Source organism: Plectrocnemia conspersa, unplaced genomic scaffold (genome assembly GCF_051122295.1).
Source record: "Plectrocnemia conspersa isolate PC_06_02 unplaced genomic scaffold, ASM5112229v1 ptg000012l, whole genome shotgun sequence".
NCBI classification, from domain to species: Eukaryota; Metazoa; Arthropoda; class Insecta; order Trichoptera; family Polycentropodidae; genus Plectrocnemia; species Plectrocnemia conspersa.
The window spans coordinates 15705463-15950106 of NW_028277176.1; the positions used below are offsets into that span (position 1 = coordinate 15705463).

General features: G+C 29.5%; 7 protein-coding genes across 44 annotated transcripts; 1 reads left to right on the forward strand and 6 right to left on the reverse strand.

Moving 5' to 3' along the window:
• Positions 1-2254: 2254 nt before the first annotated feature.
• On the reverse strand, positions 2255-173413 carry LOC148228376 (protein qui-1). 4 transcript variants are annotated; one of them, XM_088200422.1, is made up of 29 exons: positions 173351-173413; positions 136268-136444; positions 116177-116256; positions 97067-97189; positions 95637-95812; positions 95387-95559; positions 80972-81149; positions 75324-75483; positions 63772-64639; positions 58949-59143; positions 50329-50540; positions 46942-47088; positions 46255-46376; positions 13249-13412; positions 10798-10921; positions 10615-10726; positions 10256-10540; positions 8402-8579; positions 7961-8340; positions 6834-7004; positions 5025-5210; positions 4766-4964; positions 4544-4681; positions 4347-4430; positions 4139-4283; positions 3995-4067; positions 3437-3541; positions 3265-3340; positions 2255-3174 (listed from the first exon to the last, which is right to left on the reverse strand). In XM_088200422.1, exons 2-29 carry the CDS (start codon positions 136377-136379, stop codon positions 3158-3160), a joined length of 4983 nt encoding a protein of 1660 aa, XP_088056548.1. In that variant the 5' UTR covers positions 136380-136444; positions 173351-173413; the 3' UTR covers positions 2255-3157. The 4 variants fall into 4 exon arrangements, with proteins under 4 accessions (XP_088056548.1, XP_088056551.1, XP_088056549.1 ...); XM_088200423.1 differs by having other exon boundaries at positions 3036-3174; positions 3256-3340; XM_088200424.1 differs by having other exon boundaries at positions 3075-3199.
• A 10196-nt stretch (positions 173414-183609) lies between these two features.
• app (Palmitoyltransferase app) lies at positions 183610-189141 on the reverse strand. 2 transcript variants are annotated; one of them, XM_088200433.1, is made up of 12 exons: positions 189070-189141; positions 188558-188732; positions 188109-188269; positions 187853-188037; positions 187675-187786; positions 187445-187605; positions 187240-187361; positions 187110-187164; positions 186930-187035; positions 186614-186862; positions 186320-186517; positions 183610-186259 (listed from the first exon to the last, which is right to left on the reverse strand). In XM_088200433.1, the coding sequence occupies exons 2-12, from the start codon at positions 188710-188712 to the stop codon at positions 185865-185867; spliced, it is 1899 nt and encodes a 632-aa protein (XP_088056559.1). In that variant the 5' UTR covers positions 188713-188732; positions 189070-189141; the 3' UTR covers positions 183610-185864. The 2 variants fall into 2 exon arrangements, with proteins under 2 accessions (XP_088056559.1, XP_088056558.1); XM_088200432.1 differs by having other exon boundaries at positions 188977-189141.
• Positions 189142-190127: 986 nt separating this feature from the next.
• On the forward strand, positions 190128-200078 carry polybromo (protein). 29 transcript variants are annotated; one of them, XM_088200434.1, is made up of 28 exons: positions 190128-190213; positions 190411-190561; positions 191412-191561; positions 191631-191808; positions 191880-192028; positions 192099-192480; positions 192632-192673; positions 193276-193410; positions 193483-193684; positions 193763-193899; positions 193980-194257; positions 194321-194853; positions 195350-195607; positions 195680-195895; positions 195955-196137; positions 196213-196361; positions 196427-196659; positions 196731-196897; positions 196964-197030; positions 197090-197195; positions 197271-197404; positions 197474-197581; positions 197658-197985; positions 198566-198735; positions 198803-198905; positions 199014-199206; positions 199273-199352; positions 199417-200078. In XM_088200434.1, exons 2-28 carry the CDS (start codon positions 190415-190417, stop codon positions 199860-199862), a joined length of 5274 nt encoding a protein of 1757 aa, XP_088056560.1. In that variant the 5' UTR covers positions 190128-190213; positions 190411-190414; the 3' UTR covers positions 199863-200078. The 29 variants fall into 29 exon arrangements, with proteins under 29 accessions (XP_088056560.1, XP_088056561.1, XP_088056574.1 ...); XM_088200435.1 differs by having other exon boundaries at positions 198806-198905; XM_088200448.1 differs by having other exon boundaries at positions 194070-194257.
• Positions 200079-201858: 1780 nt separating this feature from the next.
• On the reverse strand, positions 201859-202463 carry LOC148228379 (partner of xrn-2 protein 1-like). The gene is made up of 2 exons (XM_088199774.1): positions 202209-202463; positions 201859-202141 (listed from the first exon to the last, which is right to left on the reverse strand). Exons 1-2 carry the CDS (start codon positions 202379-202381, stop codon positions 202003-202005), a joined length of 312 nt encoding a protein of 103 aa, XP_088055900.1. The 5' UTR covers positions 202382-202463; the 3' UTR covers positions 201859-202002.
• A 285-nt stretch (positions 202464-202748) lies between these two features.
• Positions 202749-206357, reverse strand: LOC148228380 (aminopeptidase N-like). Its single transcript, XM_088200217.1, has 12 exons — positions 206191-206357; positions 205960-206115; positions 205745-205811; positions 205466-205678; positions 205244-205396; positions 204342-204518; positions 204222-204252; positions 203850-204012; positions 203608-203638; positions 203431-203549; positions 203189-203367; positions 202749-202774 (listed from the first exon to the last, which is right to left on the reverse strand). The coding sequence occupies exons 1-12, from the start codon at positions 206355-206357 to the stop codon at positions 202749-202751; spliced, it is 1482 nt and encodes a 493-aa protein (XP_088056343.1).
• Positions 206358-208805: 2448 nt separating this feature from the next.
• On the reverse strand, positions 208806-216290 carry LOC148228381 (aminopeptidase N-like). Of its 6 annotated transcripts, none has more exons than XM_088199974.1 (17): positions 216099-216290; positions 212695-212878; positions 212346-212623; positions 212129-212284; positions 211895-212057; positions 211606-211818; positions 211313-211522; positions 211110-211243; positions 210851-211049; positions 210585-210780; positions 210349-210511; positions 209960-210176; positions 209788-209897; positions 209472-209639; positions 209268-209411; positions 209118-209199; positions 208806-209051 (listed from the first exon to the last, which is right to left on the reverse strand). In XM_088199974.1, exons 2-17 carry the CDS (start codon positions 212860-212862, stop codon positions 208896-208898), a joined length of 2757 nt encoding a protein of 918 aa, XP_088056100.1. In that variant the 5' UTR covers positions 212863-212878; positions 216099-216290; the 3' UTR covers positions 208806-208895. The 6 variants fall into 6 exon arrangements, 5 of the variants coding, with proteins under 5 accessions (XP_088056100.1, XP_088056099.1, XP_088056101.1 ...); XM_088199973.1 differs by lacking the exon at positions 216099-216290 and adding an exon at positions 214513-214609; XM_088199975.1 differs by lacking the exon at positions 216099-216290 and adding an exon at positions 213654-213951.
• A 4354-nt stretch (positions 216291-220644) lies between these two features.
• Positions 220645-229121, reverse strand: LOC148228382 (aminopeptidase N-like). The gene is made up of 17 exons (XM_088199978.1): positions 229030-229121; positions 226022-226205; positions 225673-225950; positions 225443-225598; positions 225209-225371; positions 224921-225133; positions 224390-224599; positions 224190-224323; positions 223931-224129; positions 223668-223866; positions 223431-223593; positions 222923-223139; positions 221968-222077; positions 221573-221740; positions 221360-221503; positions 221215-221296; positions 220645-221143 (listed from the first exon to the last, which is right to left on the reverse strand). The coding sequence occupies exons 2-17, from the start codon at positions 226175-226177 to the stop codon at positions 220994-220996; spliced, it is 2742 nt and encodes a 913-aa protein (XP_088056104.1). The 5' UTR covers positions 226178-226205; positions 229030-229121; the 3' UTR covers positions 220645-220993.
• Between the last annotated feature and the right edge of the window lie 15523 nt (positions 229122-244644).

Genomic DNA, 244644 nt, shown 5'->3' on the forward strand with positions numbered 1-244644 from the left:
GATTAATACCTGAAAGACCCTGGTTTGAATCTAGTATGGACCATAGAGTCAGAGAGATCGGAATTAGTGTTTAATATGTAAGTATAATTCTGATTTATTATCACAAATAAGGTTTTTTTATATTTTCTATATCTTACTGTTTCAGATGAATATCGTGATGAATAATTTAAATAAAATTGAGCTAGGTCGTACATAAGTGATATCTATTGATTGTAAGCGGTAATAAAAAATATGTTACTGTTTACAGTTTGGTGTCCTCACTACTTACTTAGTAGTTGTTGATTGTGTTTACCTTGTTGTAACGCATTAGGCTAACGATTTACAATAAATATAAAAATCTCCTATTCGTCAAAGTTTTCTCAAAGAACGTGACACTCGGTTACATCACTGACATTCACTCGACAAATCACTGACAAGATTCACCAATCAGTTTTTCTGGTGTCTGACTACAAATCCCTAAATTTATTTTAAAAAATACCTGGTTTTGGGTGATTAATTAGCGATTTCTTTTATCACTAGTAGAACTTTCTACCTATTAAGATTATAGAGATCAACGGATGAACCTGGTGTCACTTACCAATTATACATTCGATTTGATGAAACGTATCAATTGACTTGTTCAACTAATGTTTCATCTTTCTTATTATTAGTCATTGTTACTACATATCTACATTTGATAGTGATTAGGTGGGATTTTATATAACAACACAAACAGAAAAATAAAATGAAACCAGTCGCTTAATTTCAACAAAATTTATTCTTATATTGCCTTACAGAACATTTTTCTTTTGTATATTAACGAAATTGCTTTCGATAAATATCTAATCAACACTATTTCATAGTAATTAATACACATTTTACATACACATCTCAGCTATTATTATAATTTCTAAGTTTTAATATTTCTAATTGCAGGATATGTAGAAACACCTAATGGCAGTCAGGAGAGGTTTGAACTATTATTCCACATAATGCATAGCATAACATAATATATAAAATAATGGAATGATAATAATCAAGGGTAAACTTCACAGATATATTATTGTAATACTAATAATATAATAAATATCTCGTCTATCGCTATTTGGTTTAAGGAATTCTACAATACAATGGAAATTAAATTGAGTATTGACTACAATCGTATGATCCAATTTAACATCATATTAAACTAACCCCAATCACATTACAATATAAATTTAATATTACTGGGTAACTTATATTTATTGTACAATAGCAATAATTTCAAACTAAATCTATGGGAGTCACATTGAGAATTTATGCAATTGATTCTAAATTGTCAAATTTAACCATGTAAATTTTCAGCTGTAATATATCAGTCGTCCCAAAAGAATTTTTAAATATAACCGACTGTAAATATAGATTTAACTTAATACATTTTTGTGCGTAGCTTCTCTGAGAGTTGTTTTTAAAATATATAGAAAAATCATGACTAGAACTTTGATAAGACTGATACGTCAATCAAAAATGTATATGTATATATAAATATATATATGTGTGTGTGTGTGTATGTATATACATATATATGTATACATATATTTTATATATATATATATATATATCGATACAATAAAAACATACCTCATAACGTGTAAATCTAATTACAACAATTTTATATTAATCAATACGAGTAAAATGCTTACCGACTAACACAAATTGTGTCAAATACACCATCGTCACAATTTCCAATCAATCATTGATCATTCATAAATATTAAGGACACTATCACAGTATAGTAAAGGTGAGTTTTATAGTCTACCAATTAAATACAGTCAGTAAATGCTTATAGATGACATTTTATTTTGCAAAAGTTAATATTCAGTGCTTTTCAATAAGGTTGTACCTTATATATGTATATATATAAAACAAAGTTATTTTTTTACAAAGCTTCAAAATACATGAAAGCATTTACATTTCAAGCCTGTATAAATTACAGCAGCATATTGAATCAAAACAATCGGAAGGTATAACGCATACTTAGATATATATATATATATATAATATTTAAGAAATAGGACAAGTGATAGTCACGGCGAAAGATCACAGACGGTAGAATCACATTCTTTAAAATGCAAATAGCGTTAGGTTAAACACTACTTATGTTTTTTATTTATTTAATTAATTCATCAGAGATATAAAAATATTTTGAACTGGGAAAGGTACGAGGCAAAATATGCTTCATTTTATTAAGTATGGTATAAATTATTTGCAAATTTCAATTCCAGTGTTTTCAGTATTTTTTTTATTTGTAAATATTTTGTATATCTTATAAACATGTAAAAATTATGAAGGTGAAAAAGGACGAACAAAGTACAAAATTATGCTGTTCTTAGGATATGAAACGATTGTCTTACAAATTTAGAAACATCTCCGATTCACAATAGAAATAAAACTATAGTCATCTATGTTATATTATTTAGTTGCTTAATTTTATAGATATATTTTGTAACATTATCTACTCAACATATATGACTACTATTTCTTATTATATTATACATGTACGGTTAACAATTAATTAATAGAAATATCTTTCATATTACTAGTTATTTTTCATCATAAATCAACATTACCGTGATGCTTTTAGAATTGAACTATTCTTCTGAAATTGTAATATTTTGAAATTTAGAGTACGTAGTGTTTTTTAAAAAATATTACGTGCATTCAATGTATATATATATACATATATAAATTTGATATTAATCTTTTTATATATATCGTTAATTTATATAATAATACTTATAATATAAGATTAATCTATGAGACCATTTAAGGGAAGTAACATAATTATATAAGATAACAAAAGATCTTCTTGCTTTCGTTATTATAAAGTATCACAGAAGGTTTTCTTTATATGTTATAAATATATTAATAACTTTTGACACATCGTAAATGCAGTAAGAATATTAACTAGAACTAGTTAACCTTTGTGATGTACATACATAAAAACAAATTATATATATGTATGTTTATTATGGGTATAACGTTTTATTTTTAAAATATATGAAAGATGAGTGTCAAATACAATAAAAAAATACATAGTTGAGGGTTATAATATCTAAACATTGAAAGACACTTGGCATGTATTGCTCAAGAGTATACAGAGGGGGCACTTACTAACGTCAATATTTTTATGCTGTATTTAATCGACCATGTGCTCTGAAAATATAATAGAAAAATTACACTTTACAAAATATTAGATTAGACTATAATATGGATTGAAAAAAAATATTATGCAACCTTAAATACCTTGTTCTTCTCCCGTGTGCTCTTCGTCGGATGAATCAAATCTAGTTTCGATTAGAGAGCTCTGTTTTGATAGACACTACAAATAAAGTATGAAAAGTAATGAATACACTAATGTAACGTATAGAAGTAGATTGAATGCTATGTCTCATATTATATTTACAATATATTGTACCTTATTAGATCTTCTACGTGGAGGTGATATTTTATTCCAAAGAGCTTCCAGCTGGTCGAAATGCTGAGATTGAGCTAACGCTGCTTGCTCAGGACCTAAGCCACTCTATAAATAATTTAACAGTTAATTGATGTATAATACAAAAGTGAGTAAAAGTGAAAACCATTTAAAACTACATATAGGTATATATAACCTTTCTTTCCTTTGCTATTATAATTATTTGTCGGGGACTATGGATGTGAAAGACAACGTGTAAATCCTGAATCGATTGAGTGTGCCTGATGAGAGTTACAGTCACAATCACGATCACAGAACTTCCTACTCTACTTAAGTGACAGATATGTCACACTGTACTGAAACTTTTGTAAGTTTTATTGATTTACTGCTTCAAAAAACAGTTTTAGTGCATACTTTTTCTACTATGATATCTACGAAAGCTCATTAAAAACAATACAGTAAACTTACAGGGCAATTGTGTTTAGATTTTAAAGTTTCCATTTGACTCATCTTCATATACCGTTATTTATAAATTAATCAGTTTATTTAAATATAGCTTACTTGGGATCCCAACTCTTTACTCTTTTCTTGTTGAATTTTTGATATTTCTTCCATTGACGCAGATACTGAGAATCTATATTTAAAAAAATATATATTATGCTTGTGTCTATGTGATATATACTATCTTATTCATTAATTTAATACCTTCGTTTTAATCTTTCATCAACTTGAGCCATCATAGCCGAAGAAGTCAAATGGCCGTATTTCTTCTGCCATGTGTAAGTGTCAAGAGACACTTCTTTCTTCAAGAGTCGTTTCATCGGACGTTTGGGGGCTAATGGTCTTAGATCTAAAAAGTATATGAATGTATGAATAAAATGTTAGATTAGGTATTCTAAATGTTATGATTTACCGTCAACTGCCTTAGGAGCTTCATAAGTGGGCATTTTAACAAATGTCGCTGGACTGTTGTGTAGACATATAATAGGAAGACATCCTTAAAATATAAAATATGTTTATAAGTATTACATATATCAATATACATTTTAATATAGCATATCTTATGAAATGTGAGATAGCACCACAACAATTTAAATACATTTAATTCACCTCTATCTAAAAGCAAAATTGCAATTCTTGAGCAGTCCATGGCCATCTCAAACTTCAATATTGGAACGTGTAGTTGTAAAGATGTTAGTGCAAGTCCTCGTTTAGTCTCCCAAACTATTAGTGTTTTATCTTCAGCGCCTGTAGTGTATATATATATATATATAATAATAATAACATAAACATGAATCATCTTTATATATGAATTAGCTTATGAATACTAACTTGAAACTGCAATAGTCCCATCTCCGGACACTCTCACGCAAGTGACTTTTCCAAGATGACCTGATAGTAAATGTAAATCTGATCCCGTGTTTATATCCCATACAATAAGATTACAATCCCATGAACCAGATATCACTTGGGTTTTGTTCAAAACTGAGACAGATACGCATGTGACAATATCTGTATGACCTACTAGTACCTGCACAAAATACATAAATTAAATATATGTTTGCATATGCAATATTTAATTATATCGTACCTGTGCTAACTTTCCACCATTAACTTGCCACACTTTTAAAGACATGTCTTTGGATCCTGTTATCAAATATAATGAATCGACTGTTATGGCACAGCATGTGACAGCTTCGGCGTGGCATACATTCCAGCGGTCGTCTTCACGACTCAACGACCAAATCTTCACCGAATTGTCTCCGTTCGTGCAAACCTAATATGATAATGTTTCATATTAATATGTAATATTTCAAAATTTCAGGAATTATCGAGCGTTTTGATTTATAATTTCTATTTTTATACATATGAACTATACGTGCGACTGAAAAAATAATCTATATATTGTCAGTAATCATAAAGATTGATCTAACTGCAGTTACCGAGCTTTTTTTTTAAAAACAATAAATTTAATGGTATCTTCGGATTTCTTTTATTAACCGAACATATTGATGTATTTTATTAATTATTAAAAATAATATCAATTAAATGGCTTTGCAGCAGCCGATCCTTTTGATGTAATTTTCACTGACTTTTTAGTACATTTCGGGCGGTATCTCGTCTATAACTTGGCGGATGTTGGTTTTTAGGTGCTCAAATGTTTCGGGTTTGTCGGGGTAGACACGATAGCGTAACCCCACAAAAAATCAATGCGCACAAAACAGACACTTTTTGGGCATGTAAGACCTCTCGTGAATCACGACATGAGATTTTTCCTCGAATTTTGCTTATTAACATACACGGAAAAGTGGAAGGTCCATGGGCCCACGCCCTCCTTCCACGGTCGCATCAGGCTCAGGAGTTTCGGCCCATGAGCGACCGGATGTACCTAGCCTGGCTTTCGCGCCTGCATACTGCGCATACAGGCGCTAGACCAGGCCTCCTTCCTAGGTCGTCACGTGAACGACCTGGACGGGTAGACCGTCGCGATTTATCTACTGATGGTCTCCGGCATCACTATCTTTTTTGGAGACGGAGGTTGGATAGGGGATGTGGGGGGAGGGAAGGTATGCGGGCAGTCGCGCTCCGCGTACCTGGGGTCTCTACGGGAGAGAAATGATTTTACGCATCCTGGAAAGAAAAATATTTATTTCATCAACTCATCCTTTGTGCTTGTTTTGTTTATTTCCTCTTTTTAATTTTTTTTTTCCTGCTGCCTAGCTCACTCCGATGAGAGAAGAGAGCTCGCGGGTGGCCCTTAAGGGGCTAATAGGTGGTCCTATTGAGGACGGAACATACACGGAAAAGTGGAAATGTGCCTCAAGAAGATTTTCTTTGAAAAATCAGCATCAACTTCCTTCTGTTCTAATTCCCAATCTGCGTAAATTCTTCGCCGTCCATGGTTTCTGGGCTTTAGTTCTTGTGTAATCTAAATTTTATACTGGGTGTATTGAGCAGTGGTAAATCGATCCATTTCGTAAATGAGTTGTTGAAAACTACCATTTGACACTTTGAACGCGCGTGATTATTGACAGCTGTCTGATTTACAGTGTTGCCAACATAGAAAACTCGAATTGAAGCAATCTGTAGATAGTAACGATATTTTAGGGGATCGGTCTCCAGTAAAAGGTGCTTCTAAAACATTTATAGGGATTTTAAAAGGATCTCAAAAGCAATAGTATATTGAGAATAACTAAAATACGTATTTAAAAAACTTTAACAAGACCGTTTCTATTATGATGTTTGCCGGTGTAGCTATAATAATAATAACAATATATATCGAGAGCTTGAAAAATCTGTTGCATATGGTAACCTGCAAAGCGGTTAACTTTGAATATGTCTAAGGAGCTCCGGTAGATCGTATTGGATGAGAATACGATTTAAAATGATATGTACTTACAGCAAATTTCATGTTGTTGGTAACACAGACGTTGTTGCACGGATAATCCCAATTTTGTAATTGAATACCACTATCGGCAAGCCAGAGGTGTAAATTTCCGGCTGTGTCAGCCGATGCCACTCGACGAGAATCTTGCAAGATTGTCAAAGTTTGTATGCCGGCTGAGTGACCCTTTAAAATAATATAATTTATATAACAATGTTTATTAACCTTATAAAGTACGTGTTATAAATAATACGCTTTATCTAATTAAATAAAAATTGAATGCTGATACTTCGTGAGCTATGGTTGTTATAGAAAAACTATTAAAAATAGGATTCAATGCTTTTGTATCAATGTATAATTTCAAAATCAAAGAAAAAGTTTTAATTTGTTGTGGTTATTGAAAACATACATAAAATTTATTCTTAACGTATCACATATTAAGCTAAACTCTGGTTAAAACAGATATTTAAAATATGACATTATACAGTGAAAGCTTATAATCTGCTTTACAAATATATTACTAACTAAAGTTATAAGCGACGCAAAGTAAATGCCGTGATGGGTAAAAAGCGTTGATGAGGGTATAAATTAATTTTTATATAATGTGTAATATGTTAATACATAAGCTTAATTTTGATGTTGTATTTAATTTTTTTTCATATGATTTTTCTGAAACGAAAGGATTAAAGTTAATACATAAAATAAAATAGTTTAGATTAAGCTTTGATTTTAACTGTTTTTGTGTTTCTATTTTTATTTTGAATTACGACTGTATGATATATAAGCAATCTAATATAAAGTATTTATGAGCCAAATTATATTTATAAGATTATATAATTGTGACATCTAGATTAAGTATTAAACAGCACTTACCTTTTACGTTACTTTAAATGTATTACAAAATATTATTTAAACAAATAAGTATTTATTTTGCTTTTATTGGTGATGAATTGAATGAATTTTCTTAACCAAAACTTTGTTGCTTTCTTCAAAATGTCTGATATTGATTCTAGAAGTAATTACTACTTTTATAGAAACTTAACTAAATCAGTCTAATTTAAAACTCAACTATTAAATAGGTGATTGATACAGTTATTTCGAGTAGAATAGGTTCGCATCCGTTCACTAAAAATATGAGCTACCTTGTATGTTAAAGTCAAAGTTGAATCAGCGACGGTCCACACCATCAAAACTTTATCTTCCGATCCACTTATGACCAACAGGTTGTTCGGTGAAAATTTCACACATGTTACTTGCGCACTGTGTCCTTTCAAAGTCGATTGAAGCTGATGGGTGTTTAGCTGCCAAATCCTAACGAGACCCTGAGCGCAACCGCTGGCCGCCAATTGCCCATCCAAGGAAGCATCCAAGCAGCTTATAGGCAGTATTAAACTTTGTTCGTGCAAAAGTTTGTTAACCGTCGACGTGGAAGGCGTGGACTTGAGCTTCTTAGGTTTTGTGGGACGAAAGTTTGTGAGGGAGTCTTCGGTGTGGAACGAGTAAACCGTCACTCTATTGCAACCTAAGACAAAGCAATCGTATTGTAATTATCTCAAACTGTTAAATTATACTAATGGTAATACCTGCTGCGAAGAGAAAATCGTCGTTTTCTGTGACAAGGAGTGCAGTCAATCCGGAGGGTTGAGGAGCCGGTAGAACGCGCAATGCTCGTCCTCCGTGCATTTCATGAACAATGGCACCACCGAGTCTTAATCCTACCACTAGACGAGCGCAATCTTTCGCTACACACATGCATGATACCTGTAATATTAAAATAAAAGGTCATTAATTTATTTTGTCAAGATTTGATCATAACTGTGTCAGGGTAACAAAAGTACATATATCATATACATATATTTATTACAATCTGAGCATCATGATTTAACTGGTTTCCTTAATGCCTTATGATGGCTTGTATACAAAATGGCTTTAAAATGCGTACGAAATGTTAAATTATAGCAATATATTTAAAAAAATAATTGTGGCACACACTCAAAAGAGAGCTGCACCATCCCACATAAATTATTCCATCTACTCGTAGTTATCGCCTAAAGCATCTTTGTGTTTAGAAAACTAGCACGAGCCACTCAGATTTTTAACGGGGAAGCTTGATAGCTCGTGTAAGGAAAGACGTATTGTTCGCCACAGTCAAGAAAAAGGGACGCAATCGCGACTCTCTAGGACAATAAAAATCGCCACCACTCATTATACAATTTAAAAGTGCTTTATTAAGTATGCTCTATGGCGATAATGAAATAAATTATATCCCAGCTAGGCATTCTGATTTATCGATGATTTTCATTTCTCGAGAAATGAGAATTCTCGACTTCACTTCTCGAATTTCTCAAGAATTCTTGAGAAATTTTGATTAATGTAATACAGTAAAGTATTGCAGATACATTATTACATATTATTCTTAAAACAACCATATAAAAACACATGCTATCTAAAGTAAAATCAAACGTCCTCGCTATTTTTTTTTGATAAGAAAATTTTGGCCGTAGAAAAATTTCTCTCGTTTTGTATTGATGTTGGTTTAATCGACAACAAGGCTTCAAATAGTCACTGTAAATTATTTGTTCTCTTGCCCGTCGATTAAAGCATTTTGAATTCTTTCTCCATTAATCTGTAAGATGCTGCTCTTCTTACACTACTCTCTGTAAGACTAAAATAAATCTCTTTCTCTAATTGTTGCGCCAATGATAAATTTTCCATTTCGTCAATAGAATCTAAAAATTTAATGGAATCGCAAGGGTCCTAAGAATTCGTCGAGCCATTAAATAATCTGCGAATAAATTCTTTACTCATTTTAAATATTACTACTTTTAAAAAATAACTAAAGAAATCATTCATTTTTGACTGGTGAAAGATTCTGGACTTTGCAAATATTTAAAAAATGACAACAATGTCTGATTTCTTCGATTATATTGTAATAATTAATAATATATTATTTTTAATAGTAAGAGTATACGAATATTTTTAATTAAAATATAATTTTTCAGACGTCAAGTACACACAAACGAGCAAAGGTGAAATGAAAGAAAAATCTGTCCTGAAATGGTCAAGATGTCAAGAACCTAAATCTAATATTTTTATCTGACAAATGTATCTCTTTAGATTTTAAAATGTTTTAATATTAATCAAATCATAATATTTGATCATAATGGATAAAACTAATCATTCGGTAAAGTAGGATTATTAAATTATTAACTTTCGACATAAACTACACACGGCTACAATATTGTTTAATGTGCAAGTATTAAACCTGAACATTAGGAAGTTTAAACTTTGGTTTAACTGACCTATTTGAAGTTTTAACGACCAAAATCTTGGAAACAAAGCCTTCGGATATTTAGCGAAGTTTCACTTCAGGCAAAATTGTAGTGTACCCACTAATCACAATGTTACTAAATAATTCAAATGAAACTACTACACACCGGTGCTTTTTGTTTCTTGAGTGAATGCAGATCTGTTCCCGTGATGAACGTCCTCAGTCTTATGTCGTTGTCTCCTTCGAGAGTGACCAAAAATACCGAATCCTGCGATAGATCCATCATGTGAATTGGGGATCGGTTGGTGGAATAAATTGTGTTCAATAGCTCGAAAGTGTCAGTAGACCAGACGCAAACTGTTCCGTCTTGAGAGCAAGACACTAGAACTTCACCGCTTTGGATGGCCTTCACACCCGTGACAGGTCCTCGATGGTGATCTATTTTCATAATCTATAAATATATAATATTACATTATACAATTGCATGATATTTGGTATGATTTAAAGAAATTATTCGATATGTACCAAAGCACCATCGGCTAGAGAGGTGACGATTATGGCAGAATCTTCACCGCCGCTTACCACCAAAGAACGTCCAACTATGCAAGTTAAACTCAAAACGGCGGCGATATGCTCACTGAAAATTAATATATCATTAGTTTATAGAACAATAATAGCTTTTTTAATATGGTAAACGGTTCAACTTACGCAATTTTCATTTTGACTGTTAGAGTTTGTAAGTCCCATACGATGATTGTAGTGTCTTCAGAGCCGGTGAGCAGATATTGAGATTCTTTCGTTACCGCCATGCATAAGACGAGTCCAGAATGACCTAGAATATTTTTCGAGAAGAGTGTTAAAAAGTGGATTAAATTAATTTGAGAACAGAGTAAAGAATTTTTAATTTGTCTAAATAATGGGTTATGTTTATATTTAGATATTAAATCCTATGTCAAAGGATATCCTATTTCTATAAAATGAAATAAAACATATTTTCATAATGTTTATAAAACTAACGTCACAAATGTTGCAAAATTAATTTTGGGATATAAAGGCATGAATGGATTTGCCAGCAAAAAACGCGCGATACTTACTTTAGAGATATGGGGCGTGCGTTACATGCGTTCCGCACGCCCATTTCTTTTCACTCACTCTCGTCATTTAACACGCGAGCGAGCGAAAGGGAATGTATCTCACCGTACGCGCCTGGTAAAGATCCCTTAAAATATAATATTATTTTTTAAATAATAATTTCAATATATTATCGCAAAAAGAGAAAGACAACGAAAAGCAAAATGCTTTACCAAATATTGAATTTCCGCAAGCCAATAATAAATGGCTTTATGACACTGCCATAGGAAACTACAATGTCTTGCCAAGAAAATTTTAGTAAAAATTGATTCCCTTAATAGAAATTTATTTAATGGAAAATAATACACCATTAAAGAAAATATACTATTTATTAGTGGTATAGTTGGTGATTACACCCGAATGTCTTTGGTTCGATTATTATATGAACTTTCGTGTTTTTCAATTTCTATCGTGTCTATTATAATTACTTTTTGATCGATCATTACAGATTAGGTTTTTCTAGATTTTTCCAATATCATGGATGAATATCGTGATAAATAATGAAGATAAAATCCAGATTGGTTGCGCATAGTAACATATTGATTGTAAGTTATAATAATAGTTTTTAATATATAAAGTAGATGTCCCACTACTTTCTTGTAAGTGAGCTAGGTCGTACATTTTAGACATAAAAAAATATTTATTGATGAGCTACTTTAGCTCATAGAAAATAACATATACATAGGAGTATAAAATAACAAACGACAATAAAGATCATGATTAATTGATCAGCATAATAAAAATAAATCAGCTCAAGACATTTATCTTAAGGGTCATGATTTTCATCATTAAAAATAATGTTAAAAGCATACAGTTAAATATTTTCTATGTGGAAAACTATTTTTTTTTCAGCAATGTGAAAAACATATTTATTAAAATATCAAAAACATGTGACCCTCAAACTAATAAAAAAAAATATGTGGCATATAATAAGAAAAGACATATTTGTTTTCTACGTAAGATTTTTTTTATATCTAGAGGTTAAAGTTTTATGCCTTTATATAAAAAATATGTATTTTTATTTCTGCATTCTATTTGAATTTTTGCAAGGATAGAATTAATAGATTTTCTTTATGGAAAATGGAACGTTTTTCTCTATAAATATTTAAATGTAGCATGCTTATGGCAAATTATATTACACCTTAAATTAATTTTAAGGTGAGTTTAACGCAGATTATATCATTGAATAGTTTATTTTTCATAGATGTAATTGAAGTGAGTTAAAGAGTATATTGCTCTATTATTTTATTGATAGAATGAAGATTTTTTATAGTAAATTTAATATATTTTTAATAAATTCAAAAGCTCTTAAGAAATAGGAAAATTAAATAATATATGAAACTTTGTTATAATATATTTACAAACAATGTTTTAAAAGAGAAAATAAAAATTAAAAAGTTCACTATTAAATTATAAAAATACTTATTAATGAAATGCACATAAATAAAAATTTAAAATTAATAATATCTTTAAAAAATTATAAAAATAACAATTAGAAATCATATAATACAATTTAATCTATAATAAGTAAATAAAACATTAATTAGTTATTTATAAAATTGTTTCAAAAATATATAAATCTATAAATGTCTACATAGTATATAGATGGGTCTATATTGTATTTTTTTGCCACAAAGATATATATATACAAATATTTACTGATTAAAATCTGTAAATAAACAAATCTAAAAATAAACTTAACTAAAATATCATCACTTTTTAAATAGGCTATAAAATATAGTCGAATTGAAATTGAGGTTTAGATATATTTATTTGAGAATAAGAAGAAGCACTCAAAGGCAGCAAATAATAAAATATAAAAAACCCGATCTTCTGCAATCTAGATTTAATAAAACATTCGAGAGAACAGCTGTGTATTTACAGCCTTTGAGATATTAAACATTTCAAGTATTTATTCAAGCGGGTGTCGGAAGCGATCTTCCGGTGTCTAGTAATATCATTCATTCTTCGTTTCCGTTCGATATTTTACCAATATAACGGTATATCGAGATAAATTGAATTCCTCACCTTTGAAGGTGTGAACGAGCGAATTAGACATGATGTGCCAAAGTTGCGGATCGCCCGCAGTCGGCACAATTAGGAGATGCTGTCCCGTGGGAGCCAGTTCCAATAATCTCACGCCGCCGGACACTTGGAGAACTTTGACCGTGTTGGCGATTGGGGGCTGTAGCCTGGAATTGAATAACGTTGATTACAATCAGCTTTAGTAACACTGTAACCTAATGACTACAATAATAATTAAATAATATGCTTAGGGTGAGCTAGTCGGATTCACCCCTTCACGATCAAGTTATAGCTGGGTCGAATTACTCTAAACCGGATTTAGTTTACTAAACAATCTAATATCGTATTTAATATTACACTTATGATTTTATACAAAATGACTTGACTTTGATTTAGCAATTGAAGGACGTTATATCAAAAAATAAAAAATCGACATAACAGGTTTTTTCAATTTTAACTTAACAGCTTAACGACCGGTATTTATTTGCCGAACTTTGCTTGGTGGCCGGGCGATCTCACGGAAAAATGGCAAACAATTATCTTTTTCAGTAAATTCCCTATAACTTGTAAACCAATTAAGATATTGTATTCAAATTTAATATGTAGCTTCCTTATGATTTTTCGCATAAATACCTGTCAAGTACGTCATTTAACCAGTGTTTCTAAACCTGTGGGTCAAATTTGTTTGAAATAATAGTTTCGAAAACAAATTTATATCATTGGCAAACATCTTACAAGTACAAAGTAAGTGAGACTCTTCAATAGATTAGTATTAATTACCTGCTTTTTTAACACTTTTTAATTTTAAAAATATTTTTTTTTATTTGTTATTTCTGGGCCACAGTGTCTAACCATTTGTATGCCCATACTCACGAAATGAATTTACGGTACACTTCACTAAAAATATTTTGCTTATTGCACTTAAATTAATTAAAAGTAACATGTATGCTTTCAATATATTTTATATTCATCATTTTCATTCTTTCCATAATAATAATTTGGTATTATATAGGTGATATAAACAAAAAACCAAACATAAATTCTCAGAACAGTTTCTTTCTAATTATATTGTATGCTTTGAGCGAAGGCCAACACTCATTTCTAAAAGGTTCATTGTTGACAAGTTACTACCTGCACTTGCGATAGATAGATTGGCTCTAATCTTAGAAAAGATATTTTCTACTTAATTTTGTATTGGTTATTTACATGAAACACAAGTTAAATCAGCCCACAATATTCGCATACACTACAAGGTGTTTAGCAATTCACAAAAATATTATGATAATATTTCATTTAAGAAAAAAATTATTATTAAAAAAAATAGTTTACGATTTTATCTAATGTTATTGTTAATTTATTATTCTTAATCTTATAACACATCTAAGCACTATATTTTTTACCAGCTTAACGCCCGGTGTTTTTTGCCGAACTTTCCTTGGTGGCCGGGAGATTTCGCGGAATAATAGCAAAAAATCACATTTTTTTAGAAAATTCCCTATAACTTGTAAACCAAATAATATATTTTATCGAAATTTAATTTGTAGCTTTCTTATGATTTTTTGCATAAGTATATTGTAATTCCGTCATTTAACCAGTGTTTCTAAATCTGTGGGCAACATAATTAAGTGATATAACGAAAAAAAACTTGTTTACAAATTTAATATTAAATATTTACTATAAATTACAATCAATGTTATTCTAAAAGGGTAAATCGCCACTACCTGTCCCGTCTTATCAGCTTACCTTGTGCATACCTTTTAGGAATTCATCTATTAGGGTATATGACACTTTTTTTATTGTGGAATTCCCAAATTCGGGAATTCCACACAGATAAAAAAATGCATTTTATAATCGAAGTAATGCAGTGTATTTAGTCTCCTCTAAACTATCGGTCGAAACGTATCGCGAAAATAGCTCTTCTCTCTGTGATCTTTTGTGAATGTGATCTTGATTTAAAAATTTTATTTTCAATCACGGCAAAATGGACGACAGAAATTAAACCTTTTTGGAAAATTTTGATGACGCGTGGTCCAACGCCCCCAGTGATTGTGAACATAGTGATGTGTGCGAAAGTAATTCTAATTCAAGTCTACGTGAACATAGACCGCGTGTGACAAATTTGCACTAATCCAGATCATTTTCTTCATAATGACAAATGTTTTTACACGTATCACTCAGTGTAATTATGAAAATAAATGTGTTCAAAACGGTTGTACGCAGAAAATGCACGCCAAAAAATTTAGTGAGTGCAAATTATTATTTATTATAAATGGATATTTTTTATAAATCGTTTATAAAAAAATTTAGAAGCATTTAAACATACATGTTATTAATTTAATTATCACATTTTTAAGCTAATGTGGGGTTCAAAAAAATCGTGCACCAATCAACGTTGTCAAATTTCAAAAATTTCTTTAATGATTATTTAACTATTTTTGTAAATACGCAATTCACTGTTTTTATTATTATTAACTAACTTTTAGTATAAATTATCACTTATTAATAACAACAACAATAAATAAAAATATAATATTCCGCAATGCAAAAAATATGGTCACTGTAAGTGGGAGCGGCTTGGAGAACCGTTACCAAACAACACACTAGCCCAAAAATATTAGAATATAACAAACTAAAATAGGCGACGACTCGTTGCATTGCGACGCAGTGGGATAAAACGACTCTTTTTACGAAAAATTAAAGTAAAATATAATTTATTTTATATTTTATTTTAGGTAGAACTAGTATACTACCATCTCGCATTATAATATAGGGGTAAACTGTATTGTATCATAGTGTATTTTTAATAAAAGAAGACGCATAACGCAGGACGCATGGGCGTTTCCTCGGCCGCTACAGAAGGTACTATCAGGACTCGTGGGTGAGTCCTCGGTCGTTAAGCTGTTAAGATAATTAATTCTGTTTTATTACTCGGTGTGTGCTATGTGTGAAATGTAAAAACTACAGGGAATTACCCTACTTAATACAGTTTACAAAGTATTCTCCTTTTGTAATAAATTATCGTGTTTCCGTAATATTAATAGAAGTTTGAAGAAAGTGGTAAATTATTGTCAACTTTGGTTAACTCTTATCCTACCATTTGAGCAAGTCATATTATTGTATATTTAAACATATATAACCTATTAAATATGTATGTATATAAAATAGGTTAAATGTTGTACTAAAATATAACAATAGAAACGTTGCGGATTCATTCTATAAAATGTCATGTTAAAATATATTACGGATTCACTGGCAATCTAAATTTATAGGATAGAAGATTTATTCTGCACACGATATATCGCAGTAAACGCAGAGATAATAAATTGCTATTACATCACATGCAAAACAAACGTTCGGATAAAACGTTCCGGATAATTAATACTCGATCGATCAAGCTCCACAAGTGTAAATGTCAAGGTTCGAATATTATTCAGCATGTCCTTTGACTGTTTATATATAATAAAATGGACGTTCAATTTATATATTTCTAGGTATTTTCCCGATTTGTATAACTATACCACTCGACCGTTGAACGAGACTGAAATTAAGAAAAAGCTGAAACCACGGTGAGGGCAAATACGTGACTATCGTTTCGAATTATCGGGCATAGATTATATCGGAAGAGTCGGAAGCTTAAAAGCTTTGAATTTGCATGCCAAACAGTATGCGAATGAAGCTAATAAAACTCTAGAGCTCTACAGCGAAGGGGCTATTTTTTATCTTCTAATTGTCATTGGACCGACGCGATGGGAATGGCAAATTCGAAGGATTGATTCAGACAAATACGACTAGCATTTTATATTATTTATATATTAATATATTTTTAAGCAAATCTTCATTTTATTAAATGCTAACTCTGATATTGGCCGACTTATAAACTTTTATAATATTTATCTTGTTTTTTAGACGTTTATGTTTTTGATTATTCTACGCGATATACATACTAATCAAAAGAACTGATTTTTATTTTATTTAGCGCTTATGTTATGTAGATTTTACAGTGAATGTTATTATATATGTTTAGCGGCACTTTAATGAAATATTATCTGAATACATTTTCACTAATGGATATATATTTCTACTAGTGAAAATACAAATTGACTGAAAGGAGCTGATCAAATTAAATGCTCTTCGCAGCTGTCGATAAATGTCAAATTGACAGTTGCGAAAAATGTCTATTTACTGTTCAAACTCAAACCTAACCTTACCGAATTACCAAAGCTCAACTTGCCCTACACTCCATTTGCGTTAACACAGTCAGTTCGAGAGTTATCTATTTCATTTATACTATTAGCTCTGAAGCACACGATACAGATATACGTTCGATATACGTATCATGATTGAAAAATATAAAAAATATAGTATTGATTTTAATTTCTATAAATTTGTTCAAAATATAAACAGGAGTAATGATACAAAAATTGCTATATTTCTACTTTTACTATTATTCCGTATCAATATATGTGTTGATATGTGAAAATTTGAATCACTACTGAGTACACATTACCGGATTATTTCACCGTAATAAGAATGTGAGTAAACTTTTAATATAACAAATTAGATAACAACTTTAAATCATTTAAAAAATGAGTATTTTATTAGTGATAAAATAGCTGAATTAATAGTAATCCAGCTATTAAAAAAAAAAATTAATAGTAATCCAGCTATTGAAAAATATAGATTTTTAAATAGGAAATAAGTTATTTAGGACTAAGTCTAGATAAGTTGGCAATGTGACCCCACAGCTAGAATTCTCAATCGAATATTCGATCATTCGAATTATTCACACAATTTCAATTTCAGTGGTACCTCAGTTTTCGTCGATAATCCGTCCGAAAACAATCGTTGAAATCTGAAACTGACAAAAACCGAGGCAAATTAATTCTCGCAATCAATAAAAAAAACACAAAAACACTAACAGCTAACGCCGACGAAATCTGAGGCAATCGACGAAAACCGAGACAAATTTTTCGCCGACCGACGATAACTGAAGTCAAGGAAAACCGAGGTAGCACTGTATATGGATATTTGAATAATTGATAAAATATTCGTTCATACCATCTCGAATGTAATTTGAAAAAATATTAGAATGAAACATTTTTTATTTTTGAGCAACACATGTAGTCGTTTTTTCTCTCAATATATCCGAGTGACTAGTGAGGATTCAAAAACCTTGGTCCTCTATGCACCTTTATTTTGTTTCTAATAAGACGCTACTTCTAAAAAAAAATGCTTTTATTGCCGTGTCTACTATGACTTAAATTCCCAGAATTTGTTCGTTGAGCGAAACAAAATGTTGAAAAGGCCTTCATTATCGTTTATTGCTTATATTAAAAATAGGTGTACGTTGCAAAATTTTGTGAAATTCATGTTAGGTTTTTGTATTTGTTGTTTAAAAATTTATAAATAATATATAAATATCAATTAGGTGTCAGTATCGGGCGGCGGTGTTAAATGCGCAAGAGCTCATGTGAGTGTAAATGGTGTGGTCACTTTGAAAGATAAACATATATTTGTATCGAAAAATATATACTATTTTAAAGAAATCCTTTATGTAGAAAATAATACTCAGCTACTTGCCTCTTACTCACCTGTGTAAAAGGCATTATTTTACGTCTAAGTCTAAAAAAACACATTAATGTACTGACAAGAATTATTATGAAACCGCTTTCGCGCGATGAACTAGGCATGTAACTGTTTCATATTTATGGAGCGTTTTATGGGCCTGTACTTTTCACTGCGGTCTTAAGTTTTGCAAAGTGCGTCGAGATACGCAAAAGCAGCAACCATTTATTGCCTGACGAACATATAATATTAAGATTTCCTATAATTTAAATTTTATCAGCAACGGGAATAGCATAGGACAATTTTACGTGTCATATACTTTTTTGTGTTAGATAAATATAAACAAAATAAAGTCTATAATAAAAGACGATAACATTAGTAAGACGCAACATTGGTGAGACGAAACTTTGTATATTTTGCCTTATCTCGCGCTCGTGTCTCTATCTTTATGGCTTTGTAAATAATTTCTTACGATTATTATTCGACCCACTCTCTTTCGCTTTCCACCTGTGCTCGCGATTAATAAATAATCGCACGCTGCCTGCGCTCAAAAATATACTACACTCTCACGAGTCCTTACATTTCCTCTAATACGGCGAACATTGAATATTTTATCATTTTCTTATCGATTCTCTACCATCTAGATGCATGTATTATTAATTCGACTGCAAATTGAATATTGCTGTAAAATTAGATATATTAATATAATTATTTAAACTTTACACATTTCTAGATATGTTCCATTTCATACATAAAAAATAGAAAAGCAGCGCGAAATTTCCTCAAATATTACCCTTCTAGAATGAATATCACATTGAGGTGTATTTGATTTACCAACGCAAAAAACTTAATACTTAACCTAACACGATACAAATTTTACTAGAATTATGTGGTTAATATACATATATATGTATGATACACACATAAAAAAATTAAATAACAATTTACGATTTTCATAAACAGTAAATCAGTGAAATTTTATCAATAATTTAAAAATAAACTTTGAAATTCATTATTTAATTCTAAATCACCATGGAGTGATAAAGTATTTTAAAATTAGATATTACCACCAATAAACAGTAATTTAAAACTATAATTTTTAAAGCATGGAAAATCAGAAAAGCATGGAATTAATAAACGATTCAACTAGTTCATGCTCTAATTCGTTGTGGATCAATATATCATTTGCTGATCAATTAAAACCATATCGATCACTTCTATAAGTTTTTGTTTGCGCATTGAGCTGTGCAGTCGATTTTTTCTTAATTATGACTCAATGCTATTTTATCGGTTTAATAAAGATTTCTAGAGCCAGTTCAAATTTTTTCTCCACATTTTTTTTATATTCTGAAATATTTATTAAGTAATAATTTAATTTAATTTCACTGCATTAATCAAATTGATGAAAATAATCATTACTGACAAATCCAAATTTGAGCCCACGTGCTTTTTAATTGAAGGGATGAAAAATAACCCATGACAGTTTTATCTATAATGCGCTACTTTCACTGTTTCGCCGATGAAATGAATACCTTCCGTTCCGGAATATTAGAAGCACACCCAGATCATTTGTACTTTGCACGGTTGCCCGAAAACATTTTTCGCAGCATCTTTCGCTATCGTGACGACGAATAAAATGCACTGATCGTCAAATTGAACACGCACTTGATTCGTATGTACCTATTGCAAAAATTTGTGTGAGTATTTTTTACCGTGTTATTGTGCAATAATTATAACACATCTCAAATATATATTTATCACATAAATCTGTTTATTATTATTAAATTATAAACAGATTTATAATTTTCTATCTACTTCTTTCGGTTCCTTTCAGATAATCGTAATTAACAAAAAATAATAAGTAATATAGGAGTATATTTTATTTTAATAAACTGGCAAGTGGTGGGGAAAAAAATATGAGGTCATCAGAAGCGGTTGATCCTAAGCGATATTTTCCTATACTTATTGTCCCTTTTAAAAAAAAAGATCTTTTAAACTATTTTTTCTGATATTGTAATAAATCAATGAAAGTAAAGAAATGGGACAAAAAGTTTATGTACACAGTCTTATCGCTTTTTATAAGTACTCATAGATAACACAATAAAAAATCAACGTATCTGAATGTAAAAAAAATTGTTTAAGCTTTTTATTTTTTGAAACACGTAATATGGATATGTGTGGGGGGGGGGGGGGCTATTTACATGCATATCTTTATACATTTAGATTTTGTTATGGCACTCGGGTAACACTGGCTTAACGGACACTCTTTTCTCGGAAAACTCTGGCGGGCTCGCATGCCCTTGTTGGCTCGCGCTCCCTTATTTTGTAAACACCATACAGTACAGTACAATTCAAAATAAATACTACTGCAGCGGCTCAATCTGTGTCTAATTGCCACCCGTCACCTCCCGTCGCCAAAGAAACATAGACAGACAGATAATTGGTCATAAATATCGGCAGCTTCAATCAAAATATAACATTATTGGTAATTATATTTTCCCTCAACCAAAAAAAACCCACGAAAATGACAATATATACTGGATATTTATCTTGTTATGTATGAAATAAAATGTTCCGACTCTTGAATCCTTAGATTTTTTTAGCATAATTGGCAAGCATGTATTAACATTCAACAATATATCACAACATAAACTTAGCAATGAAGCAGTTTGTTCGACTTTGAATTAACCATCGACCAGATTTGCCGAATAAGCAACATTTAAATATATTGAACACATTATGCCCAAATAAGTACTATAGTAATATAATAAAAAATTATCTAGAAATCACAAATTTATACAATAAAACATGTTAAAACATGTTATTTTATTTTTTAATACCAAATAATTTTAATATTAATAATTATGTTATTACCGATACAGTGGACGCGAATAATCAATGGACCAGAAAAAATAGATCTACTTCGATTGATTACAGAGGGTCAAGATACAATTGGACTTCCGTATTGATACCTGAATCGTATTTTTTTTGTCAATAACAGCTATTTTACATGTTTTATATTTCAAACATGATAAAGATAAAAAACCTCTTAAAGTTTTAAGTTCACCGACAGGCAAATTTTATGGTGTAACTCTGTGATACCTTTTTGCAATTTACCGATTTCTACATGGAGTGGACTTTTTATGTGATTATTAATGTAGTTCTTAGATTATCAAAGCAAAGATAAAGACAATTAGAGTAGTTGAGAAAATCGTCAGAAATTTTTTCCAATCAAATACTTCTAAATTTTATTAAAATATTTCAAGAAAGCGTGGATATTAATAAACGTCTGGCACGGATCCGACATTTTTATGCAGGCAAATATTTTTTTACAAAAAGGCGCATTCTTGATAAATAAGAATTTTTGATTTTTAAAGAGAAAGAAGCACTAGTTATAATTTACAGACTAAAATTTGTTATGACGATAACCTAATTGGCAAATACACAATAATATAGATTTCTTAACAAAACTAAATTGTGGACTATTTGCCATTATGATGTTTATTAATATTTTCACAGTGAAAGATGTGAGTCAATTGCTTATATAAATCAATATAGACACACTTATTATACAGAACATAACTGGACAATAAAAAATCCCAGGCTAAAACAGTTTTTTTAATCGATTGATTTAGTAAAACCTCATAAAAATATATGTAGTATTTTTATACTACAATACATATATTTTATGAGATACTGACTGGATAACAAACATAATTCTAATATACAAAGCTTTGTTATATAAATAAATAAATATAAAAAATTATTGAATTAATTTTGCACAATCGATTGAATCTACATAACACAAGTACCCTATGTACATACATATAACAATGAAAAGGGCTTTAAATAATAATTTCAAAACTCATTATAAGTAAATTACATGTGTATGGTAATCATATTTGAAAGGACGTCGTTAAAAGGATTAATGTATAATAAATAATGCACTTGCGTGCTTAATACAGTTTTGCGAGAATACTAAAACACATATAATATGCTGTGTAATGATAAATCGATATTATACTATAAATATAATATAATATAGTAATAAAAAAACAAAATGATGAACATGTTTATCTCACTCTTGCAATACGGTATTTATATACAATATGTGTTATTAGTAGATTATTCATTAAATTGAATATTAAATAAGTTTAACGCTGTCTCTGAAAGCTCACCTATTTCGAGGTAGTAACCGCTAGCACTAGAACAATCTTTCCCAAATCTAACTTTGCGAGCTGTACATAGCAGATGAGAAACTTGTTGCGGTGACAATAAGTATTTCGAGATGCGAGACAAACGTATATTATACGTAATACGGTATAAACGTAAGCGCTCGAATTTTCGATTGAATATAACAGATGGCGCTTTTGCTACATTCGCTTCCAGTTCGTTAATTAAGTTTTCGCGATGTTTGCCTTGACCAGATTTACCAAACTGAGACTATTCTATAGCTAGAAATTTATTTGTTTATTAGTGTATTTTTTTTGTTTGCATAAGTGACTTAAATATATAAAATATAAAAACTTTTAAAGGGTGTCTTATCTGTTTATATATGGGAGCGCCGGAAAATTTTATATTATCCAAATGGTTTCGCTCCACCCATACATTATATTAAGTAGAAATCTAAGAGCACAATATTTTATGACTTTTAATTTAATAATAAAATATTTTTTGCATTACTTGTATTGAAGTAGAGCAGTGGGAGCTTTTAATATTACAGTAGCAATAACGAATTAAAATATCTAGCATACATGATCATGTTACACGGTCCAATTTCAAAGTTTTAATGAGAGTTATTGTAAGCATATATGTTTATACACCTATTGTAAGGTACGTGGCAAGTGTATTTATCTGTTAAATCATACCAGTATAATATAATATTATTCTAGCTTAGTGTATTATATATAGACAATATTGTGGTGTGGTGTATGAGGTCACGACTTATGGTAATTGGGTCGGACGTGGCAGACGGCCAAGTCGGGATGTGACAGCGTCCATTGTTGGCTAATTAACCAGATTCATGTGTGCCTATGTCGGTAAAATCTCCCCTTATGTACAGGGGAGTAACTTGACCTTAACCTATGATGCTACAATTTATTATATAGATTTTTTTGCTATGTTAGATCACTTTTCAAACACGTATGTACATATCGTCGTGGTAACTGCAATAGGTTATATGTCAAATATATCAAACTTCACAGAAGCGACAAAAAACATTTCCATTTTGCCCCCATCTTCTCGGCTGCTTTTATAAATTAAATATCATGATTAATTATACTATAATCAATAAAGCAGCCGAGAAGATGGGAGCAAAATGGGAATGTTTTTTGTCCTTCCTGTAAAGATTGATATATTTGACATACAACCACGACGATATGCACAAATATTAATTGCTAAAAAGTATCACTATTTAAACATACTATGTCTGTTTCTTAACTTGGTAACTTGTCGAAATCTAAATTAAACTAAAACTTTTACAACTACTAGTCAAATCGAAAACTCACATGTACGATGTATGTAGAAGAGCAAAGTTTTGAATAAACAGTATTTATGTTCAGAATAGGGCGTAACTTTTGCACATATAAAAGTATATTTAAATTATGTTTATTTAAAAATAATGCTGCTATGCTAAACTAATTTTGTTCTTATCGTTACTATTACACTAGCCTCAATTTTAATAGTAATTTGGCATATTGATTTCACGTACGAAAATAAATGAGTTGACATATTTTTTGTGTGTTGTATTGGCGTGTTATGAAATTTATGGAGAATTTCAGATATATTGTGTACATTCCATACTTCTGCACAATTGTGAAACTGTTATTTTTATAACAACTTTATTTTGTACATTATAAATTAAGACTCTACAGCGAAAATAATAATTATTTTAGAAAATTAAAAACATATGCTTAAAATAGGCATTCTTGCCAGTTTTGTGCACTTTGTATTTTACATTTGTAAATTAGTCATATGGGTTGATCAAATATATAAATAACACGTAATCATATTACAGGACCACCGAAAGCGAACCCGGCCCTGGGAAAACAATGATTCCGGGCCTCATAACAAAAATGGCATTTTATTTATTTTTTAATTAATAAGATATTAAATAAATAATAATAGATACGAGTTAATCTTTTCTATTGTAGAAATGAATATAAAAATTAGGCACCGCTGCGACATATTTTCTGTTATCATATTTTAAATAGGCATTAAAAAATATTAAAAATTGAATGATAATTAGTCGTATTGTCTTTCCTGCTCAGTGTTGCCATATTAGTCTAGGTCAAAAGCAATAAAATCGTGCCATCGCGGTGAAAGTGCTCGATTATCAAGCGTTTACAATATTACAAATGAGAATTCAATGAAGCGCATCTAAACCAAATTTTGACCAATAGGAGAGCGCAAAAAACAATTATCCCTTCTCAGAAGGCAAAAATCCACGTCAAAAGCAATAAAATCGTGCCGTCGCCATCGCAGTGGGAACGCTCGTTACCGAGCGTTCCCACTGCGACGGCGCCGACACGATTTTATTGCTTTTGACGTGAATTTTTGCCTTCTGAGAAGAGATAATGGTTTTTGCGCTCTCCTATTGACCAAAATTTGGTTTGAAAATACTTCGGTCTATAGTAATATCGGTAAGGATAGCTATCATATTTTTAAAATATAGGGCACTATCGAAATGAAGACAAACTGTGATCAATATGTGTTATTCAATGTCTGTCTGTTCTTATTCTTCCTCTTATTTACCAATGAGAGATGAGTTGGCTTAGTTTATATGACTTAAACTTGACCTAATGAAAGTTCCAAAACTATAATTAATTTAAGAACTTTAGGGTTGGTTTTGGGTTTGAATAGCAAATGGACGTTTCGCAACTGTCAAATTAGTTTTATAGATATTTTAAAGCAAAATATTAGCGCCTATCAGTTAAATTATATTTTCCCTAGTAGAAATACATATTTACTGGTGAAAATGTATTTAGACTTAACTAGTGAAAATATAACTTTACTAAAAATATTTTCGGGATAAATTTTTAGATTTTCTTTTAGGAATAAGTACATGAAACTAAACGTATTATTTATTTATTCTTCTGCATTATATACAGTTGGCAAATTACCGATAATACAATCTATAATAATATTAAATTTATATAATTCAGCTGGTGCTGTAGCTGGTTTTTGTTATTTTTTGCTTTTTTTTTGTTCAATTTGCTTTGTATTTGTAAACTTTTGCTATTTCACAGATAATTTGAATAAATCAGATTCTTAATTATAGACCTAACCTAACCTAACATAACATAACCTAACATAATACAGTTTTAACCCATATATGAGCAACCTTTTTTTAAATTAGAATAAATAAAAATATTAAATTTACCATTATTACAGAAAATACTTATTAGTTTTTCTTAATTGAGATGGAGGTTAAAGTCTTATTTTTTTGATTCACAATAATAATTGGACGCGGACTTGGGTTATCTAGTTTTAAGTAATAATTGTAATTCAATTAAAATGGATTTATTTCTGTTACAATACATAAAATTCCGTACAGGAGATCCTAAATATTTGTTTAATAAATTATTAATAAAAATTGTCATATTCAAACATCTAAAAGGTGGACTTAACCCTTTAGACGCGTTAAGCAAAAATAATATTTAATTGTTTTTTTTTAAATGCAAATTTTCATTTATTTAAAATAATATTTTATGTTTATTCACAAAAATTTTTTTCTTGAAAAGCATTTTTTCTACTGATTTTGTGTAAATCAATTAGGCGACTTTAGTCGAATTCCGCTTTCAAATAGTTAAACCACAGACCACAGAGACTTTCGACAATCTTAAACAATAATTACCGTAACTAAAACTTTTATATCCGTTTGTACCACTATATTGTCGAAAGAATACAATTTATCTTGCTTAATAAATAGTTATTTCTATTTGTTATCTTTTATTATTATCCGTCAATAATAAATAACCACAATCGAAGGAGTAACCGAAAGTTAAGCTCATGCTTCATTAGAGAGGCAAGGTTTAAAATAAATTGGGTGGAAAAAAGCCATTTTTATTCCATTTAAGGTTAGAACAGAACACAAAAAACCAACTAGTGAAGATTGACATGTATTCAACTACTATGAAGAAATCTATTAATTATATATTAAAATAAATATATTAATTATGGATTAAAAAGACATTAGCATCAAAATTTAAATGTATATTTATTGTGTATTTTTAATTAAACGTATATAACGCATATATTTATTACTGTTTAACTAAATAAGAATAATTATCTCTGATCCACAACAGGACATCATTGCTAATAAGGAATATCCAATAAATAAATAATATCCATATTGTGCGTATTAGTTGTCAAAGCTGAGCTAAACAAAATAATCATGACAAACATTTTCTCACAAAAGAACAAAAAAAAACATGGAAACATATCGAATAACTTGTCATTAGGGTTGTTTTCATAACTTCACAATAATAACAACGACAATTTCTGCTGACTTTCATTATATCATATTATTTTCGTACGGCTATACGCTGTCGATAATACACACATGTCAGAAGTCACGATACTTATATAATAACTCGATTTCCGATTAAATGTCAACGTCTGAGACGAACGAAAGTGTCTTTTTTTGTAAAATTAAATCCACATCACGCTCGAAATATTGTCCAAAACAGGAAGCTGTATTTTGGAAAATGCGATTTTCTCTCGTCCCGCGCTGTAGTGAAAAAACACATCTCTGAGGCTGAAAAGAAGCTAAAACAGGCAGACTTTATTAGGCCGATAAAAGAGACAAAAGACGCCGTTCAATATTGCGTGACACAACTTAACGACAATATTTTTTTTCTAAGTCTCGCGAAACAAAAGTCCGGAAGCGGGAGAGATACACATAAGCTCTTCTCGGTATTCTCGAATGTCTCAATTTTAACGAAAAGTGTGTTCCTCAAGTTATCTAACATTTCATATTACTTTTATATATATATATTATTTTGTTCATATTGCGAAATGTGAAAGCTGAACGTCTGATTGCATAAAATAAATAGTGTAAGGCGGAGAGCAACGGTGCGGAATATTTTCTGAACTATATGTCTCAGATAAACACATACTTCAGGTGTATAAGTATGTCAATAAAATAGCATATTGCATCCTTAGTAAAGTCAAACGCTTTGTGATGATGTTGAATGCATAAAGAGATTCGAGTGCTACAAGGTGTGGATTTATTAAATAAAACACCGTTGATATTTTATACCAGTGAACTATACATATATTAGAGACTCACATTGCTACACTCAAAAAGTTTTTCTACCACATTGCCATTTCAATTTGCCTCTCCATCAGACTTGACTGTTTGCTGCTACCATTTTGATTAACTTGGACTTTTACGCATTTAAAACTACCGCCCGATAATGACACTTAAATTATTTCAGTAAATATATAAACTAAATATTAAATGGAATTATTAAAAATTATGCATAGCTCAGACAATTTAATTTAATTATTTTGTTTTTTTTATTCCAGGTGTTATTTTACCGATTCAACACTTGTTGTTTGTGCAAAATAACGAATGTTTTGAAAATAAGATATTGTTACGGCGTTTCAAAGAGGTAAACGACTGTAAATATTTACACTTATCACAATATTGCTTACACGCATATGAGCTAATTATTCAAAATTATGAAGCAAGTACGTGTTGATATTAAAAGCAATAAATATAATATGTAAATTTGACCTTGGTCCGTGGGAATTTTTAAACACAGCTTTCGTAAATTATTTTCGCAAGCGAAAAGGTCACATTTTTCGCTAGCGTTCGTAAATAATTTTGTAAAAAAAACATAAAAATTTCAAAGCGAAAAGCAGAACGTTCCTTTTACGTAATCCAAATACAAAAAGGGCTAACTATGGGATATTTTTTGTATGAATTAAAAATTAAATTTATTATATAGCTTGTATTTTATGCTACATAAAGTAAAAGCCCTTTGATTGCATAATTTAATTAGGGCTATAAATAAAATTTACTCGGCAAACATCGTCCGACGTTTGGGGCGTTAAAAATTATTAAACGTTCACTCGACGAGTTCGTTAACTACATAGTTACGCCGTTAAACTGTTTATTTTGTTTGCGAAAGAATCCAAGAGCCGGACCTTTGGGCTAAAATTCAAAAGTCAAACAACGCACTAATAGACGTGACAAAGGACACCCCACACTTTGCCCCGCAAACTAATGGACGCACAGAAGGGTTCCAAGAGAGAAAACAGAAAAGCAAACTGAGGAATAAATACTCATCTCCTAAACAAAGAGAATTTTACCAACAAAGGAAAAATCAATCTATCGTGTTTACATAGATGGAAGTGTTCGTGAAATAATTGATTTATTAGCGAGTTGAGTTGAAGATGAGCGAAAGAATACAAAAAGATGACGAAACCTCTCTTTCGGAAATAAACCGTCTCGCATTTCAAGAGCGTTCCTTAATTATGCGAAAACATTTTCTAGTCGACTTTTAACAATGTGACGACATAACGAAGAAAGAAAAAGGGAGAAAACTTTTAATTTAACCCGGCCGAATTTGTATTATATAAATGCGAGGAATTTTCCGCGTAATAATTTCGGTGCGAATGATGAATTTAGCTTTATTAATTTATTCGTGTACTTGAGTAACATAAATACGAAAATATAAAGCTAAGCGAGCTTTTATTATTAAATTATTTTTTCCATAAAAACTTTTTCACGTAATAATAGGTTGTTTACTTTTATACAGTAAAAACGCATAAATGCTTAAAAATATTTTAACCCGATTATAAATATTATTTCTCCTACACCGCATCACATCTAGCCGGTCTAAAATTTCAAAATAAAATCGCCAGATTTATTTTACTATAGTTCTTATGTACAACTTGTCAACCTTTTTCATTTCTTATGCATTTCCAAAGATCAGAAAAGTATGACGTCTTGAGAATCAGATCAAAAATACGCAGAGGATCAAATCAATGATATGCACACAATAACACAATATAACAAAAATATAAGAAAACTAAAATTGCACGTTAAATTTAAATCTAGTTTTTTAGATAACTAGGATCTTGTTATTTTTACTCAAAATTTGTTGCTTGCACTTTTTCTGACAAAATATAAACACTTTATTTATATCGTTAAATATGTTAATTATATATTTTATAATAATAATCTGCTGTTAAAATTATTTTTGGTCCCATTTTAGACATTCATTGTTGCTGATATAGTTATAAAATGTTGTGAGCTTTATGTAATGTGATATTTTAGTATCAGCTTGCCATAAGAAATGAAGCATTTTAATTCATGCACACGGTGAAGCACCTTCAACGGTAGATGCTTACATTATATGTATATACAAATGCATATGTAGATAGTGCCTTTTACTGACTAAGGTTTTAATGTCAAAATCCTACCCGTACAACGCTGAAATCAACTCCCGTTGAATATTCATATTGAATACTCTCCTTGGGACTGATTCAATTACCCGACAGCGTCTCAAAACTTGGTCCGACTTGTGCATATCTGGCGGTTATGTTTTAATTAGACATGTCGGTTGATTAGGACGCCTTGAGATAGGGTAACCATACTATAAAAAGAAAAGTTATGTTTGGAATAAAATATATAGTACTTTTCTACTGGCTTGGTTTGATGAAATACAAAGTACAATGCCTTTGATTAATTAATTTTTCTGATCAGTTAGCTTATTATGTAGTCATATCAAAAACTACATAAGTTACATAATAGTGCACAACTTAAATTATTTCTGAAAATCTAGTACATCAGATTTTAAGGCTACATGCTTATGCATATGCATATGTTTAAAACTACAATTAACAATGTAACTAAACCATTTTTTTCATAGTTGCCACACTTTTTAAATGAAGTCTGGACAGATGTCATGAGTTTTAAAAAATGTGTGAAATCAAATATACAGCAATTTTCTACTAGTCTGATAAAATAAATTATTTATTGCTGGGTTTCTAAAAAATATTATTAAAAGACAAAATGGAAAAGAGAATAAAATAAAATTTACGTGTAAAGCCATATAGTGTCTTACAACATCTACATACTTTTATTAAACTTGCTCGCAGGTAAGATTTCTTTAGATAAAAATTAATCTAAAAATCAATATCTTATTAAAAATAATTCCAGAATCTTAAAAGGCAAATTGATGTATTTCTGCTGGGTTACATATACAAGAAATATTTCATGACAAGAATTTACACCTGGAATTTATTTTTATTTATATTAGTGGGCTCCTAAGTTTATTAAAAATTATAAATAAAACTTTACATTAAAAACATTAAAAAAACTCGATCTGGCGAAGGTTTTAAGCATTAAAAATAAGAAATGCCTGTCTAAAAGAGGATGTATGTTATTTTTACTAACATTATTCTAAAATTTTGCATTGTACAAAAAAACCTAAGCACAAAAAACTGATGTAGGATATATTTTTTTTAAACTTATCATTTATACATATCGTTTTGCATATTTTAATATATTAACAAAAGAAGCTTTTTAGCGTTTAAGCTTCTTCGATATGAAGCGTTGAGTGATCCATTCGAGTACTAAATTATTGTGTTTATACTTTGTTGCCATTATGTATTTATATATGGGTTTTTAATCGCACATAAATATATAACGATTAGGAAATATCGACACCAAAGGGTTCGTGTGGCACAAGAAGACGATAATTTTAAAATGTATAATATGTTTTTGTACTACACAAATAGCATGTTAATAGTAATAAAACAACACATACAATTTTATATACACATACTATATATTAAAAATATCAAATTATGGTAAAATACATAATAAATATATTTATCTTCAATGTGCCAAAAAATTATTTTAAAGGTTAGATAAATTAAATTTTTCTGGCCAGCCAATTTAATTTTTAACTTCTTAGTAAATTGTGCCAAATTTTAGTAGAGGCAAAAAACATATATAATAGTCCTAGGAACAGCTTAATTAATTTTTTTATCAGTTTCATTTTTAATTGAACTACAGAAAAAAAATCGGTAACTTAATACACAAAATCAATAATAATTACCCTGAAACCTAAAAAGTATCTACATTTTAAGGTCAAATGTAACCCAATATTTTTTGATTGCCACACTTATTTTTAATGAAAACCCGATTGATTCTAAATTAAGTATGCTATAACTATAATCGAACGATGAAAGTGAACTGACAACAAAAATTGAGCTTAATAATAAAAACATGATAATTTGTATATACAATACTTGCTGTACTGCGTTTTAAAAGTAGATTATTTTAGTAAATTAAGAAAGATCATTCTAAACGCAACTAGAAAAACATCGATTCCATAAGATTAAGTTGTCAATATGAAAAAAACAAAGCCGAAGTTTCATAAAATACGATTTCACATACAGTATTTATGGTGACTTATTAATTTATTGCTTTATTTTTGTATTTAAAGAAAAAATTGCCATAAATGTTAATATTGATATTAACTTTTTACTAGTATTTGTTACCAGAAAACCACTTTTTTATTTATAAATCAATAAAGAATTATAAAAATGCCTATAATAATAAAATACAATGCAAAATATTATTAAACTACAATCAAAGTTATTGTCTACTACATTTAAAAAATTGGTAGCTAAATATATAAATAGGATTATATTATCGTTGTATCAGAAACATGATTGCATAGTGAATATATAGTGTAAGGAAATATAATATATAATATATTTATATGGAGAATAAAAGTTTTTTCATCACATCTATACGTAAAGCTTGATCTTAGAAAATAATAAATAAAGGCGTTAAATAAAAATGGATCACTCATAAGATCAAAATCTTACGATAATAATTCATAGAATTTCAGTAAGAAAATTGAAGGACTGTATTTTAAATGGGCAACAAATATACTAAATATTACATAAAATTATTCCAGCTGCTTCGAAGTCATTCAGATCCTAATTTAGTGAATCATTTATAAAACTATACTATATTTGCGTTAGCACAGTCAGTGCCAGAGCTATCTATTTTATCATTATGCATAAAAGTGGCAAGTTTGGGTTTACGCTTCTACTATTAGCTCTTAAGCACACGATTCGGATATACGTTCGATATATTTATCATTACTACAGTTTATTACAAATTTATAGAAATTAAAATCATTATTATATTTTTTATATTTATAAATCAATCAGAGTAATTTGAAAACATGCCATCTCTTTCTCAAGTATGAATAATGTTGAAATAGATAGCATTCGAACTGACTGTATTATCGCAAATATAGTATAGAGAAAAAATATATGCACACATTTTAGTAAAGAGTAATTTTTTAATAATCTTTTCCAGTGAATCTTAAAGCAGTAAACGAAGAATCAAATGAGAGATTAAATCAAAATATGCTCATCATAGAACGCTGTTTTAAAGGGAAATAGAATACTTGTTTAATAGATAATTACTAGGCTGATAGGTACTGGTTTCTAGGTTGAAGATAATCTGATGGAGATAAATATGAAATAATACAATATAATAATTCTATAGAACAAGAACATGTGTGCAAGAATCTCAGTATTTTTTTTTCATTTACATATTGATTTCTTTTCGAAAAATCAAAAAAAAATGCTACCTAAATATAGTCATCATAAAATACAGATTTTGGCGGAAATATAATGCAAACATGACAGCTAATTACTGCAGGTCACTGCAGAGAAAAGCTGATGAAGATTAACGTAAAAGAAAAACACTAATAGTATTTTTCTCTAATTAATTTCATAACTAAAAAGTGCTATAGATATCAATCAATAGTGGCCGTAACAATAAAACTTGTGATACGATTGTCACTAAATCAATAATCAAATTTTTAGTTATAAATTCATTATTATTGATATTGGATCTGGTCACTTATATTCTACATAAAAGCTATGATTATGTTAACAAGGACATATTTAACAAATCCGTGAAAACTGTTAAGATAAAACACATAATGATTTACTCACATAAGAATCAATCAATTTTTATTTTGATTTCTTTTAATAAGCAACATGATTTTTCAATAGAAAGATGCTGCTTGACTCTATCTACATGCTTTTGTAGATGACAAAAAATACCCTACGGATGTATAGATATTTAACAGCTAAAAGTTGTTTCATATATTATCTTGAAACTTTTGTGTAATCACAGAATCAATTTTCATCCATTTGAAACTCAAGTATGATGAGCTAAATACAGCTTACACCACTTGCTTCTTAACGAGCGATACCCTAGTGGTACATATAAACTGTTGATTGATTAATTATATTGTTCTGGATTCTAACATAAGTTTGTGATTTAGTAATAGTTAAGTACAATATTATTTATGTAGTTTTTACACTACACACGAACCTACATTAAAAATAGCAATAGAACCTTGTTAAAGTAAGGTACCTATATCAATTTTTTCCCCACACCCAGTGATTTTCATTAACTTACTGAACCAATATTATCCAGGCTTTTTTTTCAAAACCTCGGTCAATACTAGATAAAGATCAGAGCGTGTTCACGGATTAGGGGTTGACCCTCTTCATTCCCGGGTGTCCGCGTATTAAGCCAAGAACGTGTCGGGTTCGACGAGGCTTTTGCGGTCGAGATAAGTCACTTGTCGAATAACATCACGTCGCCGCGAAGAGGGCCCTTCATGAGGTGAGACGAGCCAACAAAGGGTGCCGAATATAAATCGTGGAATTATTTTTCAAGCAAATCAATCAAGCGTTGTTTTAGGTGAGATTTATGCGAAACTAGGCCCAAACGCAGTATTCGCGTAATGGGTTCTAAATTGAAATTCAACGAGGGCCGCGTGTGCGAATGCGCCCCTGGGCCGCAATCGATGGCATTTACAAATTGGTGAAAGGGTTCGTGTCGCGGTACGTGACCGAGGTGCTTGATGAAAGACGAAACGCGTGTACGAATTCAACAGAGGTATTAGTCGTATAAATTATTATAGTACAATGGTTGGAGAAAATAACAATTACGAGAGATATTCGAGCAAGCAGATATTAAAGCATTTTATTCTCAAATTGACCTTTGATAACTTGGTAAGCATAAAAATGTTTCTCAATTTCATCGTCACAAAGCACAACCTATTTTTGGAAGCCAAAATAATTTTTGTATTTTGGAAACTTCTTTTTTTGACCTTTTTTTAAAGGCAAACACATATTTAAGTGACAATTTATCTTTTAGAAAATTAAAACATGGAGTATTGCGACTGAAACTTAGTAAAAACGACAGTGTATATATTTAATAGCACTAAATATTTACTTTACAAATATCCTTTGTAGATTATTATAATTTAATTATTAATTAACAAAAAAAATATTATGAAATTAATAGCAATGCCTGTATATTGATACAAAAGAGAATAAAAACATTTATATAATATTATTTTTCATTTTTGCTTTAAAATATTACTAAAAATTGCTATGTTGGCAAATACATATAAATTTAATTCTGTACAATAAAAATGTTGTGTATTTAAGAAATCATTAAACACGTTTTGTATGTATAACAGAACAAACAATAGCAATGCATATGCTTAATTTATTATCTTTCCATTTTATCAAAGATGATCTATATCAAAAACTTTAATACTTCTAAATTTACTAAATCCTCGTCGTGCATATCTTATTTTTTATAAGAAAGTTAATTCGAATTAAATGTAATAAGATATCATTTTTCATAGCGAGGATTATTTTTACAGGCTGATTAAGAACATCATTCATTATAGAAGACAAGTTAAATTATAACATGTATTTTTATTAAGTCCAAATAGCAATTTTATAGTTTAAGCAAAAAGTTTATATATTTACATTCCGCTAATATTATCAAATAATAACACGATTCAATAACTTGATTTATATAATTATAATTCAGTTATGGGTTTATCAATATCGTCGTTAAAATTACAATATATTTTCAAGGAGCAGTGAAGTTTTTGCCACAACGATAATTTAACCCTTTTATATACCAGCTGATTAGATATACTAAAATCTAATAAAGATTTAAATTATTTAAAAAAAAAAAATTTATGGCACTCTTATATGTTTATAATATAAGAGACAATTTCAATATTATTTAAAATATAAAAGTGAAATTCTGTTAATAAAATAGTAAGAAGAATTTTATATCATTTCTAGAAAATTTATATTATAAAAAATCATAATTAGAACTCTGGTTTAAATTAATTCAATATAATCAAAGGGAATTCCATATTTTTTTGTAAATCAGTTGTGTTTCATATTTTTCTAGGTAGCGCTGAAGGTTTTTTCGAATTTTCCGACTTTTTTCCGAGTTTACTTTTATTTTGTCAAAGTTATGAGGCTTTTTAAGCATTTATTTCTAACAATGAAGTATTTATATTATTTAACTTATTCATTAAAAAGTTAATTGTTACTTCGTCAGACTAAATTCTAGCATCTCTGTAATTTAAGATTAAAATCATTTTGAATAATAATGAATATACTTAATCCAGTGTTTAATTTAATTTATTTGTTTTATTATTTTGCCTCTTATCTATAAGATTAGGAAAATACAAGAAAACCTAATTATATAATATTCACTAATTCCGATCTTTTAGACACGATAGAATATAAAAAAAATTCACTGGATTTCATATGGAATTCGAGCCAGGGGCGTATATTCAGGGTGTGCTAGGTGTGCGGCGCACACCCGCAAAACCATCTAAAATATAAATTTAGAAATTCAGAAAATTTAGGGCATAAAGCGACATCATTTTGCATACAGTAGTATGCAAAATTATAAAATTTTAATATGCAGTGTATAGTATGCATTGGTATTTGTCATTCGCTCTAAAAGTTTCCGCGCGACCGACACGCTATGTATTACTCATGTGGCGCGCCGACCTTGAGTGCGGCGGCCGACTAAAGTAAATTGTTCCGAGATTTAACGGCTGAAGTCGTTCTGTCGGCTGGCAGCGCTCAGTAGTAAAATTGGTCTCGAATTTGGTGCACGTACTTCAAAAACTCTTGCGTCCGTCGCTGCTTTTTTATTACATTATATCACAATAACAGGTCACTCATTTTTTATATTTTGGGGTAAAATAGTTTATTATCTTATTTACATATGATCAATACTTAATTTTCTATTCTAGATTATATTTTTTTATTTACCCCAATAATGATGAAGAATATTATTGAAGATATTTGGAATAATCCATTTTCAAAAAGAAGTTATGAAATTAAATTGAAGATCATCAAAATTGGCAAACCACGTCCACCTCTTCCCAATTTATTTATGAAGCATAAAGACAATAAATGTGAATATACAAGACATTTTTCATTTTCATCATATGAACGATCTGAGTGGTTAACAGGCTGCGAACTTCGATCTAGATTGTTCTGTTGGCCATGTTTATTGTTTTCCAAAGAAAGAAGCGTGTGGAAAAAAAGTGGATTTGCTGACCTTAGTCATCTGATAACGGCACTGAAAAAACACAAAAGAGCGCAGTCACACGTTCAATCATTTTTTTCTCTCAAAATGTTTGGAAAACAACGAATTGAAGTCATGATTGACGCTCAACGTAAAGCTAATATAAGTCAACATAATGAACAAGTTCATAAAAATAGAGAAATATTAAAGCGAATGATTGACGCAGTAGTATATCTAGGAAAACAAGAACAACCTTTTCGAGGCCACGATGAGTCCTGTAATTCACTAAACAAAGGAAATTACCTTGAATTTTTAAATGCACTTCGAGAATACGATTCTGTTTTGGATACTCATTTAAATACTGCAACGGTGTTTCGTGGTACTTCCCCATCCATACAGAATGACATAATTGAAGCAATTGGTGATGTTATTAAAGATCATATTAAGGAAGAAGTAAATTCAGCAAATTTTGTCGCTATTATTCTTGACGAAACTTCAGATATAATGACGAACTCACAGCTCTCAACAGTTTTGCGTTTTGTTTATGAAGGTAAAGTTTACGAGCGGTTTATTGGCTTTACAGACGTTAGCTCTGATAAAACAGCCGATGGCTTATTTTGCCACGTTGTAAATATAATTGAAGAATTTCAAATTCAAGAAAAATTAGTTGGACAGACTTATGATGGGGCGAGTGTAATGAGTGGGCATATTAATGGTTTGCAAGCCAAAGTACTCGAAGTTTATCCATTGGCCATTTTTACACACTGCTATGCTCATTTAACATTACAACAAGGTCTTTCCAATATAAAAGTGTGCAAATCATTCTTTCAAACTTTAAATGGATTGTCTGCATTCTTTTCGAAATCTTCCAAACGAATAAATGCTTTACAAGAGTTTGTAGCTAGAAGACTTCCTTCTGTTACACCTACAAGATGGAATAACACATCACGGTTAAGTAACACAGTGCAAAAATACAGAAATGAATTTACGGACTTTCTTCGAGACGTCGTGAAAAATTGTGAACTATGGGACCCCGACACTGTAATAAAAGCACGAGGTTTTCTTAGCTTTTTGGAAGATTTTAAAACAAGAAAACTTCTCCACATATTTTCAAACCTTTTTGGAAAAACTGATGTGTTATACAACATTTTACAATTCAAATCTTTTGACATATTATATTGCTGTAAGAAAGTTACCGAAATTTTGCAACAACTCAGACATGAACAGGAAAATAATTATGAAACATTATGGGATTCTTATGTAACGGAAGAAAATTATCCAAGACTGAGTAATGATTTGCTTGTTGAAGAAAAGCACGCGTTTAGCCAACTATTTAATACAATAGTTGATAATATATGTAAGCAAATTGAAAACCGTTTTTCTTCAATGTCCAAATTGGAATATTTTCACCTTCTGGAGAAAGAAAAATATGAGCAATATAAGGGAAAATTTCCAAATGAATTACTTACCAAACTGCAACAATTCTATGGAACATTATTTGATTAAATAAGTTTAAAAAATGAGCTTGCTGTTCTTTATCATTTGCCTGAATTTGCAAAGAAATCTGTTCATGAGCTTGTACAATTTATGAACACAAATAATTTTGAGTCAGGTTTTCAGGAAGTAGATAAATTAGGCAAACTAATATTAACTCTTCCAAGCAGTACTGCTTCAGCAGAACGTTCATTTTCTGCTCTGAAACGAATTATTATTTGTTATCGAAATACCCAAGGCCAAGAAAGGCTATGTGGCTTAGCTTGATTTCAATAGAAAAAGGGATCCTTATGGACATTAAAAAGAAGAGCACTTTTTATGACAGCGTGATAGAAAAATTTATGATTAAAGAAAGAAGATTAGATTTTATGTATAAATAATTATAATTTTATGTTTATTGGAAATTTGATATTTTTATATAATAATATTTTAGATTAGGTTTGATGTTTATTTATTTATTTATATATGGGAAAAAGCTGTAAGGCAGTTTAGGCATGTCAAAACCTCGGCTAATAAAAATGAAAAAATGTACGTTTTTTTTTATTTTTTATAGCACACCCAATATTAACACCCACCGTACGCCACTGATTCGAGCCCAGGTCTTTTAGGTATTTTTTAGACTATACCATTGACTGTAATTTATTAACATGCTTCAAATATATATAATTCTTTTTTTACAAACATATAATATATATATATATTTAAATTTTGGAAGCAACACATTTTTCTTAAGTAAATACAATAAGCACAATAATTGCAGTAAGTACAAAGAAATGATTGAATATTTTTCATGATAAAATACTGTTTTGGAAAAAATATATTATTGTGTCAAATAGAATATACACATGACTCACTAGCTCTATATAATATGAAACAGCAATAAATCTAAACTTCAATCGTTTGTGAGAAGCCTTCAATTCATGTATCGAATTTCTCGTAAACCGATCGTGTACCTTTAAAGGAATGCAATAAAGATAATCTCGTTCAACTGACGTAGGTGGATGCCTAGTAAAATTATTTCGTCGCTTTGCTCTTATCAATAAAGGTGCAGCTTTCAAAAGCCGCAATGTATCATATTACGCTTTCCTTTGTACACAAAATAATGTATTAAATTTGCTAATATTACCAACCAGTCAAGGCAACGATATATATAATATAACATATTTTTCCAGCTTTCCTTAATATTATAAAATAATTTTCTTTTATGCGACATTGTGTAACAACCTTTATATAAATATGATGAATAATGGGTATCCTGCGGACTTATCATGTTTTCCACACAAAATAAACTTCTTTGTAAAGCCCTAATGAAGGAACGTTGAAAAATATTTATATTATCTGAAATAATGTCTATTTTTAGAAATAAAAAAAAATATTATGATTCATAATCAGTATTATATTATATGTAGTATGTATTGCGTCAATAATTCAATAGATACTGTTATACTCTATTTAGTAAAAAAAAAACAATATTTCGAAGTTTCTTTTGAAACTTTTAGGTCAACGCAACCAAAAAATATATAATATATAAATATGCAAGTAATTAGAACAATATGGTTTAGATTTAGAAATACATTTTTCTCTTAACGGTATTTTATTATTTATTTAAAAATATGCAACAAAGACAATAAATCATGTTAAAATGTTAATTTTACGTCATTGAAAAAACACTAATATTAGTTATCCAGTTTAGATAATAAATTCTCAGAATACAAGTGTATTCATTATTAATCGGTCCTTTTCATAATATTATAGGTATAAGAATTTTAAATTACCGAAACTGTGCTTTGAAATGCAGTTAATTGTTAAGGTAGTAAGCACACATGTGATATATTTGAAGACGAAAATGTGTTTATTCCAATAATTCCTTTGAATCACATCGATTTGTCTTTTCGCCTCAAACCGCTTTACTCTCGGTACTGCTGTAACGTGTATATTTATAGAATTATAGTACCGAGAGACCATTCACTTTACTTTGCTCTACGGCTTTCCCTTCTGTATTATGCACATAGACACATGTTTAGCTCTATCATATGAATGTGGTTGAATCTACCCATATATAGTGTAATCAACCGCTCAATTCTGTATAAAATTCAATGTCGCTTCTTATTTGAACCTACTTGCAAATACTTCTTAATAAAATTTATATATATTTTTATAAAATCGAAGTTTTGACGCAATAATAAAATGCTGTTTATTTTTATAAACAAGTTGTGGGGGTCCAACCAGCCGTACCAATAACCCTAAAGTCATTCAAACGACTATTTTACATATAATAAAAACTCGCCAGAAAAAGATCTAACAATATGAGAGAATCCCCAATTGGATTTTTCGCAGACCACCTACCTACTAGCACATTAACTACTCGTAAGCATCATACAAACTACTCTTTTTGCGTAAAGAATAAGCGATAAGCAATGCGTCTACCTGCGTAAAACCGCTATTGTCATCTACTCCCTGCATTAACGATATTTGAAAGTATCACCTTGCACCCCATTTCAAAGATTAAGCAAATCATTAAGCAATGCAATCGCCCCACCAACATCCGCATCTATGATTCAACAGAAATGTCTTAACCGTCGGGCGCAATAGGTTAATTGCAGAGTTCGGGCGCAATGTGCTTATTTGAAAAATATTGAATAACTTCCCGTAGTGAAGGTCAAGGATAAAATAAATGGGGAGATTGTATAGAGAACGTCAACAGAGGCAGCTACTGGAAGAGGCATACAATCGAAAGACATCAATAGATAAACATTGCGACAAGAATTTCAGCTTCTCCGCCAGCACTCAGTTTACTGAATGCAACTCAAACATTAACTTTTCCGGCGGCTATTTTGCCTGCGAAGTAACACCATTTTAGTACCAAAACCCGAAACATCTAACGACATTTTACTCAAATTTAAATATATTTCCCCGTTTAATATTTATTTGTTATTAGAATATCTGTCTGACTATTCGAAAAGTATTCATTTTTAATTTTATTATGTAAAAGTCCTCTGGACGATCCGCTAATGTCTCTCGTGTGACAAAACGTCACATATTTTATATTTTTAATTTATTACAGCTCTGGCGAATCACAGATATGGATGTTAGTGGGCCAATTGCATCGCTTGATTTTTCAACTAACGAAATATGTATACATTTTGAAATGAAACTTTCTAAACCGTTATTACAAAGGATAGACCTATTGTCATTTTAAGACCTTTAAGCATAAGAAGGTAGTTTTTCAGTGATTAATGTGCTAGCAGGTAGGAAGTCTGTGAAACATTATATTATTTCGCAATCGTGGAATCGAGTATTATTTTATTGTTAATAATTATTATTGTCAAAACGAGTTGCTATTTCATTTTTATAATATTTGAAATGGTCGTTTGAATGATCTCAGAGTTAACGGCGCAGCTAATTGGATCCTCACAACAAAAAGTGAAAAAGCCTTTTAAGGAATTTATTTTTTAACTATTGTAAATCTTTAGTTTTAGCATTAAATATAGTTAATGATTAATGCTTAACACTCGCCTGAAATCAGTTTGAAAAGTAATGACATATATTATTACATCTTACAGTCAATGTTATAATTTATAATTACAATTATTAATAACGATATTTTCCGTGATATTAGGAAAAGCTAGAAACGAATGCTCAATTGTAAGTATAATTAAATAATAATCGCTTATTCTGATATCCTAGATATGATAAAGTAATGTTTAACAACTGATCATAAATCGAAATTTTTAGTTGTAAACATTACAGAAAGTCTACAGAGAAAATATCTAAAAATTTTTAGCCATGATATATTTCTATTGAGTTAGACATATATTTTAACACGAAAAATCGTAGATGATTTTAAAAGCAGTGAGTAAATATACATTTATACAAATTTTACTTTATCAAGATATTTCCTAATTTAAGATATAGAGCGTAAATCGTGCCAAACGTTTTCCTGGTCAAAATAAGGCTATAAATCTCTAGAGTCGAAAGAGGTGAAATAGAACCACCAAATAATCTGCAGTAGAATTTAGATTATTATTTAAAATATAAGATTTTATTGAGAAGCATTAGGTATATTTGCTAATGATACGCGTATTTCTATAATTAGGATAAAACACGATGACACAAAAAACGTAGTGTACAAATAAATTTTTAACTGTTTTAATTTAAAGAGTTACTATTAAAACATATATTATTATTAAGCTAACTGTTGTTATATATTTGTGATATTGGTTTTGGGGGAAACAGAAAAAAAGTAATTTGGTTTGCAAAAGCAGATTGAAATCATATTTGAGTAAAAAAATAATTATATATACATTTATATTTAAGTATATAAATAATATTTATATTGCAATATGTAATTTAAAAATTACTTCGGACAATATGCTAGTAATCAAATTTCACGTCTCGTCTTCCTTTTCGCTTTTTTTGTTTCGCAAGGAAATCGAATCAAGTGACGATTTAGGGCCCAATTTCCCGAAGCTGCGTCGGACCGCCTTGCAAATCGGCTTAATGAACAAAATAAAAGGGGGAACATTAAAAAGATCCAATGATCGAACATGATCTGGGATTATGTCCTCGTCTCGCTGCGGCCCTTTGTGCTATGCCTCTTCGAGTCGAGGCTTTGTATCAACGATGCCTCATGAATAATATAATCGGCCGGTGAAAGGGGCGTATCGACTTTCTTATTCCAACTTTTGGTCGCTTTTCATAAATATATAAGCCTATATATTGCGCATTAATGTATTCATGATAAACACATGAACTCTTTATTGGAATAAAAATTAACCCAAATTGTTGCGCATCCATTTTTATCTTTTATTTTCGTTAATTAAGTTAAAGCCTAGTTACTTATTGTTTAAAAAAATAAGCAGATATTTACAAATTCTATAGTACTACCAATATAAGACTATTTGTTGTACGGACGAGAATTGTGGCATCTTTCTGTCTGTATTTTTACATAATATAAATATCAGGCTCAAGAGTATAATTGCAGATTTATATTAAATAGTATATTAATAATATTTTTTTAAATATAAACAAAGTATCAGCATTAAATTATTTTGATATATGTAGACTTTGTATAATGATTCAATATAATAAATATATCATTAAAATCAATTGAGGTGATTTTTGATTTGTAAAATAGATCTCAACATAAACAAACATACCACACTATGAAATGGTGAATACTGATGTGAAACATGCCAAAAAAAATTTATAATATTGGAATAAAATACTAGTAACTATGCTCAGAAAAAGCATTGAAGTTGAAAAATTAAAACAAAGTTAAAAATTTATGGGTGTTCATATAAGCAAATTTCCCAAATTAAATGCTGAAAAAATATTTATTAACTTTCAATCCTTATATTACGTATATCCCTCGCTTTTTTTCAATTACTGTTTATGCTCGACTTTCAACTCAATTATCTTAAAATTGAGCTTTTTGCCTTGTATATCTTGGCATGTAGGGCTCTCAATTAATTTCCCAGAAAAGCTCACATGCCTTAGCATCTGAGAAAAATAATTTATATGTTTTTATATTTATGTATTAATGCTCCTAAAATTATGTATGTGTTATAACAACACGCTTCGTTGATATTATTATATTGTATAAAAACTTTTTTTATTATACGCCCATGATTTCGGTTGTTGTATAACTTTGTACTACCGAGTTTCATTCTATTGTGCACGCTCTTTAATAAGGATGAAACCAAAATTTATATGGTATTTTGTGTCAACCGAATTACAATGAAGTTTGTATCGACGAGGATAATTTTGGAAAAAGCGCGCGCTTTGTGTCGAATTCAATAGGCGACAGTACAAAGGTAGCGCTCCGAATGGAAAGATCCGACACATTGTGAATTTTTAACTGAAAACTTTCACTGTGGAATTCCAATATGTAAAATTCTTAAAACAAAAGGTATATTCGTACACACTAATTTTATTCACAACTATTAACTAAATATTTTAATGCAAAACATCTTTGTGTAAATATAAATCTTAAAAATCCATTTTTCACAATAAAAAGTATCTACTTTGTCACATATTATATAAAATCAGGGCTTACTACTTTTAATATCTATTTTCTTTATTAAAATTTGCGGTATTGAGACGGTTGTAAGCCGCTTTCAGATGACGTCACATGTGAGCTATCTGGCCTCTAGATTAGTAGCGTTAAAGTATAACATTTATTCATCTAAATGGATCAGTTAATTTAATTAAAACGAATGCGGTTAGACATTTAAGGTTCTGTTTTTTTAGGGTAATCCAAAAAAATACAGATTAATAAGAATAAAAGGATCATATCCCGTGACCCGTTAATATTATAGAAAAAAACATAAAGCTTAATTTAACCCATTTAAATTATTGTATGTTTTCAAGACCATTTTATATTGAGCTTAAGCAGCGGCGGATTATGACCCTCCATAAGCTCTTCAGTAGCAAAAAAATCACAAGAAATAAAGAAAATATTAAAAATAATATTACTTGAGACAAATATTTTCCTTAAATAATTTACACAGACTTTAAAAAGTGTCTGCAATACGTAAGTTAAAATAGTATATGTACTATATGATATCATACTTATAATTATTACATGAAAAGAAAAATACTTTCAAGTTCAAGGTTTGAAAAATAAATACTTTTTTGGGAGGTTTTACTAATAAACTGTTATTTAGTTTAATGTGAAGTCGAATTTTTTTTAATATATCATTGATATGTGTTTGTGAAATAAAATTCATAGCGCATACAAATGGATGCGCTACAATTTTTATTTAGGACATATTACTAATTAATAGCATATTTTATAACACATAAATAAATAAAATATACGATTCAATCAACGGTGATTAATATGTAGATTTTATTTATGCAAAAAATATTTAATTTTAATTTTGCAGATGTATTCACATTTATAAATCCATTGTCATTTAGTTCAGCAAATTCATACAACCAAAACTATATGTATAAAAAGCTTTTTTTAAATAAATCAAATGCTAGTTTAAAACGGCAACATAATGAAAGGGAACAAATTCTCGGGGCTCGATATCCTTGAGGGGCCCAACAAGAATATATTTATAAAAAAAGTAAAAAATCTGAACTAAACTACAGTTGTTTGAGATGTATCTATATACTGATTTATTTCAGGTATAAGTTTCTTTAGCTCTTTTTTATGCATTTTATTCATGAAATAAAAGAAGCGGAACATTGCCTTATCGCACGCCCTTATCTCTCACCGTACGCGCCTGATTATTATTTATAAATGTTACAGTGAATGTGTATTTTTTTATTAGTTATATTTTCATTATTTAAGTCCAAATACATTTTCACCAGTAGATATATTTCTACTAGCGAAAATAGAATTTAATAAAATAAGACAATAGAGAATCAAGCCATTTCTTTTATATTCTCACATTCCCGTTTAATTTCAACGCGAGCATCGATCGTTGTGAACAGAATTTCAGAGAGAATTAATAATATACGAAGGTAAAATTTTACACAAAGCACAAGAGACATTATTTAAAACTCACCATCCGTTGAGTGGCACCAAAAGCGGTTTTGTGTAGCCGTCGCACCATGCCATCGCCGCAGTCACGAGGCCGTCTAAAGCGCTATGGGGCTTTACAATGGCCGGTCTCAGCCAGCTAATTACCTTTTGAAAATACAAGTAAATATTATTACCATACTATGTATGCATGTATTATGTAAACGTAGACAGTTGGAAATCTGCTGCATTGCAATGCACTTGGTGGTTTTGAAACGATTTACGCTAATTTAAATAGGCATGCTTTGAACACGGAATTAACAGGACATGCCAGACAGATGTATCTAATTAAGCACTTAGCTCTTTAGGGTTAAATAATTTACACTTAAACAGTATCGATAATAATATATAGAATATGTTGTAGATATTAAGCACTGTATTTCTAACTGTAACACAAACAATAAAATATACATATATTTCTATGAATGTTGGAAAAATTATGTAGCTTTCTTTATATTGATAGATTCAAGAAGTGAATAAAATATTTTAAGTGTTTTTCCAGTAAGAGCTTTTCGCATTTTGCATCCACATTTTTTAATCTTGGCCTCACTGATAACTTACTACGCCTACTCAAAAGATTTCATGTAATAATTTTTTCATTAAAATAATATTTTTATTTATTTAACAGTGATTAAAAATCATTTGACTTACACTAAAATATAAATTTATTTACCTGTGCTCCCAATTGCATATGATCTCTCGTCAATATATCGCTGGATTTTCTGACAGTGCTATACACAAGCTCTATGTCTCTATCCAAGATATAGCACCGCACGTGCTCCAATATGCAGCGTAGATAGGAGATCGTAACGGTTTGGACCTTTTCATGAAAAATAAAATGACAAATGAATAAATATTTCAACATCAACAATTGCGTTGGTTTACTGACGCGCGCTTTCAGCGGTGCTCAATCGATGTGGTACATTATGTATGTGTATAGAACCCTTTGTTCTGCGATTCGGCGCTCGTAAATAATTTGTGTGCGAATCGAAATCGGAGCAACAACGAAAAGGCTGTAAAAACATTTACTCGGCGGTGTAGATTAAACTTGCCGAGGTAAAATCTCTCATGGGAGAGCAAACAGCGGCACAATAGGGGAGACAGATATCAAAAGCTTTTCGACAGAATAAAATTCTAACAAAAAAAAAGAAAGGAGGAATAAAAGTGTGCGCACATAAAGGCAAGGAAATTGTCAAAATTGAGGCAAGAATTTTGAGCACACACAACCCTTGCCGATCGGATGTTGTCGCAGAACTTGTGCGATTGGGGGGGTAAATTCGGGCATGTCGGAATAATCATACGGGCTACTGATTTTTTTCATATGTAGGTCGATTCTATGGGTCGTGCTTAAAGTTCCGCCCTTAACGTGATCATAAATAAGATCAATATGATATATAATACCCTAGCATATTTTCCACCTAAAAATATTTTTATTTTGATAGGAATAAAATTTCTCAAGATCATGTACATACATATGTATCTACATATTATATATCTCGAATATTAATAGCAAACTTATTTATAAGTAAAATATCACAATCTATTGTACATTTACTGGTTATTATTTTTTTTATTATGCTATGTTAAAAATCGTAAAGATGTATTCTAAAATATATTTTTTAATATTAGAATAAATCTACCTCTACTGAACAGTCAATAAAAAAATATTATAAAATTATTACTCACTAAATATTTATCCCTTTTTTCTCAAATATTTGATGAAATGTTCAAAATAGTTTTTGGAGACGCAATTCAAATATTTATGTAAGTTCAACTTACTTTTCATCATTCCATTTCACTAACCGCAAAATCAAATCTAATATTTTGATGCGCTGCTAAGCTGTCACTGTTGCTGTTGTACTGAGGGACGATTATTTACTAATTACTTGTCAGGTATAATGAGACATATGAGTGGTTATTGACTAAATTTTCTATTTAACTCTAATGACGATTAAAATTTAAACCTGAATTTATTAGACGCGGTTTTTTAAATTTGTTTTCTATATAATTAATGTTAATAATAATAATAATTAAATTACATCGTTACAGACTGAGTGAGAACTTTATGTGAACTATATTTTGTGTGAATCTTCTTTCGTTGCTTAAAATATTTATATTAAGTTATATTTGATGGATTTTTACAGACTACGAGAAAATTTGCGTGTTAAAATTTACTCATATATAGACATAGGTCTGTCATTATGACTTTTCGTATATACTAAAGTTCATATTATATGTACATATTTATTATATATTTACTACCTATCAAAAATTGATAAAAAATATACAACTTTTTATTAAATACCCAGAATTATACAGCACTGTCTTTTAGTTTGTAATTTTAGCCCTTCAAAGATTTCAATTAAATTGAGCGTTATTCAAGCATATTTAAGCTTAAAATCAAACAAAAGGTTGCAGAAACATGTCGTATTGATAAAATTATGAATACACAAAGATGTTCATTTTTTCTCTTCCCTATGATAGCAAGCTACCATATCATCGGTTGACATAAAATTATTTAGTACCACATGAATACGACTAATCCCTAGAAGGTGAACTACAGATGATATTTTTAGATACAATATTTTTTAGAGATCTATTCAACTAGAACGTGCAAAGGGTGCTTTGCTTCAGATAGTTAATAGTAGAAAATTTTATTTTTGCAAAAAATACGGAACATTTTTAATTGGGACAGACTCGATAGCACTTCTAAATAATTGTATTTCTTATATAATGTAATAATAAATAAATATATAATTATGATTATGACACACATAAGAGAGATGTATATATCATCCCACATAAATTATTCCAGGTTATCGTCGCTATCGCCAAAAACATTAAAACACATTGTGGATGGCTCGTATAAGGGGACCGTTTTCGAGCGCTGATGTCTTAGCCGCGCCGGCTAAGAACAAGGGAAACGATCGCGACTCTATAGGATTAAATATTACCAACCATCGATGGATTATCGATACCAACCCTCACAAACTTCATTGAATAAACACAAAGCCAAAAATGCAATGAATTGTATCCTAACGCTTCTAGAAAAAAAAACACTAGGATGAAAATACGAAAACGGTAGTCATTCCCATGTAGATTTAACTATTTTTTTTCTGAATCCTCTATGACAACAAGGGGTGCGTTTTGCTGAAATTTTAAACAATGAAGTCATATTCAATTATTTTTATTTTTTCATACGAAATATCGCATCGTGTAAGACGTGAATCAATAAAAAATTGTTAAAGTGACACGCGCTCCGCATAACGAAGTCGAGCATTCTCGCCAGCTTTTCCGATGTGCCTAAAAATATCTATCACTCTTTGAACATTACTCAAGTATTTATGCTTAAAACACTTTCACTAAAAATGTGTGAAAATTCACTTGACAATGCTGAAAGTTAGCACCTTGTCGATCGACCACCTGCTACCTTGTGCAAATACATGTAATACATATTTTGCATTATCATTTACTGCATAAATGTCGTCGATAAAGAAAATAAAGAGTAGAGGACTAAAATACACCAAAAAGAGCGAAATACTCGTCGAAGTAACGATTTATTGAGTAACAAGACCATTCGAGAAATCGAAATTGCTGAACTTCTAAAATAATAAGTTTATGTAATAATAAGTAAGATTACACAGATCTGGATTTAAGAATAGAGGGAATTGGTCTCTGCCTTCTAAAGGCATAAGCGGGTAGTGAACATGGAACGGTGCGGATGAAAACCGTGTTGTTGGTCCACTAGCGCCGTTGAGAGTGATATGGATACATTTTGTAAATACATATAATAATCTATTTAGCTGATGCGGATAGGTTGATAAAATAATTTGTTTGAAATATAATAATTTTTATAACTTATATTTAAAATAGCAACTGCGGTCAATAATATAATAAATTCCAGTTGAATATTAAAATAAAATTAAAAGCATCGGAAGATTTATATTGTAAAAAAATTGTAGTTTTAAGGGTATTTTCCGCAAACACAACCGCGAACGGGCGAGGAAAAGTGAAAACCGATTGAGGGTGGAAAATCGCTACGAAATAAAGATAAGCTCACCGCCGCGTGTAAAAAGTCGAAATTGCATATGGTTAGATCCTTGAGTCTCGTAAAGTCTCCGGCAAGCAAGAGATGAAGCCAAGACTCCTCCACGTGTCTCTGGGTGAAGGGGGCTGTGGCTTTCCTCGTCGACTGGAACGGGGTGCCGATATCTTCGCCACCTTCCGGATCAGCGGGGTCTTTCTCTGTCTTTTCCGTACCGTTTTCGGGAGCTAAAAACGAAGAGAAAAACAGTTCACATAAATACAGAATGACAAGAAAAAGCAAACGACGGCATTTTAAAACCGAGAAAATCGAGTGAAAAATAAAATGTTTTCTTTTAAAGCCATTTTTATTAATGGTTACAACAGTGGCGAGTCGAAATAAAATAAAATAAAATATGAAGATAAAAATACGAAAAAAATATGAAGATAGCTTCCATACAAAAGCCTTAAAATGTTTTTATTTATTTGTTAAAGCCTATTATTTAATATAAATAAATTGTTTTAAAAAAAATCAATCTCAAATCAAAAAATGATCATGATGATCATTTTTTATTTGAGATTACTTAAAAGGTAATTGAATAATAATTTTAGCAAGGTCTTATTTAATTAATAAAAGTTTTTCATGCATTATTTAGGAACGCAAATTGAGCTCCAAACTTTATCTAATAATTTCTTGATATTAAAAAAAAAAACGACAATACTAGTTTTTACGGTCTTAATTGAATATATTTTAGTGAAATAGAAAAAATCAATTAAAGATAAAACAGAAGCTATAATATTTGCACTTCGTAACTTTTACCTTTGCCTTTTAAAAGTCAATAACGAAATTGCCTAAAACGGGGAGAGCATTAAATACTTAGATATACATCTGTACTTTAATTACGGAACTAAGGTCTATTTCCGATATTTACCAGCAGAAAGATGCTCTCAATAAAAAATACTAGTTTAATATATATATATAGCTGTTTATATTGGTAATAACATATGCTTACGTTTTTAGTTATATATTTTTTCTGAACTGTCATTCAAAACAAAGCGATACAAATAATAGAGCAACTTCATTTAAGGTTTTTAATAAAAACAATTAAAGTACAATGTACTCATATAATATTTATACGAAAAAAATCTTGAATTGAATTAAGTTTGGAAAGCTCATCAAACTAATGCTAAATTTCTGAATTAAAAAATCTAGGGTAGACTTCGATTTATTTAATATATACATATTAAAAATATCGAATCTAAGAATGAGAATACTTAAATTACACTTTAGTCACCCTCTCCGTTAATTCTGTTTTCTCTAATATAGCTATAACAAAATTAATTTGTTTTTTGTTAACGTAAAGTTATTTTATTTTATAATGCAATAAAATAGTAATAACGCAAAATGCTTTATTTTATAATAACATTATAAAATAAATCATTTTGCGTTTCGCTTTTTAATTTATAATAATAATCAAAACACACACAAAGTCATTATTATTTAAAAACTGAAGAGACTTAAATATAAGCTCTTGTAAAACACAAAACTGTAAAAAAAAAGCTTAAAGGTTATTGTTAATAAGAAATAATTTATATAAGTTATTTACATAAAAAAATAATTAGCATCTGCACTTCAGAATATTTAAAGATTTTTCCTCTTGGAATTAATCAATCAACTTTTCTATTATGATTTTTGAACGTGTAATGAAAAGCTGTTTTAGCTATAAATATTTTTATATTCAATAAATTTATTATGGGTTAAGAAAGATATGATATGGTTTCTTATTATTTATAATATTACGCGATTCACTAAAACTGTGCACGATATATAGCTTAAGAAACCATATGATAAAAAAGATAATATAGATACCTTCTATTAAAATAAAATAAATATTTATTTTTCAAAAGCTTATTGTATTTTTGCCTAATTTAACTTGTTTTAATTATATCTTAATCTGTGTATTTAATTATGAAGTATGTATATTATTGTATAATTTATTACACAATAACAACAACAAGCATTTATACATGCATGTTCTGCTGTCGCCATTCCTTTGATATTTATAAAAGGGGTGATAAAATCTTTCGAAATAAATACCCAAATATATATGATATATATATATATATATATATATATATATATATATATATATATATATATATATATATATATATATATATATATATATATATATATATATATATATATATATATATATGTATATATATATATATATATATATATATATATATATATATATATATATATATATATATATATATATATATATATATATATATATATATATATCATATATATTTGGGTATTTATTTCGAAAGATTTTATCACCCCTTTTATAAATATCAAAGGAATGGCGATATATATATATATATATATATATATATATGTATATATTTCACGCAGGCTTTTGATAAATTATACTATTCAATCTTAATCAAAAAGTTGATTGATCTCAGGTTTTCTGATAAGTTAACATGGTTCTTTCGAAACTATCTGGAGAATCGTCGAAAATATGTTGCCTATGATTCGATATGCACAAAAGAATACATACTTAAAATGCTCTGAAGTGTGCAAAGATGAAACCTTGATCCACTACTGTATCCTCTGTTCATAAATAACACAATAGTTGTTCACTCGGAATATATAATATAACTGACTATATGTCTCATTTGAAAAAAGTGTTGTAAAACAGTAGCATAATGTAACATTTTTTAGAATGTTAGACCTTAAAAAAATTCTAAACGCAAACTTATACAAAATATATTTTAAATATTAACTGTTAAATACAATTTTTAATATTACATTATATACAATGCTACAACAATGTAGTTTCAATTTAAATATATTGTCATTGGTATTTAGAATGTTTAAATCCTTATCATAATTATCTATACACATGCAATTAATAAGATGTTTGTTTCTGAAAGAATGTGAATAATTTTATATCCAGAGATTTTTTCATTTGACTGAGTTCATGTAAAACTATTTTTGCGATTTAACATTTCTTTAAGGTGCTGAAAGAAATAACAGATTGTCTCACTTATATATTTAATGTAAATCTTACAACATGACAGCGCGATATGACGCGCAATGCGATACAACGGGAAAAACACAATCAACAACTACTAAGTTAGTAGTGGGACACCAGACTGACATCAAAGTCTGTAGATCAGTGAAATATATAAATAAATAAATACAACTTAGCTCAATTTTATTTAAATCATTCATTACGATATTAATCTGTGAGATTAAAAAAGTCTGACAAAAATTATTCTGTGATGAATGGAATTAGTAAATATTATATATCGGATACAAATATATAATATTTACTAATTCCAATATTTTAGAAATTTAAAACACTCGTGGTTATATACAATTTAAAGGTATTAATCACTGACGCAATATATCGGTCAACATATTTAAATATTAACCGAGCTTCAGAAATACGCGCTTGCGTTGCAATTTCGTGAGTAAATAAATATAAATTAATTTATTGTAAAATATGTGAGTATATGCTTTAAAAAATAACAGTTGTGTTATGACCTGTTATTAAGTTTCTAGGGCTATATGTTTTTGGCCACCATTTGTATTTTCTTCGATCCATATGAATATATTCGTTAAACTATGCAAACGCTCGAGAACGTTGGCATTGCTAAAGTTGTAGGTATGTCATTTGTGCTTTACGCTGACATATGTATGATTAATGGAGCAGAAATGGAGATTGATCCCAAAAGGATGACGGGGGAAATATTATATTATGACAGGCGGGACGGAGAAAGGTACAAGATAACCACAAGTGTGTACAATGATAAATTTAGGTATAAAATTTTGTGTTATCCCTTATCTTATCTAAAGTAATGAAGTAAAAATAAGTACCTAGAATGCAAAATAAATTTAATATACGTTACTGAGTATTACTTTCATTTCATATTTATATTTGTAATATAATTTTAAATGTTACAGAATTTAAGGGACTCTAAAATTTTAGATAAATAAGTAAATACAATATTCGCTCGAAATCATCATTTTGCATTGTTTAATTAAAATTCTCAGAGTAAATCTAATTATGAATCACGAAAATAATTTGAATACCAAAACAAAAGGTAATTGGATAGGAGATATAATTGTATATATATATTTTTAATTGCTGCAGGTTAATTGCTTTACCTAAAATTTCAATAAACTTTCAAAATACTCAGTATTTACAAAATAATTTATTTTATAAAACAAGTCGTATAACAAACATTTTGTAACAAAGCTTTCTTGCTTTAAGAAGATTTTTAGAAGTTTCTTTGATAAACTATTGTTTTATAGATATCGTTGAGTTATGAAAAGCCACCGTTTTACGATATTTTGGCTTATGACTGTATTATGATTTATATTTTACAAATTTAAGTAATTTGTAAAAAAATTAAAATAGAAATGTTGCTTAGTATTTATATAAAACAAATATATTTTTTATTTACATTAAAATGTATTTCACAAATGTTTTTATCTATAAATACATGTCTCAAGCTTTTCTTAATAACGATTAAAAAAATTATCATCATTTTTTTACAGTTAGTACATATTAAATTGATTTAAAACTAACTCATATGATCAGAGTGGTAGGAAGGCATTGGCAAAGGAACATCTGCCAAGGGCGCAAAAACCTGAGGGGCGCTTGGAACGTGAAGTAAAACTTTCTTACGACGAAAGATACAATGTAAACAAAACATGTATTAAGGGTTTCGAGTAAAGCTTCGACTTGAAAGGAACTTAAGTGGGTACCAATTCACGCAGGTCATTTTTAGTGGATTTCGTTAACACAAAAAGAGGCCGAAATCCGACGATAGTGATTTCAACGAGTTGAAGGAGAAAACTATCATATGTGATTCAAATTAGTCTCAAAACATATTCTTTTACTAGATACTCAAAAATGCACTAAAATCAGTTTTTGAACCATTTGAAGATATGGTTTCAGTCTTGAAAAATATGAAAGACGGCGATTCTTTTATTGACAATATATCGTATTACTTCCAAATAAAAAAAATATTTAACCATAAAAGTTTTGGAACAAAAAATAAATTTAACAGACATTGCAACTAATTTTAATCAAAAATTTAATTTGCCAGTTAAAGTTTAGAAGCCCCTCTCTCTATCTTTTTATTTATATTTTTTATTGAATATTCGCTATTTAATTTTAAATATATCTGTATTCTGTAAATAAAATTAAAAATTAATAACAACGAGATTTGAAAAAATGTGAAAAACTAACAAACAAATATAACATAACATCGCATTTCACATATTGCTCCACAGTTTGTCTGCATTTCGATATTACACTATGTTTTAAAAATATGATAGCTATCGTTACCGATATTACCATGGACTTCTAATATAAGAGGGCTGATTAAAGTATATTCAAACCGAATTTTGGTCAATAGGAGAGCGCAAAAATAATAATCACTTCTCAGAAGGCAAAAATTCACGTCAAAAGCAGCAAAATCGTGTCGTTTTGTTTTTTATGCTCTCCTATTGGGCAAAATTTAGTTTAGATATGCTTTATTTGATTCTCACTCGTAATATTGTTATAAAAAGTCGTAATACAAACGCTTGATAATTGAGCGTTTTCACCGCGATGGCATGATTTTATTGCTTTTGATCTAGACTGGAAATTCACTATATGGCAACACTGAGCAGCAAAGAAAACACGACTAATTATCATTATATTTTTGATATTTTTTAATGCCTAATTAAAATATTTTGCATAAAATATGTCGCAACAGTGGCTAGTTTTTATATTTATTTGTAGCATAGAAAGAGGTAATTCGTACCTATTATTATTTATTCAATAAATTATATTACGATGTTAAAAAATATCTTAGCAAAGCTATTTTCAGCTGAATAAAAATCTAATTACATAGTAACCAGCATAAATAATCCGTTTTAATTCAATACGTGATGAATAAAATAAATTGTCAAATCATACACGTAAATACAAACAAACAATTTATTCCTCAAAACGCAATACAACAGATTTGATGAATTTGACTACATGTAGATTTATTGTACAGTTGAATTGAATCATGTCACATGTTATTTATTTATTTTTTTCCTTCAATTTAAACACCGGCGCAATATGTATCTGAATTTTATATATTGTAGTAGATCTGTGAAACGCTTACGCCACAAAAGTAGAAATACATATTGGTGGAACAAAAGAGCAAACGAAGGTTATTTTAACATCAAAAGGATCACATGCGCGCCTCTTATGTCATTTAATAAATAAACCAATATTCGTATTACGTTTACCTAAATTCGTTTTGATGTACGAGCATGTATGTTATATATGTTCATACATGCATATATAACATACATGTTTGTATAATATATGTATACATACAAAAAGCTTGTGAAAACCATGAAAATGATCATGATTAAATTGTGTAGGAAAAAGTATTCATCTTACATTTAAAATAATACATTTTATCTTCTAACACGGAAATAATAATAAGGCACAAATCAAAAATAAGATCTGCTAAAATGGATAGTAAAATCATGCAAGACACCAAGTATTGCATAATAATCACAAATTTTCTAAAGCCATTGATAACCACCCATTACTAGTCATAAAAATAAGCCCTTGCAATAAATCAAGGCCCGTTTCGGATACAATACGTTCGACCTCGCATCAATTGTTCTCCAGACCCCCTGGTTAAACGATCGTCATAATAGTCACATCCGCCCATTTCTGATGAACGTCAAAATTTTAAGGGTGTGTTTTTGACGAAAACACGATTGGTTTCTATTAATCCTCGTCAGCGATTCGTTAAAGAACGATCGATATAAAAATGTGACACTTGGTCTCATCAGCAAATATCGAAAACATCGAGATAATTGCGAAAAGAAAATTGAGCACATAAACAGAGCATTCAAGAGATTATCACAAGATCAGTTTTTAATAGTCGCCGTTTTAAAACAACAAAATCTCGAGATTTTTACGAGGCTTATTTTCAGAAAAAGTTAAATGTCGATATAATTAAAACTAATTCGCCTCAAATTCCGTTATTTCCCATTGTATATTAACGTAATTTATGCTAAAGTCGTAATTAGAATCCTCTATGAATAGCACTGAATAAAAATTATTTTTATTTCTCTCTTATATGTTATTGCGGATCTTAAATATATTTTTTATAATAATTTAGATATTTGTGGACCATTGCAATATGACTCAGATTTATTAAAATAAAATCTTAACTTGATTAAAAATATATCTCTGCTAATCGAGTTTATCAATTGAACCACTTTTATTTATAATTGGAGGGATGAACTCATGCATTTAAACATAATAATTAATAACGGAATAGCGTAGTCCGTAACGTTTCGGACTAGTTACTCTGAGGTTGCGGGTTCGAGCCACGACCTCGAATTTTTATTTATAAAAATGCGCTATTTCTAAAAAAAAACAGCCTCAGCTGCACTGACATCTATTGATTATAAATTGTGCACATAATAATGTATAATTAATTATATAAATTCCCAGACTTTCAGTCTGGTGGTCAATACTTCTTTGTAGCTATTCACTATGTTTGATTGATTTACTCAGTTGGTACAGACTTGTATGTTGTAACGCATTGGGCTTACGCTTGTCAGGTTACAATAGAAGATTTATTAAAAATAAATAAAAGTAAATAAATAAATAAAAAAAGTGATAACCGATTAAGGAAAAATAGGTTTCTTTGTTAAAATGGGAGACAACTGTGAGAAAACTTTTAACAGCTTAAGTTACCAGGTATGCGATATATAAAAGGATTAAAATTATTTTACGCCTTGATAAAAGATAATGCGTGCCTCTGAAATGATCGTTTCATACCTGGCTTAGCAGCCAACAATTTAAAAAAACTCACTACCCTTCTGTAATTGCTTGTTCCGCCGAAAAAAGGTCTGAAAACAAAATTTACCATGGAGGGGGGTATGGATATATGTAAATACCAGAATGCAGGCAACCAATAATCATTTAATTTAAGTCTGAGGATTTCCTCTGATACAAATGTCATCCATAATTGAACATTCACTACGGAGTTCAGGACATTGAATCTACAAAAGCTCTCCAACTTGGACTTTAACCAAGAGAACGCCGACTCAAATTCAGACCAGCGAATATCGCAGAAGCCACCGCTTCTCTCTTAGCATCCAGCATGATGTCCGGAATTCTGAGATTAACCCTCACTGAAGACGCCTGACCCATGGACAGCACATCTCAATTGTTGCACAACATATAAAATAGCAAATTCTGTCTCAACAACAAAAATAAACGCTATGGCCCAAAGGTCAGAACAGTACATGAGGTATTACTTTAAGGAGAATGGTTTATTAGCAAAATATTTAAGATTTTTACAATACGTAGCTAATGACGTTTTAATTACAGAAAATAGTAGATTATGAAAAAATATATGTGAAAGCTAGACTTTGTTTGACTATATTTATAGCAAATGAACCTCAAAAGATGTTTTATGTATAGTTGTGATTTTAACATTAATTTATATATGACGTATTATATTTTAGGTGCACTATCAGTTTTTTTAAATATTATAAATGCAAAGTAAAACTATAAAGAGAAAATGATTCGTCTATAAAAAAAATTATGATTTACCTGGATCGCTGGCGTCTGATGGAGTTTCGTCGGTTTCTTCAAATTGACTGAAGAAAAGATTAGCAACCTCGTGATGAGCGGTTCTCAATTGTTCTTGTGCTGCCAAATATCTCCTTCTAGCAGCTTCAGCTATCGCTGCTCCTCGCCAAACGCAAACAAGTTTTCCCGACATCCATTTATCCACTAACACGGCCTCTAAAACAAAAATCGAAGGTGAAGAAATAATTTAGTATACTGCTACTTTGAATACGTTGTTAAATGGTGTCATAATATTTGCTCCGTTTACATTTATTATATTGCGAATTAATATTATATTGCTTTTATGCGGCTTCAATCTGTGCAAGCGTACCTAAGCGTGCGCCTTCTGTTAAATATTGGTTTAGGGTTTAATTTACTGTTACGTTTCCAATATATAGCTTACCGTGTTACCTTTGAGAATCGGTCGTATATACGGTGATTGATATAGGTATGTAATGATTTGGTTTTATATTTTCTTAGAAAAAATAATTATATTTTGTATAATAATTTTGCGTACTTGTTCATTGTCTACCTGATTATTGTGTCCAGAAGTTTCTACGATAACAAAAATACTCATTTTATAAAATATTTCGAAATTCATTAAGCAAAACACTTACATTTAAATAAAATATAAGACCCTTTAGTTAATTAACTTTCTACTTATTAAATATGTGAATAAAAAGTACCTAACTAACACTTGACTGTCAAGATCCAGTAACTTATTTTATTTAGAATTTCATAGCAGGTATCAAGTATTGCAAATTGTGGTATCAAGCTATCTAACAAATTATCGATATATGATAAATTTCACGTGGTTTATCTATATTGTATCGTACGTTTGACCGAATATAAGTGACCTCCAGAATAAACCCGCATCACGTAGTATACCCGCAACGTACTCTCATATATGTATATAAATATAGTAGGGTACGAATCGTTTGAACGGAACCCGCACGGGATGAAAATTCCTTTTTCCTGCCATTATTTGCCAGGCGTCAATCTCCCCCGACACCGTTCCGGGGTGTGGGTATTTGGATATCCATGACGTTTTATAACCTCCGCAGAAAGTCTCTTCCATATGACGAAATCGTAAAGCAGTTAACAGTTTCTCGAGGGAGTTTGCATCGCGAGTCTTAACCGTTTTATACCACCAACGCATTAACTCGCTCAGAACTCGATTAATTCCAAACTTATCGCCACTTTAACTCGTCAACTTCAAATCCCGTTTATTTTTTCCGATAGTAGCTATTCGCAAACTTAGCCGTGGTAAATTAAAGTTTCATTTATTCAGATATAAACGACTTAACGGCTGAATAAGTAAGTTTGCGATTTATTGTTTATTTGAAAACTTTGAAATAAAAAAAGCAATGTCATGAATTTGAATGCATATCAAATCCAATAAAATTAAAAACTTTTAATCATTTTTTATTTTTGATATGCTATATCATTGTATTATATATAAAGTTATTGCGCTTTGAGTTTTAGTAAAGCAATTGTTAAAGGGGTTTTTCATTTTTTTTATAATAGTGATGAATCAAGTCAATAGCTGGCCACACACGGGCGGATCTGCCCGCCGGATTTGTCCGAAATGGATGTCCGACGGACAAATCCGTCAGTGTGTGGTGCTAAAACTCTCGGACAGATCCGTCTGTTGTCTGTCCGTTGTCCGTGCTCAAAACGAACGGATCGGACACGGACAAGCAGATCTGAGCAGAGATCGCGCTCGCGTAAATGACCGTTTACTGTGTTTTTTGTTAAAATTTGTCCCTTAAATAATTTTATGACCCGGGCCTTTATTAATTTGCGACAAAGTTGCCGCCAACGTCTAAATTTTTTAAAAGTTTTATTACTTTATGACCCATTTCTATTATATCACTATACAATAGAAAAAATAATATAAATTTAAGATGCACTTAGAGACTCTAGATACGTAAATATTATATACATTAATACATAATAAAAAATATAATTTTAGTTATATTAAAATTGAAGTTATTATCATTATTGAAAATGTATGAAGAGATCAAGGTATATATATGTATGTATATAATATTAATAATAATAAATGTCATTTAAATTTAGAATTTACTTTAAACACTTTATAAATTTAACTTTTCTTCTACAATATCTACCGAGCTCAGTCAGACAGATCCGAGCTCGAACATTTTGCGTCTGTGGCCAAGCCCGGACAAATCCGTCAGATGTCCGACGGGCAGATCCGTACGTATGTGCTGCGGTGTTTAAGCGCTGGAATTAAATTTGATTACAATTTTTATGCTGCAGAGACTTATTAACCTAATTTATATGTAAAGCTATGCGTATATATTAAAAGTTTTTTGTTATAGTCGATTTTATCATATGTTGTGTGACGTACTACACATTTTTATTGATTAAATTAGTAAAAAAACTTGTAAAGTTTCTACGGCATACGTGTTACTCGATTTATCTGTTTAAAATTATTTATAATATCAATAGAAGGTTTCTAATGATAATATAAATAATTTGCACAGACTTCGCATCTCGCATATTGCTCTATAGTTGGTCAGCACTTCAATATTACACTATGTTTTAAAAATATAATAGCTATTCTTACCAATATTATTATGCACTATTGATATAAGAGTATTACTCGAAATATATTCAAACTAAGTTTTGGCCAACAGGAAGGCGCAAAAATAATTATCACTTATTAGAAGTCAAAAATTCACGTCAAAAACAATAAAATCATGGCGGGGCCGTTGCAGTGGGAACGCTCGGTAACAAGCGTTCCAGTTGACAGTTGCGAAACGTCCATTTTTTGTTCAAACCCAAATCTAACCTAATGAAAATTCTAAAACTAATTATGCTTTTAGAACTGAACCAAAAAGCAAACTAAGCCAACTCATCTCTCAGAGGAAAGAAAGCGGAAAAATAAGTACAGACAGAAATCGCATTTCACATATTGTTCCACAGTTTGTCTGAATTTCAATATTCCACTATGTTTTAAAAAGATGATAGCTATCCTTACCAATATTACTATGGACTTCTAATATAAGAAGGCTGATCAAAGTATTTTCAAACCAAATTTTGGTCAATAGAAGAGCTAAAAAAACAATTATTCCTTCTCAGAAGTCAAAAATCCACGCCAAAAGCAATAAAATCGTGCGATGGTGACGGCACGATTTTATTGCTTTTGACGTGGATTTTTGACTTCTGAGAAGGAATAATTGTTTTTTGAGCTCTTCTATTGACCAAAATTCGGTTCAGATATGCTTCATCCGATTTGTAAGTTGCAATATTTTTTTAACGCTTGACAACAAAGCGTTTCCACTGCGACGGCACAATTTTATTGCTCTTGACGTGGAACTTGCACTTGCACAAAAAAATGCATTTAATAAAAAATAGTATGAATCTTCATGAAATCGAAATATTAACTCTAGATATACAGAATCTGGAAGATTGACGGGTTTCTAATTTGATTTATATCAGACAATAAAAATTTTTTAAAGATAGTGTTTTTTTACGACTTTTTATATTTGAACAATGCAAATATATTAAAACTACTTTTATTTTTGAAAATCTGGTCACTAAATACCTATTTTTAATGATATCCGTCAAATTGACATGCTTATATCCATAAATCTAGTGTTAAAAAACGATCACTTTTGTCCCCCTGGAAAAAGTTGAAACGACGTCCCTGCATTTAACATTTTGAGCATGCGTGATTATTGACAGTTGTCTGATTTAATGCTGCTAACATACGAATTGGATTCCCCTGCTAATTCTACACAATTATATTACTTGTTATTAATTCACTTTTCATAAGCTATTTACAATTCAAAATCCTATTTTTATAATCTAGAGCGAATTTCCAAATTTTTATCTAATTATCATATCATACAAATTTAACAAAGGGATATTTTCAATTTTTTGCAAACTAAAATATAGTCAAGATATATCGCAAAAGGGCAATTTTTCAAAAAAGGTTTTCATCTACATTTGTTCACATCTGATTAGGTGTTAAATTTGTCAGATTTTTATAGTATATGATTAAAAAATATTATTAAATCATTTTTATAATTTTAATTTCAATATAATATTTTATTTTTGTGATATACAAAGTGTGTTTTATTGCACGTACGTAATACGTGCATTAAAACACAACTTTGTATTTAAAAAGAATATATTACAATAAGCAATATTTTATTTGTATTGTGCATTAAATTTTTTAATGAAAACTACTTAATATTAAGAAGTACACGCTGCATACATATTTTTATACAAAACCTGATCTAACCTATAGAATAATAATTATTAAAATAATTAAAGTAAATTTTTCATTACAAATATGTATATAGGGTTACATAAGCATTAATATGGTTTCGAATGCTCATATTATGTTAATTCCATATTGAGCAATTAAATTGGTTTTGTTTGTAGCACGTTTGCTTTTGAAGTATTGTACAAATTAAAATTGTTTTTTGTATGGAACCACGTGAAATTTGTCTGATTTAATAATACTATCATATTTACTAGGAATGTTGATATCGATACTCACAATATTTTAGTTAAAATATGTAAAAAGTGAACGCTAATGGTTTCGCTATCATATTTTGATCACATTTATGAGAACATATTATACGGGCGTTATATTTATGTTTTTTTTCCCGTTTACCATTAATATGTATTGAAGCATATTTTATAGACGCTCTTATATTATTCATGCGTTTTCCGGCTCAGTTCGCGCAATTCATATTTATTGGGCTGTAAATAAAGCACGTCAAGAATCTACATAGATATAATAATATAAATATGAAAATGCTTACCCATCTGACGTTTAGCGGCGCACAGGGTCGAAAAATTAAAATCACCATCCTCCAGATTTATCAGAGCGTCGAGGTTGCTAGTAGGCATTAGTAACTCTAACAGTTCCGTTTCAGTCAAACCGAACTCTGCACACGTCAAGTATCTAGCCAGCCTAGCGAAAGCTTCCTTTCCAAACCTGCTCTCTAAGCTGTCTAAGCTCTTTTCTGAAATTTCCACCATAGATGTTCCACTTAATTGATAGTAGCATCCCGTCGATTTCAATTTCTCCTTTTGTGCCGGTGTAAATTGCAATTGCTCGATCGGAACAGAGCTAGTGCACACAAAGAACACGTTTTTGGGTAGCATCATCGGCACCCACGATAACCCATTCACTATATCGCACTCTAAAGGATTGACTTTGTGTATGTTATCTATGAAAATCATTAAAATCTCATTATCCATATCTTCGCACCGTCTCAGCAGGCTTTGGAACCAATTGTTGATATACAAAGGATCGAAACTAGCGTCTTTGGGCAGGTATCCTTCCGGTATCTTCAATATTATCGATATCTGCTGACAAGCGACCCTCAGTAGTTCCAAATTGTATGCCGATCTAGGTGTAGATGCCGAGAACCTTATGATTCTCAGCACTGGCTTTTTGAACAAAGTTTCGCACTCCTCGTAGAGGTGAGTGAGTAGGGTGGTTTTTCCGGAACCGTTTGCCCCGTATATAAGGGTGGGCGGGTGCTTAGTCTGAGATGTGTAATTCGAAGTCATGAAATCCTTTATCTGCCTCGTCGTTTCCAACAAGGAATCTTTATCCAATTTTTGACGCTTCAGATGGTCTCTGAAGAGGGTCATGTGTGTCAAATGTTCTTGAAATACCTCCTGAAATGAAACAAGAAAAAGGATACAATGATACAACGTCTATTTTTTACAAACATAACTAGATACATATATATATATACGAGGGATACCTGTAAAATAAAAATACAAGGATATTAAAAATATAACCGATTTCTTACTCCATTACTATTTTCAATAGCAATGCATATTTTTTGATATATATTTATTATAAATGAGAAGCAATATGAAAAACATTTTGGTTCAGCATCGTTAACATTTCATTATTTTTATGGCGTTTTTCTATACTCATTCATATTAAAGAACATTTAAAGTCAAAAACAAATCTTTGAAACAACTTAATATATATAAAACAGTTTTATATTTATAAAGACATGTTACATCATTTATTCAGGTTAACTGTTTAAGTAACAATAATAGGTATAATATATTTTGCAAACACACTACATATTTATCTTTGTGCGCGAACTTAAAATACGGTGGGGAACAAAGCTCTTTATGCAAATACGCATTAACCGTGAGAAATCACTTGTCGCATATACACGCTAAAATCACAATTCACCAAAATTCTATTAGTCTTTACGACTCGCCGACAAGTGCATTTATACGCGACTATCAGAAATTCCAAGGATTAGCATCATTTGATGCATATACAATAACCGTTTGGTATCTTTACAAAGCATTGATAGGTGCCGACAACCGGCTGTGAAATGTGTCTCATTATAGTGTTGCCAAATCTCCATATTAAATTCCAACTTTTTTATAAAAAAGACCACGATATATATGTAAGTGCATACATTGCGCACATCATTCTATTTTGATAATAATATTTCTCAAAATTTTTCTCTATTTACTCTCGACTTAAAACACACTATCAATCCAAATTCAAGCATCGGCCGTGAATTAGAAGACCGAGAAAGCAGGAGCTTCCCTCTTCACGTCACCCCTAATACAGCTACGACATGCGAAATTCAAAGTTCAACGCAGTCTTCAGAGACTACTGGATTCTACAGACGCTGATAAGCAAAAGTAATTATAAAAATTATAAACGATTCAAAAATTTTGGCAAAATAATAAAAATATTTATTAAAAATATACGCGTTACCATTAAGTCAGAAAATAAATACCTATTAGCTTTTAAATTGCTACTTTTTAGTAATGTTAGTTAATCCTTTGGGATGTATTCGATCTATAAATACATGTTTAGTATCCTACTATTTATAAAATAAATAATTCATTTATTTTATTTATCGAAAATTATGTGTAAAGTATATATATTAATTTTCAGTAATAGCTGTTTATTGCTCGATTTTCTCTCTTTTTTAACAATGTAAAGAAGTGTTTCAAATTGTTAATTATAATATGGATTAGGCTACCGGAAAGTTCTATGGCGTTAAAATCGATAAACTCGTTTCTACGTCTATGGCTACTGTTGAAAAAGGTGTTATAAGCTATTTTTTAAATATTTTCTGAAGCTCTTAACTGCTTTAAAAACTACTCTCATATACATTATGTATAACATACAAAATAAAAATAAAATATAAAATAACCTATTCGCAATTTTTTCATATATATGCTATGAAAAAGTATTTGAATATTAAGAACTCTTAAATCTTTGGAATTTTCTCTTTCTTTAGAACTCAGGAGCATTTTATGAATATCAAGGTTTTTTTTAATTCATTTTTATTGAAAATATGTAAAGCGAAACCCAATAAGCGCTTTATTATAAAATTCGAATGATATTGCGGTATTAAATGTAATTGATTTTTTAGCATTAAAACCCGAACCTATTTAATACAGTCTCAAGGCTACATACTCTCAAAATTGCCACAAAACCGGCATTTAAATATTAATTACACTTTTAGTGTGCATTAATTTGAAAAGGTGAACGTTGAAAAGGATATTTAACCTTTATAGGAATTATTATGTACATAAATATATACGCTCAGTAAATGGGGCTTCTTTAAATATTTTATTGTTAGGTAACTTGATTAAACATTATATTTTTGATCTGTAACGGAGTATTAGTTAAGCAAATACAGTGATTACTAGACTTCAGAGCTCGCAACTCAAATTACTCGTATGACAAATAAACTTGCACCATTAAAATTAATTGAAATGCTAATAATCCAATTCATTGGGGAAATTAGAAGCGGATTAATGGCAATTGAAATGATAAATATATACTACGTAATTAATAATAAAAAAATTAAGTTACGCAATACGTTTTTTTGCTCGTATGTCAAGTCAATTTAAAAAAAATTGCTCGTATCACGAAATTTTAGTAAGTCACGTTTTTACTGCATTTCATATTATAACATTTTAAAATATTGAACTTTATCGACTTAAATACGTTGTTTAATATGTTTTATATGCAATAAATAAATAATTTCACTGTAATGTATAAAACATGAATTTCGGTTTCGAAAATACATTTAGAAGGTAATTATTATTTTTAGGATTTATTTTATAGCTTGTCAAGAGATAAAGCGTAATTGAAGCATAAAATTGTGATCCTAAATGTATTTGCCACATAATATTGTTGACCTTCTTTCACGGATAAAATTACACGTCATATTTACTAGCTTCAAAGGTAAATGATTTATTAGTTATGATAAGTTTTTTACCGAAGCAAAATATCTTCAAAAAATATTTTTATTATATGATTATATGATTTAAAATATAATTTCACTCTAAAAAACTTTCTCCCACCTCTCGGTTAAGTTTTTAATTACATTAGCAGAAAATATTCTGATAGCACCCTTTTCAAATCGTCTGCATTTTCATTTTTTTAAGCGTTGCATCGATTGAAATAAATTATAGTCAAAAGGAGCAAGGTTTGGAGAATAAGGTGGATGAGATAAAACTGCCTAATCAAGTTTCTTGCTATTATTGAGAGGCAATTTTGCCACATGGGGACGCACGTTATCGTGCTGAAGAACTATTCGACTTCTGTTCACAGTGAAGGCCTTTTTTATTTCTTCGTGCACAACAATGCAGTTTATCACAATAAAAGCTTGCTGTTATTGCTTGGCCAGGTTTAAGAGCTTCGTAATGCACAATTCTTCTGCAATCCCACTACACACACAAAATAACTATTTTTACAGTAAGCCCAGTCTTTGCTCTAGGTTTTGCTACTTGACTTTTGGATAACCATTGTCTTTTACGACAATTATTTGTCGTATACAATACCCGTGTATCACATCCGGTTATCAAATGATTATGAAAAATGGTCAAGCGCTGACTTATTTTTTTCGATCAACTTGTATGGAACACCTTGTCTCCAAGCCTTCCCAATTTTATTGTGTCTATGCACTGTTGAAGCGGACTGGCTTAGTTTCTCGGCCATCCAATGAATAGTTTAAATAGGATTTGCTTATATTTTTGCAGCTAGAACATTATCATATATCTTTGCTGGTCTCCCACATCCAGGACTATACTTGATATCGTAAGTTCTTGTTCAATTTTTTTGAAACCATCTTTGACATTTGCGGATATCCAATGAAGTTTTCAAGAAAATTTTGTATAAATTGTTCACTTGATGAACATTCTGCCATTGTAAACGATGTCACAAAAATATGTCACCAACACAAATATAACAAATATAAAAAAACGAAATTTATTTCGGAATTATTTAATAGCTAAAATTTGATTAGGCCACATTAAATGTATGCTATTTTTTAGTATATAAGCAAGCAAATCTAATAAATACTAACCAATTATACTAAGATTTCATACTTAAGTTTTAAAGATCATATAGAACGATGTATGTATTTTCTCAAACACAAATCTATTAGGACATTTACATTAAAAACATGAAATATAACATAAAATACAATAGACGACTAGAAAAGTGCCACAAATTTTTTGAAATATAATTTACGAAACTGTAAAAGCTTTGTAGTATTATTATTCACGAAATCTCAAGATTCAAGGCCATTTTTGTCTCTTGAGTTTTTCAGGTAATCATAGCAAAAATATACTTATATACACTATATAATATAATAAAGCACACAAACGGTCTTAAAACTTGATATTCCGTGCAGGAATACAGTAAATCGTTAATGGGCGATTCATCTATGTATATGTTATGAATAATGAAATATTTTTGTGTCTAAAACACAGAATTCATAATTAATGATCAAAATGTAATTAAATATTTAAATAAAAAAACGTTAAAAATTAAAATATTATTATATAGTAAAAGATCTTGTACAGTGATAATTCCTAGCACGTTCTTTGTGCGTTTATCACTTTTCGACCGCATTAAAGAGGGATAATATGGAGAATTGGCATACATTACTAACACGCTATAAAATAGCAAAATTAAATGAAATGTTTATTATGGCACGTTGCATGATTTTCTCTGAAGCTCCAATGAAAAGCAAAGACGCAAAAAAGACGAAGAAAGTTAGTGAAAAGAGAACAATGTACACATTGATTACAAAGGACGACACTTAACACTGTATGCACACATATGAGTACATAATATACACATACGTATATTGAAGTGTAAAAAATCGCACGCGAATACTTCGGCTGAAAAGGTAGCATGCACGTTCACGAGTTGCCAGTTCGCTCGAAATGGGGCAATTAAGTTGCCTCGTGGATATATTAAGCTACGAGTTTTGCATGTCGCCCCTGAGAGGATATTGTGAGCATATTTTTCTCACTTACTCTGGAACACCTATATTCAACGTAGTTTTTTTTTTTAATTATTGGAATGGACTGCTTTTGTAGAAATCTCGAGAGAATTTACTACGTTATTTGATATTATTTTGAATATGTTAATATATGTTGTTATCGTATACATTAAGACCTTTTTCCGTATTTACGATCAAAGTATTTAGTTATCTTTGTAAGCAAGCTGGACTAGGGTTTAACGTAAAGAGAGAAGCGGCTGTTTTTTCGATCTTTTCCGTCTGTCGTTAGTAGGCGGTTCCTCACGGTTTCAAATTTATACTCATTGAGTCAAAGTTGGTAATTTTTATTACAGTTCTTGATGATGTTCTGGGGTTGGGCTTGATCAAAATTTATCATTTGGGTCCTTCGTACACATGACAAAACTGGGGAGTTTTTTGCTGAAACCGGCAATTAAGAAGATCTGGAGGTGTGATTAGATTACTTGTAACTTCCTATGTTTTTTAATAAGACGTTTGATATTTTGACAGACATGTTACATAATAAATGTACAATAGCGCTTGCCAATTGGAAAAAATTCGAATGCAATGAATCTCTTCTTTCATAATAAGCATTTTCAAGCTCTATCCGCTGGTATTGAAATTTTTACTACAGATTTATTATAATTTAAAAAAAAATCGTCCCAATTTATTGTTTCCATTTAGATTGTCGTTTAAAATATTGTCAATTGTAAATTTATGTTTATTTATAGTACATACACCAGGCGCGTACTATGAGATACTTTCCTTTTCGTTCGCTCGCCTGTTAAGTGACGAGAGTGAGTGAGAGATAAGTGCATGCGGTCCGCATGATAGTATTTTTCTACGATATGCTCATAAAGAAGTTTAACTGATTCAAAAAACATGAATACAAATAATATATATTCATCTGAAAATATCATTATATGTTATAAATGTGGGCATTAAATAAATTGTTTTAAAATTAGCTGAACAAAGTTTAAGTGTTCATGTTTATATAATTTATGCTATAACACATATGATAAATAGAATCTCAACCCATGCCATAAATTTATACGTGATAAGCGATAAGAATCTTAATATCACACTGAGTAGGATTTAGTCTATGAAAAAATAAATATTAAGTAAGATTTACTTTTTAAACAGATAACAAATATCGATATTAAAAAAAATCGTTGTTGGCTATTCAATTAAAAAGTAATTAGCTAATAGTTACTGCTTTAATATTAAAAATGCAAAAATAAACAAGAAATATAAAAATATATGTTGGGTCACCAAAATAAAGATAAACACCTAAAAGTGATTTTTTTTTCAAAATATGTTTTAGGATAACCTAATAAAAATTCACTTTTACAAAACGGAACGAGTTTACAAAAAGATTAAAATTCTGTGCTTGAATACAGCAAATGTCTAAGTAAATTTAACTCAAATAAAACAATGAGGTCCATTTGGGAAGAAGCAAATTAACGAACAATCATAACAATATCTTCTAATGCCAAGCTACAATGCTATACAAATCGACTAACTATAGAAATGGCGAAGAATTAGTTAAGCTCGAAATTTACAATGCCATTCAATTCTAATAATAATTACACACAATTAAATAACAACGCGACAACAATATTGTAGATCTTTTATGTAAGATACATAACTTAGAGCTAAGAAATTAAATGCAAATAGATTAAAAATATAAAGATAAAATATTTGTATTATTTAAGTAATATTTGCAAAAATAGTTTGAAACATATATTAATTTAAAATTATTAATAATAATTACAATACAAGTAATTATTATATTTTGAATATAGCTTACACTTATTATTTTTTATTGCGTTAGGGGGATTTTTTTATTTCAATGAAAATGTTTATATAAAAAATAGCACGCAAATAATACATTTTGCAATATAATAAAAATATTTAATCTTAATAAAACATTTTTTTATGAATTCCGCAATGAATATTTTACATCGCTCGTTATGGGGAAAATACCCATATTATTCGTCGGTCTTTGATCGTTTTAATTTTCATTGTTAAAAACGTTTATCTTTGTGCCTCTGTGTAAACGAACCCTCGAGGTAGGTTTTTGAAGTAAAAATTCAACGCGAATTTAGACGGAAAAAATAGAAGCCGCTTTTCATTCGGTTATGTACAAATGTGTAATATTGTATGTGTATGCGTTGGAAGGGTTTTTTATGTTCGAAAAGGGCAAAACGTTAATGAGCCTTATCTTGGACAATGAATAAAAACGTTAACCGTTTTACTTTTACGATTCAATTCGTCTCTATTTAATGTTGACCTGTATGTGTATCCATGACCGAATTATTTAAGTCAAAAATATTACGTGTTACGCGGAAAATTGGTTACCAACGTATAAATGATTACAATGAATTTATAATTTACTTTATTAAATACATTTCTTTAATAAAGAAACGAGGAGAAAGATATTTTTTAATCGTCTACGATGCACACGTTTATTTAATATATTAAACATTTCCCTGCCGCGGCTTTTCTTGCAAACAATTTACCTATTTGTATTCCACCCACGAACGTATTTCATACGTGATGCGAATTTCAATCGTGTCCATGGATGGGTTCGATCAATTTTTTGTTGTTGAAAATATTGGGAAACGTAAACAGAAAAAAGTGACCGATCCTAAGTTAATCACCGACGATTCGGGTAGATATTTACATTCGGAAGAATTTCGAAGCGTAAAGTTTTATTAAGAAAGTTTAGCGCGAGTGGAAAAAATAACATTTGCCAAACGACTTTGATCAATTTCAATTACAGAAATTTCAATGACTTTTAGCCAAAGTTCTTTACTTTTATTAATCAATCAACGTTTGTTTGTAGATCGATTTCTCAAGCGGTGTTGAAAGAAAATTTTCTCTTTCTTATTTGCCTTTCATTAATTTTATAATTAATAAATCTATACTTATTATAGCTATATTTTATGTCTTAAAAATACATATTTTTACAATATGATATTTCAGAATAACCAATCTTTGAATTTAAGTATGATATATGTTGGAATACTTTTTGTGAAATTCTTAAGCCGACGAAAATCAATAAATAACCGATAACATATTGATAGTGTCAGAGCCAGCGCGTTCGCCAATATCTAAAATTTATTTTTACTACGTTATGACAGAATTGAATATGTGCTATTTATTTTCCCTAATATTAAAAGCTTACTTTATTACTGCTATTAATATTAAATAAATAACATTACACATAGTTAAAAAAATTATCGATATTTATATAAAATATTATTCACACGTGATTCTAATTATTGTTATTGTTCATTTTTTTTCTAATGTTTAATATTGCGCGAAAATATCATTACTAATTATTTAAGCATAAAAATAATCACATTCTGATATGAACCTAAAGTTTCTTTTCTGCACAATTTAATGTTTTATATAACGGTATTTATTGCTAACTGGCACGGTTTAAATAACGAAAAAATACGTTCTATCAGAATAACTGAAAAAATAATAAAAAATGTCAGCGAAAAGAATTTTTCCGAGGAGGTAGCAAAACCTGCAAATCCTATTTAAACGCAATACACGTGTAGTTATTTAACAGTTTTTCAAGTTAACGAAATATAATAATGAAACGAATAACCCATGTCTAGTCAAGAAACGATTCAGATTAATCAAACCAGGCTCGCCTCTAAATCGTTAAAAGTTAACTTGAGTTCGGAAAGATTTTTCGGCGCAACGTTATGACTCTAACAATCCATCTTATATTTAAATTTAAATATCAATTTATTTCATTAATATTTATGGCAATTGTTGAAATATAAATATAATTTATATTTGTTTGTAATGTAAATGACAGAATGCTTAGGAATAGTAAGTAGATAAACACCACGTGAAAAACATGGGTTCAAATCCAATATTAACTCTGGTGTTTTAATTTCGTGATGATTAATTAAAATGAGCTAGGACGTACATATCAAAAATTAAATTTTTTTAATAATGAGCTTCTTTAACTCATAGATGATATCTATCTTAAAAAATGGACTAGACGCAAATTTTTTTACTGCTAAAAAATAGGTACAGAAGTAAAATGAGTATGTTACGGTGTTTTATTTATTGCTAATCAGGCTTGCCAAGAGGGGGGGAGGAGGTGAGATAAATTCCTGGGGCCCGTTCTCCTTGAGGGGACCGACTCTTGTTTGCGATATACGTATTTCAGATATAAGAATTTTTTGCCTATTTTATAAATACTTAAAAAAATAATAGGAGTGGAACATTGCCTTCAAAAGCACAAACTTTCTAGATAGTACTTTTAAAATAAGCAGTATTAATCAAAGGAACAGAGAGTATTTTTTTGATGCGGCTTCATTTGTGTTAACATTTATTTGCAAATTATTGTTTATTTTATTACTTTTTGAAAATGGGTTGCAGTAAATTCAGGTATTTGAACTGAAAAAAGAAGAAGCCAAGAAACAGCAAAGAATCAAAAGCAACACCAGCTGAGTTATACAAATTTAATGTTTCTATAGATCGGAGCAGAAGGAATAAATAATGCATTCAGTAATTTATATTATTATAAATAATGTATATGAAATCATATAATTTTACTACCTGCCACATAAATTATATTTTCACTGGTTTGATTTGACTGAAATGATATTTAAAAAAAATAATTTTGCCAAAAAAAAATGCATGTCATTCAATGAAATACTAAGAATCTTAATTAAATTAAAATAATAAGTAAAATAAGCACTGAAAGGCCTATTTTTGCCCCCACTTTAAAAAAGCTGAAAGGCTGTCCATGATTCTAAACCAGAAATTTTCGTGTTATCCTCAAAAAAAATCTAAGAAAAACAGTCTTTAAATCTATCACAAAAATATTTTTAAAAATATCATTTCAGTGAAATCGTAGATTTTTAGCGGCGTATTTATTTAACAGTGAAAATATAATTTATCTGGCAAATGCTAGTAAAATTATATGATTTCATATACATTACTTATTTTCATTCGATGTATAAATTTACCAGTAAATGTGTATTTTTCAGTAAAGTTATATTTTCACTAGTGATTCCAAATACACTTTCATAAATAGATATATATTTCTACTAGGGAAAAAATATTTTAACTGGTGAAATTATATGCTGCTCTAAAATATCAATGATACTCAATCTAACAGTTGCGAACCGTTCATTTCAATGAAAGTTCTAAAAATAATTTCATAATGAAAGTCCAAAATAAAAACTAAGTCAATTTATCTCACAGAGGAAAAAAATGGATTCTAAACAGATCAGGATCCCCTTAAATATGGCCAGAAAAATGCATGTCATTTAATAAAATACTATGAAACTTGATAAAATGAAAATATTAAAAAAATGACCACACATCCTTTTAAATAAATCCATTTAACTCACACATGTTAATAGTTATTAAAAAAAAATTATTTCGACGGTAAAAAATAAATAATATGCTTTTTTTATCATGGGGCTTAGAATAATTATTTACCCAGACTTTATTTTTGACATAATCTATTGGGATGGTATGGTATGTATGTTAATGTGCATATAATAGTTTTACTACTACCTAAATTATATGCCAATTCGTGTATTAGTACTATAGCAAGACATTAGTTAATCAACCAAAGAGATTATGTAAAATTAATAAATTAATTAAAGAGATTATGGAAATCAGCGATAAACTAATATGAGGTGATCTGAATTATTAACATCGAAATATATATTTCTTAGTTAACTTTTCGCTAATTTTTATTTTAAAAAATTACGATTGATTTTTTTTAAGTAACCTAGATTTCTAGATAAAATCCGGTGAACTGCGAGAGTATTTTGTGAAAAGTCAATATTTGAGTCGTCGCGTGAGGCCTATCTTAATTGCGATAATCTAAGTGCGTCATCGAGCCGCGCATTCAAGTTATGGAATACGTATACGTATATACCATAACGAGAAATATATTAGATTACCGCAGAGATTTCATTTCATTTTGGCTGTCGGTGGTGAAAGGATTATATTTTTTTCGCGTCGAAAATTTTATCGGCAATTCCCATGAAACTCACCTGAATCGTTTTCTTCCTCCCTTTGCCGCAATCCGGTTCTCCGCTGAGATCTTTTTCAATGAGCCTTTCCAGCGCACCGCGAACTTCGTCCCTTAGTTCCGATAAGTAATTCGCCTGGCCTGATTCTTCTGGGTCGGTCGCTCCTTCCCTCCAAGGACATCTTTAGAAGTAAAAAAATCCAAATAAAAATATTTTCAGCAACATTTGATCAACATACATATATATTTTATACACTGTATACATACAATCTAACACTCCTTAATCGATCTGAATCAAACATTGCATAGTTACTTTTTAGGACCATACTCAAAACATAATTCGGGCATATTTTAAAATATGAATACTTATTCATGATTTTTATAATAAAAAAATGTTTTAACTATAAAATAGTTACGTTTTTCTAAACTTCCATGATTGGAAATGATTCATTATCACCTTGTTTGTTTAATATGTCATGATATGAACTTATGTAGTATGTCTTGAATGGTAGAATCATACCTTAAATAAGGAAATTTGTGTTATTTAATGTGATAAAAATACAATTTCAACATTCTGATGGTGTATAATTTGCAAATGCTTAAGCGTATCATACAAAAGATTAGAGAAAAGAAGAGACATCGAACGGTCACGTGTTTATTTTTCATATAAATAGCGAAGTTATTCGTATTGAATTCCGTGCAATCTGTGTAATTAAATTGTAAAATCTAATTGTCTCTAAAGATTTACAGGTATATTTAGGACTGTATCTATACCTGGGTTGAAGTAAAGTGGAAATCGGCTGTCTTTTAAATCTTTGTCGATGCTTAGTGAGATTCGAATAAAGTTTTGTGTGTTCCAAAAATCAAGAGTATCTAGTGGAAGTTCTCCATGAAAATTCTTGACGGATATACATTATTTACGCGCTTATATAAGATGATCGATATGGAGGAGGTTCCTTGCTCTGCATACTTTTGATGTCTAGACCAGTTGCGATTAAGTTATTTTATACAGTCCTTTTTTGCGTTTTTTCGTTCTTGTAAACTTTTATTTTCTGGTAGTAGATTTCACAACCTGACGGCACTTTTCAATGCAATAACATTATTTTATATTTTATGGTCTATTTGGTGAAGAATTTTCACTATATTAGAAAAATAAATACACTTGTCGTTTATTACGCTTTTAGCACGTATTAGGTTACCGATATATTTTTTAATATTTACATTTTTACTGATTAAGTTTTAAAAGTGCAAATAAAAATTGTTTCATCAAACAGCAACAGGCCATCTTGATTATCACCATTGGCTGATTTCTCAGCTTTTATTACACTGGTTCTGCTAAGCATTTCTCCCAGTTGTCACTTGTGGTATCATCCTCCGCTATACTGTAGCTTTGAGAACCTCTCACGGACATCATCCCTGCGCCAGATTCTCCCCCACCGCTCGGAGAAAATATCTCGCCATTTATCGTCTGTCGCAATTGTAATATAATATAATATAATATAATAAAACTCTAACTAGATTTCACTAAGCACTTCACTAGCTACGAAGTCACACTCCTAGTGTTCTCAAACCCAAAGTTATACTATTTTTTTAAATTTGAAAAATTTATTTTTATTTGAAATACTAAAAAAATATCGTACTTATACTGTATAAATTTTATTTTACTTTTACTGCTAAAAAAATCCTAAAATTAAATACGAATTAGCATTACGCAAACTTAAAAATATACGAGTGCAAAGGGTTAATACATATAGTATACATATTTATGAAAAAAATAAATATTTAAAATATTTTCTATTCAGTGGCGTTGACGATGATTAATGTTATATTTATATTAGTACTCTTTCAGAAGAACCGCTTTTCGATCCATTTATGTAAATATAACAATAGTTGATCAAACTAATCACAGAATACAGTAAGCAGTTAAAACTTTTTTATTAATAATTATTTTAAAATAAGTATAGCATAATATGCGAAAAACTGTTTCGACGCTAGTACAAATTTTATAAACGCGTCATACTGATATTATTTTTCCGTTAGCTTATTATGGTACACGTTGTTTTTGATACATTTTCATAAAAATATGCTATTCAACGTGCACCTGTGTTCCAAATATATGTATGTCTTCTTCAAAAAATTATTTGGGAACACTTTTATTATAAACCAATATCTAATAATCATACCGAGTGAATGATTATATAACAAGAAGTAAATAATAGTTGCTTTGCTGAAAATCACAATTATCTTTGTTGCGGAGATCGCTTAAAAACATGGTTGGTTGATTAAAGGTAAAATATGTGTTCTGTCTAGGATATTTTCTAAGAAAATGCCTGTTTTAATTAAAAGAGAATTTTAATGCGCGAGAAGATGCGCCTTTTTAATGTTAAAACTAGTGCGGTAACAATTGCGCGCAGGACAAAAGCGCGTAAAGAATTTCAAAAGTCTGTAAAAACTTATTGCAAAAGCTGCTGTATCTTAACGCTGGTCGCCTTTTCTCGATCATTTATAATCGGATATGAGAAATGGGTGTAATACTACAACAATCGTCAAAGAAGACAGTAGTTATAAAAAAGTCAAGTAGCAAAACCTAGATCGAAGTTAGGGATCAATAAAACAAAATGTTATTTTTTGTGTATGCTAAGATTGCTAAGGAATTGTGCATTATCAAACTAATAAACCTAGCTAAACAATAACAGATAGATTGTGCACGAGGAAGTAAAAAAGCATGTACTTCCCAACATAATTCGAATAGTTGTTATCGTTACACGACAATGCGAAAAATAAATAAAAGTCTGCACGGTTTTATCTCATATACATTATTTTCCAGAACTTGCTCCTTTCTACAACTATGTATTTTGATCGTTGCAACACTTTATAGATGGGAAAAATAATTAAAATGCAGACAATGTGGAAAGGGGGCTATCGGAATATTTTTCATCAAAGCCTCAAACAGTTTATACAAATGGAATTAAAAATAGACCGAGAGGTGGGAGAAGGTTATATCTTTAGAAAATCTCAAAGGTTAGATGTCCACTGCATACTGGCGATTTTTTTTATGCCATCTATAGAAGCCATAAGCGGGTTAAAGCAGTAATAAATAACTGATATTAAGAGAAAATATTAATTGTTAGATTAACAATTTATTACTTGGCTAATTGTGATTTAATTAAAATTGATTTTCAAAAATGTTATAATTCTACTTTAGCACTATAGTTAGTACTGATATTATCGTCATAGTTTTAACAAAGTTTCATTAATGAAAGTAACGGCATTTATTTTAACAAACACGTCATTGAGGATTGGTTATGATTTGTCTGACCTATTTCCTATTTATATAAATGTGGAATCGAAACATTTTCCAAATTTATATATAGTTGACAAAACTCTATAAATGCATTTAACTGACACTCAAAAAAACAGCAAATTTTACGCTACTGAATATTTTTAAAAACAAAGGCATTTATTCAATTACACCTGGTTGACTATATTTTTAGTATCTATTATAAAATAATTCAGTACACGACTTCAATAAAATATTCTAGCGTAAAATTAGAGATACAAAAGATTTACTCGAAAGACAATATTTGATTTAAAAGAGCAATATAATAACTATGGAGATATATCAAAAACAATATAAAGCAACATCGACAAACCGAAATATCGAGTTAACCTTATATGTTTTTTTAAAACAAACATCAAAACAATTGACATTTATACGATATGTTTGTTATAAAATTTACCCTTTGTTTGGAAAACATTTATCGGTAAATAAATCAAATTAAAAAAATGATTTTATGCATTTAAATATTGATAATGTAGAGTTTTTTTAGTATATAAAATATTTGTTAAATAATATTCTTGCTCAAATGAATATTGCCTAAGAATTTCTCACAGCGTCCCCATCGTCTTATCAACGGATACTATGATAGGTAATGTAATAATGTAATGCGCTTAACGAAGCACTATTATACAGATCTAAGTGATTTGTTTTTGGCCGATTGCACGTACATCGGGCAGGAAACGAGATTCGGTCGTATTTTGGAGGGTCCAATTTCAACCCACCGAATGTGAATTCAAGACGAAGTTTTGTGTTATTAATGAGAATCCGTCGGCCATTTTGTTCCGACGTCAAGCGGAGGGAAAATTCTCTTTATTATTCAACAACGCCGCTTTTGACGGAAAACTGCGCACAGATCGCACTCTGATTGTTTTGGGTATAAATACATTTGTATAAACATATATACAAATACTACCATCAATAAAGTTGTATGGGGTAAGACGTAATTAAATTTTAACCTTAGATATTTTTTCTTTAATATTTTATAACAATATATAGTAGTTTAATGAGTTTTATGTTGATTAGTGAACACAAGATAATGCTCATTAATAGTTTTAAAGAACGACCTTAAACAAATACATAAGACACTTAACATGAGCTAATATTTTATTTCATATAAAGCGCCGCAGATTATATTCGCTGAGTGTTTATTATTTGGGGTTGGATTAAAAGTCTAAAAGAATCCGGAGGTTAATGGTTAAGGTTAAGGTTAATCTTAACGATGAACAGCAAATAAATTTATCGTATCGTAAATAATGCTTATACTAAAAGCAAAAGGCATAACGAAAATCAATGGATAAGACTCTTTAATATGATACTTTGGGAACCACCTATAATTTATCAGCGTTCATCGGCGACAGTTAATTTAACAATACAATTTTTAAAGCTTTTAGTTTTACTGAAAAGTTCGGGCATCAGCGTGAGAATCTGAATAATACGATAGTAGGTAATAAACGTCAGCAGGTCATTAGATATTTTGTCATTCCAGATAATACAGTTTTTAGAACACATGCCATAAAATTAAAGCTATCTTTGTGATAGACATATGCAGTATATTTGAAAAGCAGAACGCTAATAGGTCAGGATGTCTTTGTCATACCGCACTAGCACAATTCGGTCATATATAGCAAAAGTATTTGCATCATAATTATTAAATTTTAACTGCGTCTAAAAACTGCTAAGCGACGCAGGTGACACAAACGCAACAGTCATACCCAGACTAGGAATTTATCGTGAAAGCGCGTGAGCCCTAAATTTCTCTCTGTAGGGGCCATGTATATAAAAGCTCTTCAACTTAGACTCACTGAGTTTGTACAGATTTGAGACAAGAGAACGCCGACAAACTTCAGAGCATGGAAGATAAGAAACCGCTTCTCTCATAGCGTAAAAGCATGGTCTGGCTCTACCTATCTTCGAGTACCGGGAATTCCCGGAAATTTGTGTTTCGAGTTCCGGGAATTACAAAAACCAGAGACTTCAGAATCCCTAATACCTACATAAAATATTTACAATTTTATTTTTAATATCCATTAAGTGAAATTTAATAAATAATTTAAGTTAAACTGTCAACATATATTATTAAACGTAAGTGAAAGTGTTATTAAAAAATAATAAAATAATAGAAGTTCTATGCCCAGAGCCTTTAAATAGTACGGCTGTGAGAATAAGTATGCTTTGGGGCCTATGTAGCTCTTGAAAATGTCTTGCTACCGATATAAAATGACCGTAGGGTAGAGATTTGATAAATTTAAGAGCAAGTTCAATTTTGCCAGGAGCAATAAAATTCAACAATACAGTTATTACGCCAGAAAAAATAAATAATCAATACTCACTTTATATAAATAATATTTTCCTCCAGAAGAGCAGCTTTCAATCGATCGTTTAATTTGGATAGTCTCTTCTTTGCTAATTTTTCGAGTAATCCATCTTCTTGGGCTTCTTTTGGATTTATCCATTCCCTCATCACGACAAGAGCTCCCCTGTCGGTCTCTTTTTCCGATTGAATAAGATCTGTGAAAGTATTATTACGTCGTAAGTAAACAGATAATATTATAGCTAAGTAAACTAACTAAGGTAACCGAAAGCCGGCGACGGTAGTATGTCAGACACGAGATAAACCAGAATTAGAAGGCAATGAAAGGATACCCCAGATTTGGCTATCCACGGTACTAGTGTTTATCCAAATAAGTCCTTAGGGATTAAGTGCTACTCGAGGCAAACCATTAGCCCTCCGGATAACGACGCGACATTATTTTCATGGATAATCCGCGATAAAGAGACGGACGACAACATTTATTTTATAATAAAAAATACAGAGTGTTGTATAGTTTACATAAAAAGTACATGTATATAATTACATATAAATATAAAATAAGTTAGGGGAAACCAGCTACAGAGCCAAATATCTACATATTGCTCGATTGCTATTTATAGTTGAAGAGCTGTGATTTTAACTATAACTTTGTTTGATTTTAATTGAATTATTGTTGTTCTACAAAATATAAACATGAATTCTAGAAAACATTATCGTATATGTACATATCCCGGGAATATTCTCGAACGTTTATTAATTACATAATCTTATTCAATGTAAAATATAATATTAACGAGGAGTTTCAATTAAGATATGATATATTTAAATGCACGATTGTAAAGCAAATATAGTTTACACGGGCACAACACAAGGTGCGGCTTAGGTTATTGAGTTACAAATATAAATTATTCAACCATAAAATTTGCGTCATAACACCCCAAAAACCGTTATAATGGGATACTTCAGATATCAATAATTAGTTATGTAATATGATATAAACTCTATTAATATTATTATTTATAAAATCACGCGGTTGAAAAATTTGATAACATTTATATAAAATTATTATTTAACTATATATCTGAGAACGTCTATGAAGTATTCTTATTTATAAAGATAAAGAACGGAACTCAAATTCTGCATTGCTTTAACTTTTAATTGCGAATTCTTCCCCTCGAATAAAAAAATTCAGATAACCATTCAAATTTTTGATGTAGGGCTATAAAGCAGCACGAAATAAAATTTAATTATAATTTCACATAGACATAAACACTTTTTGCTTATACAGGCTGGGACAATAAAAGCTCTTAGTTGTAAAATATATATAACTTTTTATATCAAACATTTTCATTATAATAAAAATAATCTATATTTATTTTTTTCTATAACTTTTGAGTATTTTCTGTATATACTTATAGTCGAAAATTGGCATTAATTATTTTATTTTATACTAAAAGTGTCAATAAACGTATCTACATACATCAAACATGTGATATGTATATCATTTATCGTTTTTAAAGATTTAGTCTATCCGCCTCTGTGGATTTTCCCTGAATCTAAATGTCAAATAAATTCATCTACCTTTTCAATATAAGCGTATGCAAGTGTGTTTGTGTGTTTCAGTGCAAATACTTGTAGATAGATGTGCGTATGTACTATATATCTCAGTCAGCAGTTTCCAACTTGTGTTCCGCTGAACCTCAAGGTTTAATTTAAGAAGTTTAATATATATGTTTTTTAATGCCGTTCCTAGAGGTGTTTATTATTTAAACAAAAAGCAAAAATCACGTTAAAAATATTGTCTGATAATGAAAGGATAACAATAGATTCTTAGAAAGTAAAATACTGTTTTGCGCATACAATTTACGAAACTCTTACAAAACCATACATTAAAAACGTTGTTAACAATATGTTAAATGATAAAACTTGTCAACAAATAAATGTAGTCTCATTCAGAGTTTCTTATGTAGCAAAATATTTTGAGCTCAAAAGTTGTGTTATTTCCAGGGCCGCCCTGGGAAAATAATGATTCCGGGCCTCATAACAAAAATAATATTAGGTACGAGGTAGTCCTTTCTAAACTAAAAATAAATATAAAAATTAGCCACAATGCGACATATTTTATGCGAAATATTTTAATTAGGCATTGAAAATTATTAAAAATATAAACTCATAATATTTATCTGAAAATTAGCTGTATTTTCTTTGCTGCTCAGTGTTTCTACATAGTGAATTTCTAGTCCAGGGCTTGCCATCGCGGTGAAAACGCTCAAATATCAAGTGTTTATATAATATATAGACTTTTTATAACAATATTACGAATGAGAATCGAATAAAGCACATCTAAACCAAATTTTGCCGCATTATTTTTTGCATTATTATCTCTTCTCGTGTCGGCGCCTTCAGTGCGAAAGCGCCGACACGATTTTATTGCTTTTGACGTGAATTATTGCCTTCTGAGGAGTGATAATAGTTTTCGCGCTCTCTTATTGACCAAAATAATATCGGTAAGAATAGCTATAATATTTTCAAAACATAGTATAAAATCGAAATGCAGACAAACTGTGGAGCAATATGTGAGATGCGATATCTGTCTCCAATTCTTCCGCTTATTTCCACCTGAGAGATGAATTGTCTTAGTTTGTATTTTGGACTTGACCTAATGAAAGTTCTAAAACTATAATTAGTTTTAAAACAGCAAATGAACGTTTCTAAACAGTCAAACTGAGCTTCATAGATATTTTAGAGGAGCAAATTACCGCCTATCAGTTAAATTATATTTTCACTATTAGAAATATAAATCAACTAGGGAAAATGTAGGTGGATTAACAAGCGAAAATATTACTTTAGCAAAAAATACACATTCACTGTAACATTTATACATCGGATGTAAATGAATAATGATAAGTTGGTAAATATATATATGTATATTACTACATATAGAAAAGTTTAAATCATATAATACCTGCCAGATAATATATATCTACTGGTGAAAATGTATACCAATATGATTTTATTAAAATGATAAACTGTTTCTTCTAGATTTTCTTTTGGGAATAACCACATAAAACTGATTGTGTTATTTATTTATTTTGCGGCATTAAATCTAGATGGCAAATTACTGATAAAACAATATATAAAAATAATAAATTTATATAATTTAATAGAATTTTAATAAAACTATAGAGTCGCAGCAAAAACTAGAATCTGTCCCTTTGATTAATAATGTTTATTGTAAAAGTACTACCAAGAAAGTGAGTGGGTACTTTTGAAGGCAATGTTCCACTCCTATTATTGTATGTATAAAATGGGCTGAAGAAACTTATACCTGAAATACACCAGTATATATTATACATCCTAAACAATTGTAGTTTAGTTCAGATTCATTATTTGAGGTCGGTTTTTAATTTTTTAATAAATATATTCTTGCTATGATTCTTTCCAGAGTCGGGCTCCTCAAGGAGAAAGGGCCCCGGGAATTTGTTTTCTCTCCCCTCCCTCATGGCTCATGAGTATCCTTTGAAAAATTATATTAATTAATGTAAAGTTATGATTAAAATAACACAAGTATTAGCTAGTTGCATATTTAAATTAGATGGCCGTACCCCGAATAAGTTTTTGTCAGATTCTTACACGATAAAAGAACCAGTAAATCCTGAAGAAGAATGGTAAATGGTTGAGTAACATTGCTTATTTGAGGCTATATTCATTGGGCGCTGTTTTTATTTTTCTTCATAAAAAAAAATAAACACTGTCTGGAAAAAGAAAATTTAATATTTTAGGAAACTGTGAAACAAAAAAAATTTAATGGATATAATGTATTATATTTTATAAAAAATACAGTGACAACAAATTAATGCTGTCCTGTATAAAATATATCAATCAGAATAACTATTAATCCTTTTAATGATAACGAAAAGCCAGAAGATCCTTCTAATTTAGAATATACAAATCTCGATAAATAAAATACTTTTGTGTGACTTAAAGGAAGAATATATGAATTTATCTAAAAAGACAATTCCTTACGCGAAAGCAAATTTTTGCTTTCAACAAAATAAAATAAATAAGTTGGATGTCATTCGTATTGATAAAAAATATTTTTTCAATCCTCCATAATAATTAATATTTTTTTCTTTCAGTTCTAAATAAATTTCATTTTTTAATTAAAAGAAAATATGTTGAATGCCGCTGATTTAAAGCATACCGGGTCAGTTGCGGAAATACCCGTGCCGATATTTACAAACGCAAAAGACCTTGCGATTTAGTCAAAAGCTCGTGTTTTTCGTGAATAGCTGAGGTAACAATATCGACATCCTGAATACGTTTCTGGTTAAATGAGTTCTCTCCTTCTCTTAAATTTTGTATTAGGCTGACCACAACGGATGTTCGAGTTACTGGCGAAGGGTTTTAAAAATGCGTTATTCAACCAGACATGAATGCTAATTATTTCACTGGAGATGAAGCTTATATTTATGTTGAATTTGGTCATGAATATTGACATAACAAAATAAAGCTTATGAGCATATTGTTTTTAATCTATTTATAAGAATCTAATTTTAGTTTATAATTTAAATTATATAAAACTTAGCCACGATAAAACAGTTAAAGACATTACTTATATATTGATTCGAAATTACATAAGCCCTCATTTTTTCAATATTAAATCGTGCTTGGAATATCTAAGTAATGATTCTAATCGATCATTTCAGATTATGTTTCCCTAGCTATCCTTAATTTCATGGATGAATATTGAGGTGATTAATTAAAATCGTGCTAGGTCATAACTTACATGATATAAACCTTATAGGTATAGGTAACAATTATAGCATCCCACATAAATATATAAATATATAGATATATAAATAAAATATATTTTATTTGCATTTTGTATTATTAATTATTACGTATCTATATTATAAAATGTATTAATTTAAAGTTGACTCTTACAAATAAAATATAGGTAAAATCCAAACATAAACGTTAAAAACTAACCTTAAGCTGCAAACACTTTTATTTTTAAGAAAAAATTAAAGAATAATAAATTGTAATATAATAAATATATACGTTAATGTAAGACACATTAATTGAAAAATGTAATACTATTAAACAACAGAAGAATGTTTAATCATAAACCTTGGCATTTTGTTTTAAAAAAAATTAATTTGTTTGTGGAAATAGTTTTTTAACCTTTAAAATAACTATGGCCAAATATCGGCCTATATGTATTAGTTATGCAAAACTACGACGGATTAAAAAATTGGCTGTGCACTTTTAGAAACAATTTTTTTAATAGACGATTTTTTATTATTATTTTTATAATTTTTGTATGATATGCCTTTTATTATTTTACACATCATAGAGAACACATATTTTTTTCCTAATAAATAGTGAAAGATGTTTTTTTTATAAAATCGCTTGGAAGTTTTTGCATATATCATATAAGAAAAACCAAATCAAAAATCAAACGATGGAAAAAATGTGTTTTTTCGTAATTTTAAGTAATAATGTTTAAAATATCACAAAATACATAGAGCACATTATCTGCATAGTCAACAATCAAATTTAAAGACGGATTATGAATATAATTGAATTTAAATCTCTACAAGCCAAAATTTGTTTGTTGTGTTGAGCTTTTGAAAGATGTTGCTGAGGTTCGAAAGAAATATTATCTGTCGGTAATCTAGTATAGTGATTTAATTACAAAAATTGTAAGAGCAGAAGGTTTTTTAATACATATTTTGTCAATAATATTTCTATCGGTGATTGAAAACTATTTTAAATGGTACTACCCATGATATAATTTTCCAATAGTTTTTTTTAGTAAATTTGTGACTTTGTCATAAATTTTAATAATTGTTATTGCTAGCATTTTTTTTGTTGTACGGCCAAATAATGTATCGGATTTTTTTTGGGTTTTGAGGCCGAGGGGTGTGACCTTGCAGCCAAACCAGCATCATAAAAGAAGCAGAGAAACAGAAGAAACACAATGGAGTCAAAGCAGCAAAGACAAACCATGAGACCGCAGCGACACGAGAGCCATTAGTGGATCGAAGAGAACACATCGCGACAATCATAGCCGACAATAATACAACTCAACTTCCATGATCGCCTATTTTAACTTCGCCACCTGAGAGTGGCATTTAAATTTATTAATATATATGTGGTAATTTATATTTTTTTATTATTAATATAAATAGCAATTATACTTTAAACTTGTACTTATTTTGCAATTAATAACTTCTCGCTATTATATTTTAATAGTTTTATATTTTTAATGTTTCTTAGAATAATGTACCGTAATGTAACCATAATGATTACAATAACTTCATTATAATACATTTAGCACATTAACATTGCGAAATTATTGTGAATTCATAACTTTAATAAAATTGCTGAATTTTATTGAAGTTATTTATTCGCTTTAATAAAATTGTCTTTGACCGAATACATAACTTAAATTATTATTAAATTTTAAGATATGTAAAGATACAGATAAGCACAAAACATATTATAGAAACTATAGTGAGCGTCAATTAAGTTAGTTTTAATATTATAGTCATTCGATTGCTTTTTTAGCACCCAACGCGCGTAGAATTTTCAATAAAATTTGGATGATTAATGATGTAGTTGAAAATCAATTAAAATACCTCGCTTTTATTTTTACTATTCTTTCTAAATATCTCTTTTTGATTTTTAAAACTTACTGATAACGATTATATCTAACGTATTTACATAATTTGTCTTACTAACGAACAACAACTTGGTATATCTAGTAAAGTATAAATTACATCAAATCAGATATACAGTTAAGGCCTTACTATGTACTTTATTGCTACTTGTTTTTTTTGATGCATAAAATGTTAGCAATGGTTATTATTAAAAAGATTTCTGGGGCAAATAAACTCGATAAAAACCCAGCGTTCAAGTCATAATTGCAAAAGAATACATAGATTTCGCATTTTATTACCATCGCGTCGAACCAAATCTGCCGCAAAAATCGCTATTGCGCGTTTCCAAGCTTTTGCCGCATGCTTGAAAAAAATACACAAAGGGCGAATAGGAAAGCCCTACTACTATAACGACTACTACGCCGTGCCATACATTTACATTTTTTTACGCAGCGAAATTGTATCACCACTCTGCGCTATCCGTCACGCTTCGCTCGCTCTGTTTACACATCACGTCTTATTTTCCCCCTAGAACGTTCGACTTTTTCACAGAGCCAAAAACATCCGATCATGCAAATACAGTTTTGTAATATTATGTATCAGAAGCTTGTGGCTGATAGTTATATTGTTAATGAAAATTTCATTAAATTTCAAATTACGCTACACAAAGCCCACGTTAATCGGTACACCACAATCGTGATCAAATAAGAGCAGACAATATATCTATCTACATATATACAGCCTAGATAAGTGCAAAGGCTAACCATAAACTAACATTAAAATATTAAAAGTTACAGTATATTATGAGAAATTTTTAAACGATGTAAAACATACACAGTTTATTTGTTCAATTTTTTAAATATGCTTGTAATAAGGATTTCTATTGTAGATTTCAATTTTATAACTTAAAAATACAATATTTATAAAACTGTCAGTGCGAGCTACAAATGACATTTGCTTTTAATTATATGATACAAAGAACGACTGTTTCTCGTTTGACTAGAATCGTCAAAAAATTATCAATTACTTTAAACTAGAAATTCAATATAAAAATGTGACAGTAATAACTGGCATTTCTTTGTTTTGAGTTGAACATACGATTAAATAAGTGTTGTATTTTTTTGATGCAATGAAAACAATACTAATTTGTATTCGTGATTTAATACCAAATATAGAATTATCATAAGCTTGCAATAAAATATCCGATTTTTTCTTTCTATTTAAAAATCACATCAGCAACTTTCATCCAACATGTTTTTTTGCTTATTACGCGTTGATTGTCCGGCAGTCACCAAGAGACTAAGAGAGTATGCGATCTGCGTTGCGTCGCTTGGCCTCTATTTGGCGGTTATTGAGAATGTCTTTGGATTGCTCTGCTCCTTTTGATTATTGCTGATTATTATGTATCGCCTTGCATTTTTTTGGCAAATACATTTCTTTAAATTTTGCTACTCATTAAGTGCTTATTTTAATTATACCTGCTGCTAAAATAATAAATAAAATATGCAATTTTTAAAATATAATATATATAAATCTCACTTCAGTCACATAAACATCACAATCATCAATCATATATTTTTTAAATATGTCGTAATTTGAACAAACAAGTTTACAATTTTCTACGCACTCCTTTATCATTCTTTCGGAAAATCGTAACTGACAAAAAATAAGTAATATATTTTATTAGAATAAAAACATCAATAAATTATGAGAGCTAAACTCGGATTATTTTTGACCGAAATGACTATTTATTCTCTCCATAATATCAGCTTTTTCATGCAGAAAAATATTGATGGATTCTATTTTGTAATTTCGAATTACTTTAGCTGATTTAAGACATTCTTTGATATGATTGTATATTATTTAACATTTCTTTTGCCCGAAACCATAGATCACAATAATAACACAATTAGGGATGTATTACATAGCAATAATTTATTATAAGCAAGGGATTTTTTATTATTAAAATGAAAAAATAATAACGTACTATTTACATATACATATTCAAGACAGTCAATTAAACTAAATTTTTAATATAGATTTATTATGCTTATATTGATATAAATGCATATAAAAATAAATTTAAATAATGTTTAGATTTCTATTTAGTCTGAAATTCAAAGACTATATTGAGTTTGGTTTTAGTTTCGTCCGAAAATAAAAAAGCGGTTGAAAAGTCGTTCTTTAATATTATAAATATCTATGATTTACATTAACATATGAAGTGAGATAGATAAGTTCGCTTAGTTGAAATGAGGTAAACTTTAAGCGAGTTTCAAAAATGTATGTATTATAGAGAGAGCTTTATAAAGAGAGTAAATTTTATTCAGAGGCACCTTAAATGTAAAAGCCCTCAAACTATCTCGGAAATGATGTCAGCCATCTAACGTTCTCTTTTAAAAACTATGTTTCACTAATGGCATGTACTTATCAGACGGAAGTCTGTTGAAAACGATAATCGACACACTTAATATCGAAAAAGTAGAGAAATTTATACAAACGAAAAAACAACTCGCAACTAGATGTACATTTCGAGTATCCGAATTTACCATACCACGACAAAAGTTTTACAAAAATTGGATATCAATAATTCTGGAGAACTAGCAAATCTCGTTGCCTTTCTTAAACAAATATATTGAAATCAAAATAAAGGAAAAAAGCAGCATTAAAAAAAACATAATCAGATGTATGTTGTTGTGTAATAAAATAAAAATAACTATATTTAATTTACAATTTTTGTAAGCTTTATTACTACCTCAAAAATATACATATATATATATAAATATAATCTGTTAATATAAGCTCATTATTAACGAATTAAGGCGGATGTGAGCTCGAGGTAAGGGGAATAATGGATATGGTAAAATGAGCAATGTCAAAGCTGACGAAGATTTAAAGTAATATAAATTATAATGTCTTTAATTTAATCTTTCGTTTTAATAATATTCGTATATGGTTCAAAATATACTATGGGCTAAAGAGATACTAAAGGTGGACGCATTTAAAATGTAGTGCTGTTATTTTTAGTAGAGAAATAAAACCTATGTCTGGGAAGAGCTTTAAATCTAAGAATAGTTTTTGGCAATATGAATAAAGAAATTACTTTAGTCCTTTGAAAATATATCGCGGAGGAAAACAATAACATACTGGGAGCTTCTAAGGAACAAGAGAAAGGTGACCCTCACCCTTTATCTTGTTCCTACCAGTTTATCTATTACCCCTTTCGGTCTCCAATTGACAGTCTTTTATTTGTAAATATATAACAATAATAACATGATAATATTATATGTACAAATATGATGAATTATTGCAAATTAAAAAATTGAGAAAATTGTATTAATATATTACGAGATAATATGTTAAATATAAAATTTATAAAGTATTGTTCATAGAAGACGTTTTAAAATTAAAATTTGTTAAAAGCTTATGTCTGTGCCTTTACATCAAATCCTTTTAAAGTTGAACAAAAATTTCGTATTATTAATCTATATATTAAGCATGAAAACCAATACAAGTATTAACCTTTTATTTATGTTTCTTAAAGTCATTTTTATCAACTTTAGTGACGAATAAAACTAAAAATGATTTATTTAATATGTTCAGTTTTATTCGTAAAATTCTATTTATAACCAAGATCACACCCTACAATGTCAAAGAGAAACAAATTGGCGGAGAAGATTGTTTAATTATCTGAAGAAGAGACAAAGACCGTGGAAGTTATTAAATTGATACTGTCATGTCGAGCGCTACTACCTTTGTATGCTTATGACAAGTTTTGAGCACTTGTGATTAGTCATTAAAATATTTCAGCAAACGTGCAGAGAACACAAACTTTTACATGACAATAAAATATGTCACGCCTAACTTATCGAGAAAACAAAAATACACGCACTAGGTAAGTTTTAATAATATAAACTAAAAAGTTTTAAAAAAATGACTACAAAGTTTAGCGTAGTGCAAAACCATACATCCTAAATTATTGTTGTTCTTAAAGATTTTTTTCTAGGCTTATAATTATATACAAATAACATTTTTTATTCATATGCAGATTTACAGCGATTGTTTCACAAACAGAAAAAAACGATTCTTCGAGCAGGTAGCGAAACCTATAAATCAACTTTCTATATTTAACGCAAATATATCGACGCAATTACTTGCAGCACTAGAATTTTTTTATTAAAAATAACAGGATTTCAGTGCCGCCTAAATATCCCAGGATTTGTCAAGGAGTCAGAATTAGTCTGCTCATATTTATGCAGTAATATAAGGCGAAATTCCGTTTAAAAACCTTACATCGACTATACATTAAGATGCTTTGTTTTTCACTTTGAACCAGCTAGGACTGAAAATACATTTCCTTATATAACTTTGGTTATGGTATTGTTTATTTATTTAATTTATTAAATAAGACAAAATATGAATGACTTTAATATGCAGTATCCTGTATACAAACAAGTATGTATATATATTTTTTTATTATTATTTTTTAATATAAAAGGCAACAAGTAATATTTTAGACTGACAAAATAATTTTAATAAAGGCGTTTGTTTTTATCCATATGCCCGTGAGGCTTTTCCTAAGAAAAGTTCGAGCAATTCGCCACTGTAAAAAAATAAGTATGCAAAATAAGATATTTAAAGCGTATTAAAAGAAAAGCCGGCAATGCGGTAGAATATATAAATACAAAAGCTCCATATTACATCGTGTATGTGTGTGTGTACGCATTAATTAAGACCTTTCCGAATTAATTTAATTTTTAACGACATTCCTACAGATGAACTTTTTAAAAAGACATTTTCTGCCGTAATTTAATAACGATGTCGGGCGAACGCCTGTACAAGGTTTATATCTCTTTTTTTTTGTAAATAGGAACAAAAAGAAAAAAGGGAAAGAAATAGGCGGACCGACCGACATAAGTCAACTTTCGGAACAAAATGAGCGATATTTTTTTTTTTTTGGGTAATGGACTTAAGCAAATTTATTTTCACTAAAGGAAAACACTCTTATACGTCACGAAAGCTTGAACGAAAACATTTTACACCGTGCATATTTTCACTCGGGGCCATTAATTCGTTTGATGGGACCAAGGAGCAGCAGCACCTTAGGCTAATGCGATTTTAATGAAAAAATCTAAATTTATCTTATTTTAAAAAGTGAATGTTTTTATTTTAAATATATAATTATAGCGGTGTTTGTCTTAAACATAAATAAAATAAACATAAAAGTCTAAGCGATTATGAATGTACATATGTGTTGCGTTCATAGCATTGCTTTCCCCAATTTATTCTATAAAATAAAATACAAATAAATCTTTAATGCATTTAATTATTGCTATATATCTGTCAATACTGTTTTGCTTATATTATATTTTAAAACTGCTCTAATTGTTAGAAACGGGAAATGAGTAACGCACATATTTTTACATAAATACGCACTACGATGAGTTAACGTTACACATTCTTCACAACAGCAGCTCTAAATTAAATAATAGTTTGCTTAATATATATATTACTATCGTTGTAAAGTTATTAGACTCATTAGGCATTATAATTGACATGTGTAGTGGTGATTTTATAACAGATGTTGTTTAACATACATTTAATGAATAAAGATTTTATTCCTAACAAATATCAATGTTTTATTGTGTACCATATATTATGCTAATAATTTTAAAATTAAATCAAGTTGAGTTTTAATAATAATATAATATATTTAGTTGCATTTTCTAAGATTACTTTGTTGGTGTTTTAAAAGTGGCATTTCAAAAATTTTCCAAGCACCCTATAAAGTTCATAGAAGCGTAGGTACTAGTCTGTAAATGGCGTATGAATCTAAGGAAGTGAACATTTCATTTCAGCTGCACATAAAACGTCATAAGATGTCGGAAATGAAGTTAGCACTCCTACCTACATTACGCGAGAGCTTCGTTACTGTGAAAATATATAATTTCATTTCAGTTATATAAAGTGAAATTCCCTTGCTGGTCTATTGATCTCAACTTTAATTTTAAAATAATTTGATTATTCCGGTATTTGTGTGCGCGACGATGATAATAAATTAAGGGTTGATCTCGAGACGGGGGGTGTCGTTAGGAGATTTTGGAATTTTCCGCGTCGGAAGGCTCATATATTACAACTTTTTGTCGCAGGGCGCAAAAGAACAAGAGGAAATTTTCTTGCTTTCGCGAGGAAATTAAACCAATTTATCAAGCGTCAAAGATACGCACTAACGTTTGCTGCTCTTTTTTAGGGTATGCCATTTAGAAATTTCAAAATATGTTTTAACACTGTAAAATGAATTTGATTGAAACAATTAATACACTTTAAAAATATGAATATTTTATGTAATAATATGGAAAATGTAATTTATTACCAAAATAAAAATAAACAAGATGTCTCCTATTTTAGAAAATTAAAAAAAAAAAATTAACTGCTCAAAATACATTAAAAACAAAATCAGCAATCATTTCACGACAATGCAAAATTAAATAAATCAAGAGAATAAATAAAAAGAAAACACACAAAAGTCCACAGGATATTAGCATTTAAAGGTAACAAAGAGAATTAGAAACCCTCAATAATTTTCTTTCCAAATCAGACGCAATAACAGATAATGGGTCAGAGACGATAGAGACATGATTGAAGCTTTCGGCGATCACTTACTTTATGCAATTAAATCATTTCACAAGAAAGACACGTGAAAAAATCAGAATGTTGACAATGAAATCTACGATTTTTTTAAATGGACCTCTTTAGATGTAAAATCATTTTAAAAATTCTTAATAAAAGAAGTAGAATAAGTAATAGAAAATTATATGAAGGCTTAGAAGACACCAAGATATGACCTTATAAGCGGCAGGCTGATAAAATATTTGCCGGTGAAAATCATCAGATTAATGACCATCCTATTCAACTGAGTAATTAGATTAAACTACTCTCCAAAAAATTTATTGAAAAATTGCTCAACTTATAATTATTTTACTGAGCCAGAAAAAGAACCAGTTGACAAAAATATTATAAAAAATGTTATTAAAAATATTCGAACCATAGAGCAAGTGAAAATTAAGATTAATTACAAACAATATAAAAATATTAGCTTTTTATTTTTATCAAAAGCATAGATAATTACGTAAATATAAAATTTAATGTTAAATTTGTATTAAATATTTCATCATAATGTCTCATCAAAAGCTGTAATTAAAACACCGCCATTGAAATCTATCGAGCTTAATGAAAGTGCTTTATCAACTAGCTCTAGTAACTTGACCTGAATTTACTGCAATCCTGTCGACATGCCTCTCATTCAAGCTATACCTGATATGAAGTTTCTTAACATTTTTCATTAGTTATTAATCTAGTATTATATTTTATGAACCATTATTTTTTTATTATTTAATAAAGTGAATCAATTATTAAAATAACCATAACATTTAAGCCATTTTAAGATAAAAATATATAGAGAAAATCGGGTGAATAAAACATACATCCCGCATATTTATCACAAGTTCTTTTATATATATATATATATAATATATAATATATAGAATATATCCAAGAGTACGTATTTTACTTACACATAAAACTCCGAAAAGCTTTCAAAGCTCCCACCGCAAGATGCCTCATATTGAAATTAACCGCCGTTATTTGCTCACCTTGGCGAATATCAATGGAGAACTTTGAATTTAGGTTTCAATTCCAGCATTTTGTGCTTAATATACTAGCTGTATTTACGTGTGTATGTATGCGGATATTTTAAAGGAACTCACCTATGGCTAAATTACAGTGCCTTTCCATCTGACTTTGAAGTAGCTCGCTGTACTTTTCGGTCGAGCTTTCCACCAACTTATCGTCTTTCAAGATGTTTTCAATACATTTGGATAGCGCGTCTTGTGCCTCTTTCCTCTCTTCGTATACTTTCTCTCGGTCTTCCTTCAAATTCCTGAAAAAAGTTGTGTGTTATACGTTTGATTTTAAGCACACGATTGAAATAAAACAAAGCTTGGCTTGTGTACTTACCAACCCTTTCGTTTGTCGATAGAATACGAGTCTCCCTCTTTCGCATACCAATCCTTTAAGATGGATTCTTTTATGCCGAGAGAATGGCATTGTTTTAGGATCGTCTCAAACTCTGTCGTTTCTATGATCGGCGGTAGTACTGGTAAACTTTTGTAGCTTTCGCTACTTGATAGCCACTAAAAGTAAATACAATACATGTATATATATATATATTTAAAAAAAAAAATATAACTCTTTCTAATATATTATTATTATTTGAAAGACAATCAAAAATTTAAGATACAAAATCAGCCACAACAAAGACCCTTTACTCATTTCTTCATATACATAAGAAAAAATGTATCAAAAATATGCTGTTTTTTTATTTTTGTTTCTGGATAAGGGTTGTCCACAAAGGCCAGTTCATAGATCGATGCTGTGAAACGAGCTCTTTGACGACGAACTTATGTTAATGAACTGTGATTTTGTCGCGTATACTAGCAGAAGAAAAATCAAGTTTAAGACAAATATTTAACAAGCAAAGAAAAAGCACCCAAAATTTATACCTATTCATTACAGTCTTTGTATATACTATACAAATAAATAAGTTATGGTTATTACAATATAAAATAACATTATAAGACGATATTACTTATATTACATTAAGGTTTAGTCCTACTTTGTAATTAAGTTCAAATCGATTTCGTGTATAATTAGGTCATCGTTAATTCTCTTCTGAACACGATTACTCCAAATAATTATTACTACCTGCTAAATCTTTAAATTATTGCAAATCTAAATAATTTATTTATTTACCAATCAGGTAATGTATTTATGTCACGTTCTAAAATTTAAAAAAAGTATAAAAGAAACAGATCAGTACATATATTAAAGCAATACAAAAAAATATTCGTATCATTGAAAATGTATCTCTCAATTCAATGATATGAATATTTACGTGTCCCAAAATATAATCAGTTTTTAGATTGATTAGATTTTGGGACACAAATTTACAAACCCAACTTCGATTTCGTTTACAGTTTATGCGTTTTGCAGTCATTTCATGACATGTAAATATTGAGTTTCAGCAAAACCAAATAAAACCTATTCCACCGGTTATTGATACGACCTATTTGTATCGGATATACGAGCTGACCGCATAATGTCGTGCAATCTGACGTAATATCGCAAACATTTAATTTACAACTATACGTTCAATACCAGCTGCAATTAACCGTGTTATTTGATCTCCCATACTTTACATACCTACGCTAACGTTTCTGTGTCTATTATGTGTAATGTTTATCGTGGATATCGGGTGTTTGCGTTTCGCGAACCGTGGTCGTAATTGGCTCGTAAATATTGCTCGAAAATCTAATGGTTCATAATTAACAAAAAAATGCGCTAAACTCGCCTCCAAACTCGAAAGTGTACAGATAAAATTACTATACCAAAAAGAAGCATGCTCTCGACGTTTTGTGGCATATTTTTATCTCTTGCAGATGATCTTGTAACAAATGAGGCTCTTCTGACTCGACCTCGCTACATCCATAATGCATATCAACCAATTCGATCTGAAACAAGAAGAAGTATTTCTTTATATATTGTTATTAATATAATACAAATACAGCGAATAATAAATCATTTATTTTTGAGGCACATTTATTTATTTAAAATTTCTCAGCTTTTTACAATGTGGCATAATGTAATACATGCTTTCGATGATATAATTCTGCGCTAAAATCACCATTTACATAAACAAAATGTGGGATGAGAACATTCAGAATTAGAAATTGCCAGACTCTAAAAAATAATCAAATACGTTTATCAGGCCCTCTAAAATATGACATAATAAACGGTTTGGGATTTACTGTACAATCATTAAATATAAATCCAGTAAAATATTTTTTGCGTATTTTAAAAACAATTTGTCTAACACAACTGCAAATTGTAAGATGTAATGCACTTTCAATTTAAACGAATGAATTATTACTATCTCGCACCAAAATCTCTTAAAAAATCACTAAACCACGTTATATTTATACTCCACATTTTTATTTTTAAGCAGTTTTAATATGGTTCCAAGAAACGGTTCATTTAGCAAACACATTCACAATAAAATATGTAAAACAACACAACACTAAAAAATAATATAGATTGTAAAGAAAATCAGTTTTGTTGAGATTTTAAGAAATAAATCTTACAATCGTATAAAATTTAGTCCTATCGAGATTTAATCAACCTCTATATTCACTCGCGAAATGGAAAAAATATATGTAAAGCGAATCTAAAGAGATCGATCGCAAATAATTATTAACAGAGATTCCTATCTTGAATTCGATTAAATTGTGTTGAGGACTAGAAAATATATAATAAAAATATAAGTGAATAAAATCTTATCCCACTATTTTCATTTATAATACTTAAATTTTAAGAGGAAAACTTGTATTGAAAAACTTGTCACAATAAATACTTCTTAAAAAAACTTTTACGGTGGTCTATACCGTTTATAAGATACACGCAGATGCTCTTTATTTTTATTGTTGTTCGTATATAGAAAATGTGTAGTGTAACCATTAATACAATTTAAAAATAGTACAAAAAATTATGTATCTAAAATTAAAAATATAAATACTTACATAAATAGTAATGAATGTTCCATATGTTCAAATGTACTTGTTCAGAAGTAGCGTTTTGAATAAATCAGATGTTGAGAGTGCTGAAGGAACCATTATAATGTACGAGGCGTGCGATAAGCAGCTTTTTATTTTTTTAAACATTCCCAACATTCATAGCTATTCGCGGATGAACGAATAAATGGAAATTTATGCAATATAAAAATTGAGTCGGAACGAAGGTTTTCTTGCAACAAGAAAGTAAGGCTGTATCGTGTACATAAAATATTATTTATGTAGATTCTTGTGCGAGATATTTTTTTTTAAATTCCATTTGATGTCATTTAAAATATAATATTAAGCACTTAAAGAACGTATTTTTACATATATTTAGTATCTAATGTCATAAATATTATTACATGTAAACCATATAATTTAAAAACATAACTGTGTGTAAGAGCACTGATGAAACGATAGAAAAATAAGGTTTAATTAAAACATTATGGTGATGGTGTATGTTAACTCATATACATATATGTATTATGTTTGTGTGTTTTTTTTTATAACGCACGTTAATGTCAAAGCGGCAACTTGACGTCCCTGTAAAAATATGAGTGTATTTATAAATATGTATGTATGTAGAATCAAATATGAATTTTTACTTATTCATTGAAAAAATATTTGACTTTATTATCAATACATTAATGAATGATATAAGCAATGTCTATGTTTAGAATACTTATTAAATTATATAATAATATTTTTATATAGAAAATCAATATAAAAGTGTAATATAATATTAATAAATAGACTATGAATCTAGGATTGCTCTCAAAATCTTGCTGTCTTTACTTGAATTTTACTCTACTGATTTTCCTTCTTTTAATATAAGGTTGTACTTAGCTTTCATATGAAATTTTATTTCGACTTTTGTTGTTAGTTTTTTTAATCCGGATATTTTTCTGCACGTAAATTATTTTGTATTATATATCACATATTTATTATTTATCCGTTTTATCATCTGTGTCGACAACTTGTGGTTAATTATAGTGTAAAATAATCAACATTTTTTTGCAATACAATGATCCAGGCACTGTCCTCAGATCACGTTCCTGAATTTTTTACACCGGATGGTGAAGCTGAGGTTATCCATAAAATTATCTTTGATTATAACAATTTTGATTGGAAGGGTTTCGAGAGTATTGTCGAGTCTTGTATAGTAGTTGGGCGACAAAACTATACCCCAACAGTTAATTAAACTATCGATGATGATACTAATTATTTAAAAACTGATAGTATCAATATCGAATCGTAAAATGTTTCACAATTATATTAAACTTACTTCATCTATTATTAAATTATTTGAAATTAAAATATAAAATAAAAAAGCAGTGGCAAAAAAATTTATTTCGGCAATTAAAAACTTTCGCGATAAAATTCAGAGCATTAAAAACGAAACGTGGTCGTGTAAACTTGAAAAGTTAAAGTCAGCAGTATGGAAAGTAACTAAATCGCTTAAAAATAAACACACAGGAATTTCACGGTTAAAATCTGGAAATATCATAGTTGACACGGATCATGATAAGGTAAGGATGTTAGCTGACGCATTTTCTGTAGCGTACGAAGTTACTAAAAAGCTTAAACACTAACTGAATCCGCGTAAAATTCCAGCAAGGGTTTCTCAAGGAAGTTTGCTCGGGCTATTCCTCTTTATCTTGTGTACGACCGATATTCCAAAAATAAAATATACGCGTTTATCTATGTACGCTGACAATTCAGCTATTTTAACTAGTGCATACGGTCTTAAACCAATCGTCAATAAATTACATAAAAATGTGAAAAATTAAAAAAAAACAATTATTATAGAAGCAATTATTTTTACAAAATATAAAAATAATTGCTTCTGACTTTTCCTAAATGAAGAGGGTAATAATGTCTCTATTTATCCTGAACTAATTTCATAGTAAAGAATAAATATGTAGCTCAATAACAATGCGGGATAAATCAATGACATTTACTTATCTGGCTTTATCTCTGAAAATTATTTATTTTAGTAAATATTTTTAAATATCCAAAAATATATTAACACTAAACAATTTTGCCATATCATCTTTAGTTATAAAAATATATATATAAATGTTTTATTATTTTTTAGAACGGTAATACATTTTGATTAAGAAATATTATAAAAATAACCAGCGAATACACAGAATGGTCCTAAAATATTTTTTCCACAACGTAGCGTAGATTAATATATAGATAAAAAATATATAACAAAGAGATATTATGTTGTGAGAAATCATAACAAATTTACCGCTGCTATATAAAAATGTTTAATATCTAGTATTTATGATATTTTTCTAAAGCATAACGTAAATATAATTTATCACAAGATATTGTAAATTAAGGAAGCGAGTTTGGAACTTATTCCAGGTATGTTTATGCTATGTGTTAAACAACTAGCAAATGGGATTTTTCTACTACATCTTAGAAGTTCGCAAACTAAAATATGATATCAGATAAAATATTAAGCTTCATTCCATTAAGAGCAAAAAGATAAATACGTACGTTTATTATGTTACGTTTCAGATCTATAAAAAATAAACTATAATGATAAATGCGCAAAACCATGTTTTTTAACTTAATAAAATAAAAATAGATGCTTACTTAAATATTTTTATATTTAATTACGACCATTATTTTAATGACGAGTCTTATATTTTGACTAAACCTAGATTTATTTTTGAACACAAAACACGCCGGAACAATGATGGAAAATTAAGGTCACTCTCTCTGCCTTCGCAAACATCGCGACGAAATTTAAATTAAATTAAACACGAATCCTTATTGTGTGTATCTTTCCTTATTTCCCTTTTTATATATTTTCAAAAATCCCTCGCTTAATTACAAAGTTCCATTGAAATCAGGCTCAGGTTCAGCTTTGCTGCGATATCAGTGCCTCACTACGACGACGGATTAATTAAATCCGGAACCGCTCGTGCATGACGTTATCAATTACAAACCATCGATCATTTCCGATAACCCTTGGCCCAATCCGAATATAATGTCTATATATAAATTTATATGTATAAGCACATTGAACAACAATTGAGTTGTAGTTGTAAAACATATATTTTACTATTTATTTCTCCTACATATCTATCTATATCTATCTACATACTATCTACTTATGTATTATTTTAATTTAAGATAACTGAAGGCTTACATAGAAAAATAATTAATTATAGTTTATAATTATTAAAATATATAGCACCGATTTTAAATATGGATTGAAATCCAGTGTCTCACTATTTACTTAGTAGTTGTTAATTGTGTTCATTTATATGAAATGCAAATTAAACATGCTTGTAAAAATATGTATTATATTGAACAACGTAACAAAGGCTTTTATTATGTTATATATTTAATTACATAATATATAATTATTATTTATGGATTCCATAATAAATACTATTTTACGATGTTTTGTTCTGTGACATACTTATTAATCTTGTAACTTTTCCTATTATCGACAAAGGTCCTTAGTAAAATCGGATTAACTAATCAGGCGAAACTTGAGGTGTACAATGGCGAAACATTATTTAAAATGATTGACAAGGTTTTAAAATATTATAAGATTTATGAATTTTGATGGATGAAGGCTTGACACCCAAAGCCATATTGTTTATTTTTGACTTGCTGTTTCGCTTAACTTATTTTTCAATTAATTGTATTTAAAATACAGTAAATGGATAATGCAATCTTAATATTCAGCAATGATATATGTACAATATATTCTTTAACATGCTACTTTGACAAGTTACAGCTATTGAAAAGCATATATACTTGTATTTAACTCAAGTTCTTTATTTTATGACATAGCTTTCGAATGCTCTACAAAAAATATATTTTTTTAGATGCTAAGCCGAACGTCGTATATGTATGTATTATATAGTTTAAAGCGATTTAAAAGCAATCGCTGAGAGAGAAAAAACGCCCTAATTGAAATTGAGCCGCCTTTAAAAAAGGTGCCCTTATAATTTGAAAGTGATTATTCATCCTGATGTCGCTCCGTGTCGTGTTTCCTTCGCCAAAGCGCCTTTGTACCGAGCTATTGTCGAAAGTTCCCGGCCTTGCTGGCGAAAAAGCTCGACGGAATCTGTTCGTACCCATCGCCTTTGTGCACGCGTAACAAAATGGCCGGCCTTTACATACTTGTAATTACCGAAAACGTTTCGTCAACACGAACGGGAGCCATTGTCAAAGACGCCTTGTCCGTCGCGAACGAAGGATAATTTGTTTGCGAGGGCGTGTTGCTATTTCAAGAAAACCATATTGCCGTAATTGTACTCCGGTTCATCATTGTTAGGGAATTTGTTATTGTTGTCAAGGTTTAGACTAACTAGTTGCCGAGCTAGTTTATACTAGGGTCTATGGAAAGGAAATTTTCTCGTAGTATAATTATCCTTTTCAAAATCCAGGGTGTTTAAGCATATAATGTAAATAAAGCTTCCAGTACTGGCTGCAATAATGAATAAAATAAACAAGTTGTTAATGAAAATATAAGCAGTTGATCCTGCATATATGTACATAGATTTATTATATAAGAGAAAATTTAATAAAATTTAATGAAACCGCAATAGTTATGCGTAGTCTGCTGGTCAAATTATCGTAAATTTGCCGATGGTCTCAGATTTTGAGTTTAAATCTTCGCTGTTTCTGTGCTGATATTTAACTGCCAAAATACAAATTCAAATATTATATTTGAAGTAGAGTATTGGTTTTTATTTTGACGCTATTCTGCTTATTTATACATTTTTCTAATCAATCGGAGCTGATGGGGCGTGAATAGAACTTGCAATGAAATGCCATTTATAATGTACTTGAATATCGGCTAAATAAATTTTTAATAAATTATATTTTTTTAAATTTTACTTATATATTAAATATAAAACTTTCGTTTAATTTGTACATATTTTATGTACTCTCTAACGATGCTGTTTTACTTCGCACGAATAGCACAAGACAAAATAGTCCTGACTTGTAAAACAAAAATAAAAAGTATCCACAGATGAAAACTTATCGTAATTATGCAGCTATCATTCAGCCAATCGCTGCAGTCGCTTCTTAGAATGACGAAATACGCCTTTAGAAAGCGACGTTCGCTTGATGGGCATTGTCCAAGGTCGTATTGCATTGCAACTGGAATCTTATAGATCCGTTGATTTATTATATCCGTGACTGTTTCGCAATAAATAAATGACGGGAAATTTTTGCTGTAAGAACCAAACTCGGTGTTATTTATGTGATTTTTTGCTAATCGTAACGAGAACTATATGGTCTGAAATTCTTTACGCTATTGTCTTGTTTTCTTGTTATTGGATGACTATTTTGATCACAGTAAATTAACGCAAGTTTTGAGACAATCACCCTTTTACATAATTAAAAGCCTTTTTAAAATAAGTACAGATGCCATCTACTTGATTGCCTATATCGAGATTTTTTTGTCACAAAATTATAAATACAGAGCATAATATATTTAAAATAATTTATTTCATTTACTACTTTCTATTCCGCAAATTTATCTACAGCACCTTATATATTTTATTAATATATGTATATATCAATAGATTCATAAAATGATGACAACTAAATGTTTTAAATTTAATAAGTAATTTTATTATACATGTGTCTCGATAATAGATACATTTTTATTTTACTCTCAAGTCTAGAATTTATGTAAGGATTTTTCAGACTTTGTTACAAGGATTTTAAAACTGACACAGCCTCGCTATAAGCTAGTCAAACTCCATATATATACCTAGCAAGCTTATCGATTGATTCCATCTAAGTGCACTTAGTAAGTAACTACGGCAAAGTCATACAATAAGTCCAAACTATACCGAAAACCACTAGCGTTTTCTGTAAATCCACTTAACATTGAACAAGTTTTGCTACTAACAGGTTTATAGGTAAATTTAAAATCTGCTTTCATTACAGTACATTTTTTGTTTAAACCAGTTTTGTTTAAATAATAAAATATTTTAACTATCTTTATAATACATGGTACAAATTTCATTGATGTAGTACTGATTATTATTTCTATTTATCTCTCGTTGCAACCTGACAGGCATAATCTCACTGCGTCACAACTTGGTAATACCTTGAAAACCACTAGACTTTGCAAACTAATAATTAGTGACATCTATATAATTAATTATAAATAATTATGTGTAATATAATTTACAATTAATATATGTCACTTTGCAGCTGGAATGTTTGCAGACATAATTACAATTTTGTGTTTGCAGTTCTTTAAATTTTACCGACTACGCTATTCCGACCTAAAATAATTAAACTTAAAGTGTGAATGTAGCCGTGAGTATTTAAAAAAACTGCATAGTAAGGGGTCAATCAGATTTTTGACTCATAGACAGAAAAAAATAAGTATGTGTTTATTGGCCTACTTTTGTTCACTATAAACTGGTATGGTATAGATTTTTTAAATCTAAGATAAATCAATAGGTAAATTTAGATTCAGGCATATGAACTTTTGAAACGAAAACTAAAATACATTGTCCCATTGAAACCTTGAACTGTTGTTGCAGTATTAATAAATACAAATCGTCCCATAACCTAGGTTATGTTAGGTTAGGTTTGATCCTGAAAACGTATCATCTAAATAACCACTAAGTGCACAAACAGTGACTATATTTTCAGTTATTTCTTGGGTGATAAAAACAGTTTATAATTAAAATATCTAAAAATAAATCATAGCCAAATACCACCCCAGGTAAATGGTAGTTTATAAAGTCTACTAAAAAAGGAGGCTTTGAAACATTTTACGTATAAACAACGATAGATTTTTTTAATAAGCAGCAAACTATGGTTAACGTGTATTATATAAATTATTACTTTATAAAGTTGCATAAGACTTTTAACAATAATTAGCCTTAATTACGTTTGAATTTATATAAATTTATTTTTATCTTCGTAATTTAGCTAATAAGCGAGAAACAAGTCCTAAGGGAGCGATGATGAATCCCAGTTAAAATTACCCAAGAAATCGTCAGATGCAAACCTAATCTTATTATATTATGAGTGCGATGCCTCGTTTTCATCACGCCGAGCCGACGCTAACAAGTTTACCTGAGAAATGAGCGCTCATTAATTTTCAGCAGTCAGCTGAAAATTTGCATCACAAAAAGAACTGATTCATCAAAGACGCTCCGTTTGCACCTCGTCAAAGGAATTAACCAACGGACGAGTTCGAGTGTGACGTGTGAGATTTCACGTTCTCTTTGTAACTCGATTCCCGAACGATTAAATAATATTAATCAATTACACAAATTCGAGCGAACGCATCACGTCTTTCTCGTGAAGGGTGGCAATTATTTTAAAATGTCAAAAGGTTGACAAAGAATTTGCGGCGCAAATGTAAATTTTGCGAGGAGTTCATATTTAACAGTCACATTTCCGAAAGGACCATTGAGGTTTCAAAACATGTTTGATGATTTATTTATTGAAGATTTCTTCGTATTTGCATTGTTATTGTAAGAAGCAGAAAACGAACGAAGTACAAAAATTAATGATTCTGAGAAAAATATTATTTTATTCATGAAAATTAATGTAGTATAATACATATACTAAGGAGTATATTACATATATTTTAAAAATCGTGTATTTAAAATTAATTACACTTTCATAATTAATTTACCTACAAAGTATTCTATATTAGACAAAATAATTTTGTCCCTGTATTTATTTTCAGTTCTCAAAGCAGTTCTGATCATATCTATTTCTACGTCTGAAAAACGTTTTCAATAAAAGATATATAAGTCTAGCTTTGATCATAAAATCTAACACATATTTAATATATATGCTTGTCAATTTTTTGTTTATATTTTTGTAAAATAGAGTAAATAAATTAAAGTGCATTCTACATTTTTTAATATTATTAATTATATTATAAATATATATTATAAACAACACTGGTCTTAATTCTGACTTCTGTGATATACAGTATCTATATTACATAACATTTTTATTAATATAACATATCTTTATTATTAATAAACATATAATGTAATTTAGATACATTATTTTTTAACCATCCTTCTATAATATTATACTTAATTCATTATTTTAGTTATATACAACTTCTTTAAAATCACCTATGCAATTAATTAAAGTATCGTTTGCAAACAAGCGTATTCTATATTTTTTTATATTATTAATATATATTATAAACAACACTGACCTAATTCGAAACTCTGTGGTATACTGTTTGATAATATTTTATTTTTGGAATAAGCATAATTTATTTTAGCTTTTTGCTGTCTCTTTTTTAAATAATCTTAAGACTATTTCACTCTATTTTTCAATTTATCATTACTTGTACTAATATTTATAATATGTGCGTCAAAATTATATAATTAAGAGAACATCTAGCTAAATTCTAAATATCCGATAAAATAATATATTTTTTATTAAATATAAAAATGCATAATTATAAGCTTAAACGCAGCTTAAGTGAAATTAACATCAGCGCGCAGTTTAATCAATATTTTAATAGGCATTTAATTACTTAGGGAAAATAACTAATTATTGAAAAAAAAAATTATTTACTAAAATATAACTAAAAAAGACTACAAAGTATTCTGTTTTAAAGCATTAACCGACTAGTTACAATTAAATTATTTAACATCACAGAAAAAAATTAAAAATTACCACTGCATTTATATTCTTATAAAATATATTTTAGTAAAAAAAATTAATAGTTTTTAAAGGTTTATAACGGCTGAATTTTTAATAACAATTGATGTTTTAAATATGCTGTATTCAGAGCAGGTAGTGAAAAAAGCAACAAAAACACTTCGAAAAGATTATTTAACAATCACGCCGACTATTAAAATTACGATAAAAAATATTTCGCTTGGTAATATATAGAAATAATAAAAGTATATACTATATAAATATTACATTTTTTTTAATATATCAAAATTATTTTGAGTACTCGAGAATTTCTCAAAAAATTAAAAACACCGAGAAATAAGAAAGACTAAAAATAATTTAATAATTTATGTATTCTTTAAAATAATTTAATAATTAAAATTTTCATACAAATAGGTGTATTTTATCATATTTAAAAAAAACTAGTATTAAAAAATTTAAATTATTGTAGAATATTTATTTGAATAAAGAATATGTCGATCATCTTGGTTTTAATGGGTTAGCTTCATAATTTTATACTTTTTTATAAAAAAAAGAATAATCATTTCAATGTAGTAGTATTTTAATTGTTTTAATAAAAAAAACTATTTCATACGTATATAGATAATTCAAAGTATAAATTATCAAACTCCATAATGGTTTACAAGAAGAACAAACTACAATATTTGACTTACTGACTACTATCATTCATTAGAATAAGTTACAGTAAAAAAATTTAATTTGTCTAGTGCTTTACTATGTGTATATTTTATTCTTTTCACATACAAAAATTGTATCAGTTTATTCACACACACTGAATCTATTATTAGATGCGGATTTTCTCGAATTTAGTGAAGTTTATTTTTTTTGTAATATGAGCTTTATTATGAATGATCTATAAAAATAGTTTTAATAAATTATTAATAACTTTAATACACTAAACAAGATTTTATTTCTACCCTTCGACAATCACATCAGCAAATCATTATTTTAAAATTAACACTTATCGAGATGATAAAGCCATTTTATATTGGCAAAATATATGTTATTCAATAAAATGTGTAGCACTAGAAGTGTTTTAAACGGCCCCTCGCGGACGAAGCCTAAGTACTTGATTTTACGGCAGAAGCGTTAATTTTCGTCGCTGCTGTATCACGTCGAAAATCCCAACAATATAGGCTTATATAGTTCTGGGTTGCCATAATTCTCGCGAAGAAGGTGGATGGACGGGTAACGCGGTGGCTTAATGGCGTAAAATATCACGATCGAGGTAATTTATGTGCTCGCTCGCTTTTCGTTGGCCCGCCGATGGTGATTTGAGATCGTTAACCGTGATTTAAAGGGGTAATTGGTTTAATTAACCTTCAATTATTTTATTGAACGTTTTTATTATAGAATTTATAAATACAATCTGGGGCGGACGTGTACGTCAAAGCTTCTTTATTTCTTTGAGCTCGTTGCCCACCCTATTGCCTATTTGTGCGCGCAACTTACACATGTTATAATAATAATAAAAAAACATGGAACCTTTAAGATCGAAGCGATTGTCCCGTGTCAGCTGGAAATGTACTACCCTGCGGTAAATTGTGCAATTATCTTCACATATCGCTGACCACTTTTGTGACTTGTCGCAAAGAAAAGGGAGTATGGATTTGTCGTTCCTTTTAAAGGAGCTCTGTATCATTTTTACCTCGTGCTACACACAGGTTGACATAGCATAAAAAGGGTATTGTGTTTCTTCGAAGAATGCTTATTCTGGTTAGTTTTACGTCGTTATCAGGTTCTTAAGGTGACCGTTCTATTTTACGAATGTGCGAAAGAAAAGCTACGATCATTGTTCGTGTTTCTTTTATGTGGGTTATTTATCGCAATATAGAAACAGTTGTCATAGAAAGATTGGCACGATCAATAGTAACGTAAGATTATGAGGAACAATGGAAAAGTCATAATGGCAATATTCAATACAACCATATATTGAAATGTACAAGATAGTCTGATTTATTTTGTTTTAGTTCAACAGTAAGATGTGAAACGCAAATTAGTAATTATATAGTATTTTTTTAAATATTTTAAAGAATAACAATTTTAAACTAAAGCTAATATAAGCACTATACTGATATTTTAAATTTAGTATAAAAAAATCTTAATTCCAAAAAGTCACGGATATATCCTGATTAAGTCAAATAAGATTTAAAAACGTGTAATACAGTACTTATATTAGTAGAGTATTTCATAATTTAACTTATTTATCATACGGAGTATGTTTTGTAGACATGGTTTATACAAAAATGGTAACAGCTGGTCAATGTTAAAAATTCTTGGAAAAAAGTTATAATAATAAATATAAAATGGATAATGTATATTAAGTTTTATTGCGCGAGTTTTATAAATAAAAATGTTTACGTTAATCTTAAACTTTAATTTAACATTTTGTAACATATACAATTGTTAACTTTCAACTGATGACGACTTTTTTCATTTATAAATTCCGATCGATAATTAATTTAGTTTATTCTAGAATGATTTAATCTCATGGATAAATCAAGGTTGACTAAATGCTGTAGTACACGTTTAGTTTAATACAATAATATATTACGAAAGCTAAATGCAATTTATTAAAAAATCTTGACTTTGTAAACTATAGATATATAAACATGGATTATTTAATACCATTTTTTAATAATAGAGTATGATTTCTCTCTATATGAAAATCTGAAAATACTTTACAATCAGTAATCACTAAATGGACGGAAGCCATTGAAATGTAAAGCAAAATAATTATCGAAGCTTTGTTTTATTTATTTTAAAAAGGCTTTAGTTAAAATATTAAAATGAATGCACCAATAAAATGTTTATCTTGTAAATAAAAATACTTGCTATGTATAATATAAAATCCGAAAATTTAAAACATTTCTTTTAGTAAAAATATATATTAACTATTAAAGTTGTAGCCTAGGTGTGTATAATTATAACGGTAAAAATAAACTATATAAATGCTTGATTATTAAAACTTATTGCTCAAACGAAAACTTATGTGAAAAATAACGAAGATAAAATATAAATACTAAAGTAATTTGAAAATAAAATGTATGATTATTGTTTGGATATAGTTTCTAGTTGTTATTGTAGATATGAGAATGTGTTTAAAATAACAATAACATAATATGCAATACAATTAGAGATAAATTCCCTCACCTGCTCCCCCTTTCAAATGACGTCCCTGTTAATAATCAATGTCTTACTTAAAGTAAGTGTGAATCGAATGAAACATACTAAACCGAATTTCGAACAATAGGAGAGCGCAAAAAAACAAATAAAAAACAACAATCCTTATTCAAAATAAACAAAAAGCTCCTTACTTATCGATCAATTCGCTTAATTTTGACGCGCCCATGCTATATCGCGATGTCAGATTATTTCAAAAGAGAGAGATGGGATGAAAGTATATCATCTTTTCCTTCGCACGGATTCATTTATACGTGTGCGAGGGAGATGCAAAAGTGCACGTGACAGCGCGAGAGAGTTAGGTGCCTCATACTCTGACTCACTCTAAAACACGCAATAGACGGCGTTTCAATCGTGCATCAGTATTTGTTTGCCTGTCATCGAGAGAGTTACGTCAAATCGCATAATATTCCTGCGTTACATAATTGTTTTTCGACTTAACAAGTATATTTAATATTTTTACTTCGCTAAATAATTTTAATATAAACTAGCTTTGGTTTAAATAATAATTATAGCGATGCCCGAAAGATTTAATGATTACAATGAATCATATCTCAAATTTAAAGGTGTAGAATTTTTCTCGAATAACGAAGGTGTGATTGAAATGTTCAAATTGGAATCATACGAAGATTGTTGCATTTATGAAGTAACTACTTTTCACATTTACATTTGAAATTATTATTTATTATAAAAGCAGTAATAACAAATTTTCATTATTTATAGTTCATATCAAATATGTCAGATACATCGGAGTGTAATGAAAATACGGAATATCCGTATAATGTAAGTATGATATCAACATTTAGTTATGATAAAAAAATATGACAAATATATATTATATTGCAGGAAGCATTTAATATATCAAAGTCGGGGCATGTTTGGAACTCACGTCTTCTATATTTTTGGGAAAATTTGGGAAACTATCGATGCTGGAACATCTTACATTCTAAATTGACAAGTATATACGGGCATGATCAATAATAAAAGATACCTCAATCAAAGAATGAGAATCGTCAAGGACATGACAGCAAAATATAATGGTACCAAGAGAAATATTATCACAGATAATTTTTTTACGTCTATTCTTTAGCTCAATGTCTATTACCAAACGATTTATTTCTTATCGGTACATTGAGGGCGAATAAGCCCGAAATACAGCATGAGTTCTTAAGGATAAGTTGAAAGCAAAGCGTGTTTCAAAAAAATTCACACGATTCTGTTGCTCAGTACAAAAATTTTAACACAGAAAGTGAAGACAGCAAAAACAAACTACCAGCGGTGATTCAATTTTATAACAGAACAAAGGGCGAAATTTATCTAGGAGACAAAATGACTCGTGAATATTCTTGCGTACGGGTGACAAGGCGGTGGCCATTCAGAATATTTATGGAGCTCATTAATATCATGGCTTTCAATGGCTATAAGATATGAATCCATAAATATTCTGAGTGGCGAATCAATGATCGATACCGTGGAAAGTATTTCATACGCCTCCTATCAGTAGATTTAGTCAAATAAATCTGTAATTGAACGACAGGAGAACGTTTATTTGCATAAACCATAAAAGTAAACGATAGAATTATTCGTGGCTTTTACCCCCGAAAATCTTTCTATAATACATAGTCTTCGCCCAGTAGTTTCTCGTAATATTGGACGAAGACGTACGTGTAACTTTTGTTCTGGTAATAAAATTACGCATGTATCGTGTTATGTTTGTCACGGAGTTGTGTTTAATGCATAAAGTAATAAAATGCCTGGATTGCTAGGCATTTAGAATTTTTTAAATTTAATATTTTTGTGTCATATGTTTTATTTTAAGTAATTTATGTTTAGTTTTTATAGATGGTCTCGTTCTATGCTCGATTAAAAATATTTCAGTCTCTCGACAGTTAACTAGTGTTCGAAACGAAACTCGGTCGTTAAGTAAGGAGTACCTGTATATAATATTTGAAATTTATCCTTAATTCTCTCATATATTTGGCACAATTTTTTTAACTGAAAAGCAACGAGTCACTAATAAAATTATAAAACCCTAAATAATTGAATAGCATATATAACTGAAATTTATTCACTTATTTTAAAATTCCATTTCCTGGGAGCCTATCTCATGTCAGTGGCCACTGTGGAATTGGCTATTCGGAAATGCCATCTGCGGTCGACTGACAATAGATTTCCAGCGGCGGAAAGGTCACCGATCATTACCGTCAAAGAGGTCATGTTTACCTGAGCGTATAATCCCCATGTGTATGATTAAAAACACATACGCATCCACCACACTACACCATATTACACCATGTCTGTATATTAAATACACTCACGCACGCGCGCCAGCGATTAATGTGGTGTTTGCTTTTCATTTCACTGTGTACTATCGATTTGGACACTGGTCCCAGAAATAAATTATGAGATACCAGTATCGTACGCGTTGAATCATCAACGGTGCATAAAAATTACAAGTGTGTTAAATTCATTTTAACATTAATTTTCTATGCTGTTTTTATCTAATTCAACTACAGTAATATTTACTCTTATGTTAATTACTGCGTATTTATTAAAACTATAATGATGAAAGTACAACCACTTTTCAACATATAATCGACCATAATAAAATAAATATATGTGTTAGCCAAATAATATTAGAGCAATAGACAATAAATAACATTTTTATGCGACTCCTAATGACGTATATTTTAATCGATTTTAAAATTCATATGTAACTAAATATTGTTTTTTTAATGGTGATTTATGGACCGAAAATTACTAGGTAAAATTTTTTAAATGCTGTTTGTACTCTTACATATGATTAAAAATCACTGTTTATTCTGACCTCACTTACCAGTTTAATTTTATACAAAATCTTGTTATCGAATAAGGAAACAATTAAGTTTTCAATGTTAGCTTATAAATATAAGCGTGTGACCTGGTTGTTAATCATGAGTTAAAAATATTTAGAGTAAAGCAGCTTTAAGTATTAAAAACATAATTTCAGAAGCTATATTTTGAGCCATACCTAAATTTATATTTTCGAGACTGACTTTTCTACCATTAATAAAATAAATACATTATATCCATTTAGTATTCATCACGCGATGTAGTATCGCAATATAGTGTATATTTTAAATGAATTAAACGTACGAGCGTAAATCAAAAGAATTTAGTCAGTTGCACTATTTTCCCGGAAACCGTTTGTTACTAATTATTAAAAACTTATAAACCTTTTACTAAAATACAATTGTTTGCCCACATTTTAAAATTGATATATAGTAATGCGATGCAATACCCACATCATGCTAAAATAATTTTTCTCCATAATCAAAATAAAAATAAAAATTAATACCAAGGTGTGTATAAAATCTCGTGTGCAGATTGCGAAAAAAACAAACTGGACAATCTAATAGATGCATCGCACACCGAGAGAATGAACACAAAAATGCTGTCAAAAAACTGTCAAGAAACCACTAAATTGATTTTAGCTAAATAGATATTAGAAATATAAATTCATAAAAATATCGCAATGGACAAACGAGATGACAGTAGCGAATATTTCCAAGCACAGACCACGCTACCATCTGATTGCTTCATAAGATTCCCGTGTCGTCTGGACGAAGTACTATTATACGAAAAAGCATGCCTTAACTCTTTCTTTGTTGCATGCGACACCCTTCCCATTTCTCTCTCTCGGGAATCGGTGTAAATCCTGGATTGCCCTGATCAATCTTGATCAGTCCTGAATATTTTTTTAATAACCTACAATACCACTAACTTTATTCCATAATTTAAAATTCAAAATATAAGGCAATCGGCTGCAAAAGTGTTTGCATGTCACAGAAGAAAGACTCTGTGTTGTATGTTTATGACTTTGTACAAACAACCTATAGAATTGGACTGCCTATTGTTACTTTGATTCTTTTGTGTTAAACGGGTGCAGATAGGAACAATTATTTTTCAGTTTTGATTTTATTGTGAAATTTCCGGTACATTTTAAAAATTTTGAGATTTATAAAATGTATAGGAACGCGCTCCTGTCTCTAAAAAAGTGCCGGAGCGCTTATGGATCAGAATGTAACAGTATATCGTCGAGCTCGATAGGGAATCTTATGATGTCATCCGATTTCAGCAAGAAAATGCTCCATGGCATACTTTGCTGCGAGAAAAATTGCAGCTGGATTGGAAAAATTGTCTCCGTACACCCGCAAGTCATCAGTTGACAGTATGCCAAAAATGATAGGGTGGACCTACTAAAAATTAAAAATAAGCATGAAATTAACACCTTAAACAACCTTAGTCGTTTTTTTTGTTTATATTTTCACATTTTTTTAAGATGTAATACATTTATTGGGGTGGGTGCGTAAATATTATGGCCAAGCCAAATATATCATCACTGGTAATACACATTTACTGTAACATACACAAGTTTGTATTTTATTCGTATTCAAATAAAATACAACGTTCACAAATTAGTTTCAACTTCGGTTGAAAATGATAAGGTGTCTAAAGGGCTTTATATTTTTTAAAAAAGTTTATGGTGATGCATAAATATATTTATAAACTTATATCCTCGCTATCCCAATACTCTCACTATAGAATTGTCGGGTCGAGGCGGGTCACAATAGATCTCCAGGAAGAGCTCGGGGCTAGTGTCGAAGTGCGCCCACTTTATTTTATATTTTATGTGGAGCTTGCGCTGCGGAAAAAGAGAAGAGAAACGCAATATATTTTGGCATGCGCGAAGGGAGACCACCGTGTCGTAAAGGTACCAGTCATAAAGCGGTTCACGTGCACAACGAGGTTTTTATTTATATGCGCGAGAATATGCGAGCGCTACCGCATGAAAAGGCCGAATGAGAGTGAGAGATGAAAATGCGAAGAATGTGGCTGGGTACATTTATAAAAACTGTGTGATTTCGCCATTCGCGCGATATGCGTATTTGCATAATACATTATGTGATACTACAGCTAGTATCTCTGATTTCCCGAGAACACATTTTTCACACAGAAAATATAAATCATTTTCCTACGTCTCTAAAATTTTAAGATTTCCTAAACTGCTTAAATTAATAGTGTGTAAAAAATACATATTTTAAAACAGGATTACACTGTATGTCTATCATTATCTACAGATTAGCTCCAGTATACTATCAATGTCAACTGAAAATGGATCTCAAACTAGCAATGTTTAAAAAAATCATCATTTTATCATTGAAGCCTTCTGGTATTTTCATTGTTTTTATGGTCAGAAGCTATAACAGACGCTGTGTTAAATAAAATACTTTTCTAATGCATTTTAAACATTCGAGATTCTGATCGTACATACACATAATTAATATAATTTATGCATAAAAAAATTAATAAACACAATCTAAATAAATCAGCATTAAAAAATATCATTATTTTTTTAAAACATTACCAGCGTTATTAAGGATTTAATACGGAAGTCCCTTTAAGTATTATTTGATATTTTCGTAAGGTACTCTTCAAAGGATCAATATTTTCTAGGGAGAATGTTTCTTTAACTATTGATAAGGAAAATTAAATAAAATTGAATTGAAGCTACTTTCGTACAACCATAGTAATATAAAATAATTAGTCTTAAGGAAAAAACAAATCTGTAGAAATCCATTAAAAAGGGGTTAACTAATAACTGTTGTTACGAGAATAAATGCATGCGGTACTAAAATTCCTTCGCTGATTGTTTCCCCGACAGAGGGATTAATGTGAGGCGAAGGAACACAAAGTGTTTGTGCTATTACGCCATTAATAAAAAGACAATGAAAAACATAAACCTACATTATAAAATGGTTTACAATTAATTATATAATAACAATTGTCATCCTATTGTAACGCATTCGATTATCGTCTGTCATCTAACAATGGTAGATGAAAGGCGCATATATTAAAATATTATTCACTTCTCTAAATTTGAACTGATTTTATAACTAAGATATACATATGCTCATTTTAAAACCTCAAAATCCGAACCAGCATTATAAAATAATGAATTTCACTTGCCTCAATTTGTCGATCATCGTACGAAGATTGAAGTTCCGGTCCGACAATTTCCAATAACTGCTTCTTTTCTTCTCGAAAATCTGAAAAACGATAAATAACATTAAATATTTAATTAATATATTGGCGTTGTTTTTAATAAACTATAAATATCTTTTTTTATATCTACCGGCATCATAATGCATTTTTTTTATGTAAAAATATTTATATATTATATATTAATAACCAATATGCACAAGAGCTTTGAATTTTGCAGCATTTTGTGCTAGAGAAAATTCGATAAGATACTGATGCGGATAAGTGTAATTACTTTTCAAGAAAATCTAATTATCTGAAACTGCTTATAAGTCGTTAAATTTCCGTTTGAAATTTTAATACGAACAGTGCTAATAAGACAATGAGATAAAATACTTTAATAAAGATGATCTCATCTGTTTTCTTATACCGACTAAGCCAATTTGATTAATATAATTAGAAGACATATTGAGAAAAGGATATATTTTTATTAAAAATATAAGATTAATTTCAAAATTATTTTTGTAGCTGTAAATTTTATAGTCATACTGATATTTAAACAATACCATAAACATTTTAATGTAAGATGACTTACTGCAACTAACACCAATAAAAGAGTGTACAGCATCAAAGCAATTATAATAAAAAAATATTTATTAAATATTGATCAAACGCAGAATTAATTATGTTATATGATAAATTCCTTAATTAAATATACTTCTCTGGTAAAATACTACACAACTGGTTGCAATCGATATTTATTCTCTAACCAAAAAGGAACAATTCAAAAATGTGCAACTTCAGACTTATTAGCTTAATGAGTCACTCAAAATGAAAATTAACACACAGTGCGAAAAAACTATTAGCAAGGATTATTGAACTCTATGCCATAAAAATATAATATTAACATTACTACATACTTCTAAGCCATATATTTTATATTGAATATATAAAAAGCTACACCACTAATAAATTCATTTAAAAAATAGCAAATAAAAATATAAATTTATGCAGATAACGAATATGCACCAAAGTATGTAAATGCAATGTTATTTTTTTTATAAAAAAATAAATATGACAGTTTATAGATAATTATTTATTATTCTAAATATCAATTTTTGTATGAATATGTAGTTCCAGAGATCTTGATATGCTATACATAAAATATGTATATCGTTTGGTACCGCTGTGCACCGTCTCGTTTTCTCGTGGCTAAAGTTCCTGATTTAATTTTCGAAAAAGTAGGAAACTTGGGATTGGGACATTATTCGGCCTCGACATTATTACGCCGAAAGAGTTTCAACGAGTGAAGAGTTATCCGTCATTTAAAAGTTGATCTAATTTTACGAGTGCAAAAGTTACTCACGGTCGAAATATACAGGTGGAAAATTTAATAGACGAGAATGAAACTCTTAAGTTAAACTTAAAAAAGGATATACATATATGGTCTAAGTAGCAGAGTGCAATAGGTACAAGATCTTTTTGATTTTAATTATAGAATCAATAAGTTGTATCTAATGTAAAAATTACAATTTAAAATATAAATTGTAAGATTTATCTGTACTTTTAATGTGTGGAATTAAATTTTCAATGTATGGAAATAAAAAAACAAAGCATTACAAAAAATATGCTAATATAAAACCATACAAATACATTATTAAATAGACTATATAAAACATGTTAAAAACAAGCACGAGTAACGGCTGAAGTTCCAGTGCGCATGCGCGACCAATTAAATTCCCGATAAGCAATTCATCGGCCGGCCAGCCAGCCCGCCCGCACAATAGGCTTTAGCCGCTCCCTCGGTGTGGTTGTTTATAGTCGATTTTCTTAGCGATTACGTTTCATAATTACGTAAATTAAAAAAATAATAAATTATGAAAATATTTGGAATCGTTTTACAATCCCGTTTTAATCGTTTTAAATATTAAGGATGCCAAAAGTTAAACCTTTCACATGACACATGGAAAGCTATTTGCTGTTCAGCTATTCAAATTGATGTTGATCCAACCTAACTCGTATGTTCGGTAAATATTTACCGATTTTAATATCGACAAAAGCAAATTTGTAAAATTATGCAAATCGATTAAAGCGATTAATAGACAACGCGAATAGTCAATCGCCCGAATGTGCGAAAGTTAATACCGAAAAGTATAATTCTGTTTCGAGCCAGGATTAGCCGCCTCGCGCCGTTGTGAATATTGCATAATTTATTAGCAGAGTAGTAATTTATGCGCATATATTTACCCAGCCAGTTCAAACACAGGGTATGTAGTTCAAAAATACTACAGGCTGAGCCGTCGCTGTTCTCTAATTGAAAAGCTTTGCGAAAATATCGCGGATTTACGTCATTCGCGAATAAACCGACATGACATGTACGCTACGGCGACACGTATTTGTTACGTGGCACAATCATGTCAAAAAGAGGCAAAAAGTTTTTTTTTAAATAAAACACTCAGTTATTAATATAACTTACATACTAAAAATTGATATTAATTCACCGACTGATTCGTAACTTATAAACGATTCACGCGCGCGAGCGCGAACGATGTATTAATTGAAATTATGCTTCAATGAAAGTGCTAGAATGACATAGAATAATAATATTACTCTTTCAGATTTAACCTGAATGTTATTATATTTCTATTAATTAGTAGCTTCTTTTTGAAATATTATTTGAATTTTAAATTTTGAATATTGTTTATAATATATCTACATATATGTATGTTTATAATACCTAGCAAATTATTGGGCCCTATAAGCATTAATTGATTGCTAAAATCTCAATATTTTACATGATTGAATTTCAAAAAGATTTTGTTTATATTATATAAGATTATACGTACACGTTTTTAAATAAATTATGTAAGAAAGTCGCCCCTGTAGAGTACACAAAAATATTATATATCATACATATTTTGAAGCTATATATTTCCTTACAGAGAAAAATCGGTAAAAGTTCCAGTCGTTCGTCATTAAATCGTTCCTCTTCGCTAGCTACTAACTTTGATGTACATATGTATCTATAATACATATATACCCATATATGTTCCAAGAAAAACTTTCATTTGGCTATATGTATACCCACTCTGTTCGATGGTTTAAGCAACTTCTACATAAAATGAGAATAATAAAACACAATATAATATTAATATAAATAAATTTTAAAATACTTATATTTTTTATTTTAATAACAACATGACATTCTCATTACTTGGAGTGTAAATTGCTTAACTCCATTTTTAAATTAAAATAATACCACTTTGCTTCCAACCATAAAAAGCATTTTAAGACAATTTAACAACTCCGTTATCACTAAAAGCAATAATGCAAAGTATCTATAAATAACCCAACAATTTAGGTATATGACTATTAAAAGTGTACGTAAATGAATATTTTGCCTTTAAAAATAACATATGTAATAAATAAATCACTCTTTTTTAATAAGGTAAAGTAAACCAGACAATTTATTTCCTTATCTTAGTTTTAAAATACTTTTTCTATGTAGATTGTATTTCTATGAAAGCATATTTGATTATACTTATATGTAACAAATTATATAAAATATCAATTAAGTATATATATTTTAAGTGAAATAATTGTAAAGTTAAATCTTTGTTACGTCCGTGAGTGTTTATCGACCCACTTACTCTTAAAAGTAAGCTGTCTACCAAATGCACTTAAGAAAAATATAACAATGAATTGTATACGACACAGTTAAGAATTTATTTAAATACATTCAGACAGAAAGTAAACAAGTAACACAATACATTTAAATCAACGTCTAAAATATATAAGAAATATTAGGATTCTAAATTTAATTTTTAAAACAAATCTAACGAAAAGATTAATTACGCTAATAAATGATTGTAAAATTAATCAATAAAGAATCTTTTTTGTGTAAATATATTTTAGGGAGTGTTAATAAATATATACAACTTAGAATATATAGATTTATTTAATGGTGAATATATATAGACCACATTGCGGTTAGTTTGTACATATTTTAAGTACTCTCTGTTTATTTCTTTAAATGGTACGATACATCATAATAATATTTAAATGTATAACGTTTATGTAATACTTCTGAACTCTATCTTTGGTTGATATTTCGTTAGATTATTTTTCAGAATGGCAATGCTTAAACTTTATCAGATTGTATACGTGAATTTGAATAGAGTTACTCTGTTTGATTTCTCTATGAATATTTATCGAAATATTAGTTATTCTGAATTCAAAGATTGTGAAAAATATTTTTGATGTCAAATATTAATACCTTAAATAAATTTGTTAAATAAAAAAAAGATAATATGTAATAAACATATTATCTTATAAAACATTGCCATTTTTATATAAAAAAAATGAACGACTTCACAGCCTCTAAGAAGTTATATATTATAAACAAGTGATTCATTCATTGTTAAATAGTTGCCAAAAATCATTTTTGTAAATAAAGAATATTTAAAAAAATATAACGACCATTTCAAATAAAATAATTTAATAACTACATAAAAATAGCACAAACTAAAATCATGACAAATTTTTATTGACTTATGTAATATTCAATAATTATCATTAATAATAAAAATATTTTTATTATTATTATTGAAAAGTTAATATTTACTCTGGTAGACAACACTAAGGCAACTCTGTGACAGTGTTTTAATAGTAATTTTTATTATATTGGAGAACTTTTAAAGTACTTATTAACATTAAATTATTTTTTTATATTCAGATTAAAGTATTGCTAATTATTTTTAATTTAACAATTTGCATAATCAATCGTAATAATCGAGTATCACATTTTTTCAGAAATTTCTGTTGAAATATCATCAAATTTTGATTCCAAGCCAGATGCTCTCTGGAACTTGTATACTAATATCAAATTTTCGTTATAATTATAATTATAATCAGTATTATAAATTATACACTGGTATCGTATTTTCTATATGTTCTCAGAAATCTATTATACAATAGATTCTCGGGATTTCCAAAGAATACAACGAAGAGGAAATTTGATAAACATTTTTACACACATTCATATAGAGTATCCTTAATGGGTTGAAACGTAAATTTTTAAGCTTAATGGTCTGTATAATAAAATATTAACATACTACGCAGACCTTCGACTTCGACAAAGAAATACGGCAACGAACAAAAAATATCAAATAATGGTTCTCGCTGCGGATAATCGACCGGAAACCGGTAGCAAATTGAAAATACGTCAAAAAATCAATCACAGCGCCCACAGAGGGTCAAGTAATTGTTAAATTACAAATGGAAGCTATTCTGGAGGTGCGTTTATTAATTTATTTTTTATTCGAATTTCTTCATCAGTCGTTATCAGCGTACATTTGGTGAAATTACGCGAGTTGTGAAACGACCGCCCATGCATCATCGTTAACACCCCGCAGCCGGTCGATATGGGGGTGGTTTACGCGGAACAAATAATTAAGGGCGATTATAGCCAAGGGGTGGCAACGCGCCAGCCCTGCGACTGAATTTTATTTTTGTGGGGATCATTTCAAGATATATAAATAAACGTAAGGGAGAAAAGATAACTATAATACGATTTTTAATTGATTTCTCAGTAAAGATTTCTAGCAAATTCAGACTCAATATTAGAAAATGACCACGAGATCCCAAAATTATTAGCTAGAATGAAAATTTTATTATATTTTTATTAATAGGTGAATAAATTACTCCATAATATTAGGTATTTCTGACATAAAATAAATGGTCAAAAACAATAGGTTGTTTTCCTTAAAAGCTAACTTTAAAGCTATTTTAAAATATTTATCTAGCTCTATCATTTACGTACTTATAAAATATCATACAAAATTTTATGTATTTTTTTAATAATTATAATGAGTTTTAAATTAAAATTTACCGGTACTTGTTAAAAATAACTAGACTAAACTGCTATTTAGAAAAAACGATATAAATATGTAGATTTACTAGCACAAGAGACCAGTAATATAGTCAATGATTTTTGTGTTTATCCATTTCTATCGTGATTAATTAATAATTAAAAATCAGATCGATAATCACAGATTCGGTTTCCCTACGTTTTTATAATCTGACGGAGCAATATTGTGAATATTGATTAAAATTGAGCTAGGTTGTAAGTATTAGGTATAACTGTTTTATTATTTATAAAAATAAACTTAAGCTCATAGAGAATATAATATAGCAATAAAAATTAATAAGCTCGATTAGTAAAATGATAATAAATTTTAACTTAGTAGTATTACTAATATTTTAATTTTGATATAAAGAAAAATTAATATTGATTAATATGGATTTGCCTCTAAGCTTATTTAAACGCTACCATTAGTGAAAAGTACTATTAAATAATAACGTCGCAGAGATGCTACAGTTATATTACCAAAAGCATGTCTGAAAATCATAAAGAAAATTAAAGAATATATTAAAAAGGACTTTTTCAGGGAATGACTAAAAATAATTAATTCTAGTAAACTAAATACTGACGCTACAAATTAACTAAATTAATCTATTTATTCCGACAGTAATCTTAATAAAGAAAGTAAACGACTTCAAAAAATAAAATGTTATAATGAGAAAAAATAAAAAAAATATTTTATTATGACGTTGATTATTAACATAAAAAATGTTTTCCACTGAATCTTTAAATATGCGTTATTTTAATAATAAAAAAATTATAAAACAAGCATAACTTCCTTTAAATACATATTTACAATCTTAAAAGGTTCAATAGTTTCAATTTAAAAAAATAATGTAACAAAATATCAATTAAAGACTTAACAAGCAACTAGAGCTCAAAAGTTTTTTACCCAAGTAATATAAAACGTTATATATTTAAAAATAAAATTATTTAATAGCAGTAAATTCATATGTAACTTTTATTTATTATTATAAGCCAGCCCAGTTTTAATTTGATGATATTATGAAATAAAATTACCCATTGATAATATATATTTATCATAAAGTAATATACTACTAAATATTGTTAAACTGCTATTGAATATTGCTGTAATACTGCTGTAAAAACACAGTAAATTATAAAATAAACTATAAATCCACTATTATTAAAAATATATTATTTTCAAATACATATATGTAGAAAAATACGAACAAAAAAGTAACTATATAACATTCTATCATAAACTATTAGCAATATTAAATATTGCCTCGTATTATATGTTTAATTTGGTATTTAGTCTTATCGATAGTTGCGGTATTAACAAGTTAATTATCATACAAAACATATATCATATTCTATGTAAAAAAAATATGTAATTAAATCTTTGCTTATATATTAAAAAGATGGCTACCTTTAAAATTCCAAAAAATATATTTATTTTTTAAAAAATTTTGTAACAGCACCATTTTATAAATTTAAAAGAGCCTAAAAGTAAAACATATAGCTTGAGTCACTCCTGTTTTAATTGACACGATAATTTAATGCTTTCTTTAGAAACAAAGTCTACTAAAACAAGTTAACTTGTTACCTTGTTTTTTAAATCAATAAATAGCTATTTTCATATGAAAGTCAGGGCTAGATTATTTTAGACATGCTGGTACGTATTATTTACCAGCTCTTCGTGTAGAAAAGATTAAATGATAAAAAGGGGTTAGTTATTAGATAATTTTTCTTTTAATTACGAACAAGTGATGATCGATCGAAATTATATATAAATAATAATCAGTAATTCCGATTTCTTAGACAATATAGAAATTTAAAAGCACTATAGTTTATATAAGATTTAAACCCATATCTTTCAAATTAATATTCAGCGACATATACCACTCTTCTATCATGCTAGTCAGTGGTTTTTACTTATTAAACGTATTCATTGAAAAAAATACAAATCTAAAATCAGAGCATAACTGTACATATAAATCAGGCTATGCTTTGTATTACTATCTAGTAAATCTAAAGCAAAGTATTTTAATCAAGTATGAAACGATTATATTACATCCACAATTTTTTTGTTAGTGTAGTTTGATTCAACATTTTTAGTGAGCCTTACTTAGACGCAATTCAAGCTCATTAAATTAAATTTAATACTTTAAAAACAATACCATGTTGTGATTTTTAAATTGTTAAATTTGTAAGCTATTATGTTAAAATGAATATTTATTGTTGTAAAAAAATAGATTTGAGTATTAATTGCATTAGTATATGATCCATAAATTAAAAGTGTGTCCTCTCGGCGGCTTATTTCAAAAACCGTGACATAATTGTATTAATGCGTATATTGTTAATAATTAATCTGTCAGTTAAAAGCTCGTTCAGCTGTATGCTACTTTTGTGTGAAAGGAGCTGTTAGTGAAATTCATTACTTAATTGATTAATACATATACAAAAAAAATTAAAGCATGATGATAAGTAGAAGAATAAGTAATTTGCTGTTAAAGATAAACTAGTTTAAATGTTAAATAATTAAACTCTAAGTATCCAGAATTATTCTTTATAAAATAATTAATTAAATATTAAGGTATTAGTAACTATTTTATAACAGTTCCCCAAATGCATTAATGTTAATGCTAAAGAGTTAATTTAAATGTATAAATGTCAATTCTAAAATAAAATGCAATAAATATTATTTCTACAAAATGTCATAAATATTTTTTGTGAATATCAACTGTCGGTCGATCAATACATAACAAATAATCTAGTTATAACAGTCGGTAAACATATAAAAGCTTTGAAATAACTTTTTACTCCCTTCAAAGTTGTGCCGCGATATTTTTCCAAAACTCTCTGGTACGTAAATACGTTTATATTTTTACCTGGAATAAAATGCGATTTATTTATGTTTAATTTAAATTGTTCCCTTTGGCCGGCCGAGACGTTTATTTGGTGGGTACTTTTACTCCCTTAAATATTTACGGCACCCCGTACTTTCAACAAGTGGTCGGAGAGTTTCTACGTAAACACGCTTCGACGTTTATTAAAAAATAATATTTATTTGCGGCAGCGTTTGACATAATAAATTGGCGCGGTTTGGAAAAAATAGAAAGCATTTAACGCGCCAGTATTTATGTGCACATTATGCCACTATTATATTAAATCGTATAATAATTTAATAAAATCAATATATATGCTATTATAGCGTGCTTCCATCGAAACTATAAGCGCTTTAACGCGACTTTGGCGTGGAAATGTACGATTATTATTTACTGGCGTCCACAATCAATCACACGAGTTAATTGTGTTTAAATAATAATGTATATTTCCGATGGTTTTGATGTGTTATCTAATTAGTAATTGAAACTTCGGACAATGGGATTATATAAATAAATAAGTGAACAATATACCTATACAAAAACTACACAAATGACTATTAGCACAAGTCCGATGATGAGTCACTTATACTATGATATACACAGGACACTGTTACGAGATTCCTCAGGAAATGTGAAAATACTAGCTTAAATCCTGAAATATATTCACGTTGTTTGAAACAAAGCGTGTTGTGCTTTTATTTTTTTTTCATATTTTCAATCAGTCCCGTTTCTTTTTATTTTTTTGTCAAAATTTTTTTTACGTATTCTGATTTTGTAACACAATGCGGTAATTTGGCGAGTGTACTGTTAGTCGTTGACGTGCTTCGAAAAGTTTCGCACTAGCAAAATTAACCTTGAAAATGCGACCCTTGGAAGTCCTTCATCTACTGTTGATGATGAACGATTCAGTATAATCATTGAAGCTAAATCCATAAACATTTATTTATACACCCGCTCAGATGTAAAGGTTTCTCCTACAACCGTTTCGCTACATCTGAATGACATAAGAAAGGTAAAAATGGACAAATATGTACCGCACGAACTGACTAAAATTCAATAAATGGTATATCTAATATATTAATATGTGTATATTATTATATTATGTATGTATGATTTAAATTAAAATATAATTAAAAACATATGCAATTTTTAAAAGAACGAAAACACCACGATTAAGTCGCAAGAAAAACATTATGAAATTGAAAGCAAACACATAAATCCATCATGGTAACGCAGGTTGGGATAACATAATGAAACTTGGAGAAGGTAATCGCGAGCAAAAAGACCTAAAATAACAAATATAAATCTCATTCTACTACGGCTCAACTACGTCGAGTTGTGAGATATATTCAAATGAGCTTTGATAGAAAAATTACTACAGGAGCAGAGTTTATGCACATTACTAAAGCTTTCGATTTTATGCTCTTATAAAAATCTTCATTGAGCAATATATAGATTTCAAAACAGAATAAAAAGCATTGAAAGATGGTTTGATAAATGACTAGTCACTGCAAATCCCACTAAGTGCGTCGCATTAATGTTTTTTTGTAGCCTTCGCTGTCGATAACTTAAAATGCATAACATTTTTCTAGACTGGCGAAAACGGCAAAGTTTCTAGGTCTTACCATAGATTCTAAGCTTTCGTGTAAATCTCATATAGATAAACTAATTCTAAAAACTAAGACAACCAGAACAAAACTATACACTCTTTTTTGCCGCAAAATTAAATTAAATATCAAAATCAAATTACTTATCATTAAATATATAATAAGACATGAAATTTTGTACGCTTTCTTGTTTGGTGATACATAATTAATATTCGTAAATACCCAATAAAACTTCAGTCACAACAAAATATTGCGTTAAGAATCGCGAATCAAATGCTCCATGGTTTGTCCGCAACTCGATTTTAACCCGTGATTTAAAAATGAATACAATGAAAAATTAAACGTGAATCACAGCGAAAAAATTAAAACTCATAAAAACGCATTATTAAAAAAATATACGCGGAATAATAAAAAAATACGTATGTGACCACGTGTGTATGTAAAAAAAAACATTTAAATGTGATTTTTTCAATACAATCATTCACCAAAAATAGTTAAGCAGGTAAGAAACCATGGTCTACGAACTACAAAACACATTAGATACTATATATATAATAAATATAATAATATATTTTGTTTAACTAAATGTTTTTAATATTATACACGCTTTGAACATAATAGTAAACGACTATTTCTAAAAATATTCGATTATAAAATTGCTCTTCTAGAATAAATAAACTAGGGCGTAATATTTTTTGTTTGTTAAGATAATGATACCTGTCTCTACCTTAGTTGTGACACAGTTTGTATCGCACATTTCTAACCGTATTCTGGTTATGTATTATTACAAATATTTTACAACAAATGTATAATAAGCACAACCTCAAAGGCAAATAAGGAAATGCTCCAGATTGAAAATGGCATTCAAGAAAACGTACACATGCAGGCAAATAGCATACTTTTATGTTTTTGTTATTATTATTTTCATCTTAGTTTAGGCTAGATATTTAGTTTTATTATCTGATTTTTTATTTTCAGTGAAATGTTTTTTTGGTAATTATTTTTTATATTTTTCGTCTTCAACGCTTAGCTCGTGACATTTCGATAAAGTAAGTAAATTCATACTAAACGGCTTTTTTGAATTATAGCTCAAAATCTATTTGCGACTCGAAATTTTCCGAAAATCATATAGACAGAATTTGTATATCAAAATAATTGACTCGTTATACGGCATTTCCCTATATATCCCACTTTTCCGGAACGAATCTAGGGCGTAAAGCGAGATGTAAGTGTATTTATTATATATCCTAAGTCAATTTGCAAAGGCGGATTTAAGAACTTAAACCGATATAAGCAAAAAGGCAAATACTAGGAATTAGTAGAGTTATGAGAACTACCATGTTATTAGTTTTAAATGTGTCATTCACCAATCACGTAATATGTTTAAAATGCCTTCACAATCAACAAAGTTTCATGGTACAGTTTTACTTAGAACAACGTTGTACAAATGAAATTTAAAAAAATCAACTAAAAATAGGACACCTCAGCCATTTTTGTTCAATTATAAAAACATGCAAACTTTCAGTCACTGACAGACATCTGTAATAATCACATGTAAACTATGTGATTCATGTTACGTATGTAGTTTCTGTTAAATTTTTGCAAAAACTAAAGTAACAAGCATTTTGGCGGGCTCTTAACCAAAAAAATCCAAAACTTGCAATTCATACGCCCAAAACTAATTTAAACCAAAATTTTATTTTGCACGATATTTGCAACCTATGTGTCACAATACGAAAGGAGAATTGAAAAATATTACATTTAAAGATAAGTTAGACAAAGAAATATACTATCTGTAAGTAATGATAAATTAATACGAGGCCTTGTCTTACACTGACTAATATATCCGTACATCTACTGCGATGGAAGTGAATCTTGTCAGCCAGTCACAAACCAATCATCGCTCTCAAATCTTATTTGCCAGCATAAAAAAATCGACAATGTTATTTTCGCTTAGGAAATTAGTGTTATTTTAAAGTTAATCCTGCATTGTAACATGACAGGTAAACGTAATCAACACAACAAGTAAGTAATAAGTTTTTAAATGAGTGACCTATATTATATCATTACATCTTTAAATTATAAACGTCACTAGGCATATATTATATTAAATTTTAACAGTATAAATAACTAGCCAGCTCTAACACATGTAGCATGTAAAAACATTAATATCGCAAAACAATTGAAATTAGTAAAACGAGGTTATTATCCCAGGGGGGAGTTTGTGTATTAGCGACGGGCAATAACGAACACAAGTCGGCCATCGTACTTAATTCGAGCTTGTTTACCGTTCTTTATTCGTGCTCTGTGGGGGAAGAAACTTACTAAAACAAAAATTACGACCTACACCTGCTGCTTTATGATGAACACACAAACACACGTTACATATTGTATACGTAACGTAGCCTTTCTGAGAAGCATGTTGCTCCAGGATAGTTGGCGTGTATGTGTTCATATCCAGGCGAACGACTGAGAAAACTCATAAAAGAATAATGAGACTAAAATAATAATAATCATGTTTGTTTGTGTTATTATATATCCTATCCAATGCAAAGGCTATAAATGATTGTCTCGTTGGCTATAGAATAAATGTGTGTAATTGTGTATATATTTTGTAGGTGTGCAGCGTTGTCGCAGCTTACACTGTTTCCATTTTTTGCTCATGTGGAGACGATAAAATTTATTTATTCATTAAAAACACGGCCATTTTGACCTGACAGGAAACATTAATGCGTCATAATATATGAACAAACATACATTTACACACAAAATATAATAGAAATATTTTTAATAACTCAAAAAATAGATAAAAATGTGTAAAATAATAAGAAAAAAATAAATGCTAATGAATTATTTAAATCGAGAAAAAATGATACAAAGTTCATAAAAATAAAAGCGAAACAATATCGATTTTATTTTTATATTATATTTTATTTATGATTGTGTTGTGAAATTACAAAGCAAATATTGAAAACACACATGAAAGTTCAACCATCATTTCTAATTGATTTATTTAAAAAGCGTCTTAATAGATATTTAACTCTCTATAAACTTAACGTTATAACCAATATCAAGGATAATTTATATTTTTTTTCATTGCAACATGTATCCATAAGTCTTCTTTTAAAAATACGTTACAATTATTAAACTTATTTCTATGTGAATAAAATTAAAATAAATAATTCGTTGAAAAATCCTAAAATGCCGAATAAGTTTGTCACTATTACCAAAAATATCTAGGTTAGTTTTTTTTAATTTCTATCGTTTCTAAGAGAAAATTAGTGATTACTTTTAATTAGAAATCCGATCGATCATTACAGATTAAGTTTTTCAAAATTTTCTTAATATCATTTATAAATATCTTTATATTGTGATAAAATCGAACTAGGTTGTACATATTAGGTATTAAAATTTATCAATATCCGCTTATAGAGAATATCATATACAATATATGTATTATATAAAAAAATATCGCTAATATAGAATGTGACTTTTGAAACTTATTATTAAATTATTATTAGTTAGATTTTGCTAACTTCTAACAATCCCTGATAAAAACAGCGTTTATTAGATATAGTAATTAATTAATGGAATGAGAATTATCTACAATTTAACATTTCTTTACCATTCTAACCTAAATTAATTTCGTAATAATAATAACTAACGTAAAAAACGACCCATTTATTAATCACAGATTTGTGTTCGTAATTTTTAAGCCAGATTGTACATTTTATGTTTGGTACGCAAATAAAGCATCGTTTTTATGTGTATAAAATTTTATGGCTACATAAATATTGGCATTCGAATAAAGCTTTTGTGTTTTATTTACATTTAAGAAATAATAACAACGGATATAAAATAATAACACCCTTTTCATATTAAATAAAATTAAATATAAAATGAACAGTCAATTGAAGTTTCCCAAAAACCATTTTTAAATGTCCTTAAATTTGGAAGCAGCAACGATATTTTTTATATAATAAGTATTCCTAAAATAAAATATAAAATAATAAAGGGAGGGGGGAAATTAAGAACCATGAAAAGAGTAAATAAACATTCAAATTACACAAGTAGATATTCCACAGTAGGAATAATTCACATCACACAAGTAGATATAGCAAACAAAATAATGTGAAAAATAAATACTAATACTATAAATTAAGGATTGTCTTATATAGATTACTCTCTCTTTACTCGACTAACAGTTTTAAATTTCAATTAAATGTGTTTCCGAATCTACGAATGACATACCAAAAAATGTCTATCTATACAACACAAACACATTCTTATTAAATTAATATATTGCTTGAATTACTTTGTAAGAATGAGACGACAATAATTTTTATTAAATAGTGCATTTTATTCAATTTGTTTGTAAATTAAATTGTATACTATTTTCTATGATAACAAGGTATATTATTTATACGGCATATTATTTATATATATATATATAGTTGAAGAATACAGAAAAATTGAAGCCCCATAAAATGAGGTTAAATAATATAGAATCTAAGCCCAAATAATCCATATGTTTTTAAGCAAAAGTCATTCACAAAATTGCAGTAGCACATACGGTTATTTTTTAAAGTCAGTCATAGCTTATAAAAGTACACCAAATTCAAATTCGAGGTAATTTTTTAGATGACAAAGTTCGATTATGTAACATTCAAAAATAAAACTGTTTTATTCTGTTTTATGTATTAGTTTAAGTTTTTCCGCACGTTTCGAACTATTTTTATTTTTAAATTTTGTTAAATTTAAAAAAAAACTGATGTTTTTTGATAAATTTATGTAGAAAACCTAAATGGAAAGTGGTTTTACCATAACTTAAAAATTATGTTGATCTGTTATATTTAATTCATCCATTTTGCGGGCGAATAAAATACAATGAAGGTTTCAACAATCGCATTTGAAATCGTTAAATATACAATGGTTTGTCTAACAAAACTTTACAAATCGACAGAACACCCAGAATTGCATAATAGCCACAAAAACTTTCGAATTTCGATTTTATTTCTTACTTTTAAACTTATCTGAAATATTAATTAGCCATCATTTTAACAAGCCTCGCATCGTATAAACATTGTTTAAATCATCCTTTGTAATTATTAGACGGTCACCCAATATGGGAACTTGAAAAAACTTTTACGAAACTAATGCGATCGTCTTTGAATTTACCTGATCACTAATTGTTCAAGCTTCCTTGAAGGACCATTATAAGATATGTCATTCAATCCTATCACCAATCATTGGCAGTCACTCGAGAGTCACTCACCAAGCACTCGACAGACTTTCAAGACTCCGCCGCATTTTCAGTAAAGTAAATAATATGTAAAAGTCACGCCACCAATCCTAAAATCCACATTATTTCAATATTCATGCTTGAGGCCTATTCCGTTCATGAAAAATATGAAAAAGAATATTTTTAAATTATGCTATATTCCAAATTATACATTTCATTCCATTCCAAGGTAACAGGTGTCAGTCTCTTAAGGGTGCGCTGCGATAAACTTAATTAGTTAGAACGCGAGTTATACACGTGTTGATACGCGATTCGGTTACGGAAGAACAAATTAAAGCCTACCTAGTAGGAGCGGTGCTCAAATTAACGCCGTTGTAAAATGCAAAAACGTTTATTTATTTAGATTAATTAATTAGAACGTAATTGTTCTCGTATTTTCCTAAGGTCGGATGAGCTTCGCGTTTAACAAGCTGCCTGTGCGAAAATTAAAACAAGGAGATTCTTAAGGGCGCAAGACGAAAATTTGCTTTGTTTATTTGGTACATATATTTTTATGCGTAAATTAAAAACGCAAAGTATTCAAGAAAAAAAATCTGAATGGAATACAAAAAAAACAATGAATTAACTACTGCTTGGGTAACTATATCCTAGTAGATGTAGTTACAATAAATAATAAAAAAATCCATGACACGTCCGAATATAGTTATGCTATTTCTTTTGAAATATTAAGTAGCTCGTAAATAAAAATCATAGTGTATTATATAAGCAATTACTTGCTGTGAAAGTATATTGTGTGATTTCCTTTGAAAAAAGAATTGCAATGATACTCAATGAATAACCATTTTCTAAAGAAAATTCTATACATACAACAAACATATTTAAGGGTCGGTTTGCGTGCTTGCACGAGAGCTCGGATATGTCTAGTTACGCCACTATGAACATCCACAAGATGTTTATCTATGAGGATATCATTTTTATTTTCTAGTTTAATATCACATACCAGGGGGGGGGATTTTGGGGGGGGCACAGGTGGAAGCATTTGCCTCCCCCTGAATTTGACCAGAAAAATGCATGTCATTTAATGAAATACTATGAATCTTAATGAAATTGAAATATTAAAAAAACAACTACTGACTCTCTGACTTTATCGCCCCCCTGGAAAAAGCTTAAATGACGTTCCTGATTCTAAACCATAAATTATCAGGTTATTCCTTTAAGAAAATCTAAAAAAAAAAGCAATTTCGAATTCAGTGAAATCATATCGGAATACATTTTCACCGGTAAATATATATTTTACCAGTGGAAATATAATTTATCTGGCAGGTGCTAGTAAAATTAAACGATTTCAACTTTTCCATACGTAGTAATACATACATTTACAAACTCATTATTATTTCTTTACATGAAATGTATAGATGTTACAGTGATTAAATCCAAAACATTTTCACCAGAAGATATATATTTTTACTAGCGAAAATATAATTTAACTGATAGGCGCAAGTGAAACTACATGCTACTCTACAATTTATATAAAACTTAATTTGACAGTTACGAAACGTCAGTTTGCTGTTTAAACCCAAACCTAACCAACACGAATTAATCAAACCCAACTTGACCTATTGAAAGTTTTAAATCTAATTTGAGTTTTAGAATTTAGGTCAAGTCAAAAAAACAAACTAGGTCAACTTGTCACTCAGAAGAAAATAAGCGGAACATAAATTCAGACAGACTGAGCATTTCACATATTGCTCCACAGTTTGTATGCATTTCGATATTACACTTATTTCGATATTCTATATCGTGTCTTGAAAGTTTATTGAGAATTTGGATGGCTATTTAGGGTACTCTAGTAATAACTATAAATACCTCTTTAAAAACGCTCAATTCAATTGCTTATACTACCCATTCCAAATTAAAAAATATCCATTCACGTGGATATTTTGCTTATGAGTCAAATAACTCTCGCTAAGTATGCTTGTTATATCTCTGCATAAAACCACTTAAAAGCTTGAAAAGTATTATATTATGAAAACATTTTGACATTAAATATATGTTGCCATTTTTTTCATTTATACGACTATTCTCCATAGCTTAACATAAGTTTCTTCGTGAAGTGAAAGTCGTATTACACATTTTCACTTTAAGAGAAATTTTGTGGCAAAGTTAATGGTGTATGATTTAAATATCTTCAATAAAAATATATAAACAACCCTCCTTTTATAAATATGTAATGTAATTTGCTATTAAAATAATATAAAATAATCTATACATATCTTAATTTATTTCATTTATTGATAGCTCCTGGTTTTTTTTCTGTTAACCAAGTATTTTTACCTGATTAAAATATGTTTCGTTTTATATTTATTTCAGTATTATAATACTTTGATTATTTTTAAATAAAAATAGTATGGCAATTTGAAAGAGAAACTTATAACCAATGTAAAATTGTGAACTTTGCCTTAGTTGATAAATACACATTGCAGAGTAATATTAATTGAGATACATATTACTTAATTTGAAAAGTTATTTTTATATTATTAGCAATCGACTATTATAAAAAAGACTATAAAGCAAGAAAAGTTGTGATTCATCATAAAAAATAGCAATAAAATAAAGTGTTTTTTATTATCAAATTGTTCTGAAATAATAAAAATAGATTTTATTTCTATCTGTAATACAAAAGTTTTTGTTACTGACAACGTTTATTAAATTCAATCCCTGTGTAAAATGAATTTTTCATAGTTATTCATACAACTAATAGCATAATTTCACTTTGAAATCTAAAACGTAACTCAGACTTAACGATAAAGGATGGCTATCGAAAAGGACGTTTGTAAAACTCTCATGGGATTAATATTTTTATTTTAGCTTCGCAATATTTCAAGGAATAGAAGTAAATTTATAAATTACCATTGTAATGGTACACTTTGCAAATGTAAGACGACATTACGTCATGTCGGACAAATAATTGTAAATTACTCATAATTTAATTTCAAGTAAAATATTACTCAGTCAAATTCGATTCTGCTGCAAAAATTAAAAACAGTTCGTTTGGTTACTATCCCGGTACTTTACTGACACGCAATTACGACCATACGTTAGTAAAAGAAAAAATAAAAAATTTACACACAATTTTCGAGAATATAAAATAAAGAAATAACGAACATAAAAAACAGATGTTTTATATGTGAATGTATATAATACACAATTATAAGCCTATAAAGTCAAATCAAAACCTTAAAAGTGCTATAAAATTAATCCCACAGTGTTTTTAGCGCTTGAAAGCTACAAAAAAATATCGTTATCAAGTTGTAGTTATCAACACAATCACAAAAAGTTTTTTAGTATATTTATTTTTTTAAAGAATTATATAAAGGCGAGTGATGCGGTTTAAAGTTCACTTTGCAAAGAGTTTTTTTTACAATGCTGAGATTCTAAAATACACTGAGCCTTTAGCGTAAGAATACGTTCTTTGCAGAACATTTCAGACTCAAAAATAAGTTTTAAAAGTATAAACAATAAATAGCAATCAAATGAAATAAAATTATTAAGTAAGCGTAAAATTCGCGTTACGCACAACCAAGCACAATTTCTTTATAACTACGCCGATATTCTCCCAAAGTCTAACTGAGTAGACATTTGTCAGGGATAACTTTGGGAACGGGGAATTGATGCTGTGCCAGCTGGGTTGTGTCTAATGCGTATCAAATGAGATTATCATTTTTGAGGCATCTTGTATGTATCTGTCTTGGAAACTTTTGGAAGAATTGATTCCAACAAAGAGCAAACTCGGCGTTTATATTGAGCGAATGGAGTATTGTGCGTTTAACTTGTATATCTGAGACATAGGAAGCAAATAAGCGATACGGCTCACGTATTATATTGTTTATTATTACATAAATATGATATAATTTCAGCTTTATTAGTATCGTAAACGTAACCCACTAATGAAACTTGACTATAAGATGTCAAATTTAAATAATAATGGTGGAGCATGTGCATGAATATTGCTCTATAATTTTTAATACATATATTTTTACCCTTAGTTGCATGAATGATTTTTTAACTGGATATGTATATATTCACTGATTTATTTTACGTTTCGAACACAATACCTGAGTAATGTTATTCGCTCGCATTCGAATTTGTGAAAATCGACACGTTGAATTGATTCAGAGCGAATGAAAGCGCCTATGTAGAGTTTTCTTCAATATTCAACAAAGACCGTGAAATACAGACGACTGTGAATTATTGCGTGTATGTGGCACCTGATAACGTATGGATTCAGGAAAGGCGGTGAAATTTATGGGTGTTACGGATTCGCGTGCGTTTCAATAGATATTATATAATACGCAGAAACATACGTTTTCTTTTCCAAAAGATTTTAGACTTTTACTATAATATTTTTAATCGAAACTATATTGTAAAATTGGGAAGTTTGAGAAAAATTCTTACCGTTGAATGCGCTGGATACGAATATCTTGACAAGTCTAGGACACGGCCACTTGTCGGCGTTGCCGGAAAAACCCTGAAGGGTCTCCATCACCACAGTTTCCGGAACAGCCATCTTGTTTCCTGTTTCGCACACTATTCACAACGCGAAATCTTGGCTTGGTCAATGCGGTACAGATACTGCAACAAAATTAACATACTAATAAAAACAGAGTTTTTCACAAAACACTTTTTAAATAAAGAGATAAATGAAATATCAATTTTAATTATCTCTTAATTAAGTCATTTGCATTAATTAAAACATTTGCATTAATTAAAACATTAGCATTAATTAAAACAATATATAATTTAAAAAAGTTGTACAAAAATAAAAGTACACTTTTTTATCATCGCACAAATAATGAGACGCGATTTAATAATTTAGATTATATTGTTAAACACGTTAATCAATTGTGTTCCTATATTTTATTTGCTTCGGGTCGATTTACTTATTTTTTGTCAAACTTACAGATAAATGTGTATGAAGAAAAAAAAAATTTAATATTTTTTTTTTTAGTGAAAAGTATATTACTAAAATATTTTTTTTATTTTAAGAAAGAAATGGCAAATACACACATTTTTTAATTTAAAGCATTATACATAAAATATTATAAATAAAAAATTGAAAATATAAAATAAAGTTTGTACCATATATTTAAGGGTAGTTAGGTTAAAAAAAATATAATGAGAACCGAATTACATATGATGTTGAACAATTGTTATTCGTTAAAATTTTCTAATTTTCTCAAATTCATTACAAAATAGTGTGGTCGTATTTACATGTAAATACATATTCTGCACATAATAATTTCGTATTAAATGTCATTATTTCATTTCAGTTTAAAGTACTAAATTGTGGGTTAAAAGTTAAATAATATATGTCTGATTTTAGAGGGATTTTTGTTGTTTGTAACGAATACGTAAAACATGTAAATAAATAAAAATATTAAAATGTCGATGAATAAAACATTAAGGAGTGGTTAGTATACGATTTGAGTAATCTGTGAGAGATGCAGATGTCATTTTCAATATCAACCAACCAGAAGAGAATGAACATAAAGAAGAAGAAATTATTGATAGCATTAATCAGAATATAGCACTTAATTATTTTGACATATTATCTGAGTACATCTACCAATGTGAATTTAAGTATAACGATTAAATAAAAATTCGTTTTGACATTATAAAACCCCAAAAGACTTCTATGAACTAATCAAAATCATATAATATATAAGTATTGTAATATTAGTTTTATTTAAAAATATTTAACGATATTTTAAAAAGAATTAATAACAAATACATACAATAGTTCAGATTCCGGTCGACACTTCTCCATAATTATAATCTTATCGATTGGTATACACTATTTTATATTTATTTTTATTCAAATTCTGTTTTCCTTTTTTTAATTTTTTAATTCTCGAAAATGACACCACGCGATTATGTCGACACGCAAATATTAGGCGCGATAATGACAGCACGCTTATGTCGTACACCCTGTATTATATATAATACAATACTTGACCTTGTTAATAAAATGAAAAAATCATTTGTTTCAATTGTTTTATTATTATAAAAAAATGAATAGTAATCTTTTTAAATTTGAATCTTTAGCTTCATCATAAATATAATTTATTTATATATTTAATTCGCAACACCATTTTTCAATAGTTGGCCAACAAATAAACTTCTTGGATCGTTTGACTTTTACATTGTTAAAGGCATAGGGGTAAAATGAATTCTATCTAAATCATGTTTCAAGCTTTCATCTGATCATTTAATCCACAAACAACAAACTCCGATCTTATTAAATCATAAAACTGATTAGGATATATTTCAAGAAAACTTTGAACATATCCTTGAAAAGCAATAAAGAAGTAGAACAAGCAGTCCAATACTTAATAAAGTCAATTTAAACAGCAGCTTGTAACGCCACACTCAATCTATGCACAGATGAAAAAAATGGAAAAGCACCCCGTAATAATAACAAAAAATAGCAAAAAAAGTAAGCTATACAAAAAGTGTCAACGGCAATAAAACGTTAATTAAAAATTATTCTATTCAAAATTTCTTGAATAGGAGGCTTCAAAAAGGCACTATTACACACCGTGAAAAGCTACGAATAAGCTAAAGCAACCCATAAAATACTCGCCGCCAATTAGAAACGGAAACAGTAAATGGGCTAGAAGTGATAAGGAAAAGGCCGACCTTTTCAGCTCACTCGAAGGAGGTATTCACACCATACGATCCTGCGACAGAAACTACAATGGATGCAAAGGAAATCGCAAATTATCTGAAAGCACACCCCTTAAAGCGAGTCCAATAATTAAGAGATTTAAAGTAAAATAATATTACCAGATACAAAGCATCAGCAAAATTACTAAAAGAATTATCATAAAAAGAATGAAAATTATCACAATAATATTTAACGCTATACTAAGACTGGAATACTTTCTTTCGTCCTGGAAGTAATAATGATACCAAAATTAGAAAAACAACTCAAAGAAACAATAAGCGATAAGCCTGTTACATAAGCTGCATACTTGTCAATATCATATATAGAGTTGAAATCGTATATCTGATATAAATAACTATTTATTTTAATAGATTGCATAATGAAAAAATATTCTACACCCTACGAATATGCCTTCTATATGACATTTTTTGTGCGAGTATATTTTTTCTATCATGCAAAAGTGTAGTTAAAACAAAAATTTTATACAAGCATTTTAAAAATACTTTTAGTATCGCTACTTATTTTATCAAACCAGATATTGACGTAATAGTAACTAAAATATAGGTTTATGGTTCATATTACAATTATTATATTATTGTTTTTCATAAAAAAAATGTAATCTCTCCACTGGTAATATGTTACATAGTGATCAAAAATAACTTGACAGTATTTTGCCGGATGATATGACACAGAAGATATAAAAGGTTGGACAAGTGTATTAAACGCTATTAAAAAAGACAGTTGTCAATCTCGAAAAAGATATTTTTTTACTAATTTTTATTTTCTAAATATGTCTCGCTCTATATGAAAAGAAAAGATGAAAATAATGAAAATAAATTTAGTGACATACATTATTCGTTTTATTTATAAACGCCCGTTTTACGGTTGAAATAATTACGAAAATGTCATACGATTCACAGATTGTATATATATTTAAAGCTAGTTGTTGTGCTGGATAGGTCTGAAAGGTTTAAGCTGCAGTTATCAGTAGGGCTTAATTGCCATCCAGGAAATTGATACGCATTTGCGAAGAGTTTAACATTAACGTTTGCAAAAACGATTACGGTATCTCGGGGAAATATCGAGGAAGACATTGTGTGCCAGAGTTTATTTTACGTTGGTTGTGGAGAAACGGCTTACGAAGCTAATGGACGTTAGATAGAAACTGCAATATGTATATAAACATACCCTACTGATAAAGACAATAAAATATTAAGGAAACGTTTAAATAAATGTTTTTACTTGTCGTTATAAAAACATTTAAATATCCTATCCTTCGAGTCAGAAGGTTTATTTTTGATGAAATAACGTCTTGTTGTTATCAAATATGTTATGAAACCATTAATGAATGTTTTTGGTAGCTACAAGTGTATTTACTCCGGATTCCGGGCATCGATCTGGAGCAGTGTGTGCGAAGAGAGAAGCGGTGGCTTCTGCAATTTTCGCTAGTCTATAATTGAGTCACCCTTCTCTTGTTTATAGTCCATGTTAAAGTTTGAATGCATTGAATATTAAAGTATTTATATTAATTGCCTTGTCCTTGAGAGAATGCCAATTACAAAACGGTGGCAAGTTTTTTTGATACAAATAGAGCCGTTTCGAGAGCAAGCGCGAATACACGCGTTATTTTTTTAAGGATTTTAATTATTTTTCTGTTATGGCGCGTACTTTGCAATTTTACCTTTTAAAATGTTTCCCATGGCAGTGTTCTATTTTAACAAAAAAAAACATTTTTTTAGCCGGTAAAAACGTTTTTTTTACTTAATAGCATGAATATGTTTTTTATGATTTAATAGCATGAATAGTACTGCAATTCTGAATATAAAAATGGTATAATTAATAACCCAAACAAAAATAGTAATAAAGCATTAAAAACACAAAGATTTAAAAAAATAGCGAGTCTTTCCAAAGAGGGTGTTAGAACTATTTTAAAATATTTTAATAAAATAGTGACAATTATACTGAGTGAAAAGGACAATATCTCTAATAAATCCCAAGGATTTAATTAAATTTCCTGTAACAGTTGCGAAAAAATATACATCATACAGAACTGTGAAATTTTTCAAAGAAAAAATAGCATACTGGAGTTAAATTATTTTATAAAAATTAGCATACCACATTTTTGCTGAAGGCCACAACATCAAGTAAACATTAAAAAAAATCAATTGCTTACGCAAAAGCGTTTTCAAAAACTTGCCGGCTTTATTAAATTTCAATAAAATAAATTCAAATAAACATACAAAAACAAAAATCAAATTGTTGGCAAGAAAAATCGCGTGACAGTGTGAAAAAGTACGATACGTAAGCCGTCTCATCTTTAAAAGGCAAGTACCGTGTTGTATTTAGATAACAAATATTAACAATAGCATACAATCACACGTTAATTATAATAATATATAATAATCTATATGTATATATGTATATATATACATATATATACATGTCACACTACGACAGTAAAAATGAAATTTATTTTCATTTTGTTAACACGGAAAAACTCTTTGCAGATTTTCATCTACGTTGTGAAAAAAAGGAGAGTGAAACTACTCCGACAAGAATCTAGTGAAACATCTAGATATGTAGACAATATATATTTACTACGAAACATATAATTATATTATTTATAATTAATTCACTTACGTGTTCAAGTGTTAAGTAAATGCGCATATATCTACATATAACACTTTTTAATAAAAGAAATATGGTTTTGAAAACTAGTACGTTTATTTAGATAGGCCTGACATGAGAAAATGTATGTTTTAAAATACATTTTCTTTTTATTCTATTGTCTTTGTTTACAAAGACAAAACATTGACAACCAAGCCTTTGTTTGGACATGTGATTGATTGTATATATAACACCAATGGTGGCTATTTCAATTTTTCTGATATTGATTATGCTAATTAGACAAGAACAACAAAGTAAGTTTTATTCTAAGACATATATATATAGAAAGTTTCCAAGTCTAAAATATAAATTAACTTTAAATATAATAATTTGTTATTAAATATAATACATAATTAGAACGTCTTAGAAAGTATCACCTATAAAATATTTTCAATTCACTAGTAAAAAAAATCAGCGGTTTACACAAATGTGTGTATTCTTAATTAATTAATATAAATACATAGATGTTGTTTTCCCAATGTGTATTGATTATTTTAAATCTTTATGTTATTTTTCAAAAGCAAATTGAATATATGCTTATACATTGAATTTGGCTAGTAAAAGAAACAATCTCTTGTTAAAGTCGGCTACTCGTAAAAAACAAAAAGTAAGATAAAACATAATTTATGTATATATTTCACAATATATATATACATATATATTTTTTATATACAATAGTAGATTCGTATACGAACAATAAAAACAATTCTATACCTCTTGATCGCCTTTAAAGTCAAATATATAATTTCAATTTAGTCCTTATTCATAAAACCGCATAATCAGATTTGTAACTTTTCAAACTCGAACGCGAAACTTTCTTCAAGAAAAAAGCTTTTGCACGCTTTCGCCGATCGGCGTTAAATAATCCGAAGTAAAACTTTTTCTCACACGCGTAAATTTTGATCCTCTACTTGTAAAAATATAAATTGCGACGCCATTGTCACATTTTAAACTCACTATTGTTATATAATACGATATAATCCGCATCGGCGGCTATGTAAAATTAAATATGACTCTCTCTCTCTCTCTCACTCTCGGCCCTAAAATACAACAAATGCTAACATTAAATATAAATCTTTAGAAAGCCCATTTCCCATGAGGTGAAAAGCTGCCTTTGCGGGTCGTCGTTAACGCGAAACCCTTTTAGGAAAATTACCAAGCCGATTGTTGGATGTTAGCTTTGGAACGCAACTGACACACACACGTACGCACAACGCACATTACATAATACTATAAATTTAATCGTATACACCGACCTCTTATAAAATATTGTCGAATATAGGGTGATAGGATTCGAATGTAAGTTTTACGTGATTTTTTATGTAAAGTATATTTATCAGCCATCTAAAAATATTTAAAAACAAATGCGAAACATTTTCGACCCCCTCTAAATTTTCAGATAGCTCAATTTAGATTAACTAAAAAATATCTGACCCAAACTAGATTACATGGATAAAACCTAAGAATAGACTAATAATACTACAAACACTAAAATATAATATGATTAAAAAAATTGTCATTAAAACATTGTCAAAAAATGTCAAGAAAAAATAATTAGAGCAGATATTTGTCTGATATTGTATTTTTGTATTTAAAAAGTAAGGCTTTTTATTAGATTACCCTCTAAATTTATTTAAGTTTATTAATCCTTTCAGCTCAAATCAAGCTTTGTGTTTCTCTCACGCTATTGAAAATAAGTTTTAGGACCTGTATTGAAAAAATAATATCATTAACTTCATTACCGTATTTATTCAACTATAGAAAATAGCTTTCATTATTAAGACAACAATAGAATCTCTTGCAATAGAGAAACGATAAAGAGAATGAAACTCTGAAATAGAACCTAACTATCGTTAAGCTGCGATAAGAATGCCCTAGATACATACTAACTAGAAAATACAAGCAAAAAGCTCGTATAATGCCATAGTAATATGCATTCCATCGATTTATGGGATTGTATTACTATTAATGACATTATTATGTATATTATAGTGAATAAGATGCATATCATATTTGGTGTCTAATTTATATTTATTGTATCCAATCTATTGGGCGGCAATAAAAGTTATATATTTATTTATTTACTTCTTAAATGTATGTGAGCTTCGAGCTTTAGTGTTTTATAAATAAAAATAATATCAGAAGAAGTATCATATTAGTATAATAAACATGTATGTATTAATGTTTAACACGTAAAGTTAGTCGCGAGTGTATTTTTGAAACATATAGGCTGAAGTAACTCATTATTAGCTTTAATTAATCATCACAATATTCACCCGTGAGATTAGGAAAATCTAGGTAAACCTAATCTGTGATGATCGATTAGAATTATAATTATATAGTAATCAGTAATTCTGATATCCTAGATACGATAGAAATTTAAATACACTAAGGTCCATATGAGATTCGAACCCGGGTCTTTCAGTCAGAGACTTATACCACTCATCTATCATGCCGGTTATTATATTATTACATAATAAATATTTATTTATTATCAGCTTTTTGTTAGTTTTAGTTTATTTATTTACTATTTTTTTTAATATATAATATATTTATGTATATATTAGTAGTAGTTTTAACAGTCAATCGAAATAAAAATCTGAGAACATATTTTGTTATATCTGTGCTAGTGCACATCTATACCTTATTTGCGTTAACGCAGTCAGTTTGAGAGCTATCCATTTCATTATTATTCATAATTAAAAAAGAGATGGCAAATACACCCCTACTATAGCTATAAAGCACACGATACGGATATACGTTCGATTTTTATCGCATCGATTTTTGCTATTTATAAAGGCAGTCTATGACTGCTCAATATAATGCATGTTTATGATAAAAGTTAATTATATGGATCCAAATATTCTTTACAAATTTATTTTTAGCTCAATTATTATGTGTTATAGAATAGTTTAAAATGTTTAAATAATTCGGTATTCGACTACCTGCCATAACTTGTGTGTATGTATAACATATTTTAGCACAGTCGCATATGACTATATATGCTCTAAAATGCAAGTGTTTCGGAATAAATGTATTATCAATAAAGAACACTTTGTCAATCTTAATTTTAAAAGACAAAAGACCTTCATGCAAATATAAAAAAGATTGTCATTTAATGTTGGTTATTCGGCTATCCCACTCTCGCGCAGTGTTCTTATTATTTGCCGAAATAATATCGTGTCGTGACGCATGCCGTACCGTTGGGCTTTAACTTTTATTTTATTTATAAAAATACGTAGGAGTTTTTTACTTTATATACATTTTCAAACAATGATGTAATGAGTAGCTAATGTATCGTAAACGAGATATTGTAATCCTGTTATATATTTTCCCCCCAATTGTTTCGTTCTGAAATAATTTGCACATAAAAAATTGCGTTGCGCATTTGGGTAAAAATTGCTTTGTTACACGTCGTTGAGTTAAGGTTTTTAAATTGGAAATTTATGAATCCCAAGAGAGAACCTTTCCCAGGCTATCCCTATCGGTATTCAATATTACGCTGCCTACAAAAAAGCAAAGGGTTTCAAATGAAACTTGTAATACAATCGAGCGACAAATTGCGCTTTTTGACTATTTTGAACGTAAAATAAAGACGTTATGATTTGATTATTGAACCATACAAATTTTCTCTATGCCATTAAGGTCGAGCTTATAAAATCATCCATTGATGTCGCACAGCGTAAAAACTTTACGGCGCAAATTAAAGAGAGCGTCAAAAAAATACGCGAATCTCTAAAGTTCATCGCGCGTGAAATTGGGTTTCAGACAAGAGAGAGAACGAGTATAACATTTTTTTTCTATAGTTTGCTCGTCAAACGTCTCTTTGTTTCGACAACTTCTTAAGCAAAGAAATACAGGTAACTTTGGCGCGAGACAACTCGAGATTAAACCCCCGGGCGTTGATAAATGAAGGGGCGAATAAAGGAGTCGTTTCATGCGTGTATTTTCGGCAAATATACACACAAAGAGCATAAGTATAAATATGCATACTCACGAACACACACGATACAATATATATGTACAATAGATAGAAGAGCGCAGAAACACTGAATGTTTACCGTGTCGATAAGACCTACCTGTGGCTCGGTTAAAACAATTTTTGAAAGAGCCTTCATATGAAATAGAAAACACGCTATAATACAGGGTGAATGACAAATAAAAGTAAAAATAATAGTAAATCACTGATTTTTACTTACAAATAATATGCCTTATTTTTAGCAAATAAATACACTTTAAATAATATTAAACAGAATCTTCACAAATTTATATACAAAGATCTTTTCAATTATCCCAAATTGTAACCATAAACGTAAAACTATTTTGACAACAGCAATACGTAAAATATGATAAAAGAAATGATATATAAATATAATCATATAGTTTTACTTCAAATAAATAAAAATAAATATTTACCTTATAATTTTTGGGTATTTTAGTAAACTGGATTTTTTGTGAATAGAATAACAAGATTTTTACATTGATAGTTTTTTGGAAAAAAACTTATTATTTATTGGTCGATATATTACTTTGTTAATAAACTAATATTTTCTAGTTTAGTGCACTTTGTAAGCTAGATTAGGATAAATTTGATTTGCATACTCTCATTTCATAGCGCTCTAATTTTTCTGAGCGTAGTGACTATCAAATGTGTGACATATTGGCTTATGTGCTATCGAATAAATCAAAAAGCTCATTCGAAAATCGACCCATCTTACTAATCAACGTATCCTACCCCTAAGAATAACTTGCCAATATTCCAATTAATTAATTTTTAAACGACGTATATTAGGTCGTTTAGATAATAAATTTTGTTATTATGGAAAAATAGTATAAAATTGAATATACCCACAAAATAAATTAAATGCGTTATTAAATACATATACATTGCCTTCAAATATTCCATTCTGTCTTCACAATTCTCACAAAATAACGAAAGCAATATATTTAATAGATAAAAATGCATGTCATTTGATTGGGAAACACGTTTCACGTTTACGTGCTAAAATTTTAATTTGAAAGTGAGAGTAATATATGTAAGACAATCATAAATTACTATTGTATTAGACTTTGTGCTGCTACATTATCTACTTGTGTAATGTGAATGTCTTAATGGTTTGTCCTGTCTATACATATAATATGTCAAATTTACATTTTTAAAAACGCGGTGATGAATATTCCGAGCACATTTCAGCACGTGACACGCTTTTAGTTAAGATGTCCGTGTTCGTTTTTTAATTTATTTTGTTTTGTATGGCGGGATTTTATGTCTTTTCTTTTTAATTAAAATTTACCTTTTATCGTTTCAACGTAATACGTTTTTAATTAAGCGTGTTTCAAAGTTGCCGTAAAAATCCACATTGCGTGTGCACATACATATATAAGATATAAAAAAATATTTTGATAAAAATTATGTAATTTTACATAATTCCTTTTTGATTAACAGTCCAAAAGATTTTTTTATAATAATATTACATTTATACATCCTTATTTTTATTAAGCATAGCTATTCAATCCACATTTATATTATAATATACGTAAATATGTAATGGACTTATTTTTTAAGTTTATTTATATAAATACATAAATAAATCATTAATATAAATTAGATAATTTAATATATCTTGATCCTTCTTTTCAGTAATATTTCATGTTTTTTTTAAGTGGTCGAATAATTAAATTGCTATGTATAGAATGTATTGAAAAATATTTACTGTAAATGTACTTAAATATCCATTAAAATATAGCAACGCTTGTGTAAAAATATAAAGGTTAACTATAAAGATTTCTAAGTTAAATCTATTCATTCTACTATTCTTCATTATAGGGGTTTAAACCTGCTACACCGTTAACACTGAAGTCATTAAAACAATTATTTTTTAAATTGTATAAAAATTTGTAATAAATTAAATTAAATAATATTATATAAAAAGGAAATAAGCAACCAATTTTAACAAAAGACCTAATCATAATAATTGCAAGTTAGCACATTCGCCAATAACCGCTCATAAGCATCAGAAAAACTATCCTTTCGCGCATAAAGGGTTCATCATAAACAATACGTATATCATGTGTAAAAACTGCTATTGTATTAACGATTGTGAAAGTTTTAATTTAAGGCGTGAATATATTGGCACACCAACATCCGCATCTATGATTCGCCAGAGACGTCTCAAATCAACGGCCGAGGCGAGAAACAATCAGAGACGAGCTCGGACAGCAGATAGCTTCCGATGGAAAAGCGAGAGAGACCCGCATCAGTGGATCACTCAAAAGACATAATTTCTACACTTGTGGTAAACTTTACATAATAAAAATAAATTGTTACCAGCTTTTGCAGTTGCACCCCTACGGACTCAAAAACCGAAATCATTATGTAAAGAAATAAAAAATATATAAAATTATAATTTTTATTATCAATCAACTTCAAAAAGAATAATTTTATTACGCAATTTGATTGAATTTTGAACACAATAAAACTTTATCTCTTCACAGTTAATCAAATTGTCTCACTGATTCAATCTCAATTATACAGAAGCCCGATTTTTTTTATAATAGAACAACGTAATTTGATTTCTACTATTTTTAAATAATCTATTTCGAATGCAAGTCTTAACGAAATAATGTGTTAAAATATGCATTTGATTATTGATTAAAAATACTCGTACAACGACATTCAATATGCAATAATTCTATAAAATATATATTTCACTACTTTAAAGTCTCTGCGTATCATTTATTATACGCACGAACCTATAAAAAAACATGGTTAAATAATGGAAAGTATATTTCACTGCCACTAGAGGAGCTTTAAGTGCCATTATGGTTAACATTTTTTCGTTCTCATTTTATTTAATGTAAAAATATATATTTTTATTGCACTCAAACAACTCATAATAAATCAAAAAAGGTTAAACCACTCACAGGATACTCTAAGCAAATTTATATTTTAAAATTGTTGTGCTATTTACCTTCGGTATTTTAAGAATTTTATTTTACAGTTACAATTTATCTCAGTCTGTTGACAAACATTGGAAACAATGGATCGTTATATTTTATTATAAATTCATACACAAAAAGTAATATCAGTCAAAACTATGTATTATATATGTGTGGCTATGTATATAATTAGTAATAATTTGAAATGTGGTTTGATTTCTAGCAATAAAATTAGATTAATCCTAAAAAACGCTATCGATTTAAACTACTTTTTAATAAAGATTGAATTAAATTTATATCCCTAATTTTTAGACATTTTCAGTAAGTTTTTTTTTAATTTAAGTCATATAAATGTACTTTCGGCAAAATACATTATAATATTGTACACAAATAAAAAAACAGCCGACAGCATATAAATTATAATTGAAATGTACTTCTCAAATTTTATAATGGGTAATGGAATTACATAATTAAGTTTAGAATATAAAAGAATCATTTTTCTAAAAAAATACATTTAAATTAATTATTCACTTTGACATACCATAAATAAATAAATTATTTAAACAATTACAATTAAACATGTATCTGTATTTTTATAAAACTACAAAAATTTTAAGCATGGATGATAAATTTATTTTATATCATTTTAATGTACACACAGTATTTTCAACGTTTCCAATAAGTGAAATTCACGCAAAAAATAAGTCATATCCTATATCATCCCCTCGCGTGACGCATGTAATATATAATAATAATACCCACGTAAACGTTACACCACGTACGTATCACGTGTGCACATTATATGTACGTCAATCTATCATTTTGCGCAGGTACGTTTACGTTTACGGCGTATCCTTTAAATGACACGTCCCATCCAAGATATTAAACTCAGATTGATAGAGAAACGCGAGTGTTTCATCAACATTGCTGAGCTGCTCTTTGTTCTCTGGCCAATTTAATTACGGGCGGGACCCCTAAGAATAGAATTTGCAATCGGTCATGAGAATATTCAATGGGGTAAATTGTAAATTGTAAACTGGGGTGGTTTTTTAACTTTGCCACCCCCAGAGCTTCCATCAAATTGCGTGCGGTATAAAAAAATAGTGACCGGCTGTACAGGATGATATTTTCTCATTAAATTATGATAATTTTTTACCTTGATATCATTCCTTTATCAATATTATATAATATATTTTATAAGAAAATCCATAATAATTTACACATATTGCCTCCATGTATATAGGTAGATATATTCGACGCCCCTCTGTGCAATTTATGTACACAATATATGAATTTTAATTATGCTAATGGAATTTTTGAATTCGTTCCGTACACGCTGTAATTAATTGCCTGTTTCGCGTAACGTGTTCGAGCGAGCAAATGCACGCGGAACGAAGCCAAGGCTCCGAGCTTAAAGCTCCCGATTTTTCATACTAATTTTTCATACGTGATACGTTCATTATTCAACTTTATGAAGCACTCGTTTATTATTCTCGTTTAAAAGCTAAAATTTGATCGTTTACTCTGTTTATAATAGTATTATATTTTAATATAAGTTACTTAGACGATAAATTGCTTTAAAACAGTAGAGAAAATGTACTTTTATATAATACGTAAAAAATCACCATATATGTTATTGTTGATCGTATAGCATATTTACATTAATTTGTATTTCCTTTTTCATTAAATTCATATTAATAATTGAAAAGCATTGCTCGTTTATAGGACACTGCAAATCTATATATTAAATTATCAAAATTTATTTAAAATCTAGTCAAGTATTTTAGTATTGTACAATGTTCAGCGCAAACAAATGCCCCTACATATGAACAAAGATATAGTCACCAACATTATTTTGTATTATTATTACACATTTGTACACCCAGTGGCGTAGCTATGGGCGGGCCGCCCCGGGCGGCACTTGCTTGGGGGCGGCATATTCGCGATGGGATCGTCTAGTGTGGTTCTTAACCCAGAATGCACTAAAATATATGTATATAAATCCACGAATAACAAAAGCTTAATAATAACTAATTTATTATTTTATGAAATGCTGATTTTATGAAATGTATTGGGGGGAGCAATTTTAAGAATCGCCCTGGGCAGCACATACCCTAGCTACGCCACTGTGTACACCCATGAATTATATAAATCAGAGTAGTATTAAAGATGAAATAATATTTATTAAACTTCTAAGCGTAATTTGACATAAGTGCTATAAAATATTAAATAATTTTGAACTTTTGTTAAATTATGCTGAATAAATATAGAAAAATAAGCAAAATTCAAAGGAAAAGGTCTAAGTTTTTATTTTTTGACCACTCAATGACCCAATCTTGAAGAATAGTGATTAGACATTTGAGTTTATTTTAATATCCCAAAACACTTATATAACTTTTAATTCTATTATCTCGCACTATATATTTGTAAGGTTCGTCCTTAGTATTCTAAACGAATTATATTCTATACGTTTAGAATACTAAGGACGTTTTTTTACAGAAAGGAGAGGCAAAGTTTTAATTTCAGCTATCATAAAAAATAATACTGAATGACGATTATGTACTACACAATTCTGTGAATTATCAGGAGCGCATTACGCGAACTCGCAATCCAGAAATGATCCAAGATAAACCTTGTTAGGTAATGGCAGATGCCGCATCGGTTCCAAACATAAAATAAACGATCCCAAAAGCCACAAGTGTCTCGGGACGCAATTACACAATACGGCTCTGGAGCAATGAGACCCTCCTCAAACTGCGAGCACTTAATTTCATATAATTCCCTCACACAGCCTATTACCATCGGTCCAGAGTTATTTTCGACTTCAAAGAGAGAAGAAGGGAAAAACTAAACTTGGGCTTTTTGCCTCAGCCGCGGCCGAACACTCGTCGGGTTTCAGCGCCCAAGTTCTCCTGAGGTCGACCCGAAGTATTTGCCGGAAATAATTATATTGACCCGTTGAATTCATTCGCCAAAGCCCAAACATCGCTTTGGCTCCAAATAAAAGTATTGCTTTTGATGTTTCACTTTCTCGTATCTTCAAATTAATGCTAATCAAGCCCAGTTCTCGAATATGATGAATTTACAAAACGATCCATCCCGTGAGGCATTAATCATAAAGGTTTGAAGTTAAATAATATATTATAAAATATGATAAAAAATAAATGTAAATGTGCTACATGATTAGATTATAAATGATACTGTAAGCTAGCATAACCAACTTTATCTCCTACAGATAATGTGCTCCGAAACTAAGTCCCTAATATTTTATTATTTTTTGTGTTTTATATATAAATGAAGTGTTCTATACCTAATTTTTAAATGTCCTAAATTACTTGTGCTTCATCAGTGAACCAAAAATCTTATTGAGAGTTATATATATATATATATATATATATATATATATATATATATATATATATATATATTGTGGTTGAATGCGTTTTCGCGGAGAAATATTTGGTTAATATTTCTAGGAGTCGGATTACTCCGCGTACTTTTTTGATTCCGTGTGGAATCATGGTCCCTACGTTTCGGCCAGATTCGCCCGGCCATCCTCAGGGGAAAATTGAGAATATGAACATCCGGTGTGGGCAAAGCCCAGCATGTGGTTGTTCAGATCTGAATTTTCCCCTGAGGATGGCCGGGCGAATCTGGCCGAAACGTAGGGACCATGATTCCACACGGAATCAAAAAAGTACGCGGAGTAATCCGACTCCTAGAAATAATAACCATTTATATATTTATATATATATATATATATATATATATATATATATTTTTTTTTATATATATATATATATATATATATATATATATATATATATATATATATATATATATATATATTAAATAGTTTATATTTTTTACGCGATAATATATTTAAAAAAAAAAAACGTGTTTTGCTCGCGTTGTTTTATTGAATGAGTCTCTCTATATTTCGCCGGAGATTTTCTCAGCATCTTCAGGACTTTTCACATTTTTTTTTAGAGTACACTTCGTTTTTACATCCCGCAGGAAAGGATTTTTTATTCGCACTATTATTATTGGTTTTAATGTTAAAAACACGTTAGTTTGAATATTATTGCCCTCACTGCTCCACGGACAGGAGCTTACATATGTATGCTCCTATACGAATAAAAAATCCTTCCCTGCGCGATGTAAAAACAAAGTGTACTCTAAAAAAATGTGAAAACTCCTGAAGATGCTGGGAAAATTTCCGGCGAAATATAGAGACACTCATTCAAAAAAACAATGCGAGTAAAACACGCATATAATTTATAATAAAACCAAAAAATATATATGTATATATACACACACACATATATACCTATGTGTTTGTGTGTGAAATATATGTACTTTAAATCATATTTATGCTTTTAACTAACCGGTAAAATTGGACCACTAAAACTCAAGTTTTATGAAGCTATTATGTGGATTCAGCCGTTTTATGACTTTCAGAAGTAAATATGCAAATGGAATTTTTAATATTTTTTTTGCAATCTCGCCGCGTTTCCAATTTCAATCTGACATTTTAGATAAACCATAAATATTCCCATGAGTTGATAATTTTATCATAGCAATAGAATAAATATATACTATAGCACAGCTATAAATTATATAATATATAAAAATATAATTAATACTAATAGTTAAAATTGTGTGAACGCGGAAAATACATAAAAACATTTATATACACCTCACATACATGCACTTTAATGCACCTTGAGACATTTCTCTTGACACTCAGTGAGATAAGTTTTCTCCTTTTATATCTGAAATCCATTATGTATATTACACTGGAAGCTAAATATATCTAGTTGCATTTATAGGGCAATTTACTCATGAAATATCGATCTCACATTCAGCTCATACATATATATTTAGTTTTACTGCAAAAATATAATTTTTGAATATGATTAAATTTTGAGAGAAAGAATCTAAAATTAAAATTTTAAAATATTTTTAAATATAAAAAAATCTGAGCTGTTAATTAAAACAATTTTGAATTTATAAGACCTAAATTTGAATTCCGATCTCTTATCAAGTAAAAGTTAATTAAAATAATTTATATTTCAATGGCTCCATTCAAGTTCAATTAATGAAAAGTTTTTAATTAACATAAATTTCAGTATATATTTATATGTTCGTTAATAACTATTTTTGTGCGAGCTATTTTAACATTATTATTTTATTTAATATATATATATATATATATTATATGTAATGTCTTATCAAAACAAACATACTCGTATTTAAAAAATATTAATTTATAAAAACACTGAATACTGTTATGACAGTGATTCATCATTTTACATCTAATGAAAAAATACAAAATTTAATATAACCTTATAAACAAAAATGTATATATAAAAATAATAAAACAACGTTTTGATAACTTTATATATAATAATAAAGCGTACCTCTTTTTTGATTAGCGGGGTTGGGTCCTAATCTGGGCTAATGCCCTTTATCTTATCTACTTCAACGCAATGCCTAATTTTCGTTTAATCTTGTAACTGCTTCACTACACGTTTTTCAAACTATATTTCTGCCATGATCACAGTTTTGTTTGTATTATCATCTACTGTTACTTTAAATACTTGATTCGAATCTCATAAGGATCCTTGTGTTTTTTAATTTAGATCGTGACTGGGAGATTAAAATTGGGGATTATTATATCAAAACATTTTTTTAATCCTTGACGATCGTCTATCAATGATGTTCTTTACTCTCACATATGAATCATATTATGAAAAATTAAAATAAATTTAAAGCAAGAAGTAGACTGAAACGCGCCACATTTTTTTAGGAACGGAACGCGTTTCAGTACAATTTGGTAGCAGCTTTGTTAAAATTGATTTGAGCTTATATAAAAAATCACCAACAGCACACTGCACAACGCAGCTACAATGCAACAAATAAAATACTCAGGGTAAGCCGGGTTCACTTGAACTGAAATCTCATTGCTCACCCTAAAAGGGAATAACCTTCCGTCACTAATACATTTAAGAAGACTAGCAATCAGTCACGCTTCACATATTCATGAATTACCCTCATGAAGAGAACAAAAAATATACACTTGAAAAGAAGAAGAACACAAAAAATAACATTGATTCAAATACCTATATTATTCTTTGAATATGTAGTGAAACCTATAAAAAAATCGATAATATTAATGACACAATACGCTTGCAAAATAATTAATATTAAAAAAATAGAACGGGAATCTCGAGAATTTGTGATTTAATTATCTGAAGATATATAAGTCGAATCACTTTAGACCCTAAGCTTAGCACCAATGGAGACAATTAGACATTCAGTCCAACAAAGCCAGCCGAGAGCCTTTTCATTTGAATAATCATAGTTGGTCAGCACTGTGTCGCCAAAAAGCAATTTGGAGTTCAAAACAGTAAAGTTCTTCCGACGCAGAGTCACACCAAAAATGATTATATAGAAATATAAATTTATTGCAACTGATTTTTTTATACGGTATTGCAAATAACATGTCATATTTCGTTTCTAAGCATTATATGCATTATCACAATCGGCGCAAGCTATCATATAAATTTTAGTTCAAGATTAAAAATATTGTTCTCGTTAATGGCGAATTTCACAACGAAAGCTTTTAAGTACAATGTGTAATGCCTCTTAGTACTTTGCAGAAATGATAGATTAACATAGCTTTTGGCATGTCAGAATTTAAAAGAACCTTGTATTTTGTAGCTCATACCTTTGAGATGAAGTATATTTTGCATATTTGCTTTTATATGAGCATTTATAAAGTAAACAACTATTTCGTTTATAATATCATTACAGTACCTTATTTGATTCAGCATCTATAATATAAAAAATCAATAAAAATAGTATTCCTATTCCTTAAGAGAAAATCACATTAGTTTGTCTATTGAATATTCAAAGAAACAAGTATGTATGAATATATTTTACCTATCCAGTCTATGACTGTAAAGCTTGTATGCGAGCAACTCGGCAGACTAACAGGTTTATTTGGCATTAAAATGTTTCGGCTGAGGGCGGATCCTGAACATCAAAAGGGTTAATCATGCATCTGTGTTCCACCGTGCGTGAGTAAGTGACATAATAGGGTTAATCTTGGTTCACAGGTATGTGGCGAGCTATCGCAGGTTGCGCAAATTTTAACCGCGGCGGTTCCACTTCAACTTTACCTGAACGGAACATATATAAATAAATAAAACATCACAGGTACAACTTCCGCCCCATGAGTATGTGAATAATTTAACTCTCTTTCATTTCATTAAATATATATATATTCAATCTGCTTTTAAGTAATCACTTCCAATACTTGCGTAAATTGCGTCATTTTAATTTTATATAATATATAATTTGCTTGAAATGGGAATATGCAGAAACAACAAAACGCAAATGTCAAGCCAAGAGATTAGAATTCCCTATTCAATACAAAAATCGCGAATGAGTTGGACTTGTGTGACAGGGCTGAAGATTAATCTCAAGAACCCTTGTCACGAAACTCTACAAATCACAAATATAATATTCTTTATTGTATTTTTTATAAATTAATTATCATAATGTTAATGGCCCGTGTGTGTCATGTCTGTTTTTACATAATTACGAGTGTGTGTTCGTACTTATGCGGCCAAAAGTTGTGTAAATGAAGTTCAGTTAGGGCCAATAGACCAGGTCGTTAATCACTCCAAGGACCCTGGCCCTTTTGTCTCGTTACGCAACGATCGCGCAAAATCTATTTGTGTTAACCAAAGTTTCCTGGAAACTTAATTTGCCAAATGATGTCCAGTTTTGGTATTATCGTACTCAGGAAGGAATCGCAAACTTTGCCTAATAAATACTACATCAGATACTAAATGAGGTCAAAAGGTTCGAGATTAATCGGGAAAGAAATGTCAAGCGTCTAAGGCGGCTTCCATAAATGATGTCACAAGTTTAGGGGGGAAGTCGACGGAATTGTGACAGTGTGAAACAATCAGGAGTCTGGCTCATTGACATTTTGTGACATAGTGAGTGTAAAAAAATTCACGAAAAACCTATGAGGCGCCTAACTATAATATATACATTTTTCTGGACAATTTAAATCAAAGATTTTATCAATCAACTCAAATCACTTTATATAACCAAATAAATTCTAAACCGTATTTTTGATCTGATTCTCAAGACGTCATCATTTCCTGATCTTTGAAAATACACAAAATTTAACCCTATTTATTAAAAGGGTGACATATTGTGCATAAATAACATAGTTACGTCTTCAATCACTTTCATTCATAAATTCCATTTTTATGTGCTGGTAATTTAAAAAAATTCGGATGTATTCGATCTGTATCGGACTATTTCTCTATACACGTTATTTAAATGAGATGAGCCGATCAACCGTCTGATCTTTAGTATCAGAAAATTATTTGTATACTCGTATAATGTCATTTTCCCAAACTCATTCACAAATGACAAGTAATAAAATATGGGATCAACATAATGCTCCTAATCAAGTCAGAAATAGAATATTGCATAAAAATGCTTCACAATCTCCCGAGAATGATTAAGGTTTTATAGGACTCGGAATAGATAATAAGAATTTATAATAAATAAGAAATACAGATTGTTTTCTTTTTTCTCAAGTCTTTGGATTTTTTTTCTTATATTTGAAAAAATGTATAACTTTTTGTAAATTACCAATAATTTTAGTATTCTTTCAGTATGCTTTTTAGTTAATGGATATTTTTTTGTTTCGATACTTTTAACCCTAAATCACCAATGGAAGTTGAGATAAAATAAACCCAACAAAGTTATATTATGCTTTATGAGTTTTAACTCTGTCATAATGCAAATGTAATGCGAATGTAATGCAATAGACATGGATGCCATTAAATTTAAAGTGGCAAATGTGGTTTAGTGAATTTTTCCATTGCATGTGCCTATTGGTTGTTAGTGAGGATATTGGGGCTGCAATCAAAGCAAACCCGAGATTAACAGTACGGGAGCTAGTACAAAAGCTCAACGTGTCACTTACATTAGTTCACAAATATTTAATTAAATTGACAAAAATGAAAGAAAATGTGTCAACTTGTGAAATATGGATACCTTATAAATTATTTTACGCAGCATATCTCAACATGCCAATCAAAAATAATTATAGCACAGCAAGTGTTGTTGTTTCTAGAGATGAGTAGTGGATCATAGACATTAAAACACAACGTAAAAGGCAGTAATTATATGGCAATCAACCCCCAGTTCCAACCCTAATTACAGGATTACATCCCAAGAAGATAATGTAATGCATTTGGTGGGATATGAAAGGCATAATTCAGTATGAAATACTAAATTATGAGCAGATAATTACGATAGATACATAGTGTGCTCAGCTAATTTGTTTACAAGCATCTCTGACCATAAAAAGATTAGTCTTATAAATCAAAGAAGAGTAATTTTACAACAAGACAGCGCTCACCCTCACGTGTCAAAAAACTTTCTCAGAACTTTTTCCTCGCCCACCGTATTCTTTAGACACTACTCCAAACTACTATCATCTCTATAGATTCTTACAACAGTTTTAATGTGTAAAATAGTATCTTGCAAAAACGGATATAAAAAACGACAATAAATAATTTATTGCATGCAAAAATTCATTATTTTGCTGATCGGGTGTAAAAAAATGTAGAAAATAATTGAATAAAAATATGAAAAATATATATTTGTTTTATTATTTGACTAAAACGCAAGGAACAACCTGTATAATTTACGTAAAAAACTAAATTTGAAATAATTGACACGTAAATTTAACAAACATGGATTCTACTACTAGAAACATATTATAATAATAATTAATACATATTATTAAATAAATTAAGACGTATAATATTAATTATTTATTAACTTCATACATATTGAAATACCTATGCTTGAATTAGCTAAAATTATAGAGTAATATATGTAATATATTTTCTCTGAATACGCAGCTATTAGGAAAATTAATAAGGTAAAAAACATATTCTAATTTCATTTGTGAATTAAAATTAAACCGACAAACAAGCAGACTAAATTAGTATTCAATATAAGATCAAGTTCGCGTTGAAGGTTATGCGGTAAATTAATTACAATCCAGGTAACACGATAAATAAGGAAAATGTGATAATTAATTATTGCTAAAACTCCTTTTTCCTTAAATACGATATCTAATACGACAAATAATGTTTAATAAAGTAAATAGCTCGGAATGTAATAATATTAATTAGATTAAAATAAATTAATGTAACACAAAAATACGCACAATATTAATCTGTCAGACTACGCGACATCTGTCACTCTGAACCATTGAAAGAGATAGGTGTCCAATTAAATCAGGAATGACGCTATCTCAATTCTATTTTTTTGACAAATTTTAAAAGCCAGTAACACTTGCAAAATACCTAATTAAATAGCAAATATATTTCATTGGTCATACGAAATAAAAATTGATCCTATAAACCTTGAGGGTTAACGAAGCATACGTTAGTCTTATGTAACCTACATTGAAGTTGCAACGAGGTTTCGAAGAATGCAAAGACGGTACAAAATATGAATCGGCGTATATTGGTAATATAGAGACTGCTGTGGAAGCCCGGGTTTTTATACCGGATAAAGAATAACCTTAAACAGAGAATAAAATGACACAACTCAGTCGCAATATATAGAATCTTCACGAGCCACGATTAATCGAACTAGCACGGTACAATAGTGGTATAAGTCGCTGACTATTAACCTAAAAGACCTGGGTGAATCCCATATGAACCTTAGTGATTTTTAATGAAAATGATATCAGTGATATATCTTGATTTTACTCACGGATCAATATCGTGATAATTAATTAAAATCAAACTAGGTCATATATATTAGGTATTGAAAACTCTTAAATAATGAGTTATGTACTTCAACACTGTTAAAGAAAATATATTTTATGTATTAAAAAATAATATTTTTCAGACTATATATTCTATTCAAATGATTTAAGATCTCCTGAATGGCCTCTTTAAATGTCCTTGTCTCAATTGCATACGTATAGTTTTATATTTTTAGCAGTTTCGTTTATATATATATAGAGCTTACATTCTATGAAAATTTAATCTGCTACATTATTGATGACGTCAAAAAATAATTTATTGAATTAGCTCATTACTAAATACAAAATTCATATAATTTTATAATTATAGTTATAGTCTAATTTCCATTACATATTTAAAGTCGTATAAATATATAATATTAGTAAAGTTACTTTCAAGGAAACATTTTTTGTAATGTTTTTCTTAGAATTTGGGTTTCTTAATTCGTTTCAATTTTTAAACAGAGTATTGTGCCATGTACAATCCAAATATAAATTTAATTTTAATCTTTACTTCATGATATTTTTATTTACGGTAAAACTCCGAGTTATCTTGTATAATGGATCGGGACATTAATATTCGGAGAAAGAACTCTTACATGAGATAAATTTGTTGAACGAGTACATAAAATATTCAATAATTCATATATATTTTTATTAAAAACAGAAATCATTTTATATAAGAAGCATTACTATTAAATTGAAATTAATTTTATGAAACCTGCAAATAACTAGATAAAAAGTATAAATAAAAAGCATATGTTTATCTTACAAGCTAAATTTAAGAAAAAATTTAATGCAAATATTACATTGCCGTCATTGAATACACTTTGAGAGAAAAATATTATAAACTATTAAATTATTGAAATTGATAAACATAATACTATATAATTTAATTTTAACGTGAATTTATTTTAATTAAACAATCAATAAAAGATCAGGTTTTGATATATTATATTTTGAAGCGTTCTGTCTTTCATGATCCATCTTATCCGATTCAAGGTTAATGTCAATCACCTTCAATAAATAATAATACTTTATCGTATTATTTATAATATTTTAATAATATTATTGTATATATATATAATATAATGCCGTAAAACAACAGGCGTTAACACAAAACGTTCCAGCGTATAACAATACTTTAGATAAACATTCAAATTCTAGTAATTGGAGACATTATTCTAATTTATATTATACTTTTGACCCGACGGTATTCATGAGATATACCATGCTTCATAAAAACGTGCATTAGAATCATCTAAGTTTCTGTTAGAAAACATATAAAAGACTTTCTCAATTATAGAATAGAGAGCGAAGAGTATAACTACATGGAATCCATTGCGTGCGCCACTGCCACGAGTCCAACCCTATGGGTGGGCACCCAGCTTGTAACGGCCGAGTGACCGGTTCCCCCACCTCCTGTAGTACTAAATATGTTATTGGAGATATATTACTTTTTCTCCCGAGCGCTCAGAAAGACGGGCTCCCGCTGGCTGGCTGGCATTGCATTTCCCTACATTGCGTATATCCTCGTAACAACATCACCCCGGGTCTACGGGGAGATGTTTATGCTGCCTCAGACCACAGAAGAGGCCGAGCGCTTTAGACTGCTTGCGTCACCCTACTAGGTAGTGCCTTGCGCTAGCCCGAGAGGTCCCTTAAGAGTTTAAGATTTAACCCAAAAAAGGTCCCTTGCACCAGCGTATGGTGGACTGTTGCCCAGAACAAAGAGACTCACGCTTCGAAACATGTTTGATACGTTATTTTCAATTGACCTTTTGCATTAGACCCCGTCGCCCGATACTGACACCTAAATTTTATCCGTAAAATGTGTATGCTTTGTTGTATACGTCCATCACTTTACCGATTATGTTTAATCATGTATATATCATTTTATATAAATATATAATAAGGAAAAGTATACATATGATATATACGTACATGTATATACATATATGTTTTTTTTATAGGTTCGCAAATAATAATATTATTGAAATTTATAAAATAATTCTCGGGATTTGTCGCGATTAAAACTTACTTTTCGATATTTCGGCTGTGATGCTTCAGCCATGGTCACGAATCAGTTGCGGAAAATTCATGGTGGAGATATATATATTTTTATTTTGATTTTTATATTTCAGCATTTTTAATAAGGCATGTGTGTGTATTTAATGCTATAGCCTCATTAAAAATGCTGAAATATAAAAAACAAAATAAAAAATATTATACATCGTATAGGCTAAATTAAAATCGACCATTGTAAAGCAGGCCGAACACGTTCCGCATTCCGAAACTTGAACGAAATAAATAAGTTAGCCGCCGCATCGCGTTCGAATTTTGGGACACAATGGCCCAGGCCGGAGATAATCCCGCAGCCTCCCTTTGTTTCCCAAATATTCCTCGCACTTACAAGTTAGCACCAAGATAACAACGGAAAACCCTGGTGGTTCTAAACAATTTTAATATCAGGTGGAGAATCATAATTTTCCCCGATTATATAATGCGGAGTGGTCCTGAGAGGGACTCGGACCTTCAGAAAGATAGCGATTCAAAGTAATGAAGGTTTGCATATATATTATGAACTACATAATATCGTGCTATGTAGTCATGAGATTAAATCGTTACACACTGTAAGTAAATCGTTATACAGTACTTAAACACGCCGTTTTCGAGAGACGATTTTCTATTTTTAAGTTATACGCTCAAATTTGTCTGGAAACTTTCGCGCAAAGTGCAGTTGAAACTTTGTTACTTTCGGTTAGGTAGCTTAAATGTTTAAAAATTGCTATTTCCTACCAGTGCAATCGGAGAGATTGCTTTCGAGCTAAATAAAAAATAAAACAATAATATTGATTCACTTTCAAGCTATAAATGATGGCTACATAAAAATAACATAGCTGCTCATATAAGCTTGTTATTATTTTTATTACCATTCTATTCTACTACAATATTGTACAAGATGATTGGAAATAATTTATTTATTTATTTTATAAGCTAAGTAATACACTAAATCACTTTCAATTAAAATATATTCATTAGATACTTCAACCTAACCATAACAGTTTTATTCATATTACTTTACATTAATTTTTTCTTTCTACTAATTAAAAAGTCTTTAAACCTTTTAAATACTTTCAATCTATGTCATTCTTTCATTTCATCTCATTTCATTCTCTTTCTTTAAATTGTTTCAAATGCCCTTTTAAAATCTAGAAGCACCGCATCAATTATTTTATTTTTATCGTCCGTTTATTCTCTCCAATTATCTCCTATGAGTGCTTCTCTCGAAATTCTGATTGAACTGGTGTCAGTTCTTCAATTTTTTCGATAAAGCCTCTTAGCTAATGGTTCGCCACCTATTTTAGATTTCTGTTATTGGTATCTAATTTATTGGTCTCATTCCTCGACATTTTCTTGTGACGTTTTACTAACTTTTATATTGCTACAATTAACACAATCTGTGTAGTACAATATTTAATTAAAATATTTCTACATATTTCATTATTAATTGTTCCTTTTATATTCCTTATTTTATTTACAGCTCATTTACTGATATTCTCTATTACCATTAAAAAAAATGCATGACTTTATTCTTACATTTGATTAATTCCTTTACAGCTTTCATACTATCATCTCTTTATCATATCTTCATAATATGCTTTATACTAAGTTTCTAGCTATTGCATATTCATTCCACTACCTTACCAAGATACTTTAATAGTTTTGTGAAGTTAAATATTTTATAATATTTAATTGCTTATTTTTCTTATCGTTAATCCAAGTTATTAAAGAACTATTTACAATGTATTATATATAACATAAAAAAAAATATTTAACATTTTAATTTGATGCACTTTGTACACACAAATATAAATTTTAATACTCTGCACTAAAAATTTGACAGTATGCATTTTGTAAACTCAAACTTGAATATAATATTTTATACTTTGAAACAGATATTTTTGACGTAGTATCTACATATTTATCTGTTATCAACGTTGTTCTCAACGTTTTATTTAATTACGAAATGTATACCAGTAGTAAAACATCAGTGCAAAGTATTTATTCAAAGTGAAATAATTTGTTTTAAGTTCAATATAATTGTTTTCTAATAATTTATTTTTGGGCAATAAATTTGTTATTAATGTAACGATTAAAATGATTTTAAAGCGTCCGAAGAATTCAGTGGATATGTTTTTTTATATCATATATTTTACAGACTAAAATCAATATATTTAGGAACAGTTTTATAGATTTTTAAGACAGTTAGCTAAAAATCTGACAATCTATTCTGACATACCGACGATAAAAAACTATCTATTTTAATATACATATATAATATATTGTCCATAATAATAAGGAAACATTTTAAATGTTACATAAATCATAAGTGCATACATTAAACAAAATATTTTTATCAGATAATTTTAACTGATATTCTGAAGTAAATTTTATAATAATCGTATTGCGTTTTAATATTTCTTATATACCGAAAAAGTTATTAAAATCAATATTACATAGGGGATTCTATTGTACAATATTCCACAATTTAAATCGTCATTTAAACAAAGCCACTTCAGGAATAAACCCTCAAAAGATATCGTTAAATACAATACCCATGACATAGCACATACACACTAAACAAAACTTCTACAATCGTTAGTATTATTAAACAATCTATTGTACTCGTCGATGCAATGAGCTTTGTTTTGCCTAACATATAGCTAATATTTTTGTAGTAATCGTGAAGCAATTGCAATGGTTACATTTATAGAAGATCAAACACACTCATGTTTCAGTAAAAGTGGCTTATCATAAAAAAGCAAGATAACACGGCATTTCTTCTCATATGTATCGTCGAAAACACACCACTTGACTGTCAGAAAAGATTTGTCGCAAATCGCAAAATCATTATTACTATTTTTACTTGCGCCACACAAGTATATTCGTTATGCTGATGCACGTGACGATCGGAGATCTAGATGAAGTGTATGGCCATCTTGAGGCATTAGTGAAACCTATCAAGTTAGATTTTAAAAAATATATCAGCTGTTCACAAAACGTAACGATTGTAGTTTGAACAGCTAAAAAAGGATAACAGACAATAACAAATCTGATTCCACCAGCAAATCGTCAAATTGATTGACAAACATCGAAAGTAGAAAGAGAGAAATGAGCATTTTGACAATTAATTCAATTAAATACATCTGCACTAAATTACAAATTGGGACACACGAAAGTTCCTCTGAACTTGAAGCAAGCATCCACCGAGACATAGCAAGCCGGAAAAGCATACATTGTTTACAACTCTGGACTTGATGAGGTAAGTCACTTAAAAATACGCTTACGCATATTTTGAAGAATTAGCATGAGCACTTCAAGGACTCTTGCGTACAATTATTATTTGTGGGAGATTGGAATTAGTGAATATTATATAATAAAAAATCTGATCTATTATCACATATAAGGTTTTTCTAGATTTTCCTAATCTCAGTAATAAATAATTAAAAATAAAATCTTGCGTCATTATAAACTATTATTACAGCATACAATTAAGAGAATACATATCACTGATTTACAGACTGATTTCTAACTACTTACTGTTGATTATATTTACCACGTTGTAACGCATTGGGCTAACGCATGTCATTTTATACTACAATTTATTGGCTTATAAAATATGTACATAGGCAATTGCTTATACTATGTCATTATATTATATATATAGCACAGAAAACGAAATCTCACTAAAGAATTCTTTTAAAAAAACACATTCAACGCGTAACAAATTGTGATTATGCTAACCAAAATTCACACATAAATATAAACTTAAAGCAAACAACACAGTAAAGTGGTATTCGCAAGGTCGAGACAACTCTTGATCTCTTTGGGTATAACTTTATCTTAAAACTGTGGAATGGTTCGTTGACATTATTTTCCTCGTTAATTAAAATTGTTGAAATAAAATTAAAAAATGTATGTATATATTACAAAAATAACAACATTAACACATTTTATCTGTTGACTAAGAGCGAGTCTTATTCATACTCGTGATTGTTATTATCTTGAATATAAAATATTATTCAATTATTCGATCAGTTTTTATCTCTTTTTTGCATAAAAAATATAATAAAAAAAAACAAATATATGTATATATATATACATATATTATTTATTTACTAAATATAAATATAATATTTCGAAAAAAAATATTTTCGAGAGTTTAATAATAGTTTATTGTATATAATATATTTTCATCAAAGCTAAATGATTACGTTTAAAAAATCAAAAAATACGAGAAAGTCGAGTATCTTGAAAGATTTATCGCAGACGTCGTTTAAGTGTAGAAAGATCTCTAGTGGAAGTTTTCTAGCCAAAATGTTGCCATCAAGATTGTATGAATAAACTGATGAAGAATGACATCGAGAAAATTACACTATAGAATAAATTTGCAACAGATCGAATGAATTTAAATAATTTTAAATCATCTACACACAGAAAAAAATGTAATTTGTAACTGCGTATTTATGTCAATAATAAATAACGTGAAGAACAGAGGGCTCAGGTTGAACACTTGAGAAAACCCCGAAGGGGTGAAATACTTTTTTGACAATGGGCCACCATGTATTATAAACTGTCTCTTAAACAACTCGAGAATAACCGAGTTAAATCATCAGAGCAACCGATGTCCGACAATCTATTTAATAATAACCCATGACAAACCTTGTCAAAAGCCTTCTCAAAATCCATATATACGACGTCTACTTGAAATCCTGTATTACGAGATTAGGTCTCTGTTTTGGTGAACAATAAAAGGTTAGTAACAGTGGAACAAGTGGGACGAAACCTATATTGTTGGTGATTGAAGACAATTTAATAAGAGCTGACTTTTGTTCATTCCCAAAGATCAGGAAATAATGATGACTTGAGAATTAGAGCAAATATACGTGTGACTGACTTTGCAGGAGCAATGAGACTGACTTTCAAAATGTATTAGTTTGTATAAGATGTTTTGCCATTTTGTTGAAATGAATTTTATTTTACGCACATCTCCGATAATAAATTTATAAGAACTTTTAATTAGCTTTAGTTTTCTCCATTTATTAAAAGTGGATCAACCTGTATTTAAGCTAAGTCATTTTAGTTCTAGTAGTAAAGTCTTTAACAGCATCCGAAGATTTATCGACCCCAAGAAAAGTGCTTAGCTCTTGTGTGTAGCACACTTGAAAAACCTTTTAAAGAACACAAATATTGATAGATGCATTTTCCCTCCGTTCTACTTTTTAAAACTATATTATGTTGCACGTCTTACGTGTAATTTAAGCTTTATATTCTTATGCAATATTTAAATAAAATGATGCCTAAAAATGACTATTAATATATTATTAACTAAAGCTGATTGGCTCTGCAGGGTTTAAATAACGTAACATCAACACATTATATTGTATTTTAGCTTGCGCACATATTTCACGTTATCTCAGATTAGCAACGTAAGAGGAGTTCCTTTCATGTTTTCTTTAGCAATTCCTTTCATAATTCTTTTGCCGACCGAAACTTTTTTCTCACAATTCCTACGAATCTTAAACGGTATTCTATTCAAAGGCTCCCGTTATAATGTGTATACAAAAATAATTCTTAAGAAATTTCGCAGTCGTAATGGAATTATTTATAATAAAAATGTATTAAAGGGATGATTACATTCGGCCTCTATCGGGAAATTCGTATTAACTTTCATTTACAGAGAATTACTATGCAAATACTTTAAAATATTTTATTAATTATTCGTTGGCTTAAAAGTGTAATACTGTAATGTTTTTAACCACCTGCACAAATTGTTATAATTTTGAGGTCATTCTAACTACCATTTCGAACTAACGAAAAGAAAAATCATAAGTATCGTAAGTCACACACAACATATCACATCTAATACATATGTACTGTATATTATAAAAAAATACATTCATCCAGATATTACCCATAAGTACCGCAGAAAAAATTACTCTTTGTTTGGAAAGGATGCATGCGAAATAGAGAATACGTCCCTGCACAAAATGCTATTGTTTTCTACCCTTAGTTACGTTTTACCAGAGTGACCATCTAGACCGTTTTTCTTTTATGGTGTAAACAAATTTTGCGGGCGTGTCCAAGAAACGATGCAATTGGTCTGCAAACATCCTTATCTGTGATTCGCCAAAACTATCCCAAACCAGTTTTATAAAATATGTGACATTTAGTCACAGAAGCAGTGGCGCAGAAGAGGAACGAGCAGAGACGAGTCAGGACTAGGGACTGCAATACCGTTATTACCGATACCGCGATATTATAAAATTAATAAATATAAAAAATATAATTTTATTGTTTATTGTAGTAACAACCAAATATTATTGCTTTTTATTGCCTTAAATCATTGAGAGTACGCAAAAAAGTTTCAAATTCTTTAAATACATATAATTTATTTTAAAAATGTACATCAATGATTTTTAAAAAAAATCGCCAAATTCTATGAGACTAAATTGTGGTGCTTTGTTCCATGGTATAAAAAATAGGAGGCATTCAGAAACGATCGATTAAAGACGATGTTGTCCAAGATTTATCATTCCAAAAGAAAAAATATTTGGAGCCCGTATTTTCGAAAAAGTCTTTTAATTGAAATAATTTGTAATTAAAATATTAAATATATCGAGTCAATTCGAATGCTTTGGTTTTCTTAATCAATAAATATAGTGAATCATACAAGAGGTATTTGATATGCAAATAAAAAAAAGATAGTTAATACCAGTATTAACTGTAACTCTCGGTAATACCGATATGGAAAATTTCGGTATTATTGCAATCTCTAGTTAGAACACTGCGTGGGCACGAAACACATTATTGGATCATTTAGCATTATCACGATAAATAACAGCTGCTCCGCAAAATCGCAGACGACAATAATACAACTTGACACGCAAACGCAAACTATGCCTATTATTTAAAATCCACCGCCTTATAACAGTGTCTACATTTCTCTATATTTGCTTATAAAATATACTGTTACCAGCATTTCTGGCGTCTATATAGCTGAAAGTCAGACTATTCGATCTTAAGACGAAAAAATAGAGAAGTGTTCAAAAACGCATTACTTTTAGATGTCATAAGAAGAATAATATACATTCGTAATCCATAGTTAGATTTTTAAATTTTCTATCACTCACTTAGGAGTAAGTTATAATTTTTTGGAATAGAAAATTTAACAGTAAATAGTAAGAAATCGATATAATTGTGTATTTGACAATTAGATTATTGACAAGACAAAATTTACAGTCAATAAAATACACCCAATCATCAGTTTAAATACTTTAAAAACATATAATGTATACTAATCAGATGAGTTGCACTACGTTCGTATTCGATGTGGCGAAAGTTACAGCCAAAATGTCTTCAAAATACTGTGCGAAATCTAAAGAGCCGAATGATCTGGGGGTGCTTCTTAAATTTCGGAATGGAAGGTATCCAGTTCAACGAGGGAATGGTGGAGACGATAGATAATAATTTTGTTCTGGATTTTTCCATCCCTACGATGAAAGACATGTATGTTCATATATGGACTGTAACATGGATATTTCTGCTTTTTATTGATTTAAATGCACTAAATATTTTAAGAAAATGGGTACAAATATTATTTTGATTAAATATTTCAGAATATAAAGTGAAATGTTTAAAATAATATTAGAATAAGTTCTATTTAACCAATAGAATATCTTTGGGCCATATGTGAACAAAAAATCGATTGAAGTACCCAACGAGTAATCAAAAATGTATAGAAGTGATCGAAAGATTATGCCATGACGAATTAGACCACAAACTCGTTTAATCGTTCATTAATTCTACGCATTTCTGTGTTTTATCAGTATTGAAAGCTAAAGGGTATGTGACAAAAAAATAATGTTTTACATAATTGAAAACAAATTTTCACAGCATGATGTTTTTTAATTTGTTCATTTAATAATTTACCATACATTTAAAGAGTTAATAAAAATATACGTAAATTTCGAAGGTTTTGCTTAATAGAATCAGATAGTTGACTAAGGATCTAAGTTCCACGATCTGCGACGCAAATCGTCGATAGAAAGAGCTTTTAAAATATGTATATTTTTCTATATTGTATTTAGTACATGCTTTATATAATATTATTATATAATTTATCATGGGTGTAATCTTAAGTGTGTTATGTATACGATAAACATGATAAATACGTGCTATTAAATACCACACACGAACACAGTTAGGTAATTAAGGAAACAATTCTCAAGAGTCTCTGCTGAAACAGGTAAGCACAATATACTGCTTGAGTAAACCTCCGTCTAATATCTTCAATTTACTTGTGGCTCTTATTTATAACAGCTTCCAACAATGTTTTAAAAAATTTACAACAATTTTAATATTTTCCATAAACCAAGGAAAGACATGGAATAATATTTTAATTTATTTGTTTATTTATTGAAACAATACATCCATTGTTTGAGCGATTTTCAGATCAATCGCTATGTATTGTATGAAATCCAGAATATCATTGTTTATGCCATTTCAATATTCAACGTTAAATAATAAAACATATTCGGTAACGTATCACGTTAAATAATAAAACAATGAAATTACAGTTGATGTTTAGTGTCAAACTCACTATGTTACTTAATTTTTATATTTTAAATAAACACAAGTGCATGTTATATATTTCAGCTTATACTACCAATATTATCCTTGTAAACTTGTCAGTTTAAACTTAGATATAAGGTATGGCATTTTAGTATTTGAAATTCAAATCCTATCTTTGTGTATACTGTATCTTATTTGAGAAACTAGATATTTATTTTTCTCTTACAATTTTTAAAGCATATTTGATATAACATAGTGCAAGATTTACATTTATACGCAAATTTTTATTATAAAAAACTGTAATGTTATTTATTTTCGTTTTAATGTAAAGAAGCATAATTAAAGAGCGAATCAATATAAAGTTTAAATATAAATGTATTTTGTAAGCATACTTAAGCATATAGATACTTAAAAGAATTTTTAGTATATTAGTTTTAAATTTTCCGTATACTTATAATTATACATGTACTATATAGAATATAAATAAAATATAATGTCAATTCAGAGAAATAAATCAACCTGTTACGTTGAAAGGAAAAAATAAAATAAAATTCTGAATTTGAGAAAATATATTTTATAAACTTGATTACGCATTACATTTTTTCTTGAAAATTTCAATGAAAAAGTGAAAATGAGTTTTGGGCTTTTATCATATTGGGAAGATAAGTAGCAAAGATATTTGCGTTGTGCCGAGTCTTCAAAAAGATCAGACGTAATGATTAGAGTGTAAGAAATCCCAAAAAAATCGATTTGAACTCAGATGAAAATTTTAGAAAAAATGTTAAAATATACGTGTATATAAATAAGCACGTGCATATAAAATTGTTAAAAAATAGATAGCTCAAAAAACTGTTTAATCATAATATTAGGAATATATATCGTGATATATGTATAATTAACATAAAATTGAGCTAAATCGTGCATAGTGACATACATATATTGATAGCTCTAATAATAGTTCATAATTAATTAAATATATGTCATTGATTTCTGTCTGATTTCTCAGTACTCGCTTAATAATTATTGATTGATTTTTTTCATTGTAACGCATTAGGCTAGCGCCTGTGATTTTGCAACGGAAGATTTACTATAAATAAATAAAAATGAAATACAAATAAAACCAATTCATTACTTTTTCAATATCATTAACTCGATCCTATTGTTACATTATTTTACTTTTACGTCTATAATAGAAATAACGTATATCTTAATGCAAAATCTCACAATCATCCAACTCAACTAAATTTAGTGGCAGCCTTATTATATCAGAAAGCAGAGAAATTAGCTGACGAAGATAACAAATCAAACGAACCACGTTAATATTTATTGGTTTTACTTGACGTTACAGAAAAAAATAAAACGTAAGAAAAAAGGGATTTTTTATAGAATATCACATATAACTCATCTATATAAAATACGTATCTTATGAAAATTAGAATGGTGCTTTTCAAAGAAGATGTGAAAGCAATATTCAAATTATATATTAAAATAGGGACAAAATTTTCAATTGAGAAATAAGTATTTTTTGACGTGATTGTGATTAGATTATAATAAGTATTTCTCAAAGAGATTTATTAAAATTAATCAAAATTCGATATTAATAAGACCAGACGTTCATTAAAGGCCACAATTATAACACTACTAAAATATTAGTTTTAATTCCATAGTAAAAACTAATATGGAATATAAGAGATGGCGTAAAAGCAATATAGAATATTTTTCTAATAATTTTTAGTCTCGCTAAATTAGACTTTTATAAATTAAAGTCAAACACACTCAAGAAAATATATATTCCGATTTAGTTTATCATATTAGTCTTAAAACGCTATTTTATATTTAATTAAGAGATAAGAAAAAATGTACAAATACTTAAGAATAATCATGTATTTTTACAAAGCAATTTTGTGAATGTTGGTAGAAAACAAAACGAATTATACTTCAAATGCAAATATCTTGTGAAGTTGTAATGTCACACTTCGCTATTATACGAATCAATTCATTTTTGTGTCGGTTATAACATGTACAAGAGCATCAGTACACCGCACGTTTACAAGTGATGTAATTCGTAACCATGACAACGCGGTCAATTGTACAAATTGCGTTAGAAAAGAATACTGCAACAGTATTAAAGGATTTATTATTTTTTACCAAAGTGTTATGATACCCACAGTCTGATTTAATTCGTAACAATGACACAATATATTAAGAGATAATTAAAATATGATTATTAGCCCCAGCATAAAATAAAGATATTTATTTATATATAAGCAAGTGCTTAATTTAGTTTTAGAAGAACAGTATACGTAAGCAAGTGTAACAAACCAGTATTGGCAAGCTACATTGTTTTGCCAAAGAAATAAAATTGTATTGCATCTATATTTTCTAATATCTAATTCGACCATGACAACGCGGGCAACAGAATTATATCACACTATTCCGCTGTATCACTCGCAGTATAATATTATACATCATACGAAACTTCGTACCACCAAGCAGAAATATTATCATTACCGTTACTTTCGCCATGTACTGAAACAGTCTATAAAATCTGCATGTTTTTCTACAAACGAGAAAAATATAGAACAGTCGCGAGAACGAAAAAATCCGATGTAGCCAAAATTCTTTGTCGAAGAATAAATTTAAGACCCAGATGATGAACCAACATTGGTGGTCGAAATTTCAAAATATTATTGCTATGTAAATTATCAAAAAATCGTACATGAAACATATCTTTATATAGTGTCAATGCAATTAACACAACAACTTTTAATTGAGCTCAATTTCTAGAAAAACATATTCAAGTTTGAAATGAGGAAATAATACCATATATTATATTGAGCCCCTATGTTTTTTTAGTTATTCTAATCGGTTTTGCCATAGGCTCACTACTTAAAAATGTTCAGGCATTAGAAACAATAAAAATAAATATAAAGATGCACCTACGTAGAGAAGTCAAATAACTTTTTTGCCACAGTAATAATAATAACATTCTTATGTAATAAAAAAACATATCACTAGATATTTGAGTGCAAAATCTCACGATTCAATAACATTCTTCATATATTAAAAAACGTAAAAACCAGTTGAAGACGATAATAAATGGAATGGAATTTAAATTATGGAAGAAGCGTAAAATTTAATAGTTAATTTAAAAAAATGTCGGATAAATATGAAAACAGCGTATAACTGACACAATTTGTGTTTTGAATAGATTCCATTACGGTACTTTTTGCAAGATAGAAGGGCTCGCATATCGCGCTTTTTCATTTCTCTTCAGATGGATTCATCATCTGAAGTGAAATCTCGGTATTATCTCCTCATGCGCATATTTTATAGCTACATGTTTTTTGATTTGATTTAATAATCGAATTATTTTAAAAACTACAAATACATTATTTTGAAGAAAAATGTAAACTTTCTGTGTGTTTGAATTTCCCCTAACATTGATAAACATAAAAACTTGATTGCAACACGAGAAGAAGTGCACTACATCGCGGACAAGCTTACTAATTATTATTTACTACAAAGAAAAACGTACAAAATACTTTGTTATATATGCGTATATATCTTGTTACTCAAAATTTCCGCTTTACTATAAAAACTTTAATTTAAAACATTCATAATGAACACGAAAATTGGGGACCTATTTGTACGAAACCGCATAAAATAATAATAATAAAGCAAAAATAAAAATGCTCACCGTGCGCGCCAGCGACGAGAAGGGGTACAACTATGCGTCTGCGGCGGCGGTCATGGCCGCACTGCGAGTGTTTTGGTTCAAAAAGCGCGCTGTCGGGTTTCAGCGACGCGAGCGCGCGGCGCGCTCATGACGGCTACGAGCACTGACTGACTCACCGACACACGGCTACGCACACGACTGCAAGCCGCACATAGCTCGCAAGCCGGCCGGCCCCGGAAAATCCATGCCGACCTGCGCCCGGGAGACCGAGGCCCCCGTGCGGTGCGCCCTGCCGCTTTCCACCTCCCCACCACCGCCGTCATGCACATTTTCACTTTCCGTTGCAGGAACACAAACATTCTTTTAATTTTATTGAAACCTGGTGTAATTTATTCTTTGTTTAGAACAGAAAAGTTTTTGGAAAACTAATAATATTTCTTGTAAATATGTAGTTAAAGACCGTTCAGATTCTATAGTGAATTTTCGAAACGCAATCACGTACAACATTAAAAATCTCGCCGACTTAGTTAATTTTTTTTCCTGTTACGATCAAACTGTCAACGCAGTTAATAAGTAATATTTTTTGTATATATTATATTATGTTGTGAAACACATTGATCCATGTCAAACTTTTCTTTGGGTCTCAAATCACTCAACAAGTTAATGTGGCTTCATTATTGAGTCTTCTCGTTTGGTTTTCAACGTAGTCGAGGAAACGGACAACATATGAGTGTTAATCTTTTGAGAAAATTTTTTTCGAACAATTTGGAGAGCACTGGTAGCACTGATATTGGCATGTGTGATGTGAGTACATTCGGCGGTTTTTCTGGCTTAGGGATCATGATTGCTTCCGCGATCTCCCACAGTTGTGGTACATATTTGAGTCGAAATACTGCGTTAAGGATTTTAGTGACCTGTACTGCAGCTTTTCTTGATAGCTCCTTCAAGTGATTAAGTCATAGCCTGGGGCTTTATTCGGGATGATATCGGATCTTATCATTTATTGTACTTCTGTGACTGTGGCTGTACTTAGCTAATTAGCCCTGTTTGTCACACCCGATTGTGTTGCACAGGAGGTCGAAAAGATTATTATTAATTAGCCCTGAATATAATTCTTTCCATGTTGATTTTCAATAGCCCCATTTTTCAATGTTTATTTACTCATTAAACTCATGTATAGCAATGTGTTTTATACATTACATTAGTAACCATTATTTGCTGAGTATATGCATATGGCATGTATGGCGTTAATATTCACGATTTTAATATATTTAAGCGTTAATATTTAGATCAAAAACACACTGACTCCGATTATATAATATATCGATTACTAGCTTTTGTTTATTTCATTATTTGAAATATATTTATATTTGGCCTTAAGATAGATCAGAGATTAATTTTTAAATAACTCGTTATTCAAAATAAATAGATAAAAATAATATGTAACACTTTTTTATAATAACATAGTAAATTTTAATATCAACAATTAAAGTACATTGCCATAAACATACCGAAAATTACTATGAAAATATTACGCGAGAACATAGCATAATAATCAACTAATCCCAAAAAAATATGATTATGACAAGATCAAACTTAAATTTTAATATAAACATAAAATGCCTAACCCTTATTCCTTAGGCATTTAATAAATTTATTTTTTTGCTAATTGTAGGTTCCTCTAGTTTAGTAAATAGTTTAAAGTAGTCTAAAGTTTAATGATTCTATATTATTTTATAAAAGGTTTTTGCATAATTTATCTAATGTTTTTTATTACTACTAGTCTTTCTTTATATATTTAATTTCCTTTTGTAAAACTAGAAAATGTTATAAATCAGCAACTTCTACTTAATTTTAATGAATATATTTTCTTATATTCTAATTCTGTAAAAAAAAATATGTTTAGGCTTGAGGCCCTAGGGGTGATTGAGCTCGTAGCCAATGAGACCCAATATGAAATCTAGCAAGACTTTTTATTGCAATATTTACATGAGTGCGACGGACAATTATCGGCGAGACGTTTCCTCCAAGCTGACGCAGGTGATGATGCCCGTGGATGATCCTTGTGGCTGTCTGCAGCGAGTGTCAGGAGGTAGTTCTTCTTGCAGCGATGGAAGCGGCCGCTTCCCACTTCACATCTGATCTTGCTACGAAATTGAGATCCAGAGTTTAAGTCATAATTCAGAGTCGACTGGATTCTGATAGACGCAGACAATTATGATTTCACAAATTTTACATGATTCAATTTTTCTAATGGTATAAATTATTAATTAAAATATCAAATTATTACGATAAAAACTTTTTACTAAAAATATATTGTTTGTAAAATTATTCTACTTTTTACGCGTTTCGTTCAGAATTAAACTGAAGTGATAATGCGAATAATGAAGAGGAAAAAATTATAGAATATAATACAAATATATTTTAATCATGCGGTAATTTGTTAAAGTAATTTAATTACCTCGTTATTCGACTGAAAAATCATAACGTGTTAACATGAAAAGACGGTCGTTCATGTTTACGAACCTCCTCATATTTACACATACGATTAAATGCTCTTACACAAGCCGTAAACGAGGACTTGTTATTATACACAAATGTGTAAGTAAATAAACGATAAATTTTCTCGTACACAAATACACAAGCGATGGTCAAGCGTGGCGGTATTTTTCCTATCGTAAAATTTAGATCAGACATGTCAAACACGCGGACCACAAGCCAAAAAAAATTTTATTTGCATACAATTAAAGTTGAATTTACATTTCTGTTAAATTCATATGATATAATATTTGTGTATTTACAAATCTCATGCATAAGAAATGCAGAAGTGGTTTATTATATACCTGCAAAAAAAGTATTTTTGCTACGCGGCCTAAGAAGCTTGCCTATTTCTTGAAATATATAAAAAAAATCATTTATATGACCTTAACGGCTTCTTAGATAGAATATCATGTATTACAAACATATATGTATGAAAATTTTGTCTTGCTCTTTTTAATGTTCCTATTACAAAACATCGTTTAGTATTAATTAAATAAATAACTTTTACTACCAGATCTTAGAAGTAACTTAAAGATAAGCTTCAAAGTTGCACCAATATTTTAAAGGCATACTTTGAGTTACCTAAATTTGGACAGCACTAATCTAGCACATTTAGGAGGAAAGTTAATTGGAGAGGAGTGATAAAAAGTAAGAAAACAACATTATTTTAAACTTAGATAGCAACATGAAAAATTCTACTTACCTTTTATTACCTTTCGTTTTTTATGCGTGCGTATATATGATACTTAGACACATAAATGTACCCTAATGCCTGTTTTATTCTGAACTTTGCCCAAATCCCATTTATCATCGTTACGCTTAGTTTTCTACAAAAAATGTTTTAACACGTGTCCAGACTCATAAAAATAAACAATATCATATAAAGATAAACACATGCATCAACATATCTAAATTAGCCATATAACCTATACACAGTTTGTGAACATTTAATTAAGCAATAATTCAAATATATTTTCTACAAATTCCTAATTTGTCTCGGCTATTATTAATAAGCAAACAGAAATATTTTTTTACTTTATTTACATAAATGATAACAAATTCGTCACATTTGTACTTTACCATCGTATATTGTTATCTAAAGTAATTAAAATTGCAATACTTGATAAGAGCAAGCGCATATGAGCAAATATCGCATAATACATGATATATTATATAGCATAGTTAAAAACAATCACACAACGTGATTATAATAGTAAATAATTCATATGTAAAGATATTTATTTATAATAATAAACAAGTTATTATAATGCGTTTGGCTTTTAAAAATAAAACAACGTTGATAAATGATTGTGTGGTATATAATGTAATAAAAACTTATAAATAGTTTACATTTGTTTACGCTTCACACGAAAAATTTTATCAAAACAAAAAAATTGTATATAATAAGCTTTTATATATGTCAGAAAAACCAATAATCGTTGCCTTCAAATTAGTTGCGAAAGCCTCGTTGAAAGAGACATAAAACTAAAAAAGTTTAAGCCAGTGTTTCTTCTTAAAAAATTTTATTTCTTTAAAAATTTTCTGATTTCTCAAGAATTTTCATAGAGCCTTTTTTGTTAAAAATAAAATTTGCGCGAATATTATTAAATGTTTTACAGTCGCTTTATTTTTTTACCAGAAAAGGGTGAATCCTTGCCAGATGTTTTAAAATATGCATGCTTTCTTAGAAACTTTTAATAGAGGTCGGAAGTATTTGAATGACAAAAAAATTGTTTACGATTTTCTCTACCACTCGAATCGGTTATATTTTCGAGAAACCAGAATGTCTTATCAAGACCATCGTTTTTAAGTAATATCAGAATTTTCGGAATTTTTGTATTCCAAAGCACTTGCATCAAAAGCAATAAACTTCATTTTGCAACAAAAGGTGAAGGGTCACAAAATTAACCGATTAAGAATATGGCGTTAAGCAGTTACACACGCTAAAGAATAAATAATAATAATATCTGTATTAGTAAAAAAACAAGAAGTTTGATCTAGACAATTGAGAACTGCAATGGATTTTGGACTTTCTTTAATTTTCAAAGGTGTATAAACTTAAACTTTATCTAGATACTTAAACAAAAAAAATCGTCTAGAGCTACCACTTCGTTTTCGATTTCGAATATTTTTTTCGACTTGAAATAAATCGGTCGATTTTTCAACTAAGCAGTCACTTGAATCTCAAGAGTTCAACCCGTTCTTCGATATGACTTGAAAATCACATAATTCAGTACAGCGAGAAAAGACACGTAATTTTAATAATAAAATATCTTATACACTGCTACAATAGTAAAAATGATCTTCCCAATAAAATTATAAAAAAATGTGTTTTGCGTTAAAATCCGTTACACAAATTGAACTCTTAATCATGTTTTATCCAGGTTTAAATAAAAATAAAAATCAAACGTAAATATATAACAATTTTAGATAAAAAATAATAACGTCACGTTTTTATTTATTATCTAAAATTTTATCTCTAAAGCTGAAGCTCTACAGCAAATGGTATTAATTATAAAAACAAGCGGTATAATTTAGCATTGGTTCGGACGAGTGTTTTAAAATCAATTAAAACTTCTATGATGCCTTTCGTCCAAGTTGATATTAAAAAAAACAAGATACGCTGAAAAGCATTTCAAAACAATCCGGAAACAATTTTCAATTCAGTGAAAAAAAATACTGATGAAAATACTAATTTCGTAAATTTAAATTAAGGACAATATTCTATTAGATTATTTCATATTTTTACTACAAAAATTATACACATTTACAAAATAGTATACTTAGCAAAAATGAGGCAATGTCGCGACATGTCGCGCTCCAGTAAACAATTAATAAGTCTGCTTGCATCTGTTTCCCTTCACGTCTTTACAAGATACGACATTTAAAAAAACAAATGCTCTAGTTAAAGAATTATAATAAAAATATACAAAAAATCTGGAGTAGAAATGAACCACCACTTACAATCGCTACCATAAATTGTATGAAACTCTTAAATTATTATCTAATATCCAATTTACCAATTAAAAATTTCAATCCAAATTATGATAAAAACATCTAAAGAATATAGTATTGCTTTTTATCATTTCTCTTTCTAGCACGTAATAAAAGTATACGTTAAGCAGAGATACAAAACATATTTAAAATTCACCTCTCCTACCACCAATTTTTGATTTTTTTAAATGCTTAAACTTTATAAATAAATAAAACAGTATTTTTCCAATTTTCTTATATTTATTCTCGAATTTCTAGTTAGGACTGACCACTAATCCACTGGTTCCAACACACATCAGAGTGATTTCGAAGTCTGTTCATTACTCGGAGCACAATTACTCGACTACGTGTCGGATGGAATTCCGCATCTACTAACTTCTCGTAACGTACGTGTCACTGTTGCATTCTGCTGTTGTACGTGATGGCGGTTGTGGTAGTGGGAAAGGCTGCCTTCCGTTCTCATTCATAGCACGTGCTGCCATAACCCTTGCAATTTGTACGGAAATAGAACCTGACGTTGCCGTTGGACACCGCGTCGACCAGGTGATTTCTGCATATTATTTTTTATAAATATACCGTTGGAAATGGCAGGTGCTATAACACCTACAAGCAAATAGTATTACAACACAATCTGAAACTGTAAGCTATTTTCATAATATACTAGCTATCAATCAAGCCATGACGTCTGTTGTTCAAGTCATTCCTATGTGCTTACATTCCTGCAGTTTATTAAAGAAAATTTTAACATATTATCTTTTTATTTTCATTATTTTGTATTAAAATTAGTGGTTAATTGTCAGTAACTTGCAGTTAAGAATGACTCAAGTAATAGTATATCTCAATTGTGATTGATTTATTTATTTATTTTATTAATTTATTCAGCTAATATAATTAAATGTTTATACACTAAACAAATTTAATCGAAAAAAGACTTGATATTATCATTTATTTCCTAATTCACGAAGATGTTTCCTTATTCCATTTAGGACACCTGCTACATTTTTATTTCTGCGGATTGTCCTTGGAACATTATTATACAAATTCTCACCTCCGTACATTATTCCCCTGGCCGTACTCGCTTTCTTATACCTAACTATCCTTAAATCATCTCTATTTCTAGTATTAAATCTATGTACATATATCTATAGTAACATATTATTTTCTAACTTATATATAAATACTAAAACATTGATATTCAATATTTCTTAAACATCCAACTATTCCAATCTATTGATCATACTTCTACAACTACTAAATCTATTTTTTTAAACTACTCTCATTGCTCTATTTTGTATTTTTTGCAACATCGTTTTATCTAATTTATTAGGTATAGAAAATATTTTTGCACAATAATTAAAATGGGGCAATATAATAATAGTTGATTATTTTTTGGTGTTTATACTTAACATATTTTTCATCCTGGATAATATATTTATTTTTATCTTTTTTTTTAATATGTAATTACAATGTTCCATAAAATTTAATTTTTTATCTACAATTACTCCTAAATATTTAGTATATTATCAACTATTTCTATAATAGATATATCCATAACTATTTTTATATTATTATGTAACATATCTTCATAATTAATAAACATACATTTAGTTTAAGTACATTATTTTTAACTATATTTCTATTATACTGAATTCATTACTTAAATTATCTACAATTTATTTAACATAAGTGTCGTCCGCATACAGTTGTATTTTATATTTTTTTACATTATTAATTCTATCATTAATATATAATATAAACAGCAATGGTCCCAATTTGGACCCCTGTGGTACACCGGGGGATATTATTTCCTCTTTGAAATACGCATATTATGCTTTCTCTTTTTCAAATAATCACAATTACAATTGACACAAGTTTATTCATTAAGGACTTGTTATATAAAAAAAGTTTTGAAAAATACATTGGTATGTAAGAAAAAGATTTATTATACAAAGTGTGTAAACTTATGTACTCAGTAATATTATGTAAAATTATGTACCCAGAATTGCTTCGAAGTAATAACTGTATTCAGGTTTCACAAACTTTAGTAACGCCAGAAGGTTTTTATTTTTTTCATCCGAGAGAGTTTCATACCTCTCCGGATTATCTTAATTTGAATATCTTGATGTGGTTCTGCAATATTCTTTTTCAATATACATATAACATCTTGAATGACTTTATTTTGTCACATAAATATAGACATTGTCTCTCTTCAACATAGATCATTTTATTTTCATATTAAATACTTACAATTCAATTTCGTTTATTTTTATTCTATTTAACAGTCGACGTTTATTAAGCAAAAAATGTTGAACCACATCTAAAACACTATTTTTCTTTCTAAGTAAATAACATACTTAAATTTGTCATTATTTTTCCTTTTATTGTATATATTAGAGCTATCCAAAAAATGTACTCCAAAAAATAAGTACATATATTCTCAAAATGTCTTATCATCAAAAACGAAAAAAAAATGCGTGGAATGAGGACAAAATAATGTTTGGGCGTGACAATAGCATATAAATCTAGATCACGATAATTACACTATTCTTTGAAAAACGAAAGTTGAGGTCAGATTTTAAATATTTGTTTTTATGTTGTTTTGTTACACAAATAATAAAATCAATTGTTCTTTGAAAAACGAAAGTTGAGGTCGTACAAGTTGAACATATATTACATAAAAATGCTTAAAGATGGTCCAAAATGTAGAAATAAATATCAAAATGAAGAACAAAGCTTTAGCGACGACAGCGACGAAGAAGCTGAAAAGGGGAAGAAACTACGGTTCACTGAAAAAGATTGTCAATCAGCAGAAGACCTCTTGAGGAAAATAAAGAATGGGTTGAAATATACAGTTCCGGCTTTTGCGGTAGTTGTTTCAATTATATTGTATTTTTGTAGTTTTACAAAAAATCCGCTGATTGAGAGAATTTGCTCATTCATTCGAAAATATTTTACTGATTAATTTTATTATTAATGAATTGTTTAATCTGTTTATGTTTGATATCAAATAAATAATCTTATTAAATATACGTATGTTTTTTATTTAATATATAATATGATAACTGTAATTATAGGTAGATTAAAATAAATGATTTCCAGGGAAATCTATTTTATAATATTTTTTTTATCCTGTGCTGACATCTGCTGGTAAATCACTTAACTAAGTTTGCAAACCTAATGGATCTACTACAGATTTTATCTACAAGTTATCATATGTTCTATAAAAGTCAAAGGTTTGATGCAAAATGATATTGCTAACATATATACTTCAACTTATATATTACCTTTTTATTTTTTTAAAACTATCTCAATTTTTCTGGTATTTTGATAAAAGTTGCTGTGCCCATTACAATGGTGTAAGTATCTTTGAATTATATATCAATAGACAGGTATAAAGCTTGAATAGTATTATTAGACTACCTAAACACAATACTGATGTGGAGTAACTAACCATTTTTAGATGTTGCTTTTCTTGTGACTTAGATTCTTTAGAATTTATCTGCGATATTAGTTTACGTTTAACATACTTTCGTAGAAAGGTTATAATAGAAATTTATGCGTATTCAAAAAATCTGGACTGCGCAGCAATTGCTATGCACCTTTGCATATTATTAAGAAAATATAAATATATCATTAAAAATATTTAAACTCTGCGATTTTATTTTTCTCATAAAATGGCTGTTTATTTCCAGCATATCATAAATTTTGCGCTGTGTAGCAAAATATTTTTATGTGTAGCAGGGAATATATTTAGATTACTGTGTTTTATATTGTTGATTTTTTATTAGGATAGTGTTAATTCAGTTTTTTACTTTTAATAAAGCAAAACTTAAACTTGAGCAAATCGGTGGTTCTACGGTTTGACAACGAGACACAGATAAGTCGCTGCAGAATATGTATTTAAGGTTATATAGTTACATGGTTATAAAAGTCTAAATCTCTAAATGTTACAGAGCCGATCGCCGACCGGTACTTCCGTCATTTTGACGTCACATCTCTCAACGCCGCTACTTCAATCTGTTTCCAGTGTAGCTCCAGGATGCCCAATTATATTCCCCCCTCTACATATACACATTAATATTTTTGATTTAGTGCTTAAAACGCCAACAATCCTTAATCTGACTTTGAAGGCGACGGATCTTCGGAAATTGTCAATAAAATGCAATTTAAGTTATGTGAATTGATTTATTAGAACATATTAAATAATAAATGTCTGTGTAGAGATAAAAATTATGACAATTTTAGGCAAGAGATGAGGTAAAACAAAATTGGAGATGTATTTCTCTAACGATTATTTTAAAATATTTTTATTCAATATAAATTTTTATATTAGTAACACCACTCCGTTCCAGCCTGTGTGCAAAACTCTTGTTGAGTCGAGAATATTCCTCGATTTTTTGCAGATATCTCGCAGAACTTTCTAGAATCTCTTCATAATATTATTTATAATAAAAATATTATAGATGGACAAATGATTTTAAGTATTAAAAAAATATTATAGATGGACAGCTGTTTAAAGTATTGTTTAATATATGTTTTATATTATTAAATATTATATTACTTTTATCAGCATTTCAGTAAATTCTTCCTTTGACATATCATTCATAACTACTAAATTTATTCATTTTTGTAGTAGTTGAATTGTGATAAATAAGTTCAGAGGTTATTTAAAGTAAAGTAGCAACAATCGTCCAATACCTTCGGGATATTCTCCAATAAAAATTGATTTTAAAAATGAAACAAAGTTTTACAATAAAAAAATATATTTTCCATGACATTGTAAACAATTTATCAACAAATTATTAAAAGTGAAAAAATCGATTTTATGTACAACTTTGTCGTTCCGTATTTAGAATTAATTTTGATAGCTTCCGCGCAATACCTAATGAGTTCGATATACAAGGTTAAGAGTATATCAGAAACAATACATCTTCAATAACAATTTTCATAAATAAATATAAAATTTCTGTTAACGTCACATTCTTTAACAAATATTACGCAAGTATATACACATTAAACTATTTTTTTATACACAATTTACAATATTAGCGATGCAATAAATAATTTGGTCCCTTCACTAACTTATTTGTAAACACAAAGATTAATTATATGATCAGACCCGTTAGTAACAACAAATATATGATATACAATACTATTAAATTATAATAATATAGGCTGAGAAATGTTAAAATTGATACTAAGAAAATATAATTTCACATCCTCTAAATGTAAATTTCCATAAAAATATTAAATGGACTTCATTAAAAGCTAAAATTTGTTACTTAAAATAGTTAGGAATGTTAATCAAAATACATATCTTTAAAAAAAAATAGGCAATATAAATTGTATAAAATAAGAAAATAAAATAAAGAAGAATGTCGAAAATGATCAGTTACAATTTTATATAAAAATACACATTCATGCACATAATTTTAAAACATACCGATTAATACTATGTATATACATTTATCATATGTCTATACTATATCACATTCAACTTTAATTTGTTACAAATACTCTGTAGTATGTATGTACAAATTAATTTAACCAATTTTAACCACAACTAAAAATCTCAAAAGCTTGAGACTCGAGCTTGAAGTATGTTTTAAAAAGAAACACGATGTTCATAATTTTTTTACTTATAATAGTAGGAAGTGAGTTTTAATCAGTTACTTGCGTTTCACTTTCTTCTATGAAAATTTTCGTTTAATTTCACTTAATAAAGTTGTTCTATATAGTTTTAAAGTAAAATTTTGAAATATATATTTGTATGTAGTACCATAACGCATACATCAGTACTTTTTGTATAATTATACAAAAGTAAAATTTATACTAATTTAATTATTATGATCACAATTATATTAATAAACCGTAATACCTTAATTAGCGAACTCTTACAAACGATATTTTAATTGTTCGTTTTTGTGCTTTAGTTCGATCTTAACATTTATGTGAGGTATTACTGATTTAAAACGTTACAAAATTGGTGTAACAAAAGGCAAGTAATCGCACATATTTTATGCGAATTAATAACATTCTAGCATAAATGCGAAAAATCCTTAACCAACTAAACAACCACAACGTAAAAACATAAAGTATACATTTGTCAAATATAAAACGATTAATCTAAATTATTCCTGAGAAATGCAAATAGCTTGGAAGAGAATAATCATAGACTTTTTACATATGTATATATAAGTGGCAGTGTATTATTTATATTATTGATTTAAAAAAAAGCATAACTGAAACAGTATATAAAATAATGAAAAGTATATAAGCTTTAATTTATCACAAAAATTTTCTAAAAAAAACTATGACAAAATTATGATTCCAATGGCAAATACAAAATCATTACAATTATGACTATAAACATTTTTTTTAGAAAAATACATTTTTTAAATATCAATGATTCGCTTAATAACAACTTTTAAATGTGCCAACACAGAGAGCTTGAATAGTTTGTCAATAAACTGTACAAAAAAATTGTCAGCATCCAAATGAAACTTTAAAGCCTTAAAATAAATTTACCCCATATTTTAAGGCAAAGATTTTTTATATTATTAAGATTATTATTATACATTTGAAATCTTTTTTATTGCTATTTTAAAATCGTATTGTACTCTGTCTCTTTAGTATTTGAATATTTATGTATTAAGCGAAATGACATTAAGACATTTAATAAATATTATAACGTTTAATATTTATAAAATACATACATGCAAAAGAAATGATAATGCTAAGAAACAAAGTATTACACAATAATGACTATAAACACAAAACAAACGTTAGCACTGCGAATAAAAAATAAATTATGCATTCGTTTATATGTATGTACAACTTTTTTTGGTTATATTATCAATGACAATGGTAGGAGAATCGTTGCAGTGTTAAAATTAGTTTCTGATAACAATGTTTCAGCTGCAGTCACAAATCTCATAGTAAATTTCTCGAAAAGGTAAAATGTTATTCACTACCTCGATTAAACCGCAATGAGTCCGCGTCAAACGCTCACCGGCCAAAGCGACACTGTCGATCCGTCCAAGCTGTCCAAGTCCAAAGCGGTGTCTATCATGGTGGCACCGAGAGGCAAAGTCGTGTTGTTTTCTCCCAAAGTTTCAATCGCCATATTGGCGTTTGCGCCATGCGGAAGCTTATCGGCCCACGTTTGTTCCGTGGGATTCATATTGGCGTCCGTGGAGTTAGCAGTAGGCAGCGTCATTATCGTGTTGTGATTGAGCTCGTCGCAAATTGCATCCGCATCCTCTTCTTGTTTGTAAGAAACGTTTGTAAAAGAACATTTCTGAAGGTTCGAGAACTGAACGGCAGGCACCTCGTGCACCATCACAATCTGATGTTTGTTCAACACATCGTTCGACATCAAATTCTCATTAGATCCTAAAAATGAACATGTTAATAATTACGATTTAGCAATTTATATAAAAATAAAATACTAACTAGTTATAACAACAGGATCCAAATCTAGGTTATGATCCATATAACTCATATGGGACACATTCGAGTACAAGTGTCCGTCGTTTTCTTTTTTCGTCAACTCCATTGCAAGGTTCGGAACTGATTCTACTTTGTTTATTTTTTCACATTTTTTACTATTATCGTTAATTTCATAATAGTTAGTGTATCTAGTGGTGTCTTCTGAAATATTTATAATACTAGTTATTACACCGAACTTTAAAGATCGGTAAATATAATAAAGTTCTAATTTATCATAAAAAATTTTAAACAACTCACCGATCATCACGACAGGATCTAAATCTAAATTGTGACCCATGTAATTGTTGGAATTTGTTATATTAGAATATAGATAGCTGTCGTGGCTAATTGACTTTGGCACAGAATTGTGCACTTTCGGCATGTTCTCCAATGCCATATTGTCGATTATGGTTTCAACTCCCTTTAAGTCACCGTCGTCCATTCGGTACAAATTCGAGTAACTGTCCGAAGGAGGTATTCTACATTTACCGGTGATTTCTTCGACAACTATAAACAAAACATAAGAATAAGTCACATGCTCAGCAATTGAATATATAAGACATACAAAACTAACGGAAAACATCATGACGTCCGGAATCAGTGTTCATTTCGAGTTTACCATTTTCTACAGTCGAAAGAGTTGGTTCTGGTTGGTAAGTTTGAATCGAGGACATAATTGGCTGTAAAAAAAATGATATATATATATATATTTTACATCATTCATATTTAGCTTCGCCGATGATTTGACACTTACTCTTTGCACAGTATTTTCTAATTCCATTCTCGCTTCATTCGTTAGAACGCCTCTCCTGAAATAAACCAATTAATAATTACTCCATGATATATACTAAATAAATCGCACTACTCTTGTAATAAAAATGTACCTGTCTATCAAAGATGGAGCTTTTGGACTGCATAAAACATCTAAGCAGTTGCTGCATACAGAGCCTTTTGAATACGGATTCTTGCTTCTCTGTCCACGTTTCGATGTAAACGATCCTTTTATCTAAAATAAAAATTGAAATTAGCATCACAAACACAAATATGATATACACTATGGCATTATTTTATAAATAAATAAAATCTTACATCTTCATTCGTTGTTTGATTGGTACTAAGAAGATAGGTATGAAAGCCGGCCAATCCGAGAATCGACCAAATTGTAAAAAAGCATATGACAACTACGATGACGGAAGCTGGACTCAGTTTTATTGCGTCCAATATAGTATTGCCTGGAGTTTCGCGTACCACTGAATCGAACAATAATCATATGATTCAAAAGCTCGTATAATTTTTACAACGCTAAATAAAATACTTACATAAAACCAAATGCGTAGTCGAACAGGAAAATATAAAGACGGTCAAGAACGCCAAGAATATAACAAAAGAATAAAAATACCGATAGTTTCTTTTGCCGACGCAGTTGCCCACCTGTAAATAATATTTTTGCTATAATAGTTTGCATATAAATATAATCGATAGATTAAAATGTTATACCCATGGACAATGGTGGTCAAATTTATCCACACAGTTGTCACACACTGAACAATGAGACGCACGGGGCGGTCTGATTATTTTGCAAGTATAGCAATACTTGAGCTTTATTTGGGTGCTGCGCACGATTACTTCTATAGTGCGTGGCGGCGGTCGAAATGTAGGCGAATTGTATGAATTAGGCACTTCTAAAAGTGTGCGATTCGTTAGAGTCGAGCGAGACGAGCATAAATAAATATAAATATAAATAAGTAAATACCAATATGTCTTTCTATATAGTTCTCTTCGTTTTGAGTGGCGCGAGGGATTATACCCGGATCGCTGAACGCCGTTTTTAATAATGACGCCATTGTGAATATGAATAGTATCACAGCCGTAGCGGGTATTGCTTTTGTGATGGCATTTGCCAAATAAGGAAAGCTGCAATATTAAACAGAAATTACTGAGATAAATGTATAATAAAATAATTGGTCACTAATATTAATATTAACTTTGTATTGTTCAAATTAAATATTAGTCTTGTTTCAAGAACTACAATTCAATATACGAAATAAAAACACAAACCGAATAGATAATAGAAAAAGTACACATTTACATTTACACCCTGTAATGCATATTAAAAATACATTAGTCATCGGTAATTTTGAAAAAATCGTCAAATAAAGTATCAAATTATTAAATATATATAAAATTGGATATAATACTTACTCGAACACAGCCGACAATAGCACGTTAAATGTGATTAAAAAACAGGTCAAATATAACATTCTACTATGCGGTGCAGTCATAAAACGACCGTCGCAGTAGAATTTATTGCGTCCAGGGAACACTTCCCATCTTTTAGTGACTTTATTGGCAGTCATAATAATATATTTTGCACAATCTGGAAATAAAAAGCATAACGTATTAAAATACATCACTGTCAAAAATATGTAGCGAAATTTTGATGGTTATGAAAAAAGTGAATATACATAAACAAAAAGTGAGATTAAACTTCGCTCACAGTCGTGCAAAACGATTAAATAGTGAATTAGAGACAAGTCCGGGATGACGACAGTTCGAAATAATCCGATGTTAGTGCTACACGGTTATCTAAGAAGAAGTCAAAATATCAAAGTGACAGTTACCGCAAACGACGGGCGATTAGTTCATTTCTGACCGCTAAATGCTCGTTCACTATCGAAAAAAGGTAAATAATGCACATAAAACGGTGTATATACCGATAATCGACGCTCGAAATGGAGCGGACAAAATCGCGCGATACAGCACCTCAGTTACTATAGGTACTGTCTGCAAAACAAACGTCTTACTCATATATATAACCTCGGTTTATAGTGATGCCAGAATAAAAAAAAAATAGTGAAAATAATAGTATACAGTTCAAATACATTTTTAATTATATTTTTAAATACACAAACATATATTAATATTATTTTAATTAAAACTTTAGAAAACAGTAATCATATATATATGTGAATGAATATAAATATACAAACCAGTGTTCCTTTTATTTTATTTTATATTTCGATAGTTTATTCATTATTGATACTTTATTTTTTGAGTGCAATTCGCGAAATGGCCGCGGTAGATCTAATATGCATCATTTTTAATTACTAAGCTTATTGAACTGCAACACCAATGCTAATTAAACTGTAACTGTTTACTTATAATAAAATAGTATTTTGTTAAATAATTTAAACATATTTTTCTCGGGAATTACTTAGTATTAGTATTAAATATTTAGTGCTTCGCATTCAAATAAAATTTTAATTTTAATATTAATGATGTAATATTGAAAGCAAAATAATAATATATAAATATTATCTTTTAAAGACGTATTTATGAATTGATTTTAAATTTGCTAAAAAAATTATTAAGCTGATATAAAATAAAATATTATTTGGATTTTGCGGTAAAAAATATAGTTTTAAGTTTAAATACTATTGTTAAATGTATAAAAAAAATATTAGTTATTTTTTTGAATATATTTATAATTGTAAATAAATGAATATAACGTATAACCAAATGAATACATATTTTTTTGAATAAATTTGCCTTTAATGTTTAATTTATTATAATTTCTAATTTATTCAAAATATTATATTATTTGTTATTTTTGTTTTGTTACCATAACAACGTATACAGAGTTATATTTGGTATAGTTACAAGTACTATAAATAAAAAACAAATATATGGCACGAACGGCTGGCCCCCAGCCCCCACATACTAACAAATTTGGAAACGGTGATGGGTTAATTAAAAGTCGCGTCCAAGATACGAGTGGCAACATTGCGAGTAATCCGTCAAGCGTCTCCATTCCGCGTTCCCGGCTCGCCGCGTCTTCTGTATACTGTTCAATTCTCAGTAAGTCATCAATGAAGGGCTTTGATATGTTTCACTATTTTTTCACATAACCCCCAATGTTACTTTCGGCTCGATATTGTCGCGTTTGAAGCGGCATTATTACACGTTTACCATTGTTTGTGCAATTTTATAATATGTATTGTCATAAACGTAAGTCTTCGGCATTGTTTATAGGTTTGTTATTGTTGTAATTTCAGTGAAATGAGCAAACGAGGCAGAAGGGCTTCGTCCGCGGCCAGCAGAGGCGAAGGCGAAGGAGACGGAGACGAAAGCGATAGCACTCCCGATCCGCCGCCATCCGCGCGCAAGAAGAAGAGACCAGATCCTGTAATATCCGATAACCTAATTGTAATATTTGAAACGATCGCTTATTTTGGTCCACTCTGCGAACAAATATTCCAATGATACAAGTTGGGTTAAAAATAACAAAATTATCAATAAAAAAATCATACCCAAATACTCGACTTAAAATATAGTGCAATTGATTAACTTCTAATAGAAAATATACAAAAAAGGTTTCTCATATACATGAGAGTAAATATTATCCATATTTATTTCCCACAAAATTCCTCAAGGTACCTCCTGGGATATGATTCTTTAACTTGATTCCATAATAAAGTATCTCTATTTTGTCTCATTTGTTATAAATTCATTGTGCTTTAACGTTACATTAACACATTGAACCGTATTTCAACTTCATATAATAAAAACACAAATTAAGCTGCATATTTAACCAAAGATGTTACTAATATTATTTTAACTAAAATAGATAAAATCGATATCCAAAATTCCAGAGGCTCAAAACTCGAGTAAAATAATTCGTTTCAAGGCAGTGTTTACATGGTATAACGGTTTTTCCAGTTTTTGGTTCAACTCCGGTTCGAAGCCCTGGTAAAAAAGTTATAATGGTTTTAAAAAAATAAGTTTAGGTTCTAATTTTCGCAAATTTTTACGAATAATCCCCAGTATGCAATGTTTTTATGCATTATCTTATTTATATGGAATTTTGTGCAGATTGGTCTTTTTTGTTTTGCTGCTGGCTTAATTAAATATAAGCTAATTTGACAACTTTTAAAACTTCTATAGTTTCCCTTAATGCATTCGACAAATTTTTATTTGTAATTATATACCTATATATCAATGATAATTATATAAATATAGCGGCGTGAACGGCATCTAATTGACACAAAATTTATAGGGTGAACTGTGTCAGCAAATTTACGACACCATCCGATGTTACAAAAAAGATGATGGAACATTACTATGCGACTCGTTCATCAGAGCGCCGAAGAGAAGACAAGAGCCTCAGTATTACGAAGTTGTTTCGCAACCGATCGATTTATTAAGGGTTTGTATGATATAAAGATTTTATTCAGGTATTAGTTCTGCTGATATTCTAACACTGCCGATTTTTTAGGTTCAACAAAAATTAAAAACTGACTCCTACGAAGATATAGAAGAATTGACATCAGATATTGATCTTTTAGTTAAGAACGCAAAAGCTTTCTATAAACAAGAAACTGTAGAATATAAAGATGCAGTCAATTTGTGGAATCTATTTATTCAGACTAAGCAATCGCTAGAAAATTCGACTTGTAAGTGTTTTTAGATCATTGCGCTACTAACTATCTTTATTTATATTAAAATCTCCTTCCCTAAAATATAGCCGATGATCTAAAACAATCGTCTCGAATGTCTCGTTTAGCATCTTCATCCAGAAAATCGACTGCGAGTATCGAAAACATCGAAGGCGATCTATCTGAAACTTCAACAAACAACGATGATGAAGAACTTTTTGAAGATTTTTTTGTCGGCGTACGTATTCATATACACGTAATAGATGAATATCTGCTACGGTGATGCAATATTATTTTTATCTTTTCAGGTGATGACTGCTTCTACCGAAGGTCGACCCTTACACTCTGCGTTCTTAAACCTTCCGTCTAAGAAGCGATACCCTGATTATTACGATATTATCAAGAGTCCCATAGACTTGAAAACTATAGCGACAAAAGTACAAAATTGCGAATATAATAATCTCACCCAACTAGAAAACGATTTCTTGTTGATGACAAAAAACGCCTGCTCTTATAACGAGACAGGCTCGCAGATTTATAAAGACGCTAAAGCTCTTAAAAAAATCATACAAACCAAGAAGATTGAATTGGAGCATGGACGCACTCAATCGTCCAAATCGTCCGAACGTATTAGAAGTAAGAAAACGCCGCGACAAACTCCGATAGCGTTATCTAGCGCTGCCGTGTCAGGTATATACATTATATTTGCATATTAATTTAATTGAAACGGTTCCTAGATAGCATATTAGCAAAATTTTAAAAGTTCTTCTATCAATAATTTTATGAAAAGATCATATAGACAGGATGAGTTTTATTACTACATTATTTATTAATTAACTAGCTGCACCTGGCATAACGTACACCCCTCTAGCGGATATTGAAGGTGAATAATTTATTAAATAATATAATTTTTCATTCCTTCATCATTATTTCATTGTAAACATTTGCTCTCTTACATGATTTCTGTAGTTATTTATTTATGTTTATCCTCCGTAATACCTTAGGTATCATAGATAATGAGTTGAGCGAGACATCATATTTAGTATATTTATTTGATACACTCATCTCATGTCTCCGATACATTTATTTATAATTATAAGCCACGTTTCCTATTTCCCTCTCTCCCTCCTTATAAATCTTGCTTGACAGCGTTGATTTGATTACTTTTATAAGGGTTTGGCTATTGTTTTCATGTCTAAACTATCATCGTAGAATCTTATTTGGATGCACGGGTCTATTTTTTCATCAACGTTTCATTAGAGGTATCTAAAAATACTTTTACCCAGTTCAGCCATTCAGTTTTTTTTTTATAAATTGATATCCGTTAATATTATACATACATAATATGACTATTGATATGACCAGTTGTCCCGTTGACGTTTTGCCCTCAATTTCGTCCATTCCCTTTCATACTTCATTCATAAAAAAATCCTTTCTTGACTTAATAACCCTACATTTATAATCTAACGTTTCTATTTGTTATAGGTGCTGTTATAGTTCCGCAAGAAATTATTGAAAGCGACACTGAAAGAGCTGACAGTGATAATGACTCCAACTCTTTTAGTGACAGTCCTCAATGGAGACTGTTAGAAACTATTAAAAATTATCAGAGCCCGAATGGTCTGTATCATATTTTATTACATTATGATGTGTGATACATTATCATAGATTAAATTTAATACTTGTTTGTAGGTACAATGGTGTCGGAGTCGTTTTGGAAATTACCATCAAAGCGATTTTATCCAGATTATTACAAAGAAATTAAGAATCCTGTGTCGCTTTCGCAAATACAAGACAAAATAAAAAAGGGCGCTTATGGAACTCTGTCCGAAGTCGCCGGCGATATGAATATTGTGTTTGAAAATGCAAAACAATACAACACTCACACGTCGAGGTATATATACAATTTAAAAAATTGTATATATATTGTTTAAGATTAACCTTGTTTTATGATGCATTTACATCATTTTAGGCTGTATAAAGACGCTATCAAGTTACAGCGATTGATGCAACAGCGCGTTCAAGAACTATTAGAAATTGTTCAAGAATCGTCGAGCGACGACGATGAAAGTCTCTCGTCAATGAAAAGTACAGTCGTTAGAGGACGAGGTTGTTAACTTTTAAATAAATTATACTAATACATACCTTCATCAACTATCATTTTAATTTCAATATACATATTTCACAAGGTCGACCTCGTCTGAACCCATTGCCTGCGTCATCTCCCCCTACTAACTCTGGCGGTAGCAGCAATTCAACAACACCTTCAAAAATTTCAGGAAATACCAACATCCCTCTGAAGAAAAAGTTGCACATGCTCCAACGACATTTATTGGAATACACTTGTTCGGACGGTAGACAGCCGATGTTATTATTCATGGAGAAACCGTCGAAAAAATTATATCCGGACTACTATAACGTAATCGAGAAGCCCATAGACATGATGACGATCGAATCTAATATAAAGGTATGTTTTTAAAATATATAAATTATAAATAAGAAAATATTTAAATTTTTTATTCTCTTTTAGAACGATCGATACAATTCGATGGATCAAATAATTGCTGATTTCAGATTGATGTTTTGGAATTGTCGGCAATACAACGAAGAGTGTTCGATGGTGTACGAAGACGCAAATCTTCTCGAAAAAGTGTTGAACGATAAACTGAAAGAGATGAACATTACCGAGAAGAAAGCGGCGACGAGAACGATCAAAAGCAGAGTGAAAAGTCTCTCTCCGATGGATCAAAAGTTGAAAGTGTTATACGAATCGATCAGAGATTATAAAGATCCGAAGGCAAGCAGGCAACTGTCTTTAATTTTCATGAAACTGCCGAATAAGTCCGAGTATCCGGATTATTATGAATTGATAAAGACTCCGATAGATATGGAGCGTATTGCACACAAGTTAAAAGGGAATAACTATGCTTCAGTCACTGAAATGGCGTCGGATTTCATATTGATGTTCGACAATGCCTGTAAATATAACGAACCTGACTCGCAGATATATAAAGACGCTCTAGTTTTACAAAAAGTTTGTCTTCAAACCAAGCAGATGTTAAGGTATTAACAATATAAATTCCCTCGTGTAAATTCTATTACTTGTATAACATGTATGCTGCATAATAGACTAGCTTTGACTGCATTTTTTTCCGTTTATATTTTAAAGAATGTTTTTTATTCGTTAGATTTTTTTCAACTGTCAAAACTAATATATAAATATGTTAGAATCTCCATCTCTCAATTCAATTCCTATCATTGGGTGACGATTATTATTTATTGTCATAGCGAATTATAAAATAAATACATTTTAACCAAAAAGATTTAAATGGGAATAAGCACATTCTCGTCTTTAAATCTACCGGTCAAGATCATTGCTTCAATTGCATGTTTTCAGTTTTGGCAAATCCAAAATGACATTAAAGGTTAGTTCGTGTAGTGGTAATCTATTCGGATTCAGAAAATTTATCTTATTATTTAGAGTAAAAGCTTATATAACATTCATAATATATATGGTAATAGAATAATATGGAATGTTAATATATTTACTCAATTATAGGGAAGATGAAGAATCAGTTCCCGATGTAGCAGCAATTATACAAGAATTTTTAATGACACTCTTCACAACAGTTTATAATCACCAAGATGAAGAAGGGCGTTGTTACTCTGATAGTATGGCCGAATTGCCAGAACACGATGATCTTAACGGTTCTAAAGTACGTGGTGTTTCACTCGACCTCGTCAAAAGACGCTTAGATAAAGGGTTGTATAAGAGATTGGATCATTTCCAAGAAGATTTGTTTGCCATTTGGGAGAGGTATGTGTTGAATAACTGTTGCAATTTATACTATTAAATATTATTTAAACCTATCGATTAATTTTTTTCTAGAGCTAGAAATTTATCTCGCACCGACAGTCAAGTGTTCGAGGACGCCATTGAAATGCAGCTGTTCTACATTGCCACGAGAGACCAGCTTAGTGGCGAGGGCGCTATACTGCACTCACCCGCTTTGAGAGTAAAGAAAGAAGATGTTTTATCAGCCGTTGAGCTAGTAAAACAATGCAAAATGTTGGAAGAACATACAGATGAAGAAAATGAGACGAGGTAGATTATCATCAATCACGTCTAAGTTATTTATGCTATATATTTATCTCATTTAAAAGGTCGAGCGAAGAAAATGTCATTCCTGCCGGTGGCCAGCCCTTATCGCAAACCCAATACGTCAAAGGCGACTTTGTGTATGTTCAGGCAAAGAAAGGTCAACAGGAGCCGACTATCATGCAAATCGATCGCGTGTGGACTAACACTGAAAACATACCAATGGTCTACGGAAATGGTTATTTTAAGTATGTTCTATATTTATATTTGAGTTTTATATGATTTGTCAATTATTTATAAATATATTTTTTTTATAATAACAGACCTTATGAAACGTATCATGTAACAACGCGACGATTCTTAGAACAAGAAGTATTTAAAACCGACTCGTATCAATCGATAGCATTGGATCAAATTATGGGAAAATGCTGCGTAATGAACGTTAAGGATTATTTCAAATTTAGACCTGAAGGTTTGTCTAGTGAAATTTTAATTAATACGTTTGGTTTAAAATCATAATCTATTTTAATATTTTAGGGTACGTTGATAAAGATATATACGTGTGCGAATCGAGATATTCGACCAGAACGCGTTCTTTTAAGAAAATAAAGATTTGGCCTTCGAGCGGGGAAAATGAACAGTTTGTCTTAAGACCGGAACCACTAGAACCGAAGCGAGTGATGTCTGTATTTAGAGAAAGAGTAGAAAAGCATAAGGATGAACTAGCCGAATTAGATATATTGGAAAACGTTGCTGAAAAAGAAAGACCTGTAATTATTTGTGAATGTATATATTTAATATCACTTGCGATGAATATATTATATTTTTTTATACATTTCAGAACGTTGTAGTTTATAATCCTCTTGGTTCGGAAGACGAGAACACTTATTATGAGCAATATAACACAGTATGTTCTGGAATAATAAAAACTGGCGATTACGTGTACGTTGTTACTGACGGCGGAAAGCAAATGGTCGCTCAAGTGGATACAATTTGGGAAACTAAAGAGTATGTAAAGATTTCAATTTCATATGTATGTTTTTTTTATAACCATGTTTTATGTTTATTATTTAGTGGAAAATGCTATTTCCGCGGTCCTTGGTTGGTATTCCCGTCAGAAGTAGTCGGAACAGTTAACAAGGTAATTATTTACATGCATAAATACATTTTTATTTATTTATTATGAATTTATTTTCTTAGGTGTTTTATAAACAAGAAGTAATGTTGACTTCAGTACACGATTCAAGCCCATTGATTGGAATCATTGGAAAATGTGCAGTTCTGCATTACGATGAATATCTTAAAAGTAAGTATTGTAGTTAAATTACAATATTAAATACGGTACGTCAGATGCTTAATCATTTTCAATTAATGTTTCTAGGTCGACCAACTGAAATACCAGAGTCTGACATATATGTGTGTGAAGCTTTGTATGATGAAGCCAATAGAGAATTAAGAAAGTTAAAAACGGGTCTCAGAAAATATGAGCACACAGGTTCTGTGACTACTGATGAGGTAATTTTTAGAAATAAAATAGAGTAGAATCAAAGCAAGGCAATACATTTATTTATTTATTTATTTTAGATTTACTGGTTTCCTAGATCTCTTGGTCCTCCGCCGTTGGCAAACGGGCAAGATTCGTCTGTTATTCTTGGTGCTAATATATCTTCGCTCACTTCAAACATGGACATTGTGAGTATATTTCATGATATTTTAAATTGTTAAGTGATTAAAAAGAGTAAATGTTATTTTATGCATTTTCAAAAAGGATATGAAACACTACGGAACATATTCTGATACGATCAAGACGGAGGATGTGGAAATGCTGCTGGAGAACTCCATGGACGAGTCGTCTTTACACTCACCGGCGACGCCTTTATCCATGGGCGGAATGAACGCCGGCGCCAGTTCTAGTCCCGCGACTCCACTTTCGAATAATCACGGATCGCAAGCCACTCCGATAAGTTCTAAAAAGAAGAAAGACGGAAAACAGTCGACGACAGGGGGCGAGAAGAAGAAGTTGGTCACTGGGTATATATTATATTCGAGTGAAATTCGCAAAGGCATAACGGCGAACAATCCAGAATCAACGTTTGGTATGAATTTATCAAATAATCATATTATTCACGTATTATATTTATGAGTTAAATTATCTGAATCTAATTCTCTATTGCTATACATAAGCGATATCTAGGACGATTATCAAACATATCCATTTTTTTATTTTGTCGTGTAATATATACAAAATGTAGAGCAATCAGTCTTATAAGACTGATTGCTCTACATTTTATAATATGAGACAAATTTTACGATTATCTTTTCAGTATCAAACTGAAATTCATTATTAAATTCTAAAACATCATGTAGTAAAAAATTAATTATTAATATTAAATTAGTTTTAATATTCATGAAGTTAATATTAAAACTAATTCAACGTGATATACTACACTGATCACTTCTACAAGTTTATGTTAGCTCATTGACTTGTGCCATCGATTTTTTTCTCTGCTCAAAGATTTTAAATTGGTTTAAATAAGGACTATTCCAGGGCTGTATAATAATTTAATTCCACGCGTTTAATTAGTTTAATTAAGTATTCATTTTTTTTAATCTCATCAAATTGATATACATTTGTACATAGTTTAATGGCAACTATATAAATATTTTAATTTGTAGGTGAGATATCGCGATTGGTCGGAAATGAATGGAGATCACTACCGTCATCCACTAAACAAATATGGGAAGAGAAGGCAGCGAAGTGCAACGAAGAAGCCGCTGCTAAATTGCTCGCTGGTGAAATGATAGTGCCTCCCCCGCCGCCTTCGTCTGATAACAAACCAACGCAGGTAATGCATCATATTTAGCATTATTATGTTTACCCTAGTTATTTAATTACACGTTTTTATGATGCAGCAGAACGAGAAGTCTCTCCATCCCGACTTTGTGTTTGAATGTCTCTGGGACACTTGCGATTACCAGTTCGAAGACTTTGCGGATTGCACCGAACATTGCATAGGTGAAAGCACAGATTTATAAAACAACTGGTTATTTGTTTTATTTTCATAACATATGAACAATGCAAGACTGTGGTGTCTATAAATATTTTGCACTTGTACACACACAGGCCACGTGCAGCAATTTCACAGCGCTAACAAGTCTGCTGTGTTTCAATGCGTCTGGCGAGGATGCACGCGAATGAAGCGCCCGTCTACTGCTGGAGCTCCGTTCCCACACCTAGCACGGTTGACACGGCACGTGAGAGACCTTCATATCAATAAAGGAAATGGAAAAAACATTCCATTGAATGAACGTACCAAGTTAGTACATTATTTAATAGTAGTAACTCAATACATCACTACATAAATTATTAATGATTTTTTTAGAAATTTTGTGCCTTCTCGAAACAAACCAAAGCCTTCTGTGATTCAACATCGACCACAAACACAAGCGTCTGGTCAAACAGGTTTACTATTATACATAATTTAAATTAATATTGTGAGAAATGCTATTTTACTTTTAATTTTCAGTGTCTTTATCTCAATTATCGCCATTATCTCGCGGTACACCGTCTCCTGCGCCTATATCGTCTTCAATCGTACAACCAGGAAGGCCGGCAGCTCCCGAAGCTTTGTTCATATCTGTACCACCTCGTCCGCATCGCGTACAGCATTCCGAAGCGTACATCAGATACATCGAAGGTTTACACTCCGAACAAAAGTACATCACTCCTTGGGATAAAACGCTAATTCCCGCGCCCGCCAATCCGTCTGAAGTCTTCCAAGGAAACGTGAGCAAACTCCCTGTGCATTGGTTCAGTGAAGAGCTAGTGAACAACATGACGGCTTCCACTGAACATACGACTAATCCGAACGATATTGTTCCGTTGCATCAAAATCCGAAAGTGGTGAAAGCTTTGTGGAATCTGAGAGATCTCATGTTGAGGGATGCGTTTGCGATTAGTAAAAACTTGTAACCCAAATATAAAAGCCGTGGGAAACATTGTAAATATGATAAATAGTTTTATGACGCGATTTGTATATACCATTGTGTTTAGAGAATTTATATTACGATTGTTTGTTTTCATCTACTATTAATTCAACCATACTACTTATGTAAGCGTTTTTTAAAAATCTCTATTTTGTATGACTTTTTAAAATGTAGACGAATAAAATCTCATTTGTGTTTTTAATAGTTCTTTTATTTATTTTATATATATGTATAGCGTTATATATTAAATTCCGATCATCTAATGCACAGAAGTCCACCGCCTTTATTTCTGAGTACGGTTACTCCATACACACTAACACAAAACGTAGTAGCAAATGGCCCGCACGCAAAAGTTACCAAAGGCCTCCCTAACTATTTGTATTAAATGTCCTTCCTCTCATTTACGCATATGTTCAAAAAATAATCAAAATATATGTTCGATGTCTGAAATGTAAGATTGGTTAATGTATCGAAAAATGCTTTAAGAATTGGCACACCCTAAAAAATATGTAAATATATAAATTTTAATTTTTATATATAAATAAAAAAAACGTAAATATAAAGTAATCGTTATAAATTCGAAACAAACTTTTTTTCTCTAACCTTTAAACATTGTTAAAGTCTATACATCTGTAGAAATAGGTAATCTAAGCGTCTCTGTTGCCAATTCTTTGCTTAAAAAAAAACTCGAAATCGTCCATCTTTTCGTAGGATGTTTCAGTAATTGATTGTGCTTGTTCGTTTTCTCTAAAAATTGTAATTTGTTCCAAATATTTTTCAGATGTTGCACAGCTTGCATGATGTTGTAAATGATATTTTTATCGTGTTTGAATATGCACTGAACTGAAATCATCCAATATTTAGTTTTCGGTTCAGCTCCAGTTTTCGTACTGGCAAAAATTACTGTTTTCTCAGTTCACTTCCGGTTCGATACCCTGGTTTTAACATAGATATCATAAAACGACTAAGAGTCGATGACTCACCGGATTCAGTCCAAAAACCGTTTTGAATATGCATAATCGTTGAAAAAAAATAACGAGCGAGCATTTCAGAGGATGTGTGATGCAAGACTATTTAAATTGTCCATTTTGTATGAATGGATTGTCTTAGGATATTAATAGATACATATTTGCTGATCTTCTTGTGGTCCCTGCATGCGCTTCCTGCCCCCGCGGCATAGTACTTTCGCCAATTTAACAAGTCAATTATTATATTAATTTTAATTTATTTCACTTAATATTTTTTTTCTATTCTTTATTATCACATTTGTAATATTATTGAAGGTTAAAAATTACATAAAATATGGAAAAAAAAATTGTTCCTAAATGATGCCCTTTTGATTCTAAACGATATATCATTGTTATATAAAATAAATTTGAACAAAGATCGTTGTTTACGTCATGATACTCAAAAATTATTTCATTATAATTGAATTCATTCAAACGTATCATGAAGGGCATGAAACTTTTGAATGAATTTATTTATAATGAAATAATATTAAGAACCAATGAATATGAGTAAAAAAATATTTTTTAAAGACACCATAGCATCCAAAGCTATGGACCGATTGTGTGTTATTACATATTTACATTTTTTCACATGCCTTCAATTTACATCGAATCTAAGTTATTTGTATTGACCACTTTATGTAGAATACATAGAGCTACTCTAAAAATCACAATAATGTCTTATAAATACAAACTATTTGTCACAATTTTTACACAGCGTTAAAAAAGTTTTACGGGCCATTAAAATAATTTTTAATAGTTCGCCAATGAATGTTACTTATTAAAAAGATACTTTTGTGGAGGGAATGACACAAGTTTTTTTATGAAGTATTGTGTATTATATGTGCTCCTTAACAAATGTCACTAATAATATTTAAATTTTATCTTACGGAATATTAAATAACCGCTGTTAATCCATAGTCTAAAATTTCAAAACCTGCAAATGAAGTGTTAAGGCTTAAATAAAAGAAGTACTATGCAAAACTTATTATATTCATCGTCGGTTCTTAAATTAATATTAATACATACACATATTAAGATTATTTTGTATATGTAATGTACATTGTAGTCGGTTTCATTTTAGTTTCGGTCTAAATAAAAAATATTCTCAAAAGTACTTTATCGTTTCGCTTTCTGTTGCGCTGCATCACTTGCTTGAACGAACGTCCTTTTTAATTTAGTCTCTCGTTTCTTTCGATACTCAGAAGCGACGTCCTTTGATAGTTCAGCGACCAATTTCATTGTCTGCTTTGGATATCTAAAAACGGATTATCAACATTATTGTATCACACTTAAATGGAAGTAATGGTAAATAATGTATATACCTGCAGCCCAATAATTCCACGTTAGAGAAAACTCTCGCTAGGCAAACTAATGTATCTTCTGAAAATCTCTCCTTATGCGCGTCCATGAATCGACGCCGCAGCTCCCAATGATCATCAGATTCATGCTCAGTTCTATAACTGTCTATATCCCAATCCTCAATTATCTCAGACATGTTTTACGACAGTACACAAACGACGAAGACGAACAAGTGACGCTCAAACGAACCGCACTCGCGTTTTGACATGTATGGCCATAACAACTTTTTTTTTTGGTATGCTCAATAATATTAAATATATAAATCGAGTAAAATAGGTAAATAATATTGTTAAATATATAAATAACAATAAGAAAAAAATGTTAAATATTTATTTATATGATTTACATATTTAATTTACTTTTTATCTTTTTCTTCACTACTCGTCGTTATCTCCCGCAAAAAAAATACAAAACTATCATATTGCGTTTTAATCCAATTTAGTCGGTCCTTTGCAATATTAATTGCTTTATTTATCACATTCATCGATCCTGTAAAGCTGTTTTTATTTGATTCTAGCAATCGGCGTATCTAAAATCATATTAAATAAATTAACATTAATTAGTAACGTACATAAATCATAATATTACTACTTCTGCAAATTCATTTTCAGCTGTGACATGCTCTAATACAGATTTTAAGTAAAATCCTAATAATTGCGGTGTATTTTTATGGCTGTAAGTATAAAAATAATTATTATTAACATAATATATGAAAATATAAATAAATTAATTATTGCATTACTATGCAATAATATTCTGAATATTATTCTTTAAAAATGTCAATGCTATGTTATAACCAACTGGAGTTGAAGCGACGCTGTCGAATACTAAATGTGCTTCTTGCACTTTTACACCATTTTTTAAAATAAGGGACCATTCCAAATATCTAAAAAAATAATAATTATACAGTAATATATTTATGAAATTTAATAAGGACTTTTACTGTTTTTCAACCTTTCCAATAGCCATTCTATTTTTGTGCATCCCAAACTTCCAATAACAATCAATTTCTCACTCGGTAATGTAATATGTAAAAAGTAGTGCCATAAGAAAATCCATTCTTTTTCACCCCCCTTTTCTAACGCAGTGCAATATACTAATTTTCTCATACTTGTAGGTACACTAAAAAATAAAATTTAAATAATATTTTTATTTCTTTAATAAATAAGGAATCGGCAATAATACGTGTCTGAGTTGTAAGTTTTGTTGCTTTCACTAGTATCCATAAAATGAGAAAATAAAGGCAGAGAACTTTCATCGCATACTTGTGGATCGACTTTACAAAACCATTTCGTGATTCGAGGCTAAAAATATTATCAAATTATTGATCTTTTATTTACATTTTTAATTTGTTATGCGTACCTGTTTTACTAGCTCAGAATTAGGTTGTATACTAGAAAATTTCATGAAAATAACGAATTTCGCGTATTTCATAAAAACATCATAAGTTGGAAATTTTATTAAGATAGAATCAATTTCAGTAAACGCTGTTAACATTCCTATCCATGGATAATAAACATTTTCATTTCCAATATATTCAAGTAATCTAAAATACATATTTATTAATACATTCATACGGACTCATATTTTCAAGCTGTATTTACCTTAACGTCACGTTATAACTTAATCGTCCAGTCCAAGCGAGATCCAGTGAATCAATCACCAATTGATATCTATTTAACGGAGGAATTCCGTCAAAATTTGGTTTTGAAAGCGCCTTTATAAGCATCTCCCAGTTGTTATCGTCATAAGTTACTCTATAATATGCTGAAAGTAATAAATATCAGATACATACTCGTCATATTTTAATTAATAATATTTACTTCACACCTGAAAGATTAGTATTGAACAATATCCATTTATTAGATTCTATAGGAATTGTTAATTCTATTGAAGTTATATTCTTGAGCCATTGAAGTTTGTTTAAGGTTCCTGATTTCACGTCATCTTCGGTAGTATATAATAATGGCACCCACCATTTTCTATCCATTTGATCTTGAGGGGTAACTAGTGTTTGAAATGGTTGCTAAAATTTGGATCTTCACTTTGAATACAATTTTATATTTATTATATTATATATGCAATTTAATAAATACTTGTGTGACTACAACTGTCGTTGTGGAATCCCGTTTTATGGATAATAATGGATATCCTCTTTGTTTCGTCCACGTGTCCATTATTTCTTTTACAGAATATTCGCATGGAAGTACTTGTGCTGCATGACCTTCAATAGATAATGATTCCCACAAATCATCTTGCTCAGCATTGTCATACTTATTTGTAAAAATATATCTAGAAATGTATACATATGAATAGGTATTAAGAGAAGATTGATAGAAAAAATGTAGCTCTAAAACAACAATACAGATTGTGATATGGAATATTTGCTTGCGTGTTGAATGACGAGAGTGAGTGAGAGATAAGAGCGTGCAGCCGCAAGCTCTTATCTCTCACTCACTCTCGTCACTTAGCACACGAGCGAGCGAAAAGAAAAACGATGTCACCGCTGTGCACAACAATGTGATTCATCGCACATAAATGGTAACCGATTCGGGTGTTTTTATATGTAATCCGCTATGCCAGGCAAATAAATATTGTAGTTGACGAGTAGGAAAAGACCCGCCCACAGGCTGAAACGAAGTGCTGCACTATGAATATAGTCCGTAGGCAAATAGCTTCGTCATTTCAAATATTTTTTCCTCTCCATACCAATATATTAGTATATTTAATAATATGTATGTATATGTACCTCTGTACGCCGCTTTTAAATACATGTTCGCCTAAAAATGTGTTCAGCATATGTAAAATGATCGAACCCTTTTGATATGTCGTAGAATCGAAGAATGCTTTTATATCAAGTTCGTTTTGAGTTATCCCTGATAACTAATAAATAATATGATAAAGTTACAATTTAACACTCAAATATATATTTTTTACTTACTGGATGACTGCTTTGAAAAGCATCAATTTTAAAACTATCGGATACAATAGTAATATAATTTTGAAGAAAAACGTCTAAATCTTTGTCGATTAAATGTACACCGAAACTTGCAACGTACGTTGCAAACCCTTCGTTTAGCCATAATTCTGACCACCATTTAATTGTAACGAGATTACCAAACCATTGATGTGCAATTTCATGAGCAATTGTCTAAAATACAAATGTCAATTATTAAATATAATTTTAAAACTAATATAAATATTAGAATACAATTTATACTTTAGTTATTATGTATACAGCATATTCTGAAGTTTTAAAATGTTTAAACAATATAGCTGCCTCGTGAAAAGTCATCAATCCCCAGTTTTCCATGGCGGCTCCATTAAAATCAGGAACTGCGACCATATCTAATTTTGGTAAAGGGTAGGATATGCCGAAGTAATCTTCATAATATTTCAATATTTCAGGAGCAATGTAAAGTGCATAATCTACCTGTAAATATGTTTAACATATTATTTTTAATCCATATAATCTACACACATAATTTCGAATATTTACTTCATCAATCGAAGTGTTTTTAACCCAAGCGCCGAACGTAATATTATTTTTCGTAACACTTTTATAACTTAATTTAGATACCATAAAAGCTACAAGATATGTTGACATTGGAGGAGTTTTTTCATATACATCCCAAAACCATAGATTAACGCCATGTCTAAAATTATAAAACATTTTTAATTTTAGGTTGACTAACATAATATGTATTGACTTACACAGATTTTGTTTGTTCTATTGGCATATTACTTGCTGAGGAATATTCATGTTGTCTTCCAATTTGTATGGAGAATGTTGCTTTGAATGACGGCTCATCAAAACAGGGGAAAGCGCGTCGAGCAAAATTTGGCTGAAAATGTGTAATCAAAACCCATCTATTCAAATAAAAATCAACGTTAATGTACATCAGTAAATAAAAAAATATAAAAAGTCTTCAAAATATACTCTACTCTTTTTTTCCACGCTCGTTTATATAGCTGCTGCGATAAAATCCGAAAAGTCCTTCAGATACGTTTCCAATGAAAGATATTTTTACTCTATATATTGTGTTTTCTTTTAAATTATTTTGCATATTAATAATGAGGGAATCGTATTCAATATTATATTGTACATTCATCACGCTCTCTATTGCTTTTCTATCCTCATTTATCACCTCTAATTGATTTTCTCTTATTTGTAAACCACTTGAATGTAATTTTATAGAGTTTGTAGCTGTAATTGCCTTCACCTATAACACAATTATATTTATTACTTTTTATTAATGTATAATATATTATTATAAAATATAGTAATTACCGTAATTGACACTGTGCCTTGATATCCAAAATTTTCATTAGTTTCGTCTAAATTAGTTAATATATCGAGATCGTAATGTATAGGTTTCACTGCATTGGGTAATCGAAAATCTTGACTCAAGACATGACTAAAAGTAGTCGCAAAAATAAAGAATAAAATAGCATTTCTGACCATTGTATTGATATTACTTTTATAAATAATTAGTATTTTTTTAATATATATTGTATATATTACATATCGACGTAATAAAAGATTAATGTATTTAAAAATGTATAAAGAACACTGGCAATAAATAAACTTGATTATGTAGAGTCTTTACATATATATAAATATATAATATACTTTGTAAGCCAAGCAATATAAATTAAGTATAAAATTATGCATAGTTTTCAGTTAGGGCTATGCGTAATATAATAATTAATTTTACTTTGCATTTTTCTAGCTATAAGAATTCCATATTATGGACAGAGTTTAAAAAACTATAAAGTAATAAGTAGTTCGTGTGTAATTTGAGGGGAATTATAATATTAATTAGCATCGTATAATATTTTATAAGACTGCTGTTAGCATCTACAATTCATCTTGGTTTGCATAAACCCGGCAACAATTGCATTTGTACGTTCCGCAACCTTTTTCCATTTTTGCTCAGTTTGTAAAAAAATATTTTAAAAGCGACACATCCTTTTGTTATTTGTGCCGTTTAAATAATAACAAAAGAATGCTTTTTGAATACCGTTTCTTTTAATTTAATGTATATTTTATACAGAATAATGTACACACTTCTTTTGCTTTTTACAAAAAAGTAAGAAAGTACTAAACATTTTTGTCATTGGTTTTAAGCGTCTGGCATTATTTCTACAGTTTTATAAACTCCATTAAATTTATGATTATAGTAATTTGTTCTAAATGTCTATGAAGTGTTGCAGATTACAATTACAACGACAATTTAAAGTATATATTGCATAAATATAATAAACTTGAAACTTTAAAATAAAATCCAGTCCTTCCTACCGAAATTGAATTAGACTCATAGCCATAATATCTCACACCACAGATTCTATCAAATCGAGTTAATTGATGAGTTTTATGGCGTATTGTTTTGCAATATGATATTTGCTTATAATATAGCAAAGAACACTGTTGTATTAGCACATAAAATTTCGCATAAAAGATACCTGCACTTAATTATATTAATTCAAGATATGTATATGGAGAATAGTGCGTACTATAAATATAACATTTGTCTGAATAAAATAATGATTTAAACATTCATTAAACAGAGACTTCAATGAGGAAGAGTCTATATTGTATATGTACATCAAAAATACTAATAATATTGTATAGATTAAAAATTTCAATTTAAATAATCACTAACATTTTGAGATTTTCAACACTGTAAATAATACATTATTTAAACAAGAATAAGTTATTAATTTGCCTTGAAATTATGCATTTCTAATTATCATGATAATTCACTTCAGGGTTATGCACAATAAAATAATATGTAAAAAAATATTATAAAATACTATAAATAGTTAACAATAATACAAATATTTTTTGGGTTTTTGGACTGATAACGATTTATTTAGTATAACATATATTGCAATGAACTATAATGGAAGCGTGTTACTTTTCTTTGAGCGCTGGCGGAGAAATTATGTCTTTAAATTATGAAGTCTGCCTCTTAGTCTCTCGATGTGTATCTCGTAGTCCGCCAATGTCTATCTGCCTTTGTCTGATGGACTCGTGAAGACCGGCCTAATGTATCGTAGGTTGGGGAGCTCTCCGACGAATCATAACAATACAGATATCATTCAACCAATTGTTACGCTTGTTTATTCTTGTATATTGAAAGTGAAATTTGCTTGATGGATATTTTTAAGGTTAAATCATGCAACGGGTTGAGTGTTAACGGTGCTTTTTGCCGCCTGATTGCGTATTGCTTGCGCAACCGTTATGCACATAAAGAAATATTTTTTCTTTGCATTTCGATGAAAATTACGACGTCCTATTCACTTGTTTCTTTATGTCCAAAGGATCGTTTTTTCCCTCTGGACATAACGAGGGCTATTGTGCTGGTGCGTTCAGTTACAGTCTACTCTTGTCACGTTCATCCTTGTAATTATTGTGATAATGGTGATTTACTTCGCGAGTATACAAAGAAGAACCTCCACATATTTCTTAAAAAAAAATTGTAACTAAAACCAAATAAAACATCTTTACCATCGAATATGTTTCGAGCGATAGTTGTAGAGATCTTAAAAGCATATTTTAACTTTAATATCAGTTTTTTTATTAAAATTAAAAATACATTAATATGTTTGAATATACCAGTTTACATAAGTTACATCTTAAAACATTACATTAATTTAGTAATGTCTTTTAATACATCCACCACATTTTTATGATGTTGTCTCAGCCATTGAAGTCGAATTTCAGCGTATTCGATGATTTGTTTTATAGCAATACTGGATCCTTTCAAAACATCTCTGTTTTCGTCAATCCATTGTTTTAACTATAAATATAACCAAAAAGTTTAGCTTTATATTAAAACACAATTCATTAAAGCTTATTATTATACCTCTTCAAATTCACTATCTGTCGTTGTCTGTCCACCGATCGTTCTCACATAATTACCGATAGTCGATGGTGTTGAATTGTGGCTGAAAACATAAAGAACATGTTCAGCTTATTATATTTTAAATAATATTTACATAAAATAACAACGAACTATGTAGCAATATCTCCTATTCTTTCAAACAAGAACTTTTTGGCTATGTAATATCCCACATCTGATGATCCAATTATATCAAAAACTGTATATGAATCTTGAGATCTGATACCACTTCCTTCAGTGATAGACCATTCCAAATATCTGTGTACATTATTGTATTATAAGCGCATAAAAATATTTTTATTAACCGGTAAAATGTACCTTATTATTAACCAAACTTCTGTGGTACAACCAAGACTGTTAAGAATCGTGGCCTTTTCACTAGCCACATTTATATTTAGATATCTTTGCCATAAGAATGTCCATTCAGCTTCACCACCTTTATTTATACCGATGCAATAAACTTCATTGCGAAGGTCGCTCGGTATGCTAAAATGTAATTTTAATATATTATATATATTTGCTTATAAATGTGCAAAATTATACATAGGTACATTTATAAGCCAGTGTACATCAATATATGTATGCAAATTACATAGAGTGTACTCAATCTGTGTTTATATTCTGTTATATTAACTTATTATTCGCATCCGGATTAGATTCCTTCATCCATTTATAAAATAACTGCAATGCATGCTTCTTACAACTAGGAACGTCTACTCTGCATGCCCAACTGCTAATGAGTACCTGAAAGATATTAAATATATTTATAAATATAATAAGTACAAAATATGTAAATATGTACCTACCTGATGTTTAACTGCGTCGAGTTTGTCAGGTGTGCTGATAGTTTTGCTGTTCAAACCACCAATTTTATGAAAAGTCGGTGCTATTATTTGTCTCATATACTTTTTGAACACTCCGTAGTCGGATGTCCTTTTTAGAATGACATTGATGCGACCTAAACCAATCAATGCTCCTCTCCAGCATATGTATTCTTCTTCACCAGTGATATATTGTGTTAGCCTGTAAACATATAAATTATCAGGTCAAAACTTCTTGCTGACATAATGTAAAAGAAAAATATAAAGATAATTCTAGATTGGAAGTAATAGGACCATATTGTTGAACCGATCTAAGAGTAGGCTCGATCGTGACCATTGCAAGAAAAAAAATATAAATGGCAAAAAAATATTACTTTAGTGCTACATCATAATTAAGATTGTTTGTCCATGCGAAATCCATTGCGTCAATCAATAATTGAACCCTGTTCAATGTAGGAATCCCATCATGCTCAGGTTTCATTAGAGCTTCCGTTAATAATTCCCAATTTGTATTATCATAGTTAACTCTGTATAAACCTAAAAGTATTAATGATAAATAAGATATACTTTACCATATGTTCATATATGTATGTATACAAATATAACAAACCTGACATATCAACGTTAAAGAGTATCCAATTCAATGAATTTGTTAAATTTGACAATTCTACCGATTTAGTTGCTTTGAGCCATTCAGTCGGTTTGGAGGACTTCGTCAAAATAGTATTTTGTGTGATATAAGTTAATGGAATCCACCATTTTTGCGTAGGCGACTTGAGCAGATTTGGAATGTTTCTATAGCGTGTCTATGATATAAACGAACGTTAATATAACATATGGAATGCATCATTAAATATAAATATATGTTTGTCTTACTTGTGATACTTCTACAGTATTTTTAGTATAATCTCTATTAACAAATATCATTGGATATCCGGTTTGTTTCGTCCAACTGTCCATAATTTGCTTTACAGTAATATCCCCTGGAAGGGATTTCTGTTTATGTGCTTCTAAAGTAAGTGATTCCCACAGATCATCCTGTTCAGCATTCTTGTATTTGTATTTCTTCAAATAACTAAAGTAATGTTTAAAAATAGAGATTTTTTCATAAATTAGAAGGCAATATAACACTCACTTGCTAACACCTTCGCGAAAAACGTTCTCTCCCAAGAATAAATTCATCATTCTGATAATGGCTGAACCTTTCTTATATGAAATCGTATCAAAAATCTGTAATATCTCATCTGGATGTCCAATTGGTACGGAAACCTATGAAGTAAAACCATATATTTATAAATCCATAATTAATAGTAGTTATTTAAATTATCTTAAACGTACTGGATGCGAATTGCTTAATGCGTCAAGTTTTAACACTTCAATTAAATTCTCAACGGCTTCTTCAACTAAGACGTTCCATTCTGGATATATATGATTAACACCTAAAGCGGCTAAATAGGTGGCAAATCCTTCTTTCAGCCATAGATCAGTCCACCATTTCATTGTGACTAGATTTCCAAACCATTGATGAGCAAGTTCGTGTGCAATTATCTATATATAATAAATGATATAAAAAAACCCCTTTTAATAATTATTATCAATTTTAGGATATTATATATTGAATAAATACTCACACTAGCGACGCGATATTTGTTAGCCGTTGAAGAAACATTAGGATGATAAAGCAATGCAGTTTCTCTGTACGTGATGATCCCCCAGTTTTCCATACCTCCAATAAGGAAGTCAGGAACGGCGATCATGTCTTGTTTTGGCAATGGGTATGGTACATCAAAATACTGTGCATAGTACGACAACACTTTAGATCCAAATACAGATGCATATTCTGTCTTAAAAATTGAAATGATCATTACTGAAAATTCAATTAAAAACAAGATCAATTGAATTAAATAAATAAATTGTCACTTGATTGATGGCAGTTTTCTTTGCCCAAATTCTAAACTGAACGTTAGAATCAGTTTTTGGTGACATCATATAATCAAATTTTGATACCATATATGCAACGAGATAGGTAGACATTGGAACAGATTTTTCAAAAGTGTCCCAAAACCAATTGTCCATTCCGTCTCTAGAATTTAGTATCAGAAATAATATTTGTTTTATAATAATATATATAAAATATTTTACTTATTAACTTACATTGGTTCTGATTTATTTAATGGCATGTTACTAATAGACGTTACATCGCTTGATCGGCCTAGCTTAATTTTAAAGGTAGATTTAAAAGCTGGTTCATCGAAGCATGGGAAAGCACGACGTGCATAATCTGCTTCAAATTTTGTCACAGCTAACCATCTAAAAATATTTATATTATCATAATAATATATTAAATAATTTGTTGATTATTAAATATTACTCTTTTTTTCCATCCTCATTATTATAACTACTTCTATAGTATCCGATGAGATCATCCTTCAATCGTCCTTTGAATGGAATTTTAAGTTTATATTGTTTTCCTTGTTCCAAATCTTTTTCCAAGTTGATTATAAGGAAATCTAAATCTTTTTTATATTCCACATTAACGACACTAATATGACTGTCATCTTCCGAGCATTTTAAATTTACATCTTTTTCAGAAATTTCTAAATTTTTCGAATGCACCGTAATGGAATTAGTCGCTTGTTCAACATTTAGCTGAAATTGAAAGTTATTTTATTAAATATATATTAACTTTAAAACTGTTGTTCATAACACAAAATAGATACCGTCATTAAAACATTTCCAAGAAAAGCAAAGTTTTCACTGTCACCAAAATGAGTCAAAATATCCAGATCGTAATGTTCCGGTGCTATAGATTGAGGTAATCTATAATCCTGACATAATGCAAATCCTAAGAAGGATATGAAGAACGATATTTTTATCCTTTTAATCATGTTGTGGTTTTATTAGCTGTGAATATAAATTAAATGAACAATAATTAATTAAGATAAACATTGAATTTGAGTGTCATGACGTAAGCTATATTATATATTCTGACATGCGCATCAAAATACATCTTGAAATACAAAGTGGTGCATAAATATCTCCCATATTTTGAGGGTGTACTGTGTAAGCAGATTTAATTCGGTAGGTTAGGCTCTACTGTTCTAAGTACCCATCGAGTTGGACCGTTGTACATCAGGGCTTTGTTGTTTAAGCGTATTATGAGAACATCTGTTCTGCAATAAAAGAGCGTTTTGTACATGCTTCGCGCTAAGTGTTATTCATGCATTTTCGTCTTCAAAATGTGCTTTGAAAAAAAACTTGTTTTTGGCCAAATGTGAGAGTATATTTTTGAAAAAAACCGTGCCCATCACATTGTCGGCCGATTTCACCACCTTCGCCTTCTTTAAAGCTGGATCGTTTCCAGAAACCAACTATTTCCACTGTTCTTTTGTCTCTGGAAGGTAGTGGTGGATCTATATTTCATCAACGGTTATATATCGATGCAGAAACTCGTTAGGATTGTGACAGAAAAGCGCCAAACCTGCGATTGATTGCGTTTATTTTGCACTATAAGCAAACACGGCACCCATTTTACTGATATATTTTTTATACCCATTTTTTTGTGAAAAATTGAAACTACTGAGTCATTCGATATGCCTGTGGCCTCAACAGGTTTGCGTTTGAATCGTCGATCACTCAAGACCTCGTGGATTTTGTCGATCATTTCTAGCGTAGTCACCTCAAGTGGACATCCCGAACAATATTCATCACTTGTGTATGTACGAATACATTTAAACTCATTCGCCCAATTGTAAACAGTCTTAAACGCTGGTGCAGATGTATCATGAACTTTATCCAACTCGGTTTTGTTTTGCCTTTCAAATGAAAGTGTTGAATCACTACACGAAGCTCGTTTTTTCCATTGTTCGAAAATAACAAAAGTTGTTTGCTTCAATCGATTGTAAAAACGAAAGGACGACAATTTGACAGCAGTCTATTGGCAAATGGTACTTTTTAGAAACAAACTTGTTTCGATACTACTAGCGCCATCTCTTGAGTTTTTTAACAACTTATTGACCTACCCTCGTACCACCAACAATTGCAATTTTAATAGTAGTAAAATGTCAATGTGCAAGATAGTCCAGCAATATGTTAGTATAATGTATTTTATTAAATTGAAATATCTAATCCACATTAAATTAAAAGTGTTATTATTTATTAAGAAAAATCAGATATGTAATTATTTTAATCAGTAGGTAACAATAATTTAACCAAGATAAAACTTTTCGGATACGAATAGGTAAATATTATTTTAGCAGTCCATTACCAAGTTGAACTTAAGTAAAATTATATGAATAATTATTTTAATTACAAATTTTATGTTCATAATAATGTGGATATTATGTACTTAATTTATATATAAAAATATATACGTATGCTACTATAATTATTATTTTTATTATATAAATTCTATACAAATAGATTTCTATACACCGACGAAGGTCTCCCACGTCTACTTTAATAACAATTTGATATTGTTTCAAATGCAACAATTATTCAATATATATTAACTTACTGAATAGTAAAAGTTTACTTACAGAATTGGTGTAAAATATCAAATACTGTTATTTATGTTCGAGAATGAGCTGACAACACAACGTGCTTTCTACGGAGCTGTATCGCTACTGGAGTTGTATTAAACAGACGTAGTTTAAAAAAAACATTGTTAAAAAACTGTCCTATATTACGATTGGATTATTATCATTTAATGCGTCATGTACATCCTAGTGATAGTAAAAATGTGTATGTAAATAGTGACATTTTAATAGTTATTTTGGGCGAACGTTTGCTCGTCCTTAGACGATAAAAAGGTATATAAACACATCATTAGATAATAAAAGCTATAATTACGCAAATAAATGAGATACTATTTTTTACTTAACCAATTAAAATCACCTCTATACGATTATTCGCGAATAATTAATTATAATAGACTATTTACTGCAGTCGTTTTACAGAGACAGATGTTAATATTTTTATGTGATTAATATACTCATTCCTCGATTTACGCGGTGGATACGTTCCAAATTTTTTTGTGTAAATTAGGAATAGAACAATATTTGTGAAATTGAATTGTATTCACGCGTACTTTATTAAGCTAAAAAAATTGACATGCGTGCATTCGAAAATGCAACTTAGGACACACTGCATGCGCAGTGTGAGAGGTTCCAGGTGTAGGTCAAGTGCAAGAAGTGTGAATATATTTAGTTTCACACGATAGACGTGATCAAAATCAAAATCACAAGAATGTGGTGAATGTATTAAAAGACATATTTTAATAACTGGCATATAATGAACTTGTTTTTGTATGCAGATACCATATGGCACGATATAATTTTAAACTTAATGCATGTATGTTACTTTATATAAAAAATAATTTTTAAACAAATCTCTTAACCGTTACATGATTATTGTGCTGACTCCTGATCGTTGTACTTAAAATGATGAAATTATAATATTAGAATCGTTAGTGAAATATAATAATTTCATTTTATTTTTTAATTACCTATAATAAAACTATAGGGATAATTTAATTTGTAGCTAAGTGCATATGAACCGGTTGTTCACCAGAGAGTATTAGATATTTATAATATGATATATTATATCTACAATTAAAACATATTTAAGAAATTATGACATGTTATACAAGATAGAAAAGGGTTCTGAATCAAATTGGGGATTGTTATTCTAACATGCAAGAAATAATAATATCCCTTTGGTACTAATATGATCATAATTGCATATTTATCGAATGATCTTAAATGCGATAAAAAAATCTTATCTATGTTAAAATTAGTTATTAAAAAATGGTTTGTTAAAAATATTTATAATCATTTAAAATTTTATTTAATAAATTAAGTTATATTTTGTATGGAAAATGTTTTTTTTAAATATGTACACAGAGAAAAAGATAATCGTAACATGTAATTTTACGACAAAGTAATCGAAGTTGGGTTTTAATGTGGAAACATGTCTGCAAAATCTGTCAATTATTAGACATTCATTTGACATCATAATTATAATAGCTAAAAATAACTTTACTTTACTATCAAATCATTATTGTGGCTAATGGAAATTATATTATATGCATATATGTAATATTTTAACTGTACCATGTACATACCAGTATATCAGTTGTTAACAGTCGATTCACACCATTAAATAGTTTTTAATCAGTGGTCGTTCGTTTTTCTCTATTTAGTTTATTATATTGGTATTAACTGGAAACCAGCATATTTATTTTTTTAAATATTCTTTAAACTAGCACATAATTCTTTGTTGGTGTATCGAGTAAGATGATCGGATTATTGGGCACACGAAAATTCCACACAGAAAATTCTGAAAAAATATGATTTTTTGATTATTAAATATATTTTACTTTAAATTACAACTGCTTATTATTTTTCTCTATTTTGAAGCAAAAAATTGTGTAATTATAGGAAATGTAAGTGTATTATTCCAATGTAAATTACTAATATAATTGTAAAATATTCTTTAATTAAAACCAATCTGGTATATATACAGACAATTTTTTTTATATATATATTTACGTATTCTTAAATATACATATACATATGTATGTGTATATTAATTATCTGTAATCATAATTTTTGCTGTACGCAATTTTTGCTTGCAAAATAATCACCAAACCGTCGAGTGGCAATCGTTCGTTCAGGAGGAGTCGGGTAATTTTTTACTGCTTGCGATTATTGTATACAGTCTTTTTTTCTCTCTACTGACGTAAAAAAGTGTCACCTGTGTCAAAGTGAAATATCCAAGTATACCTCTAAGCATTGACGCCCATCAGAGAGAAAGCAAGCTTCAGATGACCTATTACAGCAATCCAAGGGATTAGAATAGCGATACTCAACCTGCGGCCCAACACACATAATCGTTAGCAAATATTTTTAAACATTTCAAACTTTGAGTTATACTGGAACAATCGCTCACTTCGACGAGTAGAGATTATTCCCCACAACCGGTGGTTCTTATCTCTTCCCTTACTTCAGTACTTCAACTATCTCACTCACCATCATCGTCATTCGCCACTCACTAAGAACCTGATTTGTCTAAAACAGCAAAAATTTGTCTCAACACCAAAAATCACATTATTATTTAAATAAACGAATAAATAAATAATTTTGAATATCTTGGATACATTTGTCTTTTGTGTATTTATATGTATATTTTTTTGTCCATGAGCGATTTGGTCGAAAATCGTGGAGTTGTACAGGTGTACAGGTGTTATATGTATGTATATATTATAAAATTAGCCACTCGTGACATATTTTATGCGAAATATTTTAATTAGGCATTAAAAATTATTAAAAATATCTACTCATAATATTCACTTGATAATTCATCGTGTTTTCTTTTCTTCTCAGTGTTGCCATATAGTAAATTTCCAGTCCGGGTCAAAAGCAATAAAATCGTTTCATCGCGGTGAAAACGCTCGATTATCAAGCGTTTATATTAAGACTTTTTATAGTGAGTGAGAATCGAATGAAGCACATCTAAACGGAATTTTGCCCAATAGGAGAGCGCAAAAAACAATTATCCTTTCTCAGAAGACAAAAATCCATGTCAAAAGCAATAAAATCGAGCCGTCGCCGTCGCAGTGGAAACGCAAGTTACCGAGCGTTCTCACCGGCACTGACACGATTTTATTGCTTTTTTGCCTTCTGAGAACTGATAATTGTTTTTGCGCAGTCTTATTGAGCAGAGTAATATCGGTAAAGATAGCTATCATATTTTTAAAACATAGTGTAATATCGAAATGCAGATAAACTATGGAGCAATATCTGAGATGCAATGACTATTTGTACTTATTCTTCCGCTTATTTTCCCCTGAGAGATGAGTTGACTTAGTTTGGATTTTGGACCTGACCTAATAAAAGTTTTAAAACTATAATTAATGTTAGCACTTTTATTAGGTTAGGTTTGGGTTTGTACATCAAATGGACGTTTCGCAACTGTAAAATTGAGTGTCATAGACATTTTAGAGCAGCATGTCAACGCCTATTAGTTAAATTATATTTTCGCTAGTAGAAATATATATCTATTGGTGAAAATATATTTAGACTATACTAGTGAAAATATAACTTTACCAAAAAATACAAATTAACTGTAACATTTATACATCGAATGTAAATAAATAATGATAAGTATGTAAATATGTATATTACTAAATATAGAAAAGTTATTCATATAATTTTACTATCACCTGCCAGATAATTTATATTTTCACTGGACAAAAGTCGCTCATAATTTCGCACTTAATTCTCCAAATTAAATTATCTCTATAGTTTTATTATAGGTAGTTAAAAAATAAATTGAAATTTTAATAATTAAAAATCAATGTTCCATTTCTCACAAAGATAAGAATTTTAGGAATTTTACTATAAACTGCTTTTAGGCATTTTACTATAAATTTTTCTTATGCTTCCACTTCACTCTCCGAAAGTAGGCGACAGTTGGCCAAGGACGGGAAATATAATGTGAAAATTCGGGCTTACTTCGGTCGAGCTCGGTTGTCCCCGCGCTAAAATCTCTCGCAAGTTCTCCGAGGTCACCGCGAACGGGAGGTAAAGTGGGGGTAATTTGGGTCGAGGCGGCCGACTTCGCCGCCTCCAAAAATTCCCTCGCTTTCCGAAGTTGATACCCGAAGACGCTTCGAGCGCGAGCGGCGAGATACTTCCCCTTTCGCTCTCTCGCGTGACGAGAGAGAGAGATAGAGATGGTTTATCGCAAACTGAGAATTCAATTTCAATATGGGCGTCTTCACGATCGCGGCACTGTTTGGTATTTTTGCCCGATCTGGACGGCCAAAATTATTTCTCCACTTTAGTTGATTCCATAAGTGCTCTTAGTCAAATATATAATATTATAAGTGCTAAAAAATACAATTATTTAAAGTATTTCTTTAATTGTAGGCCCGAGGAATAGGAATTCCGTGTTGAACGGTCGTGCGAATTTCGCCGCGTAGCGTAAAAAAAAAAATTGTATATGTCACAAATTTGCTGTTTTTTATTAAGAAAAAGTATTTGACTAGCATTTTATCATACTCGGTATCGTTTTTTTAAATATGTATATATTTAGTCATTCCAAACAAATTTTTATTTTATTTCATTAGTACGCGATCCACAATTTGACGTTTACTGATTTTACCACGGTAACCATATTATTAAAAAATTACAATCATTACAAAACTGTATTTTAAATTTGACGTTAACATTTCTTTAATTGTAGGCCCGAGGAAGAGGAATTCCGTGTTTAACGGCCGTGCGTAGCGTAATAAAAAAATTTAGCCGCGTAGCGTAAAAAAAATTGTATATGTCACAAATTTGTTGTTTTATATTAAGAAAAAGTACTTGACTAGCATTTTATCATACCCGGTATCGTTTTTTTTTAAATATGTGTATATTTGGTGATTCTGAACAAATTTTTAGGTCGTAACTTTCGCGACTAAGCCCCGTCCCATTTTTAAGAATAATACATTTTTAAGGTATACAATGTGTTAAAAACCGCAAAAATCCGCAGTCAATTTTGCATGTATCATAAAGAGAAAGACCTAAGCTATATATTGTATATAAAATCTCAATTCAGCAAATTGACTTTCCATACTTTTCCTTAAAAAATAATAGAATTTATTCATTAGTTGCACACTTGAACGTTTCCTGTTTATTATTTATTAGTGACAGTGAAGCCTCGATTCAACATAAAATGTCTTATTTACTAACACTGGTCTATTCCGGTGCATTGCAATCATCCACCATCTCCTTTTTCTCCATTTGGCTTTAATTTTTGTTTTGCTTAAAACACGCACGTAATTAGCACATAGGGCGGTGACAGCAGCGGCATGCACATCCTCCATGTCGGAAAGCGCACACGCGTATGAAATTCCCGGCTGTGCGAACGCTATTCGAAACGGCGACCTTGACCGACTTCGGTCGAACTTCCACTAGGACAACTTTCGGAGAGTGAAGTGCAGGTATTACAGAAATGTTAAGATAAAGTTTCCAACAAATATTTTTATTGAAGAAAATAAAAACAAAATGCTTATGTTAATAGTAATTTCCTCACGTTGCATAGTTCGACTCACGTTGTAGTTCCGTCACTACTATAACTACACACATTAGGTGATTTGCTTATCAAGTTAAAGATCGAGGATTCGAGTCCTACTTGAAACCAAAACGTAATTCAATGTATGTCACGTCAGTAAGATCAAATTTTCAAATTAGATTTTCTATTAAGAACAAACATACATATCAAGAAGATTCTATTTAAGCCGAATTACAATTCACTATATCATTGCAAAATATTGTTCTTATAATAAAGATTCATCACATCGTCGCTAGATGGTATATAATATAATTTCTATCTTTGGAAAATATCTCAAAATATACCTTACTTATGTACTCCACTATAATCAATTAGATCGCTGAGTAAATGTAACTGACTAGCTCATTGCAGCTCTTTACTCGTATAATGTAATATCTATATTTTCATAACTGTTTTGTCAGTTAGATTTTTCCAGCTTTTTATATATAATATTATATTTTTATATACTTGGATAATTGTCAGCTATACTAGTTGTCTGTTGACTGATGAACTAGTCCTACTTTCACGTAAACATAGTTAAGGAAGCGGTTCTAATAAATAAAATACACTTGTACCAAAATATGTTATATTTAATAAATATTTCACATATTTTATTATTATAATATATAAAATAAAATATCTAACAAAATGTATAATACTGCAATGAAGAACTATTATTACTATTGTATTATATTTCACTAACCATTCTAATGTCATAATTTCAACATTTTAAGTACAACGATCAGGAGCCAGCACAATAATCATATAACGGTCAAGAGATTTGCTTAAAAAATATTTTTTATATAAATTAACAAACACACATTAAGTTTAAAATTATATCATGTCATACAGTTCCTACATACAAAAACAGGTTCAGTATAAACCAGTTTGCATTAGTTATATCTTAAAACATTACATTCATTTAGTAATGTCTTTTAATACATTCACCACATTTTTGTGATGCTGCCTCAACCACTGAAGCCTAATTTCAGCGTATTCGATGACTTGTTTAATAGCAATACTTGATCCTTTCAAGACATCTCTGTGTTCGTCAATCCATTGTTTTAACTATAAATAAAAGCAAAAGCTCAGCACATTTCTTAAGAATACAATTTATTTAAGCTATGATTATATAATACCTCTACAAATTCACTATCTGTCGTAGTCTGTCCGCCGATTGTTCTCACATAATGACCGATCGTCGACGGTGTTGAATTATGACTGAAAATATAAATAAGTATGTTTAATATATTCTATTTAATATTACATAAACCAACAACGTACTATGTAGCAATATCTCCTATTCTATCAAACAAGAACTTTTTAGCTACGTAGTATCCGACATCTGACGATCCAACTCTATCGAAAACTGAATACGAATCTTGAGATCTGATACCGCTTTCTTTGGTGATAGACCATTCCAAATATCTGTGCACAATATAATAATATAGGCGCATAAAAATATTTTTAATACCCACTAAAATGTTATAAGAATACCTTATTATTAACCAAACTTCTGTAGTACAGCCAAGACTGCGAAGAATAGTAGCCTTCTCACTAGCTACATTTGTATTTAGATATCTTTGCCATAAGAATGTCCATTCAGCTTCACCGCCTTTATTTATACCGATGCAGTAAACCTCACTGCGAAGATCGCTCGGTATGCTGAAACACGTTTACATATTTTTTTTCAAACATATTCTAAAATTATAAAACACCGAAGTGTATGCGGAGCGTTGATGTCACTCTTAACATTAGGCCATATATATACAATATCTATATGTATGCATTGATGAGCAAACTTTCCGTTGATCTTTTAACGGAAACGAGGTGTATACTATTTTTCTTATAAGAATATCAAAAAGCAATATCACAATAGTGATTATATTAACCTGTTATTCACATCCGGATTAGAGTCCTTCATCCATTTATAATACAACTGCAATGCATGCTTCTTGCAACTAGGAACATCTACCCTGCATGCCCAACTGCTAATGAGTACCTGAAAGGTATTAAATAATTTTATAAATACAATTAGTAGAACAGTTTTAGGTCATAATTTTTGTACGGATGTGGTCAGAATTTATATTAATGTATCGGAATACATTTTTTAGAATATAAGCGGCCAAAATATTAATTGGTCGGAATTTATATTAAATGGTTAGAATTTTAATAGGACTGACCAGAATTTATAGTAAATGGTAAGAATTCTCTTGACAAATGGTTTTCAGTCAGTATTTATTACAGTTTTTTGGTCAGTATTTATAAAGAATAACCAGTATTTAAATTATATGATCTATTTTAAATCGCAAGGTGTTACATGGTTTGGTTGTGTTCACAACATTGTCAGATGTCAACATAACAAGCCAAGCGTGCTCTCCGCGGCTGCTCTGTCGTTATTCCCGCTTAGTTCGTTGCACTGCGTCATACGTACAATTAAATAGATTTGTTGAGTCATTCGTAGGGTGTTCAGTGTTCTAAGCAACGCCTGCTTGCTACCATTCGATCGCACAATACCTATCCAACAGTTTTGGTGCGACCGAGATATTTTGTAAAATATTTTTTTTTTAAATTCACATCGTCCTATATTTTAATTGTAACCATTGGATATTTAAACTGACTATGAATAATATAATAAAAACAATTTATTATTTTTATTCTTATCATCCTATATTTTTATTCTGACCGTATGCTATTTTTATTCTAAACATTTGATATTTATTCTGACCCTGAATTATATGACCAGGTTGTTAATAAGCTTCTGACCGGGATTTGATTTTTATTCTGACCCAGTGTTGATTTAAATTCTGACCATTTAATTTGCTGCCATATTTAAATACTACTCACTTGATGTTTAACTGCGTCGAGTTTATCTGGTGTGCTGACAACTTTACTGTTTAAACCTCCAACTTTATGAAACGTTGGTGCTATTATTTTTCTCATATACTTTTTAAACACTCCGTAGTCGGACGTCCTTTTTAGAATAGCGTTAATACGACCTAAACCAATCAATGCTCCTCTCCAACAAATGTATTCTTTTTCACCGGTGATATATTGGGTTAACCTGTAAATATATAAATTATAAAATTGTTTCGCATATTTTTAACGTTCTGTAAATATCGTTAGAGTAAAACAAAAATAGAGAGACATACAAATTTTGAGAATTATAATATGGATCACATCTAAATTGTAAATGGTACATAGAACTTTAGGTATAATACATCCACATGATGCTAACAGCAGAACATGCAGTGAAAATCTGTTTTTGGACCATACAAAGTGTGCGGATAATTGGCAAAGAGCAAACATGATCACTGCGATCAATAAGAAAATAAGGGCCTTAAAAAACCATTACCTTAGAGCAACGTCATAATTAAGATTGTTTGTCCATGCGAAATCCATAGCGTCAATTAATAATTGAACTCTGTTCAATGTGGGAATTTGATCATGCTCAGGTCTCATCAGAGCATCTGTTATTAATTCCCAATTTTTAGCATCATAGTTTACTCTGTATAAACCTAAAAATATTAATGATTAATATGATATATTATAACATATATTTATGTATGTATTATATATCAATATAACGCACCTGACATCTTAACGTTGAAGAGTATCCAATTCAATGAATCTGTTAAGTTTGTCAACTCAACCGATTCAGTTGCCCTGAGCCATTCAATTGATTTGGATGATTCTGTTAAAACATTATTCTGTGTGATGTATGTCAATGGAATCCACCATTTTTGCGTTGACGACTTTTGAATCAAATTTGGAATGTTTCTATAGCGTATCTATGAGATGAATAAATGTTAATATAACATTGCATTGTTAAATATAAATATATGTTTGTCTTACTTGTGATACTTCTACAGTATTTTTAGTATAATCTCTATTAACAAATATCAACGGATATCCGGTTTGTTTGGTCCAACTATCCATAATTTGCTTTACAGTAATGTCTCCAGGAAGAGATTTCTGTTCATGCGCTTCCAAAGTCAGTGATTCCCACAAATCATCCTGTTCCGCATTCTTGTATTTGTATTTCTTCAAATAACTAAAATAATGTTTATAAATAGAGATTTTCTCATAAATTAGAAGGCAATATAACACTCACTTGCTAACACCTTCGCGAAAAACGTTCTCTCCTAAGAATAAATTCATCATTCTGATAATGGCTGAACCTTTTTTATATGAAATCGTATCAAAAATCTGTGATATCTCATTCGGATGACCAATTGGTACGGAAACCTTTTGAGCAATATCATATATTTATTAATCCATGTTTTAAAAGTGAATATATTATTTAATACGTACTGGATGCGAATTATTCAAAGCGTCCAGTCTGAATACATCAATTAAATTCTCGACGGCTTCTTCGACTAAAACATTCCATTCTGGATAAACATGATTGACTCCTAAAGTAGCAACGTATGTAGCAAATCCTTCGTTCAACCATAAATCAGTCCACCACTTCATTGTGACTAGATTTCCGAACCATTGATGAGCAAGTTCGTGTGCGATTACCTAAGATCACCAACGTTTAATGCAGTATGAATATTAAGGCCCAACTCAACAAATGTATGTTTCGAGAAAAGCAAGAAAGAGCTTATTTTTTTGCTAGGAACGGTAATTTTATTCTCAGATTAAAACATAGACTAAAATAATATTTAGTTCAATTTAATAATATCATAAAAATACATTTAATACCCAATAATTTTAAATGTTATTTTTACATTCTCATAAATAAATGTAAATTGTCACATATAATTTATTCCACAGAATTAGTACGTAAATATTTATTTTTACTTATAGTATATATTTTAATTAAATTATTATAATACTTACACTAGCGACACGGTATTTGTTTGAAGTAGAAGAAACATTTGGATGATAAAGCAATGCAGTTTCTCTGTAAGTGATTATCCCCCAATTTTCCATAGCACCCGAGTGAAAGTCGGGAACGGCGATCATATCTTGCTTCGGCAATGGGTATGGTACATTAAAATACTGTTCGTAGTACGACAATACTTTAGGTCCAATTACAGATGCATATTCTGTCTTAAAAATTGAGTTGATCATTATAAAAATCACTGTCAAAATCAGATTAATTTAATTAAATAAATAAATTGTTACTTGATTAATGGCGGATTTCTTTGCCCAAATTCTGAACTGAACGTTTGAATCAGTTTTCGGTGATATCATATAATCAAACTTGGATACCATGTATGCAACGAGATAGGTAGACATTGGAACAGATTTTTCAAAAGTGTCCCAATACCAATTATCCATTCCGTCTCTAGAATTTAATTTCATAAATAGTAATTGTTTCCTGATAATATAAAAAAAATATATTACTTATTAACTTACATTGGTTCTGATTTAACTAATGGCATGTTACTAATAGACGTTACATCGCTTGATCGGCCTAGCTTGATTTTAAAGGTAGATTTAAAAGCTGGTTCATCGAAGCATGGAAAAGCACGACGTGCATAATCTGCCTCAAATTGAGTCACAGCTAACCATCTAATAAATAAATAAAAATATAATAATATTAAAATAATTACATATTAAAAATATATTATTTAATAAAATATTACTCTTTTTTGCCATCCTCGTCTTTATAACTACTTCTATAGTATCCGATAAGATCATCCTTCAAACGTCCTTTGAATGGAATTTTAAGTTTATATTGTTTTCCTTGCTCCAAATCTTTTTCCAAGTTGATTATAAGGAAATCTAAATCTTTTTTATATTCCACATTAACGACATTTATATTACTGTCATCTTCCGAGCATTTTAAATTTACATCCTTTTCAGAAATTTCTAAATCTTTCGAATGCACCGTAATGGAATTAGTAGCTTGTTCCACATTTAGCTGAAATTTAAAGTTGTTTTATTAAATATATATTATCTTTAAAACTGTTGTTCGTAGCACAAAATAGATACCGTCATTAAAACATTTCCAAGAAAAGCAAAGTTTTCACTGTCACCAAAATGAGTCAAAATATCCAGATCGTAATGTTCCGGTGCTATAGATTGAGGTAATCTATAATCCTGACATAATGCAAATCCTAAGAAGGATATGAAGAACAATATCTTCATCCTTGTAATCGTGCTGTCAGTCAACTAGCTGTATAATAACAATAAAATTAATAACAATTAAATATTCAAAATATATTATGCTATTGTTTTTTTTCGTCACAATTGATGCATTCTTAATTCAACAAAAGTATATAAATATTTTTTGAATATAACTGTTTAAATCTTATGTATAAAATCAAACATAAGAATAAATATGGCAATGAAATTTTAAAAGGTTACACTGACATTTGCAGTATTTACGACACAAAACATTTAACATATATCTGTTTTACAAACAAATTTTAAATCACTTCATGACGATCATATAACAAGAGGTGTTGTAATGGATCAGCATATGTGACGTTTAGAATGCATATAATACAAATGATCATTTTGTTTCGGTTATTTACTATTGTATAATGCAGAAATTTAGAACCACACTTCTCTAAGATAAGACAAAGTTCACATTATCTTTTCATAAATTAATTTTAAATTATTCAATTTTATTTCACATATTTCATGATTTTTTTCTATTGTATTATGTACAGATAATAATAAAAAAAATATATTTTATGATCAATGAAGTATATATAACAGTTTATTTTCACTTTAAAAGTATATGCGATGTGCTAGATATTGATTTTAGGCGTCATATATGTTTAATATTAACAATATTAAACATATATGACGCCTAAAATATAACATTAAAAAAGCGAACAATCTTATAAGTATCTAAATTTCTTGAACCATGAATACAAATAAAATTAAGTCACTTTATTTTGATGATGTAGCACCTTTACAAACAGCACAGTACTTTTGAAAAATATTTTTACCATAAAAATAGGATTTTTTTAATCAATGTATATTGATTAAACATTTTCAGAATATTATTTTAACCATGAAAAGAAATATTGTTTTAAAAATATACACTATGAATAAAAATTTATCCTTGAAAGTGAGTGCTTTTCAGTTAAAAATTAGCTCGTAGACATACTTCATATATTATTCGGTGTCAATGAATCTATGTTCTACATATTACAAAATAGCAAAAACCGGTTTATTATAAACTTATTAAAAAAGTTGTCCTAATGAGTCTTCAAATCCTCAAATTTAACGGTATCATTTTTTCAGTTGAAGATTGTATTGATGGTTCTAAATCGATACTAGTGCTTCCATATCTTATGTTATAATCTTGGACAAGATCTATCAGAAACCTGTTTTAAAATTACACATTACATAATCGCACGTTTACATTACATTATACCTAGAGTTCAACCAAGTTAAATGAACTTGAAACACTATGAAACGAGAGACTGTCTAGCGTGCATGAAAAAATTAATGACACAACTTAAAACAAAAAATAGATTTTTTACATTCGCATACATTAAATGTTTTCAACAATTTTTCTTTTAAACATATATAATCACATTTTATAAAAAATTTTAGTGAATTTGTAATTTAAGCCAGGAAATTCATAAAGTTATATTCGATATGGATGGTTCATCAAAAAATAGTTAATTAGATGATGCAAGTTGGAGTAATATAATTATAACTATAAAAAAATATTTGCAATTTATATACTTTTCTTATTATAAACACAAGGAAAGAGTTTTATTTTTAAAGTGACTTAGTGTAGTTTGTTAATGTTGCATTTTAATGGAGCTCAAGAGCTGGAGCTGGAATGAGTTACTCTGTTAAACTGCAATATGGAATTTATTAAGCAATAAATTGAAGTAAATCAAAAAATATCCATTAGAATCTTCTATCAAACGTAAAGGAAAATTGCCTTATCTTAAGTTTTATCTTCAAAAAGTTATTTAGAATATACAATTTGCATTGGTAATCTCTTCAGAATCTTCGAAAACAGCACGCAAATATACAAAAAACATCCAGCACTAAGTTGCCTTTTGTATTGTTCAAAATTAAAATTTCAACAACACCGTGACAAATAACGAAAAGTGTTATTAAATAGAAACAGAGATGGATTGTAATGAACTGACAAATAAAATAGTTTTATTTCGTAAAACGGGTAAAATTATTTACATAGGAGATATCCAAATATAAATTTATAAAATATCCAAAATTAAATAAAAATTAAAATATCTTGAGCTATGATGCAAAATTATTCCCGACATTTGATTTAATTAGTTGTCTCATAACTCACCAGAACCAAATGTACCTTCACGGTTTATCTAAAAAGCATTTAATGTTTCATTAATTAAAGTGTATAAAATCGCAGCGTAGCTATTATTTTTATTTTTTATTTTTAACTAGCAATGTAATCCAAAATAACACTAGTTTTTCAATTAAATTTAAATTAAACTACACTTGCCCATCATGAATCTAAAAAGGCTCTTTGAGTCAATTATTAACATTGAAAAATCATTAAATCAAAAATTTATATCTTTAAAGTATTATATATTACATAAAAAATATTTTAACCACGAATGTATTTATATTAAATATTTTTTATAAACTACAATTGACTATGCATAAAAAACTTTAGTCACTTTTTTGATAAAATTATTATTTTTTTACAATGTGCTTAACAGTTTTAAGTTGTCAGAGTTATCTCTAGTTTTCTTAATTATTCAATAATTGTTCGAAAAAGTATTTAAGTTACCTTTAAAAAAATAACATAGATACATACATAGTTTCCAACATATATGATTAAAGTAGTCTATATGTTGATAATTTTAATCATATACAATTATAAATGCTAAATAACCAGATTTCTATACACTTAGGTGTACGAAGGTCTCACATATCTACTAGAATAACAATATGGTTTCAACTGTAACGATTATCCAATGTGTGTATATAACGTATCGAATAGTAAAAGCGTTCTAGTTACTGATTCAAGTCTTACTTACAGTATAGGTACAAAAATTCAATACACTCGGTTAGTTCTGTACGAGCATGAGCTGACAACACAACTCGTCTTCTACGGAGTTGTTTCACTACTAAACTCAAACGCGCGTAGTTGTTCACTTAATATGTACCTACTATATTGCACTATTCCGTATTACGATGGGGTTATTATTATTTACTGCGAACGTTTTCCGATATACGCTTTGATAATAAAATAGGCATATACTAAAAGCTGTATATTTTTATTGGCATTTGCTAAACAAGTTTGCTCGTTTATGAATATATAAGAAGGTTTACACATCCTTATTAAATCAATTAATGGTACCTGTAAGCCACTTTTTAATAGTTAAATATTTATTATACAAGAATTATTTTTTAGATTCAAGTACATTGTATGTTTGCGTACACAATTTCGAATGTTTGCATGGAAGTGTCATACAGTTAATTTCTGTAAAGACATTTGAGTATGGAAAGCTACCATTAAAAAATCAAGTTTTTTTATAATTTTTTGGATCGAATAGTGAACGTGTTTATTTTAATAAAATATGCCGTAAGTTCAAACCCCGTCCGCCCCCTTTTTTACACCCCTGTCATATGCTGTATAATTATTTCTACGGAAGTTAAAAATAAATATGTATATTATCTAGTGACTTTACAATTTTTTTGGGATCTAACTAAGGCTACCATCGGAGGCGTAAATAAAGTAATTTTAAAATTGAGCACAAAACCTTATTATTTATAAAAAATTGTCATTATAATATTTGAAAAAAATATAATAAAACACTACTTTTGTCGGTGAGGTGCATTATGGTATCGCTGTCCTCTGGAGTACGGGGTATCGCAGATACCTGGCTGGCCCTCTAATGAGGGCCTCGCTCCGTAAAGGCAACTCGAAAGGCAGATTCTGTGAAGGGTAACGGACAATATTTTAAATGATGTGAAGTCTTAAAAGACGACAGATTGCTTGCCTGATATGAGGGCTGTAATGGCGGCTGGCAAACCAAAAAGCTTAACGCCAGGGTTTCTTTAACCACTTCATGCATGAAATATTTTTCAAAAGTTGTTCAAAAATCAAAAATAATAAATATTCAACAAAAATTTGTAGAACATATACTCGAGAAAACGCGTTATTTATAATACAATAATAATAAAATTAAACAAAAGAATTAATTATTCATAATACATAATTCCATCATTGAAAATCGAATATCTTGCTCATGTGCGGACCCGTCCTTAAGCGGTTAAGCATTAAATATTAAAGAAACCCTGGCGGCAGGCCAATAAAAACGGAAGTGAACAGTCTTTGCTCTGCTTGACGACCCAAGATCAACTCTAGCGTGGCTTACTCTTGTCTCTCTAGAAAAGCAGGTTTTTTATTCATTTATTTTTTATACATACATACATATAATATTTTCCATGTGATTTAAAAAGCTCATTATTGAAACATTTTATGACATCACGAAATTTCTTCATAAGATAAGGAAAATCTAGGAAAATTCGTGCTGATTGATCAGATTTATAATTATATAATAATCATTAATTCCGATGTCTCAGACACGATAGAAATAAATAAACACAAAGATTCATATAAGATTCGAATCCACGTCTTTTGGGCATTAGTCACCAATTAGTTTATGTACTGATGTATCATGCTGGTCAAAAAAATATTTTAAAGTTGTTCCAAAAAACGTTGAAATCCGTTCAAAGTTTAGTTCCAAGAAACGTCGCCTATAACACCTTTTTATAATGAGGATAAATAGTCAATACAGTATAATTTCTTAACCACGCGTTTGAATAAGGAAAATTATATTATTCAATAGATAAATGTTTATCATAAAGTCTAATGCTTTCTCCACACTCTCTGGAAGTAGGCCATGGTTGGGTAAGGACGGAAAATATAATGTGTTAATTCGGGGCTACTTCGGTCGAGCTCGGGTCTGCCCGCTCTAATGTCTCGGCGACCTCGACCATATTCGGTAGACCTTTGGTTCGGTAACTTCCAGAAAGTGTAGAGGAAGCATAACGCTTTCAGTTTGAACATAGTCTGAGTAGTTTTCACGAGGTTCTCGTAAAATCCTTTGTTTACGTTTTTTAAAGTCTGTGAGGATTTATATTACTGGGTGAATTCGCCTGTTTGTAAAATACGATTTTCCTCTGGGGTTGATTTAAAATATCCCTAATATTGGATTCTCTACATTTATAAAGTATTTTATTTTATAAGGCCCGCTGATTTAATTGCAATGTTAAATATGTCCGAAAAACAAAAAATGATTTTTTGTCTGTGATATAAGTCGGGTATTAATACTTAAAAGACCTGGGTTTATTGTGTCTGTAAGATTAGTGAATAGTATATAATTATACAATTAGACAATAATATATTAGGTTTTCCTACATTTTCCTTATATCCCGGTTGAATATCGTTTTTAATAAATAAAATAAAAATTGACTAAGTCGTATACCACTGATTTATAGACTGCAATCTGGTATCTCATTACTTACTTATTAATTAGTGATTGTGTTACCTTCGTTGTAACGCATTGGTCCAACGCCTGTCATATTTCAACAGAAAATTTACAGTTTAAAATGAATAATCAGTTCTAAACGCAAAAATCAAAATCGCTTGGTAGTAAAATATGATACGATAAATTTTGTCTCAAATTTTGATTAAACTAATGCCTTTCTAGTCTTTACAAGTATATAACATATTTATTATACTTTATTTTGTATCTACATATAACATATTTAGTTTGTGGCTGTAACAATGATTAATTGGTGAAAATATGTTTCATGTTTTATTTTTTTAAAAGGTAATTTTGAATATTGAAAACATTTATTTTTATTTATTTTTCACTAAAAAGACAATTAATATTAAAAGGAGTAAAAATATTTTTAAGTTAGTACAATATATTTTAATTTAACGTTTATCAAAAATTCAGCAATAATCTATTTTTAGGGTTAATAAAATAAAATAAAAAGAAAAGTCTCTCTGCTCCATTTTAAAGAGAACACAAAATTAAATTTTAAATATTATAGTATCATGTTGTATGAACCAACACCTTTATATAAAATATTTTCTATTTGCTATTTTCCATCAGTTTCCATCTGATATAAAAATAATTCTTAAAACTTACGTTTTAAACGTCTCAAACAATCACTGATTAAGAACTATTTAATGGTGTGAATCTAATAGTAACAACTAATATACAGGTATTGGTAATTCACAATAATCATTCGATTGTATATATACAGTTCAGTAAAATAATACACACATACGAACATGTAATATAATTTTGATTATACACAATAATGGAGTGTTAGTTCAATAGTATTGTTTTAAGCTATTAGCATAACGATGTCAACGTAATACTTAACAAATATTATAGAAATATTTTCTCGTGTGTCATCATTTTAATATGATCATTCAATTAAAATGTAATGTATGAGAGCAAAAACAGTATTATACATTCATTAAGATTATTTGCTTACTACAATACAACCCATAGCTAAATATTCAGTTAATAGTCTTAAAAACTTAAAAGTTAACATTATCTGAACGCAAACTGATTAAACCCAGAGATTTTATTAAAAGTTAAGTTAGTAAAAATTTTAGACAGCTAATAAAGTAAAATATTAAAATTAGAATTTACTATTTCTATACTCTGTGGCTCATGTGAAAGAGTGACATTAATTTGTATCCATTTATAGGCAACATAAACCATCATAGTCTTGCGACAGTGACAGGAATTACCGTTCAACCGTAACAAAAAACTATATATGTATTTACTAACCTGTTTTTAGACTGCCAAAGGTTTTATAATCTTGTTTCGGAGAATATAGATTTACTCTGCTGAAATCTAAATTATTGCAAATTACTAAATATAGTACTATATATAAACAAAGATAAAGCTTGTGCTTAAATATTGTAATATAGGTTTAATTTTATTTGCTCATAAAAATACTTGTTCTGTGACAAAGTTCTGATTGTCCATTGACTTGATTACAGATCTTGGAGTTTTAGAGTTTTTTATATCTATGTTTAATTTGATTGTATAATAACATTCCGTGTTATTTGTTTAGATCAATTCTGTTTATGTCATATTTATTGGTTTCCGTTATTAATAATATAATATTTCACATTTCTTTGAATTTAATTTTAATCGTATAATTGCTCTTATCCCTTTAACGAGATGTTTATCATTTCCATTAATCAAGAGCTTTTTTTAGTTAATTTTAACCCGTAGCACGGTCGTGTATGTCATTTGCGATTCGTTGAACGCGATATTTTTCGGCGTACTTTTTCCTTGTTCAGTGGTTGTAATTGAAAATCGTTGAAATTAGCCTTAACCTATATAGACATTTTTAAAACTTACTGCAATAAGTAGCTATGAACTTGCAAAAAAATTTTAAATGCAATATAACAAATATACATTTTCAAGATTTTCTTAAAAATTTATCTCATAATATAGTGAAATTCTAAAAAAATAACTGTTTTTTATTTTATAAAAATATGCCTTTTTGCGCAGTTGTATTTATATTAAAATAGCCGAAAAATACAGAGATTTAATTATACTGACAATACACAATTTTATTGATAATTTATTATGTTAAAAATAAAATATATAATATTTTTTGCATATCGCTTTATTTATATTTGCTACTAAATTGCAGCTGATACCTTTAGAATATACCTGTGTCTAGGACCATGTACAGCTAACCCTCATTCAGTAGTTGCATAAGGCTCAGAAATTTCGCCCATTATCAATTACGACCCATATCTAGTCGGACTTCGCTTTTGTATACGTGGACTGATGCTAAGCACGACCTCCTACCTAGGTTGTTGCGAGTGACAGTTGCAGTCGGATAAGCCGGCGCGAAACTAATAATTGTCTTTACCGTCTAATTAATTTAAGGAGGTGGATAAATATGATACAAAATAGAGGGTAATAGTGGTCATTCGCGCTCCGCGTGCCCAACAGTCACTCATAGATCAAAATTCAACATGCATCAACAATTTCATTTGCGATATATGACAATTGCGTTCTAAAACTAACATTCAAATATTCGATAATTGGAATCATTCGACCGATTTTTAACTATATGAGTATTCGAATAATTAATCGAATATTCGAATGAAATTTAAGAAATCTTAGAATGAAATAATTTGTGTACTTAAGTAACACAGGTAGTCGTTTTTTCTCTCAATATATTCGTCACTCGGATATATCACAATATATGCGCCTTTATTTTGTTTCAAAGGCGAAACTCCTTAACAAAAAATGTGATTTTACGCCTTCACAAAACATTCACTAATATAATGTTTATCGGCAATATCCACTATGACCGAAATTCACAGAATTCGTTCGTTGAACGAAACAAAATGTAAGAAAGGCCCACCTTTTATAATCGCTTAACGTTTATCTCAAAAACAGGTATGCATCGCAAATTTTTGTGAAGTTCGTGCTACGTTTAAAACGCAAATATTTTATTTTAATCAGTTGAATAGATCGATCGCGGTTAATTTATTTTTAGTTATTTAATTTATATACAAATCCGCACAAAGCAAACGTCTATACGGATTCAATCTTTATGTATATCAAATTTATTTCCAACATTATTACCTATTGTAAATAAATAAAAATTGTAAATAATTCGTTAATTTGTTTTAAAAAATTAGCTTGTTTAAAAAAAATAATCAACAAGCGACTCACCGATGAGTCACCCTTGTTTAATGTGATTAAAAAGATACGAACTTAATGTGATTAGGAATTTAAATACACAGCGTTGCTGTAACTGAAGTCTATGTCACTCAGGCCCTAACGGAAACGGCATCTTTGCTAATCGGACATTAAAAGAAAGATTTTTTCTGCCCTACCAAGAATACACTAAACATGAATACGATCAAAATTATAATATTTATTTAGGAATACGATCAAAATTATAATATTTATCTTACTGGCAAAATTGTTTTACTTATATTGTATATTAATAGAATCTTTGGCCTCCGTCACGATTAAACCTACGTTCTCACACAAAACATTTTTCTACAATTCACAATGGGTATACAAATCACATAAATGTCAAATTTCATATCCATCGCGATTGTTCATTTTGACATGACAATTGATTTTGACAGCAAACACAATGCACATAATCACACAAAAAATTTCCAATAAGTATATGTTTCATACTGTATCCATAAATATATATTACAAGATCCTAAGAAGATCGACGTTATAATTCTATATTATAATATATTTCGAGGGCGTACATATATCATAATGATAAAAAATATCATATTTATTTAGATATTCATATAATACATAGACCCGCTATGACCCGTAATAATTAGATTAGATATATACTCGTATGAATTTATAGATAATTTGTTTATGCCTTTGAAATATGTTATATGTACGGATTTTTGTATTAAGTAAGTTAATAAATAAATATTAGAATTCTCAATAAATTACGCAACATGTGTTTTCTATTAGATTTTTGAGAGAAATCTTACATTTTTTGTATGAGAAGTGTAACAGACTGGAACGAGAATATTACACAATAGGCCATGAAATTTTTTCTCGTAAATATGAAAATCGATTTCGAATTTATTATGTAAAAAACGTTTCATTTACATCTAAAATTAAATTTACAAATTATGAATTAATTTGCTTATAATATATTACAGTCGAGGTAAATTAACACTTTTAATATATAATAAATTAAGAAAATAAATATTTTATTGCACAAATTAAATTTTCTTACACAGATTAAGTTTTCTTAGATTTTCCTAATATCACGGATCTTACAAATTATGCATTAAAACGTTTCTAATGATGAGCTACTTTAGCTCATAGGAAATATTATATTAATATAAATATATATATACATAATATATAGTAGTCTATGAACAAAATTAGAATGTTTGAAACCATTCTTAAAATATGTATTATTTAATGAAATTTATTATGCCTCTGATCACGCATTAATGCAAGGTCGTGTGTTATTAGAATATTTTTATCCAGTCCTCACACGTCTCATAAATGACACTCCCAGGATAGTTGTTATCAAGTCTTTAATATGACCATGGAGCTTTTTTGGCAGGGAAGCTTGTTAAACTGAACCATAAATTCGACATTAAGTAGATTATGCTTATAATGTATGTGTATATAGCGCTGTTACATACTCAGTTGGTAATATAAAATGCTATTTTAGTGCATGAAAATATTGAATCGATTACAGAAAAAGTTCATGAAAGTTGCGAGTGTGTGGAAACTGATATCATCCCTCCGCCAGCTTCTCCGCCGCTCAGAGAATAACGTTCTCACTTATCAGTCTATCGCAATATGTAATATTATCTAATAAATTCTTACTAGTTTCCACCTGCGTCTTACTGGATGTGAAGTCACACCCTTTTAGAGTCACTAAACCTTAAATGTGTATATATATTTGTACTTTTACAAATCTGAACAATATAATGCTGTAAATGAAAAATAAACAGCTATAAATTTAGATTGAGATTTTGAGAAACGCATAGTAAACATTCAAAAATATGATGTTACATGTATTTTTATTTTTTTGCTTACTTCATATTAGTGCCGAACGTTACACAAATCAAGCTTATAAATTGAAAATGTATATATAATACATACTTGTGCTGTGGCGCAGACTTGCTCTGGTGGTGGCAGGCCTTCTGGGTGCTTAGTCTCTATAGCGCAGCTTTAGAAGATGCAGTATCTGGGGGCGCGAATGGAGAGTTGTAGTTTTTTATGTGAACTCTTAGGGTGTCAGACGTCTGGAGATGCAAACACTCACGGGGGAGGCTCTTCAATGGTGCTCTAGAGAAACGGCCTTCTGAAGACTCAAATGGTCAAAAGTGAAACCCTACCTGCCCTTGAAGGCGACTCAACTTTCACCGTGTTTCTCAGATTTTGATTCCTCAATATATGGTTTTGGAAACGTAATACGGCCATTTGGATGACTCATCAAAATTTCTATTGCTAAGTCATGCTTTACTTTTGTCACCGAAGCCATTGAAGTCTTTCTGACAGATCTCGGCTGCAACACAGAAATAAACAAACATTAACACAGAAGACTTAGCGAAATTAACAAATTTAAAAAATCAAATATATCTTATCTCATAAACTATATTTTAGGTCCACAATTTAGGTAAGATCGACTATTTAAATATACATTATGTTAATATTATTGTAATGCTATTGTATATTTATACTATTAGCAGCTATTTATAACATTTGTATTGACAACAACTGCTGCTCTTCAGACCATCCAAAAAACTGATTCGAGTTTATGTAATTATCATGAGTCACTTCGCCAAGCAGCTTAAAAAATCTATGAAGAGTTACTATGCAACAAGTATTTTTTTTATTCCTAAATTTATGTACGTAGATAGATATATGTATTAAGATTATTGTGTATTTTTAAATAAGCGTTCATAAAAAAATATATAGAAGAGACAGTAATGACCTTCTGTGGGTCTAGATTCTCTATTAAAAAGTGCATCATATTTAACCAACTAACTGAGCGACTAAATCAGTTTAAATTTAAATAATTTCACACACTTTATTCCGAAGCGTTTTCCAAAACTTACAGACACAGTTTGAAAAACGCTAGTGCAAAAACTATACATAGATTTCTTCCACTCATATTTCCCTAATGTATTCTAAATATGTATGTCAATAAAATTATTTATTTTTAAATTTTATAAACGTTTACTTCTTTCTGAACCGCCCTATACATTATCTTATAATATTGAATTGAAATTAGATTATCGCTAAGATCCGTTATTGATCCGAAGTGTACGGAAGAGATAATATTATGACGGCTAATCAAATTTAAACAGCAGGATCTCACTTGATATATAGTTAGCTATAACTCGATTTTAAAGACGAACAGGGCAAAGTTACGAGTTGAAAATTGTATCGAAATTGAGGATATTAAAACGAAGATTCGATTAAGAACTGAAGAACCTTGCCGTCGCACGTGATTAGCGTTTGCAAACTCGCAATATTTGGGTCAAGTTTAGCACATCATCTGAATACGAATTTGTCGTTTCAACGAGGAATAAAATTGTCCATGTGTTGTTACATTTACGACAACGTTGACATTTTCAGGATTATATGAGCCGGTTTCCTTTTTACAAAAGTGCATTCCTTGCTGTACAAGGATGCTGCGAACGCGCTGACTGAGAGAATTATCTTGCGGATTAACAGGGGCGTTTAACTATCAATATCAATGGTTCTCCATTTACATATAATATCGAGACTGGAATATAACTGGTGTCGAAATGTCTAGTCTTTTCAAATGAAGTATTCTTTAACTATTTATAAACTGTCCTTAAGAAATTTAAAAATACCTAATCTGTGGATCAATCGGAATTATAATTATATATTAATAACTATCCTGATATCCCATACGCTATTAAAATAAATAAGATCCCGGGGTCCAAACAGGATTAATAACCACGGTTTTAAGGTACCAGTTACTGATTTATCGTATTGATAAATATTTTGATACAGATGGATGCTACAGATTTTATTTCAAAATATTAGTCACCGACTTTACCACAAGTAGATCATGATATATAAAATTGACAAGTAGAGAATCATTAATCTCATAATAGAACAACTTGACAAATTATAAATTGAAGCTTATCGATTAATTTATTGTTTATGGTGATGGGTGGCAATTAGTGTGGCAATACTATTTTTTAATACAGAACGAATTTAAATCAATTTAATGAAGTCAATTTTCATTTGAAGAATTATATCACATTTAAACAATCACTAAATTTAATTGATTTATAATTATGCACTTGTCACACCACACATACCGCCAATAGACATTGCCATCATAATCATTAGTAAAAACTAATAAAATAAAAATAAAATCGTTTAATGTATGTATATGTTTTAAAATATAATTTAATTCATATTGATATCAAAACCTAGAATTTCAGGCTTAAATAATATAATATCGCATTAGATTATATACATTTAATATTTAATAACAAATGTTTCACTTTTGATTTCATTAATAATTTATTATATAAATGTATGTACTTTATAAGTTTAATCTTTATGATGTGACTGTAATCGTAATAGAAGCCTTAAAATGAAAACTCGTTCTTTACAACGTTATCACAAAACAGACACTTTCTTTTCGCGACACTTAAGAGAAAGGAAAGTTAACAAATTACTACATGTATTCAAAGTTGATTTGTATGGATTTTTATTGCGAAATAATAAGTTGATATTTTTGTAATATTTATATGGCTTGTATATAAAGGTGAATAAAATGGCATATATATGACACAGAACAGAATTAAAATTTGTCGTCCTTAGTACAGACAGACCAAGAGTGGGCGACGATTGTTCTGAGGTCAATGTAACTTTTGTTTTACTTTCACATTCTTCAAAATAAACGCATGTAATACTATAATATATACTTAATACATTTCGCAAGGATTGAAATTAGATTAAAATTTACATTCATATATTGTGTTTTGAGGCGATATTTTTTCTCTACAAGTGGGTCAAAATTATATTATACTATGTACAACAAAAAATACATAAAATGTATAGGATTACAATAATATTTTTGCAGTGACATCTGTTGGAGAAACATAAAATAATTATTATAAAACAAAGCGTTCTTTGAAAAGTTGGTTCATTGCTAAGTATATTATTACACATAAAGTTTCTCAATTTACAAGTATTAAAATATTTAATTATTTTTTAATTATTTAAATTCATTAAAAAAATATTAAAAATGTATACATGTATTTATGAAAATTTTATTTTAATTTAATATGAAAATTAACAAACATAATATTCAGAATATATGTGTTACCTTATAGAAGAAGCATAGAAATTATATAATATTAAAGTAATTTATTTTTATATGTAATACAAAAAAAATGAATGCAAAATACTAGCGTCAGATATCCTTAGTGTAGAATGTAGATACATATATGTATGTTCAATGCATGGTCATATCAAGTTTTCAATTTGGCTCAGTTAGTGAGATATTTTATAATTAGCGCGTTGAATAAATTCTGTTTTCTAGTAATCACAGGAAAAACAGATAATAAAGAGGGATAACCGAGATAATTTTATTGGAGTAAACTAATGGGAATTTTGGGAAAGGTATTGACAAACACTATTAATATTGTTGTATTTCAATTAATAACCCTTTGCACTCGTATTTTTTTTTTGGTTGGGGTAGCGCCAGCTCGTATTTAATTTCGAGACTTTTTTTATGTTCAATTTTTGGAAGTAAAAATGAAATAAAACATGTTTTGATTAATCTTTTTACAAATTAAAATTAATACAGCGAAAGATTGATAGTTTGTCAGTATTTAAGTAAAAAAAAAATTAATTAAATATTTAAAATATATTATAATTTAAATACTTTAATCGGAAAATAACTTTTTTTATTGTACTTTTTTAAATAATTTGTAAAACGTTAACCATGAAACTTAGAAAAGAATAATTTATTAAAATGTGTTCACGAAGAATTGTACTTACTATTCACAAAAAATAAATGACATAGTATTAGGTATACATAGTATTGGAAGGTAAATGTAATGATGTTTTTAGATGATTTTTCGTCCATCGCATTTAAATGCGCGGTAAAACAAATAAATTAATTATTTAAAAAAACAGCTGAGTGATGTAGCGGCAGGGGTTTATAACCATTAAGAAATTTGTAAATAGCTAGATGTCATATGAATTCTGAATAATTAAAATATTGGACTGTTTGTATTTTTTTTGCACCTATCGTTTATTATCTTGCGCAATGCGCTTATTATCTTGCGCAATGCGCTTATTATCTTGCGCATCGCGCTCGTTCTATAGCGTTTAGCGCTCATAACATCGCTCAACAATTTGCGTTCATACAAAAAAATAATGGTTACAATAAAATTTAATCAAGATTAAAATTACAAAGAGCACAAGTTTTTTACTTGTTGTTTTTTTTTCTTAGTAAAACCTTAGTTTTTAGTTTTTTTAATTGTTGTTTTTTCTTGGTAAATAGTTAATATATTCCCATTAACAAGTTTTAGACTTTTTAGAAAATCAGATTACAATAAACGTATTATAAAAAATAAAAAAATATACTGTTAGTTAAATAAAACATATATCAACATATAATAACGTTTAAAAACACATTTAATACGAAAAATTGTTATGCACCTTACAATAAATAAAACACAAACAATATGCACATCAGCACATATGTTTTAAGCAAAAGGATACATTTTGACGATATAACCAATGATTTTTAAAAGCAAAATTTAACACTTTTGACGCTAAGTTGCCGATAATGAGATTCCAAATAAAGTAAAGCGAAGTTCCATATATAAAGGAGAATCTAGATTAGGAAATATGGTTCTAGGACACTAACCGCCTGGAAATATACCCCTTGGACAATAACCCCCCGTCAAAACCCCCCTGGACATTGACCCCCCGTGCAAATAACCCCCTGACAATTAACCCAGCATGCAAATAATCCCCCTGACAATTAACCCCCGCCACGTATAAAGATAATACAGATATTACTTAACACGTCTCGTGACGCTCTATTATACTTAATAAAACATATACTGACGCCATTACCAAAGTTTAGCTGTATTATACATACATATGTATCTAGCCGAATAATATTTTTTATTTTTTTTAATACTCTTTATAACAATTTTGCTCGCACCGGTCACCGGTACAAAATATACAATACGTATATTTTCTTCGTGAATGTGTTAGTTTTATTGATATTTTAAAAAATCTGTATTTTGCTGAATGAAATAAATTAGTATTGATACTGATTATTCGTATTAAACATTATTTTATTAAAATAATGACCATTTATTATAAATAATAACAACTTATATAAAATACTTATCTCTATACGTGGCGGGGGTTAATCGTCAGGGGGGTTATTTACACGGGGAGTTAATTTTCAGGGGGCTATTTGTCAGGGGGTTATTTGCACAGGGGATTATTTGTACAGGGGGTTAATGTCCAGGGGAGTTTTGATGGGAGATATATCTATCCAGGGGGTATTTGTCCTGCGTTTACATGCACTTAGGATAGGAATATTTAAAATACGAAAAAGAAGGCCCAATTAAATTAGATATTTTTTAATATATTCACTGTCCATGGCAGAGGTCGGAAAATTACGGCCAAATCCAGCCCTCTGCTTATTTTAATCCGGGCTGCAAGTAATTGTTAGATTTGACATATAAAAAAATCAAAGTATGTGCTATAATAGATCGGCCAACCGTCGAGTTAAGGAGCTAGCTAGGTATCACCTTATAAGGTGCTCCTATTGCTTTGTATTTCACCGTGACGTTATGCACTTTAAATTTGACAGCATCTTCAGTGCCCACGTAACGCCTTTTGCAATACATTTGAATATTTGAGAGAAATGATAAAGCTCATTTTAATTTTGCTTCCTGGCCCGCTGAGCTTAAAATATTTACAATCTGGTCCTTCACAAAAAAGGTTTGCCGACCCCTGGTCTATGGTGTTACACGAGCAAAATAACCTTGTCTATATTCTTTAGTCATATGTTTTACAGAGAGACATTCAAAACGCGTCATGGCGATTTTACAACTTTATATTTAGATTGTCTTGTATAACCGGAATGTCGTAGTCCTTAAGGCGTTGAATTGATATCCTAGAGACTATCGGTTCAGGTCCCGCAGCAAACTAAACATTTTAATATTAAGAATGCGCTATTATTAAAATTAAGCCCTAACTGCTAAGCGACATCTATTGATTGTAAGCTGTAATTATAGTTAACAATATATAATAGATATCACTAATTTACAAACTGTGTTTTAAATCTTATCCAATTAAACGTGTAAGTGTTGATTATGTTGTGCATAAACGACTTTTACCAATAGTTTTTCAATGACGCATATTTGAGTCATCCACCTTTAGAGTGTTAAATATGGATAAATTTATATAAGTGTAATACAATCCTAAAACTCACTGAAAAAAATATGTTTTACAAGACTTTTAACCCTTTCACCGCGGATGACTTCTATAGGTGTCATCAAGAAAATCGCCAGTACACATTAGACATTTAAAGGTGCCGTAAGCATTTGAGCCTAATAAAATGGCTTTTTAGTATAATTTAAGGCTGTAAATCAATTATTTGAACCATAATATTTTTAAAAATATGGCATGAATAGGTGCCCCCACATATTAACAAATTTCGAAATGGCGCTCAAAAATATCAGCTGTGGTGATAATATAAATGCAATTGGGGCCAGGCCCCACCCAATTTTTTCGTACATAAAAAAAAATAGGTGGGGCTGGTAAAGTTTTATTATATTTTGTGAAAATGATCAAATTTTATATTTAGACAAATATTATACAAGTTTTTCGTATGTATTTGCCCATTTGAGGCAGAAATGATAAATATTACATTGTTTTTTTGTGGGGATCTGTTTTGGATTGGCAGGCGTTTTTACACCTAGAGCGAACCAGCGTAGTTTGGCCTCGTGGCTTTATTTTTGAATTTTTAAGTTTTGAATTTATTAAAACAGTTCTTAAAAATATAAATAAATTGATCATAAAAAATTATTACATTAAAAGATTATCCTAAAACTTGAAACTTTAAATACTTGTACCAGATTTAAAATTGGTAAAAATAGTCTTAGCATAAACGCATACTATTACTGTCACAGTAATAATATCACGGTTAATATCGAATTCATCGTCACGTCCTTAAAAATTCAATATTATATCGTCATTCGTAATTATATGGATAATTTTTAAAAGAAAATCAATATATGTATTTATAAATAATTAAAACACAGATTACTAATTCTGTTTTACATAATTTAGCTATTTACTAGCTCGAAAATATATTAAATGTGTCGAGACTAATATTATCGTTTGAGTTGAGTACCCAGGTCGATAGTTGTCAATCGCTCATTTTACTAGTGCGAGCGAGTAAGCGAGCTCTGCTAGCATAACGGCATCTCGCTCTTTTTTCCGTCTTAAAAATCTTATTTTTATTTCATAACAGACACACAATATAAAGTAATAATTATGCACAATTAGAGCATATGATCCCGTTTCATCCCATATCATAAAAATATAGATGCCCTTAGAAGGAAAAAATCAGTTTTAAAGCATTAATTGACAACCTAAATCTGTCAAGTCTAGCGCGATGCCGTCCTAACAGCGCGCGCTTTGACCATGTTCCGATGAAAAATTTTACAATAAACTTACACTTGTAAATTTAAGATTATTGAGTTATTTGCATAAGTTAAAAATTCAATATTACTGAAATGTGTTTAACAGAAGTCTTTTTACTATTAATAAATTTAAATTTTCAAAATTTGCTTGAACACAAAGCCAATAAATGCATTCAAAGTTTTGTCGACATATTGTCGACGTTCGAGTACAACGCTTGAAATACGATGTCGACACATAGTCGACTTACGAGCGCAAAGGGTTAATATAGGATATAGTGTATTTTCTGATTCTTTATTTTTATATATAATTTATATAATTTCGAAATGGATTAATTAATCACTATTCTCATCAATTAACTGAGTTAAATATAGGTTTTGAAGAATCAAT

What these genes read in the sequence shown, in the direction of transcription:
- LOC148228376 (XM_088200422.1), bottom strand. Translation starts at nt 136,379, where the DNA reads ATGGCTGTTCCGGAAACTGTGGTGATGGAGACCCTTCAGGGTTTTTCC. An exon ending in AATTTTGCTTTTAGATAGAG is followed by an intron (nt 4,431 to 4,543) that starts GTGAATTAAATG and finishes TTATATTTTAAG; the next exon opens with GATGTCTTCCTATTATATGT. An exon ending in GATGAAAGATTAAAACGAAG is followed by an intron (nt 4,068 to 4,138) that starts GTATTAAATTAA and finishes TTTTAAATATAG; the next exon opens with ATTCTCAGTATCTGCGTCAA.
- LOC148228381 (XM_088199974.1), bottom strand. Translation starts at nt 212,862, where the DNA reads ATGATTAAAAGGATAAAAATATCGTTCTTCATATCCTTCTTAGGATTT. An exon ending in AGAAAACTGCCATCAATCAA is followed by an intron (nt 211,819 to 211,894) that starts GTGACAATTTAT and finishes TCAATTTTTAAG; the next exon opens with ACAGAATATGCATCTGTATT. An exon ending in ATACTGTAGAAGTATCACAA is followed by an intron (nt 210,781 to 210,850) that starts GTAAGACAAACA and finishes TTTATATCATAG; the next exon opens with ACACGCTATAGAAACATTCC.
- polybromo (XM_088200434.1), top strand. Translation starts at nt 190,415, where the DNA reads ATGAGCAAACGAGGCAGAAGGGCTTCGTCCGCGGCCAGCAGAGGCGAA. An exon ending in TTTCAAATTTAGACCTGAAG is followed by an intron (nt 196,362 to 196,426) that starts GTTTGTCTAGTG and finishes TTAATATTTTAG; the next exon opens with GGTACGTTGATAAAGATATA. An exon ending in TTACGATGAATATCTTAAAA is followed by an intron (nt 197,196 to 197,270) that starts GTAAGTATTGTA and finishes TAATGTTTCTAG; the next exon opens with GTCGACCAACTGAAATACCA.
- LOC148228380 (XM_088200217.1), bottom strand. Translation starts at nt 206,357, where the DNA reads ATGAATGTACAATATAATATTGAATACGATTCCCTCATTATTAATATG. An exon ending in ATAGAACAAACAAAATCTGT is followed by an intron (nt 205,812 to 205,959) that starts GTAAGTCAATAC and finishes ATCTAAATTAAG; the next exon opens with TTATAAAAGTGTTACGAAAA. An exon ending in AGTTATAACGTGACGTTAAG is followed by an intron (nt 203,639 to 203,849) that starts GTAAATACAGCT and finishes GAAATTTTCTAG; the next exon opens with TATACAACCTAATTCTGAGC.
- LOC148228379 (XM_088199774.1), bottom strand. Translation starts at nt 202,381, where the DNA reads ATGTCTGAGATAATTGAGGATTGGGATATAGACAGTTATAGAACTGAG. An exon ending in GTGGAATTATTGGGCTGCAG is followed by an intron (nt 202,142 to 202,208) that starts GTATATACATTA and finishes ATCCGTTTTTAG; the next exon opens with ATATCCAAAGCAGACAATGA.
- app (XM_088200433.1), bottom strand. Translation starts at nt 188,712, where the DNA reads ATGACTGCCAATAAAGTCACTAAAAGATGGGAAGTGTTCCCTGGACGC. An exon ending in CGGACGTCATGATGTTTTCC is followed by an intron (nt 186,863 to 186,929) that starts GTTAGTTTTGTA and finishes TTTTGTTTATAG; the next exon opens with TTGTCGAAGAAATCACCGGT. An exon ending in GGATCCTGTTGTTATAACTA is followed by an intron (nt 186,260 to 186,319) that starts GTTAGTATTTTA and finishes GTTCATTTTTAG; the next exon opens with GATCTAATGAGAATTTGATG.
- LOC148228382 (XM_088199978.1), bottom strand. Translation starts at nt 226,177, where the DNA reads ATGAAGATATTGTTCTTCATATCCTTCTTAGGATTTGCATTATGTCAG. An exon ending in GAAGTTTGGTTAATAATAAG is followed by an intron (nt 221,504 to 221,572) that starts GTATTCTTATAA and finishes TATTGTGCACAG; the next exon opens with ATATTTGGAATGGTCTATCA. An exon ending in ATAGGAGATATTGCTACATA is followed by an intron (nt 221,297 to 221,359) that starts GTACGTTGTTGG and finishes TTATATTTTCAG; the next exon opens with TCATAATTCAACACCGTCGA.